Below are 242,193 nucleotides of genomic sequence, written 5' to 3' on the forward strand. Positions count from 1 at the left end.
AATGGAATGCTCATTGAACTTTAATTAGAAATGGACAGCTGAGCTGATCATTGTTACCCAATAAAACTGCATTCCAATTCCATTCAGATCTCCCTCTCAGCCTCTTCTGCCAGGATATCCTCCTTAGTCCATGAAATACTCATTGAACTTATTGAAATAATTTGCCAGAAACAAACTTGTATTGCATAGAGATATGTAAAGCCATCAAGGTCAATCAAAGCCATCGTATCTGTGCAGAATAATTTGATTTGATGTAGACTTGGTCTCAATGAAATTTTTATGTACAGAAGAAACCATGTACACTGAAAGATGAACTCCGGGTACATGAACCAGCTTCGGAAGCCCAACTTTCTCACTAGGCCACAAAATGTGCCCAATATACAATCACCTGTTTGCAATGATACAAATCTAGTCTAGGAGAACTCCAACCCAAAGATGATAGCAATTCTATACTGGGGGAAACAAGCAACCAATCGTCCAGCCGAGCAGCAATCCTGCACCGGCAAGACCCAATCCAACAGCAAGTGCAACAGCAAGTTTGCAAATTTTACACTTGTGCTTTTTCCTCCCTTCTCTGTGGTTCCCTTTCAATGGAATTTGAGGCAGTACTGGGAAGTTTGGAATACTGGCGGAAATAGGATGGTCCTTGAGTTGATGCTGGAGAAAAAGGTTCTGCCACTGCAACATTTGTAGCCACTGTCTGTATGCGAAAAGGTGGGACGCTTGTCTGAACAAAAGCTTGATGATATGTTCCTTTTCATCGTGAGCTTTCTGGGCCTCCATTTCAGCTTTCCTAGCTCGGGTCTGGGAATGGCGAAGTGCATCCAGCAGATTGGATCTTGAAAGGTCATTCTTGAATGTCTGATCAGCAGGAGGTTTCCTTTTAAGATGACCTTGTGCCTGACTGCACAAGAAAGTCGGATCAAAAAAATTTCAGAATGTATTGAACAAAAGAAATTGCATCTAACAAGGGGTTTGTAAATTGTAATGAGAGGGATTAGGAAGGAGCATGCAACGTTGAAGAGACTTTCAGTGGTGACAAGAGAGCTCATAAAACAATGGCATAAAACCAGAAAGGCAGAAAAGGAAACACAATAGGCTCAAAGAACCATCGGAATAATAGCATAGGCCAAAAGGGAGCGCATTGTGGTGGACTGGAACAACTAAATGAGTATATCCTCGATAAAAATGAAAAAGAAATATAAATGGCAAAAGAAATGCAATGGATACTGACAATGTTACTATCACAACCATCTACTGATAATGTTCCCAACAAGAGGACATTAACCAGATGTACGAAGGCCAACAATTGAGCTGGATCATTTCATACTCTTTGTCCTTGACTAATCTTCAGCCTACTTATATACCTTCTAGCAATACCAAGGTTGATTGACTCACTAGTCACTATACACGCTATATAAATTGTACTCTAGGACGTGGAAGTAGATGACATGAAGACGCTTGCAAGAGCTGCTTCAAGAGAGGTTGAAAGGTTTAAGAATCTATCAAATATTTTGTCATCCAGTAACCACTAAGTCACATTGAAGAGTAGGTAAGAAGTATTTTCTTGATGATGGATGTAAGGACAAATTTTTAAATTGGTAAAACAGAACTGCCAATTATATGAATTGAACTAAGCTTGTTTATGACCCTTTGTAAAGTAGGCAGTGACAGCAACTTAACAACATCACCAGGATTAACAAGGACCTTGGAGTCTTCTTTAGATCACTCGACATTGCAAGTTTCAGATGGCTGCAGGATTCCTAAAATTCCTACAAGCCCTTGAGGAATTGATTGGCTACTTGCTAGGAGATCTTTAATTGCTGGAGTGCAGCATCTTGGAGTACCATCTCTATTTAGCTATAACTTCTCCTTGGCATTCCCTGTCTAACAACACTTTTTAAATTGTAAATGATAACTGAAAGCTACTTCTACCATGGAGTTTAGAAACAATCAACTTGCAAGTTTGCCTACTATACCAAGTTCACATGTGAATATTACGTACAACCATCACTAATACATACACACAATAAATGGTGGCTAAATTCATGGTTAGTGCGAATAGAAAAATAAGTCCAAGTAAAATCAGCAGAAAATATTATAGACAGTACAAAATAATAATAAAAAAGCTGCATAGAGTCTTGCCTGTGCAACTTCTCTGATTGGTGCAACATGTTTACCCCGGAATAAAAGAACTTGTCATCAAAACCACACGAAGAAGTATTATCTGAATACTCATTGGCACCATATATACCTGCATCTAGCTTTCCCGTGGGGACATGAACTGTCTGGCTAGGTTTAGGAAGATCACAATTTTCAATATGCTGCGATGATTTTTGGGAAACCAACAAAGACAACTCATCTTTGTCTGCAATACGCCACCATGGCTCAGACTTGGTAGTCCCAGCCCATGGTGATTCAAGATCTAAAGAAGTTTTCTCTGGTCTTTTCAGGGAAAAGGGATCAGCTGTCTGGCCCAGAAGTTCCTCTTTATGAAGGCAACCTTCCGTGGCTCTCTTTATCTTTAGCGAGTGTTCTGAATAGCTTTTTGTATTCATCTCTTTGACCTTTCTTTCAGAATCCTGTGTCATGAAAACTGATGAGACTATCTCAGGAGACTTCAGAAAGGAGTCTTCCTTTGTGGCAACAAAGTCGCTAGAGTCATGTGACAAAGAATCCCCATTTGTGAGTACAGCATCCATGTCACTTTTGACCTCGTCTTCTAAAGAGCTTAGTTGCTTGCAAATATAATCCTTATGATATCCTAAGTTTGGTTGCATCTGAAGCCACCATTTTGTTTCAGGTGACAGAATAGAATTCATGGAATTTCTGTTAGGTATGATATTGGGAATAAAATAATCTTGTACAGTTGTTGTACTTCCACTTTCTGAATCATTTTGTGGGGTAGACGATGGACAACAAGCAAGTTTTGGAGCTCGCTTTGCATCTTCCTGTACAAGGCAACGGTTTGCAGCACGCTGCCAAGCGGTCCTTACTTCTGCAGCTGCCATGAACTTCTAGTTCTGTCAAACCATTGTGTATAAATTTTAATCTGCCAGAAGCAAATGAGTCAACATCATCTCCACATTTATAAGAATAAAGAGAAATATAATCAATCAATCAATCAAAAGCAATGCTATCAAAAGAAGTAATGCATAGAAAAGTGTAACCTACGCCTGATGTTGAAGTCGCTATACAAGAAAAGTTTGGATAAAAGAAAATAACTTAGTTATGCAAAAAAAAAAAAACTAATCAGTTGAAACTTGAAGGGTAATGTATGAATGAAAAGAAGAGTTTTAGATATATTTTTCCAGCATCAACTTTGTTTTGTTATAATTACTTGGAAGATTTAATAAAATTGACAGTCAAACCTTATCCAAACCGATTGCAATACCATAATCTTCTATGACTATTTAAATAGAAGGCATACAAGTTCTGATCAATTTTATATAGTATAGACTGAAGAAGATCGCAAGGAAGATTTTAATCTACCTAGGTCTCATCCCAGATAATGCCAAAGTCTTAGAAAGAGCAGTCTAGTTGGGACAATTGATTAAGTTGAGAGAAGCATACTGTCTTATACTAGATAAACTCCAGCCGAGCGCCAAAACCTTGATTGAACTTTAAGCTGGTCAGTCTTTAATTGATCCATCGTGCGTTCAATCCAAGCACCATAACTATTGGACTCAGTAGGAATTCAATTTTCAAGTGTTATTATCAACGGATTTTGAAAGGCAACAATGGGTGCTCTCTAATTTTAAGTATCGAATGCATTATACTTAGTTCAGTCTGCATAAATGAGTTTCAAAACTTGCTCAGACCTAGTATTAATAAAAAAGAAAAACGCCAAAAAGGTAAGAGCCATAAACATATATATCCCTCAACAAATTTCGGCAAGAAGCAACAGACAATAGTGACGAAAACTCACAAATCTCATCAGCAAATCAAAAGAGTACATGACAATTAAAAAGCCCTTGAATCAAATAATCTGAGAACCACAGAGCTAAAGTAATCAAATTATCCCATCCATATGTTACAACCATTGGATCAAACAAGCAACGATCAAGAGAGCAAAAGTAGGCAACAATTTAAACAAACAGCGGAGCATTCGAGGCCAGATCTAGCAAACAAAAATCAATTTCTACCCACTCTTGACCAAGAACATAGTAGTAAAATCTAAGTATACATCGACGACGACGTCGATATCAATTTCTCATTTCCAAGGACAAAAACTAAAAAGTGAAAGAAAAACGACAGACAAGATTATACCGCATGAAGCAGAAGAAACCAGCGATCCGGGATCAGAGACGAAGAAACGGAGAGTTCAACTTCCCGCCCTCACCGCGATCAAAGAACCGAGATGGCTCCGACGAAAGAAGTAGAAGGAAGAGAGACGAAGGAAGCAACAACATCGAGATCGCGATTGATGCGCTCCGTTCCTCCACTTTATTCATCACAGGTTTTCCCCCAAATTAATAATAATCAAATTCTGCGCCTGTTTTTTCCTTTTTTTTTCTCGACTAAAATATCTCTCTTATCCGGGAGCGGCTCCCTCCAGCGGGCCCCGCGGGTGTGTCTCAAGCGCAAGATCGATAAGACGTTAACTCAGACGTCGGCGATGGTCACGCACTAATAAATCGAAAATCCATTCGGTACGCGTTTACTCGACACCCATCACGTACCCGGTGACCGGGAACAGGCAGCGGATGAGAACGAAGAGCGTTGACGATGGCAGTTTCTAAAAATCGATACTTTCCAAACGACCGTGGATCGTTCGTACCGAAGAAAATAAAAGATAATAAACAAAATTCATTTTGGCCCCAGAGTTTAGGGAATTGCAGTGTGGATCCTTGTAGTTTTGAAATATTTTCGTTCCTAAGAAATTTATTTTTGAAGATATTTCGCATCGATCTTAGCGTAAATGTATGAGGGAGGTTAAAAGACTGCCACTTATCATGCATCTTGAGTACAAATTCAACCAATCTCAACTTGCGTATAAAATAGGACTGTTCAAGCTCAATCATTAAATATGGACAAAACCCAAACTTAAAGAGTCAAAAGCTTGCAAAATACTAGTCCTTGCCATCGCAAGTCTTCCACAGCTCTATTCTGAATAAAATGGATGTCTGGGATCGCTCATCAGAGTCATCATTGACCGATATGTTTACCTAACAAAGATAACAAGAAAGAAAGTGAAAAACAAAAACAAAATGACTTTAAATATACAAGGTCAAAATGTAAATCCCACTAAATTTCTTAACTTCTTTGCGAGAGCATTCATTTATTATCATTATGGTAAATAGGAAATTCATTTATTCATTTATTATCATTATGGTAAATAGGAAATTTCAAAATTAGCTTAGCCACTCGATCCCTCCTTTAGATTGGTCATCTGACTTCTTCTTTAACTTGGTCACTCGACTTTTTCATCAGCTCAACTCACTCAATTATAAATGACTTAGACTCCTCGACTATATCAGTTCAACTCAGACTCGTTCTTCAAATTGTTCACTCTCCGCTCCTCCATTAGTTTAGTTCATCTGACTCTAAATGACTCAAACTCCTCCAACTCGGACACTTGACTTCTCGATATCAACCTTAGTTTGATTGTTCTTGAAATAAACAACAACATTGAATATTCCAAAATATGTGTCATTGTGGGGATGATGTGGTATGAAATCAATTCCAATAACATAATTGCCTCGTGGCATCAAACACGGGACGTACAGTGAATGAAGAGATCACCAATGACTATTAAATTCAATCTCCTCATTGGCTCTAACGTAGAGATATTTTTTGAGTAATTTTAGAGAAATTACATAAGAGGGGCACATGTCTTCTTTTTCTTCCATTATTCAATTGTTTTCATCTCTTCATAGCCCTTATACTAACTTAAATATTAGACTCGACGCCCCTTCTAACTCTCGTCTTGAATGTTGCAGATATTTTTGATATTGCCATCATCATCGTAACTTTCTATTCCATCTCAATATCTCTTTATTGATTCACCCGACCACGATCAAAACAAGTATATTAGAAAGGAAATCAAGTGCTTAAACAAGCAGTGTTCTTGTTTTTTGTTTTTTTTCAGAAAATGGGAGACGAGCAGGCTGCTAAGCTCAACCTGTGTCCTTTCTTCTTCGGGAGACCCCATGTTTTGCCAGGCCCATCAGTTATAAATGAGTTGTACATGGGGGAACGGAAACCAGTAGGCCTCTTTGAGAGGCTAATGGGCCGGCCCAGTCACGTATTAGTGAGAGTATACTAATAGACCAAAATTTAATTGTTAAAAAGATTAAAAAACAAAAAGTACCTTTAAATGGCCCATGCAGGTTTCGAACCTGTGACCTTCGCGTTATTAGCACGACGCTCTAACCAACTGAGCTAATAGGCCAACGATAAAAGTTTCTAAATTTTATAATAAAACACAAAATCCTTCCCATACGATTTAATGTGTTTGAAGTCAGCACGAGGGAAATTCTTCTACTTTAACTTTAACATGAATATCATAATTCACGATTGCCACGAGCTTATACATATTTTATCTTAAATTAATGAGTAAATAAATAGTTCATACGATTGTCTTCACGACCATCTATGAGAAGGTATATCGGGAAGTTGCAGTTGACTACGACAAAATAAGGATTGTCAAGAATCGACCTTTGTCCACTTTAACAAGTTTGTCCCATCGTAATCAACTCAACTATGCTCCTTAAAATTTAGTAGCAATAACAGAGCTTAAGATGAGATGTAATTGATATTCGCCCATCAACTCAGTTGGTTAGAGTATCGTGTTGGATGAGCCATTTAGTTTTTAATCAGCTGGATAAATAAATTTTGGCCTGTTATAAATTAGGTTTATTTAATGCGTCATGTATTTAAATTAGGTTTATTTATGTGTTTCACATGTACATTGAGTAATAAATATAAAGCTTGGTTAATTTGTTTAGTTTGAGCCCATTGAAAAATGGATTTAATTATTTGAATAGGATAGAATTGTCGATAGTTATTGAGTACTTGTTTGCAACGTTTCCTTGCACCTATCCAAATTAATAAAAGATTGGAAGTTTTGATAGAAAAAAAAAAAGTTGTAAAGGGGGAAAATAAATATCTCACATATGATATATCAAAAAGGCAAATCATACTTATATCATTATAAATTAATATACCATTTTTAACTTTGCAAATATATCATTTCGAAAAAATAATTTGTTGTAGTATTTAAAATGTTACATAGCATTTGATTATGATCACTTTTACCCAAAATAAAAGAAAAGATGAGAATCGAATGGGTAAAAAAAGATATGATACGGAATTAAGATTAGTAGATTTGTTGGAAAAATATTATAAATATAAATTAACCAAATATTATTAACATGGTTTGAATCTAAACCCACAAACGCCCATATTTCTTGCAACAATTACTCAACTATAACTCAGTTGGAATTAAAATAATTATAGAATTTAATTAATTCTAGTTCTAATGCGTTAGCCTATTAGCTCAGTTGGTTAGAGCGTCGTGCTAATAATGCGAAGATCGCAGGTTCGAGACCTGCATGGGCCAATGTACTTTTTTGCGAATCTGTAGAACAATTTCTGTAGAACAATTTCTTTTTACGAGGCTTCCACTGACATGGCCCAAACTTACACTTTTATGATGGGCCAGCCCATCAGTCAATTAAAGAGGCCTACCCGTTTCAATTGCCCAATCTTAGAGTTGCTATACTTTGTCCTATTCATAACCATTTTAATATGTTTTTTTTTCTCATTTATATATATTTATTCTTTACAAGACTAAAACGGGACTCGCAATTATATTTCTAATAGAATTTCAGAAAAACAAATTGCCTCTTCTTCTTCCTTTTACCGGTACATTTCTCTGTTCCAAGCTCCCATTTCCGCTCTCCATCTCCACGTCGCCCCCTTCCCCTTCTCGCAGTTGCCCGCCTCGGCCGTACATCCAATGCAGCACGAGTTGAACCGCCGCAAATGCCACTCCCAGCGCATTCGGTATCTAATTAATTCCAACGAGATTAACCTTAAGAAATAATTAAAGTATAATTATTGTAATAAACTAATGGATTAATTAATTACTAAGATGAAGTGGTCCAGATCACGGATGGTGGCGTAGATCGACCAACAGAAGCTGTTGATGAACGAAGCCGCCGATAGCGAGAGAGGCATGAACTCCACGCTCCTCGTATGAATCACCTGCCTCTGCATCGATCACTTCATTAGCTCTTAATTAATTACTTAATTAATTTAACGTTGTTTAATTTCATGCAAATCATGCGTCGACGTACGTACCATCACGGACAACGGAGCGGCGTACATGGCCGTGCCGAACACCACGCAGAGCACTCCGGCGACGAGCCTCCGGATGTCGCCGTGCAGAGCCGCCAGTAGAAACGCCGCGATGCTGCCCACGAAGAGGAACTCTCCGACGAGGGTCGCCAGCGCGCGGAGCCGGGCTCCGCCGGTTGAGAAACTGAGGAGGACGAGGACGTAGGCGAGCTCGATGAGGAAGCCGGCGCCGTTGATGGTCAGGACTAGCGTGCTGTGGGGGTGCACCTCGGGGAGGCCGTACAGCACCCACAGCATGCAGTTTAGCATCGCGCAGTGGTAGGGCACCGCCGAGAACTGCTCCACGCTGCGGCGGACATATATGCTGTAGATCGTCGGACTGACAACACCAAACAAACAGAAGAAGTGGCAGCAGAAAACAGAGCACGAAGGCAGAACAATATATATTTTGATCTGTAATTAAGTGAATCTTACGCTGGCGAGAGGAACAGCACCAGAGAGGTCACATTCCCTGGATCGAATATCGAAGAAACAGAGTGATAATTACTGATGGTTCTGTTGGAGCAATAGATTGAAGATCAAGGAGTTTAATTACAGACCTACAATTCCAATTGCTGTGCGAGCAGTGTCAGCTGAAGGAGGCATGGTGATCAGTAATTAATGCATGAGTGAAGGCATTGGGGCTTGTTTAAATAGACGATCGAGAAGAGCAGGATAGGATAGTTTTGTGTGATCAGTTTGCTAAAAGTGAAGTTGCGGTTGTGTTGATCGATACAAGTGAGTGATTGACTTAACTCAAATGTAGGAATTTGGTAGGTAAGTGGTGAGCTGAATTAACCATTGTGAAACCCTAAAGTCTCCTTGGGGTTTCCTTTTGAGACCGATCAAACCATGTGCAGGGTTGGACTTTATTTCTTAGTGTAGATAAAAGGGAAACTCTAAGTAAATAAAAAGGAGTAGATTTGTGTATAACCAATGTAGTTAGACAAACAAATTTGATGATGGGATCCATCATACACGATTTGTGCATGACATACTAACTCTGTGAGCATGCAAAAGGGTGCCTGATTTTAAGTTGGAGTTTGGAATGGATTTTTGTTAGCAACTAGCAAAACAATCCAATTTAATACCCTCTTCTTTTTCTAATAATAAAGTTTAAACTCTGATTCTCTTAGTTATTTTTCTGAATAATTTATTTCAAAGATCTTTTAATACCCAACAAGTATTAATTAATTGCTTCCTTCCTACGTTTAGAGAGCGAAGAATTTAAGGATGATGGATTGATTATTAATTTCATCACTTTTGACACTTGATTTCCCAATACTTGTTGCTATCGCCTCCAAAAAAGAAAAACAAAAAGCCTTTATATTTATCACAGCTAATTGATCTGGACCTTGCTGCTATCATGATGGAAGATGGTTCGTGTGAAGGTACTAGGAGGAGGTGATGATCAAAGCTAGGGACCCTTTCCACCTGGCTTGCCTTTCTTTCGGTCATGTTTGGGGTTTGGTCCTCCATTCTCATAATCTAGGATGAACTCTTGCAAAGCCCTTCTCATGTGCACATGCTGAGAGAGAAGAAGCAACAACAGTATTTGAATCAGAAAACATACAATGCTCTAATCTCACTGTAGTGAATCATCTTTCACATGCTCCATGATCTAGTACCTTGGTCATCATCATGTAGGAATGTTGAGTTCCACCTTCGCGACTTCGAATCAAAGGCATCATACAAGAAGATGTCTCAAAGAAGAGAATTAGCACAAGGATAGCGAAGTAGGCTTTGAATCTAAATGCCATGGTTGCTCTTCTCAGGGAGGGCTTTTGAGGGGATACAACAAGGAGCCAAGGTCTCTTTTATGGTTGACAAGTAAGTGCAAACTTTTCACATGGTCCATTAGCTACGATTGACATGCACAGTTGTCATGAAATCCATTAGCTTATCAGGATGGAAGTCAACTGCACTGACTCAGCTACTCAGAGGAACACTGCTTGCTTGATTTTCTGTTCTCCACCAAAGTCCAAAACAACATCTGCTGAACGCATGGCCCAACTCAACAGTCATCGGATCACTATCAAAATAGTTTCGGCCATAAGCTAATTTGCATCGTCCAGCAAAAAGTCTCTGAAAGTTGACCTTTGGCCAAACTATAAAAACAAAGTTCATGCAAGGGATAATTGCACATAAGAATAGAACTCCACCACTTAATACCGTGTTCTATTTCTTCATTGCTAAAAATCTTCTGACCTGTTATGTGAACCACAATATATCAAGCTTGAGACGTGGTGTTTTTTTGTTGGCTACGGTGAATATGCATCAAAGCATCTCAGAGGCAGCTGAAGATGAACCACACAAAGTAGAACAAGAAAAAAACTTGTGTATCTTTTGTCACTATGTCAGTACAACTATTCATGCTGATGCTGGTGTGTTTTCAATCTTTCCTGTCGAAACACTAAACTATTATACTTTAGTTGAATGGGATGATTCTGAAAAATGGATCTCACATACCTTTTAGCCATTGATTGCCAAGATAACAAATTTTGTGGTGCGAAAATGGACAGTCAAATGTCACTTAGAGGAGCAAAAATACACCAATGTCAAACTCCCATGCACTCAGTGCAATTTCTCAAGGTGGACTACACGAAATGAAATTAATTGGAGAATCATGTCGTGCCAACCAATGAACTATGTCGGACCCCAGTGTTCTGTATGCTTCTGAAAGGGCCAAGTGAATTAATTTACTTCAATATCACAGATGATTTCTTTGTTAAACTATCCGTGAATCTTCAGATACATTGAACAGAGTTCTTCTTGTCTGTTTCCCAGCACATTGCATCACAGTACTAATATACTAACCAAGAAATTCTAAATTCAGCAAGTCTATCACTGCACGCCAACTATCTTTCAGTTTTCAGGAATCTGTAAGATCTATGATTGCAACTTTGATAGGAGATAAAAGCCGGAGCAATTCAGTCCCAGATCAAAACATGGAATAAACGCTACGATCTATGAAGTAGCAGACAAAAGATCACAATACTTGTGCCGATCATTCATCATCAATAGCAAATATTTACACACGGTTAGCAGCACAGCGATGAAACCCTGCATGCACTTCATCATCATCGCATCATCGATGCGCTGTGACAAGCGTCTCGACGAAGCGCAACCCGTCAAACCTCGGAGCGAATCTTTCTTCGGTAGTCGCTGACGGCGGCCGTCGTCGCTGCTGTTGTTTCCACGACGCCAGCTCCTGCTCCTGCTCCGGACAAATCGATATGTGCGGAATAGTGTTAATTAATTTGACGGAGTACATAACACCAAAATTCTCTTGTAATTACCGAAAGAAAAGAAAGCAGGTACTTACCTGGCAACTTGGGGCGTCGGGTTTGGCGTCGGAGAGGGAGGCGGTGGAGTAGGAGGCTGCGGCGGTGATCACCGTCGAAGCAACCGTGATGGCGCCAGATCCCTTCATGCCTGTCGAGCACAACAGCCTCTCTGAAACGGATTGAGCAGTGAATCAATCAGTGATGATGTATAAATAAATAATATGATTAAGACTCAGAAAGAAAAAAAAATCCAACCGACTTGAATTATAATCACAAATAAGTTTTTTGTTTCTTTTGAAAAATAGTTTATTTAAGTGGCAGAGAGATTGATTTTGATATAAAAAATTGTGGAAAATAGGCGAACCAGCCATTTCTGCAGTGGACGATGATGTAGCTACGTTGGCACGCTCATCGTCTCATGTTGCAGAAACATTTAAGAGTAATGTAATGCTGGATTGAGTCCAACTACATACCATTCTTTTCAACATGTAGATTTTTAACATGTCGTTCTCCAACAAAAAAAAAATGTAACCTGCAAAAATAAGTAGATTGAAACAAATAAAAGGGGAAGGCAGAGGAAACTGAAATTTTCTTGTTAATTAATTTCTCGAAACTCTACAGCAAAGGGGGATGCCAAGTAGAATTACAGTCTTAAATGTCTTGGCATGAATTTCACAGGACTGTTTAACAATTGCCATCTAGGCTTAATATCGTTCATTGAAATCATTGCTTCAGCCGATCAAATAGCCTGCTTGTTAGTGATCAAGCATACAATTTTGGGCAACTATCAAATCCGAGAGATCTCGTACCTTGCAATGATTGGAATGCATGTTTCATACCCTTTCAAGCTGATCTCATATGGCTTCATTCACAGAAAAGAAGGGATGCATCTCTTTGTCAACATCTAATCTCACTTCGGTTCATCTTCCCAAAACTACACATGCCAAGGAGGCTGGCATGGTTGCAAGAATTCATGTCTCACTCACATCCTTTCGTACAATTTTGTGTCTTTTTTCATGCTTTTTTCCCTGAGGAATAGTCCTCCCCGAGCGAGAAAATTCAAATTTCTTTATCTTGGTTTTGCAGGGCCGGGAGATTGGTTCAGACCATAAGAAGACAACTTGGTGAATCAAACATCACGATATCAGTTCAGAGAGCAAGCCTACTGTAGTCGGCCTTGCTGTACAGAAACTGGCGGCCGAATATTGTCCTCCTGCAAAAGATTAATATTGTCCTTTACTCAAAGAGATGCAAAATACTATAATTGTAGGCAAATTTAAAAAAAAAGAGTAGAAAAGTTTTTTCTGCAAACTTCTACTCAGATGTTTTCATTTGATTGTCTTGAGTTATGGGGTACACCATCACAAAGATTCATTTAGAAGATATGAATAACAGGCACACATAACAGAAGTTTGTAGTTAGTGAGTGTTCCATTAGAATGTAAAGAATCATCATGTTTATGATATTTGAGTTGAGTGTTTACTTACTCCAATCTTAGTCACACAACAGCAACAAGAACATCTTACTGATGGAGCTCCATATGGGTACATCAATAGGACAGAACATTTGCCACACTTCACATTGCCAACCTGATGAGCTACAGATAATACAATTTCTGTTAATATGTCAAGTTGTAAAATTTCATTAAAATAATCCTCCATATGATACAATCGATGACATCATTCAAGTTCCAGGTGGGAGCAAATATTGAGTCGATGCAATAAATACTGAACCGATAGCAAATGCCTAAATCAACTGAATTCAAATTGCAAAAGCAAGTTTTATACCTTCTAGCACAAGATTAATTGTCTGACAGCAAGCACATTGAACATAAATTGCACCTCGAGCATAAGAAAGCAATTGCCGACAATTTCCGCATACCATTTGACCCATTTCTGGATTAAATATTAAAAATCCAGATGTTATCAGGAATGTAAACATGTTAAAAAAGTGAACAATTTCCATGAAATCATTTTTTATCCTAATAACCATCAGCTTATGATGTCGATGAACAATATCGTAAATAAAAACAAGAGGCTAACAGTTACCATGATGTTGGTAAATCTGTAATCATAATAAATTTTAGAAACCAACAAGTTTCAAGAACCATCAAAACTCATTAAGCAAAAAATTGAAGTGAAGATAAATAAATAATAACCAAGTTAATGCGCAAAAACTATCGTGTCATGCGGAAGTTACATGTATGTTGATTTAAATTCACTCGATAATTAATTATTGGCAGTTAGGCAGCTAGCTGAAAAAGAGATAATTGAACCAAACATTTTCTAGGAGACTTTGAGCAGTGATATTAGATATTTTCAACAATTCCTCTAACAACATGATGAATTGCCAGAGTATATTCACTTAAGATTAAGTTAATTAATCATGATATGCTCATGAATCGCACTCCCCTAAGGAAGATGGCAATTGCCTGAAAATAATATCCAATACATCTCTTATTTTCTAGCCAATTGAATTGGAGTCCACCTAAAAGAGGATTAAGTAGGGTCGTGCCTTAGAGTTCCAATGCTCGTTGGCAATTCCATTATTTTCTGCAGCACTATAATTCTCAGACAGCATGATCAATTTGACCTTATCACAGAACCCACGCACTAATAGGACTTAAATTAGGGAAGCGAAAAACAGAAAAAGGGATTCTTCGCTGTGTTCAAACTATAGGTGGAGCATTTAGGTTATATATTCACAAAAGCTAGTTTTTCAAACTATTTTCATTGTTGTCACTCCAACAAGCAGATTATGGTTTCCAGCTTTAATTGAACTAAGAAATAAAAAGTGATATTGGAAAAAGCTTCAAATTCACTCTAAATGAATGGAAAAGAAAACCGACCTGGAGATTGCACAGGTGGAGTTGGAGGTGGAGGTGGAGGTTGAGGCTCAGCGGCGACTTCAAACGAGGGTGGAGCTTCTTCGGACGAGATTCTCACAAAATCCATTTCCTTCGGCTTCCACCCAAGCGGAGCATCTCCATCTCTCCCATTGACTGGGTTCCTCTCCACCGACTCCCACCCAGGGGGATCTTCGTCAGGGCCAGTCACTGGATCCCTTTCCTTCGGCCCCCACCCAAGTGGAATATCGTCGTCTGGGTAGCACACTGGGTGGTGCGGAGCTTCTGCGACTGCGGCACCACTCACCGTGTCCCTTTCCTTCGGCGCCCATCCAGGTGGAACATCCTCGTCTGTGACATCCATCGAACCCCTTGCCTTTGGTGCCCATCCAGGTGGAACATCCTCGTCTGCGTCGCTCAGCAAATCCCTTTCTTTCGGCTCCCATCCAGGCGGGACATCTTCGTCTTCCCCACTTATCGAGTCCCTTTCCTTCGGCTCCCATCCAGGTGGCACATCTTCGTCTTCGTCGTTCATCTCCTTTCTCTCCCTCCTGCCCAGGCCGAACATCATCTTCTGGGCAGCTTCCGGGATGTTTTGGCATCGGCTTCAAATGTGGCGCGGCATCTTGAACTTGGTCGATCATCGAGCACCTACCCAGCGAATTCCATCCTGGCGTAGAATATTCCTCAGGGGCACTCGCTCGGGCCACAGCCTCCCATCCCGGTGGAGGATCATCGGCATCTGGGTCAACCATCGAACGCCTTCCTTGTGCCTTCCACACGGGAAGTGCATCTTCATCCCCGCCTATCCTCGTAGACGCGCAATCCCCTCCAGTCGGAGCAGGATCTGAGTTCCCATCCTTCATCTCCCACCCGGGCGGAATTTCATCGTCCTCTCCTCCCATCGGATCGTCTTCCGACCCAGGAGGCACACCACCGACTGGATCACTCATTGGAAGAACTTTTACCAAAAGATGGTCTGTCACCGCCGTCCACCGTGATCAAACAAGAGCGAAAAATTCTCCGCCGCCGCTGCGATCGAGCATCGCAGTTCACCGATCGGCACGAGCATCGAATACATGATTAGGCTTGTTCAATCGGCCCATTTATCCGCTAATATGACCTAATATGTCGTAGAATAAGTCGTTGGCCCAATTAGCCCAAAACTAACGAAAACCCTAAAATTCGTCATTCATAATTCTATTTATCCAACACGTTCTACCAATTTTTTGCGTAGAATACAACAAAATCTCAGAATCGTATGCATGACAAACAACGAAACCGCAATTTGCTACCAAATTCCTTCAGATTCTGATAGCTGATGAAGAATGATACAAGTTATCCCCATTTGAGGCTTCTTTATTTGCACAATTCGATCGATTAGCCTATTAATTTCTGACTAGTGAAAGCAAGCACACCAATTCACGCCAGAGCTGCATACAGGATCTGATTCCAGGTGTCCGGAACGCCGGCGAGGCACCAGTGGCTGCAGTCCATCCCCCCATGGTCTCCGCTGTACGCCGACGGGTGCCCATCCTTCCGAAGCTGCGAGAGCAGAGTTATGTCGAGCAAGAACACCGGCTTCGATACGCCGCTCAGCACGCTCTTCACCACGGACTGCGCCCGCTCCGGACCGCCCGGGTACGTCGATCCGCTCACCGGCTGCGTCTGTTTATCGCAATCCTTCGAGCTCGCGCCGCCCCATTCGTTCGCCCTGATCAGTCAGTCAATCGATTACAGGAATCCATATCAAGGAGTGGCCGGCCGGATTCCTTAACTGTTGCAGGACTTACTGGTAATGGGTAGGAGAGATGCCCTGGAAGAAGACTTTGGTCGTGGCAGGATTGACGTTGGAGTCGACCCATCTGGCCCAGGTGGTGAGACCCTTGCCGAAGGCCTCCAGCCGGTCCATGTCTTTGTACCTCTTCCCACCATATTCGATGTAGTCCCATCTGCGTGCACGCACAAGGTTCAGAATCAAGAACAGAAAAGCAAGACGACGAGGAACTCGATCGATCGATCGATCTCACACGGTTGGCTCTTTCCTCTGTGAGTCCACCAGTGCCAGGTGTTGAAGATGAGCACGTCAGCTGCTGTCCAAGCCGCACCGGACTGGATCGATTCGAGCTTGAGGACGCGGCCGACGGGTTCCTTGACGATGTCGACCAGGTAGGTGGTGTGGTAGCGCATGACCGACACTTCATACTCCTGCATGTCAATCTTGTTCGTTAGCTGCTGTCGCGTTCGTATATTCCATTCAATGTGCCTTGTTGGCTGAGAGGGACTCAGAACTTAATGAAGAGGAAAAGTTGGCAGAGAGGAAATGATCGATATGAGATTAAGATTTAATGGATGAGCTAATGCCAGATTTCATTCCACCCGATCGAGAGAGATCTTGCCCAAACATGAAGCAAAGTTCACAATCGGTGTGGCTGGATGAAAGCAACTAGGCAGGCAAGAACAAGCGGAACGGCACTGGAACGACAAGCTTCGCTGTCGCCCATCATTATAGCTAGCCATCCCCACTGCCACTCGAACAAATGAGCAATAGCTCCATGCGGGCAGTGGATTTCGGAGAGGCTACTAAAAAAAAGTGATTAAAGAATATATAACAAAGTTTTAAGGATTCGTGATGAACATTCATGGAGAAGAGACCTGAAACGTGATGGTAGAGAGAGGGGTTGAGCTTCTGAAGCTTGTCTTGGCGTTGGGCACGGCGGCATGGAGCATGCAAGCCAGAGAGAGCCACTGGTTCTGGCTCAGAGAGTCCCCCACGAACATGATCCTCTTCCCTCTGTATTTCGTCAAAAAATCCAGCCCATTGAACCTGAATCAATCAGCTTGTAGTCAGAGAATTGAGCAGTCATTTAATAGATGTCGATGAATATAATATATAATTCAATTGATCCTTCCGGCGTTTATATTTATGCGTGGGAAGAAGCAGAATATTTTGTAGAAGACGACGAACGACGACGATGAGCACAATGGCGAACCTTGGGAGGCTGCAGAAGTCAGGATTCCACCGGTACTTGAGGTAGTCCTTGTCGGGGCGGCCGTAGCGTTGGCAGTCGAACTCGGGATCGATGAAGGGGCAGGTGGCGGAGTCGTAGGCCGGGTACGACTCGTCGTAGACCCAGCTGCCCTGGAACAGGTTGCAGCTCACGCCGGTAGCACGCGCCCTCCGCCCTCTCGCCGTCATGGCGGCCGCAAAGCCATTGGCGCCGTCGGGGTGGTGATGGTGGTGAACAGACGTAGTGGCGGAGAGTAGAAGGGAAAGGACGGTACCAAACCAGAGGAGAAAGGTGGAAGGAGCTCTGTTCCCCATGGGAGCAGAGCAGAGTAGGAATGCGGTAGTTGCGGTGATTAAGGTGAGATTTATATTTATAATGCTCCATTTCGCCATGAGAAGGCTCGAAGAGGAGAGAATTGGACTTGGGCGGCGGATTTGGCAGGTATTTTTGTGGATTAGTGACAGAAAGGTAAATGAAATGCTTCAAATTTATTCCGTAATTTGCAAAGACATGTGCAGTGCAGTGCCGTGCAGTATTTGTATTCAATAATATTTTTTCTACTGAAATCTACGTCTGTTTCTTCAATTTACATCTTCTAAATTCAAGGTTAGTGGCGTTCTGTTCGATATATATATATTGAGCACCAAATCACTACTTTTGGAGTGCACAATTTGTCCTTTTGCTTGCGACAATGTTCGATCCAAACAAACTTGCAGCAATGGATTCCAAGAGATGTCTCACTGCTAATATTCTACTGTGCAATGAGAGCATTTGATGGCATGCTTCAATCATCGACCATCATATCTTCTGGCTGTCACACATTCTATACTGAACACACCATGTGTATACAATAATGCAATTCATTGCTAAATCTTTTCTTCGACCAATCATTCCATAATGATATTAATAATTTTTGCTTGCTTCTTACTAACACAGTCTGCATATGTTTCGTGACAAAGACTTGCAACCTGCCATGCAAGGCACTGAATTAGCTACACTAGCAATCTAAGAATTAGTTGAAGTTAAGAACTTGAAAATGATGCTGTACCAGCTCTTTCTATCTGTTTGGGCCCTTGGTCTACTTGTTTTTGCCTTGTAAAATCAACGCATTGCTGGATCGCATATTGCATTTTATCGAGCAGTGAACAGTGAACATGAGCTCTGCCAGCTGCTGCAGTCAAGTGCTGCTGCTCCAGAGTGAGATCGGATAGGGATAGGAATAGGAACAAGCAGAAGAGGCAGAGGAACAATGACATCGATCAAAGAAGAAAAGTCGAGATTAACTTCATCGTGAGTGTTGCCAAGTGGGAAAAGATTAATAATGGACTTGTCGCCAATCATCGCCCACTTCCGCCGCTCTGCCAATTCATTGTAGCAGGAGGAGTAGGTGAAGGCAGGAATTTTGTTCCATGTACAAAAATTCATTTCTACAAGGAAGGAGTTCATTTGTTAACCGAAAGTGAAGCAACAGTGGAAGTTGCTGTGCCAGCCCAAGAACACGCAAATGTTATTGGGCCAGACAATTCTTCAGCAAGGCAAGCTCTTGGAACTGGAAGTGGCCGCCAGAGTCTTCAAACGAGAGAAGTCCTCCGGCGCACGAGCTCTCCTTGTGATCACCTCCATATTCCTGTCCAGACTCTGCTTCACCATCCTCCTCACCGCCTTCTTGCACTCCCTCAGCTGTCGCTCGCAAGTCGACGAGTCCCCTGAACTCATTAACTCCACCGGCTGTGGCCCGGAATGACCTCGAATCGCCTCGTTCTTGAACCACTGCAGCATCTTAAGCGCCCTCTTCTGCGCCAGGGGAGATCCCAATAACGCCACCTCCAGCGCCAGTTGCACTATCCCTAGCTCCGCCATCCTCCTCCTCTGCTCCTTGCTCCGGTGAGCCACCACCATCAACAAGTATGCAGCGAGCTCTTGGCACTTGGGCTCGTCCTCCGGCGCCATGGCCTCCATTAGAGCTTCTACCGCGATTGGGTCGTCCGCGATGGCTCTCTTGCCTGTTTCGCTCAGCATCAAGTTGCTCAGAGTCGACAAAGCGCCCTCCGCACCGCCACCGCCTCCGACTCGGTTCTGGGATGACTTGAGGAGGACGTGAACAGCTCCGCTGGAAACGATGGATTTGATGTTCTCCAGCTTCGTGGAGAGGTTGTAGAGAGCGGCTACGCAGGCGAGCTTGGATTGCTTTGTAGTTTGATTAGAGTCGAGGATTTGGATTAGAAAAGGCAGCATTTGCGTTGCGTCAATTGGGAATTTGGTCTTCGCGAGGGAGGAGAGGGATGAGAGCAGGGGAGCCAAGCATTGTTTCTCTTGGAGCTCAGAGGAGTTGACCATAGGCTGTCCCAGTTTGACCAGAAATCCGGCCTCCACGATCAGTGCCTTGTTCCTGAGAAAACAAAAGAACAAACAAATTCAGTCAAAATTGTTGTTCGCCAAACTTCGGTACTGCTGAATTCTTCTGCTGGTCAAAGAGCAAGTTGCATTTCAACAAGTCAACAAAGGAATTAGCGTTGGTCAACGTTGAACTGAGGAGAAGACAACGAGCTGCAGCTTACGAGTCAATAAGATAGAAACTCGAACACATAATTTTTTCCCGGAGAAAAATAAAACTTTTTTTGTGCGTGATCTTACTACTTATAGGCCATAATTGGTGATTCAATTATATCATAGAACAACAACAATCACCACGACAAAAAATCTAACTATCTAAGGAAATTTAGTAAGGATCGGATTCTACTCACTTGAATGTGCCGTGAGCTAACTCCTCGAGCGTTTCAACCACCAGCCTCCGGCGATGCTCATCCTTCAACTCCACAACCATCGCCACCATCGGCGGGATGACTCCTAGCGCCGCCATCCGCCGCTTCCTTTGTGCATCCCCAGCCGCCACCTTCTTAATCTCCGCCACCGCCGACAGCTTCATCTCCTCGCCCTCACCGAAGTGAAGTTGCTTAACCGCCGCCTGCATCCTCCTCGCCTCTGCCGCTGCATCCTCGGCCGCCACATGTTCTGCAATCACCGCGCCGCTCTGCTCCATCACTCAATCCCTCAGCACAAGTCAAACACGAGGAAGTTAAAGATCGGAGCTTCTTGTTGTCGTGGAAGGAGGAGCGGAATCAAACATGCTCTGATTCGTGCAGCTTTTATCAAATCTACAATGTGTATTCGGTAGTCGACAGCACAACCACTACCAATAGAGAATTGGTAAGGGCGCAGAGATTGAGCAGAGAATGGGTAGCAGTCTCACATGCTATAATTAAGAAACAGTAAGACGGGAAGGAAGAACATGCACGTATACATAGATCTGGGGTATCAATTCAAGAACAACCTGCCTGCCAAACCACTGACTTCGAGTCCAGAAATTAGGTGGAATTTACCAAACAGATATAGATCGGGGGGAATTTTTTTGGAGGAGGCTGGAAGGGAGTGGTCGGCTGGTGGCGCACTGAGAATTCGATTAAGAATTGGAGCTGTGATGGAGACTCGAAACGAAACGGCTCACTTACCTACGCGTGTCGCACTATACGTGATTCCTCTCCTTGTTGTGAAACATGAGTTCGCTTAATTATGGAGCTAGTTAAGGTTCTTGTGGCCTTGGATCACTTGTACGTCGCAAATGCCCATTTCACGTGCCTGAGAAGGGAGGTTTTCATGATGCGAAGTGGGGTGGCGGCGGTGGTTAAACACCGGAACAGGAAAAGATCTTGCGGATATACAAAGCCGCCAAAGGGGTGAGAGATTTAGATTGGATCCTCAGGGGCATGCCTTCAGTTGGATACCACGTCAACTCCCACAAATTATTCAATGTTTCTTTTTTATTTTTCTTCCTTTTAACCTTCCGCATGATCCACATGCCTGATGATGAAACTGAAGGGAAGGAGGGAGATGGATAGAATTTATGTGAATACGATTTCCTTTTCAAAAAGTAATTAGAAGTTGGATAAGTGATCACAACGTAAGATGAAGTTCTCCTCGACTTAATTAACGGCCTAATCAACATCCCACCATCTCCTATGATGCGGCGGGTCTTTAAGGTCTGACGTGGCAAGACAGAAATCAATAATCAGTCCAATCTGATAAGTCAATGGGTCAATGGTCAAATCTCATAACCAATTCAATTGTAGTTTCGCCAAGCCACTCAGTTATGTTGGCCACCAAGCCGCTCGGCCATTAAGCCACTCAGCTGTCTCAGCCACCAAGCCACTCGACTGTATCGATCATCAAGCCACTCGGCTGTCTCGGCCATTCGAATACAGGCCCGACTACTTTATTCACTCATTTATACACTTAGTCTTGACTTCGTCCATCCACCATTGCTTTCATCCCTAAGCGGTTCAGCTACTCAACTCGTTTCCCGATCTTGATCGACTCAACCTCGACAATCTTGATCACTCTACGTCACTCCGACGTCATCCGTCTCTAGTACCTTCCTACCCAAAGGCAGTCCTGCGACACCTAGCAACAGGACGCTCAAGCATGTTGACTCTGCCACAAGAAAGGGACAGTTACTAGGTTGCCAAGTTTTTATCCCTTTAGGTTTCTATTCTCAGCTAAAGGACAAGAGCAATTCACATGCCCGAGTCATAGGGCGGTTGTTAGGTATGCAGACCTTGTCTCCTAGATGCTATCATGTCTGCTCGCTTGTTAGAAATGTACAAGATCTGTTTCCTCAACTACCTCACACTTCCATATAGATATTTTTCTGAGTATATAAACTTCAGGACAAGTACGAGAAAGCTCTATGAAATCTTTCAAGCATTTCTTCTTCTTCATTTTTCTACGGTTCCCGAGGATTGACTTGAGTGCCGGAGTGGCTCCACGGGAATCTCCGGCGCCCTGCTAATCCGTTCATTCAATTTCCTTCTCCCCAGGTTCTTCTCGTCGGTGGGACCCCACAGTTGAAGTGGCTCATCTTTGACCGGTGGCTTGACCGTCTATGGCATCCAGCCGTAACACCCTACAACGCCCCTGCATGGGTTGCCGCAGCGGCCTCCCATTGCCATCTTCCACCGGCGCGGGGGCGCGCGTGCATGCAGCTGCTCCACCAGGCTGGTGAATCCGGGGAACGGAAAAGTGCTCCAACGGCGAACTCACCTTGTCCAACCTGACCATCGCCGCCACTAATTTCCCCATATTTCGTCTTCCTCATTGCAGTTGGGCCTCGAACCAGACTGCGAGAGCCCAATATGAATGTATAATTCCTCGAGCCCAAAATGAGAGGAGTATTTCTAATAATATTAAAAAGTAACCTTAAAAAAAAATTACAGTATATCATAAAATTCGTTTTTCTTCTTCTACTGGCATTTTTTTTATTTATTATTTATTTTCGCAAAATGTCAATACCTGAATCGACCAGCAGTTGTTAGTTAGTAAAACAAGCAATCCTCGTCAGATATCACGAGGCTGTCAGAGAAAACACATGCGCCTCCACCTCCCCAATTATTGACTCCTGCATGGCGACGCGCCGACGTACGTAAACGACCAACTAGACCGCTCGAGCAGATCAACGCCCGATGTACTAAAATGGCTTTATAATTCACGACCAGCATTTTAATATATCAGCCATACAATTACTCCTATTAATTAGAGGCCTCCCTCTCGTACTTTTTACTAACCTGGCACCGCCGTTCACGTGCCGAAATCGAGTTGGAGCTGAGTCACGACTCGGATGACGTCTGCAAATTTGGACCAGATATTACGACTTGACCTCGACCAGTACGTGCACATGGAAATGGGTAAAATAATGAGTCTGTTCGAAAGAGGATCGAACGAACGTGGCGATGACGTGGACGGTCGACAACTTGTCATTTCGTCCGTTGAGTGGGGCCCGTATAACGAGAGCCATCGCGAGGGCGTGGGGCCCCGGGCGGTTGGATACGGACTGACTCGCAGATCCGATCCAGAATTTTTTCCGTGTATATTAAATGTTTTTGACGATCCGTAAGCGGTGGGAAAAAAAAACAATTTTTAAAAACAATGATTTGGTTAAATAAATGATTTTTTAATTGCGTAAATTAAAAAAAAACACACACTTTATTTACCTAAAATAATTAAATATTTAGACATGTGTTCACGTACACCTTTTTCCCCACTCCAATATTATTAAACAAATATTTTTCACAATATATAACATTTTTCACGTATTGCCTTAAACACACACCTTACTTTTCGCGCTTTATTTTCTCTCTAAAAAAAATAATAAATAAATAATATTACCTCGATTACTTTATTCGTTTGCATTATTACATTTAGGACGTCTCTAGATGCAATGAAACATATTTTCTTAGTTTTTTTATAAAAAAAATTTAAAGGTCAAATTGGAAAAGATAAAGATCAAAATTAAACCCTTAATTAATTAATTTTGTGTACCGTCAAATTGGTTAGAACCATGTAGCAATCAATATCGAACCGTGGCAATATTTTTAACTAAATAAAAGAACTTGCAACAACTTGAATCGAAGTGACCCACGATAATAGTTTAATGCTCCATTAATTGTCACTACATTTTAGATTTGACGGGAATCTACCAGATTTTGAAGCATTAATCACCGCTATTTTCTTATCAACTACCAAATTAATTAATGCTTTAATTTTCCTAATTACTGGATGAGTTAATATAAGCTAAGCACGTGGATAATTCAAGATTGAATTAGTTTGGACCAAATTCTATATTTCTAAAGAAAACACAATTAAACAAATTTTTTTAATAATCGTGAAAAATATTGGAGCGGATCCGAGGACGGAAATGGGCCATGAAGCCGAGTCCAAAGTGGATAAAGAGCGAATAAAATAATAAATAATTATTTTTCTCAGGCTCTTTTGTTAAATAGATATTTTGATTTTAGAAAGAAATGGATTTATAAATAATCCCTCTCCGCTTCAAATCTTCAGTGCGTCCCTTGGTTGTTGAGAGGGCCGCCGTTCGGGGGGAGGAGATGAAGTACGTGTTGGTGACAGGGGGAGTGCTGAGCGGGCTGGGGAAAGGTGTGACCGCAAGCAGCATCGGCGTCCTCCTCAAGGCGTGCGGACTCCGCGTCACCTCCATAAAAATCGGTGCTTGCTTCGATTCCTTCATCTTTACGTTCCAAACTCTGAAGAGAAATGGCCATTGCTTCGCTCTCATGGTGTAGAACTGTGGTGTGGCGCAAATCCCAACCCTTTCGGTTGATATTCCCCCTTTTTTTTTTTCTCTTTCTGAAAGCCCTTTGTAATTTTCCCTTTGTTCTTCTCCGGAAAGGTACGGTCTTGGCTTCCCGCGAGGTTGATTTGCGTGCGTGGCATGTTCTCCGTTAAAAGTCGGATCTTTTTCCTTTCGATTTTTCAGTAACTTCGTGCATTGTTTTTCGAAGTGATGCCGTTTTTGCGATTGGTTTGGTACCGCTGTCCATTGACGAGTGAGTGATTAAGAGTGCTCCTTTCGCTTCCTATCACCCATGTTTGTTAAGATTCATATCTCCTGGAAAGAAAAGCAGAGAGAAATTGGGCATGTAGAAATTTGCATCGGGCTTTTATCGTCAGGAATGCCGATCAGTCATCCTTTGAATTTTCCTTTGTCTTCTTTTTTCTATGACAATGTATGCTTGTCTACGCTGTGATCCAAAAAGGACTTTCTGTCGATGTCTTCAGTCAAATGCCATGAATTTCTCGTCTTCGCTTTTCGTTTTCGTTTGGACAATGTTTTCTCAAACTAAAGGAAAAAAGAAAAATCTTCGGTTCATGTCGCTATCTATCCAAAGCTATCTAAATGTGTTGTCTTTGATCCAAATGATTTATTGTTTCGCTTTGTGGACTTCCACAGATCCTTACCTGAACACCGATGCTGGGACTATGTCTCCTTTTGAGCACGGTGAAGTCTTTGTCTTAGACGACGGTGGCGAGGTAAAGCACATTTGACATTTTCTATTACACTGTAAAAATCTAAAAGCCAATATCTTTCTAACTCTAATTCACTGCTACCTATTTTTCACCTACCTTACAATGTTTATGGAAGATTAGTCGTTTGTATTTATTTCACTTATTTGATGGTTCTCCTTTTTTAATAGGTGGATTTGGATCTAGGGAACTACGAACGCTTCCTTGATATAAAATTAACTCGTGATAACAATATAACTACCGGAAAAATCTACCAGGTTCCACTCACGATATCAGGCTTGTGATCTTCAGACATCTGGTGATGTTGGAATAATGATTGTTTTCCAATATACTGATTTTGTCTTCAACACTGTCATTGTTAGTTCGTCATTGACAAGGAGAGGAGGGGCGACTATCTGGGGAAAACAGTCCAAGTATGTCTACTCTATACCATTAAACCGGCTGGATGTTTTGTCTTCAGCACCCTCTTTGTATTACTTACCATTCTTCTCTTTTAAAGGTTGTGCCACATATCACAGATGCCATACAAGAGTGGCTTGAACGCGTAGCAATGATACCTGTGGACGATAAAGAAGGACCAGCTGATGTCTGCGTCATAGAATTGGGTGGAACTATAGGTAACATTCCATAGTGTCTTTCAAAAGATTAATTAAAAAAATCATTTGACTAATCTCAGCTTGAGAGAATTATGATTAACATTTCCTTCTCTATACATATTTGCAAGCATAGGCGCATTCCTTGACTAAATATTGACACTGAGATTCTGTGTTCATGCAGGGGATATTGAATCAATGCCATTTATAGAAGCTTTGGGACAATTTTCTTATCGTGTAGGTAAGAAGGTTGCCAAAATCAGTCAAAGTACAGTGGCTTTTAGAGCTTTTATTCTGATCCTTCTCTATAATATGATTTCTGCCTATGCATTGGTCAGGACCAGGGAATTTCTGTCTGGTTCACGTTAGTCTCGTGCCAGTTCTTAAAGCTGTCGGCGAGCAGGTAAAGACTATCAACAAGATAACATATGATTCTATGTTGGAGTCTTTCCATCACAAATCTTTTACTGAACTTGTTTAACCTGAAAAATAATTCGTTATTTTGTTCTAGAAAACTAAGCCAACTCAACATAGTGTTAGGGGACTACGAGGACTTGGGCTTACACCAAATATTTTAGCATGCCGCTGCGAAAAGGTCATTGCCAAAATCTCACATGATGACTTTGCTACATATCTTTCATTTGAAAATTTTATTTCTTTGCCTTGTGTTGATATGTGTATGCTTTTGTTTGGTTCATTGGCAGCCTTTGGATGTGAATGTTAAAGAAAAACTCTCACAATTTTGCCATGTTCCTGTAAGTTTTTCAGTCTCTTACTCTGTTCTTCTTTCTGCAAAGCAGGTGCGTAGGTTTGAAGTTTATGTTCGACCATTTTCTTTTTCAGGTAGCTAATATAGTCACTCTTCATGATGTTGCAAACATTTGGCACATTCCTCTGATGTTGAAGGTAGTATATACTTCTTTGACAACAGTGTGGAATCAATCACTTTTTAATGTTGTTTCAACTGATCACCAACGTACTTCACCTATAGGAGCAAAAAGCACATAAAGCGCTTCTGAAACTATTGAATCTTCAAGGGTCTGTTTGTAACTGACTTGCTTTTGGATCTCTTTATAGTCCAACAGTTGTTTTTTCCAACTCATAAGCTGATAAAAGTGCTTACTTTGTACAGATGTGCCCGGGAACCCATGTTGCAAGAATGGATGGGTAGAGCGAAACTTTGTGATACATTGCATGATCCTGTGTGAAGCTCTTCTTTATGCTATTCTGCTTTACCCTTGAAAATTTCCAAAACCTTAATAATTGAACCATCATTAAATGTTCAGGTCAGGATTGCTATGGTTGGAAAATATACTGGTCTTTCTGATTCTTACCTATCTGTATTGAAGGTGAATACATACTCAAGTTACAAATTTATGCCCTTAATTATCATATGACCTGATTTATGCGGAAGCTCTTATCTATTTTTCGTTTCCCTGTGCTTGTAAATTCATTTTTTGTCCATGCCATAATGACACATGAAGTGATTTATTTAAATTCTCAAGAACAATACTCTTGTGAAGAAGCTATGGACTGTGAATCCATCACACTTCATTTGTCTAGTTCAGCATCCCTGGTACTACCGAATGATTGCTAGAAAATAGAAAATCGTTTGTAATTGGGACTAGGTTGTGAGTGAAATCTGTTGCTACCAGAAATATAATTGAAGATTATTTTCCTGTACAAATGTTTAACACCTAATGCTTACTGTATTTCTTGTCAATTTTTGCTGTATATATTTTCCTATGGCTTTGTATTTCCATTGGCCCTTATCTGTTTATCAAATTGCTACCTTCTCTGGCATATGAATTAGCATTTTTGTTGTCCTTTTCTCTACCTTTCTTTAAATTAACTCTTAGCAGTTTTACGTGTAATTTTCTTCCTACTTCATTCTTTAGCAAACAAGTTCGTAAAATTCCATTTGCATACACCCATAGGAGATCAGGATTACTAGATTAGGATGACAAAGAGAACCCAAAACAGCTAGAAAGTTCAAGTAAACTTCCCTCATTTCTGTCACAATCAATATGAAGCAACTGTTGTTAATTTGGTCTCTGTTTCTGCTTGTTTTCGTTTAGAAGACAAATGAATAGTTGCTAGATATGCTTTAGTTATGTTATCTTCTCACTATGTACATGAACTACAATAGGTTTTATTTTATTTTTTCTTGATTTTCTTGCAAGCATTACATAAATGATGCTTCAGTACTTTCTTTCCAGTGCTCTAACAGCTGTACTATGTGAACCTCCAGGCTCTTTTGCACGCTTCTGTTGCTTGTCGAAGAAAACTCGTCGTAGATTGGGTCCCTTCATCTGATCTTGAAGAAGCTACTGCATTAGAGGTTCATTCATTTGACATGATAAACACTTTTCTAGAAATATTCTTGGAACTCTTCATGATAGGATTTGTTTTGAACAGGCACCTGATGCCCATGAAGCGGCATGGGCGCTATTGAAGGTGAGTAAGTTTTTGTTTGGTTTCATAAAACATTCTTCTCTCAAGTCGACCGTCTTATATTACAGGGTGCCGATGGCATACTGGTTCCAGGAGGATTTGGAGACAGAGGTGTGCAAGGAAAGATCCTAGCTGCTAAATATGCCCGCGAAAACAAAGTTCCATTTCTTGGTATTTGTCTTGGCATGCAGATTGCTGTCATTGAATTTGCTCGTTCTGTCATGAACTTGAAGGAGGCAAATAGCACGGAATTTGATCCAGATACATCAACTCCTGTTGTCATTTTTATGCCTGAGGTAATTCTCATCTGTTACTCTCAGTCATCTACTCATCATTGTTTTTTTATTTTCTCGGGTCTGCCTTATATCTATTCAATGAACATCAAGGGCTCCAAGACTCACATGGGAGGCACAATGAGGCTTGGATCAAGGAGGACTTATTTCCAGATTGCTGATTGCAAATCTGCAAAGTTGTAAGCACACACGTCTCTTTGATGATACAGTTCTTTGCTAATATCGTATAGTAGTTCTTAAACTTAAACTATCTGGTCTCTCAAGGTACGGCAACGTTAGCTTTGTGGATGAGCGACATCGACACAGATACGAGGTTTTTCACCATTACCCGAGTGCTGTTTCTTAGTATCAGAATTTGAGTATTTCTTCCCTGATTATTGGTTTCTTTCAGGTGAATCCTAGTATCGTCCTGGAATTGGAAAAGGCTGGTCTTGCTTTCGTCGGGAAAGACGAGACGGGGCAACGCATGGAGGTAGTAGGAACCTGAAAATCTTGTTCCATTTCGTTTTTGTTTTACGGTTCCTTTTTGGATCGCTACAATTTCTTTGAGTGGACAATGCAGATCATCGAGCTGCCTTCGCATCCTTATTTCCTCGGCGTTCAATTTCATCCAGAATTCAAGTCAAGACCCGGGAAGCCGTCTGCTGTATTCTTAGGTAATTTCCTAACGTTCCAAGATTGTTTGAACTATAGAACTGAGTAGAAGCATCCTCATGGTAGTCTGTTGACTGTTTTGAAAGTTTCCTACTCATCATCAAGCTCCTTTTCTAAGAGATCGAAATCACTCGACAGGACTTGTAGCAGCGTCATGCGGCCAACTGGATGCTTGGCTGCAAGCCTCCGGCCAAGAGAACAACCTCGTCCCTCGTTCTCCGACAAGCAATGGCTTCGCTCCAAGATTTTATCCAAACGGGAGGGTGAAGAAACCTGCCAAGAGCCTCCCCAATGGGAAACTCCATGCTAATGGAATTGGAAATGGGAATGATTGGCCGGCTGCATGCCTAATAACTACAACTACGAGTGATGTTCTTTAGCGTAGCTATTCTTCCTAATGTCTTGTACAGTCACCCGAGAGGTAATCAAGGAGATGATATCCACTTTGGTGCGTTTCATGACTTCGATTGTCGGTTCCAGTTTCAAGGAACAAGCAATGTGTTGCCAGGATTGGGAATTTCAGTATTTCTTTCTTGTCTTATAAACTATATCAGGATCGATGCATTCTTACAGTTTGATGAGTCCAAGCTACTTTATTATTACTCTTGCAAGTTTACATCACTGCTCTATGACTAGTAGTATGTTGGACGACTTAAATTCCTTCGCCGGCGCCGGTGACTCCAGTATCAGGCTTCTTCTCATCGACGGCGGGGAAGGCAGGGCCGCCGCCCTTGCCCTTGCCCTTGCCGGCGTGGTCGAAGCCGACCTTGTCCTGCAACTTGTCGACCCTGATCATGCCTTCGTCTTCCTTGGAACGCGGATCCAGCCGGGTCCTGTTGCGCTCCTCGGTCACCGACTCGTACGCCGTCGGCGTCATCGTCCCCGGCGGCAGAGCTCCTCGCGCCCCCGACATGACGCCGCCAGTCCCAACCTGACTGATGCCTTTCGTAACTCGCGAGCTCACGAGATTGTAGTCGTGTCGGCTTTCTGCAGCATCTGAACGTCTTTTATTTTATAGATAGCGAGATCGATTCCGCCGCTGTTCGTTAAAAATCAGTTGGGAGAAGATCAGAGAAGGCTACGTGGGGACGAGCAAGGAACGACAACGCAACACGAGCAAAGATTCAATCGACACGTAATGAGAATTTTTTTCATTAGATTTAGACTTGTCTTTTATTTTTTGTGAAAAAAAATAATTGGCCTTTTGAATTTAGAAATATTTGGGAAGCTTATTCACTTAAACTTAAAAATAATTTAATGTTGTCGAAATATAGAAATTATTGCAATACGTAAGCAAGTATGTCACCAGGATCAATTAATTAATATCCTAATCAAGTTTTTAAAGTATTCGACTTTTTCTTTATTCTTCTAAAGTAAGAAGGAAGATTAACTGTTGGAGTGTCAAACTGTTGCTTACCACCCTTACTTGACTACGCTAACAACGCTAATTAAAAACCATATAAATTCATTTCAATTTAAATGTCAAATAAAAGAAGAACTAAAAATCTTATTATTATTTGAAATTCAACATTATAGTATTTCAAAAAATATACCGTATCATAAGTGGGGCAGGAGTCACCCTAGCTAGTCCAAGGGTGGCTCCGCATTTGGAAGTGCACGTTAGAATCACAGCAGCTTCTTGCTTGATGGCGAGCAACAGTCCTCGTGACCATAAAGTTGATGTAGATATTTCCAAAGTAAAGCTAGAGAAATTAATGAGCTAGCTACACTGTTCAGGGGGCTAAATTTCTAATAATTAAATTATTTTTTCTTTGTCGAAAAATAAAAAATATATATCACAACAGTTTAAAATTGCCTTATTTTCTAAACTTCATTTTTTACAAAATATTTTAGTCAATTAATCAACTCTCAATTAAACTAAACTGAAATTCTTAAATAAAATCACTTGTAAGTTATTAAATGTTGATATAAAAATTGTAATAGAAGTTGGATTTGGATATTTAAAATTTTCTCAAAATGACAAACTTTGTGGTTGTTGGAATATCGCATCATATATAGTCAAAATTCTACAGCTGAAAATATTTTTAATTAATTAGTTGGTGGAGTGCCTTATCATTTTCAATTCTTAAAGGGAAATAATAATAATAATAACCCGATAAAAGGAATAAAGGTACTAATGAAGCACTTAAGTGTGGTAAAAGTAATTAATTAACTTTTTGAGAATATTTAATTATTTTGCAGCATTGCTTTGCACTGTTCCCAAAGTAATTAATGATTTAATTTATTTCTAATCGAAATACTGACTCGAATTAATTTCATGTGCGCAAAGGGATAATATCTAATTGATTAGTCCAAGTCAAACAACTTTTCCTGATGATCTTGTCAAGCATATACTTGTTCACTTTTATCTTAATTTTCAAGCTGTAGTGTAAGTTGATTTATATATCAAAATAAATCAAAAATATTTTTATATAATTTTTCTTAAATTTATATAAATTTAAGTGTAAAAAAAAACTTGTATAATTATTTCCTTAGTTTGTTGTGGCATCGTAGTCAATGACAGGGTTGCTAATTATTTTTTTAACACCATTTAAATTCTAAATTAATTCACGGTCAACTAACCCCCCACCTACCCTTTTTATGTTGCCAATTCACCAAATTATATTTACCGAAAATATTTTGTGTTGCTAATTAATTAATTTGTTCATGAGCATGCAAAATATATAATTAAGCACGTACGTCGATCCAAAACCCATTGCTGCATTGTTCTTGGATTAAGTCGCTCAAACAGCCGGCTTCTAGTCAGATTAATTGTCCATCAACAATAATTAAGCAGATAATAACAATGTTGCTATATATAATCGTCCATTAACTAATTCTAATTGCCTTAAACCTTCTTTAGCAGAACGAGTTACAAACCCGAGGAGTTGACTCTGCGTGACGGTTTGATGAGCGAGCGAGCGATCCACCGAACCGGGCGGTTCGAATTAATCATAATCATTAATTATTTTTAATATACATTGGAACGAAGTCTGTTGGCAGGTGAATCCATGGGCGCGGTGAGTCGGTGAGCCGGTGAGTGGAAGCGGGGCCGGTAGCGCCTCGATTAATTTATTAGGAAACCATTCCAGTTACGGAAGTTAAAATAAGGAAAGCGATGCCGCGGAGGCCCGGAACCGAGCCCGAGGGCGCACACGCGCCTCCCACGTGTCCCGACGGAGGGTCCTCACTGTGTCTCCTGGGGCCACCGCTCCGTTATGGTAACCACAACGACGGAAGCTTTCCTCGATTCGATTATTTTCTTTTATATATATATTATAAAAATAATTATAAAAATGAAATGGATACGTTTAATTGAATTGTTTTGGATAAATAAATAAAATGATTAGGATAAAAATGGATTGAAAAAGGAGATTAAAGGGGTAGATGGGGATCGAGACGATGCGGAGAACCCGACGCCTTCGCTATAAATGACCCGTGGAGTCGAGGGGGGAGAGTGCGTAGAGAGACTCGAGAGGGGGAGGAGATCGGATTGTTGGTCGGCGGAGCTGCGCGCGCCCGCTCTTGTCTCTGGTGCTTCGTTCCGTCGTTATTTCTGCGATCGAGGAGAAACGGTCGCCTCGGCGGAGTCTGCGAGGGTGGCAGATCCGAAGGGGGAGGAGTAGGAGTGAGTTCGCATCGCTTCTTTCCCGCAGCGCTCTTTGGGTAGGTGGGAAGGGAGGAGCCCTCTGTGGTTGGTGGCGAGGAGAGATCTATCGACCTACCTAATCATTTAGAGGTAAAAAACGTGGATTTTGATTTTAAAAGCTCAGCATCTCTGTGAGATCCATGTGATGTCCATTTCTCCGTGTCTTGTCTGTCTTGAAACATTTTGGGCTGGTCGTTGGTGTTCAGGAAACAGAGAGATTCATTTGTGTTTTTTATTGCTCTCGTAGTTTGGGGTGGTAGATTCTGGGTTTGCAGATCTAGCTGGCAGTGTTCTATGGTATCTGTGTTTTATCGAGGTTTATTTTTCTTCCTCCTTCTGTTTTGCAGGGAAATCCACTGTCTGGGAACAAGTACTCTCTGACGATCTGTAACCAAGCCGGTGTCCTTGAATCCGTTCTTTCTTCGTTTACAAGTTAATCAATTTGACACTTTCTGAAGATAAATCGGTTTTCTTTTTGCTGAATCCGTTTGAAGCTGCAAAGCTTTGCACAGACACAAACTTTCATTGTAATATTCAGAAAGAAAACTTTTTTTTGGCATTATTCCTCTGTTTATAAGCTAGAGGTCGTCGTCGGCGATGGCTTCAGTCCCTGGGTCAGCCTTTAAGCTCCGGAATGAATCGGTGGCGCTCTCAACCATTGTCAACCATAAGCACAACGTCTCTGGTGGTGGTAGTGCTGCACGATTTTCATGCCTTAGGCGCTCTCAAAGGGTGTCCTTGCATAGCCAGTTTGTTGGAGCAAAGCTCCGAGCTTGTGAACGCGTTCAGCTTTGGCGGATGGATGGTCCAGGACGTTCACCTAAGCTAAGAATCGTTGCTCCATCCATGTCCCTGTCACAGATGCCAGAGAAGCCCCTTGGTCTCTACGATCCATCCTTTGATAAAGATTCTTGTGGTGTTGGTTTCATTGCTGAGCTATCTGGAGAGTATAGCCGGAAAACAGTATGTTTCAATCCATATCAATCAATTCTGGATTCTATCAAAACGTCTAATAGGAAAACAATCACCATGCAGTGCACATTTATCTTATTTGGCCTTTTTTGTTTGTTTGTTTGTTTGATGAACTTTGCAGGTTGCTGATTCTCTGGAGATGCTTGTTCGAATGGCCCATCGTGGTGCATGCGGCTGTGAAACTAATACTGGTGATGGAGCTGGCATACTAGTGGCACTCCCTCATGGTTTTTTCTCTGAGGCATGTATCTACACTTTTTCACTATGTTTCTTGTAAAAAATGTGTTGTTTAATTTGTAGCTTTTGCTAATTAATAGTGCTTGCTAGTTTAGCTTAGTCAATGAAAATGTTGCGCATATGCAATACTAATTTTTTAAAATTTATTTTATGTCTTTGTTCTGATTCTGGTCTATGTTTTTTCAGGTCACGAAGGATGTTGGCATGCAACTTCCACCTCCTGGTCAGTATGCAGTGGGTATGTTTTTCTTGCCACAGGATGATGTTCGCAGGGAAGAAAGCAAAGTTGTTTTCACTAAGGTACCAACTAAGAATGGTTGACTTAAGAACTACGAGCACTTACATTGAACATTCTGAAATACATGGAAGTATAAGGATTTGGAAAGAAATTTAGCACTAATATTGAATCTTTAGCTGTTCTTTTTATCTCAATTATTTGGGATCAGCCACATGTATCCCTTCACTTCATTGAGCTCTATGCAACGCTATAGCTTTACTAATATTCAAAATTTAATATTTTTTTAATCATGCAACATTTGTCTCCATTTGTTTCTTACACCTATTCTTAATCATTCAATTCTTCTAACAGTAGTCACCATCAATAGATTTTATAGATGAGTTGAATTGATGAGTTGAATGCATAAGAGTTAGAGTGAAACCAGATAGATATCTAGTTAAACTGTTAAAATAACAAAAAGTGATTTGAAGGGTTTGGATATTCCTAGTGATATGGTCTTATATAGAGTCCAAGCATGGATAAAATCAATGTAGCTAATTCTAAATTGTGGAGACCAATGGCTTGATGACAAGAACGATTTCTGCTAAGGTTAATTCTATTGTGTGTGGATATGTGATAGCCACTTGGAGTATAAGTCTTTTCCTTTCTTTTCTTTTACTGCATGCTGATAACTTTTCCTTATGTATGAATCACATCAGTATCCCCTATAATGTTTTGTATCTGAACAATATCCCTCTGATTGTTGATCTTGCTTGCAGGTTGCAGAATCTTTGGGACATGCTGTGCTTGGCTGGCGCTCAGTACCAACAGATAATAATGATCTGGGTGAATCTGCTCGTCAAACTGAGCCAATCATTGAGCAAGTTTTTCTCACTCCAAGTCCACGGTCAAGTGCTGATCTCGAGCAACAGGTTTGTCTCTAGCTTTGTGTTGGTCTTAATGCAGACCATCATAGGAACAGTTTGTCATTATTTGCTATAATGAGTTTTGACTTTGATATCTGAATAAATCTAGATGTATATATTACGGAGGATTTCAATGGTAGCTATCCGTGCTGCTCTCAATCTGCAGCATGGTGGAGCTAAGGACTTCTATATATGCTCACTTTCTTCTAGGTTAGTTTTTTTAAAACTTGGTATCATCCTTTGTTACAATCATTTTTGCTTTTGCCCAATATGTGAAATTATTGCTCATGTTCAAAATATAATATAAGCTTTCTAATGAATCAATTCATTTAATTTATTTATTATGTTTATGGTAGAAGTATCTCTTATTTATCTGATTTTGGCAGGACTGTTGTTTATAAAGGTCAATTGAAGCCTGATCAACTAAAGGACTACTATTACGCAGATCTTGGAGATGAAAGGTTTACAAGTTACATGGCCCTGGTAAATACAAACCTATCTGACCTCTTTCTTTAATTATGAACTCTGATTGCAGCAGACTACAAGAGAAGACTGGTAATGGAACTCTCTTAAGGTTAAATAAGGTTTTGAGGCTTTATACTTTGAATTATATCTTGCACTCTTCTGTATTTGGTACTGCTTAAATTTGAGTACTGAATAACTTGGGTGGGTTGGTGAGATCTTTGTGGTCGATAACTTAGTAAACCATGTTGCAGAATCATGATGCACTGCTCCCCATGGTCAGTGGGATGAGAGTTCCAATTTGAAGGTGAAACGAATTGTTGGTGAAGGTAGCTTAGGTTCCCATGTTATTTTGTATTGACTATGACGATAAATAGAACTCATAGTGCTTTTGAGTGCAGATTGACATTGACATTCTTAGAAGAGATCCCAAGTGCAAGTTCAGATAGCTTTAATTTAGATCCCTGAGAAATATGTTCATGTGCAGGTTCATTCTCGATTCTCTACAAACACTTTTCCTAGTTGGGATCGTGCACAACCTATGCGAATTTTGGGCCACAATGGAGAAATCAACACATTGCGGGGCAATGTGAATTGGTATGTTTTGAAGCTAAGTGGGCTGCAGTCCTTGTATCATGTTCTCAATAAAATGCCATAGTAGCTTGACTCCTTTGATATTGTTTTCTCTAAAGGATGAAGGCACGTGAAGGATTGTTGAAGTGCAAGGAACTAGGTTTGTCAAAGAATGAAATGAAGAAACTTTTGCCTATTGTTGATGCTAGCTCATCTGATTCTGGTAGGTTCAAACATTTATTATAATTTTATTGTTTAATGGCTTATTTAATATGGTATAGACATGTGTTAGATGACCAATAAATACTCTAGTTAAGTGAAACTATAACAAATATACACATTAAATGAGGAAGATCAAAGAAGACTTGTTTAGTAACGATAAAATAGGATAAATTTATTTAAATATAAATGATAATATAGTAGGTGATAGAGTCCAAAGGCATAGGATGATCCATATAGCCTATCCCACCTAGTAGGATAAGGCTTGGTTGTTGTTGTTGTACTTGTGTTTTTGAAGTGATCCAGTTTCATGTGAACATAGGTATCATATTGAATTTCCCCCCTGAAATCTATGTGAGCATGATCTGTATTATTTCATACTTTCAGGCGCATTCGATGGTGTCCTTGAGCTTCTGGTCCGTGCTGGCAGAAGTCTTCCTGAAGCTGTGATGATGATGATACCTGAAGCATGGCAGAATGATAAGAACATGGATCCTGATAGGAAGGCTCTCTATGAATATTTCTCAGCTCTTATGGAGCCCTGGGATGGACCCGCCCTCATATCTTGTGAGATTCAATGGCAATGCTTACTGAAACTGCTGTAGCAGAATATTTATCTGAAGATGCATGCTGATTTTTTCTTACAGTTACGGATGGTCGCTATCTTGGAGCAACATTGGATCGTAATGGTCTGAGACCTGGCCGTTTTTATATCACTCATAATGGACGTGTTATAATGGCTAGTGAAGTAGGTGTTGTAGACATTCCTCCTGCGGAAGTGACAAGGAAAGGAAGGCTCAACCCTGGGATGATGTTGTTGGTGGATTTTGAAAATCATGTTGTTGTTGATGATGAGACACTTAAGCAGCAATTTTCACAGGCTAGACCATATGGAGAATGGCTTAGGAGACAGAAGATTTGCCTCGAAGATGTTATCAATTCTGTCCCTAAAAGCGAAAGAATTCCTCCAAGCATCTTTGGAACTGTACGGGTAAGTTTATATGTTATAGGAGGACTACATTTGTGTTTGCTTATGCATACGGGAGACTGATGATTGGTTGTTATCGTTCTTAGTCTCAAACTCATGATGAGGACATGGAAAACATGGGGCTTCATGGTCTTCTGGCACCACTGAAAGCCTTTGGGTAATTCCCAACTAGGAATGCTGCTTCTGTCTTTTTAAAATTATATTTTCACTGAAAAATTTATCCTGCTGAACTATTCTTTCAGCTATACTGTTGAAGCATTGGAAATGCTGTTGCTGCCAATGGCAAAAGATGCCACTGAAGCTCTAGGTTCAATGGGAAATGATGCTCCCTTGGCCGTGATGTCAAATAGAGAGAAACTTAGTTTTGAATACTTCAAGCAGATGTTTGCTCAAGTTACAAATCCACCAATTGATCCGATTAGGGAGAAAATAGTTACATCCATGGAGTGTATGATTGGTCCTGAAGGGGATCTTACTGAAACCACTGAAGAACAGTGCCATCGTCTGTCATTGAAGGGGCCTCTTCTATCCATTGATGAAATGGAAGCTGTGAAAAAGATGAACTACAGAGGTTGGCGCAGCAAAGTACTTGATATCACATATCCAAAGGAGCAAGGCCGAAAAGGTTTGGAGGAAACCTTGGATAGGATTTGTTCAGAAGCTCGTTCTGCTATCCATAAAGGTTATACAACTCTTGTACTGTCTGACAGAGGTGAGGATTTCAAAACTTAGGGTACTTGTTTTTTTAACTGCTTAAGTCATGTTAACATGATTGCTATGGATTGTCTTTTAATAATTTTTGTTCATCTATAGTAACTATTATTTGTTTTATTTGGCATATTTGGGCATATATAATCTCTGCATTTGTTTCAGTTTCTATGTTGCTTTTAACTTTCTGGTTCTACATTCTCTTAACAATGTGTATATTTTTTATTTTAAAAAGAGACTGAATTTAGGAATGATGTAGGTTTTTCTTCCAATCGCGTTGCTGTAAGCTCCCTCTTAGCAGTTGGTGCTGTTCATCAACATCTAGTCTCAACACTTGAGAGGACACAGGTAGGATTGCTGGTTGAATCTGCTGAGCCCCGTGAAGTGCATCACTTTTGTACTCTTGTTGGGTTTGGAGCAGATGCTATCTGCCCGTATTTGGCCATAGAAGCAATTTGGCGATTACAAATTGATGGAAAGATCCCTCCTAAAGCAGATGGAAAATTTCAATCAAGAGAGGATCTTGTTAAGAAATACTTTAAAGCCAGCAACTATGGAATGATGAAGGTTCTTGCTAAAATGGGGATATCTACCCTAGCATCTTACAAGGGTGCGCAGATTTTTGAAGCTCTAGGACTCTCTTCTGAGGTTATTCAGAAATGCTTCAAAGGAACACCAAGTAGAGTTGAAGGTGCAACATTTGAAATGCTTGCTGGAGATGCACTCCGTCTTCATGAGTTGGCATTTCCAACCAGAGCACCACCACCAAGTAATGCAGAAGCATTACCTAATCCTGGGGATTACCATTGGAGAAAAGGAGGTGAAATTCACCTTAATGATCCCCTTGCAATTGCTAAGTTGCAAGAGGCAACCAAAGCTAACAGTATTGCTGCATACAAAGAATATTCTAAGCGTATACAGGAGCTGAACAAGAATTGCAACCTTCGTGGAATACTGAAGTTTAAAGATGTCGCTGAGAAAGTTCCTTTGGACGAGGTTGAACCTGCTAGCGAGATTGTTAAGCGCTTTTGCACTGGAGCTATGAGTTATGGTTCAATATCATTGGAAGCACATACTACTCTAGCAATTGCAATGAACAAAATTGGAGGAAAATCTAATACTGGTACGATCTTGTTATGACCAAAATTCTGTGTGATTTATTAACAAATTACTAGCATCCACTGTTTTAAGTGTACACTAGCTTGAACTTGTAGCCTTTTACAATCCAAGACATTGGTAAATCATTTTAATATGATAGGGAATGTAAGCGTTCACCACTCATGACATGTTTCTTTGTGATTTGTTACAGTTTCTTTCATATGCTTCACTTATTGATCAGCGAAAAGCCTCTTGGCCTTTCAAGATTTAGTTCACTTAATTCTTTCTTTTGAATCTGAAGCATGCATGGTCTTGTGTGTGTGTGTGTGTGTTCATATATTGCTATTAACATTTGAAATTTTTCCATGACAATTGTCTACTTCTCTTTTGGATCTTATGCTCTTTGTTGTTAATGATTGGACAACATTTGTAGGTGAGAGATGCATGGTTTATAATTTATATTGTTCTATGGCTTATATTTTGTTCTTTTGAAGGTGAGGGAGGTGAGCAACCTTCTCGTATGGAGCCTCTGCCAGATGGTTCGAGGAATCCAAAGAGGAGCGCCATTAAACAAGTAGCAAGTGGTAGGTTTGGAGTAACAAGCTACTACCTGAGCAATGCTGATGAACTCCAGATAAAGATGGCTCAGGTAATAATTACAGGCTTCGTTTTCTCTAGCCAGTAGTTTTCTCTGTCCAATATTTAAACATTGGGAACTTTCTACCTCCTTTCCATCTATTGGAATGTAAGTTCCTACTGTTTATGAATCTGTGTTCATGGACAGATGATGCAGAGCTACAGAGCACTAATTATATCTTTGTATCTATAATGATGAATACCTTTGCAATTTGGTGAGGTCATATTTTCTGATGTTTATTTTTCTTATCAATACCTTTTGTTTTTATGACTTTCTTTTGCTGTATAGGGGGCCAAACCGGGTGAGGGGGGTGAACTTCCAGGCCATAAAGTTATCGATGATATTGCTGTCACGAGAAATTCCACTGCTGGTGTTGGTCTTATTAGTCCACCACCACACCATGATATATATTCCATTGAAGATCTTGCGCAGCTTATTTATGATCTTAAGGTATTTAATCTTGACAACTGGTATTTTCTAGTTCCTTTTTGATGAGAACCTATTGTCAGTAAAATAACAAAAGAAGCATTGAATTGAAACTTTTGACCGTTGTAATTTCATTATTATTTTCTTTTATAGAACTCAAATCCTGGTGCTAGAATTAGTGTTAAGCTAGTCTCTGAGGCTGGTGTTGGGGTAGTTGCCAGTGGGGTTGTAAAAGGGCATGCTGACCATGTTTTGATATCTGGGCATGATGGAGGCACAGGAGCTTCCCGTTGGACTGGCATAAAAAATGCTGGTCTGCCCTGGGAGCTTGGATTAGCTGAGACACATCAGACTCTGGTTGCAAATAACCTGCGTGGACGAACAGTAGTACAGACAGATGGGCAGTTAAAAACAGGAAGAGATGTTGCAATTGCAGCGCTACTTGGCGCAGAAGAGTTTGGTTTCAGCACTGCACCTCTAATAACTCTTGGCTGCATCATGATGCGAAAGTGTCACAAAAATACTTGCCCTGTTGGAATCGCCACTCAAGATCCTATTCTTCGTGAAAAATTTGCTGGGGAACCTGAACATGTTATAAACTTTTTCTTTATGCTGGCAGAGGAAGTTCGTGAAATAATGTCTCAATTGGGCTTTCGGGTCATGACCGAGATGGTTGGTCGTGCAGACATGCTTGAGATTGATAAGGAAGTGACTAGTAGTAATGAGAAATTGAGGAATATTGATCTGTCATTGCTTCTTAGACCTGCATCTGATATTCGGCCTGGAGTGGCTCAATATTGCATTCAAAAGCAGGATCATGGACTGGATGTGGCATTGGATCAGAAGCTTATTTCCTCATCAAAAGCTGCTCTTGAAAAAGGCTTGCCTGTTTATATTGAGATGCCAGTTCGCAATGTAAACCGTGCTGTTGGTACCATGCTTAGCCATGAGGTAACTAAACGTTATATGTTGAAAGGATTGCCTACGGATTCAATCCATATTAAGCTAGTTGGAAGTGCTGGTCAGAGCCTGGGAGCTTTTCTCTGTCCTGGAATTACCATTGAGCTTGAAGGTGACAGCAATGACTATGTTGGGAAAGGATTATCTGGAGGCAAAATTGTAGTTTATCCACCAAGAGAGAGCCAATTTGATCCAAAAGAAAATATTGTTGTTGGCAATGTTGCATTATATGGTGCCACAAATGGAGAGGCATATTTTAATGGAATGGCTGCAGAAAGATTTTGTGTCCGTAACTCAGGTGCTAGAGCAGTTGTTGAAGGTGTTGGTGATCATGGTTGTGAGTATATGACCGGTGGTACTGTTGTTATTCTAGGTAAAACTGGTAGAAACTTTGCTGCTGGTATGAGTGGTGGAATTGCCTATGTTTTTGATGTGGATGGGATGTTTCAGACACGATGCAATCCTGAGTTAGTTGATCTTGAAAAGGTTGAGGATGAGGAAGATATAACAACTTTGAGAATGATGATTCAGCAACACCAACGTCATACAAGCAGTGTTCTAGCAAGGGAAGTCCTTTCTGATTTTGAATCTCTGCTGCCCAAGTTTTTCAAAGTGTTTCCAAGGGATTATAGGATGGTTCTTCAGAAAATAAAAGCAGAAGAAACTGTAAAAGAATCTGAGGAGCAAGAAGAAAAAGAGCTAATGGAAACTGATGCATTTGAAGAACTAAAGAAATTGGCTGCAGCATCTTTGGTTCCTAAGGTAAGTATAAAATACTTTTTGTCATTTGATTTGGTTAGATTTATTCTGAGATTCGAGTTTGATGGTATTTGTTGTATTATGAATTCATTCAGTGTTCTTTATCCAACTGAAATAATTTTATCAAAACCCATTTTGATAAAAGAATATTTATTGTCTATGCCAAATATCTTTATTTTCGCTTTTCAGAGTAGCATAGTGTCTCAACTCTCATTGACTTGAGGGATTAAAATATTATTTGAACTTTACAGAAAGAAGAAGACTTGGCTGCAGCAAAAAGGCCAACACAGGTTGAAAATGCTGTTAAGCATAGAGGTTTTATTGCTTATGAGCGGCAAAGTATTTCATATAGGGATCCTAATGATCGAATCAAAGATTGGAAAGAAGTTGCTAATGAGTGTAAGCCAGGGCCACTGATGAAAACACAATCTGCTCGCTGCATGGATTGTGGGACTCCTTTTTGTCATCAGGTGATGTTACTCGTCTTAACGAGAAGATTGCCTTTTTTTTTGACAACTTTGTTTTTCCAATTTTTATGTTATAAACAGTGATGATCTATTTTCTTATTATATTTCATTTTAAAGTACTCTTGAATGCTGATGATACGGCTTGCATGAGTTTGCAAGATTTGATGGGGAAGCATGCTAAAAGTTGACATACTATTTATGTTTGAGTTTAATAATTTGGCTTGTACCTTCCATTCAATAGCCTATAATTAACAGGTTATGTACTTTAATATATAAATAAGTGCCATTCCAAATGCTAAAATATAGTTAGTATTGAAGTTTAGGAAGTTGAAATTTGTATTACACTTCTTACAGGTGAATAAGATATTGTGAGGTCTCTCTATCATGGTTGGCGCTGGCTTCTAGACTTCTTTATTATTTGTACAAGAGAACAGATCCTAACACATTGATCTTTCAAGTGTTCAAAGTCATGGTTATTAAGGTTTACTTGAGCCTAAAGCATAAAAAACATAAACCATAGCTGATAACCCCATATTGGCCTGGTGAAAAGCATGCAGAGAACAATATTTTGGGCATCACGCTGTGGCTTTTTTTTTTTCCCACCATGTGGCATTTCTAGTCCTTTGAAACAGATCCTTTTCAGCTTCCTTTGCTGTTTCCCAAACTAGGTATCCTAATGATTGATATCCAAAGTGTCAACGCTGTCAATTGTGAAACACCAAGCTTAGAATCAGATGTCTGCTGGATATTTTACCTGGTTACATTCTCTGCCAGTTTATTTTACCTTCACAGTGGAAAAGTTTGTTTTTTATATTTTGTTCAGTCATTTCCTATCAAGCATATTAGTTAATTCAATGCTTAAAGATTATTAACCAGACGAACCACTTTGTCCCTACACTTTGTAACCTAATATTTGCCTGGTTAGACCAAAACAGTCATTTAGATATTTTTTTGGTTCTTTTAGGTCCAATATGAACTCTGCCACCTTTCCTGAATGTTTTGCTTGTTATATTATGTTTTTACTTTCTTTTTTACACTGCCAAAGTTTGTTTAGTCCATTGACCTCTTATTTACCTTTCCTTGAACATGTAACCATCTATGATTTTAAATGGCAATTATATCCTTTTACTAAATTTTTCTTGCTTTTACTTACAGGAAAACTCTGGGTGCCCACTTGGAAATAAAATACCTGAATTTAATGAACTGGTTCATCAAAATAGATGGCGTGAAGCATTGGATCGGCTTCTTGAGACAAATAACTTCCCAGAATTTACTGGCCGAGTCTGCCCTGCTCCTTGTGAAGGATCATGTGTTCTTGGCATCATTGAGAACCCAGTTTCGATTAAAAGTATAGAGTGTGCAATCATAGACAAGGCATTTGAAGAAGGATGGATGATACCTCGTCCTCCACAGAAAAGAACTGGGTAAGGAACTGTTCCAAGCAATCTAGTCTTTTCATGATCGATTGTGGCCAATCTAACTAATGGTTCAATAGAAGCCAAAGAATCAGTGGTCCTTGTTTGAGTTTTCTGCATTTATATGTTGGAATCTATCAGTAAGGTTCTGTTTCCAATTACCCAATCAGTAGAGATTGAGTTTTTTCTTACTACCATCTGCTTTATCCTATTGGGCTAATATCTGCGACTTTGACAGGTTAAATTATAAACAATCGTGTTCTGAAATGTATCTCAATGTCATCTTATAATCTCCTTGTATGTAGTAATTCTGATGCCAATTTGTGACTCTGGTCTAAGTTACTACCCTAATGGCAGTTTTAATATTCTTTTTGTTCACGGAAATTATTACTTTCTTACGGCTGCGTCTCAAGTTACTACACTAACAATTGGTTTTTGTAATCTTTGCTTTGTTGTGATTGATACTATTTTATGCCATTGAAATTGTTACTTATCAACTTTTTTGTGATGGTTGCGATTTTTCGCCAATGCAATCCTAGCAAAGTGTCGATGCTTAAAGTATTGACAACTTTTGTTTGACTAATACAGGAAGAGAGTTGCCATTGTTGGTAGTGGTCCAGCTGGGCTTGCTGCTGCTGATCAGTTAAATAAAATGGGTCATTTAGTCACTGTTTACGAACGTGCTGACCGAATTGGAGGGCTTATGATGTATGGTGTTCCAAACATGAAGACCGATAAAGTTGAGATCGTTCAACGTCGTGTGGATCTAATGACCAAAGAAGGTGTTGATTTTGTGGTAAACGCTCATGTCGGAACAGATCCCAAGTTCTCCCTTGACCATCTCCGTTCCCAGAATCATGCAATCATCTTGGCTTGTGGAGCTACTAAACCAAGGTAAAGTCCTCTTGGAGTAATAAAATTTCTTAATGTCATTGAACTCATGCTACCATTTTCAACTAATACATCATCTTTGTAGACATTTATGCATCTTGGGTTAAATCAATGGTTGACATGTTTTGAGATAGCATCATAAACTAACACTATATGCCATGACAAACTTATGATGTGCGTCTTTGTCCATCCATGGATAGATGTTGATGCTCTTTTCTTGAGTCATGACTCATGAAGCGATGAATATCGGTTATGAATGCCAGTCCACATTAAGCTGGTTTAAGATTTCTATCAACTATTCTGGTCTTTGTTTTATTGTTTCTATTTTAGTTTTGGTGCATCTTATCCATGATACTGAATAATATTCCTTCAATTTCTTGTTTAGGGATCTTCCTGTTCCTGGACGAGAACTCTCTGGAGTCCATTTTGCAATGGAATTTCTCCATGCAAACACTAAAAGTCTGCTTGATAGCAATCTATGGGATGGTAAATATTTGTCTGCACAAGGGAAGAAAGTGGTTGTAATAGGTGGAGGAGATACAGGAACTGATTGTATTGCAACATCTATCCGACATGGCTGTACAAACCTTGTAAATCTAGAACTACTTCCTGAACCACCCAAGAAAAGAGCACCAGGAAATCCATGGCCACAGGTTCTTCTCTTCCCTTCGATTCCATTATTTTTTCTGCAACTTCAAGGATAAACATCGAGGAAACCTAACATCTTGCCCCTTGCCTAAAATTGTTGGTCATGCAGTAATCTCATTGTCTTTCAACTTGTGATCTTTATAGAAGCCTCAAGAATGAATTTTATTTTTGCTATATTGTGTATAATCTCACTGTCTTTCAACTTAGCACTCTTTGTAGGAACTCAAGATGAGTTCCATTTGTTGTCATTTTCCGATTTAATTTCTTCAAATATCACCAAATGCAGTTGCCTAATTGTTTTTCTTTACAGTGGCCTCGGATTTTCCGTGTAGATTATGGTCATGAAGAAGCAACATCCAAGTTTGGAAAAGACCCACGGACATACGAGGTTCTGACCAAGCGATTTGTGGGTGATGAAAATGGAGTTGTGAAGGGCCTAGAGGTGGTCCGTGTCCGTTGGGCAAAGGATAGTAGTGGAAGATTCCAATTCGAAGAAATCAGGGGCTCTGAGGAGACCATAGAAGCTGATCTGGTTCTCTTAGCCATGGGCTTTCTTGGTCCAGAATCGGTGAGTTTTTCCTACTACAATATGGTCAGCACAAATCATCTGTCTCATTGAGTTATTCACCGTTTAGTGATCTCCATTTGCTATCATCATCCTAACCTTGCAGAAAATTGCTGATGAACTGGGTCTAGAGCTAGACAACAGGTCCAACTTCATGGCAGAGTACGGTCACTTTGCAACCAGTGTAGATGGGGTTTTTGCCGCTGGGGACTGCCGGCGAGGCCAGTCGCTCGTCGTTTGGGCCATCAATGAGGGCCGGCAAGCTGCAGCGCAGGTCGATAAATATCTAATGAAAGATGTGGATACTAGAAGCAAAGACAGCCCTTCTGCTTCCAGCGAAGATTTAGTCCAGAAAATAACTGCTTAGGGAAAATAATACTAGCTGTGTTAGCTTTAGGTGCGTGGTGCCATAAATTTTAGGGTCCATCGTTTGCAAAGTTGTCTATTCGTTGTGTTGGTGGCTGTGTCCAAAGGTTGTATTGGATGTGCTGGAAACGGTACAATTTGAACTATAAGAAAAGAAGTGCTTTTGTTGGCGACACCAAGGGCTATGAAATTGTAAGCTTCGTTTCACAATCTTAGTTGCAATACAGACTATACTCGTTCATACTATGGCTTAAAATGGTGGATGAAACAAGATGTCAGGTAGTTTCATTCTATAATTGTAAATTTTCACTTTCCTTAATGACTTTTTTTTTAATTAATTTTTGCTCTCTGTTATGTTTCCTTATAGAGATGTTATATTATTAATAGATCTGGGATCAATTCTCAACGGATGCAAAATATTTTGTAAAATTGCCACTCGCAAGAATATGCAAAAGAGTAGTCAGTACTCAAGTAGAGCTTCCTGCGGGAGCTGAAGCTGGCATAGTCTCGTCATGTTTGCCATGAGAGTTATGTATTAGACTGAGCAATGGATTTAAAATTGACCGTACGGATTTAATCAAAATTAAATAAATTAATTTTTTTTAAAAAATTAACTAAAGCAACGGAACTTTCTAATAAAAATTAAAAATATCGAATCAATAAAATATTAATTAATTTAATTAATTAAAATTTTCAATAATGATATATTTTTATTTGATTTTAGGTAGGCATAAGATTAATATTTAAATAGTCTAAAAACTTTAACGATGTAAAAAATAAAAATAATTTTAATAAAAATGATTAAATTTTTTTGAAATCTTTGAAAAGATTTTAAATGATGAACTTAAGATTCGGCTGTTATCGATTACACTCGATAATCAATATAAATCTTTGAATAAATGATTTGATATATTATAGGCTCCATGATTCAATACGAGTTAAAATTAAGTTATGATCTCTTAAAATTTATGATTAAAATGATTACAAAATTTTAGATTTTGCTATTTTGTATCACGGATGGCCGACATCAATCAAAACTTTGGTAAATGCAACGAGTGTCAAAATTGATCTCTACCAATACCACGCTCACTTTGTGATGTTGTATTTTGAAAACTAACACCACATAATATCGATTTATTAAGTTTAATCAAATTAAAAATTTTAAATTAAAATCAAATTGAATTATCTGAATAATCATAATTGATATTTTAAAAATATCAAAATTTCAAAATAACCTAATTGAACTTATAAATTCGATGGTTCACTTAGTTAATTAAGTTTAATCAAACTTTTACTCAGCCCTTACTCTGCTCATGGATACTACATTGTTCTACTTCTACAGTCGTATTATGGAAGAGTTTCCCTATACATGTGTTATCTTTCAGAAAAAGAATTTTAAAAATAGGCTCAGCATATGTAAGTTTAATATATATCTACCGATGAGATAGAATGCAATAGAAACAAAGACAGCGAATGGGTTACCTATTAACGGAGCGAGAACAACGGAAGATTCGACCTCATAGCGTGCAACTCCCGTTCTCAACCCATGAACAATATGAGTCCGAAGCTTCCTTCGTAACTCCCGGAACTTCTTCGTAGTGGCTCCGTTCCATGCCTCATTTCATAGGGAACCTCAAAGTGGTTCTATTTCATTATATTCCATCTATATCCCAATTCCATTCATTTAATATCCCTTTGGTGTCATTGACATAAGAGATGTCATTTGCAATATTTCACGAGTGGAGAAATGATAATGAGAGACATCAAAAACCAAAAAACAAGATGATGGTTCTATTAAAGTTCAAATCCAACACTACTCAACCACATGGTCCCAAATTACAATCAATACAAGTGAAACGCATTCTCTCCCTCACAAGAGCCTTAGAAGAGCTTGTAGGGGGAGGAGGCATCCAAGGGGTGGATGAGGTAGGTCAGAACCAAGGCCACCAACATCAGAAGATAAGCAATGCCCTGGTCAATTGATGTACCTGCCAAAAAGATAATTAAAAGGGGGAAAAATTGTTAGATTTCATTCTTCAAGCAATAGCTCAGAATATGGAGTAAGAACAAGTTACCATTGGCAAACTTATATTGGGATCTACCGACCTCACGGTTTGATGATTAGATAATGTGATGAAGATAAAAAAAGTTTGGTTTTTTTATTAAAAAACAACAAAATTAGAAGCATAGTGAAACATACAAATGATCACCGAAAGATTCAATGAGCTCAAAGATATCACAAAGTATGAAATTCCTGGTAAAGAAACCCACTTTTGCTGAGATCATAGCGTACAGTAAGAAAAACCTATTGAAGCTGACGAAACAATATCCAGAGGCTTCAACAACTTCCCGTCCGAAAAAACAAGTTAGGATTCAGAAAGAAAACAACACCCATTATTAAAAGATGATAATTTTTTTTTAAAAAGGTAGGGAATTCCAAGAAAATCCGCCAAAACTTCACTGTACTCAAACTTGAAACTGTTAGGTAACACTTAAGAGAGCCAGAAAAAAAAGGAGCGGATTTGACATCTAAATTAGCAGATATGGATAAAAGAAGGGAATGGAAGATGAGATTACCGTCACTGGTGGGCGCGGGAGCGGGAGCATTGGCTCCGACGGACGGCATGAAGATCGCCAAGGCGAGGACCATGACGACCGCAAGACCAACCGAAGCCCTAGGAATCCCCGCCATTTGCCTCCGAGATCTGCCGCTGCGAGCCGGCCGGAAAGCGAGCAACACACCCTGCGATCTCTCTCGCTGCCTCTTCCTTCTCTGCGAGAAGAACGAGGAGGATGAGAGAGATTTGGAGGGTGGGCAATGTGATCCGAATCGCCTCCGCCTCCGCCTCCGCCTCCGCCCTCGGGCAGCTGCTCTCGTTTCTTCTTCTACCCAGTGATATGTCGGTGGTACAAAGCGTTTCTGGATTTATAGCGGTTTGGGAGGGCGACGAAGCCGGCACGCCGTTGGTTTGTAGCGGTTCCTCCTCCACCCACGTGAAGGGAAGACCGCCTCGAGATGGGCCCGCCGAGTCATGCACCAGCCTGGCGGTCCGGTTTTGTCGGCTGGATAATATCCATTTAAATTTTAATATATATCATCTCTTAAAAAATAAATATATAAAAAAGAATATATCACATATTTATTATATTAACAAATATTTTTATTAACACACTCGTATTTATTTTAATATTAATAATTTTATTATCCACTCATTTATTTTTATTTTATATTAAATAAATACACTCACTCATATGATTATAATACTCATACATAATACCCATACATAATACTATATGATTATAATACCATTTAAATATTATAACACTCATATATGAATACCAATATGGATATTCTAATACACACGGCACAGTGCGAGAAATAAAAAAATTTCATTTCATTTTAATAAATTTTTCTCTCTCTCTAGTTTAAAAAATTAGATTTTGATTCATGCAACGGTTCGTTTGAGGATGATGATTTGCCAACAAGATGCAACAAATGTCTATTTGCCAACCTGATGCAATCCCTCTTGACATGACCGGTCATATCATGACGCATGACGTGACGTATAGAACGGCATGGTAGTAGTATAAAACAGGGGAAGGTCAAATGGCATTTCTAAAAGTATTGAAAACAAAATTAAAAGTTAATCCTTTTTTAATTTAAATTAATGATAAATTTGAGGATCAAGAAAACTAAAACTGCATCTTATATCACATGACAGTAAAACATTAATACATACGCGAGAATATATTTATGACTATATTTCTTTAATATAACATTCACAATGAGTAAAATGATAAAAAAAACATTAATAAAGTACTGGAAGAAATAAAATAAAATTTTGTGCTTTAATGGCACAAAGTAAATAAATAAACAAATGATTGATAAAATAAGGAGATATAAAGACGGTTCTTCCATTGTTGCCAGAGTTCAATACGACAACAAATAATTATGGTACGAATACAATATTAAAAGAAAGAGAAAAGTTACAAGTTTTTTTTATGATAAAAAAATCAATTTAAAAACACAGTCACATCTTGATGTCAATTTAAAATCAATCTAAGAGTTTCTCAAATTGAAGATGAAAGTTAAAGAAAGTCTTAATTCTCCATTTAAGTCACCATCATAGGTAGCACATACAAACAAGGGACATACCAACCACGTCCTATTTATTACTAAACATAAGATAGAAAACTACCAAAGGGAAAGAAAATGCCCTGGATTTAATTGTCGAGCATAAAAAAATAGAAAGTATTCCGTGAGTGCTACGTGTTCTTTCAAGAATATAAACTATTTCGATTCCAGGTGGCAAACAAGATTGCCTAGCTGGGCATCGATTTTCCAGCAAATAGCTTCCTGACCTGCCATTTAATGGACCTACACAGACAACAGCCAAAACGCCTGCAAAATGCCACCACTACTCCCGCTCCTAATTCAGGGTTTAGTCGGATATTCTCATTTCCACTCCAAGAACATCCTTGACACCCTCATAAGTCACAAATGCAATTGCTATGGATGGTACCACCTGAAACTCGAAATGACAAATATTAAATGCGGCTTATTATGGTTGCAATTCTCAACAAATGACTAGGATAACAGTACAAGGCACTAACCTTTACTGAATTGGGTACAAGACCCTTGTATAGGGCCCCAAAGCCTTCATGACGCACAGTGTTCCTGAATGCATCAACCATTCCGGTGTATTCCAGGGGAGCTTTACTCTTGCCTTTCCCTGTCACAACTGAGGCAGCATCTTTCCAACCAACCATTTGCATTCTTCTGCGAATGACATCTAGAGGGTAGGCAACTGTTTGACCGACAGTTCCTGCAGCAGCACCACAAGCAAGCCTCGTGACAACACTCAATTCCGAGTCTTGGGCAAGGCCATATGGGTTAGACTTGATTAGCCAAGCTTTTAATGACTCATAGACCGCAAAATTGAGTCCAACATATGGAATCTGCAAAGACGATTATAAGAAAGTGCTTTGAATTTGATTTAACAAAAATGAACTTATATGTCATGTAAGGTGGTCCACCAACATTATCAAATATATTCGTATAGTAAAATAATCTGTCGTAGTTAAGTTTGGGATAGAAGGCTTCTTCTGGTCATGATTCTTAAGAGCACTAAGCTTACAGTAGGTTAGCCCTTACTATGTCAAAACTTCACACTAGAGGTTATCATCAGATGTGTTATCAGAATAACAAGAAAAAAGTTGGTTGCGTTTCTGTTGATGGTTTTGCAATACCTGTTTCAATGGTAATAAAAATAAAACATGTATAGAGCCAACTATTTGGATGTGCCAGCTGAAGAAAATGAAAAATGAGATTCTATGATGACTTACTACTCCTATGACAGATGGAAGCCACCCTTTGTACAGAGCACGGAAGCCTTCTTCACGATAAACAGTGCTCAATGCATGAAACATTCCTCTGTACTGGTAAGGTGAGTTTTCAGTCTGTTTTGGAAAACAAGATATTGGTAATCAATATCTGCTAAGAGTTAAAAGGATTTATCATGTCAAAGAAGGCATACGACGATAGCAAGAGGTAGGAGCACCTGAACTGTAATCCTTCCACGGACCATATCCATTGGATAAGTAGCAGACATAGCAATTATACCAGCACATGCTCCAGCACCAAGACGTAATACAGGACTAAGTTGAGCATCTTCTGCTTGAGAAATAGAAAACCATTCACTAGCACTCATAACAGAGAATGATTTTACTGACTAATTAAAGAGACATTGAGCGACAGAGATCTATAGTTTAGACTTTGATGGACATTTATTTTCTAGTATGTCTTGAAAAATACCATCCAAAACGAATTAATTGGAAAAACGTTCAGCCAAATTAATGAATTTGACCTTACCAAGATGAATGTGCATTATGTACACTACGCCCATGCATCTAATTAATTGTAGAACAAAATCAAGTTGGCCCAGAACTCTGGTGTCCTAAACCATATCAACTAAGTTAATCATGAACTGCCCATTCTTTTTTTTTCCCCCTAAGGTTTGTTGTATTAACGATTATCAATGGAAAAAGGTGGTACAGATACAATGTCACAAGCATAATTGCATAAATGTCAGGATTGACTCAGAAACTTGCTGTCTTTTAAAAAGGAAAATCAATTTGATACAATAGGTGGATATGGAATGTTGTGAAAAATTCTTTTCAGTGAGTTAAAGAACAACCTAGCAATGCATGAACACAAGATACGGTATGAAGCCAAAACACAAACCACACATTATATGAGGGTAAGGCGTACCATTTCCAGATTGACGCCGGTACAGCCACAAAATTCCACTGATAAATATATCAAAATATTAGTAATCAGAAAGGAACATTTTACCAAAAAAAAAGAGTAATATAAAAGAAATGAGCCTAACTAGGACGCAGACCTATTTCAGGACAATCCATTTTAATTTTATCATAACACCTCAATTAGATTCCTTGAGTGAGAAGATGATCAAGATAATTTTAGGACTAGAAAACAGACCATTACCATTAACTTGTGTTGTGCATTCTTAATCCCGTGATAATGTTTATCATATTTTCAGGTCAGAATGTCTATTAAGCCCAATCTTAAAAAACGGCACTAGAATAGAGCTAGCACTTGACATGGTTTGAGATGAAGAGTTTTTTTTCCTCATTAGTACTGACAGCATGTTGGATGAAGAAAAATGTCTTCTTAGTTAAATTGCAAAACTTACTCTTGAAGCAAACAGAAATGATGAATAAGTTTCCAGAACAAAGAGGACATTACTTCTTGGAAAGAAGGCTTGCAATAATAATTTTAAGAGACTTGATAGTTAATTGACTGTATCAGAACAAGGCTTCAGATTACGAATCTTGCCACAATCAAGGAGAATTTTGAAATGTGATTGCATGACGTCAAAACTTACTTTGATGCTTGTTCATAGCTGAAAAACTTTACAGCTGAATTCGGGACAATCCGTGCACAATTAGTACCATTGCCTCTGAAAAGCCCTCGAAAACCTTCAGTTTTCCATATATGCTTGAGCCCTTGAATAGTTCCATTATACTGAATTGCACAGCGATTTTGAACCTATATTTATCACCATAAATTCAACATGAGAACAAAAACATACATTGTGAACGTCACAAATTAGAAAATTTATGCATGATATTGGACATAATACAGCATCAGCTCCATATACAAAGACATTAGCTGCAAAACAATACCTACCTACATTTGAACTTAGGCTATCTCACAAAAAATAAATAAATGAATATATGGACAATAGCAATCGAAGAAGGTTTGACACAGACCACACCTTGGTAGAGTTAGGATGGTCAGTTAGTTGAAATTGGATCGCATGGTTGGGTTTGTGGGAGCACCAAGAGCAACATTTTGTGGCCTTACCTCAACCATTTGATGTTCCCAGATCCATCAAGGTGGTGTGGCGTAAACCGCCTTGGCCCAAATAATCTCGTTTTAACTCTTTTATTTCCCAGATACATCTCATTCATACGAATCCAATGATGCCCTTATTTTCCAAAATAATATAGCTTTAGACCTCAAAAATTAAGAAAAAAAGTGACTTTCATGACACAAAGGGTACTTTGGTTATGTAAAGTAGAAAAGGCGAAAGAGGGTATGTGAACTAGGAAAACACAAATGAGGTGCACCTTTTGAGAATTTCCCAACTTTTGGTGTGTCTACAAGTTAATTTGCCAATATTTTCTTTAGTTTCTTACTCTCATTCCTTCACTGTATTGGATTCAACTTTACTGACTATGGAATTTATCGATCGACATTGAACATGCTTTCTCGACAATACTTGATGGTTTGAAGGATCATCCTTAGAAGTTTTTGCTAAAGAAGACTTGCTAATAATGAAAGAAAACACTAAAAATGCAGCGATGCACAAATATTTTTTGATTATGTTATATAAGAAATGTGTACAGTGGTAATGATACCTAAATCTCAGAAAGAAACACAGGATAGGTTTTTTTACATAAATAGTTGACAAACAAGGACAAAATAAAAAAAAGGAAGGAAGGAAAAATAATAGATGATCCAAACAAAATGCCACCTGCAATAGGATTTTTAGCCGCTCGAGTGGAGCAACAGCTGTTCTTGATCTGCAAAAACATTGAGCATATAGTTAGAAATCCCTTTTGATTCTTTTACTTCAATCTTAAATTAATGAGAGCACATTTGAAGAAAAAAAACAGAACTTCAGTAAAAGTTAGATTCACACAGATGAAAATATTAGTGCAACATAAACAAACAAACCTAATTCCTCATAGACAAACAATCCTCTTTAATCACAATCATGCACACTTTTGTCAAACTAGTAGCACTCTTCTTTAGATAGAGAGAAAAAAAGAAGGAAAAGCAATTAAGACAAATCAGAGACGTTTACCCAAAAGTTCCAATACAAGAGAGAATGTCATATACTGTGCCTAAAAGCAACTGCATGAATATGTGGCTATACAATGGCACCTGGTATTTGTGAGTGACCAACCATGGCAAGACTTTCTCAAAACCTTTAACATCATGTTGAGAGCCTTAAAAAGAGTATCCAAGTATATGCCTAATCTCACAACAAACCAATCAAAAATTTGTTGCAAACTTGCAATCTTGTTATCAAAATACATGACCACCTTATTTCAGGAGGATTAATTTTAGCCCCAGCCATGTAAAAATGTATACAATGAAAAAGTTTATTCCTCTGTTTTTAGCCCCATTCCTATCAAATGATAGGGTCCCCAAATACACATATTCAAATAACCCTTCAAGATATTATCCTTTAGATAGGTAGTTAGATTTATTATTAATTTTCTCTTCCAAAATATTATCAGTTAGAATAGGTCGTTAGATTGATTATTAAAATGAGTATCAATCTAACAACAAACAAATCCAGAAAAAGAGAAAGCTTTAATTTTTATTCTGAAGAAACCAGAATTACTAGCACTAAGGGTTATACTTTGTGTTTGTTCACCCTAGAAGATGGAATAGGCTTTAATAGCTAAGAAAAGGCCCTGAAAAATCAGCTAGTTATCATTCTTTTAGGGAATTAAAAAATAAATTCACAGTTGTAAAATAACACACGTGCCCATCTATACTATAGTATTTAAACTGACAACCTCTTTGCCTATTGAATTTCTGCAGTATTCACCAACCAAGATCACTCTAACCTCTAAGCTAGACAATAACAACCTCTGAGCAATAACCCAAAATGTTCATTTCTAGTTACCTATGGATTGTAATCGTACAGGGTGAAGGCTCATTTCGCTATCTAAAATGAGTAAACACTGAAAGAGTCTCCCAGCACCACTATGTATTATGGATTGGTAGAAAGGTTCTGACCAAACTGAATTCAAATTGTCAAGTTTGTGCCGAACTAAGCAGGGGCAGCCACATGACATGGATGAGGTGGACGTCTGCCAAAAGTACAAACCAGAGTCCAAGGATTTCAACTCTCATTTGCTATAGCTCTCAAGGTCCACGCACAAGCATCTGGCATTACACATCGGATGACGCGCCAGTTCATAGGGTAGAATTGTGCAGTGTGTCAGCTTCTTATGGTTAGTTAGTCAGGCTGGTATCATTGTTAGAGGCCTATCAGTTAGTTAATTATGACGGCATCGCCAATCAATCCCTACATTTTCTGGTATGATGACTCATTCTGAATTTTATGAAAGACTACCAATCTGCATAAAATCCACATCTGTATGGACACATACCATCTAATAAGGAATCAAAAGATATAATCGTTGAAGTTCAGGCTTGCAATAAATATTCCGCTGAAATGTCGGCGTGACTAACGACATTTTCGGGAAGGGTCCATACTCGCAAGAAACAAAAAAACTGAGAGAACCAAGATTACAGGTCAAAAGAAACCAGAAAGCAACCTTTGCACCCAGACACGATCAATGAATAGTTGGAAGAAAAAATGGGAAAGCAACTCTAATCATCAATAATTTCAAAAAAAAAAGACGAAAATAAAAGGAACAAAAAAAAAAACAGATCAGTGTCAGTCAATATTGGTGAAAAGAGACCAAAGTAACTCACACTCCTCCCGCTACGCCACCTGCCACAAGGGACTTGCAGATGCTCAGGATCGCGTGACTGGGAGCTTTGACTCCCTCTCGCGCGAGCCTCGCCTCCTCCGCGAGATTCACTATCGTCGTCACCGCCGATCCCCCCGTGCTCTTCCCCACCACATCCTCTGATGCCATCAAACTCTGCAGCAAAGATCAGATCAATCTGAAAACCTACACGGACCAAGCACTTCGGAGAGGCACGAAGCTTCCCGGCGGTCGTGGGACGAGCAGATCAAGCGAAGGCGACCTCCATTGGCTCTTTTCTTTCCTCCAAGGGGCGGCGGCGATAGGGTTCTGACGGGAAGAGAGAAAAGGATCGCTTTGTGCAATTGTACTTCACCGGGAGTGCAGGTGTTTGACGGAGATGATCTTTCCCAGACTCACGCTCTTACCCCGCAGTGCATGGATGTATTGTCATGTGGGTCCCGCTTAAAGGCGTTGTGCGTGAGGCGAACTCTCACGGGTGTACTAGTGGGTACAGAGAAAAGTAGATAGGAACGAGCCATGGTGACGAAACGATGATTCTGTTTCTGGCGGACACTGCGAGAGGAATTCTGTATATATAATATATATAATATTTATTATTATTATTATTATTCTTATTTTACAGAGCGAAATTGAAATTGGCTAAGAAGCGAAGCATCTGGTTCTTGCACCAGATGAGATAGAGACAGCGATTTGATTAAATTTGTTGCCGTTATTCTTTGATTTTTATTCTTTTTAAGAGGGACCAAATTAAAGGTGTGGTTAAAAAGTTAGTGCCGAGTATTAATTTAATTATCTGATGATTTTGCTATTGAGTTTGTTTACTTTATTAGTTTGTAGTTTTTACTAGTTTTGATATAATTAATTAAGTTATGCATTCCAATTTGATTACCGATTCAATTATTATATATAACTATGCTTAAACGTACCTTAAATATATATTAACTTACGCCTGAAAGTGAATGGAATTCATAGCAATAGAAAAAAGAAAAAAAAATCAAGAAGAACTTGTTAGTGCAATGATGTATTTAAATGGTCGAATTCATTATTCAATTGAATTGAGATTTAACTTAACTTTTAGCATATGTTTTTAATGAGCTGAGAAGGATGATATAGAGTAAACATTGAGTGTAGAACATCTACAACATTGAAGACAGAGTTTGAAAAATTGTGCAATTAAACATAATCTTGAGGTTTATGTTTTTTGATAACATAATAGAAATTATGTAGGTTTTCAGAAAATAAAACAAGTGAAAGAGCTAAACCATTGGGTAAATTTAATTAACTCGAGAGACAATTGAATACAAGAGAATAAAGCGTTTTCAATTGATTGGGTGCTTGAACATTCAATTGAAGAACATTTTCAAATCGATCACTCTAAAAGTAGATAAAATAGAGCCAATGTTGTTTATAAAAAGCCTTTGAGGGCTTTAAGCAGATTGCTAGAAGACACCTAAAGCTTATTCTTTAAAAAAATAAAATAAAAATAAATCTCAGTTAGCCTCATTAACTATTCCTGAGGAGTGACCTAGTCTGGTCTTATAGAAATTTCTCATCGGACACCAGGATAAATCAGAAAGTACACACAGCGGTCAGCCCAGACGCCCAACATCCTTTTATTGCACTCCCCATTTAGAGAAAAGTTCTTGCAAATACGTCGTAATTGGGGATCGATCCGCGGGTGTCTGGGTGACAACCTGGATGTTCTACCGCGGTACCATACTCTGGGGACGAAAATGATAAATCTCAGTTAGCCTCATTGATTATCCCTGAGGGTGACCGACCCGGTCCCACGGAAGTTTCCCACTGGCCACCAAGGTAAATCGAGAAGTACATGCAGTGGCCAGCCCATGACGTCTAGTATTATTTGATTGTGCTACCCATGTGAAGGAAACACCTATTCTAATATTTTTATGCTCAATTAAAGGATATGGATAAAGTTAAATGCTCAAATCTCATTTCAGCAAATTATGCTTTGAATTATATCTCATTTCAGCAAATTATGCTTTGAATTATATTTATATATATATATATATATAACATTTAATGGTCATTTCCCTGCATGTTTGTAAGAGCATTTAATAATATTAGGCAACCAACAAATTATGCTTTGAATTATATATAAATATATATATATAACATTTAATGGTCATTTTCCTGCATGTTTGTAAGAGCATTTAATAATATTATATTAGGCAACCAACAAACTTTGCGGCGTGGTAGCGTCAGGTCCACCATCCAAACGACTCTATCCTAATTCGGAAAAAATTCAATAAAAAATAAATATATCACAGCCAAATTTCGATCCTGATACCTGTAAATTATGAATCCATCACGCTTCAACTGTACCACTCTGATTGTTGTATTAATTAAGTTGGATGAAACATTTTTTGTTACATTTGGAAGCCATCCAATTCCATTCTGAAGATGAGGAACTCTTTTCTTGCCGATCCACTAACCCCTCCACGTCTCAGTTATTAAATCGACCACTCACTGCACACCCACCATATGCTGTGACTATCCACGCCACTTTATTTGTCTATCACAATAATTAATTAATTAACTAACTTGGAGAGTCCAGTACGTACATCTATTCATACGTAACTACGCACAAGACTTGGATGTAATGGCATGACAATTAATCCAACACACATGCGTAATGTACCGTCCATCCACTGAAAACAAAAAGATTAATATATATAAATTTTCAGTACAATATATGGGAAATTAATTAATCGACAAAATTTTGCTTGCTTGTTTAAAAATGAGCTCGATGCATTGAATAATTATTTATGTGGTACGTAGTGCTTACAACTTCCGTCCCTTATGAACAACGTGCTCTTGGTCGATCTCAATCTTACCTCTTGATTAATTCCGATCTTGACATAATTAAAAAAAAATATTATACGCGATATAGAAAGTAGAAGAAAATATATATAATAGCATAGATCAGTTCTTTATTATTTTAAATTAGTTAGTTTAATCTTTAAATGTTTTTTAAATAAGTTTATTTAGTTTTAAAGAATAAAAGAGATTAAGATACTATATATATTAGAATTAATTATTTAAGAGTTAATATAATTTTAATTTCTAATATACTATTCTTTAATTGTCGTTAAAAGTAAATAGTGGATTTTATTAGTAAAATAATTAACTTTAGTTGGAATAACAAAATGGACTACAGGCTGTTGTGCAATCAAGAGAAGCTTAGTATAAATCCCTAAGAAAGGCTAACCAAGATTTTATTGAGAAATATACATATATATATATTAGTTATTGTTTAAATGAACAATCGATTAATATATAAATAGTGTCTAAGAGGTAGATTAAAATTAATTATATATGTACTTACAGTCTCATATATACTTGGGGACTTTAATTAATGAACCTGAATAAAACACAAAATATAGTTTTATATATATATAGTTATTGACATACTTTTTTTTTTCAGAAGAAAAGGGATAATCATTAACCCGTATAGCTACAAATTCTACGCATAGGATGCATCTATTCTGAATTCAAGGATAAGGACAATGATGAGGTGTACGATTGCAATTGGCTGATACTGACTAATCAACATATATAGACAGATATATAATTCTGTGAGGTGCCTAGCTAGCTTTAATTTAATTTCTATATATATGGACAATTATCTTAATTACTTACTGTGTGCAACGTTTAATTCATTGTCACCTTTCAACTAACCTCTTGCTTTAGTCTCTAGCTTGCAAGTAATGGAGTTGCAGTGTTGTCCACTCTATTCTTCTTCTTTTTTTCTTTGTGACTGAAAAGAACCATTATATATATATTCTGCAGGTCCATTGCCATTACCATCATCCTCCTTTTCAGTGTCAGCATTGCTAGCTGATAATGTTTTATTAAGCTCACCAAACATGAACCTGAAAATTAATTGGCATTTTTAATCTAATCTTATCAGCTCGATCTCCAATTTACCTGATTGGCCTTCCCTCGATCTTTAGGCTACACTACTACTCCATGTCTGCAATCCACTACAAAAAGGCATTGCACTGCAGCTTGTTCAGTGTGATTCATTCAGCTGCCACAGCTTTAATTTGCATGAATGTATGGATAGAGAGCACTGGCTTCCTTTCTGAATGTGAGTTCCATTAACGCATGCAGTATTTATCTTCAAAAGTATTTTTAGTTATAATTATAAGAATAGTTTAAAAAGATCTATGTATAGCATTGATATAGATATTCTTGATGATCTGAATGACGTGCGTAAAGAACTTCCACATAAATTTTATCTAATAATTAAAGCATTTCACATCAATATTTAAAACCATTAAATTTCAGTATATATCAACGTTAATGGATGACAGATTCCCTCGATTAGATAGATAGATCCATAACAATCGTAAAGTAATAATTTTATAACATTTAGCAAAGCCAAAGAGAAAAAAAATTAACTTCAAAATTAATTTCTTCAACAAATATTGCATAAATACTTTTTTAAAATTTATTTTGTTATTTTTAATATATATTATTAATAAATTTTCACACTAAAAATAATGTAGATGGCATCCATGATTGGCAGACATGTTTTTATGAACATATTGAGTCAACGAGTCACTACGGGACAGGCTAAATGGGATGGTCCCAGAGGCTTAAAATAGCGAGGACTTATGCATGCTGTGTCGCATGCGGACTTCCGTTAGTGTCTACGTTCCACCATTCTCGCTCTCAGGGCATTGACGTCGACGGGTCTGCCTCCGCCATGGTCGTCCAACCTGAGCACTAGTAGCACTTAACAGCGCAGCCGGCTGAGGAGTCGCTTGACTCACGGTCGACAACCCACTCGATTGCAAGAGAGCAGGTAGCTGTCCTCTTCCTTCATCCGTCCGGGGACTCTGCCACCTAATTAATCCTCTTCTTTATAAATTCGACCTCTTGGTTCCGTGTTCCTCAGCGGGGCGATTGCATGCAGAAGGGGACCCAAAGGTGAGATCTTGATGCTTCTAGATTGAGTAATACTTACTAGCGACCATTTCTTTTATGACCGAATTGAAAATCGAGCTTGAGGACCGGGAGTCGTGAGATCCTTTCTCTGTCTGCTATTTGTTGGATTCGAGCGCAGATCGGGAGGGGGAAGAAGGTTGGCGGCGGTCCTGGCAGCGGGATTCTTGTTAGGTCGAATTTGTTTTTTAGAGGGCGTCCGGGACAGGTGTCGAAAGCCGCCATTTTTCTGCTTCTTGTTTTTATGCCTTTTCTACCGTGGTCTCGTTCCTCCAATTCTTAATCTCGCCTTTCGGTTGCTGAAAAGATAAAGGGTGGAATGTTTGGCGTCCTTTTCCTAATTTATTTTACCTCCCATCGAATCTCTCTTCTTTTCACTAGTAGATTTTAAAGAAGTGAAATGACCTCAGTTTGTATCTTCACTTTCCTGATAAACACTGCTCGTCTTCTATCGTTTTTGTTTGATTTTGTGTTTTCCCTTTGTATGCATCCGTCCTGCTGTAGTACTTAAAGTTTGTCGGTTGGAACATCGATTTGTCTCTCTGCCGTCTCTGCCTTGGTGTCGGATCAAACGAGATTCTTGATTCTAGTTAAAGAATCTGTTGGTGTTTTCCATGTTTGTTGACTACCTTTAATGCTCTTCTTTCCCCTGAATTTAGTTCAGCACAATGACTTCGGAGGTTTTTCCTTGCAACTTTCAGGAGGCTTCGCTGATACTGTAAGATAAGATGAGAGTTTTCAGCCTCGAGAGCGTGATCGATGAGTTTGAAGAGCTGACAAACGATGCTGGACAACACCAGAGGGAGACTCTTCGAAAAATACTCGAACAAAATGGTGAAGCAGAGTACTTGCAGAAACTAGGCCTCAGAGGAAGAACTGATCCTGAGAGCTTCAAGGCTTGTGTCCCTCTGGTCACTCACAGCGACTTAGATCCTTATATTCAGAGGATAGCCAATGGAGATACTTCTCCCGTTCTCACTGGGAAGCCTATACGTTCCTTTTCACTCAGGTGGAAGCTCTCTTATCCTTTTTTTTTTTTGCCTAGTAATCTAATTCTGGAAACTCGCTCTTTGTCACGCAGTTCTGGTACATCACAAGGAAAACCCAAGCTTTTGCCATTCACTGATGAGTTAGTTCAGTCCACGATGCAGATCTATCGAACTTCATTTGCATTCCGGAACAGGTATGAAGCACCGATTAATCTTCTCTTTCTACTTCTTCAATCTCATGCCTGAATCCTGATCACTTTCCAAATCTTTCTATGTGAAATCTGTCGACGTGGTTTATCTTTGTGTTTTGGTAAATTTGTGATACCAGGCACGGTATAAAAGTTTACTACCAACTATTCCTCATTTTTTTTGCTTCAATCTCATGTTTAATTACTTTCCAAATTACTGCATCTTCAAGAACATTTTGAAATGTGATAAATGTTGATATGGCTTCAAATAGAAGGAGATGTGAGTGCTTGTACCTAGCACTATGTAGAAGTTAATTTCTAAAAGAAAATAGATTTCATGCTCAATATAAGAAGTGATTTGCAGAGAATACCCAATTGGCAATGGAAAAGCTTTGCAGTTCATCTATAGCAGCAAGCAGGTGAAAACTAAAGGTGGCGTTATTGCCACCACAGCTACCACCAATGTGTACCGAACCGAGCAGTTCAAGTGTACCATGAAGGATATCCAATCACAGTGTTGCAGTCCTGACGAAGTCATCTTTGGTTCTGACTTCCAGCAGTCCTTGTATTGCCACCTCCTGTGCGGGCTCATCTACTCCGACGAAGTGCAGTTCGTCTTCTCCACATTTGCACATAGCATAGTTCATGCGTTCCGGAAATTTGAGGATGTGTGGGAGGAACTGTGTGAAGATATTCGAAGCGGAGTTCTATCAAGCAGAATTACTGTTCCATCGATGCGTGCAGCTGTTTCTAAGCTTTTAAGGCCCAGTCCCAACCTGGCTGACTCTATCTACAATAAATGCATGAGGTTGAGCAATTGGTATGGTGTGATCCAGGAGCTTTGGCCGAATGCCAAGTACGTCTATGGCATTATGACAGGCTCCATGGAGCCCTACTTGAAGAAGTTGAGGCATTACGCAGGAAGCCTACCCCTCATGAGCGCCGACTATGGCTCTTCCGAAGGTTGGATCGGAGCTAACGTGAATCCTAGTTTACCGCCTGAGTCTGTGACCTTCGCCGTGCTTCCGAATATCGGCTACTTTGAATTCATCCCTCTGGAGAAGCCAGCAGGGCAGGAGACAGAGAACAGTGCGGCCACCATTCACTATACAGAAGGTGAACCAGTTGGCCTTACTGAAGTTGAAGTTGGAAAAGAGTATGAAATTGTCTTTACCAATTTTGCAGGTATCCATTTATCTTTATCTTTTGGCTTTACTTCTTTCTCTTATGAGAATGCTTTAGAGACTAGCATATTCAAATCCTACGACAGGTCTCTATAGGTACAGATTGGGAGATGTCTTAAGGGTAGCTGGCTTTCACAACAGCACACCAGAGCTCCAATTCGTATGCAGAAGAAGCCTTGTGCTAAGCATCAACATCGACAAGAACACCGAGAAAGATCTGCAGTTGGCAGTCGAAGAGGCAGCCAAGCTGTTGGCCGTGGAAAAGCTTGAAATTGTGGACTTCACAAGCCATGTCGATACGTCTATGGAGCCTGGTCACTACGTGATCTTTTGGGAGTTAAGCTCTGATGCGACCGAGGACGCCCTTCACAGCTGCTGCAATTGTCTGGACTTGTCCTTTGTGGATGCTGGCTATGTTTCTTCGCGCAAAGTCGGTGCCATCGGACCGCTCGAGCTTCGCATCGTGCGCAAAGGAACGTTCCACAAGATCATGGATCATTACCTGGAGCTCGGGGCCGCACTGAACCAGTTCAAGACGCCTCGATTTGTCGGCCAGTCCAACATCAAGGTGCTGCAGATTCTGAACAGGAATGTCATCGACTGTCACTTCAGTACTGCTTATGGCAACTGAAACTCTATGTTAAATACTACTTTTGCATGTGTTCACTCAACTTTCCTTCTTTTCCAGCTCAAGTAATGTGACTGTGTAAATCTTATATCTCAACTTAACGCATAAGGGCGTTTGTTCTCAGACTTGTTCTTTCAAAACTCAGTTGCTGGATTTTGGTTGTCTGAAGAAACATACAGTTGCAGATAATGTTTTGGATGCTTTACAGGTGTCACATCTGATGATGTGATTTGCCTAGCAATTTTAATTATTTTTGTTATAGGCTTAACCCTTATTTGATAGTGATATTAGATCTTATTCTAATATTTATTTAACTATTTTGTGTATTAGAACAAGCTAAGTAAATCATTTGTCAAGGCCATTTTTATTTTGTTTTAAAAAAAATTCAAAGCAGGAGAGATGTCAATTTGATGATCTTAGTAGGAGATTTTCTGAAAAACTTTTCCAATAAGTTAGGCTGCAAATTGTTTTTTATGGTTTGCAGTTAGAAATTAAAATTATTTGAGAAAAATAGCGGTAGGTGTCATTTAATTAAAAAAAGGTTTTAAAAAAAAGTTACGTGGCAGTGTCGGTTGATCAATGGATCATAAGATACTCCATAATATTTTGTGCCATTCATTATAAACGTGATTTTTGATAACTAGTGAAATAATAAAAATAAAAATTTATTATTTGACAGATTTCTATTGGTTTAGTGAAGCGGTAGCCGCAACACGACGCATCAAGGAACGTTTATCCGCCGCACCCGACAACTTGCCACGCGTCCTTCTGGGTCAACTTCGGTTGACCCATTCCATCTCTCCAAGACGTCACCGCCGCAACCTCACTGAAAGACTCCTGCTACTCTCACACCGCGTCTTCCTCTCGTTGCCGTTGCGCAAATCCAGTCTGCCACACATCCTTCGACCCGCTTTTTGAGAATAAAAAAAAGCGGGTGCAAATAACGAACTGACCTTGGGTCAATGCAAAATCCCGATCGTCTGCCATCTGCCCGGCCACGTTCGAGGCGGAGCCTCATCTTGACCGTCCACGTCTCCTTCAGGGGCGGCCCCGCTTGATGATGGTCCTCGCGTTCGGCGTCGCGAAGGTGGCGCGCATCGGAGGCGGTTGGAAGCATCCGACGGCTCTTCTTTCTCCACGACTTCGCTTTTCCTCTTAACCGATTCTTTAAACGGCGCGTCTGGCCTGCCCTTCGCCTTCCTCGCCGTTCCTTCTTTCGTTTCTCTCTTTCTCTTGTTTGGTAGCTTTCGAGCCCTAAACCATGGCGGGAGCCGACGAGCCCCCTTCGAAGCCCAGCGGAGAAGTGAGCTTCTCCCAAGAAAATGAAGCCGTATCCATCCTCCTCAAGAAGCCGTCGGCGGCTCGTGGTCGTCGAATCGGACTCCGTCGTGCAAGGTCTGGAGGCCTCGAGGCCAAGCACTCCATGGATTCCCCTGAAGAGGGAAGCAAATCTTCGTTAACGTCCGATCGAGATGCCGACGAAGGCCTCTTCGCAATCATGGCCGCCGGCGGGGAGATCCGTGTTCGGGAAGGGCAGGGGACCCGGCTTCCTTGCCTGTCCCACGGAGCCGTTTCGTTGATCGGTCGGAGGCGTGAGATGGAGGATGCGGTCGCGGTGGTGCCGGCGTTTGCCGGGGGAGGTGGGTCGTCTGACTACGACTTCTTCGGGGTGTACGACGGGCACGGCGGCGCGAGGGTGGCACAGATGTGCCGGGACCGACTGCACGTGGTTCTGGCGGAGGAGGTGTCGGCCGGGGGCTGGCCCCGTGCGGAAGGCCAGTGGAGGGAGGTCATGTCGGCGAGTTTCTTAAGGCTGGACGGCGAGGTGGAGGCAACGGCGCGGGCTGAGTCGGAGAGGACGATGGGGTCGACGGCGGTTGTGGCTGTGCTGGGGACGAAGCGGATCGTGGTGGCCAACTGCGGCGACTCGAGGGCCGTGCTCTGCCGCGGCGGTGCTGCACTTCCCCTCTCCTTCGACCACAAGGTAAAACCGTAGAAGTACTATGCACTGCAACCTTTTTTACTGGGTCCTCGTTATATGAACATTTCATTTTTTCTTCTTCTGTATATCATATTAACCATTTGTACAAGATGTCGTGTGTTCATCGTGGGAGATGGTATGTGAATGAAAAAGAAAAAGGTTTCTTATTATGATTTAGGTCACGCTGCTCTGGATTTGGATGATGTTAAGTGTGATGAATTGGCACCCAATATGAAATTATTCCAAAGAACCAGCCACATTATTTTTAATTTGAATCTAAGCTACCTTGAGAGACAATTTTGAACTTTTTTGGTTGATTTTTTTGATGGTGCATTGATCTGAACAACAGAGAAGTGGTTCTTTTCTTGTCCAACTGGCTTCTTCAGAAGGCTGAACCCTTCTCTTGCCCACATTTGCGTGTATGACATACCTTTCGATACGTTATGACAACAAACATGTGGTATCTGTTTCTATTATGTTATATCACCATGCATTGAAGTCCTTTGACTAAAGTTGTTTGTCATCGTTAGAGATTGAAGAAAAAGTGGATCTTTGGGCCGTACTGGTTGTTGTATGCCATATGTAAATTGAGCAGGTCTGTAAGAATTGTCTATTGATACATGCTGATACATGTGTAGAGTCGATGACTCTCTCTTTGAATTGGCTGAACTATGCTCTCGCACCTTATACTATTTGTTCCGAGGATTAAATTGGACAGCTGTTGCACTTGACCTTTTAATTTGTTTCTTTTTGTGATGTTCAATTAACTGATATACTTTTTCATTCAATGTACATTGTCCTCAATTTGGTTTAACTGCAGACAAGAGATCTGCAAAAGCCTTGGCTGTCACTGAACATGGTCAGTATAGTATCTCAAATAATATACTCTCTCGTTAGTTAGATACATGAATAAGATGTGCATCTTGCTGTCCATTTTAGTAGTTATTAGTCGTAAATGCTTGTTGCGTGAAGGGGGCTTCATGCAAGACTCTCTCTACTATTTGGATTTTCTTCTATGTGAACTCAGTTTAGAAAACTTTAATGTATACACATGTAGTAGAGCAGGTTGAATTAGTGTCTGACTTGTGTATCTTTTTCATTCAAACAGAAGTCACAAAATCAAAATGGTTACATGAATACACTAAGAAGAGATTTACTGTCTTAATATTACTTTCATCTCTATCTCACACAAGGTACATGGTGCTATTTTTGTCTTACTAAAATCTAATCAGTAGGAAAAGCAATGGTCTTTGCACAGCTTAGCTTCGTTTACATATGCATAGTTTAGTTTTCATAAAGCATGTGTGTTTGTTTTTGAATATAGAGGCATCAGCAGTTTAACTGCAAAATTGATCATGGTGGTGAATGTTTTATATGTCTACAATCTTCTTTTGCTCAGTTGTTGAAACAAAATTGACCAGCAGTTTCACTTTTATCAATCCTATCTTCTTAATTATCACTTTGAATGCTTTGGAAAAAGACAATTGTTTCCTGTGTGTGAATCTCTTATTCTTGGGCATCGCAGGCTGATAGACCAGATGAGATGGCAAGAGTGGAGGCCGCCGGAGGGAGGGTTATCAATTGGGAAGGGTATCGAGTCTTGGGAGTTCTAGCCACTTCAAGATCTATTGGTTTCTTCCGACGTTCACATGTCTTCCTTGAGTTAAATTCATGTAATTCATTACTAGTTTGTGAATGGCTTGCCGTAGCATTACAATCTTGCAGGGGACTGCTACCTGAAGCCATTTGTGATATCAGAACCCGAGGTGACTGTGACCGAGAGGACCGACAAAGACGAGTTCCTCATATTAGCTAGCGACGGCTTGTGGGACGTGGTGTCCAACGAGGCAGCGTGTAAGATTGCTAGGCAATGCCTCAATGGCCGGATGGCAAGGATGTTCCCCGATGCTGTGGGCGGCTCCACTGCCACCGAGGCGGCTGCTCTATTAGCTCAACTCGCTGTCGCCAGAGAAAGCGAAGACAACATCAGCGTGGTGGTTGTACAGCTAAAACCACTCCGCGCCAGGACATCGTGATGATGGAATTAAACAGCTCGGACGCCAGTACTTCTGGTATATCCGTTGCGATCCATGATATTCTGCAGATTGCTGACAGTACTAGCAGTAACTAAGACGAGCAGTGGATTGAGTCGTCTTCATTTCAAATCCATCTAGGCGAAGCCAGCACCAAGAGCTAGAGAGCTATTTCAAATCCTCCCTCTACGTTGTATCTTTTCATGGTCAGTTATTTCCTTTTTCCTTGCTTCGCCTAGCAGCTATCGCACATGCGCAAGAATCATGGAATAGGATTGATGGCGACGACACATAGCCAATCCAAATTTGTATTTAACAGATGGAGAAAGACAGCTCCTTGAGGGCGTGTTCCTGTGCTTTTTCGATGAATGATTTTATTCACGTCATGGTTGAGAACTATTAGCCTTTTGGTATGGGCCACTACCTACGGATCCAGGAAGGAAGGAGATGGATGGGTCTTTAGGAAGGAAGGAGATGGGTTGGGCTTTGTTGTAGAAGGGGTGGGTTAAATAAAACAAATTATTAAAAAATTAATATATAATAAATTTAATAGTAATTTTCTTTATAAATTTTTATTTTATAATAGGTAATAAAAAAAAATTGGGCTGGGTTAGAGTGCAGGACAGCCTTTAAATAATTATCACAGGCGTGGCATGGCAGTCGAAGGTAGTTAATGTTCAATGGTGTGTATACATTTAAACTTTGTTGAGGTACAAGAATTCCAACTTTGAACGAAATGACTTCATCAGGGTTAAAAGTTTGTTAAGAAATGAAATATTTCAGTTTGATACTGTTGGTTTTAAGAATTTATGCAGGTACATTGTTGTCCAAATTGAATATCAAGTTATTGATACAGTCTCGGGTAGCATGTTAATTATACTTAATTGCAGGAAAAATTTAAGATTGAGGCTACATTTTAAACACTAAAGGTAATATAAATGGATGTACATTTATGTGTGCAATTTTCTACTAAGAGCTGTATCATTATATTATAAATTTATGGCTTTCGATGCAAAAAAGGTTTTAATATTTTTCTTGAAGAACCTTACAGTAACACCAGTGAAAGAAGAAGCATACACTAATATAAACTGCAGGTTGAATATCCACTGCTTCACTTCAAGCTTTTGTATAAACCATCGATGACACTCTGAAAGCCAACAAACAAATTTTATTATCACCAAAAACGAAACATGTTATGTGTAATGGAAAATGTAGTGAGTAGGCAAAAGTCTGAATCATTTTTAGAGGTAAGACATGAGAACTTGTATATGTAAAAGATCATATTTCTTGTGCTCCAAGGGTGGGAAAATTAGTTTGTACCTCGTAATACTTCAGTAGCTGTGGCCTCTTCTTTTTGTATGTTGGGGTAAGCAGGTCCCGTTCCATGTCAAATGGAACTGGATCAAGGTGAATAGCTTTAATGAACTCGAAGCCTTTTAACTGCAAGAATGTGAGCTCGGTTATCACAAATTGCATTTGAAAATTAACAGGTCAATTATAGACGAGTTCAAACAAATCACCTTCTTTTCTTTTCCAATCTTTGTAAGTTCGCCCAAAATGTACTCTTTTGCCTTTGAATTTTGACAGAGCGAGGCAAAATCTCCACTAATACCATTCATTTGAGCCCAATGTTCAAGCGCTTGCATATTTGGGTTGACAATGGCGACCAGAGCATACTCAAAACTATTTCCATATATCCATATCTGAAATAACTAATCCAGGTTAGCAATTGGCAGAAATCAAACTTACACAAAAGGGGTTACCATATTTAATCCATCTTTTCTATAGTTCTACATTTTCCAAATTTGTCACATAATTCTCTTGCACATTTTACATCGATCCAGTCAGCATAAAGAATTATTTGGACTGTACAGAATAATAAGATTGTAACATGGAATCGGTTATTTCAACTCCACTTAATTGGTCCTAGCAAATTTTATTTACAAGGCAAGAGCTAAACAATATCAAGAAGCAGTACGAAGCTCCATTAAATAAATCATTACATACGAATCAAATCTTAGTAGTGTACTAGCGCAAACTAAAAAATCAAATACTGAAAGTTTTGGCAATCACAGAGATCTCAAACATCAACATGTTGTCATTGAGTTGTAGTAATGTCTATATTAACACTCGTGGCATCAGGAAATCTTCAAGCACCAGCAAGCTTTTGCGGCCAGAGTAAAATAACAAGTAAAAGATTGTGATAATTCACAAATTTTGACTTCCACACCAACTGCACTATGAGAATGATAATAAATCATGATCGTTACACATTTCAGGACCAAAGAATAAGAGCTCCATCTTTAAGAATGTATAATTAAGAAGGTATAATGCTAAACTGCAGAATGGAATTAATATAGATATAATGAATATTGTTCTTAATAAGTGGTACATGAAAAAAAATACATACCGAATCAATATCATGAACAAGGCCATAGATGTTCTCCAAATTTTCAACTGCAACATATTCTCCCTGTGAAAGTTTAAAAATGTTCTTCTTTCGGTCAATGATTTTCATACTTCCATCTGGCTGCCACTCACCAATGTCACCTGAAGATAAAAAAAATATCCACCAAGCATTATACTTAAAACAATATTTTTGCATTAAACCAGTTAGTTGATTCTAGAATGCATTTTCAAAGACGTTAAAGTGCAGCAAGATATGAAGTAAAATGTTATTCCATGCCAAGAAATAGCCTTGCTTAAAATAAACTTTTGTATCAACTATAAATTATAAAGCTGAGATAAACCTGTGTGAAACCATCCATCTATCATAACCTCTTCCGTGAGGTCCTCTCTTTTGTGGTAGCCTGCAAATAACGTATCTCCTCTGATGCATATCTCTCCACGAGGAACTTCTGAAAGAGCATCATAATTCATCTCGGGGACAGATTCCAACCGCACATCAACATTTGGGACCGGTGGACCCACTGTCCCAAGCATTGAAAGGTCATTAGGCAATGATACAAATGTCCCAGCACACGTCTCAGTAAGACCTAGCATTAAAAAGGAAATGATTCAGAAACTTATGGTGAAAAAGATCAAATAGCAAATGACATTAACACCAAAGTTATGAACTCAGTATCTAATATTTTCACAAGGCATAAAAAAATGGCACAGATGTTCAACAATTACTCCCTATTTCAAAGATTTTACGAAATGGTAAACATGCAGAGTTACTACACTGCAAGTAGCTTTGATTTCAAACTTCATTCTTCTATACATTTTTCAGTAAAGATAAGTTCAGCAGAGTCAAGGTCTATCTACTGCTGCAGCAGTAATGGCTTTCATTTCAACAGTGAGATGTGGATTTATCTACATTGCTGTTGTGAATTTTTTGCATTAATCACATATACCGTATCCTTGTAAAACATGTGCACATGTCACCACTCTTAGAAATTGTTCAACGTGTGTTGCTAGAGGAGCTGCTCCAGATAGGATGAGTCGAACATTCCCACCAAGTCCATCTTTTACCTGAACAAGTTGTAAAGATCATAACAACCATAATAGAAGTAACATATCAAAATTCAGGAAAATACAATAGCAAAAGATCCTAATCTTTCAAATCACCTTGTTAAATACCAATCTATCACAAATTCTAGCTGCCTCTTCATGCCTGCTTCCTCTTGCCATGTTATGAAGTTTGCTGCAAATGTTTACTCCATGTCAATGCAAAAATCACCAGGAAAAAAACAGATCATCACCAATTAGATTTACAATATGCTTCCACTAGAAAATTGCTCAGTAATGGATATGAGAAAAACATAACTTACTATTGATAAGAGAGGTTAAATAATGTTTGCTTCAGCATTCCTCCCGTGGAAATCTTGGTCTGTAGCCCTGTTAACAAGTTGGGATATATAGAAACATTTACACTTTAAGGTTCACAATATAGTCATTGCTTGAAATAATACTTAATTCCAAGAGTTCGCATGGAGAACCAATATAACTTTACAAGATGGTAAAATCATTTGTCTTACAGTGCAATTAAAGCATATAAACATTTAAAACAGTTGGCATTGTAAATAGTGTATAGATTTAATGTCCAATCCCCACCAAGCTCTCAAGTGTTAACCCACATCATCAGCTAAAAGATACTGAGATGGGTTCAAAATAGTTAAACTAATAGTTTGAATGGGTAAAGTTAAACATAAACTAAATCCAACTTTAGCAACTGATATCAGGAAGAAGTGAAGCAAGAGTGTGAAATTGGCCAAAATTCAGCTGGAAGCTAGGTGGAAGTAAAACATTACTTTAGGACCATCTGGACGTTTCAAAATTAAATAATCATTAACTCCACCAAATATATAGTTAACTCAAGACAGATCAGACTAATCTACAATCCATACACCACGTTAGTGCAATTTGCAGCACCACATGTGAAGCGCAGTGACAGTTGACTTGGACATATAGTCTGCTACAGGCTAATTAGCACAGTCAAAGAATGCCAATGTTAGCATCAACATTGTACATTTCCAAGTGCATGTATTCCAACCCAAAATATTTAATGTTAAGAATAATTGAACTGCATAAATGACATTTAAAAGTAGAAAATATAATTATCTAGAAATCACCAACCATTAAGAAAATAACTTAATTTTCAAATTATTTTCATAACTCAAAACACAATATGCTATTGACACACTCAACCAAAAAAAGTACCTGTAAAGATGCGATCAAGCACACGAGGAACAGCACAAAAGATTGTTGGCTTTAGTTCCCCTAGGTCTTCCACCAACAATTTGACATCCTGAAATACGGCAATGGAAACTTAATATAACTGAAACCTAATTTCTGGGGCATAGAATCTTGAACTGGAAGACTTACCCCACGCCAAAATCCTATTGAACCCGCCCGATAAATGAACATCTCTTCAATCACCCGGTCAAAGATATGTGCAAGTGGAAGATATGATATATAAATATCATCTTCGGTTAACTTTAAGGATTGAAAAACAAGCAAAACAAGGGGGTGTTAGATTAATAATAATAATAAGTAGAAATAGATAACCAAAAACAAAGCTGATTGATAAAACTAAGGTAACTACATCATAAACTTCAAGGGAGAAATATAAAGCTCAGTACCTGCTCATTGACACAAAGAAGAAATCGATCTATGCCAGAGATAAGAGTAATGATGCTCTTGTTGGAGATAAGTACGCCCTTGGGATCACCAGTTGTACCACTGGTGTACATAATTGTACACACGTCATCTTTCTTCTTAGTAGGAAGATCAAATTGTTTGTCACATCCCTATATGTAGCACATAAGTAAAAGAAAGTTAAGTACTATTATGAAGGATGAAGATACTAGTAAATAACTATAGATATGATAAGAATAGAGCTTACATATATAGACAAGATTTTCTCAAAAATGTGATTCAGCTTAAATTAAGAGACTGTCACTATCACATAACATAGAACGATGAGAATTTTTCAAATCGAATGAAAAGTATTGCAAACATTTAGATGCTTCATAATCTGTTGTTTTATGACTAAGAATAGTCAATGGTGTTCACTAAATACATTAAATGCTAAAAAGGAAACAGGAAAATGCACAAGTATATATCTAGAAGCATGTAGAAAGCAGAATTATATCTCTAGAAGCACGAGATTTTTTTTTTCTTTCCGTTATTCAAATCCCTTTGGAACTTGATAAGACAGCTATAACATAGTGATGCCAAACTGCAGTATATAATATTCAAAGGCAGATGACCAAGAAACATGTGTTGTATTATGCATCAGTTATGTAGAATTTATGAGCCAAAAATAGTCCAAAGGGTAGTTTCGATCAAGCTTGGACCACATTATGCTCCATTCACAACCTCAGAATAAGATAGTCCTTAGAATTTGTTGACCAAATATGAATGATGCATAAAATAAAGGAAATGAATCTTTCACTAAATATAAGGTATAAACCATCACAAAGCTAGGAGATTATTTGGGAATTAAGTACCCATCATCTGTCAATCTGTAATAAACCTGCAAAATGAATTGAAATTAACCTACCAAGAGTAAGAACTCATCCCACTCAAATATTGCCAAACCAGACTTTTCAACCACTTCTCTTTGTTCAGAGGTGACTTTACCAAAGCTGACAATTGCTGTAAATAAACAATAACCAATTGGCATAGTACAAAGCTTGGTCATGGAAGTAGTTAAATAAATCAACTTACTCTTCAAAAATTGGGATGAAACATGAAGTGTTTTCAACACCTGAAAAATTGATCACCAGGACTTTTGTAAGTTCTAGTGGCATCGCATAGTAGATTTCATGTTAATAAAGCATTCAGTTTTCATGCAGTAGGTCAGTGTCCTGGGCAGAAAAAACAACTACCTAGTGTTGAAGAAATTAAATGATTGACTATGGGAATCACATTTGTAAGGTGAAAAGTGAAAATAGAGAAGAACAGTTGCATACAATGACTCCAAATACTAATCATACAACATTAACATAGTTTGGCATGAAACAAAGAGCAGTTACAATGCAACAATACAGTTTAGTTATGATGAAGGATAGCATTTTGAGAAAGCACTAGCAAGGTATGAGAATGCCACTGTCTAATTGAGATAATGATTCTCAGGTTCATGAGTGAGAAAATTCATAAATGCTATCATGCCAAGCAAAAAGATATCATTAGTTAACATGAAATTAAAATACCTCTGCAATCTTTTTTTCTTCTACAAAAGCAATCTGAACCTCTGCATGGCATAAAATGAATTCTACAGCACCAGCACCTTTGACCAATACAAGATAATAGGGTTATTACATGCACAAATTAGAGAAGCAACTAATAAAATATGATTTTGTCAACACATCAGATCTAAGACACAGTTGCTTTAAGAATCTTAAGTGAGATTTGTTAAGGAGTCATACTTACCAAGTGTATCATACAAAGGAACGCAGTAAATCCCATGAGCATTACAAGCCTGTGATGTTAAAAAAATGACTTCCACAAAATAAAAAAAAAAGCTCGAAGCAACTCATGAAATTTTCTTTCAAATAAATAAAACCATGATTGATTCTAAAAACTAGCTTTTCTGGATCAAGAAGCAAACAAAAAAAATGCTTCTAGAATACTCTGAAGGCTCATCGAGTTGCATTTTAGAAGATAGCTAAACTTGTAAGACCAGACTTGCTTAGATTGTGCAGCACTTTACCTCCATACTAATAACCCACTCAGAGCAGTTAGCACCATAGATACCACAACGATCACCCTGTTAAGGAGCAATGCTAAAGTTATAGAGTGAAGCCATCTTCATTGATATATCAACATAACCATGCAAAAGGTTATAAGCACAGACAAAGTTCATTAATATCTTCTCAAGAAATGCAAATTTGTCTTGTGCAAACAAGGTGGGATCTAGAAAAGCCATAAACTTTATAGTGTCATACAGAAACCATCACAAATCATGTGCCCAACATATGAAAATGCACAAAAAATACCATATACATTCGCTAGTTGAACTCATTCTCCTCATGAAACACACTCTCTGGTTATTTTGCAACAGTTTATGGTAACTTACTGAGATAGATTTTTTTTTTTAAAAAAAAAACATGGATTCTAACAACGTATTAGTTACTCTTGTTCAAGATTTGATGAAGATGCAGATGAATTAGTCAGAACCTATGGATTTGGATTGTGGTAACCAAGCTTCGCATGTGAAAATCTGGTAAAAAGGAAGATTAGTAGTACTTCCCTTGTTGGTTGGCACAATCTCTGTTAGAGGGTCTCAAATGAAATAGCTTTGGAACAAAATGGGAACATTAGATAATAATTCTCCAAGTTAAAAGGAGTTTAAAAGCTAATATTGGAAGTAAAGGAGTCAACAGTGTTTTCCATGAATGCTAAATTATTGGCAGTGTAAAAAATGAGATCTCAGCTCAGGGTGGTTGGTAATTTTTTTAGCAACCATTTGATTGATCTCTTTCATTTACATGCAATTCCATCTAAGATCAAAAAAAGAAAACAGACTAGATGCTTTGTCTCTTTTGAGGAATGATAAATTAAAAAGACAGGCATATTGGAAAGACAGGGTAAACAGAGAGGAGAAATGAGAAAGAATTGTTCTTTGATTTGTTTCTTTGAATGGATGTATACTGAAGGATGCATAATTTTTTGCACTTTTAAACTTTCCACCTGATTTTGGGCAAGACAAATTACTGAGAATGGGTGATTAAATTTACCCTTTCAAATATTAATCTAGCCTCTTCATTCATCCAAGAAATAATGGAAAAAATGATCCCACCATTCACTTATCCCTAGCTTCTAGTTCATCTTTCAATTTATCCATTCAATGAAACATACCTAAAATTCAAAGGATACTTACTTTCAAATCAACAATGAATTGTGACAATCTCAGATACTTATGTTTCTGAAATGTTAAGGGTGGCACTTGCCAAAACTATTGTAGATTGCCAGACAAGTAACGGCAACATGAAAGTGTGAGACGGCCGTCAGCAAGAATCTAAAATGGTCTAAAGCGTATCACAAACAACGACGCAAGGAATCAGTTTGTATTTTTGATAAGATATGCTGCAGTTGCCACTAAGCCTCTTCATTTGGGAATATCACTCACTATTCACTCTACGAGAACAAAGACTAACAGTAACAATCTCATAGCTCTTACCTGCTCGATCCCGCAACTCCTGATGGAAGCCCCGAGTTTAATCACAGTGTCGTACACTTCCTTATAAGTCATCCAGACATACTTACCGGCCTGAAAACGAATTCGAGGAAAAGAATCATGATATGTCAAAAGAAATAACAGACTGGAAATAACGAACGTCCAACCTTCCCATCCACGACTTCTCGACGCCCAAGCATGTTCCTCCCAGGAAATTTCTCAGCAGACAAGCTAAATTAAATCGAGGTTTAACAGTGCTCTTTTTTGGAAATAAGACCGTAAACGAATCTGATATCAAGGTTATCGCACCGGAAGATGTCCCAGCAGGAGTCTATACCAAGGACGGGCGGAGGGAAGCCGTCCTTAGCAAAGGCGCTGCGATAAACTGGTCCAACGGAGGGCCGGCCATCGACGGCTTCCTGCCCCTTCTCCACCTCTACCAGGTGCTTCATCTCGCAGAAGCTGCCCATCGGTCGCCTCACTTTTCCGCCCCTTCCGATCTCGATCACAACGATCAGAGAAATTTAGCGCCGGTAAGGGTATTTATCGGAGGACTATAGAATGCGGAAGAGATGTAGGGTGGAGATGAAGATGACCGTCTGGTCGGCGATGAGAAGGAAAGATGCCGTTACGTGACAAGTTGGCAGCTTCCGCACGTGAGATAGCACGACCTAGCCGCCTAAGATCACGTGAACAGTGAGCTGTCCCTATCGAACGAGTTTAATTCATAGGCGTTTTAATTGCCAATCTTCAAGCTGAGCTGGAATTTAGGATGAGAATACCCTGAAAATTAAGGATGAACAAAAGTTGAATTAAATGACGATCGAATTTAAAATTTTATTTTTTTAAAAAAAATTAATTATATAAATTAATTTGATTCGATTTTAATTTTAAATTTTTTTTATTTAATTAAATTAAATAAATTAAAATAAAAAATAATTAATAAATTCTTAACTAATCAATAAATCTTCTATAATATTTAAAAAAATTATAATTAATTTGATTTTTGATAAAATTAATCAATATTTTATTAATTTAATTTATTTAATTTTTATTTAAAAATTTGATCAGTTTAAATGCGGAAGAGATTTAGGGTGGAGATGGAGAAGGAAAGATGCCGTTACGTGAAATTGACACTTCTTCACATCTGTTTACGGAACTTGCAATTGTCCCCATCTGTACCCGCCCCGCGAGTCGACGAACGCGATCGGTAACGTGGGATCCGGTTGTCGCCAGCTTCCGCACGTGAGACAGCACGACCTAGCCGTCTAGGAACACGTGAATAGTGGTCTGTCCCTATCGAACGGGCTTAGTTCATAGTGGGCGTTTTAATTGCCAATCTTGCAAGCTGAGCTGGAATTTAGGATGAGAATACATTGAAAATTAAAGGTGAACGAAAATTTAATTAAATTATATAAATAAATCAAATCTATCAAATTTAAAAATTCTATTTGATTATTTTAAAATTTTAATTTTTTTTAAAAAAATCAGTTATAACAATTAATTTTCAATTTTGATTTTAAAATTTTTTATTCGATTAAATTAAATAAATTAAAATAAAAAATAATCAATAAATTTCTAACTCATCGATAAATCTTCATAATATTTAAAAAATTTAATTAATTTAACTTTTTGATTGAATTAATCAATATTTTATCGATTTAATTTATTTAATTTTTATTTAAAAATTTGACCGATTTGATTAGTTAAAAATTTTTAATTTATTTGATTTTGATTAATTCAATTTTAACTGAATACTTAATGCTACTTCCACTTCCACGAAAAATGCATATATTATGAAAAAAAATTAAATACACAAGGGAAATAGATGTCACCCTCTAATAATCTTTTTATATATATACATATTTAATGTGAGACTTTCGGAACTAAGCTTTCGTTTCCATGGATAACTAGAGAGTGCAAAAGAACTGGTACAAATAATGGTGAACCACACAGAACCCCAAAAAAAATTCTCATACCACACAGCATATCGTTTGTTTTGTTCTCATACAAACAGGTGAAACTTTTTCTAAACAAACCATGTTGAGCCGGACAGACCCTCTGAAACAATGCAAACTGACAAATGAGGAAGCAACAGATCCACTCATCAGTAACCCAACAAACTATATGCTTACTCGCTCCATGACACAACTGCACCAACCATGGAAACGGGGGAACTTCGTATCAGTAAATGCCATTAGGAGACTGGAACTCTTTTGGGCTTGAAGTTCTTGTTTCTAGGAAAGAATGCTGAAAATCTGTTCTTGCCACGAGGAGGAGGCTGGCTGATCTCACCCCGTACAGACTTGTCGAATGACATGAATTCTGATAGAGATTTTGTAGCCTCCATTTCGTCCTGCTTCCACTAAGAACACATTGTCACAGATTTAATTTAGTGTGTGCCACATAAGACCAATGTTGAAGAGCTCTCATCTTCCACTTTTTATTTTAGCAAAATCATACGACACAGTTTGGCTATCATGATTGTAGAATAATGCTATGTGAGTATGTTAGTCATTGGAGGCCATAACTATATCTTCGTGTATACATGGGAAATATCAGGATCTTGGAAATTTTAAGGGTCAGTATCACAAGTAGATCAGTCATATTAAGTTCACACAGGTTAAAAACATCTTGTTTTTATAAGTTCAGTGCATGAGTAAACAATCTTCCGAGAGACATATCAAAGGACATGAAAAGATGAATCAGGAGAGGAAGAAAAATGTGAGATAAAAAAACTCATGTTTACTTCTGAAAAAAAATTATCCAAGTTGTGGGCATGACAATATCTTTCTCTGTATATGTGGGGCAACCCCAAGGATTCAAAAGGGCATATTGGTATGACAGATGCTGCTAAGAAAGATAATACATATATTCTTCAACCAATCAGTGTCTCATTTAATCATCTTAGGTCTCATTAAAATGATTTCTTTTTTTTTTAAGATAGCCATAATGCTCAAAAAGCTGATACATATTGGAAAAGCTTGATATTCATATCTTCTATCAAGTGCTACATTTTATGAAAACAATTCCAGAATAAAAAGTAAAATGCATGATACAAAATGTTTGCTAACAAATTGAACAAACAACGAAATTAAACTACATTGTGTAGATTTTTGCATAGTGAATCATGAATGCTGCCTTAATTTGAATGAATGGAGGATTGATCATTTACTATTATTAACATTTTGAACAGTCAAGTGTTTGAGCTATAACAATGAATGTTGCCTTAATGAAGAAGGAGATTCTTTGGATATGCAGACTTATGCATCATCTAGAAAATTCTCACCTTCACACTAGTACCATTTCCCTTGGCAGCCTGAAGATGACTTGATAAGGACACTGGCGCAGCATGCTCTATTTACAATTGAATGGACTTCAGTAAAATGAGTGAGAATATCAAAAGAGAGAACATGAATGAGAAGCTGTTGAAAGGCAAGATACCTGAAGGATGGAGAGAATCCATAGTCACATTTTGAGCTCTAGAATCTTCAACCCTGTCAGAAGGCAAGAGACAAAGAATTATCCATAGAAAGATGCAAAGTTAAAATTGTGTGAATTAGAATTCAGGGAAGAAATCCAGGGACTACAAAAGTGATGTCCATGACTCTTTGCTCGGTGCAGGGCTGTTATCCGAGGCAAGGTGCCAAGATAAAGTCTTGGGTGTAAGAATTCCTTATTGGCCAACCAAAAAAAAAAAAAAAAAGCTTGAGATTCAGCAAAAACTGTTATAAGAGCAAGACCAACATCAACATACATAGATGAAAAAAACTACACACCATTAGATTGAGGAAGAGGCATTGATTGAACATGACTTGAACTGTTACCCTTTGGTAAGTTTGAAATGTTCTCTAGACGTTTGTGGATGGGACCTAACTTAGCAATTAAAGTGAAAGAATTATATATATTGTTTAAACAATTTCAGAAAATAGCAAATTTTAATTTAAAATCATACTCGGAAGTATGTAATGTTTTTTATGCCTCGGTGTGGTTCTTGAAGACAGTTGCTGCTGCCTAAGACCTTCTTTATCGATGAAAGTTTGGCAGGTAAGTATTTGCTGAAAATTATTAAAAAGAAGTCTTAGTGAAATACAAAAAAAAAAAAAATCTGCTCTATTTTGTGGCACATTAACCTGAGATAGGCATGAAATCTTCAGCTCTACGGTTGAGATGTCAGATGATTGTTGCTCAGAAAACTCTGTCAATTTGTAAGCAACTGTACCAAGATGATCAACAGCATTTACAAGGGCTTGGACAGCATACTCTTTCAGATGATCCAATACCCTGAAAGCGCAAGATCACAGATCACGTAAGCAAACAACCAAAAGATAATCGGTTGTGCAATATCAGATTTCCTGAAAGCCATAATTCAAATACAGAAATTAGAAATATCCACCATATACTTCACACAGACAACTTCAGAACAGCTATACTTTGCCATCTAAAATATTAAATTAGTACAACTTGACAAGACCTTATGAGCTTTCTAGATGTTCAAAAGTGCTAAAGGGGAAAATAATGTAGATTCCTTATAAATGTATTCAAGACAATATTTGTAACAAACTGAAAGAAAGAAACAGACAAAAGAAAAACAGTTAAACAATAATTACAAGAAGAGAAAACCTACATTTGTTTCTGTTCACTGTGAAGGTAAGATTTTTCGCAGTAGTCCGCAGCAGAATAAAGCTGAGGCCTCAAATTCTTGAGTTCCTAAGCATGATCAAAGAAGTATTTCGAGTGTTACAGACCATATTATATCAATATAAGAGCAAAAATTGTTAATACAACCAAAAAATGATTTGTGGTGGTTGTTTCCCACTCTATTGCGTAGCAAGAAAATTATCGTGAGAATCAAGTAACCTAAAGCGATAGAACAGCGACAAATTAGAATCGCCAGCAGGCCCAATTACGGCAAGCACGAAATAAAAACTGGAACAAAGAAACAAATATCCAGCAAGTGATACAAGAAGCCATTAAACAGCAAGAAAAAAAACAAAGAGGCCATCGGGTTAGGAGGAGAATCAGGCTCACCTGCAACGCTTGGACGAAGCCCTTGCTCCGCTCCAAAGAGACCTCGTCGAAGGTCATGGCCGATCTCTCGGGCCCAAGTTGCTGCATCCTTCCTCTCTCCGCCGCTGTGATCCGGCGCCCAAACCGACGAAGCAAGAAAGACTCAAAGGTTTCGAAGTAAAGATGCGATTTTTGTTTCCAGTTTCCCTCGATTCTGAAGAAGGAAGAGAGAGGACACGACGGAGACGATTCGGTACCGGGAAGCGCACTTTTTGTTTTTGGATTTTATTTTATTTCTATTTAAATAATGCGACGGGTGATGAAGCACTCATTGCATTTCACTGCGAGTGGACCCGATGCGAATATGGTCAGGTCTCCCATGATTGAGCTCACAATTATCTCGATTGAGCTCGCCGAATCCCAATCGGATAGAACCGTAAAATCACTTAATGCCATTAATTAATTAATTCTGTCACATGACTCACATGGCGTTAGGATTATAAGATTGATCGGATAAATTGGATCGTGTTACTCAAATACATATAATAAAAATATAAATAAATAAATAATGACTAACGGTGGATCCAAGTCGTCGTCGGTTCTCGTGTCGGCGTCGCCAGTGAATACAACCTTGCTTGAGCTTTGCATTTGCTTTCCTTTAAAGAAAACAAACCTCCTTTTGATAAAATCTAATGCATATCTAGTGTTCTTTTTACTATAATTATGTGTTGATCTAGCAGAAATAGAAAAGTTTAAATCATATCGAATGCAACCTCAATGATTGCAGCGATGGACCAGTGACTGAAAAAGGAAAACCACAGTGATAGAAATTTTTACCTTGCGTTCTGTTGAAGAAGTAATATTTACATACAAAGGCTGAAGCTATAAAAAGACTATTACAAAGAACAGCAACTCAGCGACCGCAACGACGAATCCAGGGACCGAGTCCGACGAGCTCGAAGCGGCGGAGGACGAGGCAGGAGTGCGCTTCACCATCGCCGGCCCCGCCACCGCATAATGCTTCGTCGCGTGCCTCCCTTCTTCCCCCTCCGCCGGCCTCTCTCCCTCGCAGTACCTGACGCCCGACATCGACTCCATCCCCTCGTATCTGCCATTGCTCAGATCATAGCACAGCCCCGAGTTGTTGTGAACCATCAGCTTCCGGCCCATATTCCACACTAGTTCCCGGCCGATGGGGATCGGTCCGGCGAGCATGTTGTCGTTCACTCTCAGCTCGCTTAGCTTCTGCAGCTTCATCAAGTTTCTGGGCAATGAACCGTTGAACTTGTTGTCGTCGAGATATAGAACCCGAAGCTTTTCTAGTTCTCCAATCGATTCGGGTATGGGTCCTCGCAGGCCCATGTTGGATAGCACAAGAGTGTTTAGCTCCGTCATGCCCTTGAATGCCTTCTCTGGTATCGTGGCCGAGCTCATGGGGTTGCTGTTGAGGAGCAGAGTGGTCAATGAGTTAGGGAAAGAGCAGGGGAATGGGCCGGAGAGTCGATTGTGGCTCAAATCCAGTAGAATTAGGACCGTCAGCTCGCTGAGCGATGGCGGAATTGGGCCGGCGAGAAGATTCTGGCTGAAATCGATTTTGACCAAGGAATTGCACTGGGAAATCGAGCTTGGAATCCGTCCCTGGAGGTGGTTGTGGCTGACATCCATGACTGTCAAATCCGGGAAGCTGAAATCCGGCAGCGGACCGTTGAGTTGGTTATAACTGAGGTCGAGTAATCGGAGCCGCGTCAGCCGCCGAAGCGAAGTGGGAACGGAATAACTCAGCCCGTTGCCGTGGAGGTCGAGCACGCGGAGCCCGGTGAGGTTCCCGAGCTCCTCCGGGATGCCGCCGGTGAGCTCGTTGTCTCGGACGACGAGAGAGCGAAGCATTGGGCCGAGCCCACCGAGGAAGGCCGGGAGTCGGGTGTTGCCGCCGGCGAAGCAACGGTAGAAGAAGAGGGAGCGGAGATGGGGGAGCGCGAGGAGCGCCGGGGAGAAGCCGGCGCGCGCAAGGTCGCAGGTGGGGAAGGCGGTGTCGGCGGAGAGGGAGCCGAAGGCGAGGGAGACGACGTGGTAGACATCCTCGGTGTCGGGCATGCACTCGATGCCGTGCCAGCGGCCGCGGCACACGTCGGGGATGGATGTGGCCCACCCGTTGCCGGTGGCCTCCATGATGGCGTACACCGCGCGCTGCTCGGCGGGGTCGGTTCGGGCGCGGTCGGAGAAGCCCGTTTGCGGGGTATCGACGAGAGGGGAGGAGGAATCCGGCATGACCACGGTGTACTCCGACGAGAACAGGGGAACAAACGTTAGCATGAGAAGGCACGAGAAGGTTGCGACGGCGGCCATTTTGGATGGGAATTTGGAGGGAAGGGAGGTTTTATACGTGGAGCGAGAGCGTGGGGCAGCGAAAGGGCAATAAGTGTGATCACGGGGAGGGAAAGGCAAGGGAGGAATTAATGAAGTTGCATTGAATTGGCTTCACGGGAATGTCGCCGGAGCATTAAGCTCTCCACTAATTCGATTGATGGGGAAGATTCAAATAAGCAAGCGTCGGGCCCGGCCCAATTAGCCAAGAGAAGACTCAGTCTCCGCGTTGGGCCAGGCCCATGATCGTTGGATCTTGCACCCGCGCCATTGCCTCTCGCTTCCGCCAGAACGTCTCCTCCTCGCCGATTTCTTCGACTCTCGCTTCTGCCACAATCTCCACCTCCGAAGGCTCCTCCTCGCCGATTGCATCCACTCGAGCCGCGTCCCAGCTGCCAGACAGGTGTGCAACGATGGCCGACGAGGGCGTGTTCAACGAATGCCCTCCTTATCAAGGGATGCCTCCAGCAACTCGGCGGGTGTATACGTAAACCTGGAGATGGTGGTGCTAACATCTTGTTCAGCATGAGCCTGACGGACACACGTTGGTATTGCAGCCGCACGTAAGGTCTTAGCCGCGGGATTTTCCCTAATGAATCTACCCTGGATGTTGCTCTCACTCACGCCTCTGCAATCATGCTTGGTTTTGTATCAAACTTGCTTTCATCGGTTGCTTTGGTTGAAAGGTATGGATTTTTTTTTAACAGGATGGAGATTTAGAATGCTATCTTGAGTGGTATGATTGGTGTTCCAAGACAACCAGTCACGTGAAGCTCTCAATTTGTTCAATTGGATAGTCATGGAACGTAGATAATCCTTTCTCAATCTATTTTCGCTAATGTGATTCTTGCTTGTGCGAATTTGGGTTATTGGGAGGGAGGTAAATTTAACAGAGGACAAGTACTTGGGATTTGCATCGGAATACCAAACACGTCGATAGTCTCTGTGCTAGGATCATGCGTGCCAACTGTAGAATGTTGAATGCTTCACTGAGCATTCTTGTCAGAGATGAGGAAATGAGAGACTTTATTTACTTCAAATATAAATTAGTGAAACCCTGTGCTGAGATTAGCACCATCAATAAGGTTTTGAGTCTCCCGTTTGAAAATTTATAATTTTCATTTGGCTCTCTGCTGTGTCCTGCATTCGCTTCCTAAAGATAATAATGGGCATTCATGCTCAGGCTAGCAAAATACGCTCTGAATTAAAGATGGTTCCAACTCTCCTATGGATGCATATACAGAGTGTGGAATTATGACCGCATCAAGTAAAATATTAAATGGAAAATATGTATACTGAGCTGGAAGGTTGTCTGATGCATACAATTTAGTCAAAAATATGATTCAAGGATCTGAAAAATCATACTATTTAAGGGGTGCCTTGCTTAGTGCTTCCAGATTGTATTTTGATCATCCTAGTGTAGTGGCAGCTGCCAAGCATCTCTTCCAGCTAGAACCAAAATTGTAGCAAATTAAAAGATGCTTCCAGTTACATATACATCAGGGAGAACTAATGTTAATGGTGTTTCATAATACTGTGTCCAAATGGTTTGTGGAAGATTCCTTGTTTGAGTTGCTCTAGATGTTGGAAGTTGACCGTTTTCCTTGTCATGATCCGTGATCTGAAACTGGGTGTCATGGTTTGACTCAAGGATGGAGTTAGACTTACATCCTGGCTATTTGACTAGCCCATACCTGAAGTAAAGCTGATGGCATGCTAAGCAAACAAACAACCTTAATTTGTTTCTTCCTCTTGCTCATAGATTCTATCTAGAGTGAAATAGTTTACATCAACTAGTGTGCATAAAGAATTAAATAGGCAAAACAGAGACATGCTATTGAAGTGAGAAGGATTGTCAATAATGGATGGTTTTGTTTGACCAATTGATTTATCTTTTTTTAGCTTTCAAGTGGAATGGGATATTATGTTGCAATTGCACCCCATTTTACTCAGAGAAGCTGTCTGCATTGGCTTCCAGTTTACTACATGATTCTTTACATGGGAAAAAAATTTGAGGCGGTTAGTGTTGATTTTTAACTAATATCAGGAAAGGCACTAAAAGATTAAGTACATCTGTGATCTACAATGACTTCTATGAAGTAAGGTTTATTAGGTTTACCTAGAGAATGCTCATTGCGAATTATTTATTGGGAGAAAAGAAACCTCATGGTCTATTTTAAGTAAAATCTGAATTTGATTTTTTTTCTTTATCTGTACCCACTACTAGAAGGGGAGCCTTAGCGCAACAATAAAATTGTTGCCGTGTGACCTAGAAGTTACGAATTCGAGTCACGGAAACAATCTCTTGCAATGCAGGGTAAGACTGTGTACGATAGACCCTTCTCCAGGATCTTGCATTAATGGGAGCTTCGTGCACCGGATTGCACTTTACCCATTGTGCCAACCACTACATGATCATACAAGACTGTTTGTCATATGAATGACTGCTAATTCTTGCCTTTTGGATAATCATCTGGGCCATCCAGTGATGACTTTTCTATATTCGATGTTGAATTGGAATTGGGTTCACTAGATCTAGATTATACATACTTAAATGTTGACATTAAGACCATTCCTGCTAGTTTTGGTGGGCTTACTGACCGAGAAGAACTGTCTACTGTTTATGGGTAAGGAACTTGATACTGATTCCGCTATGCATTGATGACATGTAATTTTATAAGCAGGACTACATCAACACTGTTGGAAAGTAAATGTGGATTGTGCCCATTTTGTTGTCATTATCTAACTGCCAGCTGTTTGGGGTCAGTTACATGAATCTTATCCCTCTAGTGTGCCTTGTGTGACATATGAAACTAAAAGTGATTGACTGGTATTTGTTGCAATATTCTCAGATCATACTACTTTGATAAATTAAATAGAGATGAATAGATTTTCTCATGCCTGTTTATCTAAGATTGATATTAAAAATGCAGTTTTGGAAATGGAAGAGATTGAAGCAGTAACTGCCGTGAATGCTCCAGAAGTGGCATTCTTTTGTGTTGGTTACTGTGCATAATTGTTTTTTTACGGCCATTACTTGGATTAAGACCTAATAATGAGAATGGAAACATGATAGTTCCAAGTGATAAAAATTTCAGGAGGTGGCTCCAAAACATTTTAGAGTTCCTACTCAGAATTAGCTATATAGCTTGTGCCGCTGTGCAAGACCATATGAGTTCAGATAAATAACAGATCTACTGTATAGTAATTGTGATTATCCATTGATTATTGATCATGAAAAAAGAATGAGTGTGGTAGCGTAGGAATTGTTGATCGAGGAAACTGTAAAGGATGCTGCTGATTATGATGTCAGTATCTAATGTAAATTGGAGATTACACAGAGTGGTCTATTTGAATTGTCTGGCAAGGAGGATCTATATATACTAAGATTATGACAGTTACCTCAGTTCTTCAGCATTTGGGGATTTACTAGAGTTCTCTTTTGCACGATACTTTCCATTTCCTCTGGTGTTTTATTTCTTAGTTTAAGTGAAAAGTGATTTTCGTTGGCTTTTACTTTAGCACATGCTTTAAATTTGTTAAATTGGCAGATGTCGGCAGGCCCTATGTTCTTCTACATCCACCTTTACTTCCTGTGTGCAAATCCAATTGTGCAAATTTCTGATTTTTGTTTCTGTTCATCCTCATGCATGTTTAGATCCTTGGTTAATTTATTTGGCCAATTGTGCAATCGCCTGATTAAGGGATTACTGTACTTGTGGGTCCACCATCTGAAAATAGATCTCAGCCTACCTAACCAACTTCAGGATTGCACATTGAAATGGTCCGATAGCTCAAGCTTGAATCAGACTGGTGATCCTGACCTTTGCCTGGCTTCCCAGTGACAAGCAGCACATTGTGGGACCTTCGTTTGCAGGTTTCCTGAGGGTATTCATTTTTCTACGAAGCAGCAGCAGCAGCTTTTGATTAGATTTTGAGAACGGTTGCTCGGAATTATGCAGGAGTAACTTTCAATGTGCAATCATGTCACCTTTTGAATTGTATCTGCTGTTGAATTCCAATAACAGGACAGCAGTAATCCTTACCGTAGACCCACCAGAAGATTGTATGCTCTGTAAAGGCCAAGAATTTTGATTGAAAAAAGATCGAAAATAGCAAATGTATCTTGCAAGTTTCAACATGTGTGGCTCACCTTAAATTAAGGAATCTGCTTCTACTTCAGCAACATGATATCCAGAGACTAAGGCATGGGCAAGTTGGTACAAGGATCTCTGGAGCTCATTCAGTTATCATTTTCTCGGATGGCCACGGGTAAGATGTTAGTATTTTTTTTGACTTAATTTTGCTGCTTGTTATTTGGGTAATGGACCTTGATTTGACAAGTTCTTCCAGCACTTCAGTGTGCATTCCACCATGCTTGGTTAACTTATGCTTCTTTGTTACATTTTGCAGTTGATGGAACAGAAAAAGAAATGTCCATTATAAAGCCAATACCTCTGGTCCACTAGTTACAAAACATGTGTTGTTGGTTATGAGAATTTGAAATGAAAGGCTCTGACTTTAGACAAACCGGACGCTCTTGGTAAGAAGGAATTTCGACATAATGATGTAATGGGTTGAGCATTTGGTAAATGCGCACACTATATTTCAGCTCTGAGCTTGATTTCTTGCCAGCGATCAACTACTTGTCATATTTCAGAGGTTCTTGATTTATTGAGAAAAATATGGAGAATTTTGACATTTTGTTGTCACACGGTTCGATACAGCCAAATTAACCTTGGAGCAGGTGGCTGGTATATTTGTCAGTTTCAGACACAAAGGAAGAAATATTTGTCAGTGTCTGCACCTAATAATACTCTGTTCCAAACAAGTAAGGTGAAAACCTAACATTTTTCACCATGATGACTGCTGGATCATATAATAAACCAAATTGTTGTCTCATATGAAATAAATTTGGTGGTTGTAAGAATTTAGCTGGGCAGTTACATGGACCATCCAGTATTGCAGATGAAAGCAGACAAGATGCATCGATCATCAACGTTCTTGCTTCCTACCGATCATGAACAGTCGAAGTGTCCCCAGCAAGTAGGTGGAGTTAGAAAAGGACCATTTTTTCTGCTGCTGCTGCTATAATTGTTCTTGCACTAGATTTCACTTCAGCTGCCACCGTATAGTATCACTGTCGTAGTCCTAAAATCTGAGGCTAGTGTGATGATAACATCTGCTGCTGCCCTGCCGCAATACCTGCCTCCGTCATATCAAATCAAATCTGTATTTAAATTGTGGAGTGTGAAAAAGGAGGGGAAAAAAGGACATGTTAAAATATTAAAATATATATATTGTCATATTTTTCATGTTTGTAAGGTCTCTTTTTGATGATAAATGAAAAGGACATTTTGGAAATTTCCACCCATGAAAAAAGAAATGAAAAAGAAGAAAGTAAAAGCTGCCAAGTCTTTGCCGAGGCTTGAGACTCCCCTCCTCCCTCTGCTTTGGAGAAGCTCAGTGCTGCACATGCCTCGCACTTAGTCACACTAGTCATCTCCAAACAGATAAAAAGACGACTTCAATTCCTTTTGGAAACTTTATTTACCTTGTGAGCAAATCGTTATGCAATCCATTGCCTTGCATGAGTGACATGATTCAGAAATATGAGCACATATCCAATCCTTTTCGCCTACTTGATTTTACCACTTTATGGGGGACTTTTCTAGTACACGTTTAGCTGCACATCATTTTGATGCACATCCTGAAATTTATCTTGCAACAGAATAAAAACATTTAGTTCTAAAAAAGTGTTAGCAATATAATTTAGATTTTCTGTCTGTAGGAAAAAAGGTTGTTTTTTTTGGCATCGAGTCAAATGAGCGGCGGATGTGATCTCCCGCGTGAAGCGTGCCAGCTGAGATCACGTCGCTTTATCCTGTCGTAGGCCACAGGCTCAGGTCAAAGGCGGGCAGGAAGGAGAGCAGACAGCCGTGCTCTCCCTCTCGCTCTCGCTCTCCAATCGAATCCGAATCCGAATCCGAATCTGATTCATGACGCGGCTACTACTGTCAGCTTGATGCCACTGCTCTCCTTCGCTCTGCTGCTGAAGGAGCCGCGCCGCGCCCGAGCGCGCTCATGCACGGCACCAGGACCACGCCCCCTATTGCATGCGTGACCTTCTTTAGCTTGAGCCTGCCTTTTGATCTTTTCTTCTTGTTCCCTCCACAACTACAAAAGCCCTCAAAGCAAATCCCTAAAGGCAAAGCCGTAGCCCACAGCGAGCGAGCGCCATGAAGCTCCTCAGACTCCTCACTCAAGCTAAACATGGAGGCGGACCACTTTCCCTTTCTTCGAGACGGGCCGCCATCGTCGCCACCACCATCTCCACCACCGTTGACGTCGTCGGCGGCGGCGGAGATTGTGAGGACGACGGCCCTTTCTTCGACCTCGAGTTCACCTTACCACTGCCGGATGGAGCGCGGCATGAGGAGGAAGACGAGTTCGAGCTCGCGATGTCCCCAGAGAGTGCAAGGTGCGATCTTGAAGGCGGCGGCGGCAGCCTCCGACGAATCGACGCCGTCGCCGTCTTCTCTGACGACCTCTTCCTCAAAGGTAGCCTCCTCCCGCTTCAGCCGCCTTTGCTCAGTGATTTTGCAGCGTCGGAGCCAGGTCCGTCGAGGCCTCAAGTTTCCGGATTTCTCAAACCCGTCGCCAAGTTTCGCGCCTTCAAGCTGGGATTCCGCAGGAAATCGAATTCGAGCTTCCCGCGAGCTGATCCCGCTGACAAACCGTTCGTGAATTTCAAAACCGAGGAGGAGGCGCCCCACTTCACCAGGGACATCAGCTCCCGAAGCTCCTGCAGCAGCAGCTCCGGCTCGAGTCGGCTTCCTAAGGACGTGCTTCGGCGATACATCAGCAAGATCAAGCCGCTCTATGTCCGGTTCTCTAAGCGTTACGGCAACAAGCTACGCTTCTCCGGGCCGCTGGGATCCAGCGACGCCGGTAAGGTGCGGCCCGCCGGGGAGCTAGGCGAGGATAGCTTCGGAGATCACCCGAAAGATCAATCTTCGGCGGCGAGTGGCTGCAAGCGATCGTTGAAGGTTCGAGATGCGAACATCCCAGCGGGGCTGAGGGTGGTGTGCCGACGGCTGAGGAAGAGCCGATCAGCGTCGGCCGCCGTCTCGTTCCGCTCTCCGTCGCTGGTGTCCGGGCGACGCGACGACTCGCTCCTGGAGCAGCAAGACGGCATCCAAAGCGCCATCGCCCACTGCAAGCGCTCCTTCAACAAAGGTACCATCATCTCTCGAGGTCGAATCCCCACCACCCCCATGTGTAATAATCTAACTCGCGGGGTCAATTCTCTCTGCAGGTTCCGAGTCGCCGCTTACTCGATCAAGAAGCGATCCCGGCGACGGCAGATTAGCAGAATCCAGCAACAGCTGCAGCCACGTCGTATGATCATATAGTCCGTTCTGAATTTTTATTAAAACGGAGATCGATTTCAATTCACCATGAAAATCAAATCCCGTCATTTCTTTATCTATCACACTGTTTACTCCGCGTTTATGTCAGCGGTTCGCGCGAAAAACCGCTTGCGCTCCCTTCCACGTACATTTCCATGTAACGTTTGTAACTACAAAGAATTCTGGTGGTCGTTTGATTACTCGACTGCTCGTCTTCTAAGACATCTAATGATCTGATATGTTCTTGATGCACCCCGAAGCAATGCAACCAACCAATTATGGTCCTGGAATGATGGCGAGGAAGAGGACAAGAGCACCGGGAGACGACAAAGACCTGAATGATTCCAAGTGTTGGAAATCGTGCCATCCTTTTGAATATTTAAGTAACTGGCGACAGTCTTTGTTTTTCTTTTTCGGAAGCAGAGGTCGTCTCTTACCTTCTTTCCCTTGGCTTTCCAAGGGGCGAGCGCGTAGGTTAGGACATCGGCAACACGAAATCCTCCCGTTCTTTTTGTTGTTTCAGTTCTGAAAAGAAAAGTGAAGACAATGACCGGAACAATAAAAGCTTTGACCACTGAAAAAAAAAATGAGCCACCACCCCTCGCTCCTCTCTCTACCCCACTAATTGCCTCCATTTCCTTCATCCTCTCTCTCTCTCTCCCTCTTGTGGTCACACTGACATTGGAAAATTTGCCTGCTTTCTCATGGATGAGTTAGCATAGGGTTCTTCTCCAATGCCACTGCATGCATGAAATGACGATCACGAAGCAGCCAACGCTTCCACCGAGAGAGGGCTGCAGCCACCTGCAGGCGACTTCACTTGGAGCAGTATTTGCAGCAGTCGAATAATGACTTGTGCTACTCGATCACAGCCGAGACGGAGCTGCTCAACTTTGACTCATCATTGCGCTAGATTTCGCTTTGTTTATCTTGCACGGCGTATCAAAGTTTATGTATATTTTAATTATTTGGAATAGAAAATTAAAGTCAGTTAAAATATGCTTTAGAAGACATGAAGCCCACGACTATAAAGCAGTGGGAATGTCCAATTAAAGGCAGTAGGAATCCAAAGTTGTGTTTTTTTTTCTTTAATAATACTTACTATTTTTAACAATTATTAAATCTTTACTACACCATTATAGCTATTATATAGTTTATAAATATTTATACTAAATTTAATCTGGTTAAAGCGATGTTAATTAAATTTAAATAGTTTTAAGTAAGTTGATAAATAAAATTTTAATATAAAAGTATTTAATGTGTAATTTTTTTATTAAAAATTAATTCTTTAACACATTGCAATTTTTACTCATCACTGTAGTTTCGTGTATGGATTGTTTGATTGCTTAATCATCCAACGGGTGGAACAGTGGACAAAAGCAACTTAATTGGTGCATGATATTATTACATCGGGAATAATTATTGCATAGGTATATTTTTGATATTAAATAAATTATTTTCCTCTCTAATTTAACTATCAAATAAAATTAAAATACAACTTATATATAATTAAAAATATTTACCCCAATTGAAATTCAAACTATACTACTACCAATTGTGCTCTTTTTTTTTATTATTATTCAGTGATGGAAATGATAGTTTGTGACTACTAATACCTTGAGGATTTAAATTACGATTTTTTACTTATGGATTTTAAACGGTAGAACTTCATTAAAATAATTTTCAAAGTAAAATATTTTGATGATATTTTCTCATATTAAAATGATAATACGAGGTCATTCTATTTGTATTTTTTTACTTTCTAATTTTAATTAAAAATACATTGATAATATTAATTGATCAATATTAAACTACTGATTTATTGATCGGCCTCGACGCCGTGAAGTTCATCGTCCTCACGAACGGAGTCATCGTTAGAACCATAGTCACGTTCATCGATCAATCCTCGGCCTCCGGCGCGTACGCCACCCCCACCACCGTCTCGTTATAGAGGAACGCTGTCGTGCTGCTCCTGAAAGGGCCTGTCCAGGTGAGGGAGTTCACTGCGAGCTTGGGCCACTTGAGCTGGAGGAGGGTGAAGGCATGGACAATAGCGGTCATCCCGAGGACCATAACAGCCTAGCCACAGCAGCCGCGGGACCGAGAACCACGGGAAGAGCTGACTCGGCGGTGCTGCTTTCCTCGTCTGAGGTCAGTGGAGGTGTACTGCGCGATGGGGAGGGGCTTCGTCTTCTCTACTCCCACCTTGTTCTCCCATGGTTTTATACGCCGTGCCCTGCTCCTGCTCTGTTTCTATATACGAGTAACTCCATTATCCTCTGCTCTTGCTCTGTTTCTTTTATTTGTATATTGATGATACCAGTGATCGGTGAATTTTACTCAATTCGTCTTTGGCAAAGTGGATATCAATATAAAATGAGACCAGTTCTTGTTGATAACATCAATTGATGATGACTGTTTCGGTCGGATGTGGTAGACAGTTAAACTATCAACTAGTAAAGCGTTCGAATCATGCGAGATCTCATTTTTGTCGGTGAAGTAACCTAAAAGTAAATGAGCGAGAAGGTTAGATTGGTGTCGAGAATTTCCTATAAACCATTCTGACGTTCAAATTAGTATTCATGAAAAAAGATGATAATACAGAAGAAGAGGTGTATGAAATTGCTGAAAGAATTTTCTATACATGTTAAAGAGCATATATATCTATAGGAGAGGCATCTCCACGTCGACCCAGGAGAACTCATCGGTCGGACTCGAAAAGATCAATTCTGACAATTACTGATATGGGACCTCGACATGAGACATCTGGGGACCTAATTTGTTAACCTTATAACCGCTATGTGATTCGACAGTTGTTGATTATTCTTACCTTTTAATTGTATGTGCAGGTATGAAGGTATTCGAGGAATCAGGTCTGACAACCTCATAACCACCCTGACCCTTTGGTAGACATCGCACGTTTTAGGATTTTTGGCAGCTTCTGTGTGAGGTATGGGGAGGTGTTGAGATGAGGCGGTCAAGTTGCTAAGCTGTTAGGTGGTCGAAGAATTGGAGTGCTTGAGTGGCTGAGATGATCGAGACCGTGTGGTCGAGATGGCCGAGTGGCTGAGAGAGATGGAGGGACCGAGTAGTCATATGGTCGAGGGACTGAGAGGTCATGTAGTCGAGATGACTGAATGGTCGAATGGGATGACTGAGACCAAGATGGTCGAGAGAGAGGGAGTGGTCGAATAGTCGAGTGGTCAAATCTGATATGGCCGACATCGAGAGGGCCAAGACTGACATGGTCGAGATCCAGTGGGCGAGAGGCTGAGTGATCGAGTAGTCAGTGGCTAGATGGTCGTGTGGGCGAGTCCGAGATGGTCGAGATCGAGAGGGCTGAGATTGAGATGGTCAAGGGCGAGTGACTGAGTGGCCGAGTGGCCATATAATCGAATCTGAGATGGTCAAGATCGAGAGGGTCGAAACCGAGATGACTATGATCCAAGACTGAGTCCCTGTTGAACCTGATGTACAGTTAGAGTCGGAGGCGACAGCTAGCTATCTCATCACCTGATGAAATTGTTTCTCCTGGACTCATATTACTCGTCACGCCAAGTTAACTTAAACTTGGACCTTCGTTTGACTCGTACCTTTACAGATTAACTTGATCTGTGGCTAGAAATACCACGTCAGAGTAACAGGATTCCACCGCATCAATAAGATCATGTTGATAAGAAGCGAAGGTCACAACGAAAGCTCCTTCCTTCTTGAGAATGCATCGAACCATTACACCGAAAATGAATAACATACAATGTAAACATATATCTTTCTACCACTATGATTAATTGTATCGTTCTTATAAAATCAATCTTCAAAGAGTAGATCTTTGCTAAATATTAATGCTTCAATTAAATTCGATCCTGCTCACTCGACCGCTGCAGAACATCGTGTGTTCTTGATGCCCTGATACGCCATCGACACCTGCAGCGTGATATCGCAACTGACCTTCACGTCTAGGTCCCGCTTGTACATCCCCCACACCTTCATCCTCCCCTGCACCTCCGTCAAGCTCTTCAGCTCCACCTCCACCCCCGTCACTAGCTTCTCGGCCGTCACGTTCATCCTCCTCGCCACCGGATTGGTCATCACATCGACCCTCACCGTCATTCTCACCGTCCGGTCCGCCCCTACCTCCCCGGCCGGCGCGTACGCCACCCCCACCGCCGTCTCCTCGTAGAAAAACGTCGTCGCGGTGCTCCCGAACCGGAACGACGCTACGTTGGGGTTCTTGAGGGATACGTCGGCCTCGAACGTGAAGTTGAAAAGGAAGACGGAGAGAACGTCGTCGTCGACGGCGCCGTTGGCCACGGCGAAGTGGGAGCCTGCGAGGGAGAGGGAGTTGATGGTGAATTCGGGGTCCTTGACCTTGAAGAGGGTTAAGGCGAGGACGAGGGCGGTGATGCCGAGGACGATCACTGCCGCGCCAAAGCACCCGAAGCACCAGAAGGCGCACCGGCGGCGGCGGAGGTAATGGGCCGAGCGCCACCGGCAGGCCGCGGCCGCTTCCTGATCCAGCGAAGGATGCGCAAGCTGCTTCGCATTCCCCGATTCCTTCTCAGTTGCCATGATTCAATCTGTTCCCTATGCTCTGCTCTTCCTCTGGTTCTTATACGGAGTTCGTCATCGTCGCCGGCGACGACACGTTCCGCACCAACATATATGAAATTCCAATTATCTATTAATGATTGAACCAGCAATGCGTGACTGATGCAGGTATTCGATGTGTGACTGCTTTTAGACGTCGAGTTGAATGTTAATGGTAGCTAGATACTAATTCAAATAATGCGTGAATTGACTACAAGTTTCAGAAGCCACAGTAGTTGACTTAATCTTGGTTATTGCTGGATAGCCACTTAGTGGATCCAAGATTAGTACGGAGAGGACATTATCTCAACTTCGTCTTCGTCAAAATTCAATTCTTGTTCACTTCAATAAATATACTCAGCAATAATCAATTCAATCATGCCTCAAAAGATGATTTTCTAATAGGTCTAGATAAAGAGGGAGTAGTTCTTAAATGCAACTTTTAGGTACATAGTTTGAGTCTGAATTTTGTGAGAGGGAGGGATAGAACAAGCCTATTAATATCTCAACATTAATATACTCTCCTCCCTAAGTATGATGGAGATTACTAACGAGTTATATTGAAGCTGTAATTTTAAATCAAGGCAAACTATCAGAATGATTTTGTGCTAAATTGTAACTCAAAGCTCACCAATTTCTTATAGGGTTCTAATTGACTAGAAGACACATCCAAGTATCTATTTGGTCCATTGAATCAATTAAACCTAGTTGGTGATGACATCTAATTCCCTTAGACTTATACCTTTGTAAATCTACGCAAAGTATCGTGATCAATCAAAGTCGATAAATATAACTTAGAACCAATAATTCTATGATCAAAGGTTGCCAATTTATTAGGCAATTTAGGGTTACTTAGTTAAATACTTCATCTTTTAGGGTTATCTAGTTCTTGAACTTCATCAATGCTTCTGGTCCCTTGCGATAGCATTTGCAATGAGAACATCATCTTCCTCCAGTGGAATTCGACCTCTACATGTTTGCGGTCGCATATCAATTTTCTTGCTGGATCGCATAGATATTTTTTTTATCGACGGTATAAAATCTAACGGTTAAAAATAATTTTAAAAAAACATGTAAGGGCATTTAAAAACATAAATAAATACTACTCGACTTATTTTTCATCTTTAAAATATGCATATTTTAAGTTGTAATTATCAGAATATGTTAAAATAAATTAATTTGATTTGATTAAAAATATTATAATAGAACATTTTGTGATCAATTTATTTAAAATTACTTAAATTTAATTAGAATTATTTTAAAATAGTAAAAATTAAAGTGATTTTAATAAATTTAAGAATTTTCAATTAAGTTGATAAAAAATATTTAAATGAAACTGTTATATATATATATGTATATAATATTTTTATCAAATTAAATTGAAAAATAATTTATTTTAATATATTTGAGTTGTTATGATTGTTACACGTTGTGTTATGATAATGACATTGAATTAAAACTATTTTTAAAATAAGAAATATAAAAAAATATTATTATGATTATTATTTTTAATAATAATTAGGGCCAAATTCAATGTATGTAGCCTTGCCAATTATTGCTGATGACATCACCAGATCTTATGACCAATAGTTAACTAATTTTTTTGTCAACCTTATTAATTTGTAACTTAAATTTCTATGGCTTATAAAAACTAATCTTCTGCCAATTAATGCTGATGTACCTTTTTCAGATTCTAAAATGTCACTTCCAAGATTTGGCAATAGTTAATAGTTTATTTTATTTTAATTTTTTGCAATTGAGGTGTAAGAGTATAAGGATGGGGCGAATGGGCGGCCCTTCCCTTAATTTTTTAGGACTTATATAAATATTCTGATTCCGTCCCTATCAAATCAGTTGTACAATAAATTAATTAATAAATTAGTAATCAAAACTCTCCTTATATATTTAAATGGGATGAAAGCTAAAAGAGTTTCCCCTTTTTTGAAAATATAAAAGAGGAGTTTCATTTTGAGTAATTCATGTATAATATAATGCTCAATTATCCTTCAATATATATATATTTTATTTAAATTCTGACCTATCGAATTCATTGCAGTAATTATGAAATTCTAATATTATATATATATTTATAATTATTATAATACACACTTAGATACATATTTAAAAATATTCATATTATAATAATTATGATTTTTTAACTGTCACTATGCGGGTTCAACAAAAATAATTTATAGTTTTTAGAATTTCAATAATTTCTTAGATTTTAGATTTTTTTTAAATATATTTTTAAATTTTCTTGAATTTATAAGATATCAGTTTTCAAAATATATATAACCAATTATATATATCATCCAATAAAAAAAACGAAATGAAGGATAGTGATGGTGAGATTTGGGGATATTATATACACCTAATTCCGCCCAAGTGATTCCGTTGGCTCACATTCCCCTGATTCGTTACTATCTTCTCATGAATGATTAGAATGCTTGATGAATCAGTCGCCACCATGGAGACCTATCGAAAGAAGATCCCGGAATATTTATTATGGAGATTCGTTCATCAAATGAAATCGATGAACATATGGGCAATCGAGAAAAACTAAAGGTAAAAAAGAAGAGAAAAAAATTCTGTTGCTCAACACTCCATACATCTCTAATCACGGTGTCGATGAGGTAAACGGCAGCGTAGCCTAATTCCAGGGGCACGGCACACTCTCCTTTCGGTTTCTTGTTTGACTGATTATTCTACCTGCAAAATTCGTACTCTAGTTCTTTCTTCACTTTGCTTAGAAAATACTTTCTTAGACTTCTTTTTGTTTTTAACAGTATCAGCGTGGCATGGAAAACAAGGCGAAGTTGGAGGAGGATGAGGAATAGTTTATCCATATAAAAATTTTGTTTGTAAAACTTTCCTTTGGAAAAACATTTACAAAATAAAGGAGGAGAGGACCTTCAATTCCCTGCGTAAAAAGTCAGAATTAAATGTTGCTCTGTAGCCACTTAAATGGTGCAAATATGGGCATGGATTATGAAAGGAGATCTGACGCATTATTTAACACTATCGTATTGGAAGTGAAGGAATCAAAAGGACGGCGGGCATTGTAGCTAAATCAGAGCATCAAATTGCGTCTGTCTTTCTAAATTGACAATAAGAACAAGAAATCTACTGTTTCACTTGACTGATCGAGGTCACTGTTGAGGCTGGATCCACAAGACACCCATGCCATTGCCACGAGTATGATGTTTGACGCACGCCAATATACATCGGAGAAAAACACACACCAAACTACTGTTAGACCACATGAGACACGTCCGCGAATGAAAAGCGTAACAACGCACGCACAGTGAATTCCGTGACCTCTTCTAGTTCGCAACTCGCTACGAAGGATCAATAATCAGTAGGCGTCCGGATTCTCCTTGTGGCCTACGAGAGAGAAGAGCTGCAATTAAATAAACTATATATGATGATTGAGCGAGAGGCTATAAATTAAAGCGTAATCGATAGGTGAGAGAGAGCAAAGAAGAAGAGGAGCACGAACTGGCTTGGCTCCCAATTGTCCATTCGTTGCCTCTTCGGGCGTTGCTTGTTCTTCTTTGCCTGCATGCTTCAGTATATAATTTGAGTAAATATATAGAAATGGAGAAGATGGATCACAATTTGCAAGTGGCACCTTTCGTGGCGAAGACGTATGAGATGGTAAGCGACCCGAGGACGAATTTGCTGATCCGGTGGGGGAAGGGGGACAACAGCTTCCTGGTGCTCAATCCCAGTGACTTCTCTCAGCTTCTTCTGCCCTTGTACTTCAAGCATAACAACTTCTCCAGCTTCGTCCGCCAGCTTAACACTTATGTACTCACTCAGCATTATTTCTGGTCAATTTCTCTTCGGTTAATTCCATTTTACTTTATTAGATTGCATATTGGATCAGGGATTCAGGAAGGTGGATCCGGATAGATGGGAATTTGCTCATCTGTTGTTCCTCAGAGGGCAGATTGACCTCCTCCCTCGAATCACACGAAGGACCAAGAAGAGCCAATTTTACGATGCTACTGGCAGCAGTAGCGGCGGTATCAACAACGATGAAAAGAAAGACACGGCAGCGCCTGCAGACATGGAAGGGGAAGTGGAGGACGCGGTGCTGCTGCAGGAGCTCCACCGGCTACGGCAAGAGCAGATGGTGCTCGACGAAGAGCTCCAGCAGATGAGCAAGCGGTTGCAGGCGACCGAGAGGAAGCCGCGTCAGATGCTCTCCTTCCTCCTCAAGATGGCCGAAGAGCCTCAGCTCGTGTCCAGACTCGTCCACTCCAAGAAGCTGCAGTACTCGACGGAGGCCAAGAAGAGGCGTCTCGCTAGCGTCATGCCGACGCTGCCTCCTCCGCATCCGCCGCAGGAGCTCCCTGTTATAGTCTCAGAGGCCTTTCAACAAACAGTTCGTGAGCCATCGTTGCTCGCCGAAGTATACCCTAGCGTTGCAATCCAGAATACCTTCAACCCTATTCCGGTTGGTACCGTCGTCAACCCGCACGAGGTTGGACTCGGCACGAGCTCAGAGACAGCAGCAGCAGCCGCCAATTTCCCCTTCTCTTTACTGGGCCACGTATTTTTCTAATGTTTGATTAATTAATCGAGCAAGGACAAAGCACCACTCCAAATCCAGTCTTGCACCTGTGCGTTAGGAAGATATTTGTGTACTTTTCATAAAGCTCAGCTAATAAATTTAATGAAAACAAACCTATATAATCTTCTCCATATCTATCAATATATATATGAAAATCTTTGAACGGCACAAAGGTCAGAAATGATAGCAAAGATTTACCATATATATTAACCCATCGTTTTCGCTTGCAGCAAGTGTTATCGGAGCTGCGACTCTTCATGGCGTCGAGGGAGCGCCAACAGGCCCAAGTCTGTTGCTTCGCTAGAGTATGAGATAAGGAAGCAGGGAATCTCACGACGTGCCTTTTGTTGAGAAGGATGAGGGGGGCACGGCCTACATGAAATAATTAGTGTGTGGGCCATTTGAGAGATGCCTAATCGGCAGGTCGTAATCCCAGCATTTAATTTGTAACCTGAACAGAGGTGCAACAAATCATTATCTGTTCGGAGAAAAAGAAAACAGTGAGAAACTTTAAGCATGAATATCTTACCGTGAGAAGAACCAGGGTGGTCCACTGTGGATTTGGAGCAGAAAATGGGGGTATGCTATCACAGTTGTTCATCATTATGTATCGTATCAGACATCGACCTTAAGATTGAACGTGCACGGCAATGTTTTTTTACAGCTTCATTTATAATCCTCACGCTCTTTTAGTGAATCCACAATTAAGTAAATATCTTTCAGTATTTTCCAGGTACAAACATAAACACGTTAGCATCAGGTCAGTTAATGCAAAAAAGATGTGACAAGCGAGATGCTGAAAAATATTTTGTATCAACTTTGTACAGCCATTCTGTCTGAAAAGCAGGCCAGAGCCAATTCCATAATCTTGAGAGGTAGGTTTGAGGGCCACAGGATAAGCCTGCAGAATGGAGAAATATCTCAATACCTTTGATTTCTTTTTCATTCTCTTGCTGTGGTCCTGAACTACATTTGATGGTGCTGCACCGGACCTTATGCTAGTGCTTAAGCCAGTAGTTCCTCAACTGAGCCATGTGCAATAATATCTCATCCCGACCTTGGTTGGTGACACTACTAGTCATTATCCAAGGTGGTGCTTCCTGGAAGTACTCACTTATCAGTTTTTGAAAGTCTTCTACATGTTCTTCAGGTCTTTTGCCACCATTCTTCTTCTTTTTGCGCTTGTCGCACTTTGTGAAGATAATTGTCATGGGGATCTGACGGGTCCATGAGAAAAAAGGTGCCAAGTAAAAATCATGAAAAGGATGCCATCTACTTTAAGTAATTAACCAACTCAGAATCTCTTGATGCAAACTTGTTGTATAGATACAACCAAACACAATTTATCTAGGTGTCCAGAAACAAAGACACATCAAGCTTTTATTAAAAGTCCTTGAAGAGACAAAACACATTGCATTATTGATATGCCTAAAATAAAGTGGAATGAGAGATGTCACAATTTCACAATTATTCGGTATATTGCGGCACAACTCCAAGCCATCATCGATAAATTGAGTCAGAATACAACATCTTGGTAGACCATATAAAGACACTGAATTAGCAGAAATTTAACAACAGTAAGACGGAAAATCAGATAATGAGTAGAAAATAATGGTTATTGTTCCACAAGCTGTTTTCCATGACAAGCCATGAGACATGAAAAACAAAAAATATAGTTATTGGACAAAAGAAAACAGGAAAGAGGAAAAGAGATGTTATATATATGAGTGGTGGTTAGTTGTTTGGTCTCCAGAAGAACTTATAAGTAAATATGCTAGGATTGTTTCAAGGCATCACTAATGGTGCTATTGATGACTCTTGTTGCATTTAGAACCCAACGCAAAGCGTAAATTGGCTAGAATTGCAAAGAGCTCTATTCATAAAACCCACATCAAGATGAGGCCAACTAAGAAGAAATTGAGAAACAAACAATTGGTGAACCATAAAAATTTACCTGGTTTTGTCCCAGCCAACTAGCATATTCAAGATCAATCTTCTTAGCAGGGATGCTGCCATCTATAAGTAAGAAGACAGATACTAATGTTGCCCGATTAAGAAAGTAGCTTTTGGTAAAATCATCCCAGTTAACCCGCAGTTCCTGTGGCGCAGCTGCATATCTGCTCTAAAAAAATGTCTCAAGAATTAGTAATTGCAAGTGCTCATCACAGGTAAGACCACCATAGAACCATGAGCTAAATTTTAACAAATTGAAATCAAGGAGGTATCTAGATTAGGTAGAAAGTTTCTGACATAAGAAAATAGCTATATTACCACTTATTTGCCATTCTGCTATCAGCATTGTTAAAAACAAAAAAAAAAAAAACAAATTTGAAGTTGTTATCTTGACCAGTTGGGTTTCAAATCTTAAATGTTTGGAAACTGAAAATTCCAGTCACCAAAAAATAATGAAAAAAGGCAATATTGTATCTGAATTCATATAAATAAACGAACGCTACACAACCAGCAAAGATGATTGTGAGCACGATAGTATGAGGTTTGTCATAAAAAAGAGAGCTTTATTAGAGACATTACCCATAACCAGGCAGATCCACCAGATACCAAGAATCATTTATGCGAAAATGATTAATGCATTGAGTTTTTCCTGAAATAAACAAAGATTATACTTAGCTAGGATTGGAGGCGTGTGGGGAAGAGGGAGAACGAAAAAAAACAAAAAATCTCTGCAAGTCACTCCACTAGACACTTTGTAATCATGAGAGCGTGAAATCGCTATGATAGAAATTCCAATCAAATAAAATCGAATGCACGACTATTGTTCCTTAAACTCTGAGAGAAAAAAAAAATCCCAACCGTGAGACCCAAGTAGCACGTCGCAAAGAAGTATCATCAACGAATAGCATACCGGGCTTCTTGGAGGTGAGCGCGAGGCGCTTCCGCCTGACAATGGAATTAAGGAGGGACGACTTGCCAACGTTTGAGCGTCCAACTAGGGCAAACTCTGGGATGCCGTCGGAGGGGCAGTCCTCGGTCTTCGTACTGCTTTTGACGAAATCAGCGGTGGAGATCTGAGCGTCATGGGCGTAGGGACCCAGCACGATGTTAGATCCTCGGAGCACCCTTGCACTAGCAGCATCAGCCGCTCCGGCAAAGTCCACTCCCGGCGGAACGAAGAGCCTGTCGAATGGTATCTGTACCTGGGCACCCTCTTCTACGATTCGGGGCGAGATGGAGTCGTCAATTTCCAAGGGTGCGGACGCGGCGACCTGCGCTTTGGTGGAGAAGGAACAAGAGCGAGGAAGGAAGGGAGAGGGAGTCTTTTTCCCGGCGGAGAAGAGGAGGAGACGAAAGGATCCAGAGGGAGGAGGGTAGCCGGAAACGATCGGAAGGAGGAGGAGGCGAGGGTGGAGAAGCATCGTGACGGTGCTTGTTCGTGCGTGCGAAAGCTTGGCCGCCCTAGAGCTCACTTGGCCCTAACCGATAAGGGCAAGAACTCTGCTGCATCACTCACGACACGAAACTGAGTCTTCTCTAATCACAACTGATACGTTCGTGGGGTCACAAATTCCACATGACGTCAATTAAAGGCCGAAGAGCTGTTTTCTGTCTCGCTCGAGCCTCTCGGAAGAGATATTGAAATTTTGTCACGTGGAATCAAAAATGGGCCGATATCAGAACGAAAAGGGCCATAAATAAATGGCCGGCCCACGTTTATAAGGATTTGAAAGCGTTGGTGGCGCGAGGGCGGTCGCTGTCCCCTATTTCAACATTTAGGTGGAAGTTATAATGGTAAATGATCATGTTTGGCAGGAGGACATAGTTCATTAGACTTTTTTTTCATGGCGTGTCTAACTTTGTCAGGATAAGGTGTTGCTGATGGCTCAGTTTGTGGATGAGTTCCATCCTGTGTTAGGTTGTGCAGACTCAGGTTGGACTCGCTGCGGGCAAGACATGCCGATATAATTCGGATTGAGTCGAGTCGAGTCGAGTCGAGTGGTAAATGATCCAACCTACTGTGCACTAAGTGAAGTTATTGGCCCGTATGAATGCAGTCTTGCTGGAGTTATTCGCCCGTGTGAGTGCAGTCATGGAGAACAACTCGCAGACGACGTCTGCCAAAAACGACGGCCAATTTATGCTTTTTTTTTTAATGCCAGCGTCGATCGGTATTAGAACTGCTCCTCTTCTTGCCCCCGTTTTCCAACCACTCTTCCTCTCGTTTCTTCAATTCAGTCTCAGCGCGTGTGTTAGAAATCAGTTTTGGGGGGATCATTAATGAACGGTGGTAGCAGCAGCATCAACGACGAGCTGGACACGTACGAGCCCGAGGAGGACGTCGGAGTCGACTCGAGCCCGGCGGCGGCAGCTGGATCCGGCGATGACTCGCGGCCGCCGGCGCAGTCTTTGGTTTCGTCCCCTAAGAGAAGGTGAGTCGATTGGTGGCGCTCTATGATCTTGTTGATTTGAATAATTGGAGTGAGTGAATTGGAGCAGCCGGCGGGTGGTGGAGAAGCGGGTGGTGACGGTGCCGATAAGCGAGACGAAGGGCAGCGGGGAGGGAGCTCCGCCACCGGATTCGTGGGCTTGGAGGAAGTACGGTCAGAAGCCCATCAAGGGATCGCCTTATCCGAGGTAAGTTAAATACGGGGTTGAGATAGGCGATCAATTCATGGAAACGAACTCAAAATTTGGGCATTTTGGTTTGATCGTCGGTGGAGCAGGGGTTATTACCGGTGCAGCAGTTCGAAGGGATGCCCGGGGAGGAAGCAGGTGGAGCGGAGCCGGCTCGACCCGTCCATGATCGTGGTGACCTACTCCTTCGATCACAACCACCCGTGGCCGCTCCCCAAGAACCACCACCACCACAACAACGCGGGGCCGCCAGCTCCGCGGTCGCCCCTCGAGGAGCACCTACCAGTGGTTGCGCCGCCGCCGCCCCTCCCACAGGGGGAACCCAGCCCACCGGAGTCGATCGAGCTGGAGGAGGACACCAAGTTCTCCGACTTGATCCCGGAGGAGTCGTCGCTGCTCCCGCACCCGCAGTGGCTCCCCGTCGACGTGTGCTCCACGGCCTCCCCCTCCGCCGCAGGATCCAGCGAACTCCTCTACGGCTCGGCCTTCTTCTCCGGGGCCGATGCGGCCGCAGCGGCGCTGCCTGAGGAGCGCGAGGAATTCCTGGGCGAAGGCGAGGAGGAGGAGGAGGAGGACTCTCTCTTCGCGGGGCTGGGAGAGCTGCCGGAGTACTCGGTGGTGCTTCGCCGGGGGCTGGCGTCCACATCCTGGGTGGGGACCACCGGCTAACCCCGTCCTCCACGTCCACTCCGCCCGTCGATTGGTTCGAGAAGAAGTAGTTTGACGTATAAAAACCGGCACCATATTTCTTTCCCTTCTTATATTTTTTTCCCCCTATAAATCTTAACTTTCCCTTTCCATCATCAAACACTCAAATAATTAGATATTTATCCATAAAAACAAAATATTTCCCCTTTTTCATTTGTCGTTTTCTGCTCGAAAAGGATGAATTATTGGAGTCGGTACGGTTTCAGAGATTCTTCCGTTGGCGTGCATGCATCGACAAGGCCGCCCCCGCGCCATCATCGGCCGAGCTCCGCCGTCGCCGTTCATTTGTCGCGATTCTATTCTCAGTTTATTTATTTTCTTCCACCACCATGTTCGTCGCTTTCGACGCGTGGGACCATTTCGAAGCGCTCACAATTTGCCCTCCCTTTTTTTGCGGCATTCACGATCTTTGGATCAGATTCCACTGCATCAATGATTGTCGACGAGATGCACATGGAATCCATGGTTAAATTCTTGTCGCAGTTTATCGACGCTAAGATGATGCATGGGTGATTAAGCAATAATTGATCTTACTTAAAGGGCAAGATTAAAAGCAAAGACTATTCAAATGGGAGAGTTAAGAGTGAGATTGGATAACGAGCCACAGAGCCACAACACGTCAGCGATGAGTCTTGTTGATGCTTCATGTCAACATAATGGATTAAGTCATGTGGGGCCCTTCTATGATATCATCTTGATTGGATTTGTCCTCGCAATCAATTTCAGTTGGATAGAAATTGCAATTATATGCCTGCAAATAGTGTGAACACATGAGAATTTCATAACCGTGGCAATTTGATCAAGCTAAACGAGTTTGGTGCATTGATTGGGTTGGGGGAACCTAACTAGTCAATCAAGCAAGACAAATTAATCGAGCAAGACAAGCTAGATGATTGACTAGGATGAACTTGCCAATCAATTTGAGGTAGCCGGACGGTCCAATTGGGTTGGTTGAGTTGAACGGTCGATCGATATAGTTAAGCAAAGCGAGTTGTACTTATTGAATCAGCCTAGTTAAATAGAGTGGTCCAGATTGCACCATCGTTAGGCCAATAATATAGACTTACTCATGATACTGATAAGAATAATTAAAAAAATTAATATTAAATTTCATTCCTCAGCATCAGAACAAATTTAATGCTATTGAAATCCTTGCTACCACTCTAAACTGTGAATATGATAAATCTGCACATTATTTTTTAAACATAATATACATATATATTGAGGAGTTGATAAGATCTTTCGCACCAAGCAGCCATCGACTTTTTGAAAACAAATCGCACACCTTCTGATTCTCATGACAGTATTGCAAGAAGCTATCTTGCACTACGTCAAAGGGGGAAAAAAATTGCCCTCGACATGACATTTCAATGAAAAAAAAATGACGACAACTGGCCGTCAGAAAAAAAGTCATAAAATTCTTGGTACTACTCACGCAAATCACTATCAATTAACATGAGAACATGTTTACCGCGTGTGCGATAAGATAGGCAAACAAGCAATAATGTAGCATTAGAACATACACAGTTGTCGAAAATCCAAACGAATGCACAGGCTGCCATTGTGATCTACTAGTACAAAAATTATATTATCATCAGTACAATCACAAAAATAAACAAGGATAAGCTTTGTTGTATTTCCTACTATATAAATTGCTCGACAATAATTCCGTTAAATGTTTTGATACTTTACATCTTCTTGTGGAATTGGAGGTTAGCAAGAGAACAGATCCTTGGCTCAAAGTAAAACATGCACTCAAGTCAACAACTAAAAGCATACAAATGGCATCGGACAGAAAGGAAGCCAACGAAAATTCAAATGGGAGAGGGCAAGGATACTGTAGAGATTGTTGCTATGATTCAGAAACAGAAGTTTGGATATGGTTGAACAATTCCTTCCTTTTAAATTATAACTCAGATCCACGAAAGAATTTCTAATCAATTACCAAATCCTTGGGGTTGACATTGCAGAGCAGTAGGATGCTTCTGAAGAGGGATGATATTCACACTTGAGATACTGTGAGGCACAATCTTGCATTTGTGAATTCAGTTAATCAAGGAAGCATGCCAAGTTTTGTCACACACCCAAATGATGTTTCCGATGCACCACGTACCTGGAAAAAAAACTTCAAATGGTGCTCGGAACAGGAACAAGAAAAGTCTGTGACAACTGAAGGTCTCATCTATCTACTTAATTTCACTATATTTTTAGAGTGCAGGAAAAAAATTAGCAAGCTTCCATTTTGAAGAAATATTGCACTCCAAAAAACAAGAGAATGTTTTAGATAAGTAGATATGATATTGAAAGAGGCTAGTCTATTTTGGACATTATATTTCTTCAAAATGGAATAGAAGCTAGTAAAGTTTGGTAGAAGACTAGAAACAGAAAGGTTTATCTACCAATTATGTGTCAGAAGATTAGTCTGGGATAAATTCTTTGATTGCCAACCTTCAAAACATCAACTCCGAGTTATTAGTTCCATGTACCTTGTGGACTAAGTGCAAAATGAGCATCGTATTAGAATTGCCCAGAACCACCAAACTTCCAAAAAATTTACAACTTATGTGATAATCTGCGTTTGTTCTATATTATCCTTTAAAATATGAGTGCTTTAGCACTTGGGAGAATCAATGTCATGCAGAACAGTTAGACAAGATTGTTCTTTTGCTGTCAATGACAAACACAATTTTGTATTTCATCAGGAAAAGATCAACTAGTATGTAGTCTGAGCACCCAGGAATAGTTAGAAGATTCTGAAAGAAGAAAAAGATGGATAGCAAAATAGGTCAACTAATAAAGTTTTGTTACTAAATGCTACTATTCCTGTCAACAACCAGACTAATAGCTAAAAGACAAAATAGGTTTCAGCAACAGTTTATCTGCCAGTTTGTGATAGCATACAATGGGACGGCATTGTTTGATTTTATCCTTGGGTTAATTGAAGTTCACACTGTGTGCCAGAGTAAAAATTATATTAGGAACATGTAAATAGATAGAAGTGATAAGTTTAGAAATTCTATGATGAAATTGTTATATCAAGAAAACAAGCATATTTGAAAAAGAAATCAGTCTTAAAATGATAAGATAGTGAAACTAGATGACTATGATGATAATGTACCATGTAAGTGTCAAATTGACCAAGTTACACACTCACCAACCAAATTTGGTGTCGTTGTCTACGCTGATGGAAACTCAAGTTCATCATCTTGAAGCTCTGTGTCATCGAGAATAACGTATTTTGCATCTCGTTCAGTTAATCTATTTGTTCCTTCTTTTTTCAGTTTGTAGTATCTGAGCATCAGATGGCAACATAAAAAATAAAGGCATTTAGGAGACTATAACTAATAGCGATAACTTATGGCTTTCATTAAACTTATATTTAGAATTTTGTTTGTATCTCTTTCTTCAATCAATGCCTAAAAGGAAATGAAAGGATGTCAAATCCTTTATGACTTTGACATTGCATAATCAAATGACATATATTAAAACATAAAATGGAGATCATATCAAAAATAAGTTGTTAAAATATTTTGCTATATAATAAAAATCTCAATTTATTTGTCCTTGGTCATCATAACAAATCTAGAGTTCTATCTAGAAGAGGATGCTCAAATCCTTAATGGCTTTGACATTGCATAATCAAATGACAAGCATATTGAAACATAAAATGTATAAAGGGCAGCTTGGTGCACGAAGCTCTTGCCAATGCGGGATCCCAGGAAAGAGTTGGACCATATTAAGTCTATTGTACATAACCTTATCCTACATTGCAAGAAGCTATTTATGCGATTCGAACTCGTGACCACTAGGCCACATGACAACAACTTAACCATTGCGCCAAAACTCCCCTTTATTGAAACATAAAATGTATATTAAGTCAAAACTATGTTGTTAACATATTTTGCTATATCAAAAATCTCAATTGGCTTGATTCTTGGTCATCATAACAGACCTAGAGTCCTAGAAGAGGAGGATGTTCAAGAGCATTCAACATTTGTTTGACAGAAGACATGAGAGTGACCCTTTCATGGTATTTTTTAAAATTTTTTTATGAATATAGTAGATTAGACAATTACTATATCCAGGTGGTTCTAACAACCTGATGACAAAAATATACATCAAATGATAAACAAAAGAACAGAGAAACTTACTTGAAGCAATTAAACAAACTGACTCCGACCATAATAGTTAAAAGCCCTACTCCCTTTAACCAGGTAAACTGATCATGGAAGTAAAATACTGCAACCTGACACATTAAAAGTATATAATACATTGATAATCAAAAGTTCAAACTTCAAATGCTCAACACTTCAACAATATTTACATTAATATGCAATGGAAAAGATGAATAAATCTTCATGCAGCTGGTTAAGATGAATAAAACTTTACCCTAATTCTTACGTCGACTTGGCTAAGATGTGAAATTCAATCATGTAATATTCCTTGACAACTCAAGCAATCTGGAAGCTTATAGTAAATTCATAACTACGAAATGGCAACCAAGAAAGAATTCAGTAGATATTGAGAGAAGCAATATTGAGAGAAGCAAATTGCAGTTGAAGCACATTGGTGCTGGATAAGAAGTAATTTACAAAAGATATCAATTTTCTAGAAAAACTGCATTTAGCTTTTATTTATCTAATTGTCATATATAACTATATAATAATGAACAAAAAGTTGTTTATCATAAAAAAAATAGATTCATGTGTAAAGTGACTAAAATTTGACACGTGAAGATTAGACAATCTAAGGTACAAAGATCACGCAGAATTCTTGAGAAACAAAAAAATGTCAACAAAACCTTGAAGTAAGCAAAAGAAGCAACCTGAAGAATCACTAGACCATATAGATTTGCAAGTGAAATGATTAATAGGAATAGAGGATTCTCTATTAATATATTATGATTCGTCACCATAATAATATGTACAACAATATGTTTTGTTTCTTCTTAATAAAAAATGTTACCAATTAAAACCATGGTTAATTTCACTATATGTAACTAGCTTAACAAAACTGAGTGAGCATGTGACTTTCTAATTGAAGCTACAATGCATCATGTGCCCATGTATCAATACGAACTAGGAGATGCATCCACATTTATGCTAGATTGGCATGCATATTAGAAGCCATCTAGACAAGAATAGGTCATACCAAAATTGTAACAGCCTCCTTCACAATGCCAGCTACTGTTACTGTCACTGCACTAGTTGCTGAAACGAGAATATATTCCATTAAAACCTGCACAAGAGAAGTTTGCTTTATTGACTAGATAGATTGATGAATGACTATTCAAAAAGCAAATTGTTAAGAGCACAAATAAATTTGGTCCTGAAAGTTGCAACACGCATAATATGAAATCTTACCATACAAAATGCCAATGCTCCTCCAAGAAGCATAAGTAGGCAGCTTCGTAGTATATGTTTAGAGCTATCAAAGTAATTGCTTTCCTTGAATGTATCCCAGGGATCCAAAACTAGAGAAAGGACAGCAGTTATGATTGCCATCACTGGTGTCACATAACTCATCAAAGTGATTGGATTCTTCAAACCTGCATAATATCAATTAAGTGATATGCGCATCTCATATGGTATGCTAAGAGGCTAAAATGACATGAAGGAACATTGCTTTTTGTTCCGACTGTTATTGAATGCGACATGTTTAGTGGGGAGATCAATTAAGAAAGTCTATTTCTTACCGTATGCCTCTTCCTTCATTGATGGGTTTGATGCCCATGCACATCACAGAGTACAAGTTAGCAAACAATGATTAAGGAGATAGACAGAAAATATCAAGTATATAGTGCAACTTTAGTGGCCAACCTGCAACAGAATCTGTGTCATGCACCAGCGAAAACCAGCCATAACAGCAGATAACATAACAAAAATGAAGCCCCAGAACTCAAATTTTGTCTCTTTTGTAACTGAAACAGAAGGTAAAGTGGATTTAACAAAATGAAACTACAGAAATGTTGTACTAACAAACATCGACATGTAACCAACTATTTTGACTTGAAAGATGCACTAAAGCAACATCAAATTCAACTGGCCATATTTCTGAATTTTACAGTAAAAGTTAGCAGAACCACAAGGCATCAAAAAAGAACACAAACAGACAAAATCTCCAAAAGAAAGATATCTTGGGCAATAATCAGAAACAGCCAAACACATGCTTTCGAACTTCTCAATGGTACGTCACCAACTTGCTAACCCAAGCGGTTAGGCATCCAGATGAAATCTGCCATGCCAAGGGATTGATCCCCCATATTGACAAAAAAGAAATTCTCAACAATATTGTAAAATGACATTAATTAAACTCTACTATCATAGTGCAACATGGGTTTAGCTTCACTCCTGTTTAAGTGACTAATGACTGAAAAAAATCAAACAAAATAGTGCTAATCTAATAGTTTTTTATCAATTAAACATATAACAAGTTTCGTACACACTTGCCCTACACATGCCATAGAACAAATTATCCAAAGAACCATCAAAATCAAACAGAGCAAGAAAAGAAAAAGACATGCAAAAGTAGTGAATTAATAGGATAACATATGTTTCAAAACTGGGGGCCGACTATTCAGCAACAGGATATATGAATCCAGAAATGTCAAACTAGTAAGGATGCATCATGCTATACATGTTGAAAAAGAAAATTAATTTTAGACAGTGTGAGCCAAATAATACTAATGAAAAAAATTACCTGTTAGTAGCACACCAACAGAAATAATGAGCATAATGCCTACAAGCTTCAAACTAGGTTTCTCCAGCCTTCAAATGCATATAAAAGTCTTAAAGTACAATTTGAACAAGATCATGTACAGAAGCAGTGGCAACACCATAACAAAAATACAAAAGGATTCAAATATTACCTGAAGGCAAATGCAAACATAAGGAGAAATATAGGAGAGGCAGATTTACACTGCAAAGAGGGTGTGGAACTTGTAATTGAAGTAGATCGTAAGAGTAAGTGCATTGCACCAATAAAATGTAAAATAGCAGAAGAATCCATGAGGGCCAGAATCAAGGCATACCATGGTTGCAAATGTCACAGTTATATATACAAGAGACTCATTGCTTAAATTCACATCCAACGCAGTTCCAATAGCAGTTGGGATAACTGCAAAAAATCCCTACAAAGCATTAGCATTTATCAAGTACAGTAAAGGAAGAATGTATGAAAAAAAAAGGAGAAAATATTAAGCTCTAGATCTCCAATAAGAGAGGTTGAATGAGTAGCCCAGGGCTTCTTGTAAGTAATGTAACTAAGAGGCCAAAGAAGTGTAAAGAATGCAGAAGCTAAAGAAGTAAAAAAGGATTTCAGGTGACAAAGCAGCAAAGATGAATAAGCAAATGCTACTCTGAGAAAGAAGTATCCAAAATTTTACTTGAAAGTTAGGATGCCATTCAGTTTTTTTCACAAGCAAAAACCTTATAGAATTTTTTTAAATATAAAGAAATAGTATTAACTCTACCTCATTCCGGACTAGGAATCCAAATGTAAGCTAAATTCAACTTAGTATCATCTCCCCTATATAAGGTGCCTTACAACAAAAATCACTTGAAACACAAATACAAGAAAATCTGAAGAAAATCTATTCCAAAACATATCTAAGAACATGACATTAATATATCAAAGTGTTGGTCTATCAAGAAATAACATGTAAAAAATCAATGTAGTAGAAGAGAATGCTCAGATGAATGTGGAGAGTTATAAAAATAAATATAAAATACAAAATATTGGTATTCAAAGCAAGTAAGTATAGCTCCAATAGATGATAAAGTGAGAGAAAATAGATTGAGATGATACATGTCTAAAAATGACCAATACATTCTATAGTTAGTTAGAAGAGTTAATGAAAAAGTTATAGCTATGAAAGTTGAATCTATTATAGTGGAAGGCATAAGGGATACGGGGAGATCAAGAAAAAACATATGAAAAAAAAGTTTAATCAATTTGAATATCACTAGTGAATTGTCTAGCATAGAGTTCAATTGTATCATGGGATTCATGTAGCCAACTGTATATAGTCGGGACAAAAATGGCTTGATGATGAGAAAATGTCATCAATTAACTGAAGGGAAAAAATCAGCTTAATGAAATAGTTTTCTTTTTTTTTTTAATTTGGTTTGGAATGTGAAGAGTTAATGCTATTGGGGCTTATAAGTTCATTAAATGAATTCAAATGTCCTATAAGTTAATCAAGTATAGCATAGGCACCAACTTCTATAGTGGAACTATAGAGAAAAATCACACCATGATATACAAGCACTGAAAAAATATCATGACTTGATCAAGAATTTGATCAATTCATCAATATTCTCTTCAGAAAATCCATAAACACTTCAACCTAAAAATGTAATATTTACCTCTGGCAAAGTAGTCTTTCCGTGTCATGATATTATTGTTGCTTTCAGAATTCCGAGACTGAATATACACAATGACATTCGAGAAAATGGCTTGCAAAGAAAAATGAATTGTATTCATCAACAGTGGAGCTGGAAATTTCCCCAAATTATCACCTAGCAATGTCTTATTGTACCTAAAGAACATCAACGTGATTTGAAAAAATCACATAGAGAAATTTAATTAAAAAAAATCCAGTATCAAGAGGAATCAAAGCTGACATCCACAGGAATTTAGCCACTCACACTGTCAAGCAGGTACTTAATGTGTACCAAACCAGTATATAGAACAGAGTCTTTAGCAAGACTGCAACAGAAATTGGGCTATTTCTGGATTGCTCCAAAGACACGTGCATTGCCAGAGAATCGCTGACGTGCACATCGCTCTCTATATCCAAAGGCACGTACTTCTCCGCGTCCCCATTCACAATCCCCAAAAACATGCCCGTGTGCCGGAATTCATGGATTCTCCGCTGGTCCTCTGCCTGCGATCCCACTTCATCAGGCATGCTCTGATGGAGCAACGGCAGTTCGAATTCTTCGGACTCTTCTGCCGCTGAGCTGGTCCTAGGGGATCCATCATCGTCCACGGCGCTTGGCCGCAAGATCCCATTCTCGTTGCACCACCGCGAGAAAGAGGGCTCCCTACGCAGCGATAGCTTGCGATCCTTCTCCTTTTCTTTACCAACTTCCCCGAATTTATCTTCCGTAGGAGCAGCAGCTGCTGCTGCTGCTTCAACCGGCTCTTCATCTCCTAGTCCATTGCTCAGCTCCATCATCAACAAAGACTTGCGATATACACTCAGAAATCAACACCCACTCAGATCTGACGAGGCGCCAAATCAATCCAATTGAAGATGAACCCCCCCAAAACGGTTCAAAAAGCAGATCCAGGAATGACAGAATGCTTAATTTCTTCGTTCCTTTCACGACGGTGGATGGATCTTCCGATGAGTGGAAGACAAATCGAGCAAGGTGAGAGAGACCGCGAAGGCAGAGATCGAGGAGGAGTAGTGTCGGCGGCGACGACGGCGGCGTGTAAAAGTGTCACCTCGCGACGGCGTCGTGTCGAGAGATCAAAATTAGGCCGCAGATTTGAAGTGACCTCTTTCGCAGGTTCGCAGGTAGCAGTCGACTTTGGTGAAACGTCCACCGCAGCCGATCAAAAAAAGCAGACTTGATCGCATGTTGAACATAGACAGAAGACAGGATAACAGAGACTCTTATTGGCTATTTACTGCACTGAAGGTGATGCCACAAATTCTTCTCATCGAGATATTCGCCAAAAGATGGATCAATCTAAACGGCGGATCCAATTTGGCTGCGACGAGCCATTTTGTTCGCTCGCAGTCGAAACCTTTTATTATTTTCTTATTCTGTTTTATTGCAAATTAATTAGACAATAAATATCTCCCCAAATATCCTTTTAAAAACTCCATAAACTCCTAAAATATTATTTAATAATACCTGGAATTATCTAACCGCTTTTATATCTATTTGATTATTAATCTTAACTAGGCATTTACTCACGGGTGAATATTTAGCTTTTGAAAAAGAATCGTTGCAAATGAAACAAATGGCATATGAGACCCATCCGCAGCATGCTAATGCTGGAACTTGAATACTGCTTTATCACTTTATGCTCGAAGGAGATTGAAGCAGAGCATCCACCGCCTGAAAATCCTCCAAGAACAAATTTACAGGAAATAAAAAACGAAAAAGCAGATTCGCAGCAGCAGACAGAATAATTAAGGAGAGGAGATAATAAAACCGTATGGGACGTATTATTTGCATTCAATTTTTCAGCAGGAAGCCCTGCAACGAGAGCTATGAGTTACAATTCCAACAGCCTCGCCTTGACCAACCAACGTCCGTGGAGGAGGGCCGTCGGAGAGCGGCAGCGTTCTTCATCGCCTGAACGCCTGAGCCAGTGGCCCGGCCCCATGTATCGCTGGCCGGTGAGTCCTGCTATGATTTAACTAATTAAGCTCTCTTGATTCCGTATGTATTCCATATCTTTTTTGCACCTTCCGCAGGAAGAGGACTCGAGTAATTCATGGAGATTGTTCGAAGAACGAGTTAGAACTGGACCGTTTGGCCTCTCACGGTACTCTGATCATGATTATGTAGTTGCTATAGAATTTTAATTTGTAGATTACGTCGATGATTGTTATAGATCAATCGATTCATCAGCTTCCCTTCACAACCTCACTCTCCGGTCCGAATCCTGGTCCTTGACGGCGACGCCTACGCGCCGGTGAACCCGAGGCTGACTCAGTTCATTAGGAACTCGCCGCCGCGGATCCGCGGCGAGTGGAACCTCGTCCCCACCAGCTCAGCGGCGGAGCCAGCGGAGGACCCCGGGCTGAGCGAGGAGGAGTTCAAGAAGGCGATGAAGAAGCTGCGGAAGCAGGTGTACAACCCGCCGTACCCGCGGCGGAGGGCGTGGAGGCGCGGCCTCTTCAGCATCCGGAGCAGCAACGGCGCATCGGAGGCCGAGGAGGAGGAGAAGGATGAAGGGAAGGAGTGCACGGTCTGCTTGGAGGCATTCGTGGCCAACGAGCAAGTCCTCGTCACGCCCTGCAACCACATGTTCCACAACGACTGCTTAGTGCCGTGGGTGAAGCTCCACGGCAAGTGCCCAGTGTGCAGATTCGTGTTCTACGAAAAGAAACCTGCGGTAATTAGCAGGAACAACAGCAACAACAGCTTCAATGGCGGCGTTCTCACCCATGGATTCAGCAATGGGAGAGAAATGATGGACGACGGCGTGTCTCTGGATCTCATCACGCTCATCAGGGCCATGGAGGAAGCCTTCAACTGGATGAGCTACTCTCGCCCTGCACCACATCAGTAAAAGAAATCGATGCCAAGCATCAAGTGATTCCAACCTATGGATTATTGTATACCTGTCTGCTTAAATGCTACGCAGGCAGTAGAAAATAAGATGCTGATCGCTAGCGAACAGGAAGGAATGGTAACCATTTGAAAGTGAACATTATCGTGTGGCAGTAATGACTAATTATTAGTGCAAGTGCTTTATAGTCGAAAAAGAAAAACTCGGTAAACAAACTAAGAAGAAGCAACAAAAACTTGGATCTGTTTTTCATGTTAGAAACAGAGCAAGCCAACGTTTCCGCCGTCAGCCATCTTGAATTCCAATTTCTTACTTGGATTATCTGTAGCTAGATAAAAAGTATATAATCCACGTTTTCAGTCACTAGTTGTCATCTTCTTCCACGTTGCGACGAGCCGCGCAGCTTGCTCTTGGCGAAAGGACACGGGCAGCTCGCTGAGTTGATGACTCGTCCCACTCGTAAGCTCGCATTTCCAGATCAAGGTCCCATGGCGGACACCTCCAGCACAAGTTCAAACTTAATGAACTTTTTGGAAGGCAATCCTCTAAAACAAAGTCGAACTCTGGTTCACTAAGTCATATCCTATCAACACTTTTTCATTACTAAATAGAATGGCAAGTACAAAGTTCGATTTGCCCTTTCTCCCTGCTTTTCCAGTTTAAGAACATTCCATGTGTTCCATGCAAAGTATTCTCTCATAATTACCTTTAAACTAATAAAACTTCGTTATTTGTTCTTGAATGAAAAATTACCTAAGTAATTTATTTTATTTGTTTGATAAAAAATAATTTGCTCACTAGCATATAATACATCGTAAATACACTTTAATCTTTATTAATTTCTTAAAAAGTTTATATTTTATGATGATTCTTTTGAATTTTTTATTTTCCAAAAAACTATATTTTCTTAATATATTCTAAAATTTAAAGCAATTTTTAAAAGTTTATTTCTTTTTTTTTAAATAATGTTTAACTAATATATAATTTATATCACTTTATTTTTTTTGTTATTTTTAAAAATAATATTCATTGGATTTATACTTTTTATTAGTCTGTTTAAATGAGTGTATTAGATGAGTCTAAATGAATAAATTTTGATTAAAAAATTTATTCAACTCACAGCAAAATGAAATACTGTGTGTTCCGCAAATGCCACTTTTCAACTCCTAGCTTTCTTGGTGGAACTTTGGGACGATTGAGCAATGGCAGTTGCTTGCAGAGGGAGATCTGAGCTTACGTCGAAGACGAGCTCAGAGAGGACAAAGGTGTGGACTGAGCCGAAGATGAGAGCAAAAGCTCAAGTGGTTTACTACCTCTCGAGGAATGGCAACCTCGAGCAACCTCATTTCGTGGAGGTTCCTTTCTCCTCTGTAGAAGGGCTCTACCTCAGAGGTAACGCTTTATGTAAACATCAAGCAAAAAAAGTCTGACTGGTTCATGTAAATTCCTTGCGAGCATTTCATCGAGCGACTTGTTTGCAGACGTCATCAGCCGTCTCCATGTTCTCAGAGGCCGGTCCATGGCGGGCATGTACTCCTGGTCTTCCAAGAGGTAAGAACGCTGAAGGAGTGTAAGTTGATCTCGATGATATGTATCTTCTCAATCCTTTTCTGTTGCACATCAGGAGCTACAGAAACGGCTACGTGTGGCATGACCTGTTGGAAGATGATTTCATCCGCCCTGTTCATCGGGATGAATATGTGCTCAAGGGAACACAAATTCTGGGCTTGTACTTCTCCTCTATTCCCTCCGCTTCCATGGAAAGCTCCGCCTCTTCATCCATTAGCTCTGGGAAGTCCGCGGATACCTCGAAACGCATGCCAGACGACACCTTGCTCTCTCCCACCGTCAAGTCGAGCGACGCGTCCACCCAGACGGACGAGCACAGGAGGCATCGCCAGCGAGCCACTCCGAACGACGAGAAGCCAAAGGCATTGACAATGGTAGAGAGCCCCGCCGCCACCGAGCTCGGTCAAGACGAGATCTCGCCGCCGCCACGGTCGTCGTCGAGCACGGAGACTCTGGAAACGCTTATCAAGGAGGACAGCTACCGGATCGTGGCGGCGGAGCCGGAGGAGAAGGAGAGGGTGGAAGGCAGATGCTTAAACCGAAGAGTGAAGGCCACGGAGGTGCTGATGCATCTGATCTCGTGCGGTTCGACCTCGGTGAGGACCAGCGGGTTGTCGTTGATGCCGCAGTACAGCGGATTGCTGGACCGAGCGGAGTCCATGGGACACTTCCCGAGCTTTCGGGCCATGAGAGCGGAGGAGGTGTACTTCAGTGGGAGCTTGTTGGAGACCAATAAGCCGCCGGCAGGTGCGAATGGCGTGCCAAAAAATATGCATCTGCTATTTTGGTTTTATTTTTCTCCATAAATTTGGTCAGTTCAATCTCCAACTCCCAACCATAAACTTGCCGCCCCATCAATGCGACGGACCTGCGAGACGAGCGACGAGCTGTGGATGCAGAAGGAGATCTCCCATCCAACGGCTCCAGTACATCTCAGGGCGTGCAATTCGAAGTATCAGGAAAAGTGTTTTTTCTTCTTCTCCCCCTTTTATCTTCCCCGATCCGATCAACGCCGTCGGATCCAAGTGGGAATACTTCGGAATAAATGCCACAGATGGTTCGTCATCCCCCGCTTGTGATGTGCTCCTGCCTTGCCAACCTCTTTATCTTCCCCGCCTGTGGGCGCGCTCGGAGGTAGAGAAGGATGAAGGTAACCCTTGTGTCTCGCAGTGGTAGGGAGGTCATCAAGGGTGGGATCGAACTCGCCGATGAGGTATTTCCCCCACTCTCTTCTCTCTGTCTGACAAGCAAAATTCATTTGTCTTGTGATTTGTCGGAGGGATTTAGATTTATCATCCTCTGCAACCGGTCAAAGGGTCATTCTTAAGGTCTTTCTTTGTGATAGTCTCAGTGTTTTGTATTTCTAGTTTGTTGCTCGTTATCTTGTTTAATTGTTCGCCGTGATCGCTAGAAGTTTACAGATCTTTGTTTGTAGACTCGAGTTTAAAAATTTGTTTCTTGGCGTGCGTTTTCAGGCTACTGTGAGCGATCTACAGGAAGCTATACATGCTCGAAGTAAGTTTCTTCATGGCTTAATTTCTTCATTCTTATATTCATGTTACCAGATCAATCCCGTTGAAATAACAAAAAGAGTAGTGTAATTAGTATAAATCACCACATAGATTGCTTCTAGTCTTAATACCCATACAGCCAAAAAGAAAAGAAAAGAAAAGAAAAGTATTAGCACCCATTGTGTCCAAATGGGAAAACGTGAGATGGTTATATTTGAACTTGCTAACTATTTTGCAATGATGATGAGTAGAATGGCTAGAAAATAAAACCTTAAAAATTATGCTTCGAAATTTGGCACTTTAACATGCACATCCAGTATAATTTTTATTTAGGTGATAATTTGACATTGTGCCTATGTAATAAGCAATAATAAATGAGCTTCGTTTATCTTCAAGTGTCTTAATCAATTATAAGTATGTGCCCTAAAATTATGTTAATAAGGTAATTCAGAATACCTCAAATCTAATAGTTCTAAGATTGTAACTATAACTTATATTCCAAATTTTCCTGTTATATATGTAAAATTAGGTTTTAATATTTATGCCTTTACTACTTAAGTGGCCGCATTTTAATTTTTTTTTCTCTAGTTTCCTTCTCTTTATTCATTTAACCTTTAGGAAATGAAAGATGGATATAGAAAAATGTATATATTCGTTTAATGTTTGTATTGAAATTCATTAGTATAGCAACTTTGACCAAGTTCGAAGAGGTAAATCTAATATTTGCTAAGTTGTTCAAGTGGCCATTTATTGCAAAAGGCATTGGGAAATATCCCAACTTATTCTTTTGTATTTTTCATTACCTTACCTCACGTGATCGAGCTCCTATCCTTTAGCATAGTCCCATCACATGGAATTACTTAGTTGGGGCATGTTCTCCTTAGTTATATGTATTGGCAAGATTTAAATATCACATACCAAGTCGATAAAATGCTAAATTTAATTAAGTGCTCACTTATCCCCAAACATGAAGTCATAGGTAAGAGTCCAATGTTTAATTTTGTATCCTGCCTCTCCCAAACTGCATAAAAGAAGGTAATAGATTATAGCTTCACGAAGAGTGTAAAGAAATTATTGCAAATATTTCTCTTGAAATCAGATGTTAACAAAAGAACACATTATGCAATCTTGTTAAGAACATCAAGAATCGAGTGCCACAATCAAGGAAAGATAGTGTTAGAAGAGCACACTGATCTTCTTGGAAGAGGGCTAAAGAGGGAATATTTATTTGTGATTAAACTCGGTTGATTTTCATTGTTGATGTGAACATTACATATATGACTAACTCCTCTAGAGTAATGTAGTAAGAATGAACCCATTATAAAAGTAAATGATTTCTAATTCCTTTGTCCATTGTTGCTACTAGAACTAAATGCAATTGCAATGAACTACAAATTATAATTAAGATTAAATAAAATTGGTTGTCTACGCAAAGCTTGTCCTAGCTATCACTTTGCCAAAATGTTACAGGTTTACTTGTTCAAAAAAGTTAAGCTATAAGCTCAGCAAGCAACACATACAAATAATTTTGGTGGTAGAAATGAGAATAATGAGATGGACAAGTGAGATTGCTAGGAGAGAGATTCTAAAGTATGTTATTCAGAATAATGGGAGGTGCATCTCTAATAGATGATAAAATTGAAAAGAGGAAATCGGTTAATATGGAAAGGTCAGGTTTGATGATCGGTAGATTGACTAGATTCTGAATTTTATTAGCATACTAGAATACATTAATGTCATTGACATAATAATTTATAACATGACTTTGTATCAAGCTTGGTGATCAGAAAATTCAATCTTAAATAAACATGATTCATTTGTGTTCATTATGAAATTATGATTTACTTTATTCTCATGTATATAATAATGCACACTGAAGTTACCTTAAGATGTCATATTGTAGGAGCACTGCTGTCATTTTTTCAAAATGACTCTCAGGACTGAGTAGAGTTTGAAGATCCTATTTTCTTGCCTCTGTAAGCACAACCAACTTAGCACAATTAAAAAACATACTAAGAGACTGAACTTCCTTAAGCACTTTTACCATCATTATCAACACACATGCATTGTTTGTTACATTAAGTTCTTTTTTATTAACATACAATGTTACAAAATATGATCTATTCATTTGCTGGTTCTATTTAATTTCTTGCCTTGAGATATGTAAGTTTTGTTAAAATTTTGAACTATGTCTGTGACAATAATCATCCATATGATTCCTCTCCGTTTGCAGTTAAAAAATATTATCCTTCGAGACAGCGCCTTACCCTTCCACTGCAAGCTGGAAGTAAAGGAAAACCAATTGTGCTTATTCCAAAGAGTAAATTGGCAGACTATTGCGATGGGAATGTTAACAACCTAACTGTTGTTTTCAAGGATTTAGGCGTACAAGTTTCTTACAGAACTCTTTTCTTCTGGGAGTATTTGGGCCCACTAATTATCTACCCAATCTTCTACTACTTTCCAGTGTACAAGTACTTTGGTTATGTGGGTGAGCGAGTTGTTTACCCAGTCCAGACATACGCTTTATACTATTGGTGCTTCCATTATTTCAAGCGTATCATGGAAACTTTCTTCATTCATAGATTCAGCCATGCAACTTCACCTCTCTCCAATGTATTCAGAAACTGTGCCTATTACTGGACTTTTGGAGCATACATTGCCTACCATGTGAATCATCCACTGTATACACCTGTCAGTGATCTGCAAATGAAGATTGGATTCACATTTGGGTTGGTTTGCCAAATTTCAAACTTGTACTGCCATCTCATTTTGAGGAACCTCAGAAGCCCTTATGGTAATGGTGGTTACCAGATCCCACGTGGGTTTTTGTTCAACATAGTGACATGTGCAAACTACACCACAGAGATCTACCAGTGGCTTGGTTTCAATATTGCTACTCAAACAATAGCAGGTTACGTGTTCTTCGTAGTGGCTACACTCATTATGACTAACTGGGCCCTCGCAAAGCACCGGCGACTCAAAAAGGTAAACTATAGCACTGTCTGTATTTATCAGATTCAAAGTAGTTATCACTTTGTGCTTGGTTTTTGAAGTTTAGATGCGTATCTTTCTTATGGTTTCATAGTTTTATGCCTGTCTGATTTACTTTCGTCGCAGTTATTTGATGGAAAAGAAGGGCGGCCTAGGTATCCACGACGTTGGGTAATACTTCCACCGTTCATCTGAGCTTCAGAAATTTGGAGGCTCTTGCTTCTCATATTTCAAGCATATCATTCTGTGGAAGTATCAGAGTTCTTTTAGAATGTAAACAGCTGCAGTCAACTGGAACATCATGTGCTTACTATGTACACCTGAAATTTATCCTTTCATCGCACATTCAACTTCAGGTTTTTATCTCTGAATTTTCTATTCAGATGGAACTTCTGTTTACTCCTTGTAGGTTTTACCTGTGATGGTCTGATGCTGTGCAGTTTTACAACCCAGAAGTGAACAATGGCCCAAATTATGATTTTTGACTTGCAAGCTTTGGTGTTTAGCCGTGAGGCTTGAATATAACATAAGTTAGGTTGTTGAGGAGGGCCTTGAAAGTTTGCTGGATTTGATCATCTATTTAAATACTAATGGTATAACTGCAATGGAAAGTGGGGTGTTAAAAGACATTCATAATATAGCAACACAGTAACCTCAGACCGACTACCCCGCCATCGATTAAAAACGGAAAACAAGGGTTAAATAGGACATAAATATTTAGCATCAGCTGTTACACAACAAGAACAGCTAGTCTTATCAAAAGCCTTACAAGCTAGACTATGCATTGCACGAAGGATGAATGATCCGCGTCTCACCCAAGCAGCAACTCTGATGTTGCCATTCAGCTGGCCAAATTAATGCTTTTAATATAACTGGTGGCACAAGGCCCTAAACCCTAGCGAAACTAGGTAGTTCTAAGGTTTATTCTACTTTATGCCATAATCCAACATCTGTGACGAGCCTTTCAATATAAAATTCCTGTCGCTGCCCTTCTGAACATGTCGAGCACCTGAAAATAAAGTTTAATCTTCAAGTCACTGTGGCATCACATTATTTCGATCCGTGGTATTATTACAGAAGAACAAGAATATTTCTGGAATTGAAAAAGTAGATGACAATACCTGCTTCGAGGACAGGCCTATGTTCTCTAAATCAGACAACTGCAAGTATTCAAACAATATGATGTGAGCACCAAGCAAGAATTCACAAGTCCAAATGCAAAATTTCTGAATGCCAAGTTTGATTGTCTATTTATGACTTACTGATTTCAATGGGTTGGGCATTTCTTCTCTAAGTTCAAGTATGTACTCTGCTCGTTTTTCGCCAATACCCTGGTTGTGGAAAATCAGTGTTATTCGAAGATGAAACAAGACTGTTGATCAAGATGAACAAAGAGTTGCAAGGTACCTTTAATTGCTTTAGCTCCTCTCTGTAATATAGAAAAAAAAAATAGTGTCAATAAAGTTTGCTTCACAACTTATTTCGTTTTAACCATAAATTGAACACATTTTTATTTTTAAAAAATCACTTATGTTGAAATGTGGAAGACAAATTGTGCTTCTCACTATCGAAAAATCTTCGTTTGGAAAAAGGCCACGATATCTTTATTATCTAGAAAAGTTGTAGTGATATTACAAGAAACCAAAAGATATTAATCTACCAAAAAAAACATTAAACTACAAAACAACAATTAATAAGGCATTCTTGAGATGAAGAGCTTACTTGCTAGCGTTGTTCAAGAATTGTAAATACTCCTCAATCATACTTTCCTGCGTACCCATGAAACCTAATTAGTGTCACGTTATTCATCCATTGAAACATTTAAGCTTTATGGAAAAACAAACCTTTAAACATGAACTTGATGCTTTGAATTTATTGAATGGAGTTTCATTTTGAGACTCATCCTTTAAATAATTAAATTTTGGTGTTTTTGGCTCCAACAAAATAGAAGAGATGCAATCATCAGATGACAACTTGGTAATTGAAGTTGTATTGGAAGGCAAAGGCGAGAGGGCTTTTCTAGAGGGATCATGGAATTCCTTGTCAGCAACTGGTGATCCCAGGGTATCCAGAGGAGTAAAAGGTAAGTTCTCCTTGTTAAACGATGACCCTACATAAACCAGAGAAAATGGAGGTTGCTTTCTCTAACAGAAGAAATCCTCACTGCATAATCCAATATGCAGTATACATACCAATCAAGTTAGAGGTCTTGGGTAAGCCAATTTGGGTAGCACTTGTCTCATCATTATCACGGATAGATGCAATATTATCACAGCCAGGCAGAACCTATAAAAAACGAAGGTTATAACAACACATCTTGATTATCTTCATCTAGCACAAAATTACAATTCACCTCAGTTTGCTCAATGGTAATGCTGCCATTTCTTGTGATCAAGTGTGCACCAGAGGTTTCTTGCTGAAGAGGCAAAAGTTAAGTAAAAAAGAAAATTTAGGTGAAACAGAAAAAAGAATTATTACAGTGATTGCAATAACATCTTCAACAGTCCAAAATTAGGAGACATATAAGGTTCTTATTCCTTTTGTAACAGAGCTGTATAGTCGAGTATCACATTGATCTCATATCCTCCATGCATAGTTGTAGACTGATTTAGAAACTTGAAATTATAGTGTCCAAGAACAATTAAGAAAAAGTGTGTGACTACGAAGTGAGCAAACTTACTGATAATTGTAGCTAGGATTTGTGCACAAATCACTAAAATGTAGCATAATTGGCATAAATTGTGCGTCGAGAAAAGATGTGAACTTACCTGAACGTTTTCTGAAATTGGGGCCTCAGAATTAAATAATACTCCGCTGAGACACGGCATAAGCGTACGATGCATTCAAAAAATTAGTTCAAGAAAGAGCATCTATAACCGTAGTGCAATTGAAGGTGCATGGTGAGATAAGAAACTGACCTTCCCTTGAATTCTGGAGCTTTACTTTTTGAAGAAGAGCGGTTTGATTCTTGTTTTTTTGAACGATTAGCTGATGATAATGGTGAAAAAGGTCCTGGTATTCTTTTGTTCTTCCCTTTTGAATTCAGCCAAGCTTGAAGCTTAGCTTCCATATCAATTTTCACCTTTGGAGTCTCCTTGCAATCTAGACTTGCATAGTTCATAACTTTTCGACTGCGAGCAGCCAAACTGACTGTGTGTACAGCCTCTTGGTACGATACGGGATTCTGCATCATTTTTCAATTGTCATAATACAAACAAAATGCAATTCTTCACAAGACAATATTGGACACATACAAGGCATGCTATCATCAATGCGAGACTTGTCCCTCCCAGTGAGTCCTGTAATATTCGAGTCAATTTGCTCTCTCGATATGGAATTCGTGTTTCGTTGTTGTTTAGGGCATAAATGACATTTGATAAGGCAAACAACGACTGATTAATCTTCACGCTCTCTTGAAGGCGAATACCATCGTTGCAACTTCGCCTGTTGTCTTCATTACCTGTGAGGCACATGCACTTGTGAAGCAATAGGCATCTTGCAATAACAATGAAATGTCAAAAAAAATGGTGTTTGAAGAAGGAGCGAACCTGCTAAGTCGATGAGGTTTAGCTTCCCTTTAGAAACACCATTTATGACAGCAATCGCAAGAACTGCATGGCTCCTGCTCGAGACATCGTTGAGGCCTGTCGGTCCAACTTTTCTTCTCTCAACACCAGTTTCGAACACCTCACGGAACTCGTTCATCGAGTGTATCGGTACCTTTTAATTAGATCACCCAGTGGAACGGAAATTGAACAATCTACTGATAGAAAGGAAGTTGGGAGGAAAACTATTTTGACGATCATAAAATACCCAGGATAATCCTTTCAGCTGGACCTTCCCGTCCTTATCAACCATAGCGACGACCTCCTTCGCCTTAGGCTCCAGTAAATCGTAGCACCGGTCCATGTAGATCTCGTAGTATGCAATCTCAACAGAGAAGTTGCCCAGTTTGCTGCACATGGAAAAGATGGTCGACATTGACAGCGGGATCATTCCGGGCTCGCCCTTCACGCCCTGGTTCAACAATTAACTCGACATAAACCCTAGGTACTACTAACGAAGAGGCAAAGAAAAGTATAAAGTGCTCTTCTGCCTTTCCTGCATCGTGTAGGTCTTCCCGCTCCCGGTGGCTCCGTAAGCAAAGACGGTTGCGTTGAGCCCTCGGAAGACGCCAGGAATCACAGCGCCGACCTCACTGTCGAAGATCTGGCCGATGCGGTCGCTTTGCCCGAAGAAAGAGTCCAACTTGTAGCACTCGCTCCGGCTTCAGGATTCCCCATATCCCCTCAACAGATGAAGAAATAAAGGAGTGGGAAAAAAGAAAACAAGGATCCGCGCACCTGCTCCACTGATCTTTAAGCTGGACAGCGACTTCCTCGCCGGCGCCGCAATCCCGGTCGAGAAGGGCAACGCAGGGGATCGATCGATCATCGCCGTTGGAATCGATCTCCCATGGGAGGAACGGGCGCACCCGCAGCACCACCCTCACCGGCGACGACATGGAAGAAGAGTGCTTCGTGGAGTTCGAGGGTTGATCGTCCATTTCAAATTGAGATCTGAGTTGCGGGAGGGCGATGCAGCTTTTTTATTTGGATTCCTATTGGAGGCTGTTATGGTATTCAGCCTGCGCACGAAACAGGTTTTACATGGAATTCTATTGGACGTTCAACAATTTGTTGTACATTAAGTGGTCGAGTCTGGTGGATGGTACACCAAGTACTTGCCGCGGAATCCGTCGACCGTTAGGTCAGTTGCAGTTTGAATTTGATTGAGCGAGAACTAGTTTAAAATTTGAATTCAAAGAAGTGGCGTGCAACTTTAGTCGGTTTTGTTGATATTAATTTATAACGTAAAAATATTTATTTTATTTAATTTAATAAATGGCAATTTGTGCCATCAAAACATATATTATTAATTTTATTAAATTAATTTGAATTTAGACAAGAAATGCATGACGAACTAGTAAAAGTGAATTAACATCTCAAACTCGTATATACCGGCATATAAATAAAACAATATAAAGAATTCAAATGAAAATTAAATGCAAGGAAAGCAGCCTGAACTTGAATGAATTATTAAATGATAAATAATTATGCATATTTGCATGATCCATGGCCTGCCAAAAAAGGAAAAATAAAAATACTGGTTAGCATTTATAAGCGAAGCAAAGGGAGCAATATATTGGCGGCTCTTACTGTGATCGGTGGTGGTAAAGACGGCGGTGCCGGCGAAGTCGCAGTTGTAGTCCTGCGTCCCGGCCGCATGGTAGTACGCGTTCATGACGTACGCCGCGTGGGACCTCACCGTGTTGGGATCGAAGCACGCGCCGCCCTGCTGTATGGCGGCGCAGTCCACCTTCCCGATCCCGCACGCCCAGTTTATGTTCGCCTGCAGCGCCTCGTCCGTCGCCTCATTCTTCGCCACGCACCAGAACTTCCTTCCCGCCCGCGGCCTTTCCCCCGCGCCTTCCCTTCCTCATCACGCCGGAGTTGTACACCGGCGTGAAGTCCGGCTGGAAAAGCCCCCAGTTACGCTCCGCCAGCGGCCCGGGCTTCTGGTCCTCGTTGAACAGCGCGAAGATGTAGGCCTCGATGGTCCGGTTGGGCATCTGCGGCGTGCCCATCCCTGAATTGATGTGCCGCACCAGGCGGTGGTTGTACGCCGCGGCGTACTCCGGACTCACCCCGTACTGGTTGTTGTCCGCCGCCGAGGGCCACCCGGTCTCCCCCACCACGATGTCCACGTCGCCGTAGCCGAGCTTGTTCATCGCCGTGTGCACCGCGTCCAGCATCGCGTCGAACATGTTGGTGTAGGTCAGTCCCGTGCCGGGATCGTGCAACCCCGGCCGGCGTTTGAACAGCGCGTAGTCGAGTTTGGTGGCGTCGTAGCCGAAGTAGGGGTATGCGTTGACCACGAAGGGAGACCTGGTGTGGCGGTGGAACGCCAGCATCGGCGCCAGGATCGCGCGGTCCCACCCGGGCCTGAACTGGCCTGTCGACGGCGGATCCGAGGCCTCGAGGATCCCCAGAGAGTGCGCCGTCGAGACCTTGATCCCCCGGAAGCCCGCCGAGACCAGTGCTCCAGCGACGGAGACCATCGCGGGGACGAGGTGAGGGATGAGGCTGTAGTCCAGGGAGTGGAGGACCTCATTGCCGATGAGGACGAGAGTGATGTGGGTGGCGGGGACGAAGGGGGCGATGTTAGAAGCTACCCAAGCGTCAGCCGCGCCGCGGGAAGCGGCGAGGTTAGGGATCTCGTTGTTTGGGATGGCGACGACGACGGAGATTCCGGTGCCGGCGAAGGCGCGGAGGATGTCCGGGTTGGCGTCGAAGATCTTGACGCTGTTGATTATGGTGCGGCTCTTGATGAATGATGCAACCTGGGCCGGCGAGGGGAGGTTGTCTCCGAGGGTGCCATAGTTGACGCCGATGGAGCGGGCGGAGGCGGAGGAGGACGAGAGAAGTACGAGGAGCAGGGTGAGAAGACGTGGCGTCATCGTGGTGGTTGCACGCACGTGTGACCGGCGAAATGTGTGCGTATTTAAGCACCGGAAGAGGCGATAAATGCACGCGATTTGCCAGAATTAGCAAGAGAAGTGAGCGTGGGAGAGGAAAAATAGGGGTGTGCCAATCAACCTCATTTTCATGTCTTTATTCGTTCAAGGAAATAATTGCCATTAATGTTGCTGAACAAAAGACAGCGACCAAAATATCACACCAGAGAGAAACAAATGGCGCAACTCACGGACGAACCACAATCTTTCAAAAAGAAAAGGAAAAAAATATTAATAAATCAACACTTGGGTAGATCCGGCGGCGGCGGCGGCAACTTCTGGCTGGGAAGGGTTCCATCGAGGACCAGCCACCCCATCTTTAATCCCCAACTCATGTGCGCCTCAATGTGACAGTGCATGAACCATACACCTACAACAACGACAGATTTGTTGCTTAAATCTCGCACTGGTTAATTCATGTCCAACAATTTCGATCGATCGATTACCTGGATTGTCGGCCAAGAATCTTATCGCCACCCATCCGCCGGCCGGAACGCTGACGGTGTTTCGCTCCACCGGATCTAGTAGGTTGAAATTGGCCGGGTCCTTGGCCGGGTCGAAGTTGCCGGACCCCTGTCCGATGACGAAGAAGTTGTAGCCGTGGAGGTGCAGTGGGTGGCTCTCCGTGCCCAGAATGCTCGTGTCCTGCATCACCAACTCCACGCTGGCGTTGAACGGAAGCACCACCAGCTTCGTACCGTTGCCCACCATCGTGTTGTTCGGCGGCGTCCCCGTGTAGTTAAACTGACGGAGTGGGTACGCCGGGAAGTCCGGCGTGTAGACTCCCCTCGACCGGCCGGCGTAGTGCGCCTGCAGCAGAGCCGTCTCCGGCGTCGCGAACGACACGTTGTTGACGGCGGCCGAGAACTTGGTGCCGTTCGGCCCCTGGCACGTCCCGTTGACCGGGCACGGAGTCGTCCCCAGTCCCACCGTGAAGAAGAACCGCCGGTCCACGGACTGCGGCACGTTGGCGGGGAATTGGGCGGTCGCCAGGCTGCGCAATCTCCCGGAGAAGTTTGCAGCGAACGACGTGTCGTTGAACGCCGGTAAGGTTGGTTTGTGGAGCGGAAGGTTCTGGCCGAAGGCGGCTGCGTATTCTACGAAGCCGGCGACGGTGGTGTTATCAAAGGTGCCTTGGCCGGTGGAGTAGGGTCTGGCCTCGATGAGGAACATGGCATTGGGGTAGTAGGGCTTGGTGCGGAGGAGAAGGTTGGTGGTTTGGCCGGGCGCTATGAGGACGGTCTCGGTGTCAAACGGCTTCACGTAAACGGCATCGACGTCGACGACGGTGACGGTATGGTTGGCGATGCTGAAGAACAGATCGTCATTGATTGCAGCGTTGATGAGGCGGAGCAAATACGTCTTCCCTGGCTTCACCTTCAGCTCGAACGTATCTGCACATTATAAACAGTAGTGTTAAATTTCATCAAAATTGATCAATTATTCCTCGCTGATATCGTACGCACCTTGAGCTGAGCAGTTGTACAGGGGACCAGGAAGGCCATTGATGGTGTAGGCATCTGAAACGTTAGGGCCTCCTCCGGTCTGAAGAGCTTGGCTAATGATGGCCTCTGTATCAGTCTTCCACCACTCCCCTAAAATGATAGGGACTTCTTCGTAGGGTTTGGCGAAGGGATAGGGGACACCAAGCTTGGGGAGGATGATGATGGGGCCATAGAGAGTGGCCCTGAGCCATGAGATGTGGGCGTGCCAAAACAGAGTGCCTCTCTGCCCCACAACCGTGAAGTTATACACGTAGCTCTGCCCCGTCTGGATGGGGCATTGCGTCACGTAGGCAGGACCGTCCGCCCACCCACTTCGCAGTTGCCGAACTCCATGCCTGGCAATTCATTCACATTTCCATAAAGTTGTATCAACAGTAGGTTTTATGATCGTTGTTATACCAGTGAAGGGTAACATTGTGATCGACATGGTTGGCCACCCTGACGACGACTCGGTCCCCTTCTCTGGCGAAGATCTTCGGCCCCGGGAACTGCCCGTTCACGGTCAGGATGCTCTTGGTGCTGCAAAGCCGAGTTACATTCGCCATTTGTATCTGCAAATGAGTTCAACATGAACTCTCCTTTTAATATATATAAATCTAAACATTGCAATTAACTCGAATCTATAGCGTAACATGCATACATACATTGAAGTTGTAGTGCCTGGTTTGCTCGGCTCGTGTAGTCGCTGCATCCTGAAGCATTAGCAGCAAGGAGAAAAGCAAGAGAGGAAGGGAGCGGGAGCCCATCCCTGCGTCTCTAGTCTAGACAAGAAAAGAAAAGAAAGAATGAGAGATGTGTGCTACGTTGTGAGAGAGTTCATGATCAGAACATAGTTTATATAGTAGAGCTATATAAGATTTTGTAATCTCTGTTTGGTGGATATCCTGTTCAGAAGCTTTAGAGTGTAGACAAAGCAGACAAATTAATTAAGAAATAAATATTTTGCAATATATATTGATTTTACTTTTGACCTTCTCTAGCCTCGATCCAAATTTAACTAACTGCAGGCGCACACAACTCCTTCTACGCTATGCAATATCTATCTATCACCAAGTCATTTTAATTACTACAAGGAATGTACGTACGTAGGTGGGACATGAGTTGGGTGGTGGAGCTCTGTAAGGCTTCTTCTCTTTTGCTTTCTTCTCTGCGGTTCCAAGCAAGAGAGAGATGTTTGACCCAACTCGTGTAAAGTGGCAAGGATGGTAGGTTTGTACTTCATTAATTTTCCTGTTGGATGATATATGTCACTCATGAACAGTCGACAATATTCAATTCATAAATCATAATGATGCATTGCGTCCTAATTAATTCTGTGCGAGTTTGCTATAATAATTATGATTTCTCTGGGGTTGGTGATGATGTTTATATATCAGAAACATGTAGTTTTCCCTTATTTTAATTGTGCAACTGCTCACAGAACACAAATTCTATAGAGGGCCTCTACAGATTTAATTTGCTGAATAATATAATTCTTTCATTGGGTCGAATGATCAAGCTTAATATATTTTAATCTGAACCATTAATCACAAATTAAGGACACATAGAATTCATAATAATTTATATGAAGAAGAGATCTCCTATAATTTGTGCTAGCTCCGCTGGGCATATTAACAGATCAACAAGGCAATTATTTCTATTAATTGTCAGACTTTTTTTCATTGTTGATGTTGGAGCTTATTAAATTAAAATGTATAGTTTTTTACTGAATTATTATTTTTATTAAATTTAAAATATAATAAAATCTTTGCTTAAACAAACATGATTTTTTAAAAAAAGCCCTTGACCATTTGAAACAAATAAATAAATAGTTGAGCAAACATAACTTACAAATTCCACAATGTGTATGTATATATATACAGTTCTGTGAATACCAAGGTATCGTTACTGGTGTAGATTCCACGGCAGAAGTAGTAGAGAAATTTGATTCAATGCACCGTTCACGATGATACTGTACTGGTTTGTGATCCTATAAACTTGCTACTGGTACTGGCTTATAGATGATTAGTGAAACGGGAGTGGCATCGTGTTTCTTCGAACGTGCGAAAGCTGGACTTGGCGACCATTGCCAGAACGACTTCCGGCTGACCGTCCGGCGTCCTCCACTCCTCCTCCTCCTCCGACGTATTCATGACCCCTGTGGCGCTTCGTCAGGGTTCGCGAACGAGTTGTTCCGCGACGTGCTCCGAGACGTCGGCGTCCTAGGGCGGTAGTACGGCTGTGGGTTCCCTTTCTCGTCCACCACCTCTTCGTCGTCGTCGTCGTCGCTCGACACCTTGCATTTCTCACCCAGGATGATCGTCTTCTTCCATATCGTATCCTCCCCCTCGCCCTTCCGTTCCTTCCGGCTCGTTCTCAGCTTCTCCGAGAGCACCTTGCCGAAGCTAAGGGACAGTTTCCGCTTCGACGACGTAGACGTCGGAAGCACCGCCGGCGGGATCGGCCCGTGCGTCGCCGCCGCCGCCTCGACAGGGATGACGGTCACGTCCTGGTCCTTCTCGGCCTGCTCCATCGCCATTGCGGGTGCTTCCACCTCCGGCGCCGCTTGCGGCGGCCTGTTCTCCCTTTCAGCAGGTTTAGACTTGGCGATGGACTTGTTTGCGGGCAGCGAGGTCAGCGACGAGGACGAGGTCTTCTTGCTGGAGGATTTGCGGATGCAAGTGGCGCAGAGGGAGAGGAAGACGGCCACAGCCGTAGCCATCCATGCGACGGCGAGGAAGATGGCGAAGACCTGGCGGTGGGTCGTTGGGAGCTGGGCTTGGTCAGGAAACAGCGTACTTCTTGCCATCCTCACTATGAACAGAATCGCGACGTCATTGCGGCAGGAACAAAAAGAAAGCTAAAGAAGAAAATTGAGGTATAATAGTTCTACCGTGTCTCGAGTAGACTTGAATCAACGAGCATTTTTGAGGGATGTTAGAGAAGTTTAGATAGTTCTATAAATATAAACATTTGGCTTGTTCATCTGTTAGCTCATGGCTGGAATTACCAGTACACTTCTAATTAGGGACTACTTACTGGAAATCCTAGCTAGAACGCAACGATAACGTCAACAACCGCACAAACCACCTCACATTACAGACGTATTAAAAACATTGGGGGTGATAGAATATTACGTATATTACAGATGTAAATTTAATATTTTGACAGATTCTCACCAGCTTCCATCTAAAAGACCGTCATAGTTGAGCTTTTATAAAATGCAGGTGTTACCATAAAGAAAACGGAATAGTCCAATGAAAATATACGAATACTACTCATCCGCAGTCCACTCACTGTGAGAATAAAGCCACGGCACGACATTAAAGCAACGACACGACATTACATGAGACAAACATAACCTCAAACAACCCTGAACCCAAATGGCTTTGCAGATTGCTGACGCGAAGGTATAGGAACCACCATTCCAAAAACTCTGCAGATTTCAACCACACGCTGGGACCCTCACATGATTCTGGATTGAACTTTCACATAGAAACACCAGCAGAACACAAGTTTGGAAAATGCCAAGTCCCTGCAGGATCCTCCACAAGTAGAGTAAGTTCTCTGTGATGATTGTAAAAGAATTTACTGCTGTTTGCAATCAGCAGGCCGATCACCTTGCTCGCCACCAACTCTCTGTATATCAAAGAACCATCATAATTAACCAAGAGAAGAATAGCGCATCAATTCATCAAAGGCACCATAAAATAAAGATGAATTTTCAACCCTGCTCCTTTTGCCCCGTGGTTGACTATAATACAATTGAGCAAATACAGCACATTATCTTTAACCCACAAAAATAATTTAAAAAAACAGGAAAGATTTAGAAATGAAATATAATACCTTTTTTGTGGACTTGGCTTCCCCTTTATCCTCTTCATCTTCATCCTCATCATCCTCATCTTCGTCATCCTCTTCATCTTCCTCTTCCTCATCTTCTTCCTCATCATTCTCTAGTTCTAGCTCATCATCGCCTTGCACAGCCTCCCCTGTGAACCATGAAACAGCATGGGGAATTATCTTGTCTTTAATCGCGGACCTGCAGATCAACACACTCACTATCAGCCAGGCAAATGAACAAGTGATTGCGCAAAGATGATTGAATCCTAGATCATGCAATTTAGAACAAGTAGAAAGTGGATAACATATATTTCCACAGATGTGGACGAGTACTGAGCTGCAACTTGACAACACAACTTACCCAATATCATAATCAGCTTCCATCTGACTCTGCAACTGCTCAGCCTGCCCAAAGAATAACGATGAAATAAGTTATGGTATTGCTCATTAACTTCTTTATCACTTTCTTTTTCAAATGGAAGAAAGACTTACAGTTTCTTCATCAATATCTGCATCATCTTCAGGTACTTCTGGTGGATTAAAAAAGTTAAAGAAGCTCTCACAATTCTCAGTTTTAGTTATGGGCTTGGCATTCTTTGAACCCTTCTTTGGCTTCTTTTTCAGAATCTTCTGAGTCAAGCACTTCCCTGGAAACCATTCAATCTCAGTCCTGGAGCAAAACCCAAAAGTTTGTGAATATTTAGAACTAACCATCAGAAGGCAACTTTTAGCAAACTAAATGAAAAATACATTACCCAATTGCTTTCTCCAAGATTGGTTCATCTTCATCAATCATGTGGTACGTTTTTGTCAGAACAGTGTTCTTGAAAAAGGGGTTGGTTTCAAAGAAAAATTCAAGTTTAAAACCCTTGGGTTCATTAATTCTGCACCACTTTATATCCTTTAGATATTTGAGAGCTTCCTCATCCCGCTCTTGAATCTGAATAAATTATTTCAGTTGACATTATATAGAGTAAATAATCAAGAAGACTGGGGAAGTGTAATTATACACACTACATTACCTCCTCTTCTAGCACTTCATTTGTTTTCATAGCAGTCAGCCAAAATCCAGGCACACCTTTTTCTGTGGCAAGGAGAAATTTTACAAAAAAGTGCACAAAATACAGCATAACATTTGAAACATAATATGTACGAAAAATTACCTTCACTAGCCTTAGTCGCAGATTCATCTCCAATACCTTCAACTTCAGCAATTCCATTTACAATCTCATACCTCTGGGATGAGCCAAAATACCCAAGTTAAACATAATGATTTATCAAACTATATCTAAATAACAAAATTTTAGCACTCAGTGTAAGGTCATCGCAGAGTATCTTACACACAAAAGTCGCTTGTACATCCAGTAATACAAAATTAGAGAGCATTGAAGGCCACTACAATTATACCTTAGTGTACAGTGGTTCATAAAGCTTCTGGTATTTAGCTTCAAGAGCAGCCCTTTCCTCGAAAAACTTAGCCTCAAATTCATCATGTTGGCTCTACAAAGTGAAAACATGAAAAGATGCTCCATCAGAATATAAGAGCATAAAAACCTTGTTTTGTTAGGTGTACATGGTAGATGCTTTGGCATAGAAAACTGCAGTTTGAGTGGAATTAGTAAATAGGTTATGATTGCAATCCTATATATTTTAATAAAAAATGGAGATGAGGCATTCATAATATTACAATTTACGCCTACATCAACATTTGTACAGCAATAAACAACAGAGAATGGGACAGTAGAAATGAAATCTCCCTTCCAAATGTGGGGTGTATGTTATAATACAGTTCTCTCTTTAGGAAACAGAGTGCATCCAACTTCACCTCTTGAAGGAATAAAGTATATGCTCATTCTTTCTGTATGTTATAAGTGACATTCAGCAAAATTTAGCCAACTTTGCTCGCTTGACAGAAGATATAAAAAAAAACAGTCCGACACATGAAGCTTCTGCCAATGCAGGTCCTACGGAAGGTGTACATAATTTTATCTTGCTTTGCAAGAGGCTATTTCTGAGACTCAAATCCGTGACCTCTAGGTCACACGACAACAACTTTACCATTACGCCAAGGCTCCCCTTCTCAACTTGTAAAACAAAGAAATTGTAAAACAAAGTTGATGATATAAATCAACTAATTTTGTTTAAAACAATAACCCAAGTAATGAACTAACAAATGATGATAAAAGATTGATGACCAAAACCTTCAAAAACATAAATGTGAGAAAAAAATATAAAGAATTCTGCAACCACACTCAATGGCACAGATCAAGATAACAGCAACAAGTCCAGTCAAGTAGCTTATCATTAATGTTTTCAGTTAACATTTGCATGAGATACAGAATACTATCTTTGGTCTTATCCATTGTAACTTCCAACTAACATTTGTCAGTTTATTTCAATATTGAATTCCATCAAACTGAAATAACAGGAAACTACAACTTCTTTTCTCTGAGTTCATATAAAGAATGGGAAATCTAAAACAAAAATTCAATACCAACAGTGGTAGCAACCAAAGTAGTATAAACGACATAGATTCATTTTACAGAATATGGTTCTAAAAACATAATCAACAATATCCATTACAGAATATGGTTCTAAAAACATAATCAACAATATCCATGGAGTTAATAACACAAAATATATGGAAAAGTAGGCTCGAAGGTGTCAATCAACATCATTTGTAAAACTAACAACCCAAGCTATCAAGCACAGAAATTATATTTAATATTTTCGTCCAAGTTATGCGTCCTTCTAATTGTGTGTATCACAAAGGCGACTTGTCTATTAATTGATTGGCAGGCAACAAGCAAGGAATTTCTTTTGCAATTCTTCATAATCAAACAGGCAAACCACGTATTGAATCCAAGTTCATAGTGGAGCAGAATAAAGGATATAAGCCTCAGACAGAAAGAATCAATAAGAAGGTAATCAAAATAAAACATCTCACTGAAGTCATCTTAATAGATCCTTAGTACATCAAAAAGAGGGGGGAGAAATAAGCACACTCTCAGAAAGAGTAAATCAACCTGGATCTCCCTCAGCACCTCGACGCGCTTCCTAATTACTGGGCTTAGCGTTTCCATTACACCAGCATGCTTCCCTGCAAGGCTCTGGAGCTTGTTCTGGGTTACAAAAAAAAAAACAGAAAAGACGTCAAGAAAACAAAAAAAGACATCACCCCCCTTCCCTAAAATATCAATAAAAGACATCACACCTTCAGCGCATCAACAAGACCAGCTCTATCCTCCGCACTCAAAGCTAACAGAAGAAAACAAAGGCGCAAATCAAACAACAGAATAAGAAATTTGCAAATCGATCGAATGCCAGCCAAGAAGTAAGAAAGGTTTGTGGAAGAAGAATACCTGCGCGGAGATCGGACACGTCGAGGCTGTTCTGTTGCTTGTCGTTGCTCATCGTCGCACTCCGCAGCGGCCGCTATCCTCGAGGCGAGAGGGTTCAGTAAAGCCCTAGGGCGGAAGTCAGAGGATACTTATATCGTTAATTTAGCAGTCAGTTAATCCAATATTCGTCATTTTTTTTTACAATTATATTCGTCATTTTACTAATCAATGAGCGATGGTCTTTGCCCCATTTCTACCCGATGTCATACCTGTTTTTCATTCATTAAATTTACGGGTCCCAGCATACTGGATACTGGTGTCATACCATCCGAGCCTGGTACAAAGTAGGACCGGTCTATTTTAATTAAAAATAAATAAATTTAAAGCTGAAAATAATATAAATATTTAAAATTATTTTTTATTAATAAATATTTGTCGAAATTATTTAATGACCTTTATTCCATTTTATAAAACTTCAAATAGAAAAGAGGAAATACAGAAACTTTTCACTGATCAAATATTTAAAAGATTACCCTGTTTTTCTTTTTCTCATATTGGGGAACAAATTCAGTCTCATTCCTTTTCCTGGTTCCGAGAAAAAATAACACCAATCCAATTGGGTGACAAGATCCAACAACAATCTAGTTTATGAGACAATGGTTGATTTTCTGATCTGTCTATGCTATAATTGTTCCTATCCACCACGAGTCCACGACCTTAGCAAGCAATCCTCTCCCCATGAACTCGTATATCCCTATCTCTGTTTCAGAACAAAAGAATAACAGATTGCTGATGTCTCTGCGCGGGAGAGCTTACAAGAAGGCCGTTCCGGCGAGGCCGTGGTGCAACAGATTATGGGCGATGGTATCTCTAGCCTGCATGGCACTCAGTGATCGGAGGCCGTTCTCCGGCGCCATTTCGACGTCCACCTGCTCGAACTCCAGATCAGCGTCCATCTTCTCCTTCCTCATCTCGCATATGTTGTGGAGCACGCAGCAAGCGCCGAGGAGCACCGGCAAGTCCAACAGCTTCACTTCCGTTCTCTTCTGCAGGCATCCCCACCTGCCCTTTAGCCTGGCGAAGGCCTGCTTCGCCACCCTGTGCAGGTCCCCAATCTTCTCATTGAAGGCGTGCTGCGCCCAAGTAAGGTTCCGTTGGGCGTATGGGACTAGCACCCAGTCCAGGAGAGGGTAGCTGACTCCGCCGACGACCCATTGGTGGCTCAATTGACCACCGTTCGCACGCTGGTAAAGCGCCGACTTCTCGAGCACCTGGTCGTCAGGCATGGAGCCTGGCCAGCCGATACAGACGTCAGTGAAGACGCCGTCAGGGTCGACCACGCCTTGGATAGTGACGGTGTATGACGTCTTCTGGTTGCGCTCCGTATGGCGGCGATTGAAGTAGGCCGCAACGCTGACCTTGGGGGCGATGACGGGGATGTGGGTCGTGTGCAATGCCCCCACCACATTGGGAATTCCTGAAAGAGCCTCGAACCGCGCGGAGGCGACGGCGGCGGCGGCTGGGGAGGGCCAGAAGAGCGACCGCGGCATTAGTACGTTGCGGATGGCGGTGCAGACCTCGAGGATGAGCTTGTGGCAGGTGGAGATTCCAAGTCCGAAGCGACGGGAGACAAGCCGGAGGGGCTCGCCGGTGGCGAGCCGCCACACGCACACAGCAACGCGCTGCCTGACGGGGATGGCGGCGCGGAGCGCCGTGTCCTCTTTCGCAATGGCATAACCGAGCTCCTCGCAGAGGAAATCGAAGGTGGAGCGGGACATCCGGAAAGCGCGCCGGAACTCCTCCTCTGGGAGATCCGGGTGGTTGTACCGGTCCCACCAATCCCGGCTCCGGTCCTTCACCCAAAGGCGGCGTGGATGGGCCTGCGCCGACGGAGCACGAATTGCCTGCGCAGGGGAACGCTCCTCCTCTGTGAAGTCGTCCGCCTGAGGCGGCGGGGAGGAGGAGGAGGAGGACTTGAACGCGACGAGCCGTGTCGGGAGAGGATCATCCACCCTGGGTCGTTTCTTGGAATTGTGCTCCATGGCCGGCAAGGGCGCCAAGGAAGTCTGAGGAGCGGAGGCGGCGGCGGTGATGTTGTCTTCGAAGAAGGAGTAGTAACAAGAGAAATCGTCGTCGTCCCAGGCCACGGAGGGGAAGAGCGGAGTACTCTGGTGGGCGGTCATGAAATGCGCGAGCGCAGAAGATTTGGCGATTTGGGGGTTTAGCATCGAATGCGCAGGGGGAGGTGATTTATATGTTGCGGCGGGAGTGCGAGAGGAGGCGCGTGCACGCGCTTGGATCGGTCTCAGTCTCCTTCGAGGAAGGACGGAAGAGACGAGATCAGAAGAAGGGACAGCGTGGCGTAACCGCGGCACGCGGATGTGTGGACCGGACCAAGAGGCCCGCATCGTGGCCGTCCGTTTGGAGGCAGGGGGACGGTTACGCCGGCTGCGGGCCCACCTGACGATTGGATAACCGAGTTGAGGGGGACGGCGGTCGTTGATTCCCAGACGAGTAGATAGACCGGGTCCCACCAACTGGGATGGGGAGAGGAGATTATATAATTGAAAGATTTTTTTGGCGATTTATGAAACACGTGGAGTGTGTGGCCGTTAGAGGAGGGTGAGAGGAAGCGTCCGATTTGGCGGATAGAGGAGGGTGATTTAATGCTCATAATGAAAAATTAATTAAAAAAAGAAAATTTAAAAATATATAACTTTTATATATTATAAATTGGGATCCTAGGTGGCACATACTCATTAAAATCATTTTTAAAAAATAAAAATAAAAGCCAGAGTACAAATGTGGCCGTGTCTGGGAATTTACCACAAGGGCTCGAAGAATGGTAGCCTTCAGCCCTAATTCAAAAGGGAATACGCCACCGACTCATCTCCTCGCCGCATCTCGCGTCGTCTGCCTGCCGGCGTGTCGCCTGTTCTCTCTCATCTCTGCTCCTCGTCCTACGTTTTCCTTTCTTCCATGACGTCGACGTCTCTCGCATGGCAATGGGTCATAGAAGCCCTAGCAAGGTTCGAGGAATTCGACATTTCCGTCCTCGGAGGTAACGCTATCTCTGTAGCTTTTTTTCTCCTCCAGCATCATGAATCGACTTTTGGGATTGAGTTCCTTCGTCTTTCCCATCCTTTTTCAGATTTTATATTGAAGAATCCGGTGTTATTAAATAGCGCTCCGAGCTTTGTCCGGGAAGCGATTTCTTTGAGGTTTTTGGAGGTACTTGTGAGCTTGCATAAGGAGAATTCTTCGGTATGGTATTCCGGTAGGGAGATCGATCCCAACCTTTCTTGCGAGGAAGTGCTTTGTCAGCAGACGAGGAAGGTACTTTCTTTTTCCTTCAGATTATAATTCATTCTGTTTGCTCGTATTTTGCCATGGTTGGACATTTTGTGGTAGGGATGCTATAGTTTGCATAGTTGTTTTATCTACTTTTTTTTAACGTTTCTCCTCTTGCCCGATCTATTACATATAGAAGAAAAGACCTTGTTTTCCCCGGCTGGCATAACATGCTATTTCATGATCTAATTCCAAATTTCTGACTTGGATAAATCAACCTAAATTGAAAACAATAATTGTTTTTCAATTGAAGTTTCATGTTGTTTAAGCAGATTTTAAGCACTATTTAGCATTTTTTATGGACTACTCATGTTAGATAATAGTCTGCATAATCCTTTAATATTTGATGGCTTGGGCTACAATACACGGGGTTTTAATGTATATAGCTACTGTGCTTCTAGTTGAATTGGTTTTGGTGAGAATTTATTTTGTGTGAAGTTTATCTGAAAATTTCCAACTACCGAAAAGAATAATATAAGATGCTGTTTAGGTGGTTCAAGTATGCATGTCTGAGAAATTTTATCTCCAATTGTTGAGGCAAGCCTACTCCTAGACAGGCGACGTTATTAATATTTTTGGTTTTGGACCTGATGTTAAGTGAATGTTGATGGTGAACCATCAGTGGTCTGAAAGGGTAAAAGGAGGATATCGAAGGAAATTGACCAGATAGATTTATCTTAGTCATCTCTAGCTCTTCCTAGTTGAAGTGCACTAAAATTGGGCAATTGATTTTAGGAACATTCTTTCAATAACAGCTGAGGGATTACTGTGCAGGTTGCTTCTTATGTCCACTTGAAATAAACTAGTTGCAAGCTCCTTCTTTGGCAGTATCCTTTGTTATGCTGTTTGATCGAACCTTTGCAGGTTACTTCACTTACACTGAATGCAACACCCTTGTTAAGGCATATATATTATATAAGAATTAAGTTTGAGCCAATATGAAGTATGCGAGTGTTTATTTACTTACCAGAGGTTTGGTCCATTGTGTGATTTTCAAAATTGGCTTGTCCAAGTTTGCCCTTGCAAACGAATGGCAAGATGATATCCTGCCATTCAACTGTATATTTCAATCAGAAACATTGAAAAAATGTTGCATGAGCAAAACTATGAGTTAGGTGACTTGAAATTGGTATGTTACATTCCAAATTAGAAAAACCAAACATTTAGTTGGTTCATATTCTGTTAAAACACTAAAGGACATAACAGAAAAGGTGAAAAAATCATAGATGAGAAGAGTGAAAGATTTGAGGGCGAAAATATTATGCATGGATTCTATCAATAACATATCTTCATGGCTGACATGTTGAAGGCCTTCCACCACCACTGAACAAAAGCTTGAACTGGCCTGGGGCTTATGTGCTCATTATAGGAGAAGAACATGATCACACTAGAAGCCCGAGTGCATAAGATAATGGGATTTGGGAAACATTGTGATACTTGTTAAATTATTTTGTTTCTCACATACTATGGATCCCATATTACCCCATTTAACTTGTTTAGATCAAAACATCATGTTTTGCAAGGTAAATACATTAAAATGAAAAAGAATTAGCAGATGGTGCAGATAGAATAGTTGGGGGTCTCGCTTCAAATAAAAACATATTAGTAGTTCATAGGCGATGGGGACATTGATGAGAATCCAATGTCTCATAAACCCAAGTTTTTCTTTGTAAGGTTGGTCTGCAAAGTGTAAGTCAGGCCGGACTTGGACTGAAAGGCATAGTGAATGGACATGTGAGATAATAATATGTAAATATGACATAAATACGTAAGTTCACAACAATAATTGGCCAGACATTATAGTAAATTAGTTATAATGAAATAATAGGAAAGATCACACATAATAAATATGAAATATTACAATTTCATTAATTATATAATTTATTAAAAACTGATTAGCTTTAAATATTACTAGTGATAGGGATATTTCCTTGTGTAAAGTTCAGTAGATATAGAATTCTTGTCATAAACACAAAGTAGTTGAGACTAACACGACATGTTGGCCTTGTCTCAAATGGATGGCCCTTTCCTTTTCGACTTTCTTTTTTTTTGCAATTTTAAGTGTAAAATAGATTATGAATATCTGAAAAACCAATCTGAATGTTTTTTTAATGATTATAATGATTTAGGAATTAGAGTGTGCTGAAATTTCATAGAACACTTGTTTTTTCCAGTAATACCATTGTTTGCCTTTTTAGTACATGTTTGGGATGGTTGGTACACTCTTACTCTAGGTTTAAAAGTTCATCTTGAATTTGGATTTTGGTCCCAGCAAGGATGAAATAATATCATGTTGTTTCGTTCCTACTGAGATATGGTGTTAATAACATTGATGAGGATGATGGTGTCATGATGTGAAATCGGAAAGGAGGCCAATAAAAGGAGTATAAGGAGTAGGGTGTGTGCATCTATTGTTGTGCTTACCTTGTTGAAATCCATTGTTGAGCTCTCAGCAACAGCGGGAGACTGCACAGTCGAGAAACTGCAGTTCACAGTCATTAAAATACCTAGCTTGCGGTCGTGGCTTGTGAATGGATTCATGTGGATCATGAAATTACAGAGGTTCGAGGTCAAGGAATATACCTTGTGGACCAACGCTTCTTGCAGAATCCAGGAAGACAGTCCACATCAGCCAGATTGTGTCTTTAAGTGTTTTGCGTGTTTGTCAGTGGGCAGAACAGTAAGTTACATTTGCGCCTAGTGGCACATAATGAAATTGAAAACCATGCTCTTTCGCCCTCCCTTCTAAAAGAATGTACTTTTTTATTTTTAATTCCCCGACAGTAATTTATTACTTGTCATTTGATTTATGCTTGGTATTTTAATGTTTCAGTTTGTTTTTATTGTTAATTTTCTCAACCTGACAGTTATATGCCTTGTTTAGTTTTGTCATGCGGTCAGATTGTTTAATCTTGGGAAGGATAGAGTAAAGGTTTTTAATGGTGAACTTCACAATTTTATCATCCAAAAGAAGGCTTCCTTCCCAAAAACATTTCTTGAAAAGGTTACCAATTCATTTTCTTCCCTTTAAACTACAGAAGGAACTTGTTCATGCTAACCATCTTATAGAGTTTTTGGTTATTGTCTCAGTTAAAGGAAAAAATTCTACAGGACAGATGCCCTGCTCTCTTACCATTGAAGGAAATGAGTGGTTTGCCGATTCAAAATATACCTGATGATGCTAAGTGCAATGCTTGTGATGGTTCTCAAAAGGCTAAGCAGCTTGGAATAAGCCTACAAGATGACCAAATTCAACAACTGGAGCAGAGTTCAGCTGCACAGAATATTGGAGACTCTGATAGATTCCTAGAAAAGAATAGTGTTGAAAATGAACACAATTATCAAAGAAGCAATGATTTCACTGAGGGCATAACGCCAAAGAGGATTAAGCTAAACTCTGATCATCAATTTTACCCAGGAATACATAATTCCGTTGTTTTTGCCCATGGAAGCAATGCTGCAGCATCCAGAGAAGTTACTTCAGAATCATTGCAGTGTTTGCTTAAGAAAAATGGTGCAGAAGCTGGGATTGTAAACACTGACGGTAATGATAAAACTAGCGTACAGAGTTCCTTCTGTGACTTTCTTACTCTAGAAAACAGTGGTGTTATTAGTGCTCAAGTTCCCCTCAGTGACAAGATTGTTGTGCAAGAAGATTCTAATGGTCTTGGATCCCATTTTCCCTTGGAAAGTTCTGTTGCCTGTGATGTTGGTGGTCATGCGAAGAAAGATTCTTCCTTTGAACAGCAACCTTGTGACAAAAATGTGAGTTTCCAAGAGACAGCTAAAAATGGAAGTAAAGAAAAGACGATTACGGTGTTTCATGAGAAAATCTGTTTGAACATTCAATCTAGTGTTACACCGGATATTGTAAGAGACAATCATCGCGCACTTGAAGGACTCTCTGACTTTGGACCAAATCATCATGAAGCCTTTGCTACTGAGAATTGCTATCTTCCACGCTTTCAAGCCAACATTACTGATGATTCTACTATTGGCGATTGCACTGAAGAAAGTTTGTGTATAAAGTGCAATAAAGGTGGTGAATTGTTGAATTGTAGCAACACTGATTGCTTGATTTCTGTTCATGAAGCCTGTTTGGGATCATCACCACAGTTTGAGACGTCAGGACTTTTCTATTGCCCCTTTTGTCTATGTGACAGAGCTGCTATTGCTTATAGGAAAGCTAAAGAAAGTTATCTTCAAAAAAGGAAATTTCTTTCAGTATTTGTTGGTGGAGATTTTGCTTCTAAGCATCAAAAGATGTTTTCATCAACTGCTCTTGAAGGAAAAAAACAATCTATTGAAAATTCACCTGTCCTAGTAAATGGCAACTCAAGTGAGTCTACTAGGGATCAGCCAGTTGTAACTTCAATAGAACCTGATGAACAAACTCGACAAGTAGTAGTTCCACAGTCTCGTGTTAACTGCAAGTTAATATGTCAAAGAGGGAGCCCTGCAGACATAAATGATGGCATGATTGTATGTGAAGATGCACCTACCATTCAAAATGATAATGTTGCCCTCAACAAAGTGGATGTTGTACATACATGCAGTAACACTGACCTTGTTGAGGTCACAAAGAACCAGCAGCCAGATGACCCTCATGCTCCCACCAATACTATTCATGTACCTTGCCCAGAAGATCCATGCGATGCTAGACAGGCTCATCATGTCAGGCAAGGTGCAGCTGACATTGTTGGCAATTCATGTGGTCAGTTAAATGTCAAATCATGTCTGTTTAGAAGGGTTGATCCGAGAGACACAAGTTCACTTGAGAATGAACAGGGCCGACAAGCAGATAATGGATATGCTTGTGATAAGAGCCAAGTGTTGCTCTGTCACAAAGTGAATCAGGAAGAGTGTAAGGAGCATGGATGCTTCTCATATCATCCAAGCATAAGTGATAACACCATTTTATGTGGAGTTAAGTCTCTCATTCAGAATGTTAAGGATAATTTAAGCAGAGGGGATATTAATCCAGGTAATAATGGTGAACAGATCATTATTGGGGAGAATCAGCAACGTGGAGAACCTATTTTTACTGCTGATATTGACCTACCTGATCCATGTGTTAAATATCCTCATGATGTCCAGAAAGGTAACTTTGAGATTGTTGGCAATTTATGTGACCCACCCAATGTCGAGTCAAGTCAGTTGGAGCGACTAAATGAAATTTCAGCAGAAGCTAATAAACAAGCTCCACAAGCTGATTCAAATATGGTAGACTCTTGGAAAGCTTCTCATACTACAACAAATGTAGATGATAGCAAGATTGTGTGCAAAGTTGTACCTCTCCTTCAGAATGTTAATACTGACCTCGATGAAGAGGATCCATTGCCATGCAATACTGAAGAACAGATAGATGTGGAAAAGGACAAGCAATTAGAAGAGCTTGCTGTTGCTTGTAACGATCATTTTACTTTTCCACGGGATTCATCTGATGCTAGATATGTTGATGATGCTGAGCAAGGTGATGTTAGGATGATTAATTACCACAATAAGGTAGAAGCACACAATGAAGAAGAAGATGAAAATGCAGAGAAAATATCAAATCCATCACATAGAAACAGATTTTCTGCGCGCAAGTGTAAAAGGTGGTATTATTGAGTCTTGCAATAAGTGTTATGTTTTGTTAATTCCACGCTTGTCATTCTTTTCATGCTGCAATTATTTAAATGAATATTTTTATTTAAGTAGCTGTGACTTTTTGTAATTGCCCTTATTTTGAATTAGCATGTTGGTTTCCAGATCTCAGTAGTGATTTCCTTGTTTTGCAGATCACAGCCAATGGTCCTTAGTCAACGGCGGAGATTTCTTTGGACCAGAGAGGAAGTAGAAGTTCTCAAGGTATACATTCTCTAAGGTTGCTACTAGAAAATCTAGTTGACATTGTCAATCAGTTTGGTGTCATTTGCCTCATCTCATGTGTTACTATCTCTACTGTTTGCTATGTTATTAGTTAAAGATCATCGTAGTTTCTGCAGTAATCTTTAGTTAGTTTTATTTATGTTGCCTAGTATTCTTTTTTTCTAATTTTGGAGCCAAACGACAATTGTGTTATTCAGAAGTGTGTATACTTGTGCAGGAAGCAATTCATAAGTTTGGTAAAAAATCTAAAGGTAACATCTCGTGGATTAAAATTTTAGAATATGGCCGTCATATATTCCATGAGTCTCGTGAACCAAAGGATCTTAGAGAAAAATGGAAGAATCTTATGAAAAAGGAGGCTTTGAGTACTGGGACTCCATGACTGTCAACTTGTAAGTAGCAAATGTTGCATAGTTGTTATTTTGGGCTTAACTAACTTTTTAAAGCCAAAAGAGTTAGTGGTAGTGCAACTGCAATCTTTTGTTGTCATATATTGGAACAGTAGCGTGTGATCTCCTTTTGATATAATGTAATGAAAATATCTTGTTTGATAATCATTAGTCTGTTGTGTGTTGCAAGTGGTTGGTAACTTTAGCAAGCCTTTGCCTCTTTATGAAAAAAAGAAATCTTGCCCTAAGCTACAATCCTAGCATCATGAGCTGCATGTCGTCGGAGCACTGATCACCGCACACAAACAAATGGATGGCAAGCCGTTGCGAGTGCTTCACAGGCTACATTGTGAAGAAGAGATACTCGTACTAAAAGCTGAAAAGGTGATATTCTACTCTTTGCAAGTTTATCTTTCCAGTAACTCTGTCTTTATCTGTCTTACGGGTGTTTAGCTGTGGCTATGCAATGGCAAGTCGCCAGAGCCAATACTCGACTGTAAAAAAAAATAAATGAACCATCGTGAAGGAGAAAAAGTTGCAAAGAAGGAAGATGCTTTTATCAAAAGGGTATTTTCTTTTCTTTCTAAATTATCCCTCCAGTTTGTCTTACATTTCATGATTTGTATATTGCCTCTCCTCTCAAGATAATAATGTGGATCATATTTGTATCTAATATGTACCCTAGATCTCAATGTTGTTGCTCTAAAACTGCAGATATACTTTCTCTTCTGCTATAAAATCTGTAGCATTTGCCAACTGGGAAAAATTGTCATTTTAATTGCCGTGCTCTTTGTTTTGACGGTCTCATCTGAAAGAAGTGTCAACTATGAGGCAATTCACAGTCCTGCACTATAGGAAGAAATGGCATGGGTTGCCAATTGGACCTTGCATGCATCGGTGGGATCGAGAGTAGGGCTGTAAATGAGCTATATAGAATCAAAGTTTATGGTGTTTTAAATTTATTTGATAAGATATTTGAGTTTATGTTTTATGAGTTTCAATCTGATTTAAATTTGGTTTGTTTAAATGTTATCGAATTTTAAATTTAAATTTATTTAAAATTTTTATATGTTAAATTAATGTGATTGGTTATTGAGTTTAATAATATAAATTTATTTATTTATTTTAATTAATTATTTATTTAATATATTGATAAATATTATTCATGAACATTGAATATATATATGTTTATTTTTTTTAATTTAATGAATTATTTAAATTTATTTAATTATTTGTGTATATTGAATAAATATAAATAAGTTTTTACTCGAATATCAAATTTGTTTATAAATATTTGAGTTGTTTATAAATATTGATTGGGTTAGGGCAATAGGCCTAAGTGGATAGAGTGCGTCGGTTTGTTCAACCAATTAGCTGATGTAGTTGGTCTAAATAAGATGGACAAGTCAATTAACGTAGTGTAGTTACGTAGGATGATTCAGGTGGGATCAATAGAATATTTGTATCAGATACTCCAATCTAACAGAGTAAAGTTCATTGGCTAGCTCACATGAGCCATTCGTCCAGTTTTTCTAATTTTTTAAAAACAAATTAAAATATTTTTATAAATAAATTAATAAACCTCTATCCTTAGCTTTCGTTGTAGATCACAATCACATGCTATCTTCTGTCGGGAAGATTCGTGGAAGCCCATCCGTTCGAAAATGTGGCTAAATGTGTCATTTAGCCACGCTACCCTTCGTTTTGACCAACCAACAGAAGACATACGAGTCGACCCAAAATCTAATATAAATGTCCACATCCCTAAAATAGCAATGCATCCAAAATTGTTCAGTCCACAAATAAATGAAGAATTAAGTCCGTCCGTCTCGGACACGATACAATTGGTTTTCTCAGATTCGATTAAAACTTTTGATTAATAAAATTAGAAAATTTAAAATCTTAATTAAATTATCTGAAATAATTATTAAAAAATTAAAATTACAAAATAATCGAATTAAAATTTTAAATTTGATCATTAATTAATTAATTAATTGAATTGAATTTTTATTTATTTTAATGGGTATGGATATGGATATGGTAGGAAGGATGAAATATGGATTTTTTTCAGCCAACTTTCGGTCACCTGCACAGTTGAACGTGTCATATGTTCCACGGCTTCTGCAATTATATTAATGTACTAACCTCGAGTTTCTCAAGTATTCGATTTAATAATCGCTTTACTTTTTAATTTATTATTAACTTTTTTTTAAAAAAAAATATCTTCCCTTTTGAATGCCAAATTAATTGGCTTAAAATCAAACTCGCTTGGTTAAGCAACCATTAGACGGCCACAACTGGCAACCAGTTTAGTAGCAATATCACTTTACCGTTCAACCAAGCAATTGTGATTTAGGCACAAATTTGCATTCAAATTAACTACGATTTCATAGCTAACACGCCTATATATTAAGTGGCCGCGAGCCAACTACTTGATCAATTATATATTATCTATTGAGTAAATTTAAAGTTATATTCAAAAAAATCGATAAAATGTACGATTTGAATGTTTGAGAAGCAAATCACACGTTAAAAATTGTAACATTGACACCTAAGAATCAAAGTATCTATAGTTTTAATTAGTCTCCTCTTGTTAAATCTTTCTTAGCGTTGTTCTTTGGAGAGGACCCCAATTTATGTAATTATTGGCTTTAATTATTGCAAAAATTGGCGTGCAAGAGAGGGAATGATAAATTGCTTGATAATAGTACACATCTATATCAACTTAATTGATAAACAATCAAAATAAACTTAATTGAATTTAATGGCATTTTTGTAATTAGAGGTGCGTTGCAGGTGCAGGCGACCCCAATTTTGTCGCAGCCATGCCGATGAAGAGCACAGATCGGATTAAGTGGAATCGTGGACGGCGGATTTAAATCCGCATGTAGTGATTTATGAGCACCGTAGCTTCGAGAGTAATTTGACGGAGGGCTATGTGGTCGTCGAGTTGACAGCGTGAGGGTATATAAATTAGAAAGGGCACTTCGCATCGGCGAGAAAACCGCTTGTCTTCGGAATTTGGAAAAGGGTAAAGGAAGGTCCGTTGGAGGGGTCGAGAAGGAAAGGTCGCCAGGAGAAGGCCGAAGGGATCGGCGAGGAGAGCAGGCGGTGGTTCGTTTGGGAAGAGAAAGCCGGCCGACTGTCTCCTTGCTTCTCCAAGCGTCGCGTTCATCCGGAGGTTTGGCGAATATGTTTTTCTTCCGTTTTGTTGTTTTTCTTTTCCCGGCATTCCGTTTTCTGTTAGATTCTTCCTCCTCACGGAATCAATCTGCAAAGTGTGGCTCCGGGCCAGGGATTTTCGATTTTGTGGAATCAAGGAATCTAGGTTTGGGTTTGGGATGACTCTTGCCTCTCTTTTTTTTTTTCACGAGTTTCTTGTTTATTAAAAGAGGGATTCAATAGAAGGCGTCTCTTTTTGGGGGGATGGTTCTTTAGCCTCTTTTCCTTTGCCTGTATTGAGCTATTGAAATCTACTGACGTAGAGGTGCATCTCTTTCTGAAAGTATTTATTTTTGTCGAATTTGTTGCGGTTTCTTTTGCTCAAAGATTAAAGTAGTTTTTGTTTTTTGCTTTTTTCCCACCAAGTTGTCGATTGAATTATTTAGCGAATGCTGATTATACTGACCCCAAGCTTTTCCCTCTTTTTCTAGAGAAAAAAGTTCTGTCATTTAGATTTAGTTGATTAACAACCGTTTTTCTTATCGTTTTTGTTCTAAAAATTTAAGCTTTATGAGATGCCGATGAAATTCCTTATTAATATCTTATAATCGGTTTCCCAGGTCTGTTCTTCAGTTTGGTTTAAGCAGGAGAAGTACTTCAACTTTTAGCTTTCATCATGGTTGCGTCTGTGGCTGCTTCTGCTTTCTTTCCGGCTCCCTCGTCCTCGTCTGTGGCGTCATGTAAAGCATCAAGGTCCATTAATGAAACTCCTGAAAGTTTGAGCGTCCGAGGCATTGTAGCCAAGCCTGCCTCGTCATCTGGAGCTCTGCAGGTTAAGGCCCATGCCCAAGCACCTCCTAAGGTCAATGGAACAAAAGTCAGCCTGAAAGTTGAATCCCAGATCAACGAAGAAGCTCCCTCAGCTCCAAGGACATTCTACAACCAGTTGCCAGACTGGAGTTTTCTTTTTGCTGCCGTAACTACTATCTTTTTGGCTGCAGAGAAACAATTTACACTTGTTGACTGGAAGCCCAAGCGGCCTGACATGCTTGCCGATGCATTTGGCCTCGGGAAGATGATGCAGGATGGCATGGTGTTCAGACAGAATTTCTCCATTCGGTCATATGAAATAGGGGCAGATCGAACAGCTTCTATAGAGACCTTGATGAACCATCTACAGGTTCGGTTTGGTGGTGGATGATTGCTTGATTCTCTTTCGTTTTAGCTTTCATTATTCGAATTTTAGTATTTGTCATACATACTCTGCAGGAAACTGCTCTGAACCATGTAAGAAGTGCTGGGTTAATGGGTGCTGGCTTTGGTTCAACTCCTGAAATGACTAAGAGAAATTTGATTTGGGTTGTTACCAAGATGCAGGTCCTTGTAGAACAATATCCTTCCTGGTATATTATCTTTCCATGTCAAATCTTCTTGTTGTTGTTTTCCTTTTTTTCTACAAAAAAGTCGTGGTATTTCCTAAGTTAATGAGAGAAAATTCCTTTTGTCCTCCATTGTTTGTTTTGCAATGGTTGTTTTTTCCTGCATAGTACCAAATTGTCGTTTCAGTTCTTGTCACACACTTCCATTCTTCATACATTGAATTCATTACAGAAGTTCAAACGAAAATTGGTTGTGGTCATACTTGTTGTTACTTTGCTTCAATAGTGTCTTTGTGCCTATACTCAACATTTTTTTTCATTTATTGTTTATTTTGGATTGGAGCCTTTTTCAGGGAAGATGTTGTTCAAGTAGATACATGGGTGGCTCCATCTGGCAAAAATGGTATGCGCCGTGATTGGCATGTTCGGGACTATCAAACTGGCCAAACGGTTCTGAGAGCTACTAGGTTTGTTTCTGTGTATACCTTACATTATGACATTTTTTTTTAGATTCACAGCAAATTTTTGCTATTTCAGTGACTTGAAATTTCTTTTTTGGAAATTTGATGTGGCTAATGTGGTTTCCTTTTGACCTTCACATGCAGTGTGTGGGTAATGATCAACAAACAGACTAGGAGATTGTCAAAAATTCCAGATGAAGTCCGTGCAGAAATAGGATCCTATTTTATGGACCATGATCCCATAATAGATGATGATGGCAGAAAACTTTCAAAGCTTGAAGATGATACTGCAGATTATGTTCGAACAGGGCTAAATGTAAGTCTGTGATATGCATCTTACTCTCATATGTTTAAAAAGTCCCTGAATGTGCTGTAAATATTGTGTTGTTGTCGAATGCAGCCTCGATGGGGTGATTTGGATGTCAATCAACATGTTAACAATGTTAAATACATTGGTTGGATCCTTGAGGTAATTTATTTTATGCTACAGTTATTTATTTGAAATATTAATTCATATTTTGAAGACACCACGATTATATTGTTTTTTTGAAATGTTTCCAGTATATTATTATGAATCTGTTTTTGATGTTCATGCTTACTGATGGAGTATATGACATTGTGGTTGAAATTATCCTATTGAGTATTTATCACTAGTGTGCTATTTTACCATCTGATACTGTCTTAATCTCACTGGCACACAAATTCTCAAACAACCGAGTGTCAAATTTTTGTTGGTTAACTTTTACTGAATTGCTAGGATAATCTTCTCATCTCTTAAAAGTTGATGAAACATCTCAATCCTATCTGTTTGACAGCACATGGTGTTGGTCCATTTAGTACCACTGCAGCATCACATGTTTCCTCTCTTTTCTCCTATTCTCACAACATCCTGTGCCTGCATTGCTGTATCAGACTTTAAAAAAAAAATCAATTATTGAATGATGTTAAATTTTCTTAATAGTACTATCCACTTGTATCTAATAATGTCACTTTGTTGTGGGCCTGCTAATCATTTTGCAACGGCATGGATTAATCAAAAATGATGTTTTTTTTGTGTGTTTGCAGAGCGCGCCAATTTCAATCCTGGAGAGCCATGAGCTCGCAGGCATAACGATGGAGTATAGGAGGGAGTGCGGGAAGGACAGCGTGCTGCAATCGCTGACATCCATCTCCGGCGACAGCGGTGACCATGGGTTTGATTGTCAGCATCTTCTACGGTTAGAGAGTGGGGCAGAGATTTTGAGGGCACGGACGGAGTGGAGGTCCAAGCGTGCCCATGTTCCGTGATATGCAACATGGGATTGTTTGCATACTGTTCTACTTTACAGCCAGTTTTTGACACAAGTTTCTTTGGCATCTTGCTCTTGAAATGCAAATATCCTAATGTTGTAGTGTAAACGAGAAGGCAACGTTGTTACCCCGCGTGTATTATTAATTGATTTTTGTTTTGATTTGCATACCCTTCTACCGTTTTATATCGATCCTGTCTAGTTTTCATCTCTGGATTGTGTCTACACTTGTGCATGAAAGCTTTGTAACAAAACATCTGCCTTTGGATTCACATGGCGGTTCAGAGACAAGAGCATCAAAACTGCACTGCAGCCAAATTCAAACGTTCATAGGAAATCCTATAAAGGACTCCTTGTAGCCACTGGATTGTGACAGATTTAATTTGGATTGAAACGACAAAATCCTTTCATAAAATTTGCATAAAATTTGCATTCAATTTACAATGGTTTGACCTACGTACATATTTATAATTCTATGGACATAAGTCGAGTCAGCTCTTTCTATCTATTTGCACATATTGGTGAACAATAACTTAAGGGAGGTGAACCTACGCAAACAGTTGGATGCCCCTTTTCAATTATTGTTAAAGGGGGTGCTAAAGGCGATAACATGGGATATTGACTTCATGGCCATGCGAACTGATTCTTTATACATGCATGCTCTATGCAGCCGACGGCTATTTGTAAACTTACATGACCAAAGATTCACGCATGGTTCATTAACAGGGGAGACCACTAAAGAAGGATGTGCTTAATAATTGAGCTTTTTTCCTTCCTTTTTAACAAGATTTAGGTCGATATATAGGAATCCTGTAAAGTCGAGACAATGTGGATGCCTGATTCCTCCAAATCAAAGCTTCAATTATGATCAAACCCCTACTAATTAATCCGATATATATTAAACATATATGAGAGAACGAAGGGGGGCCGTACTACATACTTCCCTGGAATGAAATCAACAATTGTTTGCACGAATAAATTTTATTCTCAATTATGTTAATTGATGCCCATGGATGGAAGTATAAAAGCCAGGGGAACTCGAGCAAGAGCAGCATCCGACGATCTTCTTCTCCATCGATGAGCAGCATGAGGCGGCAGCCAGGGGACTGGGACTGCGGGTCATGCCGCCACCACAACTTCAGCTGGCGCGACTCCTGCCAGCAATGCGGTGCCGTGAAATCGACCGACGGCGACTCCTCCGACTACGCCGCCGCCAACTTCCGGCCCGGCGACTGGTATTGCCTCTGCGGTGGCCATAACTTCGCGAGTCGATCGAGCTGCCACTTCTGCGGTGCACCCTGCAACTGCTCTGCCATTAACATGATCTACAACGGCGGCTGCAATGACGTGCTTGGCTCGGGAAGTACTGCGGAACACGGACCTGGCAGCGGGTGGAAGCCTGGGGATTGGCTGTGCACCAGGTGCATGCATGCATGTTTTGGAGTTTAATTAATTAATTAATTAGCTCATCATTAGTTTAATTTGCACAAGACGATATGATAGAAGAATTTAATCAACGAAGAAATTAATTAAACGATCGATATATATAATTAAATTAACATCATGTGCGCAGGTCGGGCTGCAACCAGCACAACTTCGCAAGCAGGAAGCTGTGCTATCGATGCAAGGCACCAAAAGGAATGCAAGAGACGACGACGGCCATGTGAGATGAGAAGATCTATCGATCGAACAATGGAAATTAACGTTAATTATTATAAAGCTAGCTAGCTTACTAGATAATTATAAGATCGACGACTCGACTCTAAGAGTAAAATAATTAAAAAGGAGCATCGTGATCGAGCTTTCATCTGTATGTCTGCGCATGAATTATATATAGAATCATGTCTAAGATGTTGGTATCCATATCCACTGGTTGACTTGATCGAGGAAAAGAATCAATTGAAGGCAAAGGAAAATAAATTACTTAAATTTATTTATTTAATTGATTTTTTATATATTTAAAAAATATAAATAAATTTTTATTAAATTGATGGAGGGTGTTCACGGGAGCTAAGATGATGATGTTTAACGTAGAAATTAATTACAATAAAGATTTTTATTTGACTGGCTCGCTATTCCGACGTGTACAGAAGAATAGAGCACGGTTCGTTTGGAAATAAGACAAAGTCAGATAATAATAATAATAATAATAATAATAATAATAATAATTGTGACCAAAACCCTACGGCTATTCTCGTTAACGTTTTCATCACCGTGATTTTCTGTTTATTTTAAGGCTCTTCGTCTTCGCCAAGACTTGCATTGGATCAGAAACGAGGCGCAAATCCATCCGCCTGAAGCGGTTAAAGCCCCTCTCTCTCTCTCTCTCTCTCTCTCTCTACAGCTTTGTTCCCTTCCTCTCACTCCAACTTCTTCCTCTTTTTGCGCTCACTGCGCCGCCTTCGATCGCCTGGTCTCTCGATCTCCCCTGCTACACGGCGCACATCAGATCTCGCAAGACGCCCCGCTGCAAGCTCATTTAATCTCTTTGTTTCTGGTAAGGGAGGGCCTCCGATCGATCTCAAATTAATGTGAGAAATGATTTCTTATCTTCGTGTCTCGATCCGATGCGCTTGAGCGTGTTACGAACTAAGAGATTTGAAAAAGGTACGCTATAATATCTCGAATCTCCATTGATGCTTTCCATTAACTCTAGCGAGCGTATTTGCCTCTGATTCTAATACTTTCTGCGTTTTTCAAGAATTAATCACCGCCGGCGATGTCAACCCACTCCCCTTGCGCCGCGTGCAAATGCCTGCGGCGGAAGTGCACGCCGGCGTGCGTCTTCGCGCCGCACTTTCCCCCGGACGATCCCGGGAAGTTCGCGTACGTGCACAAGGTTTTCGGGGCGAGCAACGTCGGAAAGATCCTCCGAGACCTGCCCCCGTCGCAGAGGGAGCTCGCCGCCAACTCGCTGGCCTACGAGGCGCAGGCGAGGCTGCAGGACCCCATCTATGGTTGCGTCGGCTACATCTCGTTCCTCCAGCAAAAGCTAAACTATGTGCAACGCCAGCTCTACGAAGCCAAGAAGGAGCTCTCCACCTACATTGGCCCCGCCACCCTTGGCCCGTTCTTCGCCCATGGCCCCCCTGGCTCCGACTTGCCGTACGGCGTCCCTGTGATGGGCGTTGGGATGGGTCTCGGTATCGGCGCGCAGAATGCGGCGGCCGCACACCACCACGCCCAAAATTTTATACATGAACCTCCCCCGCCGCCGCCGCCGCCTCCCGAGTCGATGGAGGCGCAGCAAATTGGCATGGCCGTGGCAACAGATATGATGACGAGGTACGACCAGCAACAGGAACTCGCGAGATTTGACGGTCAGAGGGGATTTGAGCAGATGGGTGGTGGCCCGTTAATGGAGTTTCTTCCGGCGCAAGAATTCCAGAGTGATTTTGTGCAACAACAGTATTACACCGAGCGGCAGCAGCCTGCGGGCGAGGATAGGAGTGGCAGCGGCCGTCCGTCTGGAACGTCCGTTCAAGAAATAAGAAAGACAGATGGTTAGTTAGCTAGCTAGCTAGCTACCCCGAAAAATCTTTCTCTTGAATTAACCAGAGATGGATCATCTTGAAAGGTATAAACATCAACCAATTTTACCAGCTTGCCTCTCGAATCGAGTTCTTTCTCGGATGAACAAGCGTTTACTTATCAAACTTTTGAGTCATTACACAACTGCATCAACTGAGCTTTATTGCATCGCTGTCCCCTCTTTCTCCGTATCGGTGAGTCTTGGTGACAGAAAAAGGTTCTTTCTATTGTTTTACTTTTGGATTGGTGTTGACATATCTTTGTCGTTCGTTTTGATCTTGTTAACCCAAGGAAAAACTCAGGGCCTCCCAATGGTGCACTAACTACGACGCATGGATCCATGATAGGACCACAAAAATTCTTCGGCATTGTTGATTTGGTGGCACAGCATTAAGAGTAGCCGATGCAGACAACTGACAAGCGACAAGTAGCAGAGAGTGAGAAAAAGTCGTATCAGTAAAGGAGAGAGAACAGGCAAAAGGAATGACGCGGCAGGGATTGCGATGCGGTTGGGGCAGTCCCCGCTCATTAATCTTCTCTCTGCTGTGAGCTCACCTACTTCTTTTTTGCTGCCTCATATAAGAACCATTTTGCACTCGTCCTGTCTCTGCCCCTTGTTTTGGCACACTCTCTCTGATTCTTCTGGTCCATTATTTATTACCTAGCTTGAGGTGAATATTATGAATAGATTATAGATATAATTTATTGCCTACAGAATGTTCTGTGTTCACTAGTTCAAATTTCATTATTCTTTATTGGAGCCTTCATGGATTTCTGCACTGAAATAAATTGAAGGTGAGAAGGTCAAACTGCACACTGTCCTCACCCAACCCTAGAAACAAACAAAGATGAGCACAGGACTGGGAATATGTGATCCGAAATCTGACTAAAAATCTCAGCTGCAGTACTCTTCTGACCTGAGATCACACTTTCTCATCATGCATCTGAAAGTAATGATATTAGGAAACTGTTACGTGACTTGTGGAATAGTTGCAAGTAGAAGGATTAAATTGTCATATAGAAAAATATATTACCAATGGAGGCTTCACTTGAACTAATTAAAGTTTGTAAGCTGCTAGAATGAACAACACTGCCTCTAAAGACATGTACACAGTTACAAACTTTATGGATACTCAAATTAGTGCTTCAGAAAACTCAACTATGAAGGACCAACCCTTATTGGCATATCCACACCAGATTGAAGACAGTAGTACTCCCTACTCGAGGCTAAATTTACTCTGCAAAAGTTAATCAAGGAATCTTGTTGGTATCCATTCGTGCACCTTAATAGGGAAGCTGTAGAATTCCTCATTTCTGGCATCATGCCTGTTGAAGGGTTTCAACCATGAGAAACCCCTGTCCGAGTAAGAAATCTTTGCCTCCAGTGTGTTGTCTAGAACTATTGCTACCATCAAAGCCACTGTTGGAGCTGATGAGAAGATTGAATTCAGTATGTCATTGAACTGCAAATCAACAACAAATCAGTTGTCATTCACAAAATGATAAGGAGAAACAAGCATGATTCATACCAGAATTAGGAAGGTGGTGTACTGAACATTGCAACAACTTACCCATCCAGCATCTGTTTTAGCTGGTCCATGGCCTGCTGAAGCTGTGAATTCATTGAAGTACTGAGGAACCGAGATGCCGAGAAAAAGTGAAGCGCCTAAGATGTACAGATTCCTCAAGGAGTTACTGTTGGCAAACTGAATGAATGAGATACCAACAGCAGCTATAATATCAAAAAAGGTGGTTATTAGTAGGATACTGAAGAAAAGTAGGAAGAAAGGCATGACTTGAGTTTTTTGTTCATTACTCACCGACAAATCCAAAGAGGATACAGTATATGGCGGCAAATATTGGTAATGGAATTGAGGCGAAGAAAGCCCCAAGTTTTCCTGATGAAAATTGTGTTTCAGGCAGAGTGTAAATGGTATTTGCTTTGTTGAAGTCAGTAATGTTTACCAAATATGGAGAAAAATATCATAAAACCCGTTGATATTTGGACGACTCTCCGACTTCCAACTCTTGTCAATCCCTGGAGCCCCACATTTTCACTGCAAACCGTAAGAATCAACTATCAGATGGAAAGCTTGTGAAACCTTTGATTACCATTCAGTATAACTGTGAGGATGAAGAATTGACATAGATGCAGTTGAACCAGCTGCGGCACCGAATATCGATTCAAGAAACATGCCTACACCCTATCCACAAAAAATCACAATGGCCATATCAAAATCTTTGTTTCACTGAGCAATCTCGCACTAAATTGTACAAATGACATGTTGTTTTAAACCTGAAAGCCAACACTTCGACTAAGCACATAAGCAGGAGGCGGCGTTGCGCCGGCTAAACGAGCAGCTGCATAATGGGCACCAGTTGACTGGTATGAAGCAAGGAGGAGACGTTCATTAGAATTGCTGAACGAGAGATTCAAACTAGATTTGGCGATCGAATCTGACCTCACAAGCTGCAACAAGCACTGCACCAATCATCCCAAATATATGACTCGCAACGAATATGGGCGTGCCCCACTGAAATGGGTATGGGATTTTTATCCTGGGACAAGCAATGTCAATGTGGAAGTTTGATGGAAATGATACAAAACAATTTATTTTGTATTGAGATTTACCATGGAGCAGAGGATATGAGGTATGATCTATCTGTTCGACAATGAACTTCAGTCTTCTCGGGGACATGGTTGTATGCGCCGGCGGCCGTAAGAATAGCAGCAAAAGCCCATGCAACCTTGACACAGAAGATTATGGAGAACCTCTCCAGCACAAAGTATGTGCTTAAATGATTGTGTTTTATGTACTGCGTAGTGTACCAAGAACATGAGTTTGGCATTTGTTCAAGGGCAAACTTTCTATCAACTGTCACATATCTTTGAATTCTTTACCTGTTGTGCTGTAATTAGCAACATTAGCAGTAATAATGCCGGTAATCCAATTTCCACACATTTTCCTACCTGAACAGATGGATGCTTTATTAAGTAAAATCTTTAAGGATTTGATTAACAAAATATCACACCTGAGGGAAGCCTCTGTCAAACAGCCCAAGTCCCACAACACATACTAAAGGAACTATAGTTACAGGACTGCAGAACCTGCAAGTGTTTTTATAATTCAAAATCGAGCATTCAGATACATGTTTTTAAAGAACAGTTAGCCATATGTCTACCTGAAGAGTCTTTCCCATGTTTTAGTGAAACCAAGAAATATGATGGTGAAGGAAGATATCATCAACGAACCTTGAATAGCTCTCATAGTATGGAGAAACCTCTGCAATAGCACCGAGATTTACTGAAACTAGTGGAATCTAAAATAAAATCCGACCAATTCAAGACCTCAAGCTATCCTTTTCTACTTATCCTTTAGATATATATCAATCTACCTGGTGTTCATTATTGTAAGTCCGCGAAGCAAAGTCTCTGATGATTGACATTACTGGAATGATGAACACAAAGGAAGAATTCATCACTGTGGGTAGTCGTGTTCCGATCAATGTCTGAAGCAGAGTGTTTACTCCACCCATGAACACAAGTGTTTGGATAACGCGTGCCTTGTCGCCCTGCTCCAATTAATCATCACAAAAGGTGTTCAATTTGTTGACTAAGGTCTGTGGAAATTTCAGTAACAGAAGAAGAATGATGATGTGAAGGGCTGTACATGGTCTCCACCCATTTGAGGCACAAGAAAAGAAGCTAGCATGACAATTGTTCCCAGCATAAGGATGTAATGTTGGAAAGCAAGCATCAAAACTTCAGCTGTAATCATCAAACCATTAACAGAATCATAAACCAGCTCGAAAACAGGTAACAAAAACAAAAAAAATGCCAACAAACACAGCTATAAAGGCTCGGTTGACTTCGAACAGTTAGAACAGGAGGTGGAAGGAAGGAGGAGAGTAGCTCACGCCATGAAGGGTTCGACTGGAGGCAGAACTGGAGATTGGGAAGCTGCTCCAGAGGAGGGTTACTCTGGTGGATTTCCCCAAACCCAACAGGAATCGGCACTGGCGTTGCTACTGGCGGAGCCACCACTGGTGGTTGCGCCGGCGGTGGTCCGTGGGTCATTGTCGCACCCTTCTCACTTTCCATCGTCTGATCGACTCACTGCCTCCGCTGCCACTCTTCTACCACCAACGTTTGCCTGACTCTCTGAAGGGAAAACGGAAGTTGGCAAATGATGTCAGACAGCGTCTTTCCAAGGATCTGGATCAAGATCAACACTGAAACAGAGTGATGCTTCTGACGTTGGGTACTGCTAGAATCATCGAATAATTTAATCAAGTTGCGATTTTATTAACCTCTGCAGTTTGCATCGAGTAGTCTGAATATTAAAATGGAAAGTGATTCATGTAACCTCTTCAAGAACGTTGCTTCCTGGAACATGCGCACGCAATTACTTCCCTTGTACTTGACTCAAAAAACTCAAGCAGTCGGCTTTGTTTGCACAAGGATGCATCGTCGTGTTAATGGAGCTAGCCATGCACGGAGAAAAAAAAGAGTAATTCACATGTCCATCTCAGAAATTGCAGCAGAGATCGTGCAGCATGGCGGAGAAATGATATTCAGGAAGACCTACAATTTCAGGTCAGGAGTCAGGTCGGCACCGACACACCTCCATCTCCATGTGACACTGCTAACATTCAAAAGCAGGCTTCGTTCGTTCCACTACTCAAGTCCTAAGATACAGAAACGGTTCCGTGGATTTGGCAAAAGATACAGCGGATCAAATAGGGATGCAACAGGTCAAATAGAATAACGTCAGAGGGTGGAATCAATGGATACAGACAGAGAAGTTGTTAAGTAGTCGCAAGGAAAGGAATCAGTCGTTTAACCTTTCTTCTTCAGTATGCATTGTTGGCGAGTGCAAGAGGTTGATTTTAAAAGGGAAATTGATGTCAGACTATTGCAATATTTTGAAGAACAATAGTGATTGGTGGGATCGACGATATCTCTCTGTCCCTGGAGAAAACTTCGAAGAACATAGTGATTGGTGGGACCGACGAGATCTCTCTGTTCCTGGAGAAAACTTCGAAGAACAATGGTGATGGATGGGAGGAGATCTCTATGGGATCCTTTTTAATCTGGGCCTATAATTACACCATACTGCAGAATTCACACGCTCTCTCGCTTTTCCAGCTGCCAACAATTCAGTTGGCGTAGAATTCGATTAGAAGAATGTGCTACGAGCAGGAGTGCGGCAAGTGTGGGAAGACCACCTGGGGAGGCTGCGGCGACCACGTCGCTATGGTGTACCGCAGGATCCCCGAGGCGCAGCGCTGCCACTGCCGCGACTGGCCGGGCGTGGTCGTGGGCGTCGTCGTCCCCAACACAATTCCACCTCCTCCTCCTCCTCTGCCTTCGAAGTATAATCCCGTCTCTGCTTGCACCTGCACCATCCAGTAGCGATACCTTTCTGTCCCCGCTTCAATCGATACAGTTTGGGATGTAATGATGTTTGGGATTGTGCGTGCACATGCATCGATCATCGATCGATGATCGAATATTGCAAGAATTGAATAAAGATTAGATGGATTTCGCTATCCAACCTTTATCGTCCTCACTATTTAAGCTTCTATATTTTCCGACAAGCAAATAAATAAACCATCCTCTGTTCTACGATAATTAGTTGATATCTGGCAGATCGGAGAAATGCATAAATAAACTCGCAAAACCACCGGAATTAGCTTGACAGACGGACCAAACTGAAGCACACAGAGCTTCTAATAGTTCTTATTCCTTGCGTTTCCTCTTTAGCTTCTTTCCACCTTCGAAGTCGTCGCAGTCGCGGATCAAAGGCACGTCCTTAGCTTCGTCCTCCTCCTCGGTGGCGAGGTTGATACAGGAGCAGCGTTCCAGAGACGCGAAGAACGCAGCGGAGATGCCGTTACCGACCCACGCGGCCGCTCGGTCAAGCCTACTACAGCCTGCAGGCCGCGCACGGCCGGGCAGCGAGCGGTTGGCGCGCTGACCTCCGGCGGCGGCGCAGCTGATCGGGCAGAAAAAAGCCTCACAAGAGGGCGGCATGAGATCAGGATTAACTATGGAATTGGTAGCAGAAGTTGCAGGAATCCTGGCGTGGTGGGTGCTGCTGCTAAAGAGAAGCAGCAAGCTAAGTGGGCTTAAAAGAAGGAATTGGCATCATGCTTGCTTGGATACTTGCCGCACTCATTAAAGTGGCATGCACTTCGTGCCAAACGGCGCTGAGGTGGTGGTGCTGCAGGTGAGGAGCCCCGTCCAAGGCTACATGGCAGCCTATTTTTTTTAGTTGGCGTAAAATATCTAATTTAATTCTGAGACGATCCATTTCATAAAAGTTTTTTATTGCAATCCGGTTATGTCCATCGCAATCCGGTCTAACAATCAGCATTCATGAATCCGTTATCCATTTTAAAGTAAAATCTTTATAAATGTATCCTGTTCGGGAAAGTCAACATCTTTGATAGTTGAAAGTGACACGTCACTTCTGGAACATAATTGAGTGGTTATGATGAAATAGAATTACAGAAGAGGTAAAGATTTAAATCTCAACAAATGAGATAATACTCGTGATAAATTATAATTTCTTAATTTACCTCTTCATATATGATCATAGGGTAAGTAACACATGATTCCTCAAAATCCAATTCTGCGCAAAGCCGACCTATTCTTTTCAGGGCTTGACTCCGCTTAAGGCCTAACTCCTCTCAGAGTTCGACTCTGCTCAAGGCGTGACTCCACTCAATGTTGGACTTTGCTCGACGGCCGACTCCTCAATCAACAATCTCATTGAGTTCGCACACTTGATCGTCATCTGAACAATATATGAAATAGTAAAGTACTTAATGATAGATCAAATATCTTATTAATATGACATAGTTTAGTATTCTACTACGCATAAATGATAGAATCTTCAACTACCACACGGATGAAATATTTTTCTAACCGTCGATGTAATACCACCTCTGTCTTCTTATATAAACCTCTCTCTTTGTGGGTGTAGGTACACTTCTATACGCACACTCAACATTTTCTCTCCTTCTTCTTTATCTTCGATTGACTTGAATTTTGGAGTGACCGAGTCAGAGCACCTCTAATTTTCATTTTAATTATTTATTTTTCTTTGGAGCTCTATAGAGATACCATTCTCTTCACCAAGTAATGAGATTTGTACCCTCTATTAACACAACAGCTAAGTGTCCAAGAAGATCTCAAATAGAAACAAATTCTAGATGATCATCGACAGATTTAACCAACGCACTGTGCTACTTAGGGTTACATCAGAGGCTATTGATTCATTGACCAAAGCAGTATAGAAATAAATAATTAGGAACACTATTGAAGCTAAAAAATGTAAAGAAGTGTGACTGTGATGGTCCATTTAAATTGATCCTTTTTTCCTCAATTAAGTTTGGCTTTCAATGTAAGGAGAGATGTTTGTGATAAATAATAATTAATTATTATAGGAGTACATTTTTGCCGATCCAATTAATATTAAAGGCATGTTTATCCGCAAATATATGAATATTTATACATCCACTTTGGTGTATATTCAGAAAAGAAATGGTTACGTTGCTTGCAAATAAACCAAATACCAAATTAACGTCTGGAAATCTGGAACAAAAGTTTGCGGAGACAGAATTAACATATATATGAATAATGCTGCACGCATGCAATGCAAGCATGTGCCCTACTCCGATTCCTCCACCCACGCCTCCACTCGCAGGAGCAGGAACCCAACGGCGACGCCGACCAAAACGAGGCCGTTCATGATCGCCGCGATCTGGAAAATTTCCCCCGCGGCGTTGCAGGTCGTCGACAATGCTCCGCCCCTGCTCCGCTTCCCCTTCGACTGCGCTCGCAGGGAGCTCGCAACCTTCGCGAAGGACCGTGCGGCGGTCGCCGGCTGGCCGAGGGATGATACCTCGTTGTCGGCCTTGAGCCCTGAGAAGGAGTTCAGGCCTCCGACGTACCGCACCCTGGGCTTCCTCCTCCTCGTTCCGGAGCATGAAACGGTTGCCGCCGCCGCGGCTGAGAGTGCTGCTGCGGAGATGGCTGCCATTGAAAGTTTTGGAAAATCAGATGAGAAGATTTAGGAGAATTGAACAGAGGTTCGTATGATAAAGGAAAGGAGAGGGATTTGGAGATAAGGTGAGTAGGCAGATGACTCGCTGCCAATGATACTATATCTGCTCAAGTGAGGTCCAAAATTGATTCGAATTGATTGGTCCAGTAAAGGCCACTCCTCCCACGAAATACACGCTAATTTTGTTTGTGATTTAATTTGGCTACTTCTTAATAGCCAAATTGGGCAAATCTTTAATAGCAGAAAGGTATATAGGAGAGTCGATGTATCTTATTAATAGCAGAAAGGTACCCACTTAACAGTAGAAACAACAATGACCGGCAGGCTCACACATTACAGAAACAGTAATAGTGAACTCGACGATATGGCATATCCGCAACACCCAGCAGGCAGGAAACGAAGACACGAAGCCGGAAACATGACCATCGATGTGCTTAACAAGGGCAACTGGCAAAGAGCACTTAGTACTCATCCTCTTCGCCTTCTTCATCCACAGGGCACTCTGCGCCAACCTCCTCATAGTCCTTCTCAAGTGCAGCAAGATCCTCACGGGCCTCAGAGAATTCTCCTTCCTCCATTCCCTCACCAACATACCAGTGCACAAAGGCCCTCTTAGCATACATGAGGTCGAACTTGTGATCGATGCGCGAGAAGACTTCAGCGACGCTGGTGGAGTTGGATATCATGCACACAGCTCTCTGCACTTTGGCCAGATCACCGCCAGGCACCACAGTAGGCGGTTGGTAGTTGATCCCGCACTTGAACCCAGTCGGGCACCAGTCGACGAACTGAATGGTGCGTTTGGTCTTGATGGTAGCAACAGCGGCATTAACATCCTTAGGCACGACGTCTCCACGGTACATGAGACAACAAGCCATGTACTTCCCATGACGCGGGTCGCATTTTGCCATCATGGAAGAAGGTTCGAAGGCAGTATTGGTGATTTCAGCAACGGAGAGTTGTTCATGGTAAGCCTTTTCCGCAGAGATGACAGGGGCGTAGGATGAGAGCATGAAGTGGATCCTTGGATATGGAACCAGATTGGTCTGGAACTCGGTGACATCGACGTTCAGAGCACCATCGAACCTCAGTGATGCGGTCAAAGAAGAAATGACCTGTCCATGAACAGGTTAGTTATAAATTAACTACCAATGAACATTTTGAGGCTTCACAGCCGCATGAAGCAGCAGTGACAGACCTGAGAAACGAGGCGATTGAGATTGGTGTAGGTGGGGCGTTCTATGTCGAGGGAACGCCTACAAATGTCATATATTGCCTCATTGTCAAGGAGAACAGACACATCAGTGTGCTCCAGAAGAGAATGGGTCGACAAAACACTGTTGTAGGGCTCAACCACAGAGGTAGAGACCTGAGGAGATGGGTAGACAGTGAAGCCCAACTTGGATTTCTTGCCATAGTCCACGGACAAACGCTCAAGGAGAAGAGAACCAAGGCCAGAGCCAGTGCCTCCACCAACAGCATTGAAAACCAGGAACCCTTGGAGACCAGTGCAATTGTCGGCTAGCTTTCTGATGCGATCAAGGCAGAGATCAACAATTTCTTTGCCAACTGCAATGGAAGGAACAGAAAAATTGTTAAACATGTTGCAATTGATTAAAATTGCATAAAACCAAAACGAACTTAGGTGTTAATGTAATTACTGGTATAGTGGCCCCGGGCAAAGTTATTTGCAGCATCTTCCTTGCCGTTAATGAGCTGTTCAGGGTGGAAGAGCTGGCGGTATGCCCCAGTTCTTACTTCATCGATGACATTAGGTTCTAGATCAACAAAGACCGCACGAGGGACATGCTTCCCAGCTCCAGTCTCGCTGAAAAAAGTGTTGAATGCATCGTCGCCGCCACCAATGGTTTTATCACTAAGCATTTGGCCATCAGGCTGGACAAAAGCATATTGTTAATGCTGGTGGACATCATTCAATACCACTTACGTATACGTATAGAAATTGTCCGACTGTCAAGTGCTTCAAAAAGCCGTTAAAAAAAAACAATGCTCTTTTACCCTTACAACGTGAAAGAAATTGATCAGCTAATTGACAACTCGCCAAAACAAGAAGCATTAAATTATCGCAATGTACAATAACGGAATGATCTTTAACGGATTTTACAAAATGTGCAGATCGGAAGTACCAATATGAAATATCGCAATGTACAAAAAAATGATAATTGATTTGACATTAAAATAGAAGATTAATCAAACAGAACACAAGTTAAAATAGCCAGAAAAATATACACTTCCAACTTTCACTCATAAAATATAGAGGGAAGGAAAATTATTCAAAATAGAAGGCTCTAAACTGTAGAAATGGATTTAACAACTAAAAAATAGAGGAACCAAATCCACATATATCAGAGATGATCTCCAACTATTTTAGCAATGCATATCTTTGGCATTGGACATCATCATACGGGGATAACTAAATCCATCGAGCAACAAAACAGATCTCTATTATCATTCATTATTAGAATGCAAACAATTGGAGGTGCAAAAGGAATGGTTAAAAAATTGAGATACGATCACGAATCGCAGGCAAACCACGGACCTAGTTCCTACAAACAAGAACACGCAAGCACCTTAACCAGACTTCATTAATAAAAAAACAGATCAACGCAAAAGCAGCACAAATCGGCAGATCAACAACGAATATCTAGATCCAACAGCAGCCTCCATAAACATTCATAGATCTAAAAAAGGGGAAGAACGCTAGAAGCTCAAACGGGAATAAAAAGAAGGCGAAACAAACCTGGATGCCATGCTCGAGGCAGTAAAGTTCCCAACATGCATTTCCGACCTGGATGCCGGCTTGCCCGATGTGGATCGAGATGCACTCTCTCATCTTCGCAGATCAGGAATGGAATCGAGGGGGCAAAGAAAAAAAGACGGAAAATGCAGAAGAAATTGAGGCGTGTGCTAAGACGCCGTCAAATGCCTTGACCTCCATTTCGTGCCTCGGCCATGGATTTTAAATGGAGGCGGGTGGTGGGGAGCGATGTTAGGGTTTCGGTTAACCGGGGTTAGCTAACCGCGGTTAGTGCATTGGAAGGCAAGAGTGCGAGACCGCAGGGCCAACGAGCCGAACCACCAGTCCCGGTGAAAGTGCCACGTGGACTTTCTTCTCTAATTTGAATTCAAAACTTAAATAATTATTATCACACAAAATCATTGTTTACATTTATATTAATGAGAATTTGCTGGAAAAAAAAAGATTTACAAAAACAATTATCCACCGTTGAAATTTAAGCGTTGACCATCAGATCTTTCCAGCCGTAGGACCTCTATGAAAGTTGCTATGAACAAGTTTCCACCACCATTAACATAGCAATGCCTATGATAAGCTAATACAGGTAAATAGATCTTAAAACCACAAATTAGAATCCAAAATAAATTTCCTATTAGAAGAGAATTACAAAACCACAAATCTCCGGTTCATATGTATAGAGAGGGAGAGAGGATGAACTTGATTCGCTAGTTAGGTATCCTGTTGCAAGCACTACCCAGAGGCCTCCACCAGATACAACCTCCTGCAAGGTGTTCCATCTTCTGGGTGGATCTCCATGGACCTCGGCAAGCTCCTTAGCTTATCGAACAGGTTGTGGGAGTCACTCAACAACCCAAAGTGGGCGTCAGGGTCCCCTATCTGCGACAGCTTGACGTGGCCATACCCAAGACTAGGTAACAAATGATCAGGCCAATCGCTGTAGAACTGGAAGGTGGAATTGGAGAGCGAGGTGGAAGACTTGTTCATGAAGTCCGCTAGGAGTACACTGTGTGTGGAGGAGCAACTGGCGGCTATGGTCTCGAGGACTTGCATGGCATGGAGGTGAGGGCGGTAGTAAAGAATGCCCTCGAGCACCCACACTGTTTGCCTCTCTGGTACGTACCCGCTCTTCTGCAGCTTGTCGATCCAGTCTCCTTCTCTGATGTCAGCTGCGACTCTGGTCAACGACTTGGCTCGCATCGTAATCTGGTGCTCTTTGGCCGACACCATTACTTCCTTGAGCAGAGACGCCTTGATCTGCAACAGCTCCGGGAAGTCGACCTCGAACACCATGCTTTCCTTGAGGCAGCTCAGCCTGTAGGGTCTCGCATCCATGCCTGTGAATTGGAACCCTTCAGGATAACTTAATGTAGATGTTTGCAGTGATGGTTAACTGCGCACTGACCTGCACCGAGAAGAACAACCTGAGAGGCCCTGTCGGCGAAGGAGTCGATGGCGGCTTCCAGCCGGGAATCGAACCACAAAGTTCGGATCGCAAGAATCACGCCGGAGATTTCCCGGGCATTGTTGAGCTTGTCCTGCTTCATCTTCTCGTAGAGGTTCCTGAGGTAGCTCTCCCCTGCCAACACCGCGGCCATGGGGTCATGAACGACGTGGCTCCACAGCGCGCGGCCGGCCGCTGTCTGGCAGGCGCTGCGCCGGAGGAAGTCCCACTCGCGTTCGATCGTCTCGTGCAGCGAGCGAACGGCGTCGGACGTGAGAACGTCGAAGAGCTGCAGCTCCTCCAGCCATCCAAGGGAGCTGATCTCTTCATGGGACATGGCGTGCAAGGAGCAAAAGATGGGACTGATGCACAGGTGTAGAGGAATAAAGTTGAGTGGAGGCTTGGAGCGGAGAAGATAAGGAAAGAGAACCACACACGATCCAACTAAAGGAGAATTGCAGATCAAACTACAATTCCATCCTCGGTTTCAGAGGAGGATTGGTGGGTGGGTGACTACTGTGCTCGGATATGCTTCATTTGGACCACCCATTATTGGAGGTATCAGACCTTCCAAGCCCCAGAGGGAGCTATGGTTGCTTAGAGTACTTGTTTTTGGCTGGGTCCTATCTCCAGTTGGACTGTTGCTTTTTAGCGTTAAGAGTTAAGACGATGGGAAGCTACGAGGAAGACAAGAGGGCTCCCTTGTCAGCAGGGTTGGGACTGGGAGAAGGCTATGGTTGGCTTTCACTTTCTAGTGGCCAGAGCTCCATGAGAGAAAACAGGGCGGAATAGCAGACAAATTGTGACTCTTGTTTAGAGCTGTCAGACGAACATTCAATTTGAATGGGGAGGTTCAGACTTACTCCATGACTCTCGTTTGGCATGGTTCGGTGCTTGGGCACGTGCAGACTTCAGTTGCTCTGACTGCAAACACACACAATATAATAAGAAAAACAATAAATCTTTCATGCCTCTAATTAGGGGGTTTCAATTTTTGTAGACAACATAAGGACACAAAAAAGCGTCATACAAGGGTAAACAATGTGGATCGAGGTGGGGTATTATCTTGCATATATGTGGGTTAACTCATTATAATAAATATGTAATCAATTTTTCATTAGTGCACTTCCTTTTTAGGAGAAAATATAGTTTGGACAAATTGGGAGATCGCTTAGGAGGCAGCAAGCAAGCACATCAGATTCTAGGACTGGGTTAAGTCATTGCACCAGGAGATGGATCATAGTATTCATCAGTAAGAACGAGCATTCCTCCATCCCCGCTGCCGAGCTCTCTGCTCCCACAGCGCTGTTAGTTTCTTTTGTTGTAATAGTGCTGCCTCAGCTCTCTCTCGGGCCTCTTCACAAGTATCCATCCCTGAACTGCATTTGTCGGCTTCCTTTTGATATTGTGATGCCAACTTCTTTGCCTCGAGCAATGTAACATCGGCACGATGTTGAGCTTCAGTTGCATGTTCATTTTTCAACTTCAATTCTTCAGCCAGAAGATCTATGAAATTCTTATCCATTTCTTCACTGACCTCTGGGTCAGGTTTTGCACAATCTGCACCAAAGGAACGTCAAAAGCTATAAAGGATTGAGTGAAGAAACGGGCAATCAAAACTATAACTGAACAAAGATGCAGCGGCAAACAGGATGAAAGCGAACATATAACAAGTACCAACACGTGCACCTGATAGCATTTGACTCTGACTTTATTGTTACAGGCACAACCAGAGAGGGTAGTCAAACTACCGCCTAAAAACCTTGCTAAATATGTTCATACAGCGCATGAAATAACCAGCAATAATTTTTTATTTATATTTTATCAGATGCATATGCTTAATTCTCGGATCCTCTTAAAAGAGTAGAATCATTGAATGAACTGCATACTCTGTAGTTAAAATGCGAAATCATCTTATTCAGCTAGTGCAGAATTTATTTTACTAAAGCATCAAAGCAAGAAGAGATAACATATGATGTAGATTGAGGAAATCCTAGCTATTCAGCACCACGTTTTCAGTGATCAATAGTCAAACCTAATCGAAGCTAAGAGTTTGACACACATTGATCACCAGTGTAATGGCAAGAACCATATAGAGCCCAAGTTGCAGAGCAATGATTATAATGGAACCAGAAAAGACTGTTTTACATAAAATAAGCTGAAGGTTTGTCTGCCATTTCATTGTCATCTCTATCAAATAATCAACTGTAAATAAACTGAGACGACGTGGTAATATATGATATGGATGAAACAAGAATGCTAAATTGCAGAAACATAGTCATTGTGCCTACCATTGAAAAAGCCACATATGTAGTAATAACGAATAACCTTGGGCAATGTTTGTTATCATCCCCCTCCTCATCAAGCCATATTTGTCCCAATAATTTGGGATTGAGTATATGAATCTATGCAAGACAATATAACAGGTGATATTCAAATCTATAACAAGATTAATTATTTTCTTATTGCAATATAATTATTCTTTTCTGCAATTTAATTATTTTTCTCATTACAATTTAATTACTCTTTTCATCGCAACTTAATTACTTTTCTTATTGCAATTTATCTATCTTTCTCATTGCAATTTAATTATTTTCTAATTGTACTTAATTATTGTTCTTTAATTTTCTAGTTGCACTTTAATTAATTTTCTCATTGCATTTATTACATTTTCTCATAGCATCTCACTCTATTTTCTCATTGCAAATTAATTTATTTTGTCATCACATCTCACTCTATTATATTATTGCAAGTTAATTCATTTTATTTTCACAAGTTAATTTATTTTATTGTTGCAAGTTAATTTATTTTATCTTTGTAAGTTAATTTATTTTATCTTTGAAAGTTATTTTATCATTGTCAATTACTTATTCTTCTAATTGTCAGTAAATTGATCATCTTTTCACTGCATATTTTTATACACATGCGCACTTGGATCTACCATTTGATTTAAGGGTTGCGATTGAAAGAAAATTTTAAATTGTCTATTCAACTACTCAAGGAGGTAGTTCTGATTTATCAGAAAATACAGTCATATATTTAGTTCTTGTTAGAGTAATTTTAAAGCCTTGCGCAACTTTTTGTGATTATTAGTCATAAAATTGTTGTATATACTATCACATGAACTTAGATACATGAAATGGCACGGTCTCTTGACTTGGACACCAGCTCATGTTTTGTGTGTTGCCATTGTAACTATATGATCTAACCTATGGCAAAACAACAACCCACAACAACATAAACCAAATGCAAATACATATATACACGGAAAGTCCAAGACGAGGAGAAAATCACTAGAAGTAGGCTACAAATACAATTAAACATATAATGACAAAATAAGCACAAGAATCAAAACTGTTAAGCCTCATTAAAGCTAATGTTATATACAATTTTGAATCATATCTTTTTCTAAGCGTGACACTGAGATATCTACAGGGTAACATGTATGCAATACTATGTTATACATGACATAAGAGAATTAGCATATTTAATGATGGATGCTAAAATGGATGTTGCCCTTGACACCAAATTTTTGTTAGATCTTGACTCTAATTTTCATCAGTTCACATGAGCCTATGCAAAGAAACAAAAAACTATTACTTACCAAGTGCTACCTATTCAAGTGTCTTTAAATAATAGCTGAATGAGACTGATTCATTAGGTGGCAAACTTCATAGAGTTCCAATTTGGCTATAAGATTTCTACATGGGAGACCAGTCTACTCAGTCTACACAACTTGGTGAACCCGCCCTCACTTATATGTTCAAGTTGCTTGTGCTATAGCTGATTATTTCTGACTCAGACAAGCACGGGATTGAAATTGTGGCATCACCAACAACAGCGTCATTGATGACACACAAACTGACTAGCCTTCTACACTTTGAAATGACTACCGGAAGTGACTAACCTTCAACTAGCTTTGGAGCCTTCTAGTTCCACATTGGTGATATTGCATCATTTCTACTCCCCAATCTCACAGTTCTTCCATCTCTTCATTTAAAAATGTAAGATCAGCTGCAGCATTTTTTTCCTTCTCAGTCTTGTAATATACTGAGGAACATGCGATGTGATCAACTATATTTTCCTTTTCCATATAACTAACATTGGACATCAGTTGAAAGATAAATTCCCATGCTACCATTGAACGTCAGTTGAAAGAGTAATTCCAATGCTACCATTGAGTCAGTTCATGACATAGGATACTGGAAAACTTCTCTGCTTAGAGGTTAGGTAGAACTATACTGAAATGTTGATGGTTTGCAGATCTCCTGCTTGTTATCTCTCTCTTACTTACATGTAGTTTGCAGCTATAACATAAACAAGCATTTTCCTGTTAGATATTACTCAGAGTTGGTTTTTGTTGGGTATTTGACCCTCTTAACCAGATATTACAGCTGTTGGTTTGGACAGGTTCAGACAGGACAGAAGATACTAGAAATACCCTTAAGATGGACTTGAATACAGCGCTTTCAGGAATTTATGAATATTAGACTTGATATCATCATCGCCATGAATATAGGATATACTATGCATGTACACAATCAACTCCATAACTTTAAGCCAATCAGTTATTATCTTCATTTTTGAGACTATTTTCAGAAACATTTGACAAATTTTAACGAAAAGGAGTGGAAAATGTTAATAAGGATCAACGTTTTAGGTAATTCACATAACATGTATATACGCTAGTATGGATGTATAACAAGCAAAATCCAAAGTGATTGAAAATTTGTAACTCTTTCAATGCAATCACTTCCAAGGAACAAGAATGGTTGCAGCTGAAGATACTAGATTATAGTTAGAAACATATTCAATAATTCAGGATCAGATATTCACCATGATGCATCTATCTTGCCGTTTATTTGGCTCCAAAAAAGAAATAGTAAATAAAGCACTCGACACTTTAACAGTCGTCATTTTAATCATAAGCTAACCAAATTTATGAAGCTCACCGATTTAGCAATTATTAAAATCAGGCTCCCAAAGTAATTAATCAGATAATGCTCGGACTAAAAAAATCTCATTTATTTCATCGACTCGATATAAATGTAAATTTAAAACACAATTAAAGATTAGGGATAAAAAACATGTGACTAACCTGTGGAGGACACATTGATCAACTCTGCAAAACAGAAAATATAATTCAGAACTTTCGAGCACAAGAAATCTATAATTATGATCAACTCACTAATAGATCTCGAAACCAAAAAAGAGAGAGAGAGAGAAAGAGATCCTAAGATCCAAGAGAGAAGATGCGCCAGATCGTCGTCAGATCTGATCGACGACTGGATGAAAGATAACGAAAATGTGGAAGGGTGAGGGAGAACCTTCAGGAAGGGAGAGGAGGGGCTGAGCGGAACAATCGCAAGCGGCGCAAAGAGGGCAGGCAGAGGAGTTGCCGAGGGCTTCGGCGACGTGCCAGTAGAGCGGAGGGCCGACGATGTACCCGGCGAGGCCGAGGGCCATCACAACCAGGACGATTCTCACCAGGTTCGGGTTGATTCCGTCGCCGCCGATGCCGCCGCCGAGGAGAACGCCCCCGGCCATTTGCGAACTCTATGTGGAGACAGAACCAGAGGAGAAAAGCCAAAAGAAGAAGAAAGAAAACGGAGGGGGAGAAGAGTAGGGCACCGGCGGCGCCAGAATTGGGGAAGTGGGCTGTCGGCGTCGGCAGGCAGCAGTTACTGCGGCAGCGCCAAACGCGGTTTGTGCGATCAGTGAGTGGCGACGAAAGTATCAGATTGAGTTTTCTTGAGGAACGAGTGGGAGGCCGCCGAACCGTTTCCATCAAAACAAGCGATAGGATCCCAGCCACGTGACTGTGGGACCCACATTTGGAACCAGACGAAATACTAAAATTATGAGAATAAATACGAAAATGGAATGCCCATTTCTACAGATGTTTAGCAGAAGTGAATGAATGGTAGAGGATCTAATTTTCTGCTACTTTTAGTAAATAAAATAATAGTATTAAAGAAAAACAAAATTAATAAAGAAAGAAAAGGGAAAAATGTGAATTTGGTTCATTGGAAAGCAAAATAGATATATATATATATATATTTCAGTTTCATATTTTTATTTTATTAAAAGATATTATAATAAATAAAAAATAATGTTTTACAATGGAAAAATATTAGTGCCTTCAATCCATTTTATTGAATTTGTTATTAGATCCATTTAATTAGTACATTTTTTTATTTACTCTTCGTATTTGGTTCAAACTGGTTTCCATGCTCTTGCTTCAACCATTTATCGCCCTTAACGGCCCAACTTCAACCATTTATCGATACACGTTTCCGTTGAAGCTTGATTAATATATAAATCCCAGTGGCATAACCCAGTGATCACTGGAAACTTGAGACCTCGAAGGACATCCTCCCGATGAAATGAATACTTAAAACAACGCCTTCAATGCAGTTCATAAATGGATAACATCCTGAAATTAATGGGCTCGTTCTCTCAGAATCTTGAGGTCGAGTTCTGTTGGATTTAACATACACAAGCTGCCCTCCTCGGGCTAAGTCAACTTCCATATTGGTCAGGATTGGCTGATCTCACCCAGCGGTTGTCTCGAAACACTATTAAGGCCATAGTGCCTTCTTCTTGTCGATGAAGAATTTGGATGCGTACCTGTAATACTCCAAAATGTATGTACTGCATTCGACTCCTTTGGAGTTGATTGTAGCTCTCTTATTGTATAAACATTCGGTCTTGCTGGTTACCATCTGTAACCAGAATGACTTCCCTATGCATGTAGACCCGGTGGTGTTCATCGTCTCTCCTAGAATGGTAGAGAACTTCCGCCGGAACTACTACAGCCCTGTCCTGCATGGACAGTTTGAGTTGTTCTTGGGGATCAATTAAGTGTGTGCTGTGGGATGGATCCGCCAAGGAGCCTCGTGCCCAACCTTCTGGTTGCTCGTCGGGCGTTGTATATGCGTCTTCGATTCCTCCGGTATTCTCTAATCTGATCTTCAAACAAGGGGGTAGGAGCTGAGTGTTGTATAGTTTGAGAAGCAGTTCTGGCTGCCATTAGTTTTTAAGCTTCTCCTGTTCCAGCTCCTTCAGCATTTTATATGGGTCTTTAAAGACTTTGATCTTTCCTCTTCCTTCTCTAGGCTTTTCTGATTGCCCTAGAGGCAGATTCTGCAACTTTTCAATCAATGAGTCAGGTAAAGGAGTTACTATCTTACCTTCTTTAGTTTGCTCAATGATGGTTTTAAGATCCGCTTGGATATCTTTGAGTGACTCTGCTATTTGGGCCAGTAGTTGCAGCTGCGTATTATTCTGCTTAATGATGGCAGAATTTCCAGAAGATGGGCCTTGGTATTCGCTAGGTTTTGCGAACCCAACGGCAGGGGACTCTATTTGCTCAGTAGCTTTAGCCTGAAGCTCGTAGTGAACACCATCAAGTTCTCGCCTGAACCAATCCTTTGAGGTAGCATACAACATCTTAGCTCGGATTCGAGACTCGGAAGGGGACCTGATGTTCGGAGAAGCAACAAGAGCATAGTTATACCCTTTAATTGAATTCAAAGACGTTGAAAAGAAGTATGCAGAGAAAATATGCGGAGATGAAGCGACTTCTAGAGCAGGGCTCCAGTTATTGATGGACAAAAACGCTGCAAAATGACACATTTGAGATAGATCAGATTAACCATTTAGTATTTAGCTTGAATTTTAGTTCCACTCAGAAATGACAACAAGAGGAAGATCCTAATCACATGCATCCATTTCGAGCATTCTGGATTCATTTCATAGCTTAAAATATATGTACATGTATTTCAAACATGAGAAAAGATCAACCATATAAGAAATATTTTATATATAAAAAAAGACTTACCAAGCAATGAAGAATATTTTGCTTTTCTGACAATTCTCTTCAGTGACAAAGTCGAAGTCATAGATAGCATAACGACAATCATTCTCTGGAAGAGATGCCGTGAAATCATCATAACTTTCAGTAACTTTTCCAGTCTTCTCCACAACAACCTGCTTTTGCTTCTCATCTATTTTGAAAATCACATAACGATGACTCTTCTTCCACTGAAGTTCTCGGAACATTTCTTTGCAATCCTCAGCAACACCCATTCCAGAAGATGCATTTGACTAAAAGTCGAATGATAGTTAGACATGGAACAAAGGGTACAGAAGTTTTAAAAATAATGAGAGAACAACCAGAGAATAGTTTGATACATAAATTATTTGATTATGTACGCCAAAGAGATTAGAAGATGCATGATAGAAAGTACAACCATTCTCAACTACAGAGACGAGATAAAAGAGAGGCGTTGTTTGATTCAGGCATATGCCAAACACCATACCAGGACTACATAGATGGCTGGCAAAGGGTGTAGAATCATCTAGATTTACCAACAACTTCATAAAAATTCTTTCAGAATCAGGTGTGCAAAAAGAGCACAAAAAGACCTTGAACATCCAAAAGGTGCATTAAAAACTTCAAGATTAGCAGCACGAGTAACTAAAAACTTTTATGAAGATTTGCTTAGACTCTCATTGTTGCATGAGAATCACAAAGCCTTATGTAATTAACTACTTACTGGTAATCAACAACCAAAACCAGGTACCAGCTATTCTAGGAGATCATAGAAAGACACCCACGCCAAAATCTTTATGGACCTTGATCCTCATTGATGAACATGTCAATTAAAGTTCCCTCCAAATCATCTACTAGTGTATCATAACTATGTCCAATCAGTATAACAAATAAATATGAAACAGCCAAAAGCTAAAACATGGAGCCCAACACAAATAGGGAAAGGGGCAAAAGTTTGCAACAGTTACAATTACTCGATTAGTACTAATGATAATGAAAAATAACTCACAATGCCTATGGGTGACCACAATATCCACAATTGTAATTATAAGAGAAATAAGTAAATTCCAAGATCCTAGGATTCTTGGCAAAGAGAGAAAGGTATGACTAATAAGAGCTAAATGGTAGCTCTTGAATGATTTGAGGAGTTTCCTATTATCCCATAGATATGAAAAGACAATAATCTTCAAGATCACTTTATTTTACTAATAACACAAAGTGTTATTTATTGCATTTGGTTCAAGCCAAAGCACCAAGAACTTTTAGCACTTACCAGCTACTATAACTTATATATAGCAATCAAGTCCAAACTAAATTTTGTAAAAACAGACTAGTTATGTTCAAGTGATCACATTCCACAGTAGCAAGGTTTTTGACCAAGAAGATTCTACATGAAGAATGACCATAGCCTTGCAGAGGGGAATCAGCCAAATAAATATCAAGATTATCTGGACACTTCATAAGTCTTCCATTTAAAAGAATTTGAAGAAATGGTTGCAGGTAGACATAGTATGTGAAACACGATCTGAGTATATTGAAGACTTAATTGGAAAAGACCTTGCTCTAGTGAAACTTTAAGAACCTATCGCTTGCAAAGAAATAAGGTGAAACTTTTATACTAAAATCAATCTAAACTATCAGCAAAACATTCAAGGAAATACACTAAATATCATTGCTTATGTATCAGGCATCAGAGACTAGTAATGTCATGATTCGCATGGTTAAACAAAATTCACACAAAACAGCACAAACAAACCAATCGCTGGGAGAACAATAATTCATATAGAAGATAGAACTCCGTAATATCACATCTGATAAGATGTAAACATGATCACCCCAACAACATACTCGACCTACAACTGTTATGGGTGGGTTGATGTACCATGGTCAAGAAAGTCAAGGTCCAGTCCAGATGGAAATAACACGTCCGACTGGCTCCATATCCGACCGGCACTCTGGTCCAAGTAGCTCCTCTCCGTCAACATGACCCTCCTCATTCATCCTGTCTGACAGTCACTTGAATGACATGCAGAACAATTCTGCAGGTAACCTAACACATTATTAACACAACACGATCTCCTACCATACTAAGTATGGATGATGAAGCCCTTCCCTATCACGATGATGTGACGTTCCCTCCAATTATCCTATATGATTGAAGCCGCTTTTGCAGGCCTTTTCTTCTTCCTCAATTTGGATGGCTGAGCCAGAGCATTCCTGGCCATGCAGGACCGCCGTCTTAGATAAAATCCATGATCGTAAAACAAAAAATAATACGACCCATCAGGAATATAGCAAGACAACATGAAGCAAGAAATGATATCATTTCGTCAATAAACCTAAAATTCCAAAAGGAAAAGGAACAACGATGAGAGGAGAATACAACTTACGTACGATCGAAGGGAAGCCATTTGCAGAAACAAGATTGAGGTGGACGAGGAAGAAAGAGGAAGGCAAACGGAGTGGCAGAACGGAAGCACGTACGGAAGGGATGAAATTAAAGGGGAGGAGGAAAAATAAAGAGAAAAGATTCGCGGAATTCTCTGTATCCGCTGGAGATCGAACAGCAGTGCGCACATGTTCTTACTGTTTTGAGCCGTTCGATGGAATATAGACGGTGATGCGAGGGAGGACGCGGCGGCTCCACCCTTTTCGACTGGATTTGATCGGGACGCGACAAAGCTGACCAGCTTTCGGCACCGTCCAGTGACGTAAGGATGGGGCTCAGCCCACCGTCCGATCTTTTAAGGATTTTATTCCTTTTTTAATTGATTTGGTTTTTTAGAGTTGTGTGCTTTTGAAAGAGCACGTGGGCACACTAGATTCCATTTATTCGACACTTTTATGCAAAATAAATAAATAATTTACGGTTTACTAATAAATTTTAATTTCCAATTCGAACTTCATTTAATGTGACGTTATTTGCGAATATAAATAAACCAAGTCTAATAATATTAGTGGTTTTTTATTTAATATGATTTTAATTAATATTAAATTTGTTCATAATATTATATGCATTTCTAAAAAAATTCTGGTCCAATATAAACATTTTTCTCAATTTGGAGTTTCCACGATTTTTTTTATTTCAACGGAAAGTCCAGGATTTAGCGTGGGAGAAAAGCTTGCTTCTCGGCTCCACCAACTGACTACTCGTCAGCCTCCTCCTCCTCCTCCTCGGTGCTGCTTCCTTCACCGGAGGAAGATGAGGGAGATCCTCCATATCCAAGCGGGACAGTGCGGAAACCAGATCGGGTCCAAGTTCTGGGAAGTTATCTGCGACGAACACGGCATCAACAGCACCGGGGTGTACGCTGGCGACTCTGACCTACAGATCGAGCGCGTCAGCGTCTACTTCAACGAGGCTACTGGACAGAGGTATGTGCCGCGGGCCGTCTTGGTTGACCTCGAGCCTGGCACCATGGACTCCGTTCGCGCCGGGCCCTTCGGTCGGATCTTTCGCCCCGATAACTTTATCTATGGTCAATCAGGCGCCGGAAACAACTGGGCCAAGGGCCACTACACCGAGGGCGCCGAGCTCGTCGACGCCGTGCTCGACGTCGTGCGGGCGGAGGTCGAGAAGTGCGATTGCTTGCAAGGTCCGTAGTTCTTACCTGCCCAATTCCCCTTGAAAAAAAAGAACTTGAAATGGAGTTTTGTTTTTTGAAATTAAAATTTTCCGAATTGCATCGACAATTGTGTTCCCTGTCATGCTATTCATTGTTTCTTGTTGCCATGTTTTCTTGCTGAAAATTATTATACTTTCGCAATTAGTTCTTACCTGCCCAATTCCCCTTGAAAAAGAGAACTTGAAATGGAAGTTTAGTTTTGAAATTAAAATTTTCCGAATTGCATCTACAATTATGTTCCCTGTCATACCATTCATTGTTTCTTGTTGTCATGTTTTCTTGGCTGAAAATTATTATACTTTGGCAATTAGTTCTTATTTTTTGTGTGTCAATACTGTCATCAAGTATAGTATCTGAGATCTCGAAGCCAATATGATTATTTTTTGGAGAGTGTATATTCAATTGAAGGGACAATATATATCGTAATGCATACATATCAAATTTAGAACCATGTATGTCTACCTTTGATTGTTCTTGTTTGTTTTCTGTAAGATAATTCCTGTTCCAGGTGTCTGACGGTATGGAATTGAAAGGATAAACAATAATATTTATGCATTCATGACAATTAGTTGTGGCTGTATTCTGAACGGAGGTTCTTGAAGTTTTCTTCTGTGGTTGTTGTATCAAAGAGCACTTTCTGGTGTCTCATTTTCCTCATTTTTTTTGTAGGTAGAGTTAGCCTCTGCAGATCTATGTGCTAATATGTTTTATTTTCTTCTCAAGGAAATAGTTGTTGTGCTGGAGTACTTCTTTTCCATGTTCTTAGACATGCCAAAAAAATTAAGCCCAAGCATAGAATGCTCATACTTCTCTTGATCTCACTTACTAAAGTAAATTTGGAAGTATTGAGAGAAATTAGTTTACATTGGACTTGTTTTGTGAATTCCCTTTCTTTTGGCTATGAGATCTACAGGATAAAAGTAACATTTGTGCACCAATTTTGGTATGGCACAAAATTGTCAAAGTTTTACTGTGTAGGTTCTCTAGTGAGCAAAATTTAGCAGCCATTTATTTCATCTTTCGTTAAAGAAAGCAAGTTTCTGAATTTGTAGATATAGAGTTCTATAGGTTCACATATCTTATTTTCTTCCTTTTAGATGGATATTGATTGTCTACTAATTCTATTGATGTGATAAAGGATATGTATCATATTGTCCTTAATAGTGTTAGAGCTATTAGAAGCTTGATGACAAAAATAAATCAATTTAAAAATATAATGGCCATTACAAATATACTTTTATGCCTATAAGTAAAATTTGAATTCAATGAATAACCAATTGCCCAAAATAGTGTTTTGGTTGTGTGGACCTAATAAAAATTATTTAAGTTATTCAACCCGATATAATTATATAAACAAAATTTTGATTAAATAGCTATTTGGCTTAGTGGTTAAGGTATATAATGCAACATTTTAATTTTTTTAAAATAATTAAATCTAATTGTTTCAGAAACCCTCATCGGTGAGTGGGTTGCTAGCTGCTGGCCATAGAGGGTGCTCCGGTGGGTTTAGGGTTTAGGCAATGACCAAGGGTTTTTCTGGAAACTCTATGTAGCAGGTTGATCATGCTTTAAATATGTTTAAATTGCAAGTTGAGCTGCAATTTGTATTTTGATTTTCAGTTTTTCCAGTTTTATAAGCATGATCAACCTGCTACATAGAATTTCATTCACCTGCTACTTTTATTACCATAATGATTTCACAGGATTCCAGCTATGCCATTCCTTGGGAGGCGGTACTGGATCTGGCATGGGCACTCTTCTTATCTCAAAGGTTCGGGAAGAATATCCAGATCGAATGATGCTCACCTTTTCTGTGTTTCCTTCACCAAAGGTCTCAGAGACAGTGGTAGAGCCATACAATGCTACTCTTTCAGTACATCAACTTGTTGAAAATGCTGATGAAAGTATGGTTCTTGACAATGAAGCTCTTTATGACATTTGCTTTCGCATGCTCAAGCTCACCACGCCTAGTTGTAAGTTGACTGAGACTCGTATCTGTTATTGTATTCCTCTAGTTTGATTGACTTTCTTCAATACCATTTCTTTGGCAACAACTTGTGAATTGTATGGTTCTTTTTTATCATCCTCTCTTGGTTGCATTCTGATATTCTCTATGGTGTTTATATGTGCCAGTTGGTGACCTGAATCACCTTATCTCTGCTACCATGAGCGGTGTCACATGCTGTTTAAGATTCCCTGGTCAGCTGAACTCCGACCTGAGAAAACTCGCAGTCAATTTGATCCCTTTTCCCCGGCTTCATTTCTTCATGGTTGGCTTTGCACCCTTGACCTCAAGAGGATCACAGCAGTACCGTGCACTGACTGTGCCAGAGCTGACACAGCAGATGTGGGATGCTAAGAACATGATGTGCGCAGCTGATCCACGTCATGGCCGGTATCTTACTGCTTCAGCCGTGTTCCGTGGAAAGATGAGCACAAAGGAAGTGGACGAACAGATCCTCAATGTCCAAAACAAAAATTCCTCCTACTTTGTAGAGTGGATTCCAAACAATGTCAAATCTAGCGTGTGTGACATCCCGCCGAAAGGGCTGAAGATGGCATCAACATTTATTGGGAATTCGACTGCCATTCAGGAAATGTTCAGGCGGGTTAGCGAACAGTTCACTCTTATGTTTAGGAGGAAGGCCTTCCTTCACTGGTATACTGGTGAAGGAATGGATGAGATGGAATTCACTGAGGCAGAAAGCAATATGAATGATTTGGTTGCCGAATATCAACAGTACCAAGACGCAACTGCTGAGGAGTATGAAGAGGATCAAGAGGAAGGAGAGTTTGAGTCTTCCTGAAGCTCTAAAAGTACGTCTGTTTGTTCTAGTTGGGTTGTGAGGATTTGGTAATTCTTCTATCTATGTTTGATGTTATCAATAATGTGCCAAAGGAAGCTGTGAATTTTCAATTCCTGATCATAAAATCTGTTATTTATGTATCCGACAATTAGAATAAAATTATCAGACAAACTTGGCTGTGATAATCCTGTTTATGATTATAAACATAAAAAATGCTACTAGTGGGTTGTCAGATATCAAATAGGTCTTGTGCAGCTAATCATCAAAGGAATTCTGTGTTCGAACTGGATTCTTTATCTCCCTCATTTGCATGCATTTTTCTAACTATTTGGTACCGTATAAGAATATTAAAACGGAAAAAAAAAAGAGTATTTTCAGATTTAGGTTGTAGAAATGGGAAACATTCCCCGTATTATAATGATATATTTCAAATTTAGTTAATTAAATCATCAAAATATTTTGGCAAAAGTTAGCACGAGAACCGTTACTAATTAACACTGTGATTAGTTCTACAACGTGAGGCCGACATGTTTTGAGTCAACTTACTCCAGGGGTCAACGTCCCAATTAAACACTTCGGATCCGCACTATAAACAAACACACATTAATTAACGTGAATCTAAAACTAATCGAGTTCCAAAACGAAAGTTGATAGGAAAAACGTCATGCATCCAATCCAGATCAGTTCAGCATTTACACTTTGCTTGGTCCCTTTGCCCAATCGAACAATAAATTGAAGTGTGGAGAGGAGTAGAACACTACAAATCCTATGGCACGGACAAAACTAACGAGCACCACAGCCACAACCAGTCCACAACGCTGTCGCAGCTTCTGCCATTACCAAACAAAAGCACCACCCAGACTCAGCAGTGGACCATCCTCCACCCCGACTGCTCCTCCCAACAAGACACCACTTTAATTTGGCCCTCCTCGTCACAAAGCACATTCGTACTGTTGAATTGTAGCACAAATTCACAAAAGTTTTATCCACCATTCAAATTCGTCGTCCTAATGATTCTATACTGTCAATCTTATAATGATATATGAAAAGATAAATAGAAAAATTGTAGTTGGTCAACTGTGGAGGCATTTCGACTGTTGAAGCAATGCACTCGGGGAGAGAGAGTATTAATGAGGAGTTGCCCAAAATTTTGATTTTGCGGTTCTAATTCTTGCTAGATTCTGCTATATTAACATGGGAGGTAAAATGGAACTATTTTTTGAGAGTGTTTAACACTCCATACCGAGTCTCTAGAGCCCACACGTCGTTTTAACCTGCTAGATTCTGCTATCTATCATGATTTTGGACCAATCGGATTCCTGGAATTTTGTAAGATTGAGTAGTTGCTATCAACATGGACATTCAAGTTCACGTGGAGATGGTTCTGAAACTAATTGAAATCGAGAGGGTGACAAGATTAATATTTGAGGAGAACAGTGATTAGTGATCTTCTTTTGCAGACTTGATTCAAATTGCAGAATGACGACGTACAGGGAAAGTGAGAGGTCATAAGCCCCCGGCATCAACAAACGAGATGAAGCTCTCTGTTGAGAGAGAACTATTTGTTCCGTGTGTCTCGCTTTGCTCTTGGCTGTTCTTCCCCCTTTTTCCTTTGGTGGTCGGGTCGCAGGGGCTTCAGAAGCAGCAGCAGCAAACATAAAGAAGGAGATTCACTCTCCTCGCCACTATCCAAAAGTAAAAGAGGCAAAACTGAACGGGCCTTTTCTCTCCGTCTCTCTTTCCTCTTTTTAGTCGCTCGTTGGGCTTTCTGAATTGGCATTCTCAACGCTCTCTTCTTCTGTCTTTTCCAATTCAAGCAAGATTATAGTTTGTAAGGGATTTTCATGGAGGAAGTGGATCTCAAGATCGAGTTTTGGTTGGAGGTTCCACATCCGTTGTTCGAGGAATGAGTTTGGGGCTTTGAGGGTTTGTGGGGCTTGATAAATGGAGGGACTTTCGATGGTGCCGCTATTGCTGCTCGCTTCGTTGTGTCTGTGGGCGAGAGTTCTTTGTCAAGAAGATGCGGTCGTGTACATTGTCACCATGAAGCAGCCCCCCACAGCTCATTACTACGATCAGTTGAAGAGATTCCGGAGCAGTGCAATAGGTTACGGAAACTCAGGAGCGTTCACTACCCTCAACAAACAAAGGTCAGTACTTTTCTTCAGTAGACGTCAGGTTTTCTTCGTAATTGTTACTGCTGTAACTTCGATTTCAGAATAGTTAACCCAAAAGTTCATGGACCATGCTAATTTTACTAATGCAAGACCTTGGAACTATGAATGCTGCTTAGTATGCAAAGAGGTTTCTTTTGTTAGGAATGGAGGCGATTGAGATATTATGTTCTCCACATATTTATTTTTCTCCTTCTCTCATGTACGAAGTCACTTCTATTGTTCACAATTCACATTATCTTCAGATTGAAAATCTCAGCTGCAGACTTCATTCTTAAATTTTTACCTATGTCCTAACTCCAGGAATGCGTCAAGAACATGTGCAAGTTACAGCTCATATCTCATTCACCTCCAGGATTCACTGCTGAGGAGGTCATTGAGAGGGGAGAAATATTTGAAGCTGTATAGCTATCATTATCTGATGAATGGTTTTGCTGTGCTTATTACACATCAACAGGTAATCCATTGCATTACCATAAATCACTACAATGCTTCACAACTGTTTAGCATCTCTCTAAGGTTATAATTAGTAACATTCAATATTTTTAATTCACTTTCAGCCATCATATTCATCTTTCCATTATAAATTGTCAAATCTGCTACACTAGCTTCTTAAACTTGCTATTACTTAATTGGCCAGCTATAAACTGTTGCATCAATGTAATATTTACTTCTCCGTCAGCTATTTTATCTCAGTTTAGCTAATTTATGGTAGTTTGGATAACAAGCTTGTAAGTTAAAGTCAGAAAACTACACTTTCCATGTACGTTGTTATCTTTGCAAGAACTTGAACTCTGACGTTATAAAGGAATAATGAATTCCCGATCCATATTTACATTCAATTTATTCAGAAATAGCATTTATTGCTCTTCTAACCAAAGAACAATAGCTTAGGCCATTTTGTCGTATTTTAATAGTTATATAAAGGTTGTTGTACCATATAAAATTTCTTAGCCATCTATGAGTAATGATCTCAGAACCATCATTCGACTTCGTAATTTGTATTCTGAATTGGTTGACTCTGAAGGCAGTCAAGCTTTCTAGGAAGCATGAGGTGGCAAACTTAGTGCTGGACTTTTCAGTTAGGACTGCAACTACACACACTCCTCAATTCCTGGGTCTGCCTCAAGGAGCGTGGGTTCAAGAAGGTGGACCAGAATCTGCTGGAGAAGGAATTGTAATAGGGTTTATTGACACAGGAATCGATCCATCTCATCCAAGCTTCTCCGACTCTAATTCTATCAATCAGTATCCTGTACCTGCTCATTTTTCTGGGGTTTGTGAAGTCACAAGGGATTTCCCATCTGGATCATGTAATAGAAAGCTTGTTGGTGCTCGTCATTTTGCAGCATCTGCTATAATTAGGGGCGTTTTCAATGTGACTCAAGACTATGCATCACCTTTCGATGGTGATGGACATGGAACGTAAGTACTTTTCGAGGACATTATTCTCTAAGAAAGTTGCAACTCTCACATTGGATGATTTTTCCTGCACAATCTCTTTCAGTGGCTTGCTTTTGGTTTTCAAGTCTAGATTTTACTTATGCAATGTTTTCACTATGCATGATACAGGCACATTGCTTCAATTGCTGCTGGCAACCATGAAGTTCCTGTGAATGTGTCTGGATATCATTTTGGAAATGCCAGTGGGATGGCCCCTCGTGCACAGTAAGTCGAAATACTTACTAAGTGTTAATTTTTTACAATGTTCCTTTCTATTTAGTATTGACCTGATGATGATTTTTTTTTACAGCATAGCTGTTTATAAAGCTATCTACAAAAGCTTTGGAGGTTTTGCTGCTGATGTTGTTGCTGCGATTGACCAGGTGAAAGTGCATCAGTTATTCCACAAATCAAATGGCATAAGTTGTTTTTTTCTATTTGATTAAATTACTCTGTATTTATTTAACAACAACCAAGTTTCTGTCATCTAAATTGATCTATTTCTGTAACTTGATTGTAATCAAAATAAAGTTAACGATGAAAAGATTGAATTTGAACTGCACAAATAAGATACTTGACTTGAGTAGCTTTGAGATAGCAATAAATTGTCATCATTCTGTCATAAGGTGACCTCTAAAACCTTATGCGAGAAAGAGGGTGCCGAAAGTAGAATGATTGGAGGTAGACCATCTGAATGCTGTTCTAATCTCTATGCTCTTACTACATCTAATTGAAGAAAGGATCTTTTGGAGTGTGTGGCAACAAGGATTAGATTCTTCTTCTTTAACACAGAACATCTTTGTGCAATAATCCTATATTCCTATAAGCTTGAACTTCATTATTTGTTATGAGATGCAGAATCCAATATTTTTTCTGATTATATGTTTATCATGTCATCTCATTTTGGAGGGTTCTGGCATAAGAAATCTACTGCAGAATTTAATAAAATCTAGCATTTAGGGAGGGGATTGGTCAGTTCATGAGTGAAAACATTTCCTTCTTATTTGTACCGATATTTGATCGCATAGAACAGCAATTTGTTGTATAGTAACTTGCATGGCATGCAACATCAGGCAGCTCAAGATGGTGTTGACATCATAAGCTTATCGATCACGCCAAACAGGCGTCCTTCTGGGCTAGCGACCTTTTTCAATCCTATTGATATGTCATTGCTCTCAGCTGTAAAATCTGGAATATTTGTTGTGCAAGCAGCAGGGAACGCGGGACCTTCACCTAAGAGTGTATCTTCTTTCAGCCCTTGGATATTCACTGTGGGTGCTTCTGCTCATGACAGGGTATACACTAACTGTCTAGTGCTTGGCAACAATCTAACAATCTCAGGAATTGGACTTGCTCGTAAGGATTATTTTTTCTTCCTTGAGATAATTTCATTGTGACTTGGTTTCTTTAACTGATACATCAACTGACCATCAGTGTCGCTGTTTTCCTCTTGTAGCTGGAACAGACAATGGTTCAATGTTTCCTCTTATTGCTGCTATTCATGCTCTGAAAAATGGCACGACCAAAGTGAAGGAGTATTCAGGAGAATGCCAAGATTCTAATTATCTAAACGAAGATTTGACTGATGGCAAAATATTGATCTGCAGTTATTCTATCAGATTCATTCTGGGCCTATCCTCTATAAAGCAAGCCCTGGAGACAGCTAAAAATGTTAACGCAATTGGAGTTATATTCTACATGGATCCATTCGTCAGTGGGTTTCGTCTTAACCCAACTCCTATGAGTACGCCTGGCGTGGTAATACCATCTATAGATGACTCCAAGGTATCAGTACAGATTCAGGAATATTGAGTTTAAATTTTTGTGGAAATGAAACAAAAAGTTGTTGATACAGATAATAGCACCTGAGAATTTTAATTGTGACTGAATAACTAAAGACTATCCTCCATGTCATTTTGTCTCTAGACATTGTATTGTCAGAAAACCATAGATTCATAGCTCTAATTTAATAAATCTTTTCTACCATGTTATTGTTCCTAGTTCTTTTAGTGATTATTTGTTTGTGTTTTTCTGTCCAGATATTGTTAGATTACTATAATAGCTCCTTAGTGAGAGACGAAACCTCAAAGGCCATTATCAAGTTTGGTGGCACTGCAAACATATTAGGTGGTCTTAAGGCTAACTATAGCAACTCTGCCCCCAAAGTGATGTACTATTCTGCCAGAGGACCAGATCCAGAAGACACATCACTAGCTGATGCTGATATCATGAAACCTAATCTCGTAGCTCCGGGTAATCTAATATGGGGCGCTTGGAGCTCATTAGGAACTGATTCTACTGACTTTCAAGGTATTAGTATTGTTGCTATTTTAGTACGAGTATAATCAAGATACGATGTATGTTCCAACTATATTAACTTGTCCTCCCTCTATTCAAATTATCCACTATTTGAATACATATACAACATAAGGCAACCCCATTGTTTTGAGTTCTTTTATATATTTTTAGTTTACCGATTGCATTAGTAGCTAACTCTAGGATATGATCAAACTGGGAAATTGTTTTCTTTTAGCTTTCAACTAGTTACCACCATTTGAATTTTATGAGCTTGTACAAACTACAACTGAGTTGCTATTCAGTAGGCGATATCTAGCATAACCCATTATGGCATTCAGTTCATTGATCCAATATTATGGACTAAAGTGTCGTCTGACTCGAATTAACTCAAAACACTCAGGTGAAAATTTTGCAATGATATCTGGTACAAGTATGGCTGCTCCACACGTAGCAGGGCTTGCTGCTCTTATCAAGCAGAAATTTCCAAGCTTTAGTCCTGCAGCTGTTGCGTCCGCGCTCTCCACGACTGCCACAGTCTATGTGAGGGAAGGTGGCCCCATAATGGCGCAACGAGATTACAGAAATCCAGATTCCAGACAATCACCTGCAACACCCTTTGACATGGGCTGTGGCTTTGTTAATGCAACAGCTGCTCTAGACCCAGGGCTCATCTTTGATACAGGTCAGTGCTAATTCATAAATTCCTGGAACAGAGTAAGAGATTACTACTTGTGATCTTCATTCATCATCATCATCATCATCATCATTTCATATTCATATTCAATTAGCTCATGCAAAGTTAACTTTCTGATTTTGGTGGTGCAGGTTATGATGACTTCATTTCCTTTCTCTGTGGCATCAAGGGATCTAGTCCTGTAGTGCTAAACTACACCAGTCACACCTGTGGGGTTCCTAGCATAACTGGCTCAGACCTAACTTGCCGTCGGTCACAGTTTCGTTTCTCAATGAATCCAGAGTTATATCGAGGACAGTTACTAACATAGCGAATGATGAGTATTATACTGTCAGTTGGAGTTCTCCTTATGGAGTTTCCCTTTCGGTCGCTCCAACACAATTCTTTATCGCAAGCGGCCAGCAACAGATATTAACTTTGGTGCTAAATGCCACTCTGAATAGCAGCACCTCTGCTAGTTTCGGAAGAATCGGTCTCTATGGTAACCAGGGCCATAAGGCCGTCATTCCTTTGTCTGTCATCGCAAAGGTAACACAAACCACCACCTCAAGTAGAAGGAGATGCTAACAATTTTGCTTGCTTGCTTGCTCTGGCAGACGGAGTTGAGTTGTTTGTTTTCTCATATTGTTTGTACCTGGAAGTGCCTTTCTGTAATTAGAATGGAGTGACTAATAATTGAGGGCGTGTATATTGGGCACTAGATATTTGACTTTGTTTGACAAACCAGATGGTTTACTCTTTTCCTTTCTTGACTGTGATATGTGTACGATATTTGAATCTATGGAACACATCGATCTGCGAGTTGTATGGCATCCCCAATGTGTGTGCATTGGAGTAACAAGTTGCTAATTGCAATGTGATCAGATTTGTTTGCTTGAGTTGCAATCTTCTATAAAATCAGAGTGCATGTTATTTTCGAGACATAATTGAATTGGTTATGATGAAATATAATTATTGAAATGGGTAAAAGTTAAATCTCGATAAAGCAGAGGTAATGTCCTCTTTCGATTTACCTTCTCATAGATGGTTGTGAGAAGACATGCAGAATTAGCTCATGGACATGATTCAGTTGATTATTATGGGACAAATTTATTGTAGTGAATAACAGTCGAATTTCAACGAAGTCAAGATAAGTTTTTTTTAATGATTAATTATAATTTTTTAATTTATTTCATGATTGATGATTATGAGATTGTGAAGTCTCCTCAGGGTGACGAATTTTTTTTTCTCCCTTGAGTCAAAGGGCATGCAGAATTAGAGTGAGCGTTCAACCAAATTAAACGAATTGATTAAATTAAAATTGAATAAATTAATAAAAATTTAAACTAACTGAATCTTCGATTTTTTAATAAAAATTAAATAAATTAAATTAATAAAATATTAATTAATTTGATAGAAAATTAAATTAATTGAATTGTGACATTGACTTTTAAAATCAACACTGTGATTAATTCGAATGACACACTCAAGCTCCACTATTATAACAGGAATAATTTTTAATATATTTTTAAAATGGCCTAAAGGGCAGAAATATTATATATATATATTTTTTTATCGCTGTCAAAATAGATAACTTTCTTCGCCTTTACTAATTCACGGCCCTTTTTTTCTGTCTCCTTCCTTCATGCGTCGCTTAGGCGGCGGCGGCAGATCCAGAAGAGCAGGGCACCCACCGCCACCGGCTTCCCCATCCGGTCCAGTCCCAACACCGCCAGGTAGAAACACTGATCATCTACATTGTCGATAATCGATTCCTTCCTTCTCATAAGCTTGTTACAGGCTCCGGTGAGGAGGATGAAGTATGTGATGGGTTCGATGGAGGGAACAGACAGCGGCGTAGAGATCGCAGCCGGCTCTCAGAGTGCTGTCTCCCGACGACATCAGCAGCAGCGTCCTCTGTCGCTTCGCCCACCATCAACCTCAGCAGAGAGTACATGCTCGCCGTCAACACGAGCTCCTACAAGGAGATATGGTACGAGATCCATTGCCACCGTTCCGAGGGGGGAGAAGAGAATTCGGAGGAGGTGGAGGATAGTGACTCAGCGGAGACGCCCTCGTCGGCTAGCCTGATCTCGCGCGTCCTCAAGCCAGACCAGGCTTCTGTCGAGGAAGCACTTCGTGGCGTGCCACCCGATCAGCTCACTCGACTCGTTGCCGACTACTTCCAGAGCAGCGAGCATTCGTCTCACTACTGCATCTCCCTTCGCCGAGCTGTCGCCCGCGCTTACTCCCTCTATGCACCTATCGAAGAGCTGATCGAGCTGATTTCCTCCGCTGATAGCCGTCGCGCCCGCCTGACGAACGCCCAGTGCGATTGGGCCTTCGACATGCTCCTTGAATTCGACCGGCTTGGAAACCCTTTTCCGCCCCCTTCTGGCGACACATGCAGCTTCCAGGTCATGCGGGGCCGCTTCTCAGATCTCAAGAAGCAGCTGGAACTCCGCCTCCTGAAGGCCCGCCAGAGGCGCCGACTACTGCGCCGCTCCGCCCAAGCATCCGGCGCCTGCTTAATCTTCTCGACAGTCAGCCTCGGCGTCACCGGACTGTACGCATTGGTCGTGCTCATGGCCGGGCCCTCCTTCCTCCTCGGTGGTTGCTTGCCGACGAGGGATTCGCTGGCGAGACCGAGACGGAGGATACCGCGCGACATGGCCCAGCTGGACGCTGCCTCGAGGGGGGCTTACGTGCTGAACAACGACCTAGATACAATTGAACGCCTGGTGGCGAGATTGCATGCGAACGTGGAGGGTGACCGTGAGCTGGTGAGGCTGGGGTTGGAGAATGGTGGGAGGGATCAGCAACATCTAATCGTGGAGGTAGTACGCCAGCTCCGCAGAAACCTTTACAGCTTCCTCCACCAACTCGAGGACCTGGAAGAGCACATTTGCCTCTTCTTAGCCGCTGTTAACCGTGCCAGGTCGCTCCTTCTTAGGCAGATCCAGCAGCGGCAACCACCTCCGTAAAGTAACCTCTGCAGCATTCTTTTTTCTTGATATTGGGCTAATTCGCAGGATCTCAGGTGAGCTCATTGAAACTTTTTTTATTAAATCAGTGAAACGAACTGCATTGCCCATCAAACACTGATAGATCTGGTCAATCCTCTGAACAATGGTCGTTTGTAGCAACATTTGGGAGGATACTTAATTGCAGCATCTAGAAAGATAAATTTTCTAACGATTGCTAAATTCTTGCAAATTTTAGAATGAATATGCCTGTTGGATGTGCTCATACTTTGATGATGCTTGTTAATTATCTGGGATTTGATGTTAGAATAATTCAATTGACTAATGGAAATAGATTCAAACAATGCAGCAGGCATGCAGCTGATTCTGCCATGGCTCCTTTTGCGCCTGGCTTCAAGTGTGATTTTATTTCTTTTCTTCTGTTTGTTTGTAGATGTAGAAGTTTAAGTCACCCACCCCCACACCCTTGGAAGATTGCCCGTAGCTTGCTCGTTCCGAAATGGGAAATGAGATGTTTATATATGATAGGCAGATTCTGTTCATCAATTATATGCCTGGTTGCTTGTGCCTTTCCTTAACTGAGAGAAGAGATTCATTCGATCGAAATTTTTCTGTTGCAAATGGATGATATATTGGTGAAAGGTTAAAATCTACAAGCTAGTTGAGAGATGAATTGTTTGAGCCGGTATCAATTCTTTTTAGAGTTGTTTCTTATACTGCATCTGTTCTAGTTAAACATTTTGTTGAATCACTGCAAGTGTTCATGTCAATACAGTTTAGTGAGCCAACTCATAGCACAATAAATAAGAGAGAATGTTAAGCAGTCTTGGTCTATACTAAGAGTGATTCATTTGTTTGAGCTGGGTTTTTCCTACCAATTTAGTTAAACCTTTGATTATTTGCTGGTTTAGTATCAGCTTCTAGTTCTAGCGTCCAACATGCCTGCTATGCCATGACATGGCGCTGGAAATTGGAACATCAACAGAACTGTAAGATGAAAATAGTTGATGCAATTTTTATGTGCTAGATCATGCAAGCATGGTTCATAATGTAGCTCAAAAGTAAGTGTTTGCTTTGACTTGTGTTGAACTCTTAAATCTTTGCATTTCTCAGGTAATTTTTTTATGTAAGAAAATGCTTCTGGATCTCACTGAGTTGTCATTTTGAAAACTGATTGCACCCAACAAATTCATTAGTCAACAAGATACTGATTAGTATTTATCTGGTTGCAAGTTGACCTTGAATATTTTTTTAAATGCATATACTTGACTAGTTTGTCTAAACCTTTAACTTGGTTAAGGAAGTGTCCAAAAAATATATATATTATTTCCAATTCCAAATCCTTTCTCAGCCCATATGAATTAAAAATGTTTGGGAACAATGACAAGAGGTTATCTGAGGTCAAACAAGACCTTGTGGGCTTAGGAATTCGAAACAACTATTATTTCTGTGGAGATGCAGGGGTAAAACTTGTTCATGAGAAAGAAACCATTTACTTGGAAGAAGAGCAGTACATATTATATTAAATGGTCAGTTCGATGCAGTGCAAGTCTTCTGGCTTGAGTTATTAAACTAAAAAATAGTTAGAGATTTCTTGCATTGTATACTTCATTTTTGACTTACTGTTCTTTAGTTTGATGGTTGGTTAATTAATTCGACTTTAGAATATGTAGAGAGATTGGGTGAACATAAAACACCAAAATATATTTGATAACAAGTCACAGAAGTCTAGATGAATTAATATTTACTTTATCAATTAGTCTCTAGCTTTTCCTCTTCTACTTCTTGTTTTCTTGCTTCACATGAATTAATATTTACTTCTTGTTTTATTGATTTTGGTAATCAATAAATTAAATAAGGATAGGACGGCTATTTCACGAGAAGACTGTCGTAAATCAATTTTTCAAGTGAATGAAAAATTAATATCTAATGAAGGATTGATCCAGTATGATCGGACAGAAGTTTTGGCTCGCACACGAGCTGGGTTCATGGATGAGATTATGTGAATGCTAATTCGAGTATATGTAAATATCAATTCGCATGGAACCATTGAGGGGAATTGATTTTTGAAATTTAGTTGTAAAATTAATCAATTGATTATCAATGGATTGATCAATTGAGAAAGACTAATTAATTGATCAAAAGATTAATCGGTAGTTGTAATATCAATTAGTTGCTATTTATAATAGATTAATTGAATGATTAATTAGATTAACCACAACTATAACATTAATTTAATTACTATATATTTCAGCTATTGATTAATTGAATCATTTAATAGTAATTGATAATGAAAAGACATTTCATCTTTTGGAATAAATCCTTCATCCGTTGGAAGTAATTATAGACTAGCAATTATGAGATGATAGGTATCTGCAGTAGAATACCAATGTCTTAATTTTATACCAAAAAAAGGTCTTTCTTTATGAAAAATCTATTGTGTCACTGAAACTTTAGAATTAGTGTTTGTACGATGCAATGTTCTTCACAAGATGAACTATGAAGGGGAGCTTCATACAGTTTGTGTCCCTCTTGTTAAGGATCATCACTTGGCCATGGACTTTCTACCATCCAAGAACTTAAATGACAGACAACCTATATGTTATACCCATGTGCCTAACCAACACTTTCACCTTCGTACAATTGATCAATGTTCTGGAGACAATTACTGCTGGCAAAGGTAATGAATAAAGAATATGAATGTAATGATGCGCCAATGTTTAGTATTTGGATTCCTTCAATCATGATCTATTACTTTGGCATTATTTTTGCGTGCTGCGTATTAGTTATACAGTTGAGCCAACAATCAGTGAATGAGGGGGGAAAGACAATAATTATCTGCCTTTTAGAAAGATGCAAGCTATAGCCAACGCTTCTAAGTCATAAACCCTGGCTAAGAAGGTTTGAAAAGAGTGTTAGAAATACTAATCGATCAATACACCTCTTCTTTCTTTACGAAACCGAACTCATTCTGATTCCTCTTGACTCGACGTAAAAAGAGCGCACCGGATCGATGTTTTGGCACAAATTTACCCTAATCAATCAGGTCACATAGTGCTAATCCAGACAAGACAACGGCCTGCGCCAAAGGGCAGCGAGACCGAGACCGCCTTGGAAAATCCAACAACACAAAAAGCCAGGAATGAACTGTAAAGTGAAGATTCACTTTGCTATTGCCAGTCCCCCTCCATGTTCCTCTGTCAGCTGGGCTCCAAAAGTAAATCACTAGAGAAGCTGAAAAGATGATTTCAGGCAGTAGAACAGTTGCAGGTGCAATTAATTCCAGACACAAAAGTTTCTTCTGGACAGCTGCAGAGGAACACATTATTTAATGCTGTCTCACTCTTAATAACAAGAACATCCTTAGCAACAAGAACACACGAACCCAGTCTAGTGGCAAATAGAATCAACTAGGCATGAATCTATCAAGCGAGGCCTGCCTTATTGAGATGAATCACTAAATATATGGACTGCAACAATTCAATACATGACTCCCACTGGTTTAATCAACTAATAATAGCTAGAACTGTAACAACTTGCGCAAACGAACTACACAATGGCTAGACCAAACTCCAAATTCCATGATAGGAGAAAGGAGATGGAGAAGCATACAAGAGAAGAAAAAAAAATTGCAGCACGCCTTTTATCTACAACTTAAAGTAGGACTGACTGCCTGCCTGCTCGTGGAAAACCCAAAGGGTGTAGTGTACATACATGTATGTGCCGATGACGAGAAATAAGCCACGGTTGAGGGAGTATAGCCAATAGTAACCAAACCTCTGGCTCTCAGTTGCAATCCAATCCGCACTCTTCTAAAAGAGGGCCATCTGATTTTGGCAGGAATGGATCGATTCGCACCCAGAGCAATGAAAAAATTGATGCAAGAAGAATGGACCAGACAATTACAATTGTAGGAGTCCGGTTTTGTCGACCAACGAGACCTTTGAGGAATGGATACAGGTGGACAATCACCCAGAAGGAGAAAAAGAGTTTTCCAAATAGAGGTCCCCATGATTCATATCCATTATTTATTGCGTTGGAGACACCGGCTACGACCCCAATGAAGTTCACAATAAGCAGTGTTGTAGGAGGGATGAGCAATGTGGTCCACTTGAATGTATACAATTCGGAAAAATCTTCATCATCACCAGCCTTTGATGTCACAGTAAAATTGGTATCTATACCGGCAAGAACCTTTAGAAGCCCCTGGAAGACAGCAAAGAGATGTGCTGAAACACCTCCAATAACCCAAAACTGTTCGTTTCTCCACCAGTCATCGATGCCAACACCACTCCATCTCATTTCCAGGATGCCAGTAGCAAAGATACAAATGAAAAGTGACAAGAACCAAAGACTTGCTACATTGGAAAGCTGCAATTAAGATCATATGACTATAAGCATCAAGAGAGAAAAAACAAAAAAATCACTTGGAATTTGAAAAAAAAAAAAAACTACCTCTGGGGTGATAAATTTTCCAGTAAGCAAGCAAACAGCAGGCAAGGTACAGTAGGCTATAAGAGGAATTGACGTCCAAGGGTAGATAGTAGCGTTAATGTATGACATCCGTTCCAACCATTTAAGCCCACCTCCATATCCATACCAGAGAGGACAGTGCTTGCTCAAGAAAATTTCAACCGACCCAAGAGCCCACCTGAGAACCTGGTGAAGACGATCTGAAAGATTCAGAGGTGCAGAACCTTTGAATGCAGGCCTTGATGGGATGCAATATATAGATCGCCACCCATGGCAATGCATCTTGAAACCTGTCAATATGTCCTCTGTCACAGAACCGTAGATCCATCCAATCTGCAGCAAAATTATAGCCTATGAATGATATCTTAACATTAAAATATGCAAATTTCCAGACGAAGAAACACCTCCTTTCCCCAGTCCGTTTTGTCCTCATAGCCACAGCTAATAACATGGATAGCTTCCTTCAACAACGAGGCTGGAGTAGCACCCTTAGGCATTCCACCGTTCTCCAGGAGAGTAGATGCAACAAAAACAGGAGATTGCCCAAATTTCTTTTCTAACTTCTGCTCAGATGTCAGATTCTGTTTATCTGTCCCATTTGCTGTAAATATATTTGAAGGTAAACAAGCAGAATTTTGTAAATAACATAAACATCTATAATCCCAATGTATTTTAAAGGAGCTGCACATGTATGTCTTTTATTGAATCAATTGTGTTCAATGCTTTAACAGCATGACAAAGTAGCAAAATCTGTCAAAGACGTGAGACTAAGAAATTACAGGATAGTTAACAGTTGAACAATGCTCCTAGAAGGGGGGATCATGATATTCCTTCAATATATCACGAGTAACAATACACAAAATCTTTTAATTATCTGAATTGACTTATTTTATTGTTAAGCTTTTGAGAGAAAGCATGCATTTCAAACAGAAAAAAGAAAACTAACATAACCATTTAATCCCTGAGTCATAATAGTTTGGCAGCCCTTTTACAAGATATAGATAACTAGATGTCCGGTCTTCTAAGAAATCGTTCCTTAGCAAAGAAGGCCTTTCTTAATCATGATCATCACCATATGGTTAGTGGCAGCCAGAACTAGATGAAGTCAGAAAAGGAAACTAAATATTGTAAAACTAAGAACTACCCTACAAAGTATTAGAAAAAGGATGCACACAATCCTGCTCAATCAGATACAAGCATAAATATGTACCTTTAACGCCTCCTTCAATGCCTTCAAGTGCAGATGCTGGTGTTCCATTCTCGGCATTTTTAAAACTAGTCTTTTTATTTTCCTGCTTAGCTTTTGTGGCCTTCTTCTTCCTACTACCAGTACAACAGCAACAACAGCAGCACCATTTTGGCCAGCAATTGCATGTCCTATTTGGAGGCTTCTTTTTCTTGGGAGGATCAGTTCCGTAGAGTGCCTGTCTTCTGAAAGCACATCCAGTACCAACATAAATAGGTCCTTGAATCCCATCTAGACCTTTCATATTGATCTGCATCATGTCTTTGTTTTAGCACTTGAAAACCATGTGAACAAAGCAATTTTTAATTAAAGAATTCTGCAATAGATATTCACATGTGAAACTGAGAATCCATCAGTTGTAACATACAGGTACTTACATCAAAAAAGACAGTGTTTCGATTAGCATATCTATCATGCCGATCAATACCATCAAACCTCTGGGGAAACTGCACATAGCACACTTGTTTTCCTACAAGTGGATCCATCATGAAGCACATTGCTTCTCGTACTGCCTTGCTATTGTTGAAGTAATGGTCACAATCAACATTCAGCAGATACGGGGCATTTGTGAGTACAGCAGAGACTCGGACCTGTCAAATGCATTTAGGCAAATTAGCAAACCTATATCTACTTCTAAAGCCCCGGCAAACACATGGATTGAAAGCACACTGCTAACCAAAGCATTCATGGCACCAGCCTTCTTGTGGTGATTGAAACCTGGCCTCTTTTCTCTAGAAACATAAACCAAACGTGGTAGTTCATTCCCATCGATATCATGCCCTCCACTTTGTCCCAAGAATACCTAGAATTATATGATGTCACCAAAACAAGAGATTGAATTGGGAAAACAAAGAAGCTAATAGCATACTGGTACAAGAAAATCAACCTGAATCATGCCTGGATGATCACGGACATTATTTCCAGGCCACAATGTTCCATCCTGCATTGTCCACCCTTCTTCTGGTACCTTTTGTGCTTTAGCAACCAGGGCATTTATTCTCACCTTAAATTCCTCATATTCTCTCTGTAAATATAATCAATTTCAATGATACAAATTCTTTGCATATTGTCAATAATAATATAACATTTTGATACCTTCATTGCTCTTCTTTCCTTAACAAATGAAGGATGGACTTTATCCTTGAGATAATCTATCTTTTGCTGAAAATACCATTCTGGTGCACGAGGCTCTATACTAAATTTTTTACAAAAAGGAACCCATTTCTTTGCAAATTCAGATGTTTCGGACAATGCTTCAAATGTCAGCATAGCAGCACCATCATCAGAGACATAGCAAGATATTTTTTCAACTGGGTAGTCCATAGCCAGGATTGAGAGAACTGTGTTTGCAGTGATTAAAGGGGGTTCCTTCATTGGATCAACTGTACTCACAAATATGTCTATGGAAGCTAATTGAGAAGGCTGGCCTTCTTTTTCATACCTAGGAACATGAATGAACAGTTAGATGTAGGTACCATTAAACAAACAATTAAATTTCATGTTGATAAAGTTACCTTAATGACAATCTGTCAAGATACGTTTCCCTTTCAATTGGAAGCCACTTGGGAAATTGATCGAGAATCCAAGAAATGGCAAACCAAATTTCACAAATGACCGATATGAGCCACAATGGATATGCATCTTTTGCAGGGTTTGTAATCCGGTAATGGAAAAAAAACCCAGCAACAACCAGTCGAATTAAGATTATCATTCTGTATGGGTTTATTTTGCTAGAAGGGATTGGCATTTTTCTTGACAATGGTTGTCTAGCTTCATCCATTCTACAGACAATGAATAGAAAGTCAAATTATGGAAGAAAAGGTTTCTTTAGCATAATCATATAACATTGACTAGAGAAATTGGGAGCAAAGCAAAGAGAATTGCAGAGCAAACCAACGTCAACAGACAATTAACTAGAATACAATTTTCAAACATATAAGGTGTCACTTTGGAACTTACAATGGTAAATCAGACTCATCATCATTGTTATCCCAACCTTTATCACCACCATTGCTCCTAGTCATGTGCAATTTCTCTTGTTTTTGCTTCCAAATTTCCATTCGTTCCTTCCAGGCTATACTTCCATATCCATAAGCAGCAAGGTCTTTGGAAGGGTCCATGGATCTAGGATGCACTGCAAAGCATCATATTTGTTATTAATTTGCACTAAATTATATGGGTAGACATTACAATAGCTCATTCTAGTTCAGTAGAAGATCCCCATGGTACTGCAAATACCTGGAAGATTGTGATCTGGAAAAGGAAGAGGATGAATCCTTTTCACTCCACCACCCATGAAAGAAGGGACAAGAGCATGCTGCTCCGGAGGAATGTCATCAATCTGTAAATTAAAAAATTAGTAATCCTCAATCAGAATTGAAGGATATTTCTGAGAGAAATAACGAATAAAAAAAGGTGAGTCCGAGTACCATCTCGCCATTTGTGAGAAGAGGGACTTGGAGAACGGGATGAACCACCTGAACGGCGTTGATGTCACCCTGCCGGCCGTGGCCCATGTGGCCATTTAGCATTGCCTCGGCGATGTATTGTGACTCATGATCATCTCCCCACTCAAATTCGTGTTCAAGATCATCAACATCATCCTCTTCATCATCACCAGGCACACGAGGACACCCTGCACAGATAAAAGATTAATTCTAAAGCTCAAACACGATGTTTGCAAGATTGGAGACATCTACACCAAGGGATTAAATTATTCCAGGGCTTAAGAAAGAAATGGAAATGGACCAGAGGGATCTAATACGGAGGTTCACTATTAAAGCTTGGGACTAGAGAGATCTAGTGAAAAAAACAGTAGGTGTATCAAATGGTCGACTCTAATATTCGATAAACTGAAGCAAAACATTTGGATGTTCGCACTGGAAATCACCAGAATTCACAAAAACTCAGGTTATGAAACATAAACATGAAGAAAGAAAAAAAGGCAAAAGTTGAAGAGATCTGCGACAAATGGAACTAGAGAGGGGACCAAGAATGCATATGTTTAGTTTTTTACCCTTAAGCCGCTTGAACCTGGTTTTGCACTGGGGGCACACCTGGTTACCCTCCCGGCGCTCGTACTCGTAGCAGGTCCTGCAAATGGGGAAGGCGCACTCGTTGCAGGCGACGAAGAGATCGCCACCGACGGTGAGGCCGACGTCATCGCCACAGATCTGGCAGATTTGCCCGCTCAACTGCTGCAGCGGCTTTGGCTGCGAGGCAAGATCAAATCAAAAAGAAAGGAAGTGCAAAAATCAGATCTCGACGGCAAGCGAAAGAAATTCACGAAAAACAAGAAGCAGCCGCGCGATTACCCCCGATTCGCCGTCGCGGCGGATGACCACGAGCTCGTTCCGGTTATGCGAGCCGGCAACCAGCCCTGCGCTGGCCTCCATTTCTTCGCTCGAGGGGCCCCCAAACCACTCAAGTTAACTCCTTTACGAGTTGAACAGCCCTAAGTCCACTTGCCGCGAAGAGCAATTCCTCCTCCCTTCTCTCTTTCTACTCCAGTGCGCTGCGCCTGCGCGTAGGCATAGAGAGCGCCCGAGAGAGAGTTGACGGAGGAGGCTTAGAGAGGAGCGAAGACTCTCTCTCTCTCACTCACACACACACACACAATCTCGCTGCCTCAGACACCTCAACTGCTCTTATGCTTCCACCATCTCCATTTTCTTACATCCGCTGCCCAACTGGATTGCGATTTCAACTATTCTCGGTAAAAAAAAAAAAAGAGCAAAGGAAAAATTAAAAATTGAAGAAATGGCGAGGGAGAAGGAGAGGTGTGAATCAAGAAGGCGGAAGGAGTTGTGGATTAATGAGGGCGAGGGATGAACGACCAGCCCAGTGAAGGAGGCAACGCCTACTACGCTGTCGGTGGTGGACGCGGGCCACAAGGCGCCTTCGACTAAGTACGACCATCTTATTTCTTTGTTTTTTTTTCAAAAGAGAATTCAACCCTACGCAGATTCTTTTTCGTTTCAAGACGCAGAAATGTTCACTTTAGTCCTTGTAATTATGATTTATCTCAACGTAGCTCTTCCTTTTTTTTTCCGATATGTAAATAAAAATGTACCCTTTATTTAACTAAAAACTATTATAATATTTGGTAGATATATAATATTATCATATTAAAATATTTTTTATTTTAATATTGTCAAATTTTATTTTAACTTAATTAAAAGTTATTCTGACTTAACTAAATTGCTTTATTTTAATTAAAATTATCAACGAATATTTGAAGCGGCCTGGTTTGGATTATTTTTTCATAGGGGTCTATCTGAGAATTTTTAATATTTAGGTCCTCTTTTAGGTATTTTATCAAAAATTTGCTGTTTACGTTTTAACCTGTCCGCCGACACGGTTTCTGCGTGAAAAGACACGGACCGTCTCTTTCTCTCTCTTCCAGCTAAGAAAGAGAAATTGGAATAAAAGAAAGGAAAAAAACAACACACTTATAATTAATTAAAAGTGCATTTACTTTATTAATCCACATTTATTTATTTATTATTTATTATTATTATTAAGGATGTTAAAAATAAACTCGATCCGTCCATCCGATCAAAATCGATTCTAAAAATATTAAATTAGAGATGAAGATTTTAGGATTTTAATTAAATCGGGATGGACTCGTAATTGATTTGAAGAAATTTTCAAATTAAGATTGAATTCTGATTGATCCGAGTTAACTTGAATTAGGATTTTATAGTATAATATAGATTATTAAACTTATAAAATATAATTATCATATAATTTAAATGAGATTTATTATTATGTATTTAAATTAAAATATTATTATATATTTTATATTTTTGTTTAATTATTTTATTAAATCATATCAGGTTAATCAAATTATCAAAATTTGAGTTTATACTTTTTAAGTTGATTTCGAATTCATATCCGATTCTATTTAAAAAAAAATTATAATACTTTTGTTTTAATCCGACTCGAATCTATTTGACCGGATTGACAACCTTATTTATTATCATTTTGTCAATTTGTAGTTTTCTTAATTATTATTTGTCCCCTTTTCATTAAACATATTGAACACTTTATTTATGGGAACAAAATTCACTCGATTGTTCTTGTAATGTAACCTTTGGGAAAACACTAATCTCAAAGTGTTCTTTGTTAGGGTTTTGATGTTAATTAGAAGCCAAAAGAGGATGATGAATACTCAAATTATTGGATAAATTAAAAAGGTGATTAGGATATTAAAAAGGATATTAGGATATATATTAGATATTTAAATAGATTGATGTTATTTTAACTTGTTTAACAAAGGAGCTTTAAGTTAAGATGTTTGTATGATCTGTGTGTAAATGAAACTTGCATGTAGGATCTTAGATTGATACAAATAAGTTCATAAAACTTGAAATTTTCCCACAAAAGTTTTCCACCGACCACTAAGGTAAATCGGAAAGCGCACCTGCAAATATGCTGTAAGGGATCGAATCGCGAGTGCCTAGGTGACAACCCGGATGTCCTACCGTAGCACCATAGCCCCGGGGACTATTAGCACTATAGCCCTTGGGGGGGACTATTAGGTCACGACTAGGATCACATAATAAGTTGGGTCCACATTAATTAATTAATTATTAATTAAGACTCCTTTACTTATTAAAACACTGACTTCAAATCAATCATTGACATCTCAACCACCCCCACCCGCAAGAACACAAAGGCGCAGTCACCTCGCTGAGCTCCACGCCACAGATAAAGTAATTATCCATGTATATAAGAGCCACCGACACTCAAGAAGCCCTGTTTAATCCGCCATTAACTTTAACACTCTTCATTTATTTAATTAACACCAATTGAAATACAATACCGAGGGCTAATTCTGTACTATTTTAAGGAATTAATTAAACATTAATGACTAAGTTATATAGGCAACAGAGAGGTTGGTGCCACGTCTTCCTCTACCTCTTCCTCTTTAATTAATTCTTCTTTTAATTTCTTTTTCTTTCTTGCTTTTTTAATTGAATTTTGGAAGCACTTCCTTTTCTTTTTCTTTTATAGCTGAATTATTGGGACATCAAAGGCCTTGTCATTAATTAATTAGCACATGATCGATCGATGTCCTTGATGAACATTGGCAGTGAAATTAATGTGATAATTTTGTGTATGTTACTCATCAACTAGGTTAAGGACCACACTACCATATATATTTTTAATCTTAAAAATATCGTTATTTTTAACTATTTCATAGTTGTTACAAAGGCTTGTAAGTAACATGCTATCATTGCAAGTAAAGATGACATGATTAATATAATTAGGATAGATAATCGTAATTCATGTGGAACTGTGAAGTCAAGTTTTGACCTACAATGAAAAAAAAGACATTATAATTAATTGTAGATATTTACTTCATACCTAATGAGTTTGATTGATGATTAATATAGTTCCAAATCGATTACTATCTCAAAACAAATAAAAAACAATGACAGTTGAGCTTCCTATACGTACGTTTATGCTCGCAATTAATAAATTAAAAGAGAGTCTAACCTAATGCATGTTACATGAGCATCTCCATTATTGTAGAAGACCTAAGAAGGTATGGTAGAGTATTCCAAAGCACTTGCATATATAGATATACATATATATAGATTTGTTTAAAATGACTTTAAAAAAAAGCTTAATGAGATAATTAAAATATGTTTAGCATGTTTAGAGATGATGATAAAATAGTATTGACCATGCATGCTGTGATATATATATATATATATATATATATATATATATATATATATATGTTGATGTTAGAAGCTAGTGGCCAAATACTTTTTTAAAAAAATATCTGTGCATTATTCTTGATAGGGATAGAACAGCGGCAAAGGTTGGCATTCTCTTAACCAACTTTAGAGTCTTCAATTGGCAGCAGCATATGCACGATTTACACCTATAAATATCCATGGTAAAGTCAAAAGGATATTCTTTTTTTTTTAAATCATCAAAAGGAGTTTTTCATTTTTATTTTTTATTAAAAAGATATATTATTTTTTGTAAAATGATATTACTATATATCTTGTAGTACTATTTTTATTATTATCCTGCATGCCTAGAAGAATTCTTCGTCTAAATCTTGAACAGATTGAGCGTGTTATAATAATTACAATTTCCTAGCATCTAGACAGTTGTAATGGATCTTTAAAAAATAACTAAAAATATTCAGAGCCTCCGAAAAGATCTTAAATAATATTTTTTTAATTTGAAATCAGGTCATTATGGATTTTTATTCGTAATCAGTTGTAGATCTCTAAACGAGTTTCGATTAATATATTATATGTACTGTGTTGGTGCAGTTTGCACTAACGATCAAACTCAGGTTTTGATGTATGACAAAGTGGTTAAAGTTAGGTTGTTGTTTTTAATCTCTTTACTAAGTGTGCAGGGTCGAAAGACTTAGAACCAGACACCAGGCTGAAGTCCAGGGTGGTTGAGCCCTGGCAGGAAGTCCAGTTGGGTCCGCGGAGCCTGACAACTGGCCGAAGACCAAGTTGGTTGAGACTTGGCAGAAAGACCAGGGTGGTTGAGCCTTGGCAGGAAGTCCTGGTGGGTTAAGAAGTTAAGTAGAGCTGCATGAGGTAAGTGAGGTAAGTCACTGGAGGAGCGAACCAGTGAGGACGAGTCCAATTTTGGACTTTAGGCGCGGTCCAACTTAGACCCACTTTGGTGATCTAAGTTGAGTCCTGGTTAGATCCTGGTCTGGATTGACAGGATCTAATTAATTTTAAATATTCTGTTTTTAATATATTTTATCATTATACTAACTCTATTTTATATGATTTATTTGGTATATGAATAAAATTAATTTTGCATGTAAAACAAAATTAATCTTCATTATTATTTATTTTGTTAATATGTAATTTTATTAAATGATAAAATTATTTCTATCTATAATAAATATTTAAAGAGAATAAAATAAATATTATTTAAATTATTTTCTAATTCTGGATAAGATAAACTGCAATGCGTAGATCAAGTTTTGTGTTTTTTTTAAACATTTGCAGATCTGGATAAGTTCAACAGTTTCTATATAAAGCCTTGTCCAGTGCATGAATCTTACAACTTCGACCAACGTCATTCTTCTGCAGCAGCCCGAGCTTTGACACGACTACGTCGAACTTCTGCCGGAAGATCACCCCCAACATCCAAGCTCATCGAGAATCTTCTATTGTTGGGTAACGAAAAAGTTGTTTTTAATAGTTATTGTTTTCACTCATTTAAAAGTTAAAAGTGTGGGATTGTCACACTTTTTCTTATTGTATTCGCCTACTCTACCAGAGTTGTTTTCTGGTAGAGAGATTTAGTGGATTGCCCACAGGAAAGATCCAAGGGACCTGGGCCTTCGAGTAGGAGTCGTTGACGGCTCCGAACGAAGTAAAAAATACTTGTGTATTTCGTACGCTTCGTATTTATTTTTCGCTGCACGCTTTTCAAAGCATAAAGTCTCTTACTCTGATTTTTAAACGAACGAATTTTTAAAAAGCACGTGATTCACCCCCCCCCCCCTCTCACGTGCACTCGATCCTACATACTGTAGTTCAACCCGAGTTAAAAGTTATAACATTTTCAAATTTATCTGTTCATGATGATCTCTCCTCACTCTCTAAACCCCAACACATATTATAACAGTTACGATTTCATAATTATTACAATGTTGATTTAACTTGTTTATCTAATATTCATATTATAGCAGCTACGAAATCGTAACTGCTATAACTGTGTAGCAATTACAATTTTGTAGTTGTAATAAGCCCTCGATTCAATGCATGTGTCACAAGCAAACAGTATATCAAAAGATATTTGTGTCATTTTACCAAGATACAATATAGATTTAACTTGTTTATCTACCATTCATATTATAGTAGTTACGAAATCGTAATTGCTATAACTGTGTAGCAGTTACAATTTTGTAGTTGTTATAATAAACCCCCAATTTAATGTATGTGTCACAAGCAAACAGTATATCAAAAGATATTTGTGTTATTTTACCAAGATTGAAATACCTTTTGATAAAAAATCAAAATAGATGTCCTTTTCATGATTAAAAAAATACTCTTTGAATTTTTGTCCAGTATTCATTATCACTTGATATGCATCTCATCTATTCACATAATAAAAAAATATTAAACAACCTGTAGGTCGATGGTCCAAATTATAAGGAAACTCAATGATTTCAAATTATTTCTTCACAGAGGTGTTTTCTTGTGCAAAATGCAAAAGAATACTTAATATATATATATGCAAAATGCTCAACCAAAAGTGAGGGGAATCCCCCAGAAGAAAGGACCATCCAACCATTAAGGCTATGAGATGCCAGAACAAGAGGAAACTGACAAGGCTCTTCTCATTCATGAATTTGGCCTTCACCTCAATCTATGTCATCAACCAAAGATTCAGCACATCCAAAACAGTCGAACACAGCAGCATTATGCATATAATTCATGAATGTAAAGAAAGCTTTTAAGGTTTAATATATATAAGACACAAGTGTTGTGATTAAATTAAAAAAAAACAAAGAATGCACAATATAAATATTCTCTTTTATATCGTTCAGTATCACCAGAAATAAATAATCACCCAAACGGGGGCAAATAAATTCAACCAACATACACAGGGATATCTGATGAATCCAATGTACAGATGTGACTGGAATGATGCACCAACAAAGCTTCGTCTTGCCATTCATCCAGCTGCTGTTGTTGCACAAACAAGCAGTCTACTATTTCTGCGACGAATAGAATACAGGGCTGGCGTACGAAAGGAAAACAAAAAAGCTGTAGCACACACTGTCTTCCAACCTATAAATTGATGCAGAACACCATGTACAATGTGTGCAGATGCCATGTGGTTTACTTCATGTCAATGCCAACCAACATCAGAATGTTGATCAATGGTGTGCTCAGTTGCAATCTAATCCGCACTCCTCCAAGAGAGGGCCATCTGATTTTGGCAGGAATGGATCGATTCGTACCCAGAGCAATGAGAAAATTGATGCGAGGAGAATGGACCAGACAATGACAATTGTAGGCGTCCGGTTTTGTCGACCAACAAGTCCTTTGAGGAATGGATACAGGTGGACGATCACCCAGAAGGAGAAAAAGAGTTTTCCGAATAGAGGCCCCCATGATTCATATCCATTGTTTATTGCATTGGAGATACCAGCTACGACGCCAATGAAGTTCACAATAAGCAACGTTGTAGGAGGGATGAGCAAAGTGGTCCACTTGAAAGTGTACAATTCGGAGAACTCTTCATCATCACCAGCCTTTGATGTCACAGTGAAATTGGTGTCTATACCAGCGAGAACCTTAAGAAGCCCCTGAAACACCGCAAAGAGATGCGAAGAAACACCTCCAATAACCCAAAACTGCTCATTTCTCCACCAGTCATCAATGCCAACACCACTCCATCTCATTTCAAGTATACCCGTAGCGAAGATACAAATGAAAAGAGACAAAAACCAAAGACTTGCTACATTGGAAAGCTGCAATCCGGAACGCAAGTTGTTAGAAGCCTTGAGAAACAATAATAAAATAATAGATTGGAACGTAAAAAAAAAAAAAGATAAACAGAAGCAAAGCTACCTCTGGGGTGATAAATTTTCCAGTAAGCAAGCAAACAGCCGGCAAGGTACAGTATGCCAGGAGAGGAATTGAGGTCCAAGGGTAGATAGTAGCATTAATGTATGACATCCTCTCCAACCATTTAAGCCCACCTCCATATCCATACCAGAGAGGACAGTGTTTACTCAAGAAAATTTCAACAGAACCAAGAGCCCATCTAAGCACCTGGTGAAGACGATCTGAGAGATTCAGAGGTGCAGAACCTTTGAATGCAGTTCTTGATGGCACACAATATATTGATCTCCACCCATGGCAATGCATCTTGAAACCAGTCAGTATATCTTCTGTGACCGAACCATATATCCACCCAATCTGGAACAAGTAAAATCATATGAAATTAAGAAAAGATTTCTTGACTGTAGCTAGAAAAAAAAAATCAAAACAACAATAATTACCTCTTTTCCCCAGTCTGTCTTATCTTCATAGCCACAGCTAATAACATGGATAGCTTCCTTTAACAAAGAAGCTGGAGTAGCACCTTTAAGTGTTCCCCCATTCTCTAGGAGAGTAGACGCGACAAAAACAGGAGACTGTCCAAATTTCTTTTCTAACTTCTGTTCAGCCGTCATATTAGGTTTTTCTGCTCCATTTTCTGTTAATAAACAAAATGATTAACAAGTGGAAGTTTGTGAACACAATACATAAAATTCCAGCCTATTGTAGAGCCAGCTGATGCTTAATAGTTTTGATAAATCATTGTTGCCACAATGCTTAAAGAATGCAATAGAAAAGCAAAATGAATTAAAAGGACACAGCAGAATGGAGAATAAAGAAAGACAGAAAATACAAGTCAATCCCTGAGTGCTAATAATACATTGTGGTGACTCTTGAGGAGATATTAGATGACTAGATAGCAACTTCTGAGAACTGCATTGCCTACTATGGCATGCCCTTTCTCAATCTTGTTCATGACCATATGATTATCAAAACTGGAAGAAGTAACATAACACCACCTAAAGAATGATAAACATGAAACTATACTGCATAGTAAATAAAATAACAGCAAGTAATGTTGCTATGATCAGACACAAGCATCAACACACTTTTGATACCTTCTTTGATGCCTTCAGGAACATATGCCAGTGCTCCATTCTCAGCAATCTTAGAACTAGACCTTTTCTTTTCCTGCTTAGCTTTTGCTGCCTTCTTCTTCCTGCCACCAGGACAACAGCAACAACAGCACCATTTAGGCCAGCAATTGCAAGTCCTATTTGGAGGTTTCTTTTTCTTGGGAGCATCAGTTCCATATAGCGCTTGTCTTCTGAAAACACATCCAGTACCGACATAAATTGGTCCTTGAATACCATCCAAACCTTTCATATTGATCTGCATCATGTGTTTGTTTTAGTGCTCACAACATGTGCAAATAAATAAACATTGAACTAAAGATGTGTGATGAATACAAAAATCAGAAACTGAGGAATGCATAACATAGAATAAATGCACACACTTACATCAAAAAAGACGACATTTCGATTAGCATATCGATCATGTCGATCAATACCATCAAACCTCTGAGGAAACTGCACATAGCACACTTGCTTTCCTATAAGTGGATCCATCATGAAGCACATTGCTTCTCGTATTGCCTTGCTATTGTTGAAGTAATGGTCACAATCAACATTCAGCAGATAGGGTGCATTTGTAAGTACTGCAGAAACTCGGACCTGCCAAATCCATTACTATAATATGAGCAAACCTACAGCTATTTGACACTCGGGTTGACAAATCCATCAAAAAGGCACTTGCTTACCAAAGAATTCATGGCTCCAGCCTTTTTGTGATGATTGAAACCTGGCCTCTTTTCTCTTGAGACATAAACCAAACGTGGCAGTTCATTTCCATCTATATCATGCCCACCACTTTGCCCCAAGAAGACCTGAAAATATATGATATCAGCAAAACAAGAAATTGAATTCATAAACCCAATGAAAACAAGATTATCTCATACAAGTACAAAAAATTGAATAGAACAAAAAAAAAATACCTGAATCATGCCTGGATGATCACGAACATTATTTCCAGGCCAAGGAGTTCCATCTTGCATTGTCCACCCTTCTTCAGGCACCTTTTGTGCTTTTGCAACCAGCGCATTTATTCGTACCTTAAATTCCTCATATTCTCTCTGAAAAAGATAAAGTTTAGTTACACAATTTGCATGCATAGATTACAATGATAATATAACTATTTGGTACCTTCATAGCTCTTCTTTCTTTTACAAAAGAAGGGTGGACTTTATCCTTCAGATAATCTATCTTTTGCTGAAAATACCACTCTGGTGCACGGGGCTCTATATTGAATTTTTTACAGAAAGGAACCCATTTCTTTGCAAACTCAGATGTTTCAGACAATGCTTCGAATGTCAGCATAGCAGCACCATCATCAGAAACATAGCAAGATACTTTTCCAACAGGGTAGTCCACAGCAAGGATTGAGAGAACAGTGTTTGCAGTAATTAAAGGTGGTTCCTTCATTGGATCAACTGTACTCACAAATATGTCAACAGAAGCTAATTGAGAAGGCTGCCCTTCTTTTTCATACCTAGGCACAAAATTGAACAGTGTAGGAAAATTTCCAAGAAATTGATCAAGATGAATAATAAGTTCTCATGGGAAACTTAAACTACCTCAGTGATAATCTGTCAAGATAAGTTTCCCTTTCAATTGGAAGCCACTTGGGAAACTGATCGAGAATCCAAGAAACAGCAAACCAGATTTCACATATGACGGATATGAGCCACAATGGATATGCATCTTTTGCAGGGTTAGTAACTCGGTAATGGAAGAAGAACCCAGCAACTACCAGCCGGATTAAGATGATCATTCTGTATGGGTTTATTTTGCTAGAAGGGAATGGAAGCTTTCTTGATAATGGTTGTCTGGCTTCATCCATTCTATAAAGATGAATAGCATATCAAATTACAGAAGAAAAAACCTTTGGTATTATCTAACATCGACTAGTGAATACAAACATGTTAATAACAGGAATATCATTTCCAAATATAAAGGCAACAAACAGGCTTTAGGGCTTACAATGGTAAGTCAGATTCATCATCCTTGTTATCCCAGCCTTTATCACCACCATTGCTCCTGGTCATTTGCAATTTCTCTTGTTTTTGCCTCCAACTCTCCATTCGCTCCTTCCATGCCACACTTCCATATCCATAAGCAGCAAGATCCTTGGAGGGGTCCATGGATCTAGGTTGCACTGTGAGATTAATAGTTTTATTATCATTTAATTGTACTGAAAACCTAATGAGTCATATATTATCATAGCTAATTGCAAACAAAATAGTAGATTCCAGTGATAGTGTGCCCACCTGGAAGATTGGAATCTGGAAAGGGGAGTGGATGAATCCTTTTCCCACCCCCGCCCATGAAAGAAGGAACAAGAGCATGATGCTCTGGAGGAATGTCATCAACCTGGAAAATGAAAAATGGAACTCATCCACCAGAACTGAAGGGCATTACTGAATGCAAAATAACCAGAGCGAATTTTGATTTGTTCATACCATCTCACCATTGGTAAGAAGGGGGACTTGGGGCAAAGGATGAGCCACATGAGGGTTGTTTATGTAACCCTGACGGCCATAGCTCATGTGGCCGTGCAGCATTGCTTCTGCCATGTACTGTGAGTCATGGTCATCCCCCCATTCGAACTCATTTTCGAGATCATCAACGTCATCCTCTTCTTCATCGCCACGCACACGAGGACACCCTGCAAATACAAGAACGTCGAATTTAATAATCTGATGCAAGTAAGACTTTCTGTGAAAAAAGATCTACTACAACGCTATAAGTGAATTAGGGAAGAAACCGTAGTAGGTTCGAAACAAAAACGATCATGCAGACGACGACTGGGGTTTACTACTAGGATTTCGAAGTAGAGAGATTACTGCAAGGGAAGTTGTTGTGTTTGGTATAATTGCTAACTGAAAATATAAGAGAAATTAGGGCTTCCTTGCGTTTCTTTCTTGTATTTACCTTTGAGCCGCTTAAATCTGGTCTTGCACTGAGGGCATACTTGGTTGCCCTCCCGTCGCTCGTACTCATAGCAAGTCCTGCAAATGGGGAAAGCGCATTCGTTGCAGGCGACGAAGAGATCGCCATCGACGGTGAGACCGACATCGTCACCACAGATCTGGCACACCTGCCCGCTCAGTTGTTGCAGTGGCCTCGGCTGCAAAGCCAAAACATCGAATCAAAATCATATTTTGACGGCAATAACTAAAAAGTCAAAGAACAAGGAGGCGGAGAATTACCCCTGATTCCCCATCGCGGCGGATGACCACGAGTTCATTCCGGTTGTGAGAGCCGGCGACCAGCCCCGCGCTCGCCTCCATGAAGTATTGCTTCAATCCTCCTTAAAACACACGAAAAAGCAGCGACTTGATTCCAATCAAAGCGGCTGCGACCTCATTGGAGCTCCATGGGCGCATCCCTTGGCTCCCTCTCTCAAGTCGACCCAAAGGATGCGCAGAAGACGATCCGAAGCCGCTCGTATCTCTTCCAACTCGCAATGCCTTGGCCTTCCGCTAAAGTAATGCGATGCCAGCAGACAACTACCAACCTCTCCTCCTCTCAATCCCACCACCACTACCACCACTTATTATTGCTTGATGCTTACACTGCGCCAACCGGATCAGTAAAAGGAAAAATAAAAAAGGATCAGCAGCGAGTAGGAAAATTAAAAAAGGAGGCCAAAGAGATAACTTGGAGCAGGCGAAACAAAAAGTGCAATGGATGAATCAACGACGATAATGATAAGCAAACGGCGAGCGGAAGGAAGACCGACACAGTGGCGAAGGCGACGTCTGAGCTGTTCTGTGATCGGCTCGCGAGCTAAACTCCGAACACAACTCCAGATCCTCTGAATCTCTACCTTCGTGCCCGATCTGAAACTCCGAACCCCATTAATTGATCTCTCTCCGGGCACCTGCCGCTCTGCGATTAATTTAACAAAATTGGGCTTTGATTCGTCTCTTCTGACATCCATATACGCCGACACAGCTGGCGCACATGACGCTCACGACCAATGAATTGAAAGATAGAGGGTAACTTGGAAGGCGCCATGGGAGGACTGAGAAGGTACCAGAGGAGTGAAAAATGAAATAATTGCCGTGAACGGACCAAAGTAAAAAAGAGTCCAACCTGCTGTGCACGTGCCGCTTCGCTTCTATAATTCTGGGCAAAAATGGAGAGTGAATATTTACATCCACTCCGTCCAATAATTAATGTAATGATTATCATCTAAAAGCTTCATACAAGGATGATTTTTGAGTAAAGTTGAGTTTTTTGAGTAAAATTTTATTTTTTACTACCGAATAAAGTTAGAGAAAATATATTACTTAGATGGAAAATCAATCATTTCTTAGATGGAAAATCAATCATCGGATAAAATCTTTTGATTCATGAAGTGGTTTCTTTTGATTTTTTTCAAATAAAAATTATTATAAAATCTTAATTTAAAATTCAAAAGTGAACTTGACCAATTAAGCATCGTTTCATAGTTAGTTGCGTAGTCTTATCATAGGTTGAAAAATGAGAGATTAATGATAAATGAATAATTAAGACGATTGCTATGATATCCAACTTAATTGTGGATGATGACTTAAAGAGAAGCAATGGCAAATGGTAGAATGGGAGCAAGTCTTTGGCCACCATCATGATAATAAATAATTGCAAGAAAATAATTAAAGAGAGGGAAAAGAAATAAATAATAATTTATGAGTTGGACATCTGTATGGTGAATGTATGTATGGCTTTTTCTTTTCGAGTTTTTTTAACAAAAAAATAAATAGCATTTATCATCAACTTGTTTAACAATGTTGATGTGAGCAGAGATCATTAATAATTTGGCAAATGGACAGATATGACTATTGAGGGGTTTGTTGGAGTTTGATTTTTGATAATTAATTAAATGATCAAGAATAAAGACTATTTTTTGTGGGTAGTTTTTTGTAAATTAAGTTTTTATTTACTTTTCTTTTTCATGTTTTTTAATGGAGCAACTCTTCTCATTCTCATTCTGCTGGCTGCTCTCCTGCATTTCCTGGTGATTCCTATCATTTTCACTAGTTACGCTCGAATCATCACTCCGCAGTTGTTTGTTCGACGATTGCTGAGCATGCAGCGAGTGAAGTTTCAGGAACTCGTGGAAATCTTCTTCAACAATCTGTTCATTTTTGTTCTTCCTCGTGCGCGAGTCTAGGGAAGGATGTACTAGATATCTTCCTGGTGCCGCCCCTTTTACGAGTGAGGAAGCGGATCCACCCTCCTCAAAGGGGGCATCGAAGTACCCTCTCCATCATTGCCATCACAAGGCCTAAATGACAACACGGGGGAGATGGTGAAGCCCCCCGATGCAACCGTGGCTCTTACTTTAACTCCTTCCTCTCCTCTGGTGCAGCCGTGAAGCGCCGGCCTTATAACTCCAGCAAGAAGAAGCAGCTGGCTGCTCTAGGTAACCTCCATTACACTGTGTTTAGTGTAAATGCATCTGATGAAGTTCTTGGTTCACTAAGGTTAGCAGGATTAATTTGATTTGAATGGAAACTCTGAAATATTGGGTTTACTTGTTTGGTATCTGATTGATTTCAGAAAGTTTCTCTAAATGTTGTTGAAATAGAGATACCTTGTCGAAGGAATACAATAAGGTGGCCACGTTCGTTGTTGGATCTGACAATCTGCTAGATTATCTGATTCCAATTATCGCTATGGCTTTCCATGTTTTCTATCTGTTGAGATTCCATTCACATTCTTTCAAGAATCAGTACTGCAAATTTCTCCTAGAGTTTGATCGATCAGGATCTATAAGTAGTTTCAGAAAACTAACTGGATGATAATAATAGCAAACTCCATGAATCCTTCTTACCATGCATAGTCTAGTAAGTTGTTCATACTGTATTGAAGACGCGGGGTTTTCTTCACTTCCTGTTGCCTGCATTTTCTTGTTCGATCGACAAGCGAGTCAAGATGGCTTTTTGTTTGTTACAGGTGATCGCGGGGAGGAGCATTCTCTCAAAACTGGCTCAGCATGTTAAAAAAGGCCTAGTCGCACTTTTAAATCCCATGAATATTAAAGAATGCTGAAGAAGAAGAAGAAGAAAGAACTAAATCAAGAATCCCTACGTGAACTTAAGCCGCCTGTTGGAAAAAGATCCTTGAGCGGAACCAGGCATGATGCGTTAACAGCGTTCTTGAGGCCATCGTCGCGCTTGGTTTTCTTCATGGAGTTATCGGCGCTAGAACTGATTAGAGAAGCATCGCTGCTGCGGTTGCTGTCATCGTCGATTTCATCGCCGCCGTATTGGCTGCAGATGATCCTGGTAACGTGATCGAGGGTGCCGTCGCGGTACACGAGGATGCCTTCGTCGTCCATCTCGCAGTCCTTCATGGGCCGGTACGATTTCTCAAACACGCGGTCGTGCGCCCTCGTGAGGGACATGGTCCTGGAACAGAACGAGGGAGATTTAACTACAACTGTAAGAAGAGATTTGTTCCCGCGATCAAATTGATTTACTGTTCGAACTCGTGGATTGATGGGGAGCAGAGAAGGAGTCTGTGATGGCGCGCGCACCTGACGTGGAAGAGATTGGGGACGAGGGTGGGGCCGAGGTAGAACTCGAGGGCCAGGAAGAAGGCCTTGTAGGTCATGAGGTGCAGGCCGTCGATGCGGGGGTGCGGAAGACGCGGGCGGGGCACCACCGCGGCGTGCCTCCTCCTTTTCCCCCTCCCGCCGCCCCCCGCTGCCGCCGCCGCAGCCGCCTCCGACCGCGACGCGTACTCCCTCCACACGACGGCCGGGGGTTGCTTCTGCCCCTCGGGCGGCGGCGCTGGCGGCGGCGGCGGGAGGGGGAGCGGGACGAATCCGGCCGCGGACAGGAGTGGCTCCAGCTCGTCGTGGGTCATGATGGGGCGGAACGTACGGGTGTGCCACAGCGCCAGCTTCTTGGCGACCAGCTCCTCGACCTTAACTGGCTTCGACGCCATTGCCGTCCTCCGCCTGTTCGACTGATAAACCCTGGATCTGCCTCTTTCCTCTTTAGGGAAAGGTGAGGTCTACACAAAGATTTGGTTCTGGTTCTGGCTCTGGGAGTGGAGAGGCAGGTGAGATGGGGTTAAGTAAATAAATAACAAAAAGGGAAAGAAATTTAAAAAAAAAGAAACTGGGATGGAAAAATTAAGCACGCAATTAACGGGAGAGGCAGAACGAGCGGACCGCAAGCGAAGTCACGCCGCTCCACTCTCCTTCTCTCTCACCATGTCACACGTTACATTCCGAGCGCTCTCTCTTTCCTTCATCGACACGTTCCCGAGAAATTGGGGGGAAAAAGAACCGGCCTTTCAATGGAAGAACAACCAAAATTATGTTGGATGACGTTAAAAACATAACGAAGAATAAAGTCACTAAACGGTACGATGAAATTTATTATCTCAACCGTCTCAGAAGATCATGATCTTACAATCACATATAAAAAAATAAATTAAAAAATTATAATTGATATTATTTTAATTTTATTGAAATTTAATTCTTATTCATTTTAATATTTTTATTTTATATTAATCAATTTAATTATGCCCGCATGCAGAGATAGTGGCTGTTTTGCAAAATATATAAATTATATTGAGCGGTGGTTGACGATTTCATGAGGCAGTTAAGTGGTGCTCTGACAGGATCGCATTTGTTAGAAGAATTGGACTGAAGTGGCTCAGCAGGTTTCAAGTGGGCTCGATGCAGAGATGTAGTTGTTTGAATCCGTTGTTTTTATTTGAGAGTAATGTTTGATGGTTTTACTTCTTTTTTATTTAATTATTATTTGATAAATATGAATTCATAATTATCAACGATTGTTTTAGTTTTGATGATAAATGAGCTAATTTGGAATACTTCCAACTATTTAGAGGCTCAAATTCAAACGTATGATTATATGAGATGTTTTAGGGTTTCAACTGTTTTAGACGAATTTATCAGCAAAATGGGGATTCCCAAGGCATTGAGCATGATGAAAGAAGATATTGGTTTGAAAGGGAACTAGGTAAACTTAACTATTTGTGTAGTTGTGATAACATCAAGATAGATCTGATCATGATTTGAAATCGTTGTTTTGATCAACCCTTTGTTTAATGTCTAAGACTCTTAACTTTAATTATCCAATATGGTTTACGGTTCAAGATGATTCAATATTATTCTATATTCTATATGATTTTGAGTCGAATATTTGATCGAGTTATATAAATAATTTTTATCATAAAAGTTTATTGATAATTTTTATAAATTTAATATTAAATGTAAAATAAAATCATTGAGTAATTAAGAGAGTTAAATACCATTAATAAATTTAATAAGTTAAGTAGAGTAGTCTTATACTAAATAATTCAAATTAGATTATAAAATTAATTTTAATATAAATATAAAATAGTCCCACATCAAAAAAAATTCAAGATAAATAGATTAAAAATTTATTTTAAATAACAAGTAGAATAGCCTCATTAAAATTCAAAGCAAATAAATTAAAGCGTAATCATCCATTGATTTTTAAAATTTTAATCTTAAATTCAACGGTAGAAAACACATGGTTCAAACACAAAAGTTAATTTTGAATAAATTAATTGAAAAAAGTTCACTTCAATTTTATTTTGATTTTAATTTTTTTCTTATTTATAATATCAATTAATTCGATTCATTTCGATTTTAAAATTTTTTATTCAATTAAATCAAATAAATTATTAATAATTTCTTAAATAAATGAATTTATAAAAACATTTAATTAATTAATATTCAATTCAATTTTAACCGAATATTCAACATTTGCATGCACATAACGTATAACATGCATAGAGGTGCAAAAAGAAAAGGAAAATAGATCACAGGATATGTTTTTTATGCAAAATGTTAATCTCTCTACTTATTCTAGAAAATTTGTCTAAAACACACTAAATATACTTTTAAAAATTGTTAAAACTATGGATTTTTAAAAAATATTATTAAAAATATAAAATTTTATCAAATAATAATAATAACAAGCAAAGTGTTATAAGTTGTGTTATAGATTTTTGAAAAAGTTACATTTGATATAAATTATATATTTTTTAAACATCATAAAATAATTTTTTTTAAATAATACAAGTTTAAAGTGAAACAGAATTTGTAAGTTCATATGACAATGTGAAATGTAAAAAAAAATGATAATTTTAGTCAAAATTAACTATATACCATTTTTGTTAAAGCAATTACTTGTATTTTAAAGTGATTAAACGATTAAAAAATGATTATTTATATGTATATAAATGTACTTTAGTAAATTATTAGAATTTACTCATTATTTTAAACTAATTAAACTTTTTAAAGTAATTAAAAGATTAAAAATGGCCATGCACTAATTTTAGTTAAATTATCTTTTACTTAAATTTAAAATTTGAATATATAAATTAGGAGGTTATTAACCTTCTACTCAAATTATCACATTTATATTTATAATTATTTTTATTTTTGAAAAAACAATTTAATTATAAACTTTGAGAATTATATTATTTATTTATAATATCATTATTATTTAAAAAATATATCTTATAATAATTATTTATTTTTTTAAAATTTAAATTATTTAATTTTTAAAAATAATAATCAATATAGCAGTTTTTAAAATTTAGGTCAGAAGCTTAAATCAATTTAATCTTTTATTATTTTTAGAAGTTTTATAATTTATACTTTACCATTTAATTTAATTATGACTATGATTACTAAGAGTCTATTTAGGCTCAGATTTTTTTTAAGTTAGATTATTTAATATGTGTAAGAGTATTTTTATAAAAACAGCTGTCCTCGAACTTAAAAAAAAAACAATAATGCGATTTTAATTGTTTTCCTTAAATTGAAATTTACATAATCAGTCTCCTTTTATAAATAATTGCTTCGCCGTACGTTGCATTGTTATCTACAATTAATTACAATTATTAGTTTAAATCACTTGCCTTGTTATCATTAATGATTCTCTCAATAAATACAATGATAATAGCAACCCATAAAACCACATGTAAAAAAAACAATAAATTATTCTTTCTCGTCTATAAAAGAAGATTAATTAGGCAACATTGGACATAGTTATTATGGGGTATTATATTACAGTTCACCACCTTCCAAATAAAAAATCATTTTTACAACCTCGCAATCGAATTATGGATGGAATTAAGACTTAAAAAGACGTGAACAATTAACACTTGTCTCAGTTACGAGCTGAATTAGGCAACTCCTACACTGATTAACAAGTATTAAGTTCTTTGCTACGTTAGCCAGCTACGTTTAATACATGCACTAATCCCGTTTATAAATTAATACCACAGACTACGCGAATACCACAGTCGATCGCCGGCGCCGCCTCATGGAATACCCGCAGGACTACTTAGGGTCAGCCGCCGATCGCTCGCAGCTGGCGGCGCGAAGGTCGCTGAGGGACACGAGGAAGGAAGCGCCCTACCATCCGTACGCCCACGAGCAGTGGCGCAGCAGGTTGCCAACGAACCAGCAGCAGCAGCCGCCGCCGCCGAACGAGCAGCAAGAGACAAGGTTCGTGCCGACGACGACTGGGCATGTCGGCGCCAGCAACGCACCGGCCTTCGCTCCTCCTGCAGCTGGTCCTGCTGTGCCTCTGAGTTCCTACCGCCGAATTCTCCTACTCGGGCCGCCGCCGTCGCCCTCCTCGAACGCAAGCGATAACCGGCTGGTTTCTCCGATAAACCGCAACAATTTTACGTCTCCTCGCAATACCTTCCGAGCCGCTGCGAGAATGATGTCGGCCACGAGGCGCCGCCTCAGTATTTCCGACGGGAGGTCGTCAGAAGGGACAACGACAGGGAGAAAGTGACGGTGAACTTTCTCGCCGCCATGGCCAGTCGGATGGAGATGTTGCCGCGTGCTAATAAAGACATGGACGACAGTGAGAAGTCTAAACATGCTGGCTTGGACGTGAGCTTGCACCTCTAGCTGTGTCTTGCAGTATCGATCCTTTGTTTTGTTTGTTCCTTATATGCCTTTTCCTACAAGTTCTTAATTCATTGGAATTTAAAATTTCGTCAATAAAATATTTTTGTTTTAGTTCACTGTGAATCGTTTTCCAGTTGACTAGTTCATGAAATAATTCTTATATTTTTGGATTAGTAGATTGAGAATATAATTTGAGAAATTGTTAAATAAAAAGAATATTATTTTAAAAAGATATTGATACTTGCATAGAAAAATGGTTCACGAGAGATTAATTAGAAAGTATTATATTTATTTTATAAAGTGAAAGATAATTAATTAGCTACATAAAAATGGAAACAATTCTATTTTTAAGTGATATATAATTATATATTTATGATTTACCGTTTTAAAATTTTAGGGTTTTGGATTTCAGCGCTAAGGGCTTAATGGGCCATTACCAGGCCTCTTCATGGGCCAAACTTCCAAGTGCCACTCTTATCTCTTCGTGTCTGCTAGGTAGAGGCGGAGACCACGGTTGATGGAGGCCGCCGGCCAACGAGCGTTCCACCTGCTTCGGCGGCCGAAGTCTCTCCACCCTTTTCTAACGATGCCTCCGTGTTCTACCCGTTTACTCCTCGGTCGTCTTCGCTGTGACGTCAGGACTCGCCGACTCATTCGGCCGCTGGGCCGAACGCCGCATGAAGTAACCTCGCTCTCCTTCCATTCTTCATCTTCGTTGGAGCCCCTTTCCTACCGAGGTTAGCATCTAATTGAACCTCAAACTTTGGGAATAACTGGCATTGCGAAGATTTTGTCTTTGCTTGCAACTGTCTGCTTTTAGTGTCACTGATTTCTCGGTAGTGTAACTCGATCAATGTTTCATTTTTTTTTTGTCCCTTTTCAGTCAATTCTGACTCCAAGTAAATTAATTTCCGTGTTATCTAAACTAAACAATTATGCAAACAATCCAGCCTTTTAGCTTGAAATCTTGAAACTTTATGAGAAGAAAAATAATCTCAACCTTATTTTGGGTTCTGTTTAGCCAAACTTTGCTAATCGATGAGATAACCGTGGCAATACCTAGGGTCTATGGTTAAAACAAGTGTGTTTTTTTTGTTTTTTTCATTACTTGAGGTATACGGAAGTTGAAAGGGATACGGTTTTAAGAATTAAGATTTTCATTAATTGTATTTTAATTCTATTATTAAAAATCAAAATGACGAAAATAGTTTGGGTTTTTTAACATATATCTTCTATTGTTACCTATTTAAGTTCATATGGGTCTGAATTCAAACATTTTTATAAGCTAACATATAGGAGTATTTTGTGTACTTGTTATATTTTGACAGTTGAAATTGGCCATGCCAAATGTTGTACCAGTAGCGCTAATGGAGCTGTCAGTGAAACTTCGCCAAACAAGTTTCTTCAAGTAGTACTTGTTTCTCCTCTGGTATGAATTCAAACTCTCTTTAGCTCAGAAAGTAAATACCTTACAGAAGATATTAAACAAGCTAAAAACGCTGTGTCATATCAGACAGTAAAGAAACTCCAGTTCCTTTACTACAAGTAGTTTATCATTATTATTCTTCATGTTGAAATATAGTTGCTTTCCTAGGATTCATTATATGATATTGCTCATGGATTTATTTTTTTTTGTCTATATGCCTAGAATTTTTTTTTATGTCTTGTTTGCTAACCAAGAATGTGAACATAAGCACCATACAAATAAGGGCTAGTTGATTAAATATCTGAGGCAACCTATCTACAGCTAGCTCACAAATCTAGGCAAACCCATCATCTAATGCAAATGTGTTTCGTTGCATCGAAAAATTTAGGAATCATATGTTCAATCAAACCTGTTGTTGAATTCAGAATTATTAAAGTATATTTATTTATAAATAACAAACAGCCAGCTGAAATATTCCACGAAAACAACAACTCTTGTAGCTTTTTTGTCTATCCCTGAAAGAGAAAGGCAGTGTTACAAATACATAAAATAACCAGTAACTAAACTACCTTGGTAGAGAGGTAATTTCTACCTATGAAGTGTGGGGTTTGCGAGTAAAATGAGTAAAGAGAGTTCTTTGGGTGAATAATCATAGCAAATAAATGGTTGATTTATGATCTTTTGCTATCCAACATTGTTAGTGGAACTCTAGTTGGTACGTTTTGTTGTACAACAGGTGCACACATGCAGTTGTTCTTAGTGCAAAGATGGTCCCAAGCAGTCGGGTTCGATCACGTTTTGACGTGTTTGACAAAAGTTTTAAGTTAGGCTTGTCTTGTGTTACTCATGCATGCATCAAGTAGGGGTTTAGACTACCTAATAGCTTGTGGGAAGATTTTGAATAATGGACAACAAGTTCCTCTTGTAGTTGACAATCAAGCTCGATCTTGTAACTTTGTATAGATTTATGAGGGTGTAAGCCGAGTGAAGTTGTTGTTGACTTGGGAGTCACCTAAACACTAGGGTTCAGAGATTAGAATGCATTTGTTTCAGCAACAATTGTTCAAACTGGGTTATAGTTGACTGATGAGAGAGTCATTGACTGCTCAATGGGTAGAATTGCTTGAACAATCAGATGTTCGAAATAGAGGCCTTGGGGCTGCTCTATCTAAAGCATTAGAGCTTGTCAAGCTTAGCAAGGGTGTATGAGAGTAAGTGTGATCTTGTTGTAACCAACTGCTCGAACTGAACAACATCTAAGGGCTTGTGATTCGAAGCAAAGACTTTCTTCAACAAGCTCTATGTAAATCTTCTCTCCTTAGCTTACATTGTTATTTATTATTAAAGAGGAGATACTTGTAATCATCCCAAGGTATTGAGATTGCGAAAGACTTTCTCCGCCTTGTATAAAGGAGTGGTTGTAAGGGAGTAATTCACTTCACGAATTGATAGGCTGTGGAGTAAGAGTCAGGCTATTAACCATGTAAAATTAGTATTAATGTTAGCATTGTATTAATTGTTTTACTTATTTCTGATGTGTATACATTCTTGACATGATCAACCAATCTATGTGAGCACACTACGCTACTAACGAATTTGAATTGCTTTATTTCGCAAGATTTTTTTTTAAAAAATTTTTTAAGTTCCATCTATTCACCCCTCCTCTTTAAATGGACCGAGCCATATATTCTATTGAACCTACAGTTGCTTGGCTAATCTAACTGGTGACCCAGTTGCTTATATTCAATTTAAGTCTATATAAGCATGTTCCTAACTTATCCAGATTTGTAATGTTCGCAAATTGTATGAACCATCAATCATGACCAGCTTGTCCATTATTGATCCAATTTCTCCACCTATTTCAAATTCTGCAAAAGTTAATTCAACACTCCAGGTTGATGTGCAGTGTAAGGGTTGATATGCTGGTGTAAGGATATCGTGAAAGAAATTTGTGATGCATATTTTCACATATGAATTGGTCCTCTCATCAATAAATTTACACAAGGAAAAAACTCTAGAGTACTTGGCAAGAATGACATGCTTCATTTATCAAAGATTTTGCTCTCATGTTTTGTAAATGTAAAGCTGGTTTTGCATGAGGTCCTAGTATTGACTATCTTGAGTTGATGATCTCTATTTAAAAATTGCTTGACCTTTTCAAGAACTTCATAAATCATAATATAGAAAGCTTCTTTGACGACAACCAGTCGGAGAAAATAATGACTTGCTGACAAAAGTTTTTCTTGAAGATTCCTGGAAATACTGGATCCATTGCCAGAACATGTGCTGCTTCAGCTGTTGGACTCCATCTTGTTGGGGTAAGGGTGGTGCTTAATATTCTTCATGTAATGGGTATCTTTATCATTGTTTTATTGTGGCCCTTGTAATGCAATTGTATATTTGTTGACATTGGAAACTTATTGGGACAGCTTGCATGTTCTTATAAGCCACTGATCACCCAAGACAGTTTGCTTCTTCTATTTTGGTCTTTATCAAGAATTGACAACCATTTTTGAATCATGAAAGTATCTACATCGTTTATAACATGCTTCTTGTGTGAGATTGGTGGCAGGGATTGGGCATTCAAAATCAAGAATGGAAAACCAAATCAGACCAAGTCAAAAAATTCAGTTTATCTGTTCAGTTGCAATTGGTAAAATAAAAAATTGGGCTTGGGGAAATTGTACCTTTTCTAATATATATATATATATATATATATATATATATATATATATATATATATATATATATATATATATATATATATATATATATATATATATATATATATATATATATATATATATATATATATATATATATATATATATATATATATATATATATATATATATATATATATATATATATATATATATATATATATATATATATATATATATATATATATATATATATATATATATATATATATATATATATATATATATATATATATATATATATATATATATATATATATATATATATATATATATATATATATATATATATATATATATATATATATATATATATATAGGGAATTTTAATGTATGATTTGATGATTCTTTTATTATCGAAAAGGTAATATAGTATTAATTTTTATGTTTTGGATTAAATTGAATGACTCGATTGGTTTGGTTCGGTTTGAAAGTTTTTAACTTAAAAGATTTGGGTTTGATGTAAAATCTTCTAGTAAATTAATTAATCAAACTATGCCCACTCCTAGTGGGTGGGTATAGATGACACTTAGTTACAAGAGATGCATACAAAAAAGAAAACCCCATCTATTTTACTTTAAGAACACATAAATTGATGTTAGACATAGTCATAGTGTTAGTGATGGTTACACTACTGTTAATTGTTTAAAAAAGTGTATAAATAAGATCAGTTATATGTCTGAGCCTAATAACTCTGTTAGGATATTATCTCTTCAAATCCCATATGCTCATCTTTGGATCACTTCACTAACTTGTTCTCATTTTTTCAGCCTTTGGGATATAAAATAGAAGATTCCAAACTCAAGCGTGCTGGATTGGACTATTGGCCGTATCCTGTAATCAAAATGTTGCTCCATTTACTTCCTATCATTCAAAATGATAATGCATTTACTTCATATCTTCCAAAATGATATTGCCTTGTATCTCCACTCTTTAACTCAATGCAATATTCCTTCACTGCAATTCAAGACTCAGAGTGTCACTGCTGATCTTAATAGGTTCTATGGACTATGTAGTTGTTGCTTATGTATTGGACTACTTTACTCCATTTTTGATTTTGTGTATGTCAATATAGAATTTGATTAATTGATTTATTCAGATCAATGTGCTCACTATTGATGAGGCTAGTTTTCCATCGTTAATGAGTTCCTGAATAAGATATGTAATTGTCAAAGTGCACAACTCTTGGTCTGAATTTCACGATTACTTCAAACAGCAGGTATTTCTTTATCTAACTACTAGTATCATGATGTCCTTTTTTCTTGACATTTGATTCATTCATCCTTTTGCATCAGGATGGTGAGAAACGGCTTTTAGCATTCACCAAGAGAGGCACACATATCCACTCTGTGAGTAGTTATACTGGCTACTTTTATTCAGCAACTCTCGTAAGTTATATTTCAATCTTAACGATGTTGACTATATTTTTTGAAGTTAGTTGAGAATTGTCAATTGCTAGCAATGAAACATAACTTCTTGTCGATACAAGTTACCTACGGAATAAGCTCATCCTTGTCTCTGTAATATTTAACAGAACAAGTAGGAAACTATCTATCTCCAGGAGTACAGTTTGAGAAAAGAAAAGAAATCTATTGAACAACAGCAACCTTGTTTCTGCAACTTTGGTTCTCTTGGTATGAATGCTTATAATAATTCTTCCTCAACTCATGCCATCTTCACATCCAGGATTTCTCCTACAAGAAAGGTGATTGGCTAGTTTTCGGTTCGGAGACCACTGGGCTACCCGCTCAAGCTTTGATGGACTGCAGCACGGAATGCCATGGTGGCGGAACTATCAGGATTCCAATGATCAATACATATGTGCGATGCTTGAATCTTTCGGTCAGTGTCGGGATTGCAGTATATGAAGCAGCCAGACAACTGAACTACGAGCAGCTCCAGTCGCCACTGTTGAGCGAAGATGAAAGTGAAAGGTTGTTCAGCTCAGAAGATATTTTTGGTTGATTTAAATACTCTATGATCCTTGTGGAAATTTGCACTATTAATTTTAACATAACTGTATTCGCTTGCTGATTAGATGTAAACTTTTCAAAGGGGCAAAATGTCAAATTGTGAAAATATGGTGGTGGAAAGTAGGGGTATAATCGAATCGAGCCGAGCCAAACAGTAAGAGGCTCGAGCTCGAGCTTGTTCATTTTTCCTAAGCTCGAGTTCGGTTTGAGTTCGATTCAAACTTTAATTCTTAAGTGTGAGTTTGGCTCGTAATGAAATTAAATAGTTCGCAAACAGCTCAAGTTTGGTTCGAAAAAGACTCGTTTAAAGTTAAATGAGTTTAGTTTGAGCTCAAGTTTGGTTCGAATTTGGCTCATTAATATATAATATTTATAATTCATGTAATATATATTCGTGAGTTTTTTAATAAACACGTTCGTGAGTCTTTAAACAAACATATTCGTGAGCCTTTAAACGAACATGTTCGCGAGTTCACGAATCAAATACTGTTAAGTTCGAGTTTAGCTCGATAATATTTTCGAATTCGAAATTAGGTTCAAATTCGGTTCGTTAATTTAATCGAACGAACTCAAATGATTTTTTTTTCGAATTAAGACTTGAATAACTCGTGAGCAGCTTGGCTCGTTTACACAAGTGGAAAGCCAGAGCCCCCACGGGCGGGAGCAGCTGGTTAGGGCATGGGAGCTTGCAATGAGGTAGGCGGTTCGAAGGCTCATGGCGCACATGCGATAACATCAAAATGTGTCATGTTTCCAAATCCTTCAACCACTATGCCCTGGTCAGTCCCGCATTCACCATGATTTACCTCCACCATATGATGAGCTCGTTATGAATTGGGCCGCTAGGTTAGCGGATTCCAACCTTTAACGGCACAAGTGGAAAGCCAGAATTCGCATTGAAGGACTGTTGAAATTATACGGTTGAATCCGACAAGACCCTCAACCCGCAACCGTTAATCAGACAGCGCAGCTCTCTCGTATCGGTAAATTCACCGAAATGCCAAACGAACGGTAGAAATTAGTTGACGGTTACCACGTGTACAGTTTCAACTGGAAGACTAAGATCTTGGCGACAATGGAAAATGTATTAAATCCGATCGGACGCTCTGTGGCCTACAGGGGAGAAGCGCAATGGCGAGAAGAAACAGAAATACAAAATACAAAATTAATAAAAATAAAAATAAGCCCCGCTGTTTGCCGCACCCTCTCTTTATTCTCTCCGCTTCCCAAATCCTTCCCACGACTCGAGCTCCCACCGCGATCGCTTCTACTAACGCACCATTCGAACGAACGCCCTCCCTCGCCTCCAATTTGGTATTTAAACTTAACCATTCTCCCCCTTCTGTTCTCTCCGCCTCGCCTCTCTGCCGCTCTCGTTAGGGTTTCCTCCATCCTTCTTCCTGGCGCTCTCATGGCTCTCGGTTTGTTTCCTCCTTTCAGGTCGGCTTCTCGAGCATGGGAGAGGAAGGCCCCGCCACGAGTGCCGATCCTGAGACCAGGAAGAGGGCGAGGGAGGAGGGGGATTTGAAGCGGGTGGCGGAGATCGTGATGGTTTTGTCGGCCATGGGACAGATGCGCGGCGGCAAGGAGCCCACGGCGGCCGAGAAGGCGCTGGTGGCGGAGGCGAGGGAGAGGCTAGTGATGATCTGCGAGTCCATCAGGCCGAAGGAGCTATTCTCAACGGAGGCCGTCAGGGTCGTGGCGGATGATCTCGGGCTGAACAGATCCAAGGATCCTGGCCTGGGATTCCGGCCGCCCAAGATGTCGATCGCAGAGAAGTTGTTGCTGACCAAGAAAAAGGTATTTCTTTGTCTCTTCTTGGTGATTCTTCGCCTGTGGCAAAGGATTGCAATTGCCTTTGAGGGATTCTAGCCTTTTGCTGAGAAATAATAAGGACGAACTGCTCTTGATATTAGTATGGGATAGCTCACAAGAAGTGAATTGATGGGCGAAGAGTATTTGGTGAAAGCCAACTAGTCTGTGACTGTGATTTTTTTTTTATAGCTTCGAATTTTGTATTCTCGCACTAGATTGCTATCTGCCGTGGTATTTAGGATTGACATGCCGCTGCAGATTATCATATCCATTCCAATGTCATTTTTCTTCTATCATTTCTAAATTGTGAGCGATATGGTTTAATGGCAATCAGATAGTGGAACATTCTTGGTATAACACGAGCACAGGACTCTGGTATATTGGTCCATGGATATTTAAAGGATCAAGTCTTTGTCGGATAGCTCTAAGGTGATGCAATAAGTAGCGGGAATGTCAAAAGCTCTGAAGTTATGCTTGTGTCTGGTCCTCTTCATTTGTGGTGCCCACAATTTGGCCAAGGTGATGCTTGATGCCTCCTTGCTACTTTATCTTACCAGGAAGAGAAGGTTAGTTTGTGTTTATCTAAGTGACTAAAGTGAAATGAACTAGACAATACCCATACTGTTCTCTAGGAGTTGCAACTTAGAGAAGCTAACCCCAGGTCAAAATGATCTGAAGAGTCCTCCCAAGAGGATTGTCAGAAGCTGATTAAAAAAATGGTTGAATCTCATGGACAATATCTTCTTGTTGTAAAGTTGGGGATTCAATGCATTTTAGAAGGCTAAAATACAAAGAATCAAACAACTTCTAAATGTGGCTAGTTCAATCTGCCAAGAATTTCCCCTCTTTGGTTACAACCTTGCTTGTACAGGGAAGTTCAATCAACCAAGCATAGAGAATAAATGGCTATAATCGCCAACAATCTTTTCCTTTTTGGCTATAACCTTGCTACTACAGGGAAATTCGATATCAACCAAGTTTAGCGGATAGCATGTCTATGGTGGGTTTGTTCAAGAGGCCGATATCAAGAAGTTCCTGTTGGAGTGATAGATTTTGATGACTCAAAATACCTGTCCGATCCTCTCACATGTTTGAGAAGAAATTAAGGGCCTTTACCTATGATCTCACGTTGAAGTAACAGATTAACCCTAACAAACTCTTCCTTTACTAGCTCAGCCAGCTTAATTTTCTCTAGTTTTATTTTCTAAAGTTCTGAATTTTGTAAAACTTGGAACTATGCTATATGCATATACTCATTTGCATGTGGCTCAGTCCACCTAGATACTTGGTTCTACCAGTTTTACCTATGTTTCATATTTTTTTTACAAATGCATAATTTTGTGAATGCCTCGAGCTCCACTCTTATTGTTCAGTTCGCTTATTATCTCAAGTTTGTGACATATCTGAATATTGTTGTAAGCTACCCTTTTTCAATAAATTGATGAATTTATATATCATACATTTGCTTTTTCTTGATGAACTCCATTTGGTTTTATGCCACTCATCATCCTTGATCTGCATATTGGTTTAACGAGTTGTAATTGCATTTCAGTCATCCCATACCTGCACTTTGTTTGAATAACATAGACTTACCTTATCATTTATGTAGCATTAACAATTTTATTGGCATATCAGTGAATCCTCATTCGTGAGTTATGAGCTTTTAGACACTTTGACCAACCCTATTTTACATCTCCGTTTAAATAGTTTTTAGTAACATTTTTGGCCAACCCTCTTTTGCTTCCATTTTAATGATTTTTAGGTACTTTTAGTCAACCCTCCTTGGTATGTCACTTGAATGGCTTTTGTCATTTTTGGTCAACTGTTGTTTGCATGCCACTTCAACAGCGTTTTGGGCTTTTCAGTCATCCCTCATCTGCATGTTTCTTTTACATAGGCACTTCAGCCAATCTCATCTGCTCATTTTACCAAATTTTTAGGCGTTTTGATCCACTCTCATCTGCGTCTCGTTTATGGGGTTTTAAGCAACTTTATCCAACATGTAATCTACATGTGGATTTTTCCTTCCAGGACTTGCATGAACTCGTATAAGAATGTGGCACACTGTAAGTTACTTGGTTATTTAGGACAACTGAACCAAACTTCCATTTCATTCTAATGCAATTTCATCTGTATTGCCATCACATATTATGTACTTTGTTGACATTTTAATCGGAGGTATATTCAGTCCATCTGAATTATACTAAACATTTTCAATTCGTCCAAGTTCTGGCCACTTCCAAATTATAAACAAGTTCAAATTAACTCATTTTTTTTTTCTGAATTGAAGGTGATGTATTCAACTCAATTGAATTGCATCGGTGTACACTTCAACCAAATTATAGCAACTATGATTATTTTCTCAAAACATCCTTTGATAAATCATAATAATGCTACAAATGTGATTCCTCAAAAATGACTTCTCCATTAAGACTTTACCACTTTAACATTCAAAAAACCTTATAATAAGCCAAGTTTTTTTTTCCTTTGAATTTTTTTTTTAAAAATATGAGGATATGCAGGGTTTAATAATGAACTTTCCTTTAATAGTTAAATTTATTATGTGAATCATAAAATTCTGAAGAGTTTATTTAAAGAAGTCTGCCTCCTATAGAAGCAAGCACCATAAGGAAAAGGAAAAGAAGCTTGTACAAAGCATCATTCGTTATAACATACCTTATTGCCCATATCTGTATAGTATTCACATATTAATCCTCTCTTGGCACAGTGATTCTCTCCCAGATATTCATTTCGCCAAATGGAACGAACAAATATTAAACGAGACCAATTCCATCATGAGCTGGTACATTTGACCACTTTGGCTATTAAGAAATTTGCATTTATGTTACGCTACATCTTTTATTTCGTCAGTTATTGCAACTTCAGCAAAAAATATAAAGTTTGCCACTTTGTGAAATCAGTGTAATCTTGTGGTATCAGATGTTTTTTTTTATTTGTTCTGGAAGTAGAAAATGGGCATGTAAAACATCAGGATTTTCTTCAATACTATAGGGATGATATAGTTAGCCCTAATAACAAGTTAATGTGATCTACTTTCGGATTTTACAGCAGGATTCATTTGCATGTATGATATGGCATTCTCTTTAATGTGAGATTTACTGTCCAATAAAGCCTGGTTACTATATCTGATTACTTTCTTTTTGGGTACAATTATATAGATGGACGAGTCCAAGGAAACAAGTGTGCATTCAGCCATTCTTTCGCCTCAACAATTTCCATTAAGCTTTGGTGTAAAATCTGATTCTTGCGGAACGTTGGTTCATGATGCTTCTAGATCTGTGCAGAACAATAGTCCTATGGCAACTTCTGCTGGAGGGTTTCATTCACCTATATCTCGTGTTCCTGTGCTAGCTTGTGCTGCTTCTCCTTTGAAGCAGCTGCATGTTAGTAATGTGCAGTCTGGTGTTAATACCATAAAGCATTCATCTGGTTCACTTGATAAGGGTTGGCCTTCAGCACATACTGGATTAAATGTTAGATCCAGTGGTCCATCTTATGTGACACAAGATCAGGGTGATATTTTTTGACTCTAGTTTTCTCTGTTATCTGTCAAATTTTGTGAATTCTGTATATTTGTCATTGTTCTGGCCTCTATTTTTCCAATGGGTGTGTTTTGGTTTTTATTTCTTTATCCTGAATCCATTGATTTGATTAATTCAGAAATCTAAAAAAGAAATACCTTCAACTCTTGTTTCTGTTTCTTTTCCTTGAAAATGTTAAATGCCTCAGAGTTTAAGAAAAGTGAATCTTTCTATTTCTGGAATTAGTGCCTGTGTCACTATCCAATTGTTTGTTTGTAGATTGGTAGTATCCTTTCTCTTTTGGATGATAATTAATTAATATTGCATTCATTTAACATACGGTCATTGCTTAAAAGCCTCTTAAGCTGCTCATTCATAGGCTTACATGAGAGCCAGGTTGCATCCTTTTATGGCCACATCAAATAACAAGCAACTAGCAAGAAACATATTGTATGTATTATTCGTACAATTGTTCTTTTTTTATATGAATACATCAGTTGGTTGTTTAGATTCATATTCAAATATTTATAATTAGGGATTGTCTAGGATTATATACTAGATGTATACTCATTTTCTTTATCCATGATGTTATGCTTTATTCTTAAGGTAGCTAATGTTTTTTTTAGAAAATATAGACCACAGATGCATCTATATACCACATGCAATTTGTTTTGGCTTGATCACATACTGCTTGCTTATTAAAACCTTGTGAAGTATAGAGTATGCTTCCCTTAAAATCCTTTTCCCTATTCTGATTGCTTGGAAATTGGTTTTGCCATATTTGATTCTTTCTCTAGGATAAACACATCATATGTTTAATTTTGTTTTCATTCATGTTTAAATTCTTTTATTCTGTAGTTGAAAATCTACCAAAGAAAAGTTCAACCATCTCTTCCCTGCAATCATCATCTGTTGCTGCTGTTGCAAGGTTTGGCCAACCAAACAAATGGTTGGATCATAGTTCAATTAAGTCTGAGGGAGCTGCTGGTGTAAATGCAGTCCAAGCTTCCCATCAGATGAAAAATCAGGATATAAAGCCCTCTGTAATCCAAGCAGGACAAGGAGGCCTGCATATTCCACATCAGCCTCCTCAAGGTGTGGCATTCATTCACACACCTGCTCTTTATACAAATCATAATGACATTGCTACAAGCGTGCAGAAGATATTGCAACCAAAGGTTCCAGATCATCCAAGTTGGACACCTCCATCGAGTGAGTACATGAATGCTCCTCTAAATTGCCAAATATGCAACAACGTGATTGCAGACATAGAAAGTCTGCTTGTGTGTGATGCTTGTGAGAAAGGAAACCATTTGAAATGTCTTCAATCTTATGGTAGCAGAGCCATCTCCAAGGCAGAATGGCACTGCCCAAATTGCTTGGCATTGAGCAATGGAAAGCCCTTGCCACCCAAATATGGGAAGGTTACACGAGCTCCTGTTCCAGCACAAAAAGCTGCTCCCAATTCTGTTGCTTCTAAGAAAACAGAAGATTCAGGCCCTAAGGTTAGTCAACTTAAAGCAATAGCTAATGGGAATTCTGATGTGTCTCAAAATTCAAGTTCTGTGAATGAAGGCATCAGTGTCCGTGAGGCTATTCCAGATTCTGCAGCAATTGACACAGAAATGAATTTGATCACAACTAGAGTTAAGGGAGTCATTGAAAAATCTGATGCATTAGGAGGTAATCATGTAAAGGAAACAAGTGGAGCTGCATGTGCTAATACGGATATGCCTTGCGAGAATCAGAACAACCTTGAGAGTGATAGTTCAGTGTCAGTTAATGCAAAAGAAAGTCCCAATGTACAACCTAGCACATTGGATAAAAATAACAGTATGGATTCACAGAGTTTGGTTGTTGAAAATAACCATTTCAGTAAAGCAACAGTAGCACAAGATTCCAACCAAGACTTGTCAAGCAATGTCAAAGTTTCTACTTCTCATTTGCAAGAAAATACTACCACTATCACATCTGGACTTGAAGTGCACGGTGAGAAGAAACCATCTGAATGCATAGAAGATTCTAGTGTTAGAGTAGTCAGTGAAGGTAGTTTAGAAGCAACTCCAGATGAATCAAATGGATCATTCAGTTGATCGTCATCTAATCTCGCTCACAATTGGATGAATAATATCCCATTCTAGTCCCGCAGCTGTTTGTCCCTCCAGAATTGTTGGAATTTGGTAAGTGTTCTTAATGCACATTTATTCATGCAATTGTGACACATTGTGCATATATATATATATATGACAAATTTTTTTCTGAAGTATTAGTTCCACTGAAGTATTGGTTCAATGCTCTCATTTTTTGGTATAACTTGGTGAAGAAAAAGTACATAGCTAGGAGAATGAGGTCATGAATGGGGAGATAAACAAAGACCCTGATAGTTACGAATGAACTTGTACTGCCCATAAAAGAGAAAAAAAATGAAATGAGACATTGTAGATACCAAAACTGAGGGAGAATGTTTCTTATTCGGTGTGGTACACTATTGTTTGTTTGGAAAATTTTGCCAGTTTTCATTTTTCTTTTCAAGAAAATGTTCATGAAAAATGTTTGATAGTATTTTTTTCGCCTCTGTACTGGAAACAAATTCTATTATGTAGACAAGCCAAAAAGACAATAATAAATATTTTAATTCTCCTTTGTCTTTTTGGGGTTATTTCTTCTGTTAAAGGGAAGACTGGAAAATTTTCTAGGAAGCAAACTTTCGTGCCAAATTCTTACTCCTGTACAGCCAAATTCTTATGGGCAAAATAGAATGAGGACAAAATTGTTCAATATCTAAACTGGCAGAGAACAATACTCGGAATTTGCTTGGGGATGATCTTTTCCCCCATATTTCTTAATGGATTTCTGGAGATATGAAAAGGCTGATGCTTGTCATAATTCTAGAAACTTCACCTAAAAGACAATATTCTCCACCACATTCTTTCTTAAAATGATTTCATAAGATGGGAATTTTCTCGTTAGCTATAACTGTGCACAACCTAAACTGTGCACCAAGGGATATCATCATTTTGTACAAGTTCAAGATAACTGCAGTTGCTAAGTCACTTGGTTTGGGGTTTTCAAGTTTGCTTTCCTGCAGTTGGCAATGCCTACCAGAATAATGTTCACAAGTTTTTGCTTGAACAGAAACATATGACTGTATGATGCGTTGCTCTATTAATGGGCACTCTTGATGTACAACTCTCATTGTTTGTTACTAAAGGCTTTGACAAAGAGTTGATAAGGTTGTAATTACTTTTTTATGCAAACCACTTAAAATTTCTTGTTCTTTTTTTTTTTTTTTTTGCTAAACAGGTACTAATGGGAGCTGCCCAACGCTAAGCTGACAAAATTTGAATTACTTGACTGTATTTTGTACACCCTACAGCACTTACACAATGTAAGCGACCTGATGTTCCCTATGTAATTGTATGTTTTCTAACCAGCTGCAGCAGGTTGGAATGACTATCACAGTGAATTCCTTCAATCTTTGACCCTTTATGCTGTAAAATGTGAGGCACTTAAAAGGATCAAGAGCATTTATATACCAAGGGAAGGGCCTTTCTTTTAATCTAGTTAAGATTCGTATCTTGATTTGTTTGTTGGAGGGTCAAGTAAGGATGGTCCGATTTTAGCTCCCTTTGGGTTGAAGGTCAATATCCTGGTGAAACTGTTGCAATTGAAGATGATTTATTTGTATGTTTATCGATAAAATAACTATATCATGAGGTTAATCACAAAATTTGTAGACTTTTAGCTTTTGTTTTTGTTTTTTTGTTTTTTTTTTAATGAAATCTCTGCAGCACCACCCTAGTATTCAATGGACTTGCGCTGTGGTGATGAATGCTCATACGAATAAATAGCTGGTCGAGATGATTTTTTCTTAAAAAGAAGAAATTTATATGGTAAATTTTGAGTGAGTTATCATTCATGTTAAATAAAACTATGCAGCCATCCTTATCATGAGTTTTTCTTTTGTTCATTGTCTTTTGAGAGAAATTTTGATATTATGAACCTATTTGTTTTACAACTTTGATTTGAGGAAATCTCTAATTTGTCCTATTCTGATGATTTCATCTCATACCATTGGTAGTTTTCAATTTTTGTAAGAAATGCAGGCAGGCAGGCCTTCTCTTAAATAATTCCTTGCGAGAGGAATTAAAAAAAAACACACATCCATTCCTATCCTATTGCTACACAGCACGTCTACCGTCTACTTTGGTAGCCTCGAGCATTAGGCAAAGCAAGACGGCAGGTTGGCAGACTCCTCCCATGCCCTGCCCTCCACACAGCCAGCACCCAAATCCTGCCCTTTCCTTTCCCATACAACAATCATGTCCCAAATCATACGACACCGCGAGTACTGGCGACAACCCCTGCACCACCAAATTATTTGAGGGGCCAACCCCTTTTCCACCCCACCCAACCCAAATAATATAACACTCAGAAAATGATTCATTTACAAGAGAGCATGCTCCTTGTAATCATCTTTGTTCTTCATCCCACAAAAGGTGTGACCCCACCCACACCTCACCTCACCTCCCCTCCTCTGCTTGACCCCCCAGAAGGTGATGAGCAAGCTAGCTCTCCGGTTCCCACTGCTCGACCATGTCATGCATGCCTTTCCAGTGCCTTTTACTTTTCCTTTTTCATCTCTGCATGCATCGATCGGTGTAGCTGTAGGGAGAAGACATCATTCATTCCGCCTCTTAATTCGCTGTATCAAATTGATTAATGTGTTGCCTAATTCCATGCATTTTGATTATGTTGGCTCAGATTTGTTTTGATGACTGACATGGCACCTCAGCTTTATCGTACTGGGATGGGTTTTACGACGTCCATTTACATCTTCATTAATGTGTTGCTTAATTTCATGCATTTTGATTACGTCGGCTCCGGCTCCCTTTTTCCTCTAATCCAACTTCACTAGAACTCCGAAATTGAATTGTCCTTATTAATCTTTAAAAAACGATATATTAATGTTAATAAACCATAATTAACAAGTCGTGCCTATATATTGATATGAAATATGACAACTAATTAACAAGTCGTGCCTATATATATATTGATATATCCTATCAATTTGAGCCTGATTAGACCGAGACCTAATAGATCGAAATCAATAAATTTCCAATAACAATATTGAGAAATTGATGAGGATATATATTGAAGATTTTTAATATGATTAAGCTATGATGTACATTATCAATCACATTTGAACTAAAATGCAATCTAATATGACCATATACAGATCAAATATAAGTTTGCTCACAACCTGAGTCAACCATTAATGGTCTATTCAAACTATATATATATCTCAATGAAAGATTATTTTTTTTAAAAAATAATAAATTATTTTGGAACCGAGTCTAGACTCACAATCAATCCGTCCAATTTAGACAGTTTATGTCTTGACATAACGTGGGAGAGTAGATTAATATATATCAAAATTCGCCACAATAATTTTGTGATGGGACAATTGGAAGCAAGCAGTCCAGGTGAAGTTTAAATGCCGAGATCTTGCATCGATGCACCCTGCTCGCTGCCACTGTTTTGCTCTGCTCTCGTTTATTATGATGGAGAGCGTCTGACAGTGAAAGAGATAGCAGAGAGAAGGAAGGGTGGGTCGTGTCTCCTCCCTCAGCCCCCCCCTCCCTCCCTCTGCTGCCGGTCTTCTGCTGCATGCTGCCGCCGTACTGAGGCTGAGGCTGGTGCTTGCGCTCAGGATGGAGGCATGATTGCTCGAAGCATGTGCCATGATTGACCATACGAGCCACATGTACCCAGCCCAGCCCCATGGGACGACGAGAAAGAGAGATATGAGTAACCTGCAAGCCATCTTTATCTGCATCCGTCGTCGTAGCGGAGGGGACAAGGTGGGAGCAAGTAATCATTGCAACTACGACCTCAATTCTCCAGTCAACATCACGCATAGCTCAGGGATTGATGGGATCAAATCCATTTTTCCCATGGATCATTTGGCACGGAGGATAATGGCGACGATCGAGTCGTCGTTAGGTAGGCCAAAACACAGTGCCTTTGATTCTTCGAAAATACTTTTAATCTTTTTTTAAAACCCCCAATCATGCACTGAATTGTGTGGGGTTTGCGAGGAAGTAGAAGAAGAAGGTTGAAGTTTGAACGCAGTGTGGTTTGGTGGAAAAGGAATGCCAACTCTCATAATTGCCTTGGAGCATGCTCGATCGATCGATTGCCAGCCATCTGTGTTGTTCCGAAGAACAAACCATTATCGAAGCCATGAATTGATGATTGCTTCTATATTTTTCTTCGACGGCCATTCCATCGTTGATGGCGGAGAGGTCACCGCCCGGCCAATAATTGCGGCGGTGCGGATCGACGGCCGAGATGGGGCGACGAGGTAGATTCGGCGGGGGTCAAACCAATCATTGCGGCTGTCCCCGCGAGTCGGACAGCACTCGGCAGAGGCGATTCGCTGCCCCCGCCAAAACACCGCGCAGCGGAGCGCGCCGCCGCCCGGCCGCCGCGAGTCCGGCGTGGATTATTCTTTTTGGAAAAAGGAAATAATTGATGGATTGACTTTAATTCGCAATTAGTGATGAAATGATGGGACAGACGGAGAGAGATTCAAAGTGTGGGGAGACACCAAAAACGATCTGACGAAGCTTGGCAGAGATTTTGTAGCTGAGTTGGATGTAATTTTGATGTGTGATGGGATTTGTCACTCAGACTGACACCCTTCTGTCCCTTTTTTTTTTTTCTTTCTTTCTTCACTTTGTTTGATAAAGTAATTAAAATTTTGAGTAAAGACCTTCTGAGTAAACTATTTCAAAGAAGTTGTAAAAAGAGAACATGATCTAGGTATCATAGTGAACAATTGCATTAAGAAGTTCAATATTACTGGGATTAATATTTTTTTTTTCAAAAACGATCAATGAACAATTGCAAACAAATTTGCTAACACTTATGAGACCTACTATGTAAGGCAATCAAATCAAAACTATTAAATAATTTTCTTTTTTCTTATAGCTTTGTCAATGGCTTAAAGCTAAGAACAATCAAGTAGATTTGGACCGAGGTGATATCACATCTATGATGGAAACCTCTAGTATTGATTGTTCTCTAAGTTTGAAAAACAAAATTAGGGGAATGCAATATAAATGGAGGATCTATGGAGGTTAATGTTTCCATTTGTTAAGTGATGATGAGAAGTGATCGAGATTTAGTAGTCATTATAGAGAATTATTAACTTGTTTGATTGTTACTTTTCTCTACACATATCCATTTGTCAATGGTTAGAGGTGAATTGAAAGCTAAGCTAGTTAAGATCCTAACAAGATTAGAGAGCGACATGCAATCGGAAAGGGAATAAACGCATAATTACGAGACAACTAGAATTTCAAGATCAAAATACAATCTTAATTCGATTGGGACATTTGTTATAAAAGAAATTAAATTGAACGATGGGCCTCACTCATACTATGCTTTGATTGTCTCTTATTTGTGTAATTCTAATTATTATCATCACTAACCAAAGTTTGTATAATCGATCACAATCAATATGCCCATAATGGCTCATAACTTCATATGGTTGTATAAAAAGTTCTCCTCCTAAGTTCATTAGTATCTACTCCATTAAATACTACAAATCTACGATTGCTAGAACCTACTACACTGCCTCGAAACGCCATTAATGATCTCTTGGCGAGGCGATTACTGAGAAACATAAATGAGATATAGAGGGAGCCCTTCTCACCATATCCCATCCATCAGAGCCCACACCATAGCCGTAGATCTAGCTCTAGCAGTAGCTAATCGTATTAGTAGTATCT

At 39.8% G+C, this 242,193-nt stretch overlaps 45 protein-coding genes, 1 long non-coding RNA gene, 1 other non-coding gene and 3 pseudogenes across 58 annotated transcripts; 19 read left to right on the top strand and 31 right to left on the bottom strand.

Annotated features, from left to right (window-relative positions):
* Positions 1-230: 230 nt before the first annotated feature.
* Positions 231-4,481, bottom strand: LOC141825495 (uncharacterized). 3 transcript variants are annotated; one of them, XM_074712879.1, is made up of 3 exons: positions 4,270-4,479; positions 2,146-3,023; positions 231-904 (listed from the first exon to the last, which is right to left on the bottom strand). In XM_074712879.1, the coding sequence occupies exons 2-3, from the start codon at positions 3,009-3,011 to the stop codon at positions 448-450; spliced, it is 1,323 nt and encodes a 440-aa protein (XP_074568980.1). In that variant the 5' UTR covers positions 3,012-3,023; positions 4,270-4,479; the 3' UTR covers positions 231-447. The 3 variants fall into 3 exon arrangements, with proteins under 3 accessions (XP_074568980.1, XP_074568979.1, XP_074568981.1); XM_074712878.1 differs by having other exon boundaries at positions 2,146-3,052; XM_074712880.1 differs by having other exon boundaries at positions 450-900; positions 2,146-3,052; positions 4,270-4,481.
* A 591-nt stretch (positions 4,482-5,072) lies between these two features.
* On the bottom strand, positions 5,073-8,949 carry LOC141823017 (bidirectional sugar transporter SWEET4-like). Its single transcript, XM_074710296.1, has 6 exons — positions 8,904-8,949; positions 8,779-8,815; positions 8,308-8,683; positions 8,095-8,217; positions 7,868-8,014; positions 5,073-5,168 (listed from the first exon to the last, which is right to left on the bottom strand). The coding sequence occupies exons 1-6, from the start codon at positions 8,947-8,949 to the stop codon at positions 5,073-5,075; spliced, it is 825 nt and encodes a 274-aa protein (XP_074566397.1).
* TRNAI-AAU (transfer RNA isoleucine (anticodon AAU)) lies at positions 6,321-6,394 on the bottom strand. Its single transcript has one exon. It is a non-coding gene; the product is annotated as a tRNA-Ile (tRNA).
* Positions 8,950-11,272: 2,323 nt separating the features above from the next.
* On the bottom strand, positions 11,273-12,498 carry LOC141825248 (uncharacterized). 2 transcript variants are annotated; one of them, XM_074712632.1, is made up of 4 exons: positions 12,440-12,498; positions 12,104-12,162; positions 11,669-11,799; positions 11,273-11,560 (listed from the first exon to the last, which is right to left on the bottom strand). In XM_074712632.1, the coding sequence occupies exons 1-4, from the start codon at positions 12,496-12,498 to the stop codon at positions 11,432-11,434; spliced, it is 378 nt and encodes a 125-aa protein (XP_074568733.1). In that variant the 3' UTR covers positions 11,273-11,431. The 2 variants fall into 2 exon arrangements, with proteins under 2 accessions (XP_074568733.1, XP_074568734.1); XM_074712633.1 differs by lacking the exons at positions 12,104-12,162; positions 12,440-12,498 and adding an exon at positions 11,995-12,056.
* A 219-nt stretch (positions 12,499-12,717) lies between these two features.
* On the bottom strand, positions 12,718-15,543 carry LOC141825247 (uncharacterized; annotated as a pseudogene).
* A 156-nt stretch (positions 15,544-15,699) lies between these two features.
* On the bottom strand, positions 15,700-17,809 carry LOC141824064 (protein trichome birefringence-like 38). Its single transcript, XM_074711297.1, has 5 exons — positions 17,469-17,809; positions 17,131-17,302; positions 16,508-16,683; positions 16,269-16,427; positions 15,700-16,189 (listed from the first exon to the last, which is right to left on the bottom strand). Exons 1-5 carry the CDS (start codon positions 17,798-17,800, stop codon positions 15,898-15,900), a joined length of 1,131 nt encoding a protein of 376 aa, XP_074567398.1. The 5' UTR covers positions 17,801-17,809; the 3' UTR covers positions 15,700-15,897.
* Positions 17,810-18,777: 968 nt separating this feature from the next.
* On the bottom strand, positions 18,778-20,526 carry LOC141825658 (uncharacterized). Its single transcript, XM_074713041.1, has 2 exons — positions 20,231-20,526; positions 18,778-19,875 (listed from the first exon to the last, which is right to left on the bottom strand). Exons 1-2 carry the CDS (start codon positions 20,524-20,526, stop codon positions 19,014-19,016), a joined length of 1,158 nt encoding a protein of 385 aa, XP_074569142.1. The 3' UTR covers positions 18,778-19,013.
* A 3,871-nt stretch (positions 20,527-24,397) lies between these two features.
* On the top strand, positions 24,398-29,813 carry LOC141822966 (uncharacterized). Its single transcript, XM_074710259.1, has 21 exons — positions 24,398-24,542; positions 25,288-25,367; positions 25,532-25,618; positions 25,724-25,774; positions 25,861-25,978; positions 26,139-26,195; positions 26,293-26,357; positions 26,466-26,549; positions 26,659-26,709; positions 26,798-26,860; positions 26,946-26,992; positions 27,087-27,156; positions 27,241-27,303; positions 28,206-28,295; positions 28,373-28,411; positions 28,477-28,704; positions 28,795-28,880; positions 28,966-29,014; positions 29,093-29,173; positions 29,264-29,357; positions 29,494-29,813. Exons 1-21 carry the CDS (start codon positions 24,425-24,427, stop codon positions 29,733-29,735), a joined length of 1,863 nt encoding a protein of 620 aa, XP_074566360.1. The 5' UTR covers positions 24,398-24,424; the 3' UTR covers positions 29,736-29,813.
* Positions 29,814-29,989: 176 nt separating this feature from the next.
* On the bottom strand, positions 29,990-30,354 carry LOC141822967 (uncharacterized). Its single transcript, XM_074710260.1, has one exon. The coding sequence runs from the start codon at positions 30,266-30,268 to the stop codon at positions 30,008-30,010; it is 261 nt and encodes an 86-aa protein (XP_074566361.1). The 5' UTR covers positions 30,269-30,354; the 3' UTR covers positions 29,990-30,007.
* A 2,489-nt stretch (positions 30,355-32,843) lies between these two features.
* On the top strand, positions 32,844-46,748 carry LOC141824680 (glutamate synthase 1 [NADH], chloroplastic-like). Of its 2 annotated transcripts, XM_074712008.1 has the most exons (23): positions 32,844-33,094; positions 33,352-33,967; positions 34,098-34,217; positions 34,400-34,513; positions 35,210-35,362; positions 35,466-35,566; positions 35,743-35,839; positions 36,306-36,415; positions 36,511-36,614; positions 36,998-37,177; positions 37,258-37,601; positions 37,685-37,755; positions 37,841-38,310; positions 38,566-39,429; positions 39,899-40,053; positions 40,330-40,491; positions 40,621-42,189; positions 42,438-42,656; positions 43,809-44,077; positions 44,657-44,962; positions 45,345-45,612; positions 45,918-46,175; positions 46,279-46,748. In XM_074712008.1, the coding sequence occupies exons 2-23, from the start codon at positions 33,602-33,604 to the stop codon at positions 46,537-46,539; spliced, it is 6,561 nt and encodes a 2,186-aa protein (XP_074568109.1). In that variant the 5' UTR covers positions 32,844-33,094; positions 33,352-33,601; the 3' UTR covers positions 46,540-46,748. The 2 variants fall into 2 exon arrangements, with proteins under 2 accessions (XP_074568109.1, XP_074568110.1); XM_074712009.1 differs by lacking the exons at positions 32,844-33,094; positions 33,352-33,967; positions 34,098-34,217; ... (2 more) ...; positions 35,466-35,566; positions 35,743-35,839 and adding an exon at positions 35,874-36,147.
* Positions 46,749-48,304: 1,556 nt separating this feature from the next.
* Positions 48,305-49,419, bottom strand: LOC141824702 (arabinogalactan protein 16-like). The gene is made up of 2 exons (XM_074712032.1): positions 49,116-49,419; positions 48,305-48,526 (listed from the first exon to the last, which is right to left on the bottom strand). Exons 1-2 carry the CDS (start codon positions 49,228-49,230, stop codon positions 48,420-48,422), a joined length of 222 nt encoding a protein of 73 aa, XP_074568133.1. The 5' UTR covers positions 49,231-49,419; the 3' UTR covers positions 48,305-48,419.
* Positions 49,420-50,761: 1,342 nt separating this feature from the next.
* Positions 50,762-56,970, bottom strand: LOC141824681 (mitochondrial adenine nucleotide transporter ADNT1-like). The gene is made up of 8 exons (XM_074712011.1): positions 56,587-56,970; positions 54,602-54,650; positions 53,447-53,610; positions 52,810-52,847; positions 52,100-52,212; positions 51,885-51,998; positions 51,153-51,497; positions 50,762-51,064 (listed from the first exon to the last, which is right to left on the bottom strand). The coding sequence occupies exons 1-8, from the start codon at positions 56,751-56,753 to the stop codon at positions 50,981-50,983; spliced, it is 1,074 nt and encodes a 357-aa protein (XP_074568112.1). The 5' UTR covers positions 56,754-56,970; the 3' UTR covers positions 50,762-50,980.
* A 4,353-nt stretch (positions 56,971-61,323) lies between these two features.
* LOC141824392 (jasmonoyl--L-amino acid synthetase GH3.5-like) lies at positions 61,324-64,741 on the top strand. Its single transcript, XM_074711675.1, has 5 exons — positions 61,324-61,565; positions 62,282-62,589; positions 62,662-62,763; positions 63,122-63,942; positions 64,028-64,741. Exons 2-5 carry the CDS (start codon positions 62,309-62,311, stop codon positions 64,570-64,572), a joined length of 1,749 nt encoding a protein of 582 aa, XP_074567776.1. The 5' UTR covers positions 61,324-61,565; positions 62,282-62,308; the 3' UTR covers positions 64,573-64,741.
* Positions 64,742-65,783: 1,042 nt separating this feature from the next.
* LOC141824566 (protein phosphatase 2C 51-like) lies at positions 65,784-68,899 on the top strand. Of its 2 annotated transcripts, XM_074711874.1 has the most exons (4): positions 65,784-66,553; positions 67,371-67,409; positions 68,076-68,181; positions 68,276-68,899. In XM_074711874.1, exons 1-4 carry the CDS (start codon positions 65,831-65,833, stop codon positions 68,584-68,586), a joined length of 1,179 nt encoding a protein of 392 aa, XP_074567975.1. In that variant the 5' UTR covers positions 65,784-65,830; the 3' UTR covers positions 68,587-68,899. The 2 variants fall into 2 exon arrangements, with proteins under 2 accessions (XP_074567975.1, XP_074567976.1); XM_074711875.1 differs by lacking the exon at positions 67,371-67,409.
* Positions 68,900-69,523: 624 nt separating this feature from the next.
* Positions 69,524-77,756, bottom strand: LOC141823502 (long chain acyl-CoA synthetase 4-like). The gene is made up of 19 exons (XM_074710789.1): positions 77,519-77,756; positions 77,377-77,440; positions 77,213-77,302; positions 75,743-75,799; positions 75,463-75,511; positions 75,243-75,319; positions 74,758-74,797; positions 74,591-74,685; positions 73,668-73,835; positions 73,411-73,521; positions 73,246-73,333; positions 72,357-72,423; positions 72,154-72,229; positions 71,940-72,057; positions 71,334-71,579; positions 70,994-71,133; positions 70,104-70,286; positions 69,904-70,023; positions 69,524-69,730 (listed from the first exon to the last, which is right to left on the bottom strand). Exons 1-19 carry the CDS (start codon positions 77,677-77,679, stop codon positions 69,695-69,697), a joined length of 1,986 nt encoding a protein of 661 aa, XP_074566890.1. The 5' UTR covers positions 77,680-77,756; the 3' UTR covers positions 69,524-69,694.
* Positions 77,757-79,117: 1,361 nt separating this feature from the next.
* Positions 79,118-82,463, bottom strand: LOC141823503 (putative protein ABIL1). Of its 3 annotated transcripts, none has more exons than XM_074710792.1 (9): positions 82,241-82,463; positions 81,837-81,910; positions 81,343-81,493; positions 81,165-81,267; positions 80,989-81,081; positions 80,800-80,884; positions 80,654-80,706; positions 80,499-80,566; positions 79,118-79,574 (listed from the first exon to the last, which is right to left on the bottom strand). In XM_074710792.1, exons 1-9 carry the CDS (start codon positions 82,325-82,327, stop codon positions 79,407-79,409), a joined length of 882 nt encoding a protein of 293 aa, XP_074566893.1. In that variant the 5' UTR covers positions 82,328-82,463; the 3' UTR covers positions 79,118-79,406. The 3 variants fall into 3 exon arrangements, with proteins under 3 accessions (XP_074566893.1, XP_074566892.1, XP_074566891.1); XM_074710791.1 differs by having other exon boundaries at positions 79,118-79,565; positions 81,837-81,919; XM_074710790.1 differs by having other exon boundaries at positions 81,837-81,919.
* A 638-nt stretch (positions 82,464-83,101) lies between these two features.
* Positions 83,102-84,565, bottom strand: LOC141822940 (protein TOO MANY MOUTHS). The gene has a single exon (XM_074710235.1). It carries the CDS (start codon positions 84,563-84,565, stop codon positions 83,102-83,104), a length of 1,464 nt encoding a protein of 487 aa, XP_074566336.1.
* Positions 84,566-90,633: 6,068 nt separating this feature from the next.
* Positions 90,634-92,195, top strand: LOC141825341 (putative membrane-associated kinase regulator 2). The gene is made up of 2 exons (XM_074712724.1): positions 90,634-91,822; positions 91,902-92,195. Exons 1-2 carry the CDS (start codon positions 90,823-90,825, stop codon positions 91,988-91,990), a joined length of 1,089 nt encoding a protein of 362 aa, XP_074568825.1. The 5' UTR covers positions 90,634-90,822; the 3' UTR covers positions 91,991-92,195.
* A 3,667-nt stretch (positions 92,196-95,862) lies between these two features.
* LOC141823018 (uncharacterized) lies at positions 95,863-96,564 on the bottom strand. Its single transcript, XM_074710297.1, has one exon. The coding sequence runs from the start codon at positions 96,562-96,564 to the stop codon at positions 95,863-95,865; it is 702 nt and encodes a 233-aa protein (XP_074566398.1).
* A 3,004-nt stretch (positions 96,565-99,568) lies between these two features.
* On the bottom strand, positions 99,569-100,348 carry LOC141824522 (uncharacterized). Its single transcript, XR_012601442.1, has 3 exons — positions 100,214-100,348; positions 100,082-100,147; positions 99,569-99,966 (listed from the first exon to the last, which is right to left on the bottom strand). It is a non-coding gene; the product is annotated as an uncharacterized LOC141824522 (long non-coding RNA).
* On the top strand, positions 100,034-101,269 carry LOC141824521 (heat stress transcription factor C-1b-like). The gene is made up of 2 exons (XM_074711830.1): positions 100,034-100,392; positions 100,472-101,269. The coding sequence occupies exons 1-2, from the start codon at positions 100,180-100,182 to the stop codon at positions 101,150-101,152; spliced, it is 894 nt and encodes a 297-aa protein (XP_074567931.1). The 5' UTR covers positions 100,034-100,179; the 3' UTR covers positions 101,153-101,269.
* Positions 101,270-101,359: 90 nt separating this feature from the next.
* Positions 101,360-104,728, bottom strand: LOC141824557 (GTP-binding protein At2g22870). The gene is made up of 5 exons (XM_074711864.1): positions 104,025-104,728; positions 103,694-103,763; positions 103,116-103,278; positions 101,691-102,378; positions 101,360-101,612 (listed from the first exon to the last, which is right to left on the bottom strand). The coding sequence occupies exons 1-4, from the start codon at positions 104,533-104,535 to the stop codon at positions 102,160-102,162; spliced, it is 963 nt and encodes a 320-aa protein (XP_074567965.1). The 5' UTR covers positions 104,536-104,728; the 3' UTR covers positions 101,360-101,612; positions 101,691-102,159.
* A 369-nt stretch (positions 104,729-105,097) lies between these two features.
* Positions 105,098-106,612, top strand: LOC141824466 (uncharacterized). The gene is made up of 3 exons (XM_074711762.1): positions 105,098-105,546; positions 105,614-105,751; positions 105,841-106,612. The coding sequence occupies exons 1-3, from the start codon at positions 105,395-105,397 to the stop codon at positions 106,418-106,420; spliced, it is 870 nt and encodes a 289-aa protein (XP_074567863.1). The 5' UTR covers positions 105,098-105,394; the 3' UTR covers positions 106,421-106,612.
* A 1,478-nt stretch (positions 106,613-108,090) lies between these two features.
* Positions 108,091-115,910, bottom strand: LOC141824299 (putative sugar phosphate/phosphate translocator At1g06470). The gene is made up of 12 exons (XM_074711562.1): positions 115,108-115,910; positions 114,826-114,998; positions 113,490-113,575; positions 113,328-113,377; positions 113,159-113,226; positions 112,279-112,379; positions 112,155-112,167; positions 111,823-112,007; positions 111,611-111,697; positions 110,611-110,705; positions 109,614-109,750; positions 108,091-108,572 (listed from the first exon to the last, which is right to left on the bottom strand). The coding sequence occupies exons 1-11, from the start codon at positions 115,638-115,640 to the stop codon at positions 109,636-109,638; spliced, it is 1,506 nt and encodes a 501-aa protein (XP_074567663.1). The 5' UTR covers positions 115,641-115,910; the 3' UTR covers positions 108,091-108,572; positions 109,614-109,635.
* A 765-nt stretch (positions 115,911-116,675) lies between these two features.
* On the top strand, positions 116,676-117,903 carry LOC141825080 (uncharacterized). The gene is made up of 3 exons (XM_074712468.1): positions 116,676-116,819; positions 116,898-116,968; positions 117,055-117,903. Exons 1-3 carry the CDS (start codon positions 116,691-116,693, stop codon positions 117,716-117,718), a joined length of 864 nt encoding a protein of 287 aa, XP_074568569.1. The 5' UTR covers positions 116,676-116,690; the 3' UTR covers positions 117,719-117,903.
* Positions 117,904-118,920: 1,017 nt separating this feature from the next.
* Positions 118,921-120,093, top strand: LOC141823019 (protein SOSEKI 5-like). The gene is made up of 3 exons (XM_074710298.1): positions 118,921-119,110; positions 119,200-119,269; positions 119,343-120,093. The coding sequence occupies exons 1-3, from the start codon at positions 118,921-118,923 to the stop codon at positions 120,091-120,093; spliced, it is 1,011 nt and encodes a 336-aa protein (XP_074566399.1).
* Positions 120,094-120,300: 207 nt separating this feature from the next.
* Positions 120,301-124,174, top strand: LOC141824128 (very-long-chain enoyl-CoA reductase-like). The gene is made up of 4 exons (XM_074711366.1): positions 120,301-120,500; positions 120,763-120,802; positions 123,032-123,786; positions 123,919-124,174. Exons 1-4 carry the CDS (start codon positions 120,432-120,434, stop codon positions 123,985-123,987), a joined length of 933 nt encoding a protein of 310 aa, XP_074567467.1. The 5' UTR covers positions 120,301-120,431; the 3' UTR covers positions 123,988-124,174.
* A 538-nt stretch (positions 124,175-124,712) lies between these two features.
* On the bottom strand, positions 124,713-128,338 carry LOC141825725 (kinesin-like protein KIN-10C). The gene is made up of 15 exons (XM_074713113.1): positions 128,136-128,338; positions 127,897-128,059; positions 127,606-127,812; positions 127,341-127,512; positions 127,047-127,252; positions 126,711-126,976; positions 126,561-126,606; positions 126,146-126,208; positions 125,985-126,078; positions 125,637-125,902; positions 125,515-125,561; positions 125,200-125,221; positions 125,055-125,123; positions 124,914-124,952; positions 124,713-124,801 (listed from the first exon to the last, which is right to left on the bottom strand). The coding sequence occupies exons 1-15, from the start codon at positions 128,336-128,338 to the stop codon at positions 124,757-124,759; spliced, it is 1,908 nt and encodes a 635-aa protein (XP_074569214.1). The 3' UTR covers positions 124,713-124,756.
* A 547-nt stretch (positions 128,339-128,885) lies between these two features.
* Positions 128,886-130,291, bottom strand: LOC141823020 (glucan endo-1,3-beta-glucosidase-like; annotated as a pseudogene).
* Positions 130,292-130,587: 296 nt separating this feature from the next.
* LOC141824227 (laccase-4-like) lies at positions 130,588-133,797 on the bottom strand. 2 transcript variants are annotated; one of them, XM_074711473.1, is made up of 6 exons: positions 133,789-133,797; positions 132,498-132,521; positions 132,253-132,404; positions 131,815-132,188; positions 130,795-131,742; positions 130,588-130,718 (listed from the first exon to the last, which is right to left on the bottom strand). In XM_074711473.1, exons 3-6 carry the CDS (start codon positions 132,396-132,398, stop codon positions 130,588-130,590), a joined length of 1,599 nt encoding a protein of 532 aa, XP_074567574.1. In that variant the 5' UTR covers positions 132,399-132,404; positions 132,498-132,521; positions 133,789-133,797. The 2 variants fall into 2 exon arrangements, with proteins under 2 accessions (XP_074567574.1, XP_074567573.1); XM_074711472.1 differs by lacking the exon at positions 133,789-133,797 and having other exon boundaries at positions 132,498-132,599.
* Positions 133,798-133,981: 184 nt separating this feature from the next.
* On the bottom strand, positions 133,982-134,710 carry LOC141823021 (uncharacterized). Its single transcript, XM_074710299.1, has one exon. It carries the CDS (start codon positions 134,639-134,641, stop codon positions 133,982-133,984), a length of 660 nt encoding a protein of 219 aa, XP_074566400.1. The 5' UTR covers positions 134,642-134,710.
* A 310-nt stretch (positions 134,711-135,020) lies between these two features.
* LOC141824228 (nucleosome assembly protein 1;2-like) lies at positions 135,021-139,349 on the bottom strand. Its single transcript, XM_074711474.1, has 11 exons — positions 139,038-139,349; positions 138,890-138,933; positions 138,702-138,797; positions 137,083-137,175; positions 136,839-136,911; positions 136,698-136,759; positions 136,431-136,615; positions 136,168-136,345; positions 136,037-136,080; positions 135,679-135,874; positions 135,021-135,471 (listed from the first exon to the last, which is right to left on the bottom strand). The coding sequence occupies exons 1-11, from the start codon at positions 139,087-139,089 to the stop codon at positions 135,421-135,423; spliced, it is 1,074 nt and encodes a 357-aa protein (XP_074567575.1). The 5' UTR covers positions 139,090-139,349; the 3' UTR covers positions 135,021-135,420.
* A 2,509-nt stretch (positions 139,350-141,858) lies between these two features.
* Positions 141,859-149,409, top strand: LOC141824191 (uncharacterized). Of its 3 annotated transcripts, XR_012601425.1 has the most exons (7): positions 141,859-142,077; positions 142,168-142,352; positions 145,252-145,371; positions 145,437-147,964; positions 148,148-148,217; positions 148,456-149,011; positions 149,102-149,409. XR_012601425.1 is itself a non-coding variant. In XM_074711435.1 (6 exons), the coding sequence occupies exons 1-6, from the start codon at positions 141,996-141,998 to the stop codon at positions 148,618-148,620; spliced, it is 3,150 nt and encodes a 1,049-aa protein (XP_074567536.1). In that variant the 5' UTR covers positions 141,859-141,995; the 3' UTR covers positions 148,621-149,409. The 3 variants fall into 3 exon arrangements, 2 of the variants coding, with proteins under 2 accessions (XP_074567536.1, XP_074567537.1); XM_074711435.1 differs by having other exon boundaries at positions 148,456-149,409; XM_074711436.1 differs by having other exon boundaries at positions 145,458-147,964; positions 148,456-149,409.
* Positions 149,410-151,647: 2,238 nt separating this feature from the next.
* Positions 151,648-155,086, top strand: LOC141823942 (palmitoyl-acyl carrier protein thioesterase, chloroplastic-like). Its single transcript, XM_074711152.1, has 7 exons — positions 151,648-151,808; positions 152,410-152,969; positions 153,059-153,192; positions 153,522-153,635; positions 153,774-153,945; positions 154,030-154,098; positions 154,695-155,086. The coding sequence occupies exons 2-7, from the start codon at positions 152,466-152,468 to the stop codon at positions 154,914-154,916; spliced, it is 1,215 nt and encodes a 404-aa protein (XP_074567253.1). The 5' UTR covers positions 151,648-151,808; positions 152,410-152,465; the 3' UTR covers positions 154,917-155,086.
* Positions 155,087-155,966: 880 nt separating this feature from the next.
* Positions 155,967-156,769, top strand: LOC141825633 (RNA-binding protein involved in heterochromatin assembly dri1-like). Its single transcript, XM_074713019.1, has 2 exons — positions 155,967-156,339; positions 156,492-156,769. The coding sequence occupies exons 1-2, from the start codon at positions 155,996-155,998 to the stop codon at positions 156,583-156,585; spliced, it is 438 nt and encodes a 145-aa protein (XP_074569120.1). The 5' UTR covers positions 155,967-155,995; the 3' UTR covers positions 156,586-156,769.
* An 868-nt stretch (positions 156,770-157,637) lies between these two features.
* LOC141823022 (uncharacterized) lies at positions 157,638-158,426 on the top strand. The gene has a single exon (XM_074710300.1). It carries the CDS (start codon positions 157,638-157,640, stop codon positions 158,424-158,426), a length of 789 nt encoding a protein of 262 aa, XP_074566401.1.
* A 1,103-nt stretch (positions 158,427-159,529) lies between these two features.
* LOC141823237 (nucleobase-ascorbate transporter 3-like) lies at positions 159,530-162,551 on the bottom strand. Its single transcript, XM_074710500.1, has 14 exons — positions 162,368-162,551; positions 162,121-162,218; positions 161,846-162,022; positions 161,633-161,733; positions 161,483-161,558; positions 161,352-161,420; positions 161,082-161,266; positions 160,912-161,008; positions 160,746-160,832; positions 160,595-160,653; positions 160,415-160,506; positions 160,270-160,347; positions 160,021-160,181; positions 159,530-159,912 (listed from the first exon to the last, which is right to left on the bottom strand). The coding sequence occupies exons 1-14, from the start codon at positions 162,549-162,551 to the stop codon at positions 159,697-159,699; spliced, it is 1,680 nt and encodes a 559-aa protein (XP_074566601.1). The 3' UTR covers positions 159,530-159,696.
* Positions 162,552-166,014: 3,463 nt separating this feature from the next.
* LOC141825492 (uncharacterized) lies at positions 166,015-166,594 on the bottom strand. Its single transcript, XM_074712874.1, has one exon. It carries the CDS (start codon positions 166,498-166,500, stop codon positions 166,129-166,131), a length of 372 nt encoding a protein of 123 aa, XP_074568975.1. The 5' UTR covers positions 166,501-166,594; the 3' UTR covers positions 166,015-166,128.
* Positions 166,595-166,774: 180 nt separating this feature from the next.
* Positions 166,775-169,457, bottom strand: LOC141823400 (tubulin alpha-2 chain-like). 2 transcript variants are annotated; one of them, XM_074710680.1, is made up of 5 exons: positions 169,286-169,457; positions 168,186-168,420; positions 167,723-168,093; positions 167,181-167,639; positions 166,775-167,092 (listed from the first exon to the last, which is right to left on the bottom strand). In XM_074710680.1, exons 1-5 carry the CDS (start codon positions 169,376-169,378, stop codon positions 166,820-166,822), a joined length of 1,431 nt encoding a protein of 476 aa, XP_074566781.1. In that variant the 5' UTR covers positions 169,379-169,457; the 3' UTR covers positions 166,775-166,819. The 2 variants fall into 2 exon arrangements, with proteins under 2 accessions (XP_074566781.1, XP_074566780.1); XM_074710679.1 differs by having other exon boundaries at positions 166,895-167,639.
* A 315-nt stretch (positions 169,458-169,772) lies between these two features.
* Positions 169,773-171,347, bottom strand: LOC141825002 (uncharacterized). Its single transcript, XM_074712365.1, has 2 exons — positions 170,706-171,347; positions 169,773-170,637 (listed from the first exon to the last, which is right to left on the bottom strand). Exons 1-2 carry the CDS (start codon positions 171,079-171,081, stop codon positions 170,033-170,035), a joined length of 981 nt encoding a protein of 326 aa, XP_074568466.1. The 5' UTR covers positions 171,082-171,347; the 3' UTR covers positions 169,773-170,032.
* Positions 171,348-171,752: 405 nt separating this feature from the next.
* Positions 171,753-176,482, bottom strand: LOC141825392 (uncharacterized). The gene is made up of 3 exons (XM_074712776.1): positions 176,072-176,482; positions 175,843-175,866; positions 171,753-172,304 (listed from the first exon to the last, which is right to left on the bottom strand). The coding sequence occupies exons 1-3, from the start codon at positions 176,289-176,291 to the stop codon at positions 171,994-171,996; spliced, it is 555 nt and encodes a 184-aa protein (XP_074568877.1). The 5' UTR covers positions 176,292-176,482; the 3' UTR covers positions 171,753-171,993.
* A 538-nt stretch (positions 176,483-177,020) lies between these two features.
* Positions 177,021-181,058, bottom strand: LOC141824011 (actin-depolymerizing factor 11-like). Its single transcript, XM_074711232.1, has 3 exons — positions 180,972-181,058; positions 178,588-178,853; positions 177,021-178,227 (listed from the first exon to the last, which is right to left on the bottom strand). Exons 1-3 carry the CDS (start codon positions 180,990-180,992, stop codon positions 177,777-177,779), a joined length of 738 nt encoding a protein of 245 aa, XP_074567333.1. The 5' UTR covers positions 180,993-181,058; the 3' UTR covers positions 177,021-177,776.
* A 637-nt stretch (positions 181,059-181,695) lies between these two features.
* LOC141823307 (tubulin beta-7 chain-like) lies at positions 181,696-185,199 on the top strand. Its single transcript, XM_074710573.1, has 3 exons — positions 181,696-182,177; positions 183,911-184,180; positions 184,341-185,199. The coding sequence occupies exons 1-3, from the start codon at positions 181,784-181,786 to the stop codon at positions 185,012-185,014; spliced, it is 1,338 nt and encodes a 445-aa protein (XP_074566674.1). The 5' UTR covers positions 181,696-181,783; the 3' UTR covers positions 185,015-185,199.
* Positions 185,200-186,958: 1,759 nt separating this feature from the next.
* Positions 186,959-192,215, top strand: LOC141825474 (subtilisin-like protease SBT2.3; annotated as a pseudogene).
* Positions 192,216-193,247: 1,032 nt separating this feature from the next.
* Positions 193,248-194,856, top strand: LOC141823541 (UPF0496 protein At3g19330-like). Its single transcript, XM_074710842.1, has 2 exons — positions 193,248-193,338; positions 193,403-194,856. The coding sequence occupies exons 1-2, from the start codon at positions 193,248-193,250 to the stop codon at positions 194,584-194,586; spliced, it is 1,275 nt and encodes a 424-aa protein (XP_074566943.1). The 3' UTR covers positions 194,587-194,856.
* Positions 194,857-198,009: 3,153 nt separating this feature from the next.
* On the bottom strand, positions 198,010-204,144 carry LOC141823540 (putative cellulose synthase A catalytic subunit 5 [UDP-forming]). The gene is made up of 14 exons (XM_074710841.1): positions 203,620-204,144; positions 203,322-203,517; positions 202,735-202,940; positions 202,544-202,646; positions 202,265-202,439; positions 201,820-202,086; positions 201,401-201,746; positions 201,192-201,329; positions 200,982-201,107; positions 200,683-200,895; positions 200,270-200,555; positions 199,464-199,660; positions 199,042-199,392; positions 198,010-198,957 (listed from the first exon to the last, which is right to left on the bottom strand). Exons 1-14 carry the CDS (start codon positions 203,698-203,700, stop codon positions 198,373-198,375), a joined length of 3,270 nt encoding a protein of 1,089 aa, XP_074566942.1. The 5' UTR covers positions 203,701-204,144; the 3' UTR covers positions 198,010-198,372.
* A 5,670-nt stretch (positions 204,145-209,814) lies between these two features.
* Positions 209,815-215,875, bottom strand: LOC141824387 (putative cellulose synthase A catalytic subunit 5 [UDP-forming]). Its single transcript, XM_074711669.1, has 15 exons — positions 215,728-215,875; positions 215,195-215,560; positions 214,917-215,112; positions 214,445-214,650; positions 214,253-214,355; positions 213,966-214,140; positions 213,560-213,826; positions 213,129-213,474; positions 212,921-213,058; positions 212,687-212,812; positions 212,388-212,600; positions 211,986-212,259; positions 211,329-211,525; positions 210,895-211,245; positions 209,815-210,794 (listed from the first exon to the last, which is right to left on the bottom strand). The coding sequence occupies exons 2-15, from the start codon at positions 215,273-215,275 to the stop codon at positions 210,210-210,212; spliced, it is 3,258 nt and encodes a 1,085-aa protein (XP_074567770.1). The 5' UTR covers positions 215,276-215,560; positions 215,728-215,875; the 3' UTR covers positions 209,815-210,209.
* Positions 215,876-217,929: 2,054 nt separating this feature from the next.
* LOC141825762 (uncharacterized) lies at positions 217,930-219,000 on the bottom strand. Its single transcript, XM_074713149.1, has 2 exons — positions 218,512-219,000; positions 217,930-218,383 (listed from the first exon to the last, which is right to left on the bottom strand). Exons 1-2 carry the CDS (start codon positions 218,922-218,924, stop codon positions 218,050-218,052), a joined length of 747 nt encoding a protein of 248 aa, XP_074569250.1. The 5' UTR covers positions 218,925-219,000; the 3' UTR covers positions 217,930-218,049.
* A 4,438-nt stretch (positions 219,001-223,438) lies between these two features.
* LOC141825235 (uncharacterized) lies at positions 223,439-229,159 on the top strand. The gene is made up of 7 exons (XM_074712619.1): positions 223,439-223,652; positions 224,244-224,344; positions 226,591-226,659; positions 227,835-227,893; positions 228,223-228,283; positions 228,360-228,413; positions 228,751-229,159. The coding sequence occupies exons 1-7, from the start codon at positions 223,502-223,504 to the stop codon at positions 229,027-229,029; spliced, it is 774 nt and encodes a 257-aa protein (XP_074568720.1). The 5' UTR covers positions 223,439-223,501; the 3' UTR covers positions 229,030-229,159.
* Positions 229,160-230,268: 1,109 nt separating this feature from the next.
* Positions 230,269-238,145, top strand: LOC141824418 (uncharacterized). The gene is made up of 5 exons (XM_074711701.1): positions 230,269-230,351; positions 230,478-230,837; positions 234,032-234,386; positions 235,253-236,574; positions 237,698-238,145. The coding sequence occupies exons 2-4, from the start codon at positions 230,493-230,495 to the stop codon at positions 236,485-236,487; spliced, it is 1,935 nt and encodes a 644-aa protein (XP_074567802.1). The 5' UTR covers positions 230,269-230,351; positions 230,478-230,492; the 3' UTR covers positions 236,488-236,574; positions 237,698-238,145.
* Positions 238,146-242,193: the final 4,048 nt, after the last annotated feature.

The sequence above is a fragment of the Curcuma longa genome, chromosome 3, assembly GCF_044706935.1.
Source record: "Curcuma longa cultivar G26 ecotype Majalengka, Jawa Barat chromosome 3, ITB_CL_G26_1.1, whole genome shotgun sequence".
NCBI lineage: Eukaryota > Viridiplantae > Streptophyta > Magnoliopsida > Zingiberales > Zingiberaceae > Curcuma > Curcuma longa.

What these genes read in the sequence shown, in the direction of transcription:
- LOC141824521 (XM_074711830.1), top strand. Translation starts at nt 100,180, where the DNA reads ATGGAGAAGATGGATCACAATTTGCAAGTGGCACCTTTCGTGGCGAAG. An exon ending in TCCGCCAGCTTAACACTTAT is followed by an intron (nt 100,393 to 100,471) that starts GTACTCACTCAG and finishes ATATTGGATCAG; the next exon opens with GGATTCAGGAAGGTGGATCC.
- LOC141824227 (XM_074711472.1), bottom strand. Translation starts at nt 132,599, where the DNA reads ATGGGCTCCCGCTCCCTTCCTCTCTTGCTTTTCTCCTTGCTGCTAATG. An exon ending in CACAATGTTACCCTTCACTG is followed by an intron (nt 132,189 to 132,252) that starts GTATAACAACGA and finishes ATGAATTGCCAG; the next exon opens with GCATGGAGTTCGGCAACTGC. An exon ending in GTACAACTGCTCAGCTCAAG is followed by an intron (nt 131,743 to 131,814) that starts GTGCGTACGATA and finishes TATAATGTGCAG; the next exon opens with ATACGTTCGAGCTGAAGGTG.
- LOC141823942 (XM_074711152.1), top strand. Translation starts at nt 152,466, where the DNA reads ATGGTTGCGTCTGTGGCTGCTTCTGCTTTCTTTCCGGCTCCCTCGTCC. An exon ending in GTAGAACAATATCCTTCCTG is followed by an intron (nt 153,193 to 153,521) that starts GTATATTATCTT and finishes AGCCTTTTTCAG; the next exon opens with GGAAGATGTTGTTCAAGTAG. An exon ending in ATGTTCGAACAGGGCTAAAT is followed by an intron (nt 153,946 to 154,029) that starts GTAAGTCTGTGA and finishes TGTCGAATGCAG; the next exon opens with CCTCGATGGGGTGATTTGGA.
- LOC141824128 (XM_074711366.1), top strand. Translation starts at nt 120,432, where the DNA reads ATGAAGGTAACCCTTGTGTCTCGCAGTGGTAGGGAGGTCATCAAGGGT. An exon ending in GGAAGCTATACATGCTCGAA is followed by an intron (nt 120,803 to 123,031) that starts GTAAGTTTCTTC and finishes CTCCGTTTGCAG; the next exon opens with TTAAAAAATATTATCCTTCG. An exon ending in AGCACCGGCGACTCAAAAAG is followed by an intron (nt 123,787 to 123,918) that starts GTAAACTATAGC and finishes CTTTCGTCGCAG; the next exon opens with TTATTTGATGGAAAAGAAGG.
- LOC141822967 (XM_074710260.1), bottom strand. Translation starts at nt 30,268, where the DNA reads ATGTCGGGGGCGCGAGGAGCTCTGCCGCCGGGGACGATGACGCCGACG.
- LOC141825002 (XM_074712365.1), bottom strand. Translation starts at nt 171,081, where the DNA reads ATGTCCCATGAAGAGATCAGCTCCCTTGGATGGCTGGAGGAGCTGCAG. An exon ending in GGTTGTTCTTCTCGGTGCAG is followed by an intron (nt 170,638 to 170,705) that starts GTCAGTGCGCAG and finishes TCCAATTCACAG; the next exon opens with GCATGGATGCGAGACCCTAC.
- LOC141824387 (XM_074711669.1), bottom strand. Translation starts at nt 215,275, where the DNA reads ATGGAGGCGAGCGCGGGGCTGGTCGCCGGCTCTCACAACCGGAATGAA. An exon ending in CTTGACAGATTATCACTGAG is followed by an intron (nt 213,475 to 213,559) that starts GTAGTTTAAGTT and finishes TTTTGTGCCTAG; the next exon opens with GTATGAAAAAGAAGGGCAGC. An exon ending in ATCATCCAGGCATGATTCAG is followed by an intron (nt 212,813 to 212,920) that starts GTATTTTTTTTT and finishes ATATATTTTCAG; the next exon opens with GTCTTCTTGGGGCAAAGTGG.
- LOC141824392 (XM_074711675.1), top strand. Translation starts at nt 62,309, where the DNA reads ATGAGAGTTTTCAGCCTCGAGAGCGTGATCGATGAGTTTGAAGAGCTG. An exon ending in ATACGTTCCTTTTCACTCAG is followed by an intron (nt 62,590 to 62,661) that starts GTGGAAGCTCTC and finishes TTTGTCACGCAG; the next exon opens with TTCTGGTACATCACAAGGAA. An exon ending in TGTCTTTACCAATTTTGCAG is followed by an intron (nt 63,943 to 64,027) that starts GTATCCATTTAT and finishes ATCCTACGACAG; the next exon opens with GTCTCTATAGGTACAGATTG.
- LOC141824299 (XM_074711562.1), bottom strand. Translation starts at nt 115,640, where the DNA reads ATGATGGAGCTGAGCAATGGACTAGGAGATGAAGAGCCGGTTGAAGCA. An exon ending in GAAAGACTACTTTGCCAGAG is followed by an intron (nt 113,576 to 114,825) that starts GTAAATATTACA and finishes GATTTTTTGCAG; the next exon opens with TTATCCCAACTGCTATTGGA. An exon ending in GAGCATTGGCATTTTGTATG is followed by an intron (nt 111,698 to 111,822) that starts GTAAGATTTCAT and finishes TCTCTTGTGCAG; the next exon opens with GTTTTAATGGAATATATTCT.
- LOC141824011 (XM_074711232.1), bottom strand. Translation starts at nt 180,992, where the DNA reads ATGGCTTCCCTTCGATCGTAC. An exon ending in TGGCTTCCCTTCGATCGTAC is followed by an intron (nt 178,854 to 180,971) that starts GTAAGTTGTATT and finishes TTCGACTTTTAG; the next exon opens with TCAAATGCATCTTCTGGAAT. An exon ending in AAAATATTCTTCATTGCTTG is followed by an intron (nt 178,228 to 178,587) that starts GTAAGTCTTTTT and finishes TCCGAACATCAG; the next exon opens with GTCCCCTTCCGAGTCTCGAA.
- LOC141824418 (XM_074711701.1), top strand. Translation starts at nt 230,493, where the DNA reads ATGGGAGAGGAAGGCCCCGCCACGAGTGCCGATCCTGAGACCAGGAAG. An exon ending in TGTTGCTGACCAAGAAAAAG is followed by an intron (nt 230,838 to 234,031) that starts GTATTTCTTTGT and finishes ACAATTATATAG; the next exon opens with ATGGACGAGTCCAAGGAAAC. An exon ending in TTATGTGACACAAGATCAGG is followed by an intron (nt 234,387 to 235,252) that starts GTGATATTTTTT and finishes TTTATTCTGTAG; the next exon opens with TTGAAAATCTACCAAAGAAA.
- LOC141823307 (XM_074710573.1), top strand. Translation starts at nt 181,784, where the DNA reads ATGAGGGAGATCCTCCATATCCAAGCGGGACAGTGCGGAAACCAGATC. An exon ending in GAAGTGCGATTGCTTGCAAG is followed by an intron (nt 182,178 to 183,910) that starts GTCCGTAGTTCT and finishes ATGATTTCACAG; the next exon opens with GATTCCAGCTATGCCATTCC. An exon ending in CAAGCTCACCACGCCTAGTT is followed by an intron (nt 184,181 to 184,340) that starts GTAAGTTGACTG and finishes TATATGTGCCAG; the next exon opens with TTGGTGACCTGAATCACCTT.
- LOC141823400 (XM_074710680.1), bottom strand. Translation starts at nt 169,378, where the DNA reads ATGAGAGAGTGCATCTCGATCCACATCGGGCAAGCCGGCATCCAGGTC. An exon ending in TCAATCGCCTCGTTTCTCAG is followed by an intron (nt 167,640 to 167,722) that starts GTCTGTCACTGC and finishes GTTCATGGACAG; the next exon opens with GTCATTTCTTCTTTGACCGC. An exon ending in ACTCCACCAGCGTCGCTGAA is followed by an intron (nt 167,093 to 167,180) that starts GTCTTCTCGCGC and finishes GAATGGAGGAAG; the next exon opens with GAGAATTCTCTGAGGCCCGT.
- LOC141823019 (XM_074710298.1), top strand. Translation starts at nt 118,921, where the DNA reads ATGGCAGTTGCTTGCAGAGGGAGATCTGAGCTTACGTCGAAGACGAGC. An exon ending in AGAAGGGCTCTACCTCAGAG is followed by an intron (nt 119,111 to 119,199) that starts GTAACGCTTTAT and finishes ACTTGTTTGCAG; the next exon opens with ACGTCATCAGCCGTCTCCAT. An exon ending in TACTCCTGGTCTTCCAAGAG is followed by an intron (nt 119,270 to 119,342) that starts GTAAGAACGCTG and finishes GTTGCACATCAG; the next exon opens with GAGCTACAGAAACGGCTACG.
- LOC141825725 (XM_074713113.1), bottom strand. Translation starts at nt 128,338, where the DNA reads ATGGACGATCAACCCTCGAACTCCACGAAGCACTCTTCTTCCATGTCG. An exon ending in GCTCCAGAATTCAAGGGAAG is followed by an intron (nt 126,607 to 126,710) that starts GTCAGTTTCTTA and finishes GCCGTGTCTCAG; the next exon opens with CGGAGTATTATTTAATTCTG. An exon ending in TGCCCAACCCATTGAAATCA is followed by an intron (nt 124,953 to 125,054) that starts GTAAGTCATAAA and finishes GAATACTTGCAG; the next exon opens with TTGTCTGATTTAGAGAACAT.
- LOC141825080 (XM_074712468.1), top strand. Translation starts at nt 116,691, where the DNA reads ATGAGTTACAATTCCAACAGCCTCGCCTTGACCAACCAACGTCCGTGG. An exon ending in GCCCCATGTATCGCTGGCCG is followed by an intron (nt 116,820 to 116,897) that starts GTGAGTCCTGCT and finishes CACCTTCCGCAG; the next exon opens with GAAGAGGACTCGAGTAATTC. An exon ending in GGACCGTTTGGCCTCTCACG is followed by an intron (nt 116,969 to 117,054) that starts GTACTCTGATCA and finishes TCGATTCATCAG; the next exon opens with CTTCCCTTCACAACCTCACT.
- LOC141824566 (XM_074711874.1), top strand. Translation starts at nt 65,831, where the DNA reads ATGGCGGGAGCCGACGAGCCCCCTTCGAAGCCCAGCGGAGAAGTGAGC. An exon ending in CTTGGCTGTCACTGAACATG is followed by an intron (nt 67,410 to 68,075) that starts GTCAGTATAGTA and finishes TGGGCATCGCAG; the next exon opens with GCTGATAGACCAGATGAGAT. An exon ending in AGCCACTTCAAGATCTATTG is followed by an intron (nt 68,182 to 68,275) that starts GTTTCTTCCGAC and finishes ACAATCTTGCAG; the next exon opens with GGGACTGCTACCTGAAGCCA.
- LOC141823541 (XM_074710842.1), top strand. Translation starts at nt 193,248, where the DNA reads ATGCGTCGCTTAGGCGGCGGCGGCAGATCCAGAAGAGCAGGGCACCCA. An exon ending in TCCAGTCCCAACACCGCCAG is followed by an intron (nt 193,339 to 193,402) that starts GTAGAAACACTG and finishes AGCTTGTTACAG; the next exon opens with GCTCCGGTGAGGAGGATGAA.
- LOC141825492 (XM_074712874.1), bottom strand. Translation starts at nt 166,500, where the DNA reads ATGGCAGCCATCTCCGCAGCAGCACTCTCAGCCGCGGCGGCGGCAACC.
- LOC141822940 (XM_074710235.1), bottom strand. Translation starts at nt 84,565, where the DNA reads ATGGCCGCCGTCGCAACCTTCTCGTGCCTTCTCATGCTAACGTTTGTT.
- LOC141824680 (XM_074712008.1), top strand. Translation starts at nt 33,602, where the DNA reads ATGGCTTCAGTCCCTGGGTCAGCCTTTAAGCTCCGGAATGAATCGGTG. An exon ending in TTGCGGGGCAATGTGAATTG is followed by an intron (nt 36,416 to 36,510) that starts GTATGTTTTGAA and finishes TTTTCTCTAAAG; the next exon opens with GATGAAGGCACGTGAAGGAT. An exon ending in AGCTTATTTATGATCTTAAG is followed by an intron (nt 40,492 to 40,620) that starts GTATTTAATCTT and finishes TTTCTTTTATAG; the next exon opens with AACTCAAATCCTGGTGCTAG.
- LOC141823017 (XM_074710296.1), bottom strand. Translation starts at nt 8,949, where the DNA reads ATGCCTCCTTCAGCTGACACTGCTCGCACAGCAATTGGAATTGTAG. An exon ending in ATCTGGACCACTTCATCTTA is followed by an intron (nt 8,015 to 8,094) that starts GTAATTAATTAA and finishes GGAATTAATTAG; the next exon opens with ATACCGAATGCGCTGGGAGT. An exon ending in TGGAACAGAGAAATGTACCG is followed by an intron (nt 5,169 to 7,867) that starts GTAAAAGGAAGA and finishes TATCTTTGTTAG; the next exon opens with GTAAACATATCGGTCAATGA.
- LOC141823502 (XM_074710789.1), bottom strand. Translation starts at nt 77,679, where the DNA reads ATGGGCAGCTTCTGCGAGATGAAGCACCTGGTAGAGGTGGAGAAGGGG. An exon ending in TTCTTTGTGTCAATGAGCAG is followed by an intron (nt 73,522 to 73,667) that starts GTACTGAGCTTT and finishes CAATCCTTAAAG; the next exon opens with TTAACCGAAGATGATATTTA. An exon ending in GCTTGATCGCATCTTTACAG is followed by an intron (nt 72,424 to 73,245) that starts GTACTTTTTTTG and finishes ACTTGTTAACAG; the next exon opens with GGCTACAGACCAAGATTTCC.
- LOC141823021 (XM_074710299.1), bottom strand. Translation starts at nt 134,641, where the DNA reads ATGGCAAGAAGTACGCTGTTTCCTGACCAAGCCCAGCTCCCAACGACC.
- LOC141825341 (XM_074712724.1), top strand. Translation starts at nt 90,823, where the DNA reads ATGAAGCTCCTCAGACTCCTCACTCAAGCTAAACATGGAGGCGGACCA. An exon ending in CAAGCGCTCCTTCAACAAAG is followed by an intron (nt 91,823 to 91,901) that starts GTACCATCATCT and finishes TTCTCTCTGCAG; the next exon opens with GTTCCGAGTCGCCGCTTACT.
- LOC141823022 (XM_074710300.1), top strand. Translation starts at nt 157,638, where the DNA reads ATGTCAACCCACTCCCCTTGCGCCGCGTGCAAATGCCTGCGGCGGAAG.
- LOC141824064 (XM_074711297.1), bottom strand. Translation starts at nt 17,800, where the DNA reads ATGGGGAACAGAGCTCCTTCCACCTTTCTCCTCTGGTTTGGTACCGTC. An exon ending in TCTCTACCATCACGTTTCAG is followed by an intron (nt 16,684 to 17,130) that starts GTCTCTTCTCCA and finishes ATTGACATGCAG; the next exon opens with GAGTATGAAGTGTCGGTCAT. An exon ending in CACAGAGGAAAGAGCCAACC is followed by an intron (nt 16,428 to 16,507) that starts GTGTGAGATCGA and finishes GCGTGCACGCAG; the next exon opens with ATGGGACTACATCGAATATG.
- LOC141823540 (XM_074710841.1), bottom strand. Translation starts at nt 203,700, where the DNA reads ATGGAGGCCAGCGCAGGGCTGGTTGCCGGCTCGCATAACCGGAACGAG. An exon ending in GCCGCGACGGCGAATCGGGG is followed by an intron (nt 203,518 to 203,619) that starts GTAATCGCGCGG and finishes CTTGCCTCGCAG; the next exon opens with CCAAAGCCGCTGCAGCAGTT. An exon ending in TCCAGATCACAATCTTCCAG is followed by an intron (nt 202,440 to 202,543) that starts GTATTTGCAGTA and finishes GATGCTTTGCAG; the next exon opens with TGCATCCTAGATCCATGGAC.
- LOC141823503 (XM_074710790.1), bottom strand. Translation starts at nt 82,327, where the DNA reads ATGCAGCAACTTGGGCCCGAGAGATCGGCCATGACCTTCGACGAGGTC. An exon ending in GCTTCGTCCAAGCGTTGCAG is followed by an intron (nt 81,920 to 82,240) that starts GTGAGCCTGATT and finishes GATCATGCTTAG; the next exon opens with GAACTCAAGAATTTGAGGCC. An exon ending in GCCTCTTCCTCAATCTAATG is followed by an intron (nt 80,885 to 80,988) that starts GTGTGTAGTTTT and finishes TTGGCCAATAAG; the next exon opens with GAATTCTTACACCCAAGACT.
- LOC141824702 (XM_074712032.1), bottom strand. Translation starts at nt 49,230, where the DNA reads ATGGCGGGGATTCCTAGGGCTTCGGTTGGTCTTGCGGTCGTCATGGTC. An exon ending in TCCCGCGCCCACCAGTGACG is followed by an intron (nt 48,527 to 49,115) that starts GTAATCTCATCT and finishes TCTTTTTGGCAG; the next exon opens with GTACATCAATTGACCAGGGC.
- LOC141824681 (XM_074712011.1), bottom strand. Translation starts at nt 56,753, where the DNA reads ATGGCATCAGAGGATGTGGTGGGGAAGAGCACGGGGGGATCGGCGGTG. An exon ending in GGCTAAAAATCCTATTGCAG is followed by an intron (nt 53,611 to 54,601) that starts GTGGCATTTTGT and finishes TGATAAATATAG; the next exon opens with GTTCAAAATCGCTGTGCAAT. An exon ending in GTGGAAGGATTACAGTTCAG is followed by an intron (nt 51,999 to 52,099) that starts GTGCTCCTACCT and finishes TTTCCAAAACAG; the next exon opens with ACTGAAAACTCACCTTACCA.
- LOC141824191 (XM_074711435.1), top strand. Translation starts at nt 141,996, where the DNA reads ATGACGTCGACGTCTCTCGCATGGCAATGGGTCATAGAAGCCCTAGCA. An exon ending in TTTGTCAGCAGACGAGGAAG is followed by an intron (nt 142,353 to 145,251) that starts GTACTTTCTTTT and finishes TGCCTTGTTTAG; the next exon opens with TTTTGTCATGCGGTCAGATT. An exon ending in AGGAAGTAGAAGTTCTCAAG is followed by an intron (nt 148,218 to 148,455) that starts GTATACATTCTC and finishes ATACTTGTGCAG; the next exon opens with GAAGCAATTCATAAGTTTGG.
- LOC141823018 (XM_074710297.1), bottom strand. Translation starts at nt 96,564, where the DNA reads ATGGCAACTGAGAAGGAATCGGGGAATGCGAAGCAGCTTGCGCATCCT.
- LOC141825248 (XM_074712632.1), bottom strand. Translation starts at nt 12,498, where the DNA reads ATGAAGCCATATGAGATCAGCTTGAAAGGGTATGAAACATGCATTCCA. An exon ending in TGCATTCCAATCATTGCAAG is followed by an intron (nt 12,163 to 12,439) that starts GTACGAGATCTC and finishes TTATTTTTGCAG; the next exon opens with GTTACATTTTTTTTTTGTTG. An exon ending in CCGACGCCCCAAGTTGCCAG is followed by an intron (nt 11,561 to 11,668) that starts GTAAGTACCTGC and finishes TGTCCGGAGCAG; the next exon opens with GAGCAGGAGCTGGCGTCGTG.
- LOC141825633 (XM_074713019.1), top strand. Translation starts at nt 155,996, where the DNA reads ATGAGCAGCATGAGGCGGCAGCCAGGGGACTGGGACTGCGGGTCATGC. An exon ending in GGGGATTGGCTGTGCACCAG is followed by an intron (nt 156,340 to 156,491) that starts GTGCATGCATGC and finishes TCATGTGCGCAG; the next exon opens with GTCGGGCTGCAACCAGCACA.
- LOC141822966 (XM_074710259.1), top strand. Translation starts at nt 24,425, where the DNA reads ATGAAGTACGTGTTGGTGACAGGGGGAGTGCTGAGCGGGCTGGGGAAA. An exon ending in CGTCACCTCCATAAAAATCG is followed by an intron (nt 24,543 to 25,287) that starts GTGCTTGCTTCG and finishes GGACTTCCACAG; the next exon opens with ATCCTTACCTGAACACCGAT. An exon ending in ACATTCCTCTGATGTTGAAG is followed by an intron (nt 26,861 to 26,945) that starts GTAGTATATACT and finishes CTTCACCTATAG; the next exon opens with GAGCAAAAAGCACATAAAGC.
- LOC141824228 (XM_074711474.1), bottom strand. Translation starts at nt 139,089, where the DNA reads ATGAGCAACGACAAGCAACAGAACAGCCTCGACGTGTCCGATCTCCGC. An exon ending in TGCGACTAAGGCTAGTGAAG is followed by an intron (nt 136,760 to 136,838) that starts GTAATTTTTCGT and finishes TCCTTGCCACAG; the next exon opens with AAAAAGGTGTGCCTGGATTT. An exon ending in GAAGCTGATTATGATATTGG is followed by an intron (nt 135,875 to 136,036) that starts GTAAGTTGTGTT and finishes GTTGATCTGCAG; the next exon opens with GTCCGCGATTAAAGACAAGA.
- LOC141825392 (XM_074712776.1), bottom strand. Translation starts at nt 176,291, where the DNA reads ATGGCCGGGGGCGTTCTCCTCGGCGGCGGCATCGGCGGCGACGGAATC. An exon ending in CCTCCTCTCCCTTCCTGAAG is followed by an intron (nt 175,867 to 176,071) that starts GTTCTCCCTCAC and finishes TCTGTTTTGCAG; the next exon opens with AGTTGATCAATGTGTCCTCC. An exon ending in GATCAATGTGTCCTCCACAG is followed by an intron (nt 172,305 to 175,842) that starts GTTAGTCACATG and finishes CCTTTGGTGCAG; the next exon opens with ATTGTGCAAAACCTGACCCA.
- LOC141824466 (XM_074711762.1), top strand. Translation starts at nt 105,395, where the DNA reads ATGAACGGTGGTAGCAGCAGCATCAACGACGAGCTGGACACGTACGAG. An exon ending in GTTTCGTCCCCTAAGAGAAG is followed by an intron (nt 105,547 to 105,613) that starts GTGAGTCGATTG and finishes GAATTGGAGCAG; the next exon opens with CCGGCGGGTGGTGGAGAAGC. An exon ending in AAGGGATCGCCTTATCCGAG is followed by an intron (nt 105,752 to 105,840) that starts GTAAGTTAAATA and finishes TCGGTGGAGCAG; the next exon opens with GGGTTATTACCGGTGCAGCA.
- LOC141825658 (XM_074713041.1), bottom strand. Translation starts at nt 20,526, where the DNA reads ATGGAGCAGAGCGGCGCGGTGATTGCAGAACATGTGGCGGCCGAGGAT. An exon ending in TTAGCTCACGGCACATTCAA is followed by an intron (nt 19,876 to 20,230) that starts GTGAGTAGAATC and finishes TTGTTTTCTCAG; the next exon opens with GAACAAGGCACTGATCGTGG.
- LOC141825495 (XM_074712879.1), bottom strand. Translation starts at nt 3,011, where the DNA reads ATGGCAGCTGCAGAAGTAAGGACCGCTTGGCAGCGTGCTGCAAACCGT. An exon ending in CAATCAGAGAAGTTGCACAG is followed by an intron (nt 905 to 2,145) that starts GCAAGACTCTAT and finishes TTTCTTGTGCAG; the next exon opens with TCAGGCACAAGGTCATCTTA.
- LOC141823237 (XM_074710500.1), bottom strand. Translation starts at nt 162,551, where the DNA reads ATGGAAAGTGAGAAGGGTGCGACAATGACCCACGGACCACCGCCGGCG. An exon ending in CCAGTCGAACCCTTCATGGC is followed by an intron (nt 162,219 to 162,367) that starts GTGAGCTACTCT and finishes TGATGATTACAG; the next exon opens with CTGAAGTTTTGATGCTTGCT. An exon ending in CTCAAATGGGTGGAGACCAT is followed by an intron (nt 162,023 to 162,120) that starts GTACAGCCCTTC and finishes TAATTGGAGCAG; the next exon opens with GGCGACAAGGCACGCGTTAT.
- LOC141824557 (XM_074711864.1), bottom strand. Translation starts at nt 104,535, where the DNA reads ATGCTTCTCCACCCTCGCCTCCTCCTCCTTCCGATCGTTTCCGGCTAC. An exon ending in GCTCACCTCCAAGAAGCCCG is followed by an intron (nt 103,764 to 104,024) that starts GTATGCTATTCG and finishes TGTTTATTTCAG; the next exon opens with GAAAAACTCAATGCATTAAT. An exon ending in GTGGATCTGCCTGGTTATGG is followed by an intron (nt 103,279 to 103,693) that starts GTAATGTCTCTA and finishes TTTTTAGAGCAG; the next exon opens with ATATGCAGCTGCGCCACAGG.
- LOC141825762 (XM_074713149.1), bottom strand. Translation starts at nt 218,924, where the DNA reads ATGGCGTCGAAGCCAGTTAAGGTCGAGGAGCTGGTCGCCAAGAAGCTG. An exon ending in CCCAATCTCTTCCACGTCAG is followed by an intron (nt 218,384 to 218,511) that starts GTGCGCGCGCCA and finishes GTTCTGTTCCAG; the next exon opens with GACCATGTCCCTCACGAGGG.
- LOC141825235 (XM_074712619.1), top strand. Translation starts at nt 223,502, where the DNA reads ATGCCTCCGTGTTCTACCCGTTTACTCCTCGGTCGTCTTCGCTGTGAC. An exon ending in TTGGACTCCATCTTGTTGGG is followed by an intron (nt 226,660 to 227,834) that starts GTAAGGGTGGTG and finishes TCATTTTTTCAG; the next exon opens with CCTTTGGGATATAAAATAGA. An exon ending in GCTGGATTGGACTATTGGCC is followed by an intron (nt 227,894 to 228,222) that starts GTATCCTGTAAT and finishes TTCCTGAATAAG; the next exon opens with ATATGTAATTGTCAAAGTGC.